The sequence below is a fragment of the Sminthopsis crassicaudata genome, chromosome 3 (assembly GCF_048593235.1).
Source record: "Sminthopsis crassicaudata isolate SCR6 chromosome 3, ASM4859323v1, whole genome shotgun sequence".
Taxonomy (NCBI): domain Eukaryota; kingdom Metazoa; phylum Chordata; class Mammalia; order Dasyuromorphia; family Dasyuridae; genus Sminthopsis; species Sminthopsis crassicaudata.
Genome location: NC_133619.1, coordinates 310,228,284 through 310,514,655, shown reverse-complemented (window position 1 = coordinate 310,514,655; position 286,372 = coordinate 310,228,284). Strand labels below are relative to the sequence as shown.

The following is a 286,372-nucleotide window of genomic DNA, read 5'->3' as shown; positions in this document are numbered from 1 at the left end:
AAATTGGAAGTCTTTTTGGTATCCTTCAAATCCATTAAAAATCATTGTCATTAAAAACTTGTTTTTAATATCACTTTTCTCCTTTTCCTGGTTAGGGAACCATCACTTTTAACAAAAGATTAAAAAAAAAAATAATTCACCAAAACTTAACAATATATCAACAGAAAATAAGTATATATGCAGTGTTCTACTACATAGTCTTCCAACCTGCAAAAATGGAGGAAAGTACATTTTTTTTCCTTTGGAGGAAGATATGGGGATACAAATCTGGTGATTATAATCATACAACATTCAGTTTAATATTTTGTTCTTTCCATTTATATTATTGTAGGCAAAGCATATTATTTTCCTGGTTCTACTTTTACTTTATTCTATATCTGTTTATAACTTTCCATACTTCTCTGAATGCTTTTTAATTGTTTCTTATGATGTTATAATGGTATTCATGGGCCACAGTTTAATCATTTCTGAATGAATGAGCATCTATTTTGTTTCTAGTGTGTTGTTACCTCCCAAAATAAGTCTATGCATATTTTTAAGACTTATAAGATCTTTCTTTTCCTCTTTGGTATCCTACCATAGATGTCCATAGAGATCTATGACTATCAATGGCATTTTGGCGTAGGCCAAAATATACACATATTTAGTCATACTTTTATGATCATTTCAAATTGATTTCTAGAATGCTTATAACAATTCAAAGTTAGCACAGTTAATTGACATTCTTGTCTTTCTACAGCAATTTCAACACTGAGTATTTCAATCTTTTGTGATCTTTACCAATTTGCTGAGTATATGATAAAACAAAAAAAAAGTTATGTTTCTTTTCTTAGAAATGATATGGTCCCATCTTTCAAATATTTGTTAATAGTTAACAAAACTTAACTTTGAGAAGTTTATTATTGGCTAAATACCTGGTATAATGCAGGGAATTAATAGATTTTTGAAATATAAATAGATATATTCATATAGGTACAAACATATACATACCAATGCTTATTTACATATAAACTTACATAGAACATAGAATATATATATGTATATATATCACATATAAAAATGCACATATTTATAGTAAACCACTATAATCCTACTGTAGTCCTTCATTGTTATGGGGAACTAACTCTGGGTTATCAAAAACTTTGACAACTGGGCATAAAAACAAGTACAAAGTTGGATTGTTTATCATCTAAGAACTGCCTAGATTAATTTAATGTACAAATATATATGTCATCATGTGTGTGTATTTTGTATATGTATAAGTGTGTATGTGTGTGTGTGTATCTTTGGTGCACAGTATTTTCTCCAATTGATAATTTCTTCCATATTCCTAAAACACATGGATTTTGTTATTGAAAACATATTAAATTTCATATAATTAAAATTTTTTATTTTATCTTTTGTGATCACTTACTTTCCTTGTTTGGTTAAAGACTCTCTTTCTAGACATAATATTTGAAAGTACCAAGTCTGGTTCATTCTCTCTTATCTCTCTTTCTTTCTTTGTTTCTTTCTCTGTTTCTGTCTCTCTGCCAACAAGTATTATTTTAATTTTTAAAACATTTTTAAAATTTTGCATATCCAATTTTATTTATTAAGTTTATTCCTTCCCTGCCCCAAGATGGTAAGACAATCAGATATATTACACATGTGCAATTGTGTAAAAATTTCTATATGGGTCAGTTTGTATTAAAAGTCATATTGAAAATGAAAGGGAAAAGGAGCATACTTAAGTCTCTATTCAATATATATCAGTTCTTTCTCTAGAGGCAGATAGTATACTTAATCATTAGTCCTTTGGGATTGTCTTGGATCATTGTATTGCTTAGGATAGCTAAGTTGTTCATAGTTCTTCATCAAGTAATATTGCTTTTACTATGTACAATATCTTCCTTGTTCTATTCACTTTACTATTCCTCAATTCATGCAAATCTATCCAGGTTTTTCTAAAATCATCCTTGTTATTTCTTATAACACAGTAATATTCCATTACAATTACACACACACACACACACACACACACACATATATGTATAATGTGATCTTTAATATTTAGACCATAGATCCATTTCAATCTTATTGAGATTTATAGCCTCTCATTCATTAAAAAAAGAAAAAAAGAAAAGAAACAGAAAGAGAAGCACAAAAGGAGGATGTTCTCTGCCCTGAATCACAGAGGAATTAAGGGACTGGTCTGGTGTTTAAATTAAAGTTGTCTAAGTCCAAACCCATACCCTCTTCACTAAAAGTAAATATTTCTTCTGTGTTTCCAGGAATTGTATGGCATGCATGCATGCCTCCTGGTATAGCTTATCACTTTCATAGTTTAGTAGATAATATTTCAACAGTTGTTGAAAAATATCTGTCATCTGTAGTCAATCTAGTGATCAGCTTCTTTGAACTTGGCTAGGCAGGTCTTAGATGATAAACAATACATCTCTGTACCTTGCTCTTCTGCCCTGCTGCCATAGATTTTGATAATCCAGAATCAGTTCCCCACAACAATAAAACATTGGCATAGGTCTTTAGTAGTTTACTATACATAGATACAATAAATAAAGTTGACCTAGTTCTTTTGCATCTAAAATTGCTAAAGTTATTGATCTCTACATTTTTATGTGTTGTACAATACAGAAACCATTGTTGACTATTCTTGAGGTAAACACCCCCTTTTTTAATAGATTGCTTACATTCTCCTTTTCCCTTCCCTCCTTCCTTCCCTCCTTCTCTCCTTCCTTCCTCTCCTCTCCTTCCTTCGTTCCTTCCTTCTTTTTCACTTTCTTCATTTCTTCTTTCCTTTCCTTCCTTTTAATATACTTAAGGCAGAAAGGATCATAGAATGATAACCATCAGAAAGAAAAATATTGGTCATTTGAAATACTTGGAAGAAATAATAAGGAAGCACTTCAAATGATATGTTTTCAATTTAATGAGAAAAGATTGGCTCTTAATGGGCAGAAGAAAGTTTGGGTGTGCAAAGAAGTTTTGCTGATATAGTACAGCTAGTTTAAATTTTATAAAACCATTTCCATTAAAAGTTCTATTTGAGCCCAAATACATAATGTTTGTTTGGAGCTCTCAGACATTTGCAGCTATTTTAAAATCCTTTTATAGTTAGAATTGTTTGATTCAAGAGTGAGCTATCGAGTCAAAGGAGTTAAATCATGAGTCCCATCAGATTATACACTCTATAAGCTTTGAAAAATGCAAATATTCAAGACCCAGCCTAACAAGGTGTGAAATATCCTGTCACATTTCAATAGTAGTAGATCACAGAATTTAAAGGGAACTTAAAACATCATTGTGTGAGATATTTCTAGAAGTAATCTATACCTCTTCAGGGTTGGATGAATGGAATTGTAAGGCTAGTTAATGCTAAAGGTTTCCAGTCTTTTGAATGTTGTCTTTTCCATATCTTACATAGTTGTACCTAATCCACTCCCTTTCCCACAATTTTTAAATATGTTTTCTTATTAAAATTCTTCAATAAAAATATATTCTTTGGGAAACAAGTGCTCGATGATGTGAGTCAACTAACTTTTCAAGTATACCTAAATGGCATTAAGTAGCAGCTGACTAAAGAAATTATTAAGAGACAGTCTAGTGCCTTTGAAACCAATCTGGTTGAAAGATTGATGAGGTCCTAGTCTTTGGAGCTACTGAGGGCATCCTATTGGTGTGGTGCTTAAGAAGCAAATAAAATAGCTAACATTTACTTAATATTTACTATGTACTAGGTACTGTCCTAAACCCTTTAAAATTATTATTTAATTTGATTCTCATACTCCTGCTATTATTATCCCCAGGTTATGAATGAGGAAAGTAAAAAAATGAATAGCTAGGTAGAGAGAATCACCTGACACAATTGGAGAGAGTGTTGAGCCTGGAATCAGAAAGATTCATCTTCCCTTCTTCAAATCTGGCCTTACACACTTGTTAGCTATGGGACCCTGGGCAAGTCAAGTATCTTGGTTTTCCTCAGTTATCTCATCTGTAAAATGAGCTGGAGAAGGAATTAGAAAATCACTCTAGAATCTCTGCCAAGAAAACCCCAAATGAGATCATGAAAAGTCAGAAATGATGAAAAATAACAAATTCAGACAAATCGAGGTTAAATGTCATACCCAGGTCACATAGCTAGCAAGTATGTAAGGCCATATTTGAACTCAGGTCTTCCTGACTCCAGGCCTAGTGTTCTATCTATTGTACCACCTAGCTGCCCATGTGATGCCAAATAAAATATGCCTAGAGGGCAAATCTTTGCCCAGGACATTTATTCATAGGCCAGATAAGTCAATTCCTAGGTTGAGTTAATAGGTAGAGTGCAGTTATCAGGCTCTTTGTGCATAGTTTGCGGGGAGTCCCTTTGGATTTTCAACTTTTCCTTAAAATTGTTCCTTTCTAGAAGGATTACTTCTCAAAAAAACAATAACTAATTTTTAAGAACAGAATGAGGACCACAAATCCTGTGGTAATGGTATCTACATTCCTGACAATTCACTGTCCAATTCCTACTAGCCATTTATGATTTTTAGGGCCATTAGAGAGTATTTTGGGGGGATATCTAGGAAGAAAACATTAGGAAGCAGCCCAATTTCTGCAATATGGCTTCCCCAATATGATTATTAGTATTTTTTAGAAGACTAATGAGAAATGACAATTAATATTTTGTAATTTAGTTGCTTCATTAAAGATTCAATCTAATAGTTGCCATAGTAGTTGTCATAGCAAGCAAGAAGGCATTTCCTCTCAGAAAATAAAGTTAGTCCCAAATCTTGTAACCTTATCCAAAGTGATTGCATTTCAGCAATTACATCAGGCTCCCCTGCAGCAGATTAATTGAATAGCTGGGCACTGTTTTGTTGAGATTTATCCCCTTGTATAAATCTATTTGTGTCAGGCCCATAGCAGTGTTGGAAAAAAAAATAGTCCCTCAAACCCCAAACAAGACTTACTAATTAAATAGAATGGAGAGGATAATTAAGGCAATATACCAGTATGAGAGAGAAAGTGCTGTTCTGTGGTTAGAGGCCTTTTCAGCTTTGTAAGTGAATGGTATTATGAATTTGGGAAAGCTTTTCCCCAATATGCTTTCTCCAATTCATCTAAATATAATCTTAATGATTGAACATTTTGGGAGATACTCAAAATTTATACCAGTTCTGTATTCAGAAGAATATTCATTTATTCATCAGTATCATTCACCAAGCCCAGATAAAATACTACATAATTCTAGGACAAGGAAGGAAGACCAATAGATATAGGGCCCTATCTTCAAGGTTCTTTTAGTCTAAGATATAAAATTTCCCTGGAAATTTGAAAAGAGCCAAGAAATTTAACACATTTAAGGACTCAATTGCTTTCTGGTAAGCATTGCCTTCCCCAGGAGCCTTTTAAAATGCAAATACTACTAGGAAATGCAACACATTAAGGGACTACACCTTAGTAAGAATGTATTTATCCCACACAAAGGATTGTTGTGGGATTCAAATGAGATAATATGTATGAAGACTTCACATATCTGAAAGTCTACATAGATATCAGTTACCAGTACATTTTTATATCACTTTCTTCTTTGATTAGAATTGCTGGCAGAGTTTACAGATTTTGAACACTGGATTATTCACTGAACACCTATTCTTAAAGCAATCTGAGAGAATACAAAAAAAGATAAAAACAGTCCCTGATCCTAAGGACAGACACAAAAAAATATAAAATCACATAAAAAGTTAAATAATGCAAGAGTGGAATGACAATTCAATACAAAAGCACAAGGGTAGTCTCAAAGTAGCAGGTTGATTCTCACATTAGACTAAGATACAAAATGGTACAATTAAAGAGACAAAGAGGCAGTATGGTATAGTGCAGGAATCTAGAAGGGACAAAGACTGGAATCCCAACTCTTACATTGCTTGTATGACCATGGGCAACCTCCTTAGCCTCTCTGAGTTTTCTTTTCTTTTCCTGTAAATTGAGTGGTTTGGGATATATGACCTCAAAGATCTCTTCCAGCTCCAAATTATATGATATATAAGATTTCAGAAGAAAGAGATAACCATATAATCACTTGGTCCCAATGACTTTTAGCCAGGAGTCAAGAAAACTTAAAATATATAGGTAGGTAGATAGATGATAGATAGATAATTACATTCCAATATAGTTGATTTCTTTTGTAATCTTGTCCATTTTATATATTTAAAAACATTATTCTGAGAAGGGATTCATAAACTTTGATAGATTTCTAAAGTCTGTGTCATGGCATACAAAAAGCTTAAAAATTCTCTTCTAGTCCAACCTCCCTAATTTATGGATATGGAAACTGAAGCCAAAGGCTGTAATACAGCCAAGTAGGAGAGTTATGAAGTGACATCAGAACTTTCCATTCCAAACACAGAGTCTTTCTTTTTTTCTTTATTTTTCTCACATATTTCATTTATTGTTAAATCTTTGATTCTTCTTTTCATTCATTTATTTGTTTTTAATACACATTGTTTTCTGAATCATGTTGGAAGAGAAAAATCAGAACAAAAGAGAAAAACTATGGGAGAGTGAAAAAAAAACAGAAAAAAGAAATGAACATAGAATGAGTTGATTTACATTCACTCTCCATAGTTCTTTTTTCTGGATGCAGATAGCATTTTCTATCCAAAGTCTATTGTAATTGCCTCAGATCACTGAACTACTGAGAAGAACCAAGTCTTTGTGAGTTGATCATCACTCATTTTTGCTTTATTTTGTACACTGTATTCCTGGTTCTATTTGTTTCACTCAGCATCAGTTTGTGTGAATCTTTCCAGGCCTTTCTAAAATCAGCTTGTGCATCATTTTTTAAAAGAACAATAATATTCCATTATCTTCATATACTACAATTTGTTCAGCCATTCCCCGATTGATGTGCATCTACCCACTTGCCAGTTCTTTGCTGCCACAAAAAAGAGCTGCTACATTTTTGTATGTGGGTCTTTCCCCCTCTTTTATGATTTTCTTGGAATACAGATACAGTAGTAGCACTGCTGGGTCAAAGGTTATGCATAGTTTGATAGCCCTTTGAGAATAGTTCCATATTGCTCTCCAGAATGGTTGGATCATTTCACAACTCCACCAACAATGAATAAGTGTCCCAGTTTTCTCATATCCCCTTCAACATTTTATTATTTTCTTTTCCCATCTTGTCGACCAATCTGAGTGGTATGAGGCAATACCTCAAAATTGCTTTAATTTGTATTTCTCTAATGAATAGTGACTTAGAGCATTTTTTTTACATAACTATAAATGACTTTAATTTCATCATCTGCAAATTGTTTGTTTATATCTTTTGACCATTTATCAATTGGGAAATGACTGGTATTCTGATAAATTTGAAACAGTTCTTTATTTATTTTAGAAACGAGACCTTTATCAGAAAGACAAGCTGTAAAATATTTTTTGAAGCTTTATACTTGCCTTTTAATCTTGTCTGTATTGGTTTTGTTTGTTCAAAACTTGCTTGCAATATCTTTTCCTTGGTGTGATAGTTCTGAAATTTAGCCAAGATATTCCTTGGGGATTTAATTTTGGGGTCTCTTTCAGTAGGTGATTAGTGAATTTTTTACCTTCTGATTCTAAGATATCAGGGCAGTTTTCCTTTATGATTTCCTTTAAGATAATGTGTAGGTTCTTTTTTTCATCATGGCTTTCAGGAAGTCTAATGATCCTTAGATTGTCTCTCCTAGATCTATTTTCCAGGTCAATTGTTTTTCCTAGGAGGTATTTCATATTTTCTTCTATTTTTTTGTTGTTGTTGTTATTGTTTGACTGATTCTTGAAGTCTTATTGAGTCATTCACTTCCATTTGTTCAGTTCTAATTTTTAGTGTATTATTTTCTTCAGTTAACCTTTTTTAACTCCTTTTGTATTTATTTGGCCAATTAAATTGTTTTGTTCATTGCATTTTTTTTTCCATTTCACAAATTTTGTTTTTCAATGAATTGGTATTTTTCCATACCTATTTTGTAGGATATTATATTCATTTTCCATTCCTGCTTGCAATGATATCATTTCCTTTCCCCATTTTTCTTCTAACTCTTTTAAGATCCTTTATACAATCTTCTAAGAAAGCCTTGTGAAATGGAGACCAGTTCATATCTCTCTTTGAGGTTTCATCTGTAGTTGATTTGCCTTTAGGAACCTCAGGTTTTGAGGTCTGTTCTTCTCTCTCTCCATAAAAGCTATCTATGGCGAGAGTTCTTTTTGGCTTTTTGCTAATTTTTTTTAAAAGCTTGAAGTCTGCTCAATACAAAAGGAATTACAAAAAAGCTGCTTTAGTTTGTCCTGGGGCAATTCTGCTTGACTTCTGGTGCTGGGTATCACAGCTGGTAATCTAGCCTAGGTCCCATATTCTTCTGGAACTCAGTGGTTTATAATTCTCCTTTTGCAGCAAATCTGCCAAACCACCTGCTTGCAACCAGGACAGAGTAGCCTCTTAGGCTCACAGAAGATTCCCAGGCACATGGAAGCTACAACACTCTGACTCTCTGCTCCAGCTCCTTACCCCAGTCTCCCTGTGCTGTGGTCTGGGTTCGGCAGGCTGTCCCCCTGTCCTTTAAAACAGACTTGTTCTGAAGTTCTTCCAAAGTATCCTCTTCTGGAAATGTGCTGTACTACAGGTATTTGTGGGTTCTTTGACTCCAAAACCAGTTTAGAGGCTTAATCTGCTGTTGGTTTGAGAGAACATCAATGGAGGTCACAGAAAGCCATGTCTGCTCTCCACCATTTTGGTTCAGCCCCTGCATATTCTTTTTTTCTTTACAAAGACTTTTCTCAACTCCAGATACTGTGCCATTTCTTCCCATTATAATTCCCTGAGATCCATAGTTGTTAAAATCCCCCCCCTCTAAAATCATCTTGTATTAAGGTGATTTGTGCAAATGTTGTATACAGGTGTGCTGGTAAATGTTTAACAACCAGGTCTTCAGGGAAAAAAAATGTATGAGACCCACTTTTAAATTTATGACTATTTTCTTCATCATGTTTCTAAGACTAGACAGTCAACAGAACCATAAATCAAGGTCTGATTTGTAGCAATTGTCAATTTCCGTGATATACATGCTTATATCATATCTTACAATCCAGTTGGAGTTGCCTCTAGGCCACCTCTGGATGTATCTCTCTAGTAGAACATAAGCCCCTTGAGATCAGGGAAAATTTAATTTAAGCTTTATGTTTATATACCTGACAGTAATTAGCACAGGCCTTTGAATATTATGGGCATTTAGTAAATGTTCGTTTATGTGAGTGGAATTGATCTGGGCTCTCTTCTATAGACTGTAAGTTTCAGAGTGGTGATTCTTGTTTATGCTTCTGCTTTTCCCTAAGTAGACTTTAGCTCTGACTAAATATGCTTACCAGATTATACCCTAGCTCAGTCCAATTTGTTGGTCTTTGGATCATAACACACCCACTTAACCAAGTCCTTGCTCAGGCCTCATTTTGGCTTGACATTTGCCTGCCTGACTCAGCTCAAGTCTACTGCCACTCCTCTTTCCCTGATGCCTGATTCCCTTTATCTTATTTACAAACCAGGCAGGCTTGACACATATAAGGGAGGGTCATAGAAACTATATCAAGTTCTTCAGTAGTCATTGAATTCAACTTTCTCATTTTAGGGATGGGAAAATAGAGGCCTCCAGAGGATGGTCTATAGTCGGGGGGAAAAAATAGTAGGTTCAAATACAATTTTATGACTCCCAGGTCAGAACTCTTCTCATTGCTCTTTGAAGACAGTGACTGATTTCATTTTCATTTTCTAGCACCTAGACTAGTGTCCTATCCATGGGCACTAGATAATTGATTTTTAAAAATTGAATGAAAATGAATGGAATTGAATAGAAACATATGGCCATGGGATTATTTTGAATAAATGCACTGAGATAATGAAGTTACAAAATTTGTTTTTGATGAAAAAAAAACTCTTCCTCTCTCTTTACTTCTTTAAATGCCCATATGATTCTAATAAGGAGATATATATTTTGATGATTTATATGTAGTAGATATGGTAGTGTAGCTGCTGATGCTGGTGGTGGTGTGTATGTGTGTGTTTAATCATTTTGTCTCTTTCTCAGCATTCAAGGTGTTAGATGGAAAAAAAAAATCTTTGAGTGTGGCTATGCAGTACCATGGGGAATTTATGCATCTCTACACTGCATCCAATGCTATCATAAAAAGCAAAGTATTTGCTACTTCATCTCTGCATGCAATCTCACCAATTTCCATTACCAACTTGCTTCCTGAGCTATAAATTGGTCCCATGTATGTCTGGATCACGAACTGCACAAAGTCATTTCAGCCACCTAGTGCCATTGATAAAGTTTTCCCTTGGCTTCAGACACTAACCTCATCTGCTATAGGAGCTCTCAAAGACTGAGCTTTGCTGATAAAAAAAGGCTTGCATTCAGCTTTGAGGAAGTGTCAAGACTATCTGTCTTTGTCTTTGATTACCTGTGTATATATGGTTGGGGAAGAAGTGGAGGGAAGTGGAGAGAGCCAAAAATCTTCTTTTGTAAATATGATTAAATTTACAACTGTCTCATTTTAATGAATCCTCAAGGACTTTTGTCTTTTCTGGAGGGGACAATGGCCTTCCTGGAGGACAGTGCTGTTTCAGTATATTTTAAAGGACAGATTGTCGCTGCCTTGGCAATTGAGGCTATTTGTGAATAATTCAGCTGATCTTTTAGCTTTTTTATGAACCTTTAGAAATTGTTGACTTCTGACTGTGTCAAGGTTAATTTTTTATAACACATCACTATTTAATCAGAGACTAATGAATTTAAAGTGAAAAAATACAGGTTTTACCCCTTGTTAGCTGTTTGACTGGTTAAATGGCTTCCCCTCTCTACCTTAGTTTTCTTTTCTGTAAAACAAGAAACTCTAGTGCCTCTTCTAATTCTAAATCCTATGACCTAACAAGTTGTCCTGAGCTCCAGTACTGTATTTCTAAAAACTACTGAGCAAATAAGTACTTAACAGCTAATGTTAGTGAGTTAGTGAAAAGTGGAGTAAACCTTTGGGTCCATAGAGACATAGGTTACAATGCCTTTCTTTACATTTATTCTTGTGTGACTTAGAGCAAGAAATCAGATTCCTCTTCTTCACAATAGTGACACTGAAGAGGGCGAATGAAGAGCGTGATGCACTCTGGGCAGAGATGGGTCAGTGGTTCCTTTCTCTCTCTCCCTTCCTCTCTCTCTCTCTGTCTCTCTCTCTGTCTCTCTGTCTCTGTCTCTCTCTCTCTCTGTCTCTCTCTCTCTCTCCTACTCCCTCTAAAGTACCAAGGCTGGATTCATAGCGAATGAATTCGCCTACTCAATTGCTGTGTTAAAACAAAATCTTTATTGATTAGAAAAGGAGTAGGCGATAAGATATAAATGGGTCCATGATTTAGGCATAAAGAATGAGATCACAAATAGATTAGAGGAACAGAGGATAGTCTACCTCTCAGACCTGTGGAGGAGGAAGGAATTTATGACCAGAGGAGAACTAGAGATCATTATGGATCACAAAATAGAAGATTTTGATTACATCAAATTAAAAAGCTTTTGCACCAAAAAAAAAAAAAAAAACTAATGCAAACAAGATTAGAAGGGAAGTAACAAATTGGGAAAATATTTTTACAGTTAAAGGTTCTGATAATGGCCTCATTTCCAAAATCTATAGAGAACTGACCCTAATTTATAAGAAATCAAACCATTCTCCAATTGATAAATGGTCAAAGGATATGAACAGACAATTTTCAGATGATGAAATTGAAACTATATCCACTCATATGAAAGAGTGTTCCAAATCTCTACTGATCAGAGAAATGCAAATTAAGACAACTCTGAGATACCACTACACACCTGTCAGATTGGCTAAGATGACAGGAACAAATAATGATGAATGTTTGAGGGGATGTGGGAAAACTGGGACACTAATACATTGCTGGTGGAGTTGTGAAAGAATCCAGCCATTCTGGAGAGCAATTTGGAACTATGCCCCAAAAGTTATCAAACTGTGCATACCCTTTGACTCAGCAGTGCTACTACTGGGCTTATAACCCAAAGAAATACTAAAGATGAGAAAAGGACCAATATGTGCCAAAATGTTTGTGGCAGCTCTTTTCATAGTGGCTAGAAACTGGAAAATGAATGGATGTCCATCAACTAGAGAATGGTTGGGTAAATTATGGTATATGAATGTTATGGAATATTATTGCTCTGTAAGAAATGACCAGCAGGATGAATACAGAGAGGTTTGGAGAGACTTACATAAACTGATGCTGAGTGAAATTAGCAAAACAAGAAGATCACTATACACTTAACAATAATACTGTATGAAGATATATTCTGATGGAAGTGGATATCTTCAACATAAAGAAGATCCAATTCACTTCCAGTTGATCAATGATGGACAGAAACAGCTACACCCAGAGAAGGAACACTGGAAACTGAATGTAAACTATTAGCACTACTGTCTTTCTACCCAGGTTACTTATACCTTCGGAATCCAATTCTCAACATGCAACAAGAAAATTGGATTTACACACATATATTGTCTCTAGATTATACTATAATACATTTAATATGTATAGGATTGCCTGTCATCTAAAGGAGGAAGTAGAGGGAGGGAGGGGAAAATTTGGAATAATGTTATTAAAAAAAATTACTCATGCATATGTACTGCCAAAAAATTTTATAATTATAAAATTAATAAAAGAAAAGAAAAGAAAAGGGGTAGGCAAGCAATTGGCCTCCAGGGAGAAAAGCCAAATTGCCAGGAAAGGGACTCAACAGAGTCAGGGAGCAAAAGGTTTCAAGATAGAAAGCCTATATGCAAAGAATAGGATTTTGGAGCTTCATTTTATACACAAACAGGATCATAAAACAGAGTTTGTATTTGCAAAGGACTTTTCTGCTTTTTTCAGATGTAGAGAAGTTTGTATATCAAAGAAGTTCCTCAAGAGGCTTATAAATACTTTGAAGTTTGTATAAGATAGGAATTTCTCTTGAAGATGTAAGATTTTGTTAATCATTTGTGTTTTGGGCTATCTCCTTTGACCTCTTCAATACTACTTTCTATAACTGCTTCACAAGATTGTTGTGTGAAAAGTATTTCACAAATGTGAAATATATAAATAATATATAATTCACTATATATATATATATTTCACAAATATATATATAATATATATTTCACAAATGTGAAATATATAAATAATAAATATAAGTATTTGTTATTAACATGTGCACATAAGAAGTATGGCAAATCCTACTTTCAAGAAGCCTAAAATTTACTTACACATATGCACAAAAAGAGAAAAATATACAATGCAATATTTTTAATTATAATTACACACACATATACATTTCAATGAGGGCATCTTAAATGGAACCATGGATAGAGCACTGGATCTGGAGTCAGAAACACATGAGTTCAAAATTAGTTTCAAACACTTAACTAGCTGTGTGACCAGGGACAAGTCACTTACCACTGTTTATCTCAGTCTCTTCATCTGTAAAATGAGTTAGAGAAAGAAATAACAAACAGAATGATCCTCCCCAACCATTCTGTGCTGGCTGTATCTGTGGGTGGAGACAGAGAAATGTGATTGAGCTCAGAGGGTGGAGTAGGACAAGCAGGATCATTCTTTGGTGGTGAAGAGAGAGAAAGGAGGTGTGAAGATTCCTATATCTAATCCCAAATGATGGTGACCCCAAAAGACAAAGAATAAAGACTTTTGCTTAGATTGACTCCGGCTGACTCTAAGGTATCCAGGGTACTCATGCAGTCATTACAAACCCTAAATAGACACAAAGGATCAGACATGACTGAAAAGACTGAACACCTACAAATACATGTCAATAATAATAATCATTAAATATATACACACATTTTACATATATATGTGTGTGTGTGTGTGTGTATCTTTTTCAAAGTACTAACACCTCTATATTTCTTTCCTGACCCCTATTCATCTAACTTGTTTTTGTTCCTTCTAAAAATTAATTTTTACAAGTTAACTTATTCTATCTGCTTTTTTTTTTTTTTTTTTTTTTTTTTTTTTTGCATTCTTTGGTAAAATAATCATGCCCACCTTAAAAAATCACAACAAAACAAACCTCTCTTCTTCTGGGGATTTCTTGGGTTATCTTATACTGGGTCTCCTTCCTCTCTGATTAATCCTCTCCAACATCCTCATAGGCTTTACTTCCTCTTACAAAGAGGCAGCATGGAGTGAGTGTAGCTTGTACTTGGTCTTGTAGCCAAAAGGTGGGGCTTCAAATCCCACCTCTGATCTTTAGTGAACCAGGGTAAATCAATTAACCTCTCTAAGGCTCAATTTCTTCATCTGCAAAATAGGACTAATTATACTTGTGATTCCTACTTCACACAGTTGGGAGCTTCCGTAATATATTGCATTTAAAGTGTGTTGCAGAGCAATCGAAACCTGAATGGATGTCCATCAGTTGGAGAATGGCTATATAAGTAATGGTATATGAATAATATGGAATATCATTCTTCTAAAAGATCCTGGAAAAACTTACATGAACTGACAGTGAACAGAGCCGAACCAAAAGAGAATTGTCTCTAGTAACAAGATTATGTGATGATTACTGTGATGGACTCGCTGTTTTTAACAATGAGGTGATCCAAACACTTCCAATGCACTTGTGATAGAATGTGCCATTTGCATTCAAAAAGAGACAATGTTAATCAAAGCATAGTATTTTCCACCTTTGTGTTGTTATTGTTATTTGTTGGCTTGCTTGCTTTATTTTTTTTTCTTATTTTTTCTCCTTTTCATCTGACTTTTCTTATGGAACATGATGTTGAAAAGAATTGGACATGTTTAACTTAAATCATATTACTTGCTTTCTTGGGGAGGAGGAAGGCAGAATGAGAGGGAGAAAAATTTGGAGCACAAAATTTTAGCAAAGGTGAATACTGAAAACTCTCTTTACATGAATTTGTGAAAATAAAATACTATTCAAAAAATGAAAATCCAAAAATTATGAACAAAACATGATCATTGGAGAGATATAAAGCCTCAAGATGGAAAAAAAATAGTGCTTTGCAGAGCTTAAAGTCATATATGAAAGTCAGTTATTTTTATTTTCTACTAAATATAGTCATGTCTCAAATCTAATTTTTTTTCTTTTACAATGTCCTCTTTACTTTTGTAGATTCAACTGTCATGACTAAATGAGTAATCCCCAATTATACATCATTAATCTCTTATGTAAGTTCCAGAACTGCATTTCAAAGTGCCTCTGAATATCTCCACTTGCATGTTCCACTAACATATCCAATGTAATACATTTAACAAAACAAATCAGCATCATTTCTCTTTCAGCAGCTGTCCCTCTAGACCTCTCTATTTCTGCTAATAGTGCCGTCATTCATTGTTTCTGGAATAAAAGCTTGAAATGTTTCTTTTTTTCTCATTTAACTTCCACATTCAATGAGCCACCAATTTTTGAAGATCCCTATTTCCTAACAAAGTTTACACCCATTTCTTCCTTTATTATGACCTTCATCAAAGCTCTCATCATGCCACACTTAAATTATTAGAATAGTCTTTTAACTTTTCTCCTCATGGGCAATCTTACCATTTTCAAATTCATCTTACACATTGCCTCTCTATCAAGCTTTCTAAAATATTGCTTTACCCAGGTTGACCCTCCATTGTTTAGCCAAAGGAAGAATATTTTGGCAACTGTATTAAAGAAATAATGGAGCAAAGAGAAATTAAGAACAGGGGACCAATTAAGAAACTAATGACAATTTTCCACCCAGTTCCCCCCATTATGTTATTTTTTAAACTCTCTCCATCATGAATCTAGGAACCTCATCATTGGGAAGTTATATCATCCTAAAAGATGCTATGAGTGTTGGTACTCCTACCTTATTAGTACAGATAGATAAGGTGAACCTTAAATATGAAAATGATGGCAAGGGTAGATCTGAAAGTGACAACAAGGAGCAATGATCCCGATTACTAGAGTTCCCCAAAGTAAAAGCCTTAGAAAGGTAATGGGTTCTGCTGTATTGTAGGTCTTCAGGTAAAGGTGGTTGAAAATTTCATAGGATTATTTTAAAGAGAATCACAGTTTTGATATGTATTAGACTAATTGACATTGGAAGTCCCTTTTAACTGAAATTCTGTGATTCCAATAGTTTCAGTGAGATAGTGTAATTGAATAAGGACCTGGAAGAATTAATGGGAGTTGTAGAAATAGAGAGGCTAGAGAAAAGCACATTGTAAGCTTGGGTATAAGGATGAATTAGTCAAGGAACCACAAACAAAGTTGCAGAGACATTAAAGTGGAATATTCTGAGGAATGGGAAGAAATTAGTATGACCAGGACTAAATAGACATGGAGGGAGATAAAGAGATATAAGGCTGGAAAGGTAGGTCATGACCATATTTTGTCACACCAGACTCAGGAACTCAAACTTCATCCTTTAGGCAATGGGAGGCCATGGAAGGTTTCTAAGAATCATGTTATCATGTTAGCACTGTAGGAAGATAAGTCTGAAAAATAACCAAATATAGTCAAATTGCCTGTGCTTCTTTGAAACTTGGCATATTGGGAAATATAAAGGGAAAAAACAAACAAAACATTTCTAAGGGTTGATTTAGAATCTCCCTATTCTATTTTACTTATGTTTAATGTTTCAAATTTAATGCAACCAGTTGAAGATTTTAGTAATATTTGATGAATGAAAACTGAAGTCACAGGATCCCACAAATTTAGCACCCTGTTGCAGAAAGCACATCCATATAGCAAAATGCATTTAAAGTGGGTACCATTTCCTTATTTATAGTTCCTTAAAGAATTTCTCTCCTTTTGTAGATGGATTAAGCAGCACAATAGCAATAGTTCTCCTTTTGCTAGCATTTCCCCCACCCCACTCCCATAGATATTAGGTCAATTTAACTTAACAGTAAAGTGAATTCACTGGGATCATTTTTTTTTAATCTAAATGTTCAAGAAAACATGAAAAAAGAAAGCTAGCACAATCATATAGATAGGCTTTCAATTTTATGTTGAAATATAGCCTTTCAACTAAAATTGTTTCCAAAAGTATTCTTTATAATGAATCTTTCTTCCAGTAACTATCATAATCATAACTTCTGAGATGTTCGCTTCAATAATATGTCCTTATATCTAAAGCAGTTTTACTTCTGACCCCCACTTCCCTCAATCTTCCTTCCCTTGTATTAGCCTTCCTATTAACTTTCCCTTACACCCCTACTTCTGCCCTCCCTTCTACTAGCCTTCCCTCTTTTCTTCTCTTTACCATTTCCCCTGTTACTTCCCTGTGGGGCAAGATAAAGTTCTACATGAAACTAGGTATATATGTTCTTCCCTCTTTGAGCCAAATTCAATGATATTAAGGTTCAAACAATTCTCATCTCCCTTTTTTCTTTCCCTCTAGTGTAATAGCTCTTTTGTACCTCTTCATGTAATGTAATTTATTTGATTTTCCTCCTCCCCTTTTCTCTTCTGTGAGTGCAATCCGTTTTGCATCCACTTAATTTCTTTTTTCTATCATCATACACAAGTCAACTTGAAGGGGGAAGGGAACTGTTCACTTTAAGATTATCACTCTGAGATTGTGTCCCTTTTGATCAGGATCTCCCAGGCTCCAAGGAGTGGAGACAGAGCCCAAACCTTTCAGGATAAGAGAATCAAATCTCATAGATATTATAAATTCTCATCTAATTGAGGAATCCTGATCTGAGCTGTCCCAGGCCCTATTAAGATCAGCTGGTCTGATCAGCTCCGGCTGTCCCAGGCCTTATCAAGATACCCAGTATAACAGCTTCCCTCAACTAAGGTCTTTGCAGATAGGCCTAGGTAGCTTGAGATTCTGTCACTCTCAGATGCCAGGATCCTTCTGCCCACTGAGAAAGCATGCTCAGTGCCATAACTCCATTTCCCACTAGAAACTGATTTCTATCCAACAATAAACTTTCATTTTGCAACTAATAATTGGGGAATGAGTGAATTCTTTCACTCCTAAACCTGCAGCTGATTTCAAGGGGATTCTTAACTCCCTTATTGCCACTAACCAGGAATTACAACCACTCAAACCACATCAAACTTATATATTCTCTCTATGTATTCCTTTTAATTGCCTTAATAAAGATATAGTTTTCAAGAGTTACAAATATCATCTTCCCAGGTAGTGGTATAAAGACTTTAACCTTTAAATAACATTTTTTTTGTTTCTAGTTTACCTTTTTATGCTTCTTTTGAGTCTCATATTTGAAGATTAAATTTTCTATTTACTTTTGGTTTTTTTATCAGAAATGATTGAAGGTTTCCTATTTCATTGACTGACTATATTTTCCCCTGAAAGATTATGCTCAATTCTTCTGGGTAGTTGATTCTTGGTTGTAGTCCAAGCTCTTTTGCCTTCCAGAATATTATATTCAAGGCCTTTTGATTCTTTAATGTGGAAGCTGCTAAGTCTTGGATAATCCTGACTATGGCCCTTCAATTTTTGAATTGTTTCTTTCTGGCTGCTTACCGTATTTTCTCCCTAATCTGACAATTCTGGAATTTAGCTACAATATGAACTTTTCCTTTTGAGGTCTTTTCCAAGGGGTAATTGATGAAGTCTTTCAATGACCATTTTATTTTCTATTTCTCAGAGTAGTTTTCCTTGATGATTTTTTGAATGATGTTGTCCAGGCATTTTTTTTTCTTTGATAATGGCTTTTAGGTAGTCCATTGATTCTTAAAATTGTCTCCCGTGGGTCTATTTCCCAGGTTGGTTATTTTCCAATGAGGCATTTTACATTTTCTTTTATTTTTTTCATTTTTTTTTCAATTTTGTTTGATTTTTGATATCACATTAAGTTATTATAGCTTCTACTTGTTCATTTCTAATTTTAATGAATTATTTTCTTCAGTTAGCTTCTTTTCCATTTGGTCAGTTCTACTTTGGAAGGAGTTGATTTCTTAAGTAGATTTTTTTCTCCATTTGGCAAATTTTAATTTTTTTTAAGGATTTGTTTTCATTAGTGTAATTCCCCACACATATACATTTCAAGAAATTTATTTTAAGAAGTTGTTTTCGGGGGGCGGAGCCAAGATGGCGGAGAAGAAACACACGACTCAGTGAACGTCCTCACTCCCTCACAACCAATTAGATAAATTAAGTCTCAAAATTAGCTCAGGACTGATAGATACCACAAGGACTGGAAGCACAACTTACCAGCTGAAGAGAATCTGGAGTTTCAACAGGAAAGGTCAGTTCTCAGGGGAGGAATAAGAAAGACCAGCACAGACGGTGGGGTAGGGGCACACTGCGCCCATTGCGCTGGGAGGGGCTCTGGGATCAGAGAAGCCACTGAGGTAAAGGAATCTGGCACAGGCTGTTAGCTCTTCTCTGCTAATTATTTAGCAGTTCAGAAGAGAAAGCCAAAATATTTTAAAACTCAGATTAGATTCCCCCCCCCCCCACCCTGGGGGTGACTCAGCAGAGAATCGGCACCAAGGGGTGTGGCCTCAGCTCCCTCCTGAGAATAGTTAAGAGACTGACAAGTGGGTGGATACGGCCCAAGGCAACACACACTGCCTAGCTTAGCTGGAGGGAGTGGAACTCAGCTCCAGGAAGTCCCAGAGAAGCGGAACCTTTGAACTAGGGACCGCGGTTTCTGGCAGACACTTCCAGTTTGAGCGCAGGGGCTTCTCACGTCACCTGCTGCAGACATCCACTCCCCACCCGGACACATAGACTGGGCTTCCTGCTGTCTTCACTATTCTACGCCCTCGAAGCACAGTAGTGCTAATCACCTCTGGGGCACTTCCAGGGAGGGGGTGGGGAACTCTCTCCCAGAGCTCTCTCTTAGCGCGGGCGCAGGGGCGGCTGCATCCATCCGGTCTGGGAGGAAGCTGGTAAAGAAGTAAATAATTTCCTACCCCAGGGACAGACCCCAAAACATTTTTTAAGTATGAGCAAAAAAGCTAGAAAAACTATAGATTCCTTCTATACAGAGAAAGAGCGGGTATCCAACCCCGAGGAAGTTAACAGCAAAGATTCAGAAGATAACAACCTAAAGGGGAACGATTCCTGCCCCCCATCACATAACTCTCTCCTAGAAGAAGCTCTTAAAAAATTGAGGGAGATCGAAGAAAAATGGGGAAAGGAAAGAGAAGTTATGATAGAGAATAACAATGTCCTGAAATTGGAGTTGGAAAAAATAAAGAATTCACAGGAGATGCAGGGAAACAAAATTAGTGAATTAGAAAAGGTTAAAAAAACACAGGAAAGTAGGATTTCTGAATTGGAAAAGATAAAAAAGTCTCAAGAAAATAGAATTTCTGAATTGGAAAAAGAAAATAATTCTCAAAAAAAAAAAAATTAGGGAAATGGAAAAAAATTCAATAGAGCAAAATAACTCATTTAAAAACGAAATTGGGCATTTACAAAAAGAACTAAAAACTGTGAAAGAAGAAAATAACTCCTTAAAAGTCAGGATGGAACAAATAGAAATGAATGATTCACAGAGAACCCAAGAATCAGTCAAACAAAACAAAAAAAATGAGAAGCTGGAGAACAACGTCAAATACTTACTGGGAAAATCTATAGACCTGGAAAATAGATCTAGGAGAGATAATCTGCGGATTATTGGACTTCCCGAAAACTATGACCAAAAAAAGAGCCTAGATTCTATTTTACAGGAAATTATCAAAGAGAACTGTCCAGAGATAATAGAAACAGAAGGGAAAGTAGATGTGGAAAGAATTCATCGAACTCCTTCTGAAATAGACCCTAAAAAAAGAACACCACAGAATATTGTGGCTAAGCTGCAGAATTACCACACAAAGGAGAAAATCCTGCAAGCAGCTAGAAAAAAACAATTTAAATACCAAGGTGCCACAATAAGGGTCACCCAAGATCTGGCTGCCTCCACATTAAAAGATAGAAGGGCCTGGAACCTGATATTCCGAAAGGCAAAAGATCAAGGACTGCAACCGAGAATGAACTACCCAGCTAAGTTTAGCATCTTTTTCCATGGAAGAAGATGGTCATTCAATGAAACAGAGGAATTCTATATGTTTCTAAGAAAAAAACCAGACTTAAACAAAAAATTCGATCTACATCCACAAGACTGAAGAGAAACAGAAAAAGGTACACAGAACCCTTGAGAACTGTAACTCTGTTGTGGGTATATAAAAAATACTCAAGGATAATTTGATTTTACTGATATAAAAGAAAAAAAGGGGGGTGTAGTAAAGGGAAGGAGGTCGGTTCAGAAAAAGGGGAAGGAGTGATAAAAAGAGGGAAACTACATCCCAGGAAGAGACATAGAAAATACACCATATCTGAGGGAACTTAGTGAGGGGGAGAATCATTGTGTGAATCTTACTCTCATCAGAAGAGGCTCAAAGAGTAAATAATTAACATATTTGTTTTTCAGAGAATTTTCTCTCACCTCATTAAAAGGGGGGAGAGGAAAAGGGAAAAGGAAAAGGAGAATAAGTGAAGGGACTTGGAGGGAGGGGGGAGGGATCCAAAAAAAAAAGAGGGAGGGTTGTGCGGCACAAGGGGGGTCTGTAAATTAAATATCGGGGAGGGGGATCAGGGGGGTCAAGGGAAAAAAGCATAAGCTGGGGATAATACGATGGCAGGAAATACAGAATTAGTAATTTTAACTGTAAATGTAAATGGGATGAACGATCCCATCAAACGGAGACGGATAGTAGATTGGATCAAAAAGCAGAACCCTACAATATGTTGCCTACAGGAAACACACTTAAAGCAGGGAGATACATACAGAGTAAAGGTAAAAGGTTGGAACAGAGCCTATTATGCTTCAGGTAAAGCCAAAAAAGCAGGGGTAGCTATCCTTATCTCAGATCAAGCAAAAGCAGAAGTAGATCTTGTTAAAAAAGATAAGGAAGGGGACTTCCGGCCAAGATGGCGGCGTGGAGGCAGACAGCTGATTGAGCTCCTCGTTTTCTCTCAGAACTTACTTCATGACAAGCCTCTGACTTAATGCTTGACCCAGAAAGAAATCCACAAATTATCACCAAGAGAAGACATCCTTGAAAGTCGCCAGAAAAGGTCTGTGTTTGTTCGGGGGAGGGTCAATCAGACTGGGCGCAGACTGAGGGCAGACAGCCAGAGCAAGACAGGCAGCTCACACAGCTCAGACCGGAGGGGGAGGGGTGTGATCTCTGTCGTTTTTGTGAAAGGGCTTTTGCCCCAGTGTGGATGCTCCGTCTTGGCAGCAAGCCAGGAGCGGTGGAGAGGGTGTAAACACTGGAGGTGAAGATTAAAACCCCAGAAAGCCAGCGTCTCTCAGAGCCCGGCCACCCCCAACCCCCACCTGGACTGACTCGGTGCGTTCTCGGAGCCTCAGAGCGCAGACTCAGTACAGTCATTGCTGTTCTGTTAGTGGCTCTCTGCTGCCCTACCCCCAGTCTGTAGAGGAAGCCCATTAATACCATCCAGCCCTATCCCCCGCAAAACAGACCAATTGTTTCTCTTGTCAGTTTGTTTTCTTTGATTCCTACTCTGATAAAATGAACAAAAAATTCAAAAGGGCTCTAACCATTGACAGCTTCTGTGTGGAGAGGGAGCAGACTTCAAATGCTGAAGAGACTAGGAACAGAATGTCCCCAGATGTATCCCCTGGGAGGGATATAAGCTGCTCCTCAATACAAAAGAACCTCATAGAGGAAATCAAAAAGGCTCTCACAAGAGAGCTGGAAGAGAAATGGGAAAAGGAAAGGGAAGCTTGGCAAGAGAGCCTGGAGAAGTCATCCCATGCATTCAAAGACAGAATGGATAAAGAAATCAAATCATTGAGAAACAAGATTAGTGAGCTGGAAAAGGTAAACAACTCCAAGGAAAACAGGATTAGAGAGCTGGAAAAAGAAATCAACTCTCTAAAAAATACAATGGAAAAAAATTCCATAGAAGATAAAAACTCAATTGGACAATTACAAAGAGATATAAAAAAAGTGAGTGAAGAAAATACATCATTGAAAATTAGACTGGAACAAGTAGAAATGAATGACTCAAGGAGAAACCAAGAGGGAGTCAAGCAAAACCAGAGAAATGAGACAATTGAAAAGACTGTCAAGTACCTTACCAGAAAGACAACAGACCTGGAAAACAGATCCAGGAGAGACAATTTGAGAATAATCGGACTCCCTGAAAAATGGGAGGAAAAAAAGAGCTTGGACACCATTTTCGAGGAAATTATCAAAGAGAACTGCCCAGACGTTTTGGAAAGAGAGGGTAAAATAGACATTGAGAAAATTCATCGATCACCTACTGAAAGGGACCCTAAAATCAAAACGCCAAGAAATATAGTGGCCAAGTTCAAGAACCATCAGACAAAGGAAAAGATATTGGAAGCTGCTAGAAAAAAACAATTCAGATATGGAGGATCCACAATAAGGATAACACAGGATCTAGCAGCGTCCACATTAAAAGAACGCAGGGCCTGGAACATGATATTCCGAAAGGCTAAGGAACTTGGTATGCAGCCAAGAGTGACTTACCCAGCAAGAATGAGCATCATTTTCCAGGGAAGAAGATAGACATTTAACGAAATAAATGAATTCCATCTATTTTTGATGAAAAAACCAGACCTACATAAAAGGTTTGATCTTCAAATACAGAACTCAAGAGACTTCTAAAAAAGGTAAAAAGAAATCTTGAGAACTATACTTCTGTCAAAAAAATATGTAAAGAACATATGTACAATTTGTCTTAGAAACTAGAGGTGGAAAGGAGATTATATCATAAAAAAGTATAAAGTGGTGGTACTACATCTCATGAAGAGGCAAAGGTAACCTATTATATCTGAGAGAAAGAAAGGAGGGAGATGAACATAGCGTGTATCAATAGACATATTCGATTTATGGTGAAACTTCTTCCACTTCATTGAAAAGTGAAAGGGAAGGAGTAAGCTAAGGGGAAGGGAATACAGTAATTTCGAGGAAAAGGGATAAAATAAGGGGAGGATCTTTAAGGTGGGGGAGGGATCCTAAAAAGGGAGGGCTGTGAAAAGCAAGTGGTGTTTACCAGTTTAATACTGGATAGGAGGGTAAAAGGGAAGGAAAGGGGAAAAGCATAAGCAGGGGTTAATAGGATGGCAAGCAATATAGAATTAGTCCTTCTAACCATAAATGTGAATGGGGCAAACTGCCTCATAAAGAGGAAGCAGTTAGCAGACTGGATTAAAAGTCAGAATCCTACTATATGTTGTTTACAGGAAACACACCTGAAACAGGATGAGACATTCAAACTAAAAGTAAAAGGGTGGAGCAGAATCTATTATGCTTCAGGCAAAACCAAAAAAGCAGGAGTAGCCATCCTCATCTCAGATCAAGCAAAAACAAAAATTGATCTAATTAAAAGAGATAAGGAAGGGCATTATATCCTGCTAAAGGGAAGCATCAATAGTGAAGCCGTATCAATATTAAACATGTATGCACCAAGTGGTGCAGCATCTAAATTCTTAAAAGAGAAATTAAGAGAGCTGCAAGAGGAAATAGATAGCAAAACTATAATAGCGGGAGATCTCAACCTTGCACTATCAGAATTAGATAAATCAAACCACAAAATAAATAAGAAAGAAGTCAAAGAGGTAAATAGAATACTAGAAAAGTTTGATATGATAGATCTTTGGCGAAAGCTAAATGGAGACAGAAAGGAATATACTTTCTTCTCAGCAGTTCATTGAACCTATACAAAAATTGATCATATACTAGGGCATAAAAACCTCAAAATCAAATGCAGTAAGGCAGAAATAGTAAATGCATCCTTTTCAGACCATAATGCAATCAAAATAACATTTAATAAAAAGCCAGGGGAAAATAGACCAAAAAATAATTGGAAACTAAATAATCTTATACTAAAGAATGATTGGGTAAAACAGCAAATCATAGACATAATTAATAACTTCACCCAAGAAAATGACAATAATGAGACATCATACCAAAATGTGTGGGATACAGCCAAAGCAGTAATTAGGGGAAGTTTTATATCTCTACAGGCCTACTTGCATAAAATAGAGAAAGAGAGGGCCAACGAATTGGGTTTACAACTAAAATTGCTAGAAAAGGAACAAATTAAAAACCCCCAGACAAACACAAAACTTGAAATTCAAAAAATAAAAGGTGAGATTAATAAAATTGAAAGTAAAAAAACTATTGAATTAATTAATAAAACTAAGAGTTGGTTTTATGAAAAAACCAACAAAATAGACAAACCCTTAGTAAACCTGATTAAAAAAAGGAAAGAGAAAAAGCAAATTGATAGTCTTGAAAATGAAAAGGGTGAACTCACCACTAATGAAGAGGAAATTAGAACAATAGTTAGGAGCTACTTTGCTCAACTTTATGCCGATAAATTTGATAACTTAAATGAAATGGAAGAATACCTTCAAAAATATAGCTTGCCCAGATTAACAGAGGAAGAAGTAAGTAGTCTAAATAGTCCCATCTCAGAAAAAGAAATAGACCAAGCTATTAACCAACTTCCTAAGAAAAAGTCCCCAGGACCAGATGGATTTACAGGTGAATTCTACCAAACATTTAAAGAACAACTAACTCCAATGCTATGTAAACTATTTGAAAAAATAGGGATTGAAGGAGTCCTACCAAATTCCTTCTATGACACAGACATGGTACTGATACTTAAACCAGGTAGATCGAAAACTGAGAAAGAAAACTATAGACCAATTTCCTTAATGAATATTGATGCTAAAATCTTAAATAAGATATTAGCAAATAGACTTCAGAAAATCATCCCCAGGATAATACACTATGACCAAGTGGGATTTATACCAGGAATGCAGGGCTGGTTTAATATTAGGAAAACTATTAGTATAATTGACCATATTAATAATCAAATTAATAAAAACCATATGATCATCTCAATAGATGCAGAAAAGGCATTTGATAAAATCCAACATCCATTCCTACTAAAAACGCTTGAGAGTATAGGAATAAATGGACTATTCCTTAAAATAATAAGGAGCATATATTTAAAACCTTCAGTAAACATCATATGTAATGGTGATAAACTAGAACCTTTCCCTGTTAGATCAGGAGTGAAACAAGGTTGCCCACTATCACCATTACTATTCAATATAGTACTAGAAACTCTAGCCTTGGCAATAAGAGCCGAGAAAGAGATCCAAGGAATTAGAGTAGGAAATGAAGAAATCAAATTGTCACTTTTCGCAGATGACATGATGGTATACTTAGAGAACCCCAAAGACTCTGCTAAAAAGCTATTAGAAATAATTCAGAATTTTAGCAAAGTCGCAGGATACAAAATAAATCCACATAAATCCTCAGGATTTTTATACATTACCAACACAATCCAACAGCAAGAGATACAAAGAGAAATTCCATTCAAAATAACAGTCGATAGTATCAAATATTTGGGAATATATCTACCAAAGGAGAGTCAGGAATTATATGAGCAAAATTACAAAACACTTGCCACAAAAATAAAGTCAGATTTAAATAATTGGAAAGACATTCAATGTTCTTGGATAGGCCGAGCGAATATAATAAAGATGACAATACTCCCCAAACTAATCTATTTATTTAGTGCTATACCAATCAGACTCCCAAGAAACTATTTTAATGACCTAGAAAAAATAACAACAAAATTCATATGGAAGAATAAAAGGTCGAGAATTGCAAGGGAACTAATGAAAAAAAAGTCAGAGGAAGGTGGTCTAAGTGTACCTGATTTAAAGCTATATTATAAAGCAACAGTCACCAAAACCATTTGGTATTGGCTAAGAAATAGACTAGTTGATCAGTGGCATAGGTTAGGTTCACAGGACAAGATAGTGAATAAAAATAGCAATCTAATCTTTGACAAACCCAAAGATCCCAAATTTTGGGATAAGAATTCATTATTTGACAAAAACTGCTGGGAAAACTGGAAATTAGTATGGCAGAAACTAGGCATGGACCCACATTTAACACCACATACTAAGATTAGATCAAAATGGGTCCAAGATTTAGGCATAAAGAACGAAATCATAAATAAATTGGAGGAACATGGGATGGTTTACCTCTCAGACTTGTGGAGGAGGAAGGAGTTTGTGTCCAAGGGAGAACTAGAGACCATTATTGATCACAAAATAGAACATTTTGATTACACCAAATTAAAAAGTTTCTGCACAAACAAAACTAATGCAAACAAGATTAGAAGGGAAGTAACAAATTGGGAAAAAATTTTTACAGTTAAAGGTTCTGATAAAGGCCTCATCTCCAAAATATACAGAGAATTGACTTTAATCTATAAGAAATCAAGCCATTCTCCAATTGATAAATGGTCAAAGGATATGAACAGACAATTTTCAGATGATGAAATTAAAACTATTTCCACTCATATGAAAGAGTGTTCCAAATCACTATTGATCAGAGAAATGCAAATTAAGACAACTCTGAGGTATCATTACACACCTGTCAGATTGGCTAAGATGACAGGAACAAATAACGATGAATGTTGGAGGGGCTGTGGGAAAACTGGGACACTGATGCATTGTTGGTGGAGTTGTGAAAGAATCCAACCATTCTGGAGAGCAATCTGGAATTATGCCCAAAAAGTTATCAAAATGTGCATACCCTTTGACCCAGCCATACTACTACTGGGCTTATACCCCAAGGAACTACTAGAGAAGGGAAAGGGTCCTGTATGTGCCAAAATGTTTGTGGCAGCCCTTTTCATAGTGGCTAGAAGCTGGAAGATGAATGGATGTCCATCAATTGGAGAATGGTTGGGAAAACTATGGTATATGAATGTTATGGAATATTATTGTTCTATAAGAAATGACCAACAGGAGAAATATAGAGAGGCTTGGAGAGACTTACATCAACTGATGCTGAGTGAAACGAGCAGAACCAGAAGATCATTATACACTTCAACAATGATACTGTACGAGGATGTATGCTGATGGAAGTGGATTTCTTCAACATAGAGAAGAGCTAATCCAATTCCAATTGATTAATGATGGAAAGAACCAGCTACATCCAGAAAAGGAACAATGGGAAATGAATGTAAACTGTTATTTTTACCTTCTGAATCCAATTCTTCCTGTGCAACAAAAAATTCGGTTCTACACACATATATTGTATCTAAATTATACTGTAATATATTTAACATATATAAGACTGCTTGCCATCTGGGGGAGGGGTTTGGGGGAGGAAGGGAAAAAATCTGAATAGAAGTAAGTGCAAGGGATAATGTTGTAAAAAATTACCCATGCATATGTACTGTCAAAAAATGTTATAATTATAAAATAAAATAAAAAAAAAAAAAAAAAAAAAGATAAGGAAGGAAACTATATCCTGCTGAAAGGTAGCATAAATAATGAAGCCATATCAATACTAAACATATATGCACCAAGTGGTATAGCATCTAACTTTCTAAAGGAAAAGTTAGGAGAACTGCAAGAAGAAATAGACAGTAAAACTATAATAGTGGGAGATCTCAACCTTGCACTCTCAGATTTAGACAAATCAAACCACAAAACAAACAAGAAAGAAATTAAAAAAGTAAATAGAACATTAGAAAAACTAGGTATGATAGACCTTTGGAGAAAACTGAATGGCAATAGGAAGGAATATACTTTCTTCTCAGCAGTTCATGGATCCTATACAAAAATTGACCATATACTAGGACATAAAGATCTCAAAATTAAATGTAGGAAGGCAGAAATAATAAATGCCTTCTTCTCAGATCACAATGCAATAAAAGCTACATTCAGTAAAAAGTTAGGGGTAAATAGACCAAAAAGTAATTGGAAACTGAATAATCTCATCTTAAAGAATGACTGGGTGAAAGAGCAAATTATAGAAACAATTAATAATTTCACCCAAGATAATGATAATGATGAGACATCATATCAAAATCTTTGGGATGCAGCTAAAGCAGTAATAAGGGGAAATTTTATATCTTTAGAGGCTTATTTGAAGAAAATTGAGAAAGAGAAGACTAACGAATTGGGCTTACAACTTAAAAGGCTAGAAAAAGACCAAATTGTAAACCCCCAACCAAAAATTAAACTCGAAATACAAAAATTAAAAGGAGAAATCAATAAAATTGAAAGTAAAAAAACTATTGAATTAATAAATAAAACCAAGAGTTGGTTTTATGAAAAAGCCAATAAAATAGATAAACCTTTGGTAAATTTGATCAAAAAAAAGAAAGAGGAAAATCAAATTGATAGTCTTACAAATGAAAAGGGGGATCTTTCCACCAATGAAGAGGAAATTAGAGAAATAATAAGGAGTTACTTTGCCCAACTTTATGCCAATAAATTTGATAACTTAAGTGAAATGGATGACTTCCTCCAAAAATATAGGCTCCCTAGATTAACAGAGGAGGAGATAAATTGCTTAAATAGTCCCATTTCAGAAAAAGAAATAGAACAAGCTATTAATCAACTCCCCAGGAAAAAATCCCCAGGGCCAGATGGATTCACATGTGAATTCTACCAAACATTTAAAGAACAATTAGCCCCAATGTTATATAAATTATTTGAAAAAATAGGGGATGAAGGAGTCCTACCAAATTCCTTTTATGACACAGACATGGTACTGATACCTAAACCTGGTAGATCGAAAACTGAGAAAGAAAATTATAGACCAATCTCCTTAATGAATATTGATGCTAAAATCTTAAATAAGATATTAGCAAAAAGACTTCAGAAAATTATCTCCAAGATAATACACTATGATCAAGTAGGATTTATTCCAGGAATGCAGGGCTGGTTTAATATTAGGAAAACTATTAATATAATTGACCATATTAATAATCAAATTAATAAGAACCATATGATCATCTCAATAGATGCAGAAAAAGCATTTGACAAAATCCAACATCCATTCCTACTAAAAACTCTTGAGAGTATAGGAATAAATGGATTATTCCTTAGAATAATCAGGAGTATATATTTAAGACCGTCAGTAAGCATAATATGCAATAGAAATAAACTGCAACCTTTCCCAGTAAGATCAGGAGTGAAACAAGGTTGCCCACTATCACCATTACTATTCAATATAGTACTAGAAACGCTAGCCTCGGCAATAAGAGCCGAGAAAGAGATTCAAGGAATTAGAGTAGGAAATGAGGAAATTAAACTATCACTTTTTGCAGATGACATGATGGTATACTTAGAGAACCCCAAAGACTCTGCTAAAAAGCTACTAGAAATAATTCAAAATTTCAGCAAAGTGGCAGGATACAAAATAAATCCACATAAATCCTCGGCATTTTTATATATCACTAACAAAATGCAACAGCAAGAGATACAAAGAGAAATTCCATTCCAAACAAATGTTGAGAGTATAAAATATTTGGGAATCCATCTACCAAAGAAAAGTCAGGAATTATATGAGAAAAATTACAAAACACTTGCCACAAAAATAAAATCAGATTTAAATAATTGGAAAGACATTCAGTGCTCTTGGATAGGCCGAGCGAATATAATAAAGATGACAATACTCCCCAAACTAATCTATTTATTTAGTGCTATACCAATCAGACTCCCAAGAAACTATTTTAATGACCTAGAAAAAATAACAACAAAATTCATATGGAAGAATAAAAGGTCAAGAATTGCAAGGGAACTAATGAAAAAAAACTCAGAGGAAGGTGGTCTAAGTGTACCTGATCTAAAGCTATATTATATAGCAGCAGTCACCAAAACCATTTGGTATTGGCTAAGAAATAGACCGGTAGATCAGTGGAACAGATTAGATACAAAGGACAAAAAAGGGTACATCTATAGCAATCTAATCTTTGACAAACCCAAAGATTCCAACATTAGGGATAAAAATTCATTAATCGGAAAAAACTGTTGGGAAAACTGGAAATTAGTATGGCAGAAATTAGATATGGATCCACACTTAACACCATATACCAAGATAAGATCAAAATGGGTCCATGATTTAGGCATAAAGAGGGAGATAATAAATAGATTAGAGGAACAGAGGATAATCTACCTCTCAGACTTGTGGAGGAGGAAGGAATTTATGACCAGAGGAGAACTAGAGATCATTATTGATCACAAAATAGAAGATTTTGATTACATCAAACTAAAAAGTTTCTGTACAAATAATACTAATGCAAACAAGATTAGAAGGGAAGTAACAAATTGGGAAAATATTTTTAAAAACAAAGGTTCTGACAAAGGTCTCATTTCCAAAATATATAGAGAACTGACCCAAATTTATAAGAAACCGAACCATTCTCCAATTGATAAATGGTCAAAGGATATGAACAGACAATTCTCAGAGGAAGAAATTGAAACTATATCCACTCACATGAAAGAGTGTTCCAAATCACTACTGATCAGAGAAATGCAAATTAAGACCACTCTGAGATACCACTACACACCTGTCAGATTGGCTAAGATGACAGGAACAAATAATGACAAATGTTGGAGGGGATGTGGGGAAATTGGGACACTGATACATTGCTGGTGGAGTTGTGAAAGAATCCAGCCATTCTGGAGAGCAATCTGGAATTATGCCCAAAAAGTTATCAAACTGTGCATACCCTTTGACCCAACAGCGCTACTACTGGGATTATATCCCAAAGAAATACTAAAGAGCGGAAAGAGACATATATGTGCCAAAATGTTTGTGGCAGCTCTTTTTGTTGTAGCTAGAAACTGGAAGATGAATGGATGTCCATCAGTTGGAGAATGGTTGGGTAAATTGTGGTATATGAAGGTTATGGAATATTATTGCTCTGTAAGAAATGACCAGCAGGAGGAATACAGAGAGGCCTGGAGAGACTTAGGTCAACTGATGCTGAGTGAAATGAGCAGAACCAGAAGATCACTGTATACTTCAACAACAATACTGTATGAGGATGTATTCTGATGGAAGTGGAAATCTTCAACATAAAGAAGATCCAACTCACTTCCAGTTGATCAATGATGGACAGAAATAACTATACCCAGAGAAGGAACACTGGGAAGCGAATGTAAATTGTTAGCACTAATATCTGTCTGCCCAGGTTGCATGTACCTTCGGATTCTAATGTTTATTGTGCAACAAGAAAATGATATTCACACACATGTATTGTACCTAGACTATATTGTAACACATGTAAAATGTATGGTATTGCCTGTCGTCGGGGGGAGGGAATAGAGGGAGGGGGGGCAATTTGGAAAAATGAATACAAGGGATAATATTATAAAATATATATATATAATAAAAAAAAATTAATAAAAAAAAAAAAAAAAGAAGTTGTTTTCTTCAATCAATTTCTTTGCTTTTTTCTTTTCATAATTCTTCATATTTCTCATTTCTTTTCCTATTTTTTCTCTTACCTTTCTTACTTGATTTTTAGAATCACTTTTATCTCTTTTAAGAGAGAACCTTTTGACCTTGACACCAATTCATATCCCTCTTTGAGGTTTCAAATACAGGAACTGTTGCCATTGTTATCCTCTTTTGGGTTTGTGTTCCAATCTTCCCTGTTGCCATGGTAGCTTCTATGATCAGGGCTTTTTGGGGGGGTTTGCTCATTTTTTAAAAAGTTAATCACTGTTCCTATGGCACAAGGAGCACTGTCCCAAACTTCTTTTGCAGGGGAAGGGAGACCTCTCACTGACTTTCAGTGCTGAGGCCAAAAATGCTGCTTGCTTTCCTCTGCTCTGAGTTCTCTTGAGCTAGTCAACCTTGTAGTGCTGAGGTTTGGGAGCTCATAATTTGCCTTTTGTACTTGAGCTGGAGGCCTAATATTTGGCCTGTTAAACCACTAGCACACTGAACTAGGATGGTGGAGCCTTATCTACTGATATATGCTATGGCTAAGAGTCTCCTGCTATATTACTAGTACCCTGCCTGTGCTGGGCCATAGTCTACTTTTACCTAAGTGAGACAGACCTTTCCTAAAGTCCTGCCAAGTTATTTTAAGTTTAATTCTGTCATTTGAATCTGCCTAGAGGCATGGTTTAATGTTGTTTCTGAGGGAAACTTGGAAGAGCTTAATTTTTTGGATTCTTTCCACCATCTTAATGAACACAGTTTATAGCCCTTTGGACATAATTCCAAATAATTCTGAAGAGAGAATGTTCACATCAGTTTACAACTCTACCAACGATGCATTAGTGTTCAAATTTCCCCACTTCTTCTTCAGTATTTGTTATTTTCCTTTTTTATTAATCAATCTAATATGTGTGAGATTGTTTTAATTTGCATTTTTCTAATGAATAGTGAGTTAGAACATTTTATATGAATATTGATAGCTTTAATTTCCTCATTTGAAAACTGTCAGGCAACTTTATAATACTTAAGTTATAGATACTGTGGAAATCATAATTCTTTGATTATTGACTTATGTTTGTCTATTGTTGTTAAACAAATATTCCAGATTTCTAATTTCTCTCCAAGACATCCTTATAATTTCTGTTCTGTTACTACAAAAAATAAATAAAGTAAAACAACAACAAAAGCAGTAGATTAAAAAATTGCTTATTACATCCAAATCTATTTTCCTCCTTGCTCTTCTGAGAACATGAAAGCAATATAATTTTGTCACAAGTAAAGAGAGGCAGCTTTGTGTAGGAAAGAGAATATTCTGTAGGAAAGAAGCAAGGTATAATCAAAAGGACTCTGGTCTTGAATTTTGGAGAGGTGGACTCACATTCTGAGTTTAATAATAAATGACCATTCATAGTCACTTGCTCTAACACTCAGTTTCCTTATCTGAAAAGCTAAAACACTTTTACTATTTATTTGATAGAGATTTTGTGAGGTTTATTCTTTGTTGTAAACCTTAAAATACTGTATAATTGTGTGATTATTATTGTATTCCCAAAGGCTTTGTCCTGAGCCTTTTGCTCTTCTCTTTCATGCCTTCTCTTTTAATAATCTCATCAATTCTCAAGGGATTAATTATTATTTATATACAAATGGTTAGCAAATCTCTGTAATAAACCCTATTAAGCTATAATTTATTATTGTTTTCTGTTTAATAACTATAATTAGATGTGATGTGAAAATCTGAAACTCTATAACTGCAAAACAAAACTTCTCTCCCTTCCAACCACCCCAAAACAAGAACAAAAAACAATTGAGCACTCTTCCAAACTTCCCCATTAAGGCATCAATTCACACTTATTTTTCTCTAATTCCTCTTAAAACCCATCTCCAATTTTCCTTTCTCATTCATTTCTTAACTTCTAATCTATCTTCTAAGTTCATTACTTAGCTGATATTTCTATTTTCAAAGTTATTAACTATCTTTGAATTGCTAAACACATTACTCCTATCCTGATCTCTTTATAACATTTGGCACTGTTGATAAGCCTTTCCTTCTAGATACTTTTTCTCTGTGGGCATTTGTAATACAGATTTCTCCAACTTCTCTTACTTGGTTGGTTACTGATACTTCCTCAGTATCAGATAGCTAAGCCATCATCCATATCCTTGAGGTATTCTAGAAGACTGTTTGGTGCCCTCTTCTCTATATATACGTGGTGATTTTATTAGGTTCTATGAATTTAGTTAACCTATCTTTTTGCCAGTCTTAGGTCTTTCTGCCAAGCTCCAATCCATCCCTACAAACTGTCTTGAATATCTGATAACTCCCCCTCCAAATATCCAAAACAAAGCTATTTATCTTCTTAAGCCCACATTCTTCTTAATTTTCTTTTTTCTATTAAAAGTACCACCATAATTCCAGTCACTGAGGCTGACAAACTCAAGAGTCACTCTCAACTCCTAGTCTCCCTTGATACTACTCAACCTACGTTGCTAAATCTTGTTGATATTACCTACACAAAATCTCTTGAATCTTTTCTCTTCCTTCAATTCACATGATCACTGTCCTAGGTCCTTATCATATAGTATCTAATCTAGTAACTTTCAAAGTGTAGTCTGAGAATCTCTAGGGGTCCTTGAGATACTTTTGGGGAGTTCATGATGTCAAAACTATTTTCTAATAATTCTAAGGCATTTTTATTTCCATTATGGAAATCAATAGCTATAAGTCAGATAAACAAATATTATTTGGTGTTTTTAATACCATAAAGAGATCCTGACACCAAAAAGTTTGAGAACCATTGCTCTAGACTCTCCCAATTGGTCTCTTCTCAAGTTCTCATAGATCCCTGACCACTTTAATCAATAAGTCTATGTTCTACAATGATTGTAAACTCACTACAAGTGTGGCTATATCACTCCTTTACTCAAGAAACTTTAGCAGCTTCCTATTGCTGTTTGGTATTTAAAGTTCTGTATTAGCTCATTCCAATATATCTTCACAGACTGATTGTATCCTATTCCTCCTTATATGTGTTATAGTACAGACAAACTAGCCTCCTTGTTCTACTCACCACATTCTGTGTTCTCATCAGAATTGCTTCTTAACTCAGGTTGTCTCCTCTGCCTCAACAGTGTGCTCAGTCACCATCTCTGCATTTTAGAATCCCTGGCTTTCTCCTAGATAAATCTCAATTGTCACCTCCTATATGACCTTTCCAGTTGTTGGTGTCTCCTGTACCCTGAAATTATGCTTCACATATCTGTGCAAATGCTTTGTATTTCTTTATCTTTGAAAATTCTTTCACTCTATACAATAAAAGTTTAATGCAGGCAAGAACTATTTTTTTCTTTTTGTAACACTAATGTTCTGCAAAATGATTTGCACACAGTAGTAGTACCTGATAAGTGATTGTTTAGTTGTTGAATAAATGATTGCTTGTTGGTTATATTAATATGTTCCCAGTCACCTATATGATTCTACATCCATAATTTTGGAGGCATTCTCTATGTTTTATTCTCTTGCCCCTAAATCCATTTCTAATCATTTGCCAAGTCATTTGGATTCCATCTTCACATCATTTCTTGCATACATCCTTTCCCATAAATTTATATCATTCCAAGCATGTTTAAATAGTTAATTTAATCTCCTAATTTTGCCTAGGTATTCTGTTTTATTTAATATTTTCACTTCTAATTTATGGTCATTTAAAATTTGATCAAACAAAAGGAACCTGGGCAAGGGATAAGTGAGTAAAGAGCTATAGATTTGGATAAAGGGTTATTCCAATAATATTATGGGTCAACATGTATCTGACAAGGCCATGTTCAGGTGCTCTGGAAATTCAAGTACTGTTCAATCAATTTGTAGGTTAAAAGTCAAGCTTCAGAATCTTGGATATGTGGTCTGATAATGTTAGATGGCAATTCTTTCAGTTTGTCAAAATATAGTTCATATTCAAGTAACTCCTGACCCACTGCAATGGTCTCTAAACTCACTTTTAGATGAATTAAGAATTTATAAAATATAATGTATTCCATTCCTGAACAGCCAAAGTAGACCTCCTTTTTTTCCTACAGCAAATGAAGAAATTCTTTATCCATGATCCAAAATAACACAAAAAGTAATCAATCAAAAGCACAGATGTTTTGTTTTCTAGAAAAAGCTGACCAGATTTGAAATGTAGGCATTCTTATTTTACTACTAAAAATGAAAACTAGAAAGACAAAAAAAAACCATAGCTCTTAATTAAGTCCTACGTGCATTGTAGGGGGAGCCTGACAATGTGAGTTCAAGCTGTGGCTAGTGGGGCATAAAGGAATTGATGGCATATGTATCTTGGAGGAAATTAGAGTCAAGAACAAATAGGGTCAGAATAGAAATTCCCCAAAAGGATTTTAAGAGAGGTCAGAAGGGAGAGTTACTCTTTCATCTAATCAGCCCTGTCCCAGAGAGCAGTCACTAACATGAAGAAAGGCAATCTTCTTAAAAGAGATCAGTTCTTGATCACTGGGCTTTCTTGGAAAATGGAATATTTATCTTCCTCAGAGCCTAACACTGGATGGAGTAAATAGAAATATGGTTCAGGAAAATGTGGTTCAAATATTTGTTTGTGTGATTGGCAGTCACTTTTCAGGGCCCCCTAGACAACCCTTCAAGTCTATAAGTTAAAGAGAAGATATTAGGGAAAGTTTAAACATAGAGGTCTCATCCTAAAATAGCATCAACAGCAGCAGCAGCAACCATAGAACCATGCTAAAAACAATGATCTACTTAAATTATGTCTTTATAAATACTTTATTTATAAATAAACATAAATATAAATCCATGTATGAATCCATGTAGCAAATGTCCTAAAATCACACAAAATTAAAGGTGAGATAATATGATATAGGCTAGAAGAACTTAGGACTTCATAGGAAAGTGATATCAAACAGGCCTCCATTAGATATACAAGGTTTGATGATGGCAGATAAGAATTGAACTAAGTCCTAAAGGATGGACAGGATTTAAATAATCAGATGATAGACCATAACAATACTAAAAAGGAATGAAATATCATGAAGGCAGAATTGAGTTAATGAAAAAAATAGATCACCCTAATTTAAATAAGGTACAAAAGCATTTATATGCATATGAATATATATATATGTATATGGTGGAAATCAGAATTATTCAAGGTTCTGAAATTTAAATAAATTATTTAGACTTTATCCAATAGGTAATAGGAAACCATTGCTGATTTTGATAAGGATGATGCCAGTGCATTAGTTTAGGAAAATAGTGATCTGCAAGCCATATTGAAGAGGAGAAAGTCTGAAATTAAAATGGTACACTGAAAAACAACTGGAGTATTCCAGTCATGAAGTAGTGGTGGCCTAATGGAGTAGTAGATAGGAAAAAATTTAAAGGAAAAGATTGGTAAAACAAGGTGGTTAGATAAGAAAAGGGAAAGAAAAGCAAAGAGACAAAGATAACTGTAAGGTTTCAAGCACATTTGGGAGCCCCAATTAAAAAAATCCCTGGCACTAATCATCCATTTACAAAGTTAGTAGGTAACCTTAAATTGCACTCAATTAAATAGACATTAAGTGAATATGATGTTCTAGGTACTAGGCTAGACAGAAGAGGCAGAATGACATAGTGGTCAGCACTGTAATCTTGGAGTCAGAAATGCCTAAGTTTTAGTTTTGCCTAATATTTATTTATTAACTGTGTGACCTCAGGTAAATTAATTAAACTTTCTGAACCTCGGTTTTCTTATCTCTCAATAGGAATAGTATTATTTGTAGTACTTTCTTCATAGTTATGATGACAACCAAATGAGAAAATGTATGTAAAATGGCTTGCAAATATTAAAGCATTATGTAAAGTATAATAATCATGATAATAGATAATAAATATTAGCTATTGAAGAGCGACATTGTGCTTAAATTTTTACAACTAATGTGATCCTCTCAACTATTCTGGAAGGAAGGTGCTATTATTATCTCCATTCTATAGATGAGAAACTGAGGCTAACAGGTTAAGTGACTTGCCCAGGGTAATACCTCTAGTAAGTGTCTGAAGTCAGATTTGAACTTAGATTTTCCTGACACCAAGCCTAGTACTCTATCCACTGCACTATCTAGCTACCCTATCTGACTGTTGTTATTAAAATAATTTAAAGACTTAAACTAAAGTTAAAGATTAAAAATGACAATTGTTGACCTCAAGAAATTTATCAGGAGTTCTGACATGCACAAATGTGCTATAAGGTAGAGTGTGGAGATATGGAGGAACAGTAGAAAGAGCCCTAGCTCTGTAACCAGAAGAATCAAAAGAGCTGAATTGAAATCCTCCTGGAACATGTTATTTATATGACTTTGAGAAAACCCTTAATATTCCAGGCCTTATATTCTTCATCCATATGATAAGGGTTAAGGGGTCCTACTAGGTAGCCTCAAGCTATTTTCCTATAAACCTATGATCTCTTTCATGATTCTATAATAAAAACAGAAGAGGAATCCAGAATAAATAATCTAAGGTTTCAGCTGGAATGGAGGGCTGTGTGTGTGTGTGTGTGTGTGTGTGTGTGTGTGTGTGTGTGTGTGTGTGTGTAATTCAGAAATTTTTCGTGGAGAAGGTCATAGCAGAGATTGATATGGAAAAGAGAGATTTTGAATAGGCAGTGGTTACAGCAGGCATACCATGGAAGATTTAGGGAGCTATATCTCAAATGGAAACTTAGAGTCTCTCCCATTTGTGGCTGTGGGCAACCTATGCAGACAATGAACTATAGAAATGTCTAATTTAAAAGCAAGTAGACATCATATAAACACATTGTGATGCCAGGATCAACCATTTAACTATTAACAGCTGTAGTCTATTGTTTCAAATATTTATTCTGTACGAAAGAAGATGAAGCCTATACTAGCTGCTAGTATTATGAACCACCCCAAGATGTTGACCTACAGAATGAAAGTAGTGTGCATTTTAAAAGCAGACATTTTCACCCACTTCAATTAAGTTGACCCATGGTCTTGCTATAAAGCATTGATGTCTGTATTATAAAACTGTGATCAGTTACATCATGGTGAATTCTTACTCTCCTCCCAATCGATAGTAGAAAAAGAGGTCAGATTTGGGAAAAAAAAATAAAATTGATTTACACTAAGAACAAAGCCCTTTTTACTTCCTTTCTGCTGCAGTTTCTCTTCTCTCTATCAATAAAGTCTGAGTAAACACTAGGTCTGAGTAAATACTATGTGAGCTAGCCTCCTCCTTATTTATCTGCTTACTGCCCTGCCTGCCCTCTTCCTGCCACACTTTCTGTCACATAAAGGTTTCTGCTTTACTACTTACCTCATATGGGAGCTGATTATTAAACTATTTTGTAAAAGTGATCTATCATGCTGTTTTAGCTGTATCACCTATTTATGATTTTGGTACTCTTTGGGGGGAACCTCTTCTGTCTTGGAACACAGCCATTCAAAGTTGCAGTGTAATCACATCAATTTCAAAGGCCCACAGAAAAGTTAAAAATAATAAATTGACAAATATTTTTTGCCAAAAGACTCGGATAATCAGAGAGGTTGCTAGACATCTTCCCCATTCTACACATGATGGGGGAAAAGACCCAGCTAGATAGTTACTTTCCAGAGTGCTCAAATTGATTAGTGGCACAGTCAAAATATCCAATTATATTATATTAATTGTTATGTCATAATAATAAATAAAAATAACTTGTTTTCAGTAGGTTTTTAATCAATATTCATGTCTCTATATAATTTTAAAGACTGTTAAACTTAAAACAAACAAACAAAAACCACAACTATTGTTTTACCCTTTTTCTCCCTGCTGGTAGAATTACTTCTGGGATTTTATATTCTATTGGAGGAGATAGAAAAGTAGGAAACAACATGAACATCAACATGAGATAATGTAAAATATTTACTAAAAAATACAAAGGAATATTTGGGGAAGTAGTAAGTACTAACTACTATGAAACTCTGATAGAAGTTGGCACTTGAACTGTAGGTCTTCTAACAAACAAAGATGAGGGGGTAGAAAATATTCTAAGAATAGTAGAAAGTCTATGTCAATGTTCAAGGCAAGAGAAAAGAACATATTAGACAGAACAGATATAAGACTGACTACTAAACTGAAGATGTACAGAGCCATTGTGTCCAACTAGCACCATGCCCTACATATATGGAACCATTGATTAGAGTCAATGATGGAATAGTTTCAAATACTGCAGTTAAGTTCATTTACCTTGGTAGTATAATTCTCAGGAATGTATACATTGATAATGAGATCAATGCATGCATTGCAAGAGCTAACTCAGTCTGATTGTATAAACAGCTCTGAAGGAGGGTGTGGGGAAAAAAGAGAATATTGTGTATAGTGAACAATAAGAAGAGCTCTATACACTTTGGAATGCAAAGTTTATAAGAGAAAGTGATGGGAAATCTAACTGGAAAGATGAGGTGAAGTCAAAGTGTAAAGAGCTTTAAGTTTCAAACAGAATTGGTATTTTATGCTAGAGGAAGTCAGAAGCTATTTAAACTTCCCTTGATCATGGCTGACATGGTCAGGTCTTTACTTCTCTAATATTCTGGCTATTCATATGTTTTACTTGTCCTCTTGCTAGACATTGCCTTAAGGCAATGATTAAATCACACCAGAAAGTGTATCCCCTAATATCTATGTGCATGCATACATTTAAAAGACATTTGCACAATTGAACTGACTGAACTATTACATAAAGCTAAATCAAGACCTTAGAACTGTATACTAAGCTCATTTTTCATGGTTAAATGTATCCTTTGAACCTTAAATAATTAAATATTTTAAAAAAAATCCCTTCTTAGGGACAGCTAGATGGTGCAGTATGTAGGACACTGTCCCTGAAGTCAGGAAGGTCTGAGTTCAAATCTAACCTCAGACACTTAACTTTTACTAGCTATGTGTCCTTGATCAAGTCACTTAACCCCCCCCAAAAACAAACAAACAAACAAACAAACAAAAAAAAAACACAGACAAACAGAATCCCTTCTTTGACTTTATGTTTTGGTCATGCCCAGCTCTTCATGATCCCATTTGAGCTTTTCTTGGTAATAATACTGGCAGTGGTTTATCATTTTCTTCTCCACTTTATTTTATAGTTGAAGAAACTGAGGCAAACAAAGTTAAGTGACTTGCTCAAGGTTACATACCTAGTAAATGTCTAAGGCTGGATCATAAGGCATTTTACATTCTTGTTTCAGATCATAGTAGGTCATAGTAGATATTAGAAGAATCTAGAGAAAGATGTCATTGTAGTAGTGATGGGTATGACTATCAGTGGAAGTTTACAGGGGCTTAGGATCTCCTCAAATAATTATTTCTATCCAAATTTCTAGAAACATCTATACCCATATGTAAGTTTGCTGTCCAATTAAGTCTATATAACTGCATGGGTATGTAAAAGGATCCTGACATCATTTCAGGTGTAGACACTTCATTAAAGTGCATTGATTACTTATTGAAATGTTGTTATTTTTCAGTCTGAGTGTTTGTAATTGATTTTAAGTTAATACAATAAAAAATCTAGTGTTTAACCTTGGGAAAATAACTATTCTTAGTTTTCATTTTCTTGCTAAATGTCATTAAGATTAGTGTTATGTTTTTGCTTCTGAGGCAAAACATGAACAGACTTAAGGTAATTAACAGAAATATATATATTTCCCAGTGTCAATTCCACTTTCCTGATGGTTAAGATTTATATTCTAAAAAAGAGCAGACATCTGCATGTTTGGACAGAAATAATGACAATAAATGCAGTTCATTTCTATTAAAAATTAAATTAATATTATTTGGAAGAGACTTGAGTGCCAATTTACATAATTGATTTTTAATTAGGAACCATTTTACACTGACATTTATTTCGGTGGCTAAAGTGTCATAATATTTTTTATTCCCTTACCCATAGTTTCTTTTGGGATATTTTTTGTTTCATTCTCATATGATCATAGTTTAGAATATGCTCTATTCTTCTGGTTGTGTATTATCCTCTTCACATTATTTGATAACAATCTTTTCATATGATTTTGTATTTCTTAGACTTGTCTATCTTAATAGCATTATAATATATCATTATATTAAGGTGACTAAGATTTATTTAACTATTCTCCTACTGGACATTTACATTGATAATAATAATTTCATTGTTTGGAAAGTGTAAAAAAAAAAGACAAAAAAAGAGTTATTGAAATATTTTCATAGCAGAATATAGTTGATTTTCAACAAAGGGTTGTTATCTGTAGGAATTGAGAAGCCCCAGGAAATGAAATATATATTTTTTGCTATAATTTTCCTTAGAATAGGAATGGTCACAAAATATGAGCATGTAATATGATTATAATTTATGTTTAGGATCTGTCTCATTTTTGTGAAAGCCTCAATTTTTCTTCCAAATGTTTTGAGATGATATCAGAAACTCTCTTTTACCTAAGTTTATTCCAAGAAGGAAGTACTTAACTGGCAACAAATTTAAATTTTTTACTTGTATATGAAGATACATACCTTTTGATTTAGTCATATTTGCCATTGCAACATATTATGCCACAGAGAAAAACGTCACCAATTACATATTTACTAAAGGACATGAATGTCGAATGTAGCTATAAAATAGCTTCACTATGAGATGACACTGTCTTGTGAGGTATAAACTATATAGCAGCAAATATAGGAGATTAAGGAAATAATTCCCTGAAAATGTTTAAGTCACTGATTTCATAGGTTGTAGTTACATATTAACAATGATACACACACATACACACACACACATATATATATATTTACATATACATATATTAATTGAGATAAATATTCATAGTAGAATCACTATGTATATCCATACAGCTATATTGTGGATATAAGTTTGAAGTTAAAGAAAAACTGTCACATCATACAGATTAAAAAAAACTAAAACATTCTGGGAATATTTCAAGGAGAGATTAAGGCTTTCAACTTAAACTTGAGGGTGTTTTTTTTTTTTTTGTTTGTTTGTTTTAATATAGATGGAGGTATGATTTAATTATCTTTGTATTTTCAAATGATTTTTGCATGTGAAGAAATCTAAAAATTAGATGAAGGAATTATGGTGGTAAATTAAAGGGAAGATCAATGAAAGCAGAAACAATATAGTAAATGGAGTTTACCACAGTCCATCTAGATAAAAAGAGAAAATTCACAAGACCTTTGGAAAATAGATTACAAGTTTGACATGAAGTTATGATATAATAGTGTTTGGAGGTGACAGTTTTATAGATATATTTCATCTCTGAATGTTTGATAAGGATAATGGGCATAGTCTAACATACAACCTAGGTTTTAGGAGAACATATTTTTAAAAGTTCATAGAATATATATATTTAAGTAGCATGTAATAAGTTAAAACTCATCAAGGAAAATCATCTTTGGAGGAAAAGAAGAAGTCATTTTAAGAGACTACAGTGTACACACAGGGAACATCAACTCACATACATTTTAAAACAATATCTATGGAAGATGGAAGCTAAGGTACATAATGCAAGATAAATACAATAACATGAAATAATCCTGCAAGCATAGCATTAGGCATACTAGAGATGATGGAAAGATTTATGACAAGATATTGGAGTAAAAGTTTCTGAATGAACTCAGCTTTCTCCTCTCACCACCATAAAATGAATTAGAAATGCTTGGAATGGACTAATAAAGCAATAAAAAAAAAGGAGAAAAAAGAAATATTCAGGAAACAACTCTTATAGAAAATTTGAAAGAAAGAATTTTATTAATTGCTTACCATTATTCTACTAACACTCCTACCACTCTACTCACGGACTGTACATGCATAATAGTTGCCTCAGTAGCAATTAAGTCAAAACAAATCTGATACTAATTGTAGATAGAGTGCACAATCACTGAGAATCTTTGCAGCAAACTTGTAGTTAATCATAGCTACTAATTCCCTTTTTTATCCTTGATATTTATACTCTAGTTTCCATATTGTAATGATTATAGTAGCTACTGAAAAAGAAATTTAGGGAAAAATGGTACATGAGGTAGAGAATCACCAAAAGATAAAACAATAAAAAAAAAAGTCATGAAAACCAATTAAATAAGAAAGTGTGGCAATGAAAAACTTAAATAAAGAAGTACCATAAGATGAGAACACTAGATAAAACTGGCAAAGAAGATAACATATGAAAGATGAATGATAGGGTATATAGCAAACAATGAATACAAGGGTATGACATAGTTATGCAACATCTGCATTTCTGTAACATCTAAGTCTAGAAACCTAGGATAGAGAACGAAGTGTCTACAAAGAATCTCATAATGATTGGAAGACACAATGAAAAAAAAAAATAGAAGGAAGAGATTAAGAATAGAATAATTACCTTAGAAGAGAAAATGAGAAACTTTAAAATGAATAAGTTTAGAGGAGTCAAATCAAAAATTGTAATGCAGAACTGAACCAGAGTCCAGTCATTGTGTGCATTCATAAAGTGTTATTGACATAATTCCTCATAAAAATAAGGAGAGCTACGAAGGATGTGTAATGGAAAAACATTTGAGAGCCTCTAGAGTGTGTGCAGATATTCTATAAGTGGATTTTTAAAGTTTTCTAAACACTTGCTGAGTAGTTGTTATCTCATTTTAGTGATTTCCAATTCTCCCTGACCCCATTGGGATTTTCCTGGCAGATACTGAGACGGTTTGTCATTTCCTCCTCCAGGTCATTTTTTAGATAAAGAAACTGAGGCAAAGGTAAGTGACTTGCCTAAGGTCACATTGCTGGTAAGTGTCTAAAGCCAAATTTGAGCTTTAAGAAAGATGAATCCCTGATTTCAGACCTGGAACTCTATAAACTGTACTACCTAGCTGTGTGATGAGTGTATTCTTTTCAATGGTTGAAATTATGTAACTGGAACTGGGGAAACCTTCCAAAGGCTTTAGTTTTGGATTCTTGCCCTTTGGTTGGACAGCTTCTCTTTGACTGAAATCTTCCTTCAAGATGGCATCCAATGAGCAAATACTATAAGGAAATATATCTTGAGCTTTTTCTCCTTCTAAGACTGACATGGGAAGAAGTCCAGACAATCAGAAACACAACCAAGAAAGGAATGAATCATTGTTATCCTGGGCCCATCCCAAAATTGCAGATACCCAGAAGGAACTCACCAGTAAGGGAAGGGAAACAGGATAACAGGGAAATATTTCACTAGGGTTAGGGAAATTACTTGGTGAAAAAGCAGCTGAGTAATGCTGACATAATTTATGTGTTAGAAACATCCATGGGACATTAGAAAAGGACCTAGCATTCAGAGCACCAATATCTATATAAATGCTTACAGACCTAAAAATTATGTGATCCTTAGTGTTCTTTCCCCTTCCCTTTTATGATCATTGTCCCATACCCAAAAAAGGGTGCATTGACGGACAATAATACACACACACACACACACACACACACACACACACACACACACACATTTCAGGAAAGAAAAATAAGAGGCCAAACACTTAGAGACTATTCAGATGCCTCACATTTACTAAATCAAGATTTTTTTTTCTTATATTGGGGAGAAGGGGCAAGAAAGAGTTGATATTCATTCATTGTAGTGGCCAAAGAATTATTCATCATGTAGCCAATATGCTGGCAATAATTCTTTCCTCCATACACAAGCTAGTCTGATCTTTAGAAACCTGTCATAGTCTGTTACCAGGACTGTACTAATGGCCTTTACAGTAACATAGAATGGGCCAGAGCTTTTGTTATGCTGATTTAGCCTTTGAGGACCATGGGACATTTCAACATCAAGATAAAATATTGAAATAAAACTGTAGAATCACAGATTTGGTGAACTAAATGACTTTTTGGGAAGAGATAATTGGGATTAATTGACTTTCCTAGTCAATAGCTAATTATTTGAGGTAGAACCTGAACTCACATTCTCCTGATTCTAGAATTAGTGTTCTAACTAATATGCCACCTGCCCTACAAAATAACTTCTGGAATCATCTCATTTTTTTTTCTTTAATTTCCAATAAAGAGATTTTTTTCCTTCAATAAAAATAAAAATGCAGTATACATTGCCCAAGAACCTCCTTGACTAACTAAAATATCCAGTGTAGCCAATATGTAATTAGACATGAGAGTTGGTATAGTTGTTATATATCCCTTGAACATTGTGCTTCTGTCACTGTCTCTGCTTACTAAATTTACTAGCTCAAGGCACATTTTTATTTATAAAGGATGGGATTATCAGTGGAGAGATTAAATTGTCCTGTACCCTAGGGCACTTGAAATGGGAAGCTTTTTCATGCTTACAGGGTTACATTTTTAAGTCCTTAATTCTTGTGAGATGATGTGTATATTAATGAAGGATTAACTTGATTCTCTGAGGAAATCATTGTATGGACAATACGAAGTAATAAGAAATCTTTCCTTGGAGGAAAGGACTTCGGCAAACGTTATTGTTGGCTACATCTTACCCCCCCTTCTCAACTCAGATTTAGTTTAATAAGCATAGAACTTTATTTTTATAATGCTTACTAAATTATGCATATGTACAAACTATTCCTTTTTCCTGCCTCATTTCTAAGGACCTTTTCTGACTGCTGCATCAGGTTTGAGATGCATTATGTGTGGGTTAACATCCATGCAAAATCATAGCTCAGAATCCCCTATTCATGTCTTTCTTTAGCATTCATTCAGAAGACACATTCTTTCAAAGCAATAGACTTTTAACTGGATAGCATTGTAAGAGAAATGACAAAAAGATTCTCCTCATACACACAGGAATAAACTTTCCTAGGTTATAACATGACTAGTGGGATAAAGCATGCACACAGGGAATATACATGACCAAGAGACCAAAACTTTATCTGATTGCCATGCAAAACAGCTTATATGGCTTGGGGCAAAACCAAAAAATGCAGTTGGGACCAATGGAGCAGATGAAGATTGCACTGATTCCTTTGCTCTTAATTATTTTACATTTCTTCTATAACAAAAGCAGTTGTCTTCCCACATAAAGAATATGGTTTTCTTTTAAAAACTTTGATTTTTTCATGTTATTATTTTTAAAGCACAACTCAAACAGAACAAAACAATATCACATTTGTAAGGGACCTTAAAAGTCCTGTAGTCCAATTTCTTTATTTTATACTTATATACCATCTTCTCCAGGGAGATTTCATTGATCCTTCCAGTTGGTAGTAATTCAAAGATCATTATCCTGAGAGAGGATATAGCTCTTTCTTTTGTAAGTCTATATTGAATTTGGCATTTAATATTGTATGTTACAACTATCTGGAACTGGTTTCCTATCTTACTAAAAGATTCTTCCAATAGGAAGAAATCAGGTTCTTTCTCTTTTTCCCTGACCTTACTCTCCCAGCCTAAGGAATTTGGAGTCAGAGGACCTGTCTTTAAATTCTAACCCTTGCATTACTTATCTGTGTGACTTTGAGAAAGTTATTTAATTTCTCTGGGTCTCAGTTTCTCACTAGTTCTGTGATTCTGGTTGTTCCTGGACCTCAGTTTCCTAAACTAAGTGAGGGGACTAGTCCAGATGGTGTCTTAGTTCCTTTCCATTTTTAGGTCTATAATCCTATAATTGTGGGTACTATAATATAAAGAGATGGAAGTGGATAATCACTCAAGTTTTTTTTTTTTTTTTCCATCTCTAAATTAATGGTTTTACTTCCCACCCCAGCTCCATTCCTCTGTGTCTAGCTCAGTGATCTCATGTTGTAAATAGTTAACAAAAGTTTATTATTTTTAATGTGATACATGGTGCGCTGAAAGGAATGAAAGGAATAGAAATTCTATATTTTATAAATTTAAATTAAATATTCTTATAAAAATTATACATAGTAGTAAAATTACCAGAAGTCTATGCAGAGTTTATTTTACAGTGTAAGCGCATTTTATGACTTACAGAATCTAATTCTGTGATAGGACATACAATAACATAACTTGAAGGAAATTGTTGGAGGAAAGATGAGCTATCTAGAGCTAGTTCAACTAGGAGAGCAATCAATAAGCAATTAGTTTAATACAAATATCAATGACAGTTTATCTAACAGGACTTGAAGCCTCTCTCCCCATGGCTTATCACTAAAGGAAAGACAATGACAAATTGAAGAGGAACTTGAAAAAAACTAAAGCTTTCTTCAAAATAGAAAGTGGAGAAGATGAAATAAGTGAAGGAAAAAGTCATAAAACTACATGAGAGAATGAAATGTGAAGGCAAAAATAAAAATCAAATCCTTTTTTGTTTATTGGAAACATCAACCTAGTCTAGGAAATTAATCTACACATGCAACTTCAATGCAGCTAAGAATCAATAAAGAAGCCACAATGTACCCCTGACAGTCATTGCTTTGAAAATAAAATAAATGGAAACTGTTAGGTGACATTATCATAGAGCAAGAAGTAAATGAGCATTTGTAGACCAAAAATAATCTACCATGAATTATAGAAAATGAAGAGGAAGGCTTTTCTTTGTGACATTCAGCTCTTGGTAATTTATGTTTAATACCGGAATATAATAAACACTTGTAGGTCACTCAACAAACAGTTAAAAGGTAGTTTCCTTAGCCATGACTGGAGAAAGATATTCAACAAAGAGAGGCACTGAGGATACCTTGAATTAATTCAACTGAACAAAGCTGCCTTGCCTGTGTTGTACATTATAGTCCACTAGGCAAACATCACAGCACACCTGGAGCTCCTTGCAAATTTTATTATTCCTAGAACCCAAGAATCTGAAGTCAATTGGCATAATTTTTTAAATTGTTACTGGGCCAATTTAGTCATAACAATGGTCTCTGTATATTTTTAAGGAAATCTAGCCTAATTTGAATAGGGGAAGAGGTGGGTTATTGTTCCTATCACAAAGACTGCCAATCTAATCTATTGGTAGATTGGGGAGTGCTCTAAGTGGAGAATGGAAGCAGTGAGTGATAAAAGAGGCAATCACTGAAACCTGTCTCTGACCTCATTCCTAGGATCATTTTCCAGGTGAAATCTCAAGTGCCTCATTTATTTCCACCTGAACTTCCCCACATCCCTCCTGAAAACTGACAGATTATGAAACTGTAAGTTATGGAATAATTTCTGGTTCTGCTCTTTAATTCTGTAAAATTAAACAAAGCTGGCTTGGTTTAGCACTGGAGAAGCACATTAATGGAGGTAAGGGAGAAAAAGTGAAGAGGAACAATAATGAAAAATTCAAATGTTAGGTAACAGGTTAGTCAAACCATAACACATCTCCAGCTGCTCAGCATCAAGAATAATAGGTCTTTCAGAGGACAGAACTAAATTCAAATCATGAAGTTGCTAGATGACCCTAGGTAAATTGCTACCTCTTCTGCTTCTGTTTTCTCATTTGTAAAGTGGGAATAATAATTATAACTACCTCACAAAGTTGTTGTGAAAATCAAGTGAGAAAATATTTGTAAAGTGTACAGTGTACAGTGCCTTTCACAGAGTAACCACTTGATAAATATTTGTTTTCTTTCCTCTTTCCCTTCCTTCCTCCCTCTTTTACCAGCTCCTTGTTTACTTCTTCCTTACCTTTCTGCCTTCCCTTCCCTTTCTTCCTTTCTATCTTCCTTCCATTCCTCCCTCCTATGGTAGTACATTGGAGATATTGCTTCATTTTGGCTGCCCAGGTCTCAGCTAAAACATTTTCTTCCCAGATACAATTCCTGCTAATATGAATTTACAAAAGAAGCAACCACAGAATCCATTATTGTTTTGGATATTCCAGAATAGTATTGAGCACTTTTTATATTGGAATCAGAGGACTTAGGTTCAAATAAATTTAATTCAACATTTACCAAAGTGCTTACTATGTGCTCAATTTGCATTTAGTTCTGTGGATAGAGTGAGTAAAAAGAAGAGTCTCAGTCCAAAAGGAGATTCCTGGAAAGAAACTAAAAATTGATATAATTGATAAACAGATAAGTAAATATAAGATAATCTGAAGATCAAAAAAAAACATTGTCAACTGAAGATAAAGGAAGATAAAATAGAATTTGGCATATGAATTGGAAATTGAAAAAAATTCTGAGACACAAACTGAAGAGGTAGTATAGCATGTGCAAATACAGAAAGTTGGAATCTGGAGTATGGGCTTTAGGGAAGAACAAGTACTCAGGGGCTCATAGCTACAAAACTAAAAAAAATCTCAGAGACCATTTAGTACAGCCCATTCATTTTACAGAAAAGGAAAATAACACCTATGGAATTTAAGTGACTTGCCAAAATTCACTCTAGTGGTAAAAGGAAGAAATAGTGTTTGTCATCTGGACCATGAGATGTATAGAAAAATAAATATGCATTTATAAATGAATTGTTCTTGTACAATAAGTAATAACACATTCTTTTCAGTATATGTACCTGATGAATTTGAGGTTCAGTACCAAATGATGAGATTGATGTTGAGGCATAAGAACATCAGGCATCTGGTCGTAAATTCTTCCCTCCTCCAAAAATCTGATAAATAAATTATCCCTTGCTTTCCTAATTTGCTTATGGTATTATCCTTTATGCCTAAATAAAGTACTTACTTTGACTTTATTGTGGCATGGTATGTGAGATGTAGGTCTATGGCGAGTTTCTGAAATATCATTTTCCAGTTTTCCCAGCAATTTTTGCCAAACAGTGAGTTCTTATCCAAGAAGCTGGAGTTTGGGGGTTTATCAAATACTAGATTGCTATTGGCTTTGGTTATTGTGTTATATGTATCTAATCTATTCTATTGATCTACCACTCTATTTCTTAGCCAGTACCAAATGGTTTTGATGATTTCAGCTTAATAATATAGTTTTTGGTTTGGTACTGCTATGCAATCATCTTTTGTATCTTTTTCATTCCAGATTAATTTTGTTTTTATTTTTCTATAAATGTTCTATAAATGTTTTGGCAGTTTGGTATGACAGTGAACAAATAAACCAATTTAGGCAGAATTGTCATTTTTATTATATTAGCTCAGCTTAGGCATGTACAATTGATATTTTTCCCGTTGTTTAGATCTGATTTTATTTGTGCAGAAGTGTTTTGTAATTAATTTGTAATGTGTTCCTATAGTTCTTGGTTTAGTTTTGGCAGGTAGACCCCCAGATATTTTATTTTGTCTACATTAATTTTAAATGGATTTTCTCTTTTTATCTCTTGCTGATGGGTTTTGTCAGTAAAATACAGAAATAATAATGATTTGTGTGGGTTTATTTTATACCCTGCAACTTTGCCAAAGCTGTGAACTGTTTCAAATAGGTTTTTGGATGATTTTCTAGGATTCTCCAAGCATATCATCATATCATCTGCAAAGAGTGATAATTTTACTTTTTCATTGCCTATTCTAATTCCTTTAATTTCTTTTTCTTTTTTATTGCTAACACCAACATTTTTAGTACAACATTGAATAATAGTGGTGATAATGGGCATCCATGTTTCATCCCTGATCTTACTGTGAGTGAACCCAGCTTCTCCCCATTACAAAAAAAGCTTGCCATAGATTTTAGATAGATACTGCTTATTATTTTAAGGAAAGCTCCTTATGCACTCTAGGGTTTTTAAGAGGAATGAGTGTTGTATTTTGCCAAAACCTTTTTCTGCACCTATTGAGATTATTATATGATTTATGTTGGTTTTGTTACTGATATGGTCAATTGTGGTAATAGTTTTCCTGATAGTGAACCTGCCCTGCATTCCTGGTATAAATCCCATTAGGTCATAGTGTATTATTTTGCTGAAAAGTTGCTATAATCTCTTTGCTAACATTTTATTTAAATTTTTTGCAACAATATTAGGGACATTGGTCTGTAATTTTTTTTCTCTGTTTTGGCCCTTCCTGGTTTAAGTATCAGTGCCATATTTGTGTCATAGAAGGAATTCAGCAATACTCCTTCTTTACCTATTTTTCCAAATAGTTTATATGGTATTGAAATTAATTGTTTTTTTAAACATTTGGTAGAATTTACTTGTGAATCCATCTGGCCATGGAGAGTTTTTCTTAGGGAATTCATTAATTTTTTGTTCAATTTCTTTGTTCTAAAATGGAACCATTTAAGTATTTTATTTCCTTTTCTGTTAACCTGGGCTATTTATGTTTTTGTAGATATTTATCCATTTCTGTTAGATTGTCAAACTTGCTGCCATATATTTTTTTTGCTTGTTGTACTTTATTAACTTATAATAAACCATATTATTTTATAATATATTGTATTGTATTGCACATTATATTCTGAACAGTGTTGTACATGGAGATATAATATTCTTTAGAGTAAGGCATTCCCTTTCTTTTTTAAAAAAATTAATGTTATAATTATAACCTTTTTTTGACAGTACATATGCATGGGTAAATTTTTACAACATTATCTCTTGCACTTCCTTCTGTTCTGAATTTTCCCCTTTCCCTCCACCCCCTCCCCTAAATGGCAGGCATTCCCATACATGTTAAATATGTTATAGTATATCTTAGATACTATATATGTGTGCAGAACCAATTTTTTTGTTGCACAAGAAGAATTGGACTCAGAAGGTAAAAATAACCTGGGAAGAAAAATAAAAATGCAAACAGTTTACACTTATTTCTCAGTGTTCCTTCTCTGGATGTAGCTGATTCTGTCCATCATTGATCAATTGGAACTGAATTAGATCTTCTCTTTGTTGAAGATATCCACTTCCATCATAATACATCCTCATACAGTATTGCTGTTGAAGTGTATAATGATCTCCTGGTTCTGCTCATTTCACTCAGCATCAGTTCATGTAAGTCTCTCCAAGCCTCTCTGTATTCATCCTGCTGGTCATTTCTTACAGAATAATAATATTCCATAACATTCATATACCATAATTTACCCAAACACTCTCCATTTGATGGGTATCCATTCATTTTCCAGTTTCTAGCTACTACAAAAAGGGCTGCCACAAACATTTTGGCACGTACAGGTCCCTTTCCTTCTTTAGTATTTCTTTGGGATATAATCCCAGTAGTAGCACTGCTGGATCAAACTTACTGCCATACATTGTGCAATATAGCTCCTGATTATTGCTTAAATTTCTTTTTCATTGATAAGTTCACTGTTTTCATTTTTGATACTGACAATTTGGTTGTTTTCTTTCATTTTTTGAACTTTTTCTTGCAGTCTCACAAAATTATTAGCTTCCATTTGTTCTGTTCTACTTTTTAATATGTGATTTTCTTCAGTTATCTTTTGTATCTTTTTTCCATTTGTTTTATTTTATTGTGTAAGGATTAATTTTCTTTAGATATTTTCCCTTCCTTTTCCAAACTGTTGGCTCTCTCATACATAACTCTTACTTCTTTTTGTCATTTTTCCTTCTACCTCTTTTATTTGCCTTTTAAGTTTTTTATGAGCATTTCCAAGAAGCCCCTTTGAGGTTGAGACCAATTTATCTCACTCTTCTGTGGACATTCTATCCTCCTCTGAGTTTGTGTTTTGGTTTGCCCTATCACCATAGTAGCTTTCTTTGGTTAAGAAAGCCTTTCTGCTGTCTTTTCTGCTTCTTGAGTATTATAATATTATCAGTATTTTAGGCTTTCTCTGCCAACCCCACCTAGTGACACAGGACCTCATCCAATAGATTAATCTAATATCATTAGAGCATTAGAATTATTTTCTATTAGTTGTGATAGTAGTATGAAAGATGGTAGTGATTAGTCATCTCCTTTCTTTGGGGACTGCTTGTGAAGAAAAATATCTATAAGTCAATAACATAAGAATGCACTTTTAGACCCTTACTTATATACTTTGCTTCAAAGAAAATATGATAAGTTCTTTGTTATACATTGTGGTTACTGAATAGCATGTTATGATGAATAAAGCTGTCATATATATCATACTTAGATTACTTATTGGCGAGAATAAAAGCACACTTCAGTAAGGCTACATAATTTGAAATTTCATTTCCACAAAGTAATTCATTGGAATAACATTTTCTTTTCTACAATTATTGTAGGCCTAAGGGACATTATCAAATTTCTTTGTTCTTAAGGAATATTTGGCTAATAACCTTACCATACCATCAAGTTATTATCATGTTTCCTTCCTTTGAATGAATGTTTGTAAAAACAAGCAAATAAACAAACATTTATTAAGAACTTATGTGTCAGGTACTGTGATAAATGCTAGAGACACAAATATAAAGATAAAATAATCCCTACTTTAAAGGGTTAGCATTTTAAAAATAAACATTTTTAGACTACATATCTCATGGTATCCAAGAAGGGGTGATTTGCTCTAGGAAGCCAAAGGAATGGTAAATAGAGCCAAAGGGCAAATGATTAACATGTTGTTGTTTTTTTTAATTTTTTTAAAAATTTGTTTATTGTTTTCAGAACAAAAGTGGAAAAGGCTCTGCCAGCTGCACCATGTTACTCAGGATGTCACCATTCACATATGTATATATATATATATATATATATTTATATATATTTTTTACAAATAATTTTTATAAATATAAATTCATTTGCTGGAAATAAAAAAAAATCCTATTCCCTCTTGGTAAGCTCTCCTTTTTCTTTATTATATGTATTCCCCCATTTTGTAAACATATAGTATAGGAACAAGAAAAGACTTTCAAATTATAAATTCCTTTGTGGCATTTCAAATTCCAACATCACAAATGCTAAGTGACTGTCAAGTTTCTTTTATTACAATGGTATTCAGTTGTATAAAATAGTGTTTGAGATAGGCAGGGCTTAGAAATATTACTGTTACATAATTTTCTGTCATATTGGTATCTGTCATAAGAGGATTTGAACCACATTACACAAAAGAATAAATGTGACTAACCTTGTCATTGTTATCTATACTAATGCTAGAGGACATATCAAGAAAAGGCCTGATAGATAGACTCATAGATAACTTTTTAAGTATAGAAGGTCTGTTTCCAAATACCAGAACTAGAAGGAGGATCTACTGTTTTGGTATGAACAAGACAGGGTCTGAAGACAGTTTTCAGAAAGGTGCTTTTTGGTCACAAATAGAGATCTAATTCATTATTTTTTACACTAACAAAGGCTTTTAATTCCCTAAGGAAATGTGCATTTCACTTTCCAAGTGCAATGTTCCAGGCCTAGTTTGCTGAAAATGTAGCTATCATAGCAGAATGAATTGAAGACATCAAGCGAAATTTCCCTAGAATTTATTCTCTTACAAAATAAAATACAACTGGTATTTTACAAAGGTAGCATTCTATTCCAACACAGGGATTTAGATGACCTATTTAAGGTTAGATTACCTAACTATTCTAACTCAACTGTTCCAGAGAAAAACATTGATTAAGAATAGAAAATTAAACTATTGGCCAGAGAAATGCAAATTAAGACAACTCTGAAGTGCCACTACATACCTCTTAGATTGGCTAAAATGACAGGAAAAGATAATGACAAATGTTGCAGGGAGTCTGGGAAAACTGGGACACTAATACATTACTGGTGGAACTGTGAACTGATCTTGCCATTCTGGAGAGCATTATGGGACTATGCCCAAAGGGCTATCAAACTGCAGAGTTTTTTTTTTTTATTATTATTTTTAAAAATTTGTTTGTTTTGATCCAGCAGTGTCTCTACTGGGCCTGTATCCCAAAGAGATTATAAAAAAGGGAAAGGCACCAACATGTGCAAAAATGTTTGTAGCAACTTTTTTTGTAGTGGCCAGGAACTTGAAACTTGAAAGTAATGATGCCCATTAGTTGGGGAATGGCTGAATAAGTTATGGTATATGAATATTATGGAATATTATTGTTCTATAAAATGGTCAGCAGAATGATTTCAGAAAGTCCTGGAGAGACTTACATGAATTAATATGAAGTGAAATGAGTAGAATGAATAGATTATTATACATAGCAATAAGATTATATGATGATCAATTTTGATGGATGTGGATCTTTTCAACGGCAAGATGATTCAGGGCAGTTCCAATGGTCTTGTGACGGAGAGAGCCATCTGACCTCAGAGAGAGGATTGTGGAGACTGAGTATGGATCACAATATAATATTTTCATTTTTGTTGTTTGTTTGCATCTTGTTTTCTTTCTCATTTTTCCTTTTTGAGCTGATTTTTCTTGTGCAACATGATAATTGTTGAAGTATATATTGAAGAATTGCACATGTTTAACATATAATGGATTACTTGTGTAGGGGAGAGTATGGGGGAAGTGGAGGAGAAAAATTGTATCTTGATACACAGATACCAGAAAAAAAGGAATACTCCATGAAGTGGCAGCACTTTATAGACTGGCAGGCTAAATTCTAAATGGAATTTAGCACCTGATAAGAGTTAGTTAACTATAAGAAGGAGAAAGACACCATGAGACATGGTGAAGGTGTGGATGAGAGGAAAGACATCATGAGGAAGAATACTATGGTGGGCTAACTCAAAAGAGATTCAGGAAAGATAGGAGGAGCCATGGCCAGATTTATATGAGAAATTTAACCTTATGGGTTTGGCATTTCATTAAATACAGAAAGATGGGGTTACCCAAGACTTCCACAGGAGATAGACCTGTAAGGTTGAGTTCATGCCCATCAGCATCCTTCTCTTCTTGCCTCAGAGGTATACTCAGCCCTTTATCAGCTCAGTCCCTGGGGAAGAACAGTCATTCCAACAAAGACACCTCAGAATTCAACATACCTGTTGCATAGGTTGCATCCTTATTTCAGAACATGGTACCTCAGTTGTCAAGTGGATTCAGCTATGTATCAAGTAGATCACTACCAGAAAACTATTTGGGCTGTAGTTCCTAAAGCACTGATGGATCTCTCAACCTTTTAAAATTCATCACTTATTTCCTTTTCCAACATTCCTTCATTTATAAGCAACAAAAGGATAGTTGTGACAGAAAAGTTGGGGAAACAAGATTATATAATTGCTATGTGATATAATTAGCCTTGAACTCAGATATCCTGGCTCAAGGGCTCATCTTCTTAACACTTTGCTGATTCTAACATTTATAATTCTATTCTCAGGTTGTACTAGATACTAAAGATCCTGGAGGACTGCCTGCTAACTATTAATCAGATTGTTATCATCAAAAGTTCTTAAAATGGTATATTCACTTATATTCTAGCAATAAAAGACTTTGAAAAGAGACAGATTCAAGAAAAACAATGTCATAGACTGTTTTTCTCCTTAAGAGAATTTGAAGCTCCATTCTTGAAGCACATAGTCAAGAATGTAATCTTTGAGGCTAAAATTAATTAGCATAAGTTGCTCAGACAATCTTCTGAGAGTAGGTAAGAAGCAGAAAAGCCTGCAGGGCTTAGTAATCAAGCATCTTTTAAAAGAGAGCTTTAGTATTAATATTCTTTGCAGAGAAAATTCTTCTGCTATTGTGATTATTAATGGTTGGTTGGGACAGGGAAGGGGCTTAAAGATTCAGGAAGAAGAGAGACTTTAGGGAACTTGGAGGCATGATTAAGGTAAGTGTAAACTGAAGAATTCAGGGAGAGAAATAAGTTTGTGTAAATAACTGTGAAGGGAGAACACTTGTCACTAGTGCTTGGGGTCATGGACGCTGTTTTTCTTTTGAAAATTATAATTGATATTTCATATATTTTAAAAATTATAGCAATGGGATCAGTTAGACTCTGAGAAATAAATACATCTGTCTGTAATGTGACTGGTAGTCTTACTTGTGTTGTGACTGAGCCTATAGGCCATATAGAAAAGATACCCAGGCTATGGAAATTTTATGATAGAGAGCCCATGGGATACATATTTCTGTCTTATGAACTGATCCATTTTCCTGCCTGCATGTGCCTTTTATTTCCTCAGCAGTTCTATGTATTAGAATTCCTAATTTCTTTCAAAAATAACTCAGGAACCTCTAGCTACTAGTCTCCCTGCCCCCAAGCTCATATTTATTTTATCTACATTTTGTAGGAGAGACTGTATGACAGAGTGAGTAGAGAAGTGGCCTCATTCCCAAGAAAGGAGGAACTGTTATGTGTCAAGCACCATGATAAGTGCATTTTTCCCTCCTTCTTCTTGTAAATAGTATCTCATTTAACTCTTACAACATGGCTATGAGGTAGGTACTATTATTATTGAGCTGTATGTGGTTAAGTGCATAGAGTGCCTACCCTAAGGTTTCCTCATTTTAAAAATAAGCTGCTGAAAGAAATGGCAAACCACTCAAGTATCTTTGCCTAGAAAACCCCATGTGGGGTCACACGGATTCAGACATGAGTGAAAAACAGGTATTACTATAATTTTCATTTTACAACTAAGCAAACTCACTGTGTGACCCTGAGCAAGTGCCTTAAGCTCTCTGCCTGAGTTTCCTCACTTGTAAAATATCCTAACTCTATCTATGCCCCCTTAAATCTGGAGTATGTCCTTAAATTCTTGCAGAGTCAGTGATCTTAACTTTAGATATATACATTAAAAATAAATGATAGCTGTCGTTATAATTAGTTTCATTTAGGATCCCAAGTTTTTTAGTTTATGAATTTAAAACATTATTTTTGAAGGATTCTACGTTTCATCAGACTGTCAAAGATACCCATAACATAAAAAAAATTAAGAACCCCTGTTTTAGAATGACTGATTGATTTCCATTGACCTTTTAAATCTTTAATCAATTTAAGTGATAGCATTTAAAAGAATAAGAAAAAGCAAAAAGAGGGAAAAAAGGAAATAGCAAAAGACTAGAAATATGAGGTATAAGACACAAAATAAGGATGAACAGATACATATTGATTTTAGATATCAATCTTTCATTGACACATTTTTCATCCTGAAATTTCTGTTCTCTTTTTCCATCTCTCTCCACAACTCCCCCACTCTAACTACCACTCCTTGTCATTCTTTCTCAGCAAGAGACATAATAACTTGTGTAGTAGAAAGAGCATTGTCCTTGAAATCAATACATTTAGGTTGGAGTCACTGACTGAAAAAGAATTATTAGCTATGTAGTTCTAAGTGAGTCACTTAATCACTCTAAATGTCAGTTTCTTCATCTGCAAAATGGGGATAATGGATCTGGTACTCTATATCTCAGAAGAATCTTGTGAGAAAATCATTTTGCAAACCTTAAATCACTTTGCAATGATTACTTAATATAAAGAATTTGGATGCTCTGCCACTTGGTCCATATATATTTAGTAGTGATACAACTTCATTGTCTAGTGTACATTTTTTGCAAGATATAATCTTGACCATAGACCTAGAAGCCATAGACCACTCAGCTAGACCCATTTAACCAGCAATTAGTGAAGATCTATTTTTCTCAAGGCACTCTCACAAACCAGTCATATGATTCACAGTTCAACCCCTTGGTATAACTTGTCAATATTTCTATCCTTTGAGGTATCTTCCATTACTAGAGTGGTGGTGGTTATTTAAATCTGTCTACACAAAATAGAATGTGAACTGGGCAAAACAGATTCTCAGGAGTCAGGACTCATAAGCAAGGGACCATTGGGCTAGTAAAGGAAGGGGATATTAGACACTAAAACCTTGACCTTTGTTAGAGCCACAACTTGTTCAAAATTAATCCAGTCATGTTACCTATTGTTGATATCCACAATGTTAGTATTATCTGGAGCCAACTCTAATTGGAACGTCTTGAGAATGCTACCATAATGTTGTCTACTCAGCAATATCCTATGTTGCTGCTGGTGTTCACAGAAGGTAAATGCTATATTGATAAGCATAAATAACTTTTTCTGCATGAGGAAATCAAGGAAGGCATAGCTTTTTGTTTATATCACAATTTAGAAAACTTTAGATTATCAACTAAAAAACTGAATACAAACAAAGCAACATTGTATGCAGTAATAACACTATTTCAAAAAAACTTCGAGTGACTAAGTCATTTTCATTATTATAAATGCCCAAATTAACTACAAAGGACATCTGTATCTAGAGAAAGAACTGATAAATAGAAGTATGTATAGAATGATTCTTACATATATTTGTGTGTATCTATTTTTAATCTATGTATGCATATATATATTTCTAGTGGTAGCCATATCTAGGGCTGGAAGGAGAGGAAAAAAGGAAAAAAAATTTACATAACTTTATATTTTAAATCAATATCAAGTTGTATATAGTAGATTTGCTGTTTCATGTGCATTTATTTTTAATTCTACTATATTATAAAAATGATTGTTTTATTCCACAAATTAAAAATCAAACACATTTTTAAAAAGAGTAATAGCACTTTAGTAAAATAGGCTACAAAATAAAAGCCCCCAAACATTAGCTAACAAGGTAAAGAAAATATATCAAAAACTACCATAAAAGGTCGAAAGCTTTTTGACAGAAATTAGGTTTAAACCAAACTTTCGTGTCATATACCAAAATAATCTCCTAATGGATACATGATCCTATTAATATGAAAGTTTGTACTATAAACAAATTGGAAGAAAAGAAAAGACGAATTTCACAACTAAAGTTAAGGAAGGTGATCTTTACCAAATAAGGGACAAAAAGGATAGTAGGAGACAAAATAAAAGTTTGTTGCATAAAACAGAAAAGTTCTACACAAAATTAATGTAGTTAAATTATATAGTTAACTAGAATAAACATTCTCAGAACAGCTTTCTGAAGTAAAATTATATATCTAAGCTATATATTTATATACAAATGTATAAGAACAAGCTCCATACCTCAATAGGTAAAATGGAAATGATATGAACAAAGAGTTCTCAAAAAAAAGTAAAGCTATCAACAACTTAATTATATATATATATATATATATATACACATATATAATATATATATATATATATATACAAAATCATGATTAAGAGAAATACAAATTAAAGGGACTATGGAGGTTTTCCTCTTACCCTTTGCACTTACAAACATTATTTAACTATTAAAAAAAATGACAATTGTTAGAAGGGCTAGTCGATGACAGATATATTCAGGAAGACTAGTACCTCTTGTACTGAATCCTTTTCAGGGCTGCTTTCCACTTTTGTTATCCATTTGATCCACCTAACTCTCACCTGTTGCTCCAAGAAACTGTAGCATGCACAGTGGCTACATCTTGGCAAACCATTTCAGATGAGCTAAATCAATTTAAGGATAACCAAGGAGTCTCAAAGCCTATGGTGAGTTGGGGGATTTCCACCTCAAACATATGAAGACTTCCCCTGATGGAATGGGCAGATGAGAACAATTTATTTCAACCATCATAAAGGCAGATAAAGCAGGTGCTGTGGGGTGCTTAAAGTTTAGTTACACACTGAAGATATCAGAGTCATCCATTGCATCTCAAACCCTCACCAATTGTATTGACTATCCTGCCACTGAACAGTAATGACTCTGGAAGAGTAAAGCCGAGAATTTCATGAAACTCTACCTCACTTAAATCCAATTTATGCATAAACCAAAAATCCTCACCCATATTATCTTACCATTTCTATCTATCTCCAAATCCTGTGGTAGTGGGTGAGTGATGAAACAGTAGAGGAAGATGAATTGGGAGCTGTAGTCACAGCACAGCACACAGGTGGCCATGCCACAGGACCATCTTCTCCCTGGAAGCAGCAGGGAGATTCAGCAGCCCCAGGGTGTCTGAGCAGCCTTTTAAGGATTTTAGTACTCATCTTTGGGTGTGAGGAAGGAAAAAATGCCCTAAAGTTATTTACCCAATCTGGCCTGATTACCATAGTAGGCAAAGATTTCACCCTGCCCTCCCCCCCAAAAAAAAACAAAACAAAAAACAAAACCAGAAGCAGCAGCAGCAAAAACAACAAGAACAAAATGGATGAAACCATCTCAGAATAACTTATTGTTTGTGTAGTCATATCATAACTTCTTTTTTTAGACATTTAGTATGCATTTCTATGTTGCCAACATTATTTTTGCTTCTGATAACTGTCATTGAAATGCACCCTTATAATTCATAGAAATATGAATATATATCTTCAAGGTTTAAGATATGTTTAATGGTAACTAATATGGAATGTAGTCAATCATTTGATTTTTAGGATTTCTGGCAAGATTAGATCTTTTTAAAATATTACTATTTGCAAGTCATTTTCTAGGCTGCAGACCAGGTATAATATTTCTCTCCTCTAGAATGTGCTTCTTGATATATCATACAGTCCCAACTGACACTTTAGGACTCTCAAGGACAATACCTAGAACATCTTCATTGCCTAAGGCTTCAGTGGTAAAATTTCCATCTTGATTGCAAACTAACTTAAGTTAAGAGAAGCAATTGCTAATCTTATGACTGAGTTAAATAGAGGGTTTCTCACACTTGACCTCATACAGCACAGTGCTGAACTCATGACAGGTTTAGGAAGGATTTGGACATATTGGGTAATGGAACGGAAGAGAAAGAATAGAGGACAATGAATTAATTCCTTGAAAGTATAAATGGGAAGAAGTGGGGAGGCTTGACCTACAAAATGGAAAACCTGGAGAATGAGGTTGAAAAAAGGGATTAACTGTCATGTGTAAGAAGGGTCAGGTTTGGGTTTTTGTTTGTTGGTTTGTTTATTTGGTTCCAGAGGTTAAAATCATCAGTAGGTGGATGCCAAAAGAGAAAAATTTATTATTGCTGTCAGAAGAAAATTTTCCACATTTAGACTTGTCAAGTAATGGAACAGGCTACTGAAGAAAGTAAGTGAATTCTTCACTCTTGGACCTCTTCAAGTAGAGATTACATGACTATTTTTTTAGATATTCCTATTCAAATATGAGTTGTGCATTTCCCCCTATTTCTTGATACCAGCTGTCTACAAAGATAAGATTGAAATGGGGTCGTGATTTAGACATAAATAATGATATTATAAACAAATTAGGAGAACATAGGATAATTTATCTCTCAGATCTGTGGAAGAAGAAGGAATTTGTGACCAAAGAAGAACTAGAGATCATTAACAATCACAAAATAGATAATTTTGATTATATTAAGTTAAAAAGTTTTTGTACAAACAAAACTAATGGCGACAAGATTAAAAGAGAAGCAATAAACTGGGAAAACATTTTTACATCCAAAGGATCTGATCAAGGCCTCATTTCTAAAATATATAGAGAACTGACTCAAATTTATAACAGTTCAAGCCATTCTCCAATTGATAAATGGTCAAAGGATATGAACAGACAATTTTCAGATAAAGAAATTGAAACTATTTGTAGCCACATGAAAAGGCACTCCAAATCGCTATTATTCAGAGAAATGCAAATTAAGACAACTCTGAGATACCACTACACACCTCTCAGATAGGCTAAGATGACAGAAAACGATAATGACCAATGTTGGAAGAGATGTGGGAAAACTGGGACACTGATACATTGTTGGTAGAACTGTGAACAGATCCAACAATTCTGGAAAGCAATTTGGTACTATGCCAAAAAGTTATCAAATTGTGCACACCCTTTGATCTAGTAGTGTTTCTACTGGGATTATATTCCAAAGAGAACTTAAAGGAGAGAAAGAGATCTGTATGTGCAAATATGTTTGTGGCAGCCCTCTTTGTAGTGGCAAAAAACTAGAAACTTAGTGGATGCCCTTTAATTGGAGAATGACTGAATAAATTGTGGTATATGAATATTATGGAATATTATTGTTCTGTAAGAAATGACCAGAAGAATTATTTCAGAGAGGTTTGGAGAGACCTACATGAACTGATGTTAATTGAAATGAGCAGAACCAATAGATCATTATACATGATAACAACCAAACTATACAACGATCAATTCTGATGTATGTGGCTCTCTTCAACAATGAGATGATTCAAACCAGTTCCACTTGTTCAGTGATGAAGAGAGACATCTACACCAAGAGAGAGAGAACCATGGGAACAGAGTAGGGACCACAAGATAGCATTCTTACTCTATTGTTATTTGCTTGCATTTTGTTTTCTTTCTCAGTTTTCTTTTTCTTCCTTCTGGATATGATTTTCTTGTGCAGCAAGATAACTGTATAAATGTTTACATATATTGGATTTAACATATATCTTAGCATATTTAACATGTATTGGATTACCTGCCAACTAGGGGAGGAGGTAGGGGGAAGGAGGGGAAAAAGTTGGAATAAAAGGTTTTGCAAGGGTCAAGGTTGAAAAGATTACCTATGCATATGTTGTAAATAAAAAGCTTTAATTAATAATAATAAAAAGAATTGGGCTAACAAATGAAACACCTATTTTTGAATTTGTATGTAATTTCAAGAATAAAATATAAATTAGTTATCTCCTTGACTAACCATATGTTATATCAAACAATACCTGAATAAAAAAGAAAAGAGAATCAAAAGTAGATATTTCAAAGTAGAATCTCCTTGAATTTCCCTCTGAATATAGATATTTTTTTCTTTTCTCCTGTAGCCAGTTTCTTTACAAACTTAAAAAAAATCTCATCTCTTCTTTGCACTAGCAGGAAATTTTCCAGCTGAGCTTTTGAGGTGAACTTACTGTCATATTTCGTCATTCTAATCAACTTCCTCAGGCAGACATTGGGTGGATGATTTAGCTTTCCTATAGATTGTATTTAATTTATGGTCATCTGCTTCTCCTCTATCAAACTGAATGTAGATATTGCATTAGGTACTTCCTAGGTGTTTTTCTTTTGAATCATGTCATCTTTTATAGCCTATTCATTCATCTTCTTTCTTCTTGCTTATGTTCTTGCCATCAATTTTTAATTGTATTTACAAAACGCTTTAGATAGTATATTTCCTCTTATGTTATGGACTTATAATGAGGAAAAGTGTTACCAGGTATACAATTAATGTGCTTTTGGTTCAAACTATAGGTTCTGCTCACTGCATCTCCCTGAGATTATAGACATTTTCATGTAATTATTCATTTTTAACAAGATATAGAATTGTTTGATTCAACACAAATAAAACTAAGGAACTGTGAGTTCTAGATAAGCATAAACAGAAATATGTGTATATTGAAAATGTATAAATAGAGCACAATTAAAAGGAAATAAAATAATGTATATCTTATTCACATTAATAAACAGTTAATCTCAAGACTTCCTCTCTCTTTTCTTCATGGCTTTAAGAAAATAATTTTAACTCTTTCATTCATTCTCTTCAAGGATAAGAATTCCCAAGACTGATTCATAGCTTCTCCATTTTTAGAATCCCTGTAGCTTATTTCACAGTGATGGATATCACTTATATATCAATTTTTCCTTTGCTTGATTCTTGGCGTGGCACTCCAGAGATATTTTTGCTCCAAAATTTACTTCAAAGCTCGATTTTTTTATTTCCAAATATCTCGGCAGAAGTTGTAGAGAAGAGAAGAGTTACAGAAATCCAATGTACTTGATTAGTTCAACAACAACATGAATCCCTTAATATATTTTCTTTAATCAGCAGTAAGTTTTCCATCTCAAAGGAAGATGTTACCCCTTTTTATGTTTATAGCTTTTTGAATTGAAAGGAAGTGCTTATTTTCATATTAAAGAAAAGGCTATTCCTACTCAGATATTTCCCTACATTTTTTTTCATTGAGAAGGGTATAATATTCTTTTTCTTCCTTAAAGAAAAAAAAAAAAAAACTACCTATCTTCTATCATTTGACATTTCTCACAAATTGTGTATAATGTTAAATACAAGTCATAAGATACTGAGCTTTATTAATGTAATATCTGCAACTTTTAAACTCAAGCTGTTTTAGCAGAAAACTTTTTCTTATAATTTAACTTGACCAGAAAACATTTTGAAACACACACACACACACACACACACACACACACACACACACACACACACACTTACTTACACAGACATTATCCATGGTTATATGCTTTTACATATATATATTATCAGTGAATATGGCTTTTAACATAAGTAAGCAATTTTTTTAAAAGTGTGGTTAGCATTGGCTGTTCTTTTTTGAGTACTATATTTTGCTTTTACCATGCATTTTTTCCCCTGGTTGCATATGTTCCTCTTGTGCCTTCTGCCCCTAGATGATACTTTCCTTGAAAAGAGAATCCGTGTTTCTTTTCATACTTATTTCACCAGAATGTAGCAAAGAGGCCCACGAAAAGAATGCCCTCAATAAGCATTGGTTGGGTTGAATTGAATTGGATTCTCTTGATGAGGATTGTTGTCTTAAACTACCCAATTTCCCCTTCATGCACAAAAAGAATAGAAGAGAGAAAATTACTCATAGTTGATACTCATCAATGCCTCTTGATGATGAAAATCAGGTGATAATATTGCTTGGACAGCATGAATCTGGGCAATTGCCATGTTATCTTTGCTTCTCTCCCTGGGGAGCAATGGGAAGAAACTTCAAGTTTATCAGCATCACTTTGACTAAACAAAATTTCAAGGATCCCTGATACAACCATTTAAATTGTAAACAGAAATAGCGTTACATAAAAACACTGATATAAATGAGGTGATCCTTGGTTCTTAAAACTATTTTGCAGGGAGAAAAATAACTACAAATCTCTAAGCACACTTAAAACTATTGTTTTCAGAACACTTAAACATACTTTGAATTTTCAGAGCTATGTGTCAGTGTATAAAGCTATGTGTCTCCCTGACTTTGTCTAATTGCCTTATGTCCTGGCTTTTTGAGAAATCAAGTATGACTTGCTTTACAGAATCGAAATGATGTATTTCAATTAACTTTATGAGTTAGTTTCAGCTACTAACATTTATGTCCCTTTAGGAATTAACATGAAATATTATAAATTTGCATACTATGATAGAAAAAGCAATGAACTAACTAGGTTTCAAATCCCATTTCCGGCATTCCCCCTATGATCTTGGAAAAGTCATTTTACTGCTTATTTCATCATACATAAAATAAAAATTGGATTATATGCCCTCTTGACCATCTCTATCTCTAAATCTATCCTAACACAGTGATTTTGTTTCATTTTTTAAAAAGAATCTGGCATTTGATCAGGACTTAGAAATATCAAGCCATCTTCTATTTTGTAGGCCCGAGTTCTTTTCTAAATTCTGATTCTCTAACTTTTTCTAACCGTGGTAACCAGCTATTTCTAATTATCCTGGCCTCTGTCCCTGTCTACACACTCCTAGACATTATTCACTACTCTTAAAGTAGCCCCATTGGTATAATGACTCTCATATTCTCTCCCCCTTTCCCTCTCCCTCCTCTCTCTCCTCCTTTTCTCTCTCTTTCCCTCACTCCCTCCTCTGTCTCTGTCTTTCACACACACATCCCTCTTTCCTCCCCTCCCCCTCTCTTTTCCTCCCCTTTGCCCCATACTCTGGCCATCATTTTTTCTTATTCCTTGTCCTTTATTCCAAATTTAGTTCCTAAGCTCTTATTATAATTAACTGCTTTTAATTGTAAGATATCAACTGATCATTAAGCTTTGTCTTACTAATATCAGCATGAGTCAATCAACCAACAAGTATTTTTAAAGAGCTTACCATATACCAGACATGGTGCTAGACACTGTGAAAAATAAAATGAATGAAACAGCCCCTTCTTTCAGTTTTTCTAACAAAAAATCAGTCAGCAACCCTTTATTAACTCCCTACTACTATTCTAAGGCACTGTTCTAAATAATGAGGATACAAAAAAAAAATCACTTAAAAGTCCCATCTTCCAAGAATCTCACAGTCTAATAGGAAATGAGGACATATATGAATGTGTGTGTGTGTGTGTGTGTGTGTGTGTGTGTGTGTGTGTGTGTGTACACAATGTGGTTAAATACAAAATAGTTTGAAAGTGAGGGCATTTGTGATTGAAGAGATTGGGAATTTCCCTCATTTAAAAAAAAAAAAAAAAAAAAAAAGCTGATGCTTAAGTTGTGCCTTAAATAAAGGGATTCTATTAGATGATGAAAGGAAGAGGGAAGTAAAAGTCCAAAAGAGAGTTGGGCCAAAGGCAGAGATGGTAGATTGAAGAATATAAAGGACAGTTTGACAGGTTTAGAGTTGGGAAGGGGTGTAATGTACATGAGGCTAGAAAGATTAATTGGATCCAAGTTGAGAAAGGCTTTAAAAAAAAAAGTTTCCCTCTTTTTGAATTCCTAGTGCTTAGCATAGTGCCTGCTATATAACAGGTAAATAATAAATGCTTACTTGATCAATCCTAGATCCTTTTCTTCTAAAGGAGTTTAACATATTCAGGTGTACAGTTGTATAAAGTTACTGACATTAATGTGGAAACTAGCCTGTTAGTAAGAACCTTGAGGAAGGGAGAACAATTAATAGGCAATTACAGTAACCAAAGAGAGAGGTGATTAGGGATGGACCTTAGCTAATAACTGTTTACAGAGAGATAAGCTGTTAAAGGAGTAAGATTTAAATTGGATATAGATTGGATATAGATTAGTAAAAGATTAGATATGGAGGATAAGGGATAATGAAGAATAAAGAAAGGATAGTAACAAAGTTACTAACCCAAAAAACTAGAAGAATGACACTCTATCATACTTCCCAATATTCAAAATATCATCTTATAAAATATTTTCAACATCTTTATCATCTAGCTCAGATTATAGTCACTTTAATCATCTCTATATGATTCTATTTGAATTGCTAAACATCAGTGTACTAATCATATTAACATCCAAATTTAAAGTTATATTAACTTACAAATATTCAAACAATCACAAATATATCACATAAAACTGCCCTGGCTGTTATTTGAAAATATATTTTAAAAATCAAATTTTTTTCTTTTTAAGTACTTATGTCTTTTAGCATCTAATAATTTCCAGATAAAAGAAACTCTTGAGTAGATTTCTACCAATGTGAAAGTCCTTCAAAAAGTCTTGCAGTATAGAATACCCTGCAAATGTAGTGCATGGGGGAGAAGATATATCCTAGAGCATTTACTCCCAAAAATGTAATCACAGTAATAGCTGCCAATGGCAATGAAGCAAATTAAGTCCTGTTATGCAGGACAGGTTGACCACTACTCATTCTCCAGGTTGGCCTACTCATTACATCTGGCTTCTTGTATTAGCAGTCCTAGATTTCCAGAGACAAGTCCCCATTATACATTTGCAAATAATTATTTCTTAATGAAAGAATAGAAATAGTTTTGAAGGGAAATATACTTACCTTTTTCTCCATTCTCATTCTTGAGCCCTCACAGATATGATCTTCATGTTTTCAAAAACTTGCAGTTCTGCACATTGAAATAGTGCATGACTTTAAACATAAACCAATTACTTATAATAATTTAACTTTTAGATCTTAAATATCACCATTTACTTAGCAATAAGGCAAAAGAAATAATACTAACATCATGTTGTTTTTTTCAGTCAAGTCTGACTCTGTGACTCATTTTGAGTCTAAAATACTGGAATGGTTTGCCATTTCCTTCTCTGGTTTATTTTACAGATGAAGAGACTGAGGTAAACAAAGTTGAGTGATTTGCCAAAGGTCACACACCTAGTAAGTGTTTGAAGTCCAATTTGAACTCAGGAAGAGGAATCTTCCTGACTCTAGGTTGGGCACTCAACCAACTGTTCACTCCATTCCACCCAGCTGCTTCCAAATAATATCATAGACCCTCATAAAGTAATTGGATAAATTTCTAAATCTATGTGTGTGTGTATATATATATATATATATATATATAAACACATTCTCTGTATATAAATTTGATTTACAATCTCTTACTGATGCATTCAATCTCTAAAGGGATAGCTATGCATATATTTAAAAGAATCCAGCAAGGAAGTACATAAGGGAATAAAATCCATACATTTAGAGTAAGTCACATGAAGTACTTCAAAATTCTAGACTATATATTTTGATAGTTTGGGTCCACTCAACATATGGAACTATTGCCCTACATACTGCTTATCTGTTGTTCTCACTGTTCTTCCTGGGCAGACCATCTTGTTTTTCAGATATGATGTTGTCAGATTAGAACAGTCTCCATTTCTAGATGCCATGTTGTTTGATAAGAGCAGAGTTCACATCAACAAAAATCAAGTAGACCCTTTAAGCTAATCAAACAAACCCAGATTGTCAGAATGTAAAGCATCTGTCATCGCCTCTGCTTTTTCATTTTAAACCAGAAGTGGCAGAGAAATGCAACAAGTTCATGAAAAATTTCCCCTTTCTCCTCCTCTAGCTGGTGCTGAAGAATAATATGGGTTACTAAATCACTTGGCTAATTAATTTCAACTGCTGCCATAATCACAATTCATAGAGAATCTCAGTTCCCTTTGAACTTTTCACAATACCTCTTTCACAATGGTGGCAAGGAGTTTTATTTTGTTTTTTGAAGGCAATAGGGTTAAGTGACTTTCCCAGGGACACACAGCTAGTGAATCTAAGGTTGGATTTGAACTCAGATCCTCTTGACTCCACGACTAGTGATATTTTTAATAATTCTTTAATAATAATAATAAAGCTGATCTTTTGCAAATGTTAATAGATGTAATATGCCCTCCTGGCAGTTACTATTACCAGTCTGTCCTAGGCCCAACAGAGTACTTTTGACCACTGACCTTTGCAGTATTAACTCTACCCAGCTTGCCTCTTCTTGAGGCCTTCAAAGGTCTCTGGCCATGATTTCTTGAATCTATATTTGAATAACCAGTAGTGCACTCAAGAACAGCCACATGTTATCTTAAAAGCTTTTATTATACCTACTCACATAATGCCCTGACTTGCCCATAACTCCCTAGTGAACAGCTGGTCTGAAGACCCACGTGTTCCCTACCAAACTCCTTACCTCTCTGGGCTATCCATCAGCTTGGCTCAGCTACCCCAGGCTAGGGAGCCAGGTAGTGTGAGAGTGACTGGTTGCCTGCAGTGGGCTTATAAAGGGCCTGTGAGGTCACACACACAGCCAACCAATGAGAGAGCCGTCACCCATTACAAAGCTATTTCAATATGGACAGGATCCCACCCACAGGGCAGTCCTATATCCACAGAGAATACTTCTGGACCACTCAATCTCCTGTTGCACTGTGGCCACCCATTTAAAGGGCTCTTACAATTCCCTTCTCTTGTTTTGCAGGAACCAAATCCTTACAATAGGTAATCTAATTACCTTAAAAGTCTTTAATCTAATTTGTTATATATACAAACACAGTATTGCCATTTTATGGTACCAAAAGGAGTAACTTCTAAGTTCATCAGATAAATTTTGGCAAAATGAAAATCCTTCATTTATATATATTTATAAAACAAACAGAAAATAATTAAGGTATATTTGGTAAATATGTGTTCTTATTATATACCTTTATTGATATTGATAATCTGAAGATCACCGAATAAACTCATTTCTAGGTTCATCTATGAAAGATTTTCATCTTTCTAAGATTCTTTAATTAGCTTAGTGTATGCATTTGAATGAGTTTTTGTAGGAGAATCTTGAGCCCTGAATTTTGTTTGAATAAATCAGATTTCTTTTTGTAATCAACAAACAACAAATATAGTTGCATTTTTGTTTTTTATTATCCCTTTCAGTCAATTTGTGATTGCAAAAATGTGATTTGCTGTAGAGAATTGTATGCAAATGCTTCTGTGCTCATTTCAGATTTTTATTGAGGATAGCCTTGATAAATGCATAGATTCTCCTCATGAAGATTTTAAACATATGAAAAAAATGAACATAATCTCATAACCTTCTTTCTCTTGTGATAAGTATGATCTTTCCCCACTCTTCTAGAATTATCCCATCTTTGAAACATCTGAAAAAAAATTGATCAAAGTGTGCTTTCAGTCTGTGTAAAGTCAAAAGAAAAAGTTTATTAAGCTTTTACTTTGTTCCAGGAACTATACTAAGTGCTGGAAGTACAAAGAAAGAAAATTAAAAAGGCCTTGCTTTCAGGAACTTCACAGCCCAAGGAAGGCAACAACATGTACACAACTGTCACAAACAAGTATATATATATATATATACACAATTAGGTAAACACATATATATGTGTGTGTATGTATATATGTGTGTATGTATATGAAGAGCCAAGTTACAAAAGGCTTTAAATGTCAAAGAGAGGATATTATAATTTGTCCTGGAGATAATAGCAGCCACCTGAGTTTATTTAATGGGGGAAAGTTTTGAGAAGTCAAACTAAGTCATCTTTTGCCTCAATGCTTACTTGGCCTTTAATCACTAAATAGTTGTTACCTTAGACAGAGACCTGGGAAAGACACCATTTTAAAAAAACCAAAGTTTCCATTGCATCTGAGCCATCACCAGTCTTTCTGGCCTATGTCTTGCCCCTAGGTTCAGATAGCTCTAGAGGAGAGAGTGAGCTCTCTGCCCAGTTCTGCTTCACTTTGATCCAATTCACTTGCAAATCAAGACATCCTGACCAATGATGTCATTGGTTTTCTTTGAGAAAGAAGGACAAAAAATCACAATGATAACATTAACAGTTGCTTAATTTAAAGTTGAATGGAGGATGGACTGAAATGGGTAAAGACTTGAGGCATGGTGACAAAGCAGAAAAATGAACTTGGTGTAAAATTATAAGCGTTCAAGGATGAGTTTATAAAGAAAAAAGTAAGATAAATGTGGAAAAGAGAAGTCTCTTTGAGACATGAAGGATACTCACAGTTAATAATCATCATATATCTCTAAGAAAACCTAGAAAGAGCAATTTCTATAAAATCTAAGAAAAAGAGAGTATCAAGGAGATAGTTATTAACTTATGGACCACATACCAACAATCATTCCCTCTCTCCTATGGTAAATCTCAGCTCCATTAACTCCTTTCCATTTTTCTAAAAATTTGCTTATCTGGCTTCATTCGAAATAAAAAGAAAAAAGCTTTTCATTCATGTCTTCTATAACAACAACCAGGCAATGATTCTATCTCTTTTTTATCCATCATTAACAAAATCCCTGAAAAGATGTCTACCCTAATGCTTCCACATACTCACCATCTATGATTTCCAGAACCTCTTTCAATATGGCTGCTACCCACAACTTTACTAAAATTTCTTAAAAATGTACACAAATTATTTAATAATTGTAAAATCTAATTGTAATCTTCAGTCTCAATTCTCCTTAGTCCCTGTCTAGCCTTTGATGTTCTTGTCTTTTGTGGGAAATTATTTTATTCCTTTATTTTATGTCTTTCTAGTATCCAACCTTCTATGTTTTATAAGCCTAACTTTCTATATGAACTTATTGTTCTTTCTCAAATCTCCTCATTCTTCTAATTGTACTAGGCGTTGCATATATTAGCATCAGGACACAAGTATTCACCTCTAGTCTCCAAAGTTCAAAAACTCAGATTTATGCCTAAATTCTTACTTTCTCCCTCACTTTTCTTTTGTAGTTTCTTTCACCAGCTCTGCCTCATAAAGATACTTTTTATTCATCTTCTATTCCCACTACCATAATATCAATCCAGGTTTTACTGCTGACTTATTGTTATGACTTCTTAATGTTGATTGATATTTTAATGTTACCCTGCACTATTCCCATCCTTCAGTCTTTCTACATAATTGCTGCCAGCATGTTACCAGTCAAAACCATGCAGTGGCTCCCTATGGTCACATCAATAAAGCTTAAATCCTTTTGTCTGATATTTGTGGTTCTCTGTAATCTGGTAACATCCCCTATTTGTAGCTTATACTAATATCACTGATATCTAAATATTATAAATTCAAAAAAAAAAAAAACAAACAAACAGCAAAAACAAAATGAAACCACCTATTCAGCCATGATGTTTGTTTCTCTGCCTTTGCTCACATTATTCCTTATGCCTAGGATATTCTTCTTCCCATCCTTTTAAGCCAAATGCTAATGCAAGTTTTTCTCTGATCACCTCTACAACTTGGTGAGTAATGCCCATCCCCTCACACTGCTCCTTCCCTCTCCAATCCTTATGTAATATTTTGTCAACAGCTGTTTTTACTTCATACTTTTGAATTAGTAAGCAATAAAATCCATGAGGACATGAATTTTATCCAAACCCCAATATTACCTTCTACGTTAACATATAGGACTTTTGATTTAGAAGACATTTAAGCATACTTATTGGATTAATTTTTTAACTGAAATTGAAAGAATCTTCAATAAGAGAAGCCAAATTCTTATTATTTTAATGCTGATATATAAAGAGGCATAAGTATTTGAACAAGGCATATCATTTCACTAAGAGACAGCTAGGTAATATTTTTGTACATGAATTCAAGTAGCACTTTAGGAATAGTCCAAGAAAATTTCAAAAAGGCAAATATTGTTTTTTTTTCTCCTTTCACTGAAGAAAATCTGTAATTTTGTACTTTACTTTTCATAAAAAAACTGTTAATACTGTGTGTGTTAATATTTCAAGCATGTGAGGAAAAGTGAGGTACTGGTTTTCTATTTGTAATGAAAGTTGAATATCAAATAAACTTGAGTACAGTCACTTGGGAATACTTAACAACAATAAGGTTATTCAGGGAAATTCCAATACAGTTGTGATGGAGAGAGTGAAAGTCATGAAGACTGAATATGGATCACAGCACAGTATTATCACCTTTTTTGTTTGTTTGTTTGTTTGTTTTTACTTTCTCATTTTTTTCCCTTTTGATCTGATTTTTCTTGTGCAACATGATAAATGTCGAAATATGTTTAGAAGAATTGAACATCCTTAACCTATATTGGATTACTTGCTGTCCAGGGGAGGGGAAAGATGTGGAGGGAAGGGAAAAAAATTGGAATACAAGGTTTTGCAAGGGTGAATATTGAAAACTATCTTTGCACATATTTTGAAAAACAAAAAAACATTATTATTATTATTTTAAAAAGGATAAAGTATGTTTGCCCTGAGGGAGGAATATTCTAAAGGAACAATGGAAGGAGAAAAGAGACAGGCTAGGGGAGACTAAAGATGGACAGTTAGACAATGATAAAATTATTGTAAGAGTAAAAGGGGGTCTGAATTATATTCCTCAGTTATAGTGTGATGCAGAGGTAGTCATTATGATCTGCATGTTTCTACCATTACAAAAAAGGGTTCTGTCCCTTTCCTTTGCTTTGAAGTCTCCTGTGTTTCGGAGTGTGAAAGTAAAATCATTTTTAAAGTTCTTTCCAAACTTGGGTTTCTTTCTTATGCCAAATATAATAGACAAAGCAAAATTAATTTTCTTTAAAATATTTTTTACCTTTTGACAAAAATATTGGAAATCACCAGTTCTATGCCACAAATAATATAAAAATATCAGCAAAATCAAATATGTCTCATATGTATAAATTGAAAATAACTCTATACCCTGTAGACATAAAACCTTTTTGTTCATGTATATGAAAGAAAATGTGTTTTTTCATAACTGACTTTTATTATAATTATAAGAATATATCACAGATTCATAAATTGAAAGTTTTCCAAAGATACTTTTTAATCCTGAGAGACCAAAGGATTATGCCCATTAGTTACAGACTATAGGTTTTTTTGTGTTTGTTTTTATTTTGTTTTGTTTTTACAGTTTTAATTTTTTGTGTCCAAAAAAGAGCTGATGATAAATTTATGAGTCACTATTTCACTTATACTACCATCAGAATAGGATAATAAAAGAGTGGATGGGTAACTGACTCTGGAGTGAGGAGAATGCAAATTTAACATCATCCTTTGACAAATAGGAGTTCTGTGACCTTGAATGAGTCACTTAATTTTCCAGAATTTTAGGTAGATCTCTAAGACTATAAATTGCAAAGAAAATATCAACATTCCCCATTGATAGGGAGCAGATGTTTTTTTCATTCAATGAGTTCTCCATACAAAGAAAATTGCAGGTCCAATGCCTTACACCAGAATAGCATCTATTGAATACTTTAAATAAATAATAATATTTATCATAATCCTTCCTTTACTAAAGCACAATTTATCAAATCCTATCTGAATATTGGTAACAAAAGGGATTTTCTCTCTCTTTCAGTCTTTCTCTTTCTTTCTCTCAATAGCTATAGACTCATGATAGAAACTATCTGTATTTAGACATAGATGAGAGACAGTTAGATAAATAGATCCCATCCTGAATAGACAAAAATTGTTTAAATTCAAAATAATCAGGGGTGTTGCAAGAGAAAAAGTAGAGAAAAAAATAACAGGTTAGCCACATGGTGAGAGAACAATGTATAGCAAGCATATGGAAAGTCATAGTGTCTTACAAGAAGACGCCTGCTAGAGGGAAGCCAGGGGACTCCTTGTGAACTCACAAATCTATGATTTGGAGTGATAAGGTACTTCACAGATCATTGAATTGCCCTTTCATGTTATAAATGAGGAAACAAAGGCAAATGACTTGTCCAGGATCCAAGAGATATTTCTGATTATCTCTTTCAGAAATGTCTATTGCAGAATTTTACCTTTAGTCTTCCAAGACTAATAGCCTGTCTATTCTACAGCATTGCCTTTTATATGAAGACAGAAATAAGACCTTCATAGGTTAAGTAGACATGGATAAGTTTTGATCAGCAATTATATGCCAACAAAATTGAGATTTTTGCAAGCAAGAATAATTATAATCATGTGAAACACCAAAATGAACAAAATAGGAAATAAGAGTTTTTAAGAATTTAACCTCACAAAGGGAAATTAAGTCAAAATAAACAGGAGAGTAGAGCCAGGAAATTTTACAAATGAATTCTATCGAATTCTTAAAAAGCAACATCTTTACAGCATATATTCTGGTGAAATTAAAATGTATCTTTGACCTGAATACAAAAGGTTGCTTCATTAAAAAAAAATTAATAATAAAAGGAAAACAGAGGCAGAGATTCTTTTGCAATAGGGAGAATCATTAACAAAATAATAAAGAAAATTACAAAAGACAGAAGAGACAATTTTGATAATATGAAATGTAAAAGCTTTTGTATGAACAAAATCAATGAAGACAGAAAAAGATGAGTAAATGTTAAGAGTTTACTGCAGAGGAAAAAAAAAACGTTTTTGCATCAGACATTGCAGATAAAAATTTGATATCCAAGAGATATATGGAATTGATGCAAATAAATGATGCGAGGAGTCATTTAAAATTTTATGTCCTTGATAAAATATTCCATCTCTTGCCTCTTTTTCTTTGCATAGACTGTCTTCTCATGCCTGGAATGCTCTGCCTCTTAAAATGCCTAGATCATACATGCCCCATTTCTTGTATCAATTATTTCAAAAGATATTTCTTAAATTTCCCCAAGTCATCAGTGCCATCACTCATCACTATGTATTAATTTTATATGTATTCATTTATGTGTTATATATGTATTATATGTTTACTCGTATATTACTATATATTTTATAATTATTATTAATTTTATAATTAATATGAATGATTTATGTTATATACATATACACATATATATGAGTGTGTATTTTCTTTATCTGTGAACATGTTAAATCTACCCCATAAGAATTTTAAGCTTTATTGATATGAGGTCTGTCAATTGTATTTGTTTTTCCAGTTCTTAGCATGACTCTTGATATAAATGTCTACTATTGGTTGTGTCATTGAAATTTATGAGACCTTAAATTCATTTGAGTATTTTTGTATTTGAATACAAAACATTGACCAGATAATAGAATGCTAAAAAAATTGGAAGGGATCCCAGGGGTTAAACAGTCTAAATCCCCAAATATTTTAAGAACAATAAATTCCAGTGCTATATAAACAATTTGAAAAAAGAATAGGTAAAAGCAGAGTCTTACCAAATTCCCTCCATAATACAAATATAGTTTTGTTATCTAAACCATGAAGAGCAAAAATAGGGAAAGAAAGCTATAGAATAATTTCCTTAATGAATATTAAGATGCAAAAGTTTTAAATAAAATACTAAAATGGAAACAATGACAATATATCATAAAGATCATATAATACAATATAATACAATATACCAGGAATATAGGGCTAATTCAATTTTAGGAAAGCTACAAGCATAACTGATCATATCAATAAATCATCTAATCATATCAATAAATGTGGAAAAAAATTTTGAAAGCATATTATTATTATTAAAACAAAACAAAACAAACAAACAAAAAAACCCCAAAACACTAGAAGTGGCAGCTAGGTGGTATAGTGGATAGAGCACCAGCTCTGAAGTCAAAAGGATCTGAGTTCAAATTTTATCTCAGCCCCACTTAACATTTCCTAGTTATGTGGCCCTGGGCAAGTCACTTAACTCCAATTGCCTCAGCAAAAAACAAAACAAACAAAAAAAAAACAAAAAAAAAAAACAATAACAAACCGCAACAACAAAACCAAAAATCATTAGAGGATGATGGAGAAAAGATAGAATCTCACCTAATTTTTTTTCAAATTTTTCTCCAAATAACTTTAAATTAATACTTCAAACTGAATTCTGGAGCTGCAGAACCCATAAAAGAATAGGAAGAAACAATTTTGAAGCCCAAAATAACTTAAAAGATTAGCAATAAAGTTCAATTGCACCTCACTAAGTGTGAAACACAATCTAGTGCAAACAAGACCCTCTCAAGAAAACAGCAAACCTTGGATGAGACAATTGAATTAGCAGCGGGAACTTCTGGAATAAACCATAGATATTAAGGGAGTCATACAACTGATCAGAAGGATATTGTAGTGATGCCTCTACTGACATTGGATGGCTTTATTGTATTGTTCATCCATAGATTTGGGTCACAGTCCCACGGCAAGGAGGAACATTAGAAGGACAAGGGGAAGGTAGAATGAAGAATGTCGACTCCCATAAAAGAAGTACAGAAGAGCTTTTAAAATGGAGAGAAACTTAAGGGAGTTGGTGAGAGGAAATACTTGAGCCTTACTCTCATCAGAATTGGCTCACAGGAGAAATAACATATACACTCGATGGGGTATAGAAATCTATCTTACCAATTGATGAGCAGGCTGATTTCAGAAAAGACTGGAAAGACTTGAACTGATGCTGAGTGAATTGAACAGCAAAAAAGCATTGTATCAAAAACAACAAAATTGTGTGATGATCAACTGTGATAGGCTTGGCTCTTTTCAATTAGGTGGTGATTCAAAGTAATACACAGTGTATTAATGTCCCATTTTCTCCACATCCCCTTCAACATTCATCATTATTTTTTCCTGTCATCTTCACCAATCTGAGAGCTGTGTAGTAGTACCTCAGAATTGTCTTAATTTGCATTTCTCTGATCTCTGATTTAGAGAATGTTTTCATATGATTAAATTTATTTCTTCATCTGAAAATTGTTCATATCATTTTGCCATTTATCAATTGGAGAATGGCTTGTATTTCTATAAATTTGAGTCAATTCTCTATATTTTAGACATTTTAGATATAAAGCCTTTATCATAAACCTTGGATGTGAAAAAATTTTCCCAGTAAAATAAAATACTATGAAAAAAATCTATTTTACTTTATAGGAAGGAAGAGAAGGTAATAAAAGAAGAAGGGGGCTGATAAAAAAGGAGGATGGGTTGCAAGAGGTGGTAGTCAAAAGCAAAAGACTTCTGAGATTCATCTGGGTGAAAGGAGAGTCAGCATGGCATAAACAGAATAAAAGAGAGGAAAATATTCAGTAATCATAACTGTTAAAATTTCATAATTTCTCTGACAAAACTTCAGTTCTCAAATATTTAAAGAACTGAATTACATTCATCAGAGTACAAGTCATTCTTCAAATGATGAATGATAAAAGAATATGAACAGGCAGTTTTCAGATGATATGATCAAAGCTATTTATGGTCATATGAAAAAATGTTCTAAATCATTATTGATCAGAGAAATGCAAATTGAAATAAATCGGAGGTGTCACTACATACCAATTAGATTTGCTAATAAGACAGAAATGGAAAATTCAAAATATTGAAGAGAAAGCAGGAAGGTTGAGCCAATAATGCTTGGTATGAGTTGTTATGTGATTCAATAACAAATCAATTAGAATTATGGCCAAAGAACCTTAGAAGTACAAACTCTATGATCCAGCAAAAACACTACTTGATCTGTGTCCCAAAGAGATTTTTTAAAAGACAAAGAGATATATGTACACAAATTTTAATAGCAGCTCTTTAAGTAGTGACAAGGGATTGGAAATTGAGGAGATGTTGATCAATTGGGAATGACTAAACAAATTGCAGTATGTGTATGTTTCAGTATATTATTGTGTGCTATAAGAAATGATGAGGAGAATGACTTCAGAAAAATCTTGGAAGGTTTATATGAACTGATGCAAAGTGATGAGTGGAATTAGGAAAACATTGTACATAATAACAATATTGTAATGATGATCAACTTTGAAAGCCTTAGCTACTCTGATTAATAAAATGATCCAAGGCAATTCCAAAGGATTCTGATCAAATGGGTAGTAAGTGGCAAAGTGAATAGAATGCTAGGCCTAAATTCAGAAAGACTCATCTTCCTGAGTTAAAATCTGGGGTTAATCACCTATGTGACCCTGGGCAAGTCAGTTAACCCTGTTTGCCCTAGTTTTCTCATCTGTAAAATGAGCTGGAGAAGGAAATGGCAAAACACTCCCGTGTCTTTGCCAAGAAAAGTCCTAATGAGGTCATAAAGAGTCAAAGACAACTGAAAATGATTGAATAACAATGACATCATAAAAGAAGAACAAATGGATTCTGAGTGCAGACTGAAGCATGTTTTTACCTTTTTGATTTTTCTAATTTGTTACACATTTCTAATATGGAAATATATTTTGTATGACAGCATTCTCAATGAGTGATAGAGAATGTATAGAAGGGAAAGATTTGGAACCCAAATTTTAAAAAGATTGTTAAAAACTTAGTAAACAAGAAAAAAAATGCGATCTTTAAAAAAAGTATGATAGTCAAAACACCTGTATAACATACCCACTTCTGATTTGAACTCAATGTTTGGACTTAGGCAAATCATTATGAATCTTGGCCATTCATAGCCTTTATAATGTTTAAGAGTATATGAATCTAAATGCTTAATCTACAAAGTGAAGGGTTTTCTTCATAATGGCTCATAATTAAACTGCTTAGGTGAAGCTGGTATTTTTTTAAAGAAAGGAATTGTTTTATTTCTCTGATAGCAGGCAAGCAACAAGCATTTGCTAAGCCTTTACTGGGTACATATTTCATATTGCCTACGAACATAATAGTTAGCATTTATATAGTGCTTCAAGGATTGTAATGTCTTTTGCCTGCATCTCTCAGCTGATTTTCATATCACCTTGTCCTAGGTGATATTGTCTATGTATATACAGATTATGTGTGTATGTACACATATACATACATACATACATACATACAATGTGGTCATATTGTAAACATTTGAGAGAGGATTTGATCTCATCTTCTTGAATCTTAATCCAGTACTCTAATACCATTAAGACTTAATTGTACAGTAGTTTAAGTGGGAGTTTTAAAACTGTCCTTCACCCTCATCCCCTATCACAGTTAACTGCTCTTATCTCTTATAACCCTTGGACAAATCTAGTCTTCTCCACCTAAACATGGTAATCTATTTGTCATCTCCCATTGGTACTTTATACTTTTGTACCTCAGAGCTATTGTACACGCCATTCATCTGTCCAGAAGGCCCACCCTGCTCTCTGCAACTAATCACATCCTTGCCATCCTTCTCTGGTGAAGGCTCACCTCCTCTATCAACCAGTTACAGGTTAATGTCTCCAGATTCCAGTTATTCCCAAACATCTTATTTCTTTCTCCTACAGAAAACTTGTACTTTGTACTGCTATAAATGGCTAAGCATGTAGTTCTATAAAAATGAATTCAAAAACTTTTCAGGTCTTTCTTTAAGATCACAGCTGCATGAAAAAGTCCAAGAATATTGTTAAGAAGATAATGGAAGTCATGGATATTTGAATATAGACAATTAATGTCAGGCCTCCTTAGAATTAAGAATTATAATGATCACCTTATTATTTCTCTCCCTTTCCCTTCCCAAAACATGAGAGAATAGAAAAGATATGGAATTGGAAAACATTCAGCAGTTTGTTGCTATTAGGTTGTCAGAAGTAATCAGGGATTCAGCCATGGCATTTAAATTTGTGGGAGACTATGACTTAGGAGAGAAATGTGTAATTGATACTCTTCTTGATATACCAGTAATATATTTGACATTTAGAAGAGGATATCCTGTTCTTATCTCAAACTTGACATTTCAAAATGGAACTCAAAGCCTTTCATCCTAAATCCTGTTCTCAACTTTCTGCTGCTATCAAGAGCATTAAAGTCCTTCCATTTATCCATCTGAGAGTCATCCTCAGATCCTCATTCTTCATTAACCACATATCTAATCAATTGCTAAGTCTTATTTGTTTTATTTCTACCACTACTCTCGCATGTAACGATTTCTTCTTCACTTGCAAGATCACCACCTTAATGAAGATTATACTGTCTCTCAGCCCAACTATTCTAATAGCTTCTTAATTGATCTCCTTGATAAGTCTCTCTTCTTTCCTAAGAATTTCTAAGAATGGTTTATTCTTAGCAGAGTTGTTTAAGTGGTATTCTCCAAGTATAAAATTACTATTCTTCAAATCAGTAAACTCTAATAACTCCTTATTACCTTTAAAATCAAATATAAATTCCTCTCTGTTTGGCATTTGAAGTTAACTAACAATTTACTTTTTCATCCTTATTATATATTACCCTCTTTTGTGCAAACTTTGATCCAACCGAACTAGTTTTCCTGCTATTTCTCATATACAACATTCCATTTCCCATCTCTTTGCCTTTGCATTAGTTACCCTACCTCCCCAATTCCTGAAATGTATTCCATTCTTGCTTTTTCCCCTGAGAATGTTTTCTTCAAAACTGAGTTCAAATGCCACCCTCTGATCATCCCATCCCTGATCTTCCAGATGGCTACCACTTGTTTTTACTTTGAATATTTATACTTTACTATATTGTTTATTCTTTGAATAGATTTTATATATGCTTATATGAGTATATATCCTTGTACCATCACAACACTGCAACCTATGCAAATTTCTTGAGGGAAAGGATTTTTAATTTTGCACAGTACCTAACAAGTAATAGGCAATTTTTCATTTTTTATTGATTGATATACAGTTTCATCAAATGGCTTTTCTTTGAAATAAGTATTTATATCAATGAGAGCTCATATCCTATGTTTTTAATAGATGAGGACCCATTACCATGCCTTTAATGAGAAGTAACTACCTCTGAGAGATCCACCTAAAATTTGGGAAATACCTTGAGGTATTGCATTTCCATTTTTTATATCTTTACATTGTACAAACTAAAACATACATCTAAAGATGAATAAATATCTGAAACTGAGAAGAACAATCAGCAAATCAAATTCTGATTAATACTATTATTCTTAGGGAAAAATATTTTTTGGTTTTAAAATCTATTCTCCTTCCTTGCTTGCTACCTTCTTCCTTTCTTTCTTCCTCCCCTCCCTTCCTAATTTTCTCTATCTACCCTATCTCCCTTCTTTCTTTTTTCTGTCCCTCTTTCTCCTTCTCTCTCTTCTTTCCTTTCTCCTAATAAAAATTTAATCTTCATGCATTTCATTTTGGATATGTCCCTATTCCTCCATTTTAACATCATTTTTTAAAATGCAGAATATGAAGAAGCAGGAAAGACATTTTCCAGGCAGTATATTGAACTTACAGTAGTCTCTCTGATGTCTTCCTGAATTATAAAGGACATTGAAAATTATGCTGCAAGTTGTGAAAGCAAGCTATGCTGCTCCAGCACATTCTCCTGACAATCATCATGTCTCTCAGAGAAGGAGAAATGATGTATAATGATCCGATCACCTCCCTGAATAGGGATGAAATTTTGAGGACCAGCACCGCTGCAGTGAGTGACACCCCACATGACCTTGTTAAGCTCAGCTGCACATCCCATATGTAGAACGACACCTGCAAAGTCTGATAGTCATTGGCTCTCTCCCCAGGAATAAAGCATCTCCAGCATGGTTCCACAGAGCTCACTGGCAGCTGGGGCTATGGATGCCATTACGCAGCTCCCATGCTGGTTGTGTTGATAATAGACAGTTCCCGGGAGGAATAAGGATCTCTACTCTAACTACATTTAAAATTGTTTTAAGACTTTTGGTACATTGCTTATAACTATCAGTGTTTATGCTGATCACTTTTTGGTTGTCAATTTCTCAGTAAAATCAATAAGGTGATCATTATAATTCTTAGTTCTAAGGAAGCCTTACTTATTAATTATCTATATTCAAATACCCAACAACATCTTGGATTTCAGGAATCCTTAGATTAGAGGTAAAAAAACAAACAAACAAACAAACAAACAAAAAACAATCCACTGTATAGATTTGAACTCTTATGATAAAGATAGAGGATTAGTTTAGTATAAAAATAATATCCAAACTCTCAACAACCACTCACATCTACATAGTACTCTAAAATTTTCAAGTATATTACAATAGTCACACAGTAAAAAGTGTGCCAAGAATCAGGCTAAGCACTGAGGACAAAAAGAAAGGCAAAATATTTCCTACTCTTATGTACTTTATATTTTAATTGGGAAGACAACCTCTAAATTACTAGAAATATATAAGATTTATATAGACTAGATTATTGCATCATAGGCAATATTTAAAAGTAGGCTTTCTTGGCTGAAAATATTGGGTGCTATCAACTAAGCTATATTACCTTCTTCAGAAAGCATACATTTCAGAGACAGCCTTATTTCCCAGACAGTGTCTGGAAATATAACTACTGTTTTGAAAATTATATGTGTGTGTGTGTGTGAATGTGTGTGTATGCACACACACACACATTCATACACACACACATATATATTTATTATATATATGGATATACATATATATTTATATATGCACATATACACTTTTTTTCAGAGTAGTTTAATAGTTTTTTAAACTTCACATGACTCTCACTATAATAATTTTAAATAAATGTATGAAAAATAGATCATCCTGTAAGTCAGTAATAACTAGGGATGGCATGATTGTTTAGAAATTATAACATTGTCACAATTGGCAATAAGCATACCAATGATTGACAAAAATCAATTTAACTAGGCATTAGTGAAAAAAAATCTGGGCATTGTACCAAACAGGTAACCAAGGCCAGGAAAACCACTGTTAAATAAGGCTTAGTAAATGAAACCCTAGAATAAACAGGAATTAGAAAGGCTAAGTTTGGGAAAAATAACTAAGAAAAGTTATTGAACAATGAATATCTGGGAATTGACTATATTTTTAAGTGAATAAATTATGCAGGAATAAATAGTTTAATTTAATTTAATAACAATTCATAAAGTATATAAGTATCTAATTTTAAAATGAGTTAGATTATCCTCTTTCCTCTCACAAAAGTTGACGAGAGAAATAAAGTCACTATGGAAAACAATGTAAGTTAGTAGGAAGAGAACTTGTACAAAGAGTCAGGAAAGAACGTGTTTTTAATATTTTTTTTTCCAGTATGGAATAGACTAATAGTTAACAGACATTTATTAGACACCTACTATGTGCCAAACAATCTGCTCAGTGCTAGGGAAACATAAAAAACAAAACCACAAAAGATAGTCCCTGCCCTAAAGGAGCTTACAATCTAACAAGAAAAGATAGAACACAAAACTGCAAGGATGAGTGAACTGGGAAAAGACTGTGATGAAGAGGTATCAAACTTGGAGGAATAATGGAGAAAGCCAAGAAACCCAAAAGGGGTTCAACAGGCAGGGAAGGAATGAGGTGCTATCCCTGTTTATATAGAGAATTTTATACAAACAGAAGGGTAGAGGGTCCTGATAAGAAGGTCCTGAGTCACAAGACAGACAAGAACTTACAAGATCATGAGATTTCTTTATGATGAGTTTATTGAAGACATGTTAGAGAAGGCCAAGAAGTCCAAAATAAGTGTAGCCAGGCAAGAAAGTAGGAGAAAAATCTCTAAATTCTCATTAGTGAAGTGATGAGTCATAACCAGAGGACTGAATATGAAACCCACTTCCTACAGAGAGGGGATGGTCTTAAAATGCAGAAGAAATATGTTTCAAACACAACCATGTATACATTTATTTTACTGAACTCTGAATGTTTATTTTAAAGAATTTATTTTTCAATTGGAGAGTAATGGAGAAGATAGCCAATAACTTTTCATAAATTTGAATGGATTTTAAAAGTACTGCTTATGCTTTAATTTCACCATCTTTAAAACAGGAAAAATATTATCTACAATATATTCTTCTCCGAATTGTGAGGATAAATTGATTAATGTAAAGTTCTCTGTAAGCTTTATAATGATATAAATATCTGATATAGTTACAAGGTATCCAAAAAGTCATAGCATACTTTAAGCATCAGTAGCTTAAATAATATACTTAAAACTTAAAACTACATTAAGATTTTTAGAATATCCTATGTAGAATGCTGAGTTATTTTTCCTATGCCATGATATTTGGGATTTTCCCCATTCTAATCATCACCAAGAAGAATCTAATACTGTGATTGCCTTAACTATATAGCCTCAATTCAACTCCACAAGGATGTAAGAAAAGCAAACAGTGGCATTTTCAAGGTACTTTTCTGGGCATTGGGGAAAAAAAGCAAAAAAAAAAAAAAATTAGTGCATGCCCTTAAGCTTCCCACTGGAATAAGCAAATAAGTGTTGACCCATAGAGTGTTAGACTTTGGAAAGTATTTTAGAGGTCTAACTAGTTTAAATCACTTGTTTCATTGCTAAGGATACTATTGCCCAAAGGGGCTAAGAAACTTGTTTCAAGGTTACACTTGACCTTATAAGTAAGTAAGAAGTCAGGAATTAAACATAGCTCCCTGAAACCAATTCCAGACTTCTTCTATGCTATCCCATATTGCCTCCTATAGATTATGTTCATGAATTAATACATAGTCGCTTCTGACAGTGCAAGGTTCATCTTATCAGCCAGTCACTAAGAATTTATAAGGTTCCAGGCACTGTCCTAACAGCTTTCATCTAAATTTTAAATCATAATTTTTATTTATTTTATACTGGCTAATAAACATAGAGTTAATCCAATCAGATATCATTGCTCTTATACCTTTACCTTTCTTCTGATATACCAAATAATTGTTAGAACTAACTCGTCATGAGTTTAATAAGATCTAGTCTATCCCTTCTCAGAGCATGTAGATTGAAGTCACATTGGGCTCAACCTCAAAATAATAAATCATATCACAATATGGATATAAGTTATCCTTTTCAAATGAAAGATGTGATTTATAATGCCATATTTTGAATGTATGAGCAGGACACCTATAATCAATCATCCAAATAAGGTAGATTATTTAGGAGCTATTTGAAAGCATGCAGACTAAAAGCATTTGGCTATTGTGAAGTTTTGTGTGTATGTGTTTGCAATGACAAAAATACTCATTCCCTATCCTGAGCAGGCAAAGGTTGTTTCTGTACTGCTCCTAGACTTCAAATGTTGATTATTTCCCCTCATAAAATGCTTCAATGCAACATAAGCATACTGAAGAATTCTAAAGAAAGGTTATCACTGATGTTGATGAGAGAAGAAAGAATGTAAGGCTTCCATGTGGTATAGTCTCTTATATACATGATGTTAATATCTAAAACTGCATTTAGAGCCTTTGTGGAGCTGAAACACTTATTACTCCCCTTGATTTGGGCTTCTGGAAAATTCTTTCTGAATCTCAGAGAAGGAATATAAAGGGCATTACCTCTTATTTCTAGTCCTAGAAGTTGACATAATGTCAACTTCAGTTGAGTTAGTACAGTACCCACTAGTCTTCCATGTGTACAAAATAGTGGTACAGTATATAAAATTACTAAAACTATTGTGAGTGTGTTGGGTGCCTCATCCCACTTCTCTTGCATAAAATGCAGCTGCAGTCGAATGAACCATCTGTGATACTCAGTGGGGCAGGGACTAGACCAGTAATAGCATTGTCTGAGTGAGTGGCTGACTGATAAAGCAATATGTTCCATCCTTGCTGTGGCAATAAAAAGCCTGAAATGGTCCGTAAAGCTCAGGAGCTGAGGGAAAAAGATGTGAAAGAGCCTCATGGAGTTGCAGACAGTGAAGGCATCCAAGAGAGGAACAAGGGCTAAATAAGTCAGGGATGGACATATGGTAGGGAGAAATTGTGGAGAGGACGAAAGGTATAAAAATAGTTACCCCACAGTGGGATTCATGAATATTGTAAAACCAAATATAAGCTCTGTTACTGACATGCTCTTATCATATTCTTCATTAAATATTAAGAAGGAAGCCAGGTGGCTGCAGAGTTTATAGAGTGAATAAATTTTGTCTCCTTTCACAATTGCCGAAGTATGTTTCCATTCTATGAAAGAAACAAAGATTTGGTGGCTCAAAAAGATGATATTAGGGTGGGAAGGTGAGCAAGGGTATATACATGAGTGTATGTGTGTGTGTGTGTGTGTGTGTGTGTGTGTGTGTAAAAGAAATCTGTTGAGTAGATATATTCATACTCAGTTGTACTCTATCCTAGCCTATTTCATTCAGTCTCATCCTATACTATCCTATCATATAAACATTTATTAACAATGTTCTCTAGAGAAGATACTCTGCTAGCCTCTATGTTTACTAAGAAAACCACCACCAACAAAACAAAAGTAGCCCAAAAAACTCTTGTTCTCAAGACAATTCTGCAGGCAGGAAACAATATATATAAAAATATTTCTTATTAGTTAGTTCTAGTAAGTTATCTATTTCTGTCTCATACACACACACACACACACACACACACACACACACACACGAATATATTGGTAATACTAACAATTGGGGAATCTGGAAAGATCATTTGTAGAAGGTATCACTTGAATGGAGCCTTGACAGTCTTCTAAAATTAATGTTAATGATTTCTCCTTGAGCATGAGATATCTCCAATTTCCCCTGGTACTTTATAAAAGATTCTGAAGGGACATGGGGAACTTAGAACAATGTTTGATTAATGAAGAGACTATTAAAACTAATAGAAAAAGTCCCAAATTTGTAGACTTGTTTTTACATTTTCTCATTGAAAAGAAGTCTGCATGGAGACTGAATGTGGATCAAAACTTAACAAGTCCACCTTTGTTATTGTTTGCTTGTTTTTTGTGTTTTCTTTTCCTCTTTTCTCCTTTTGATCTGATTTTTCTTGCATAATATGATGAATATGGAAATATGTTTAGAAGAATTACATGTTTGCATTACCCTATATCACATTACTTGCTTCTTAGGGAGGATGAAAGAGGGAAGAGAGGGAGAAAAATTTGGAACATAGGTTTTACAGAGGTGAATGTTGAGAACTATCTTTGCATGTATTTGAAAAAATAAAATAGTCTTTTTAAAAAGAAAACACCATATTGTTACTTGGGCAGAGATTTCAGCAACAAGCCCTCTCTAGACATAGCTTCATAAGTATTGTTCCCTAACAGTTGTGTCCATTAGTACAATGAAAATGTCTTGAGGGCAGGACTTTCTCATCTCTGTATTTTTACTCTTACATCTTAGCACAGTGCCTGGAACATAATAAACATTTAAAAAATTCTCGTTGATAATATCTACACTTTGAGGCTGAGGGAACTAAAGAACTATACCTACACAATACCTGAAGAGATAAAGGGAAGAATCTGCAACAGATGAAGGATAATTCAGAGCAATCAGACAACATATGATGTTTCTCATCTCTTGGCTGCTACATGGATATGTACTCCACATCCCTCTGTGTAATCTAGGGTAACAGAAGGAGAAGCAAAATTTTGAAGAAAATGGTTTGGCAACGATTTAATCATTGAAGTTTCTGCCTTATTTCCAAGAATTTCCTTCCGAGAGATGTAGGCACTCATATGTCTGACACCCTTTATGTGCATATGGGGAAAAAGAGAAGGAAAATATGGTATAGTGAAAATATCACATAATCATTCAATTTAAAGGAATAACTGTCCACTTCTATATACTATGTAATGAATGGTTCTGTACTTTTAAAATAATTATAATTTTTATTATGAACAATAACATTTTCAAAGCATGGAAAGAAATCTTGAGTTTTATGAAAGTTGGCAACATAAGAGGGCTCCTACTTACAAATTATTATCAGGTATATTCAGTCAAGCAGCACTTATTAAGTGCCAACTATGCAGTAGAGACTATGCTGATCAGTACTGTTATAGACAAAAGTAAAACAAGCAAACAAACAAAATAGACCCTGATTTCAAGGAGCTCACAGTGTTTTTTATTTTATATTTAATTAGATTTTATTTTTAGGTCTAAATTCTCATTCTCTGATCTTATTTCCCTTCATTGAAAAATAAAGAAAAACAAAAATCTATTAAAACATTTATAATCAAGCAAACAAATTCCTACACTATCCATGTCCAAAACAAATATACCAATAAAAAACAAATGCATAATCCTTAATCTGTACTTTTAATCCATCATATTTTGTTTGTTTGTTTTACTTTTGTTTACATATGAAGGTAGATTATATGTTTCATCATTAAAATTGGTCATTTATTTCCATTGGTCATTATATTGATCAGATTTGCAAAGTCTTTCCAAGCTGTTTTCCTTTACAGTATTATTCTTTTTCTGCTCATTTCACTTTACAAAAGTTCATAAAAGTCTTCCTGCTTCTCTCTGAAACATTTCCATCATCATATCTTATAGCACAATAATATTTAAAAATCATAACTTGTTTAGGTATTCCCCAGTTGATGGATGTGCTTTCATTCTCCCTTTGTCATCACAACAAGAGCTGCTACAAATACTTTTATACATATGTGTCATTTTCTTCTTTCTTTGATCTCTTTAGTGTAGAGACCTAGTTGCATTATCCTTGGATCAAAAGGTGTAGTAGCTTTTGGATCACAGTTCTATCAACAAGACATTATTGTTCTTATTTTCTCATAGACTACCTAGCATTTATTATTTTATTCTTGTGTCAACTTTGCTCATTATTGCATGTGGGATATAACCTCAAAGTTATTTTAATGAGCATTTCTATAATCAGTAGTTTAGAATTTTTAAAAATTTTGTTACAGAGAATTTTTACATGAATAATGATATCTTAGATTTCTTCTTACAACCATATATGCATTTCTCAAGCATTAACAATAGAGGAATGGATATGCACACAGTCTCATGAGGAAAACATACCTATGTCATTTAGCCAATCTGGCAGGTGTGTAGTGGTATCTCAGAGTTGTCTTAATTTGCATTTCTCTGATCAGTAGTGATTTGGAACACTCTTTCATATGGGTGGATATAATTTCAATTTCACCATCTGAGAATTGTCTGTTCATATCCTTTGACCATTTATCAATTGGAGAATGGTTTGATTTCTTATAAATTAGGGTCAGTTCTCTATATATTTTGGAAATGAGACCTTTATCAGAACCTTTAACTGTAAAAATATTTTCCCAATTTGTTACTTCCCTTCTAATCTTGTTTGCATTAGTATTGTTTGTACAGAAACTTTTTAGTTTGATGTAATCTATTTTGTGATCAATAATGATCTCTAGTTCTCCTCTGGTCATAAATTCCTTCCTCTTCCACAGGTCTGAGAGGTAGACTATTCTCTGTTGCTCTAATCTATTTATGATCTCATTCTTTATGGCTAAATCATGGACCCATTTTGATCTTATCTTGGTATATGGTGTTAAGTGTGGATCCATATCTAATTTCTGCCATACTAATTTCCAGTTTTCCCAACAGTTTTTTCCAAATAATGAATTTGTATCCCTAATGTTGGTATCTTTGGGTTTGTCAAACACTAGATTGCTATAGATGTACCCTTTTTTGTCCTTTGTACCTAATTTGTTCCACTGATCGACTGATCTATTTCTTAGCCAATACCAAATGGTTTTGGTGACTGCTGCTATATAATATAGCTTTAGATAAGGTACACCTAGACCACCTTCATCTGACTTTTTTTTTCATTAGTTCCCTTGAAATTCTTGACCTTTTATTCTTCCATATGAATTTTGTTGTTATTTTTTTTCTAGGTCATTAAAATAGTCCCTTGGGAGTCTGATTGGTATAGCACTAAATAAATAGATTAGTTTGGGGAGTATTGTCATCTTTATTATATTTGCTTGGCCTATCCAAGAGTACTGAATGTCTTTCCAATTATCTAAATCTGACTTTATTTTTGTGGCAAGTGTTTCATAATTTTGCTCATATAATTCCTGACTATTCTTTGGTAGATAGATTCCCAAATATTTTATACTCTCAACATTTGTTTGGAATGGAATTTCTCTTTGTATCTCTTGCTGTTGCATTTTGTTGGTGATATATAAAAATGCTGATTTATTTTGTATCCTGCAACTTTGCTAAAATTCTGAATTATTTCTAATAGCTTTTTAGCAGAGTCTTTGGGGTTCTCTAAGTATACCATCATGCCATCTGCAAAGAGTGATAGTTTGATTTCCTCATTTCCTACTCTTAATTCCTTGAATCTCTTTCTCGGCTCTTATTGCCGAGGCTAGAGTTTCTAGTACTATATTGAATAGTAATGGTGATAGTGGGCAACCTTGTTTCACTCCTGATCTTACTGGGAAAGGTTCCAGTTTAATCTCTATTGCATATTATGCTTACTGACGGTCTTAAATATATGTTCCTGATTATTCTAAGGAATAGTCCATTTATTCCTATACTCTCAAGCATTTTTAGTAGGAATGGATGTTGGATTTTATCAAATGCTTTTTCTGCATCTATTGAGATGATCATATGGTTTTTGTTAATTTGATTATTAATATGGCCAATTATACTAATAGTTTTCCTAATATTAAACCAGCCCTGAATTCCTGGTATGAATCCTACTTGATCATAGTGTATTATCCTGGGGATGATTTTCTGAAGTCTTTTTGCTAATATCTTATTTAAGATTTTAGCATCAATATTCATTAAGGAAATTGGTCTATAGTTTTCTCAGTTTTCGATCTACCTGGTTTAGGTATCAGTACCATGTCTGTGTCATAAAAGGAGTTTGGTAGGACTCCTTCATCCCCTATTTTTTCAAATAGTTTATATAACATTGGGGCTAATTGTTCTTTAAATGTTTGGTAGAATTCACATGTAAATCCATCTGGTCCTGGGGATTTTTTCCTGGGGAGTTGATTAATAGCTTGTCTATTTCTTTTTCTGAAATGGGACTATTTAAGCAATATATCTCCTCCTCTGTTAATTTAGGAAGCCTATATTTTTGGAGGAAGTCATCCATTTCACTTAAGTTATCAAATTTATTGGCATAAAGTTGGGCAAAGTAACTCCTTAGTATTTCTCTAATTTCCTCTTCATTGGTGGAAAGATCCCCCTTTTTATTTGTAAGACTAACAATTTGATTTTCCTCTTTCCTTTTTCTGATCAGATTTACCAACGGTTTACCTATTTTATTGGCTTTTTCATAAAACTAACTCTTGGTTTTATATATTACTTCAATAGTTTGGTTTTTTGTTGTTGTTGTTTTTTTACTTTCAATATTATTGATTTCTTCTTTTAATTTTTGTATTTCAAGTTTGATTTTTGGTTGGGGGTTTTTAATTTGGTCTTTTTCTAGCTTTTTAAGTTGCAGGCCCAATTCATTAATCTTCTCTTTCTCTTTCTCTATTTTGTTCAAATAAGCCTCTAAAGATAAAATTTCCCCTTATTACCGCTTTAGCTGCATCCCATAGATTTTGGTATGATGTCTCATCATTGTCATTATCTTGGGTGAAATTATTAATTGTTTCTTTAATTTGCTGTTTCACCCAGTCATTCTTGAAGATGAGATTATTCAGTTTCCAATTACTTTTTGGTCTATTTACCCCTAACTTCTTACTGAATGTAGCTTTTATTGCATTGTGATCTGAGAAGAAGGCATTTATTATTTCTGCCTTCCTACATTTAATTTTGAGATCTTTATGTCCTAATATATGGTCAATTTTTTTTATAGGATCCATGAACTGCTGAGAAGAAAGTATATTCCTTTCTATTGCCATTCAGTTTTCTCCAAAGGTCTATCATACCTAGTTTTTCTAATGTTCTATTTACTTTTTTAATTTCTTTCTTGTTTGTTTTGTGGTTTGATTTGTCTAAATCTCAGAGTGCAAGGTTGAGATCTCCCACTATTATAGTTTTACTGTCTATTTCTTCTTGCAACTCTCTTAACTTTTCCTTTAGAAAGTTAGATGCTATACCACTTGGTGCATATATGTTTAGTATTGATATGGCTTCATTGTTTATGCTACCTTTTAGCAGGATATAATTTCCTTCCTTATCTCTTTTAATTAGATCAACTTCTGCTTTTGCTTGATCTGAGATAAGGATGGCTACCCCTGCTTTTTTGGCTTTACCGGAAGAATAATAGATTCTGCTCCAACCTTTTACTTTTACTCTGTATGTATCTCCCTGCTGTGAGTGTGCTTCCTATAAACAACATATTGTAGGGTTCTGACTTTTGATCCAGTCTGCTATCTGTGTCCATTTGATGGGAGAGTTCATCCCATTCACATTTACAGTTAAAATTACTAAAATTACTAATTCCTGCCATCATATTATCCCCAGATTATGCTTTTTCCCTTGAGCCCCCTGAACCCCTTCCCCGGATTGCTGTTTTTATGAAAACTTTACTATTATCATTTACTGCTATGTATCATATATCTAATTTATTCCAGTGATCCACCATATTATATCTTACCAATTTAAATACAGTTGGAAATCTTTTACTATTAATTCACCTTCAATTTTAAAATTGATTCACTTACTATTCTTGACCTTTTGTTTTACCAGATGAATTTTTAAAATTATTTTTTCTACATCTATTAAATAATCTTTGGTAGTTTGATTAATATGGCAGTGAATAAGTAAACTACCTTAGGTTGAATTGTTATTTTTATTATATTGATTCAGCCAATCCATAGTTATTTAATATGTCTCCATTTGTTTATATCTGTCTTTATTTGTGTGAAGTGTTCTCTCTCTAGATTTCCCATGGCAGGTAGATTCACAAGTATTTTATATTGTCTGCAATTATTATTTTTCTGACTCTTCCTTTTTTAGCTTTTTATTTTCAAAATATGTGCATAAATAATTTTCAGCATTCATCCTTGCAAATCCTTGTGGTCCAAATTTTTTCTCCTTCACTTCTCCCTTACACCCTCACTTAGACAGCAAGTAATCCAATATATGTTCTACATTTACAATTCTTCTATATATATTTCCACAATTATCATTCTGCTTAAGGAAAATCAGATCAAAAACAGGGAAATAAGAAAAACAAAACAAAACAAAACAAAAGGCAAGCAAACAAAAACAACAACAACAAAAAACAAAAAACAAAAAACTGATGAAACTACTATGTTGTGATCCACATTCAGTCCCCACAATACTCTTTCTGAATGTAGATGGCACTCTCTATCACAAGTCTATTAGAACTGGCCTGAATCACCTCGTTGTTGAATAGGGCCATGTCCATTAGAATTGATCATTATATAATTGTGTTGTTTCTATGTATAATGTTTTCTTGGTTCTACTCACTTCACTTAGCATCAGTTTATATAAATCTCTTCAGGCCTTTCTGAAATAATTTAGGTGATCATTTGTTATAGAACAATAAAATTCCATTACTTTCATATACCATAACTTATTTAGCTTTGCTCCAACTAATGGGCAACTACTCAGTTTCCAGTTCCTTGCCATTACAAAAAGAGCTACTACAAATATTTTTGTACATGTGGGTCTTTTTTCTTTTTTTAAAGAGTCTTTGAGAGACACTGCTGGACCAAAAGATATGCAGTTTGCTAGCCCTTTGGGCATAGATTCATATTGCTCTATAGAATGGTTAAATCACTTCACAACTTCACCAACAATATATTAGTTTCCCAGTTTTCTCACATCCCCTCTAACATTTATCATTTTTTTTCTTTTGTTATCTTGACCAATTTGAGAGGTGTGTATCTCAGAGTTGTCGTAATTTGGATTTCTCTGATCAATTATGATTTAGAATATTTTTTCATGTGACGAGAAATTGTTTTAATTCCTTCATCTGAAAATTGTGTATTCATATCCTTTGACTATTTATTAACTGGAGAATAGTTTGTAATTTTATAAATTTGAGTCAGTTTTCTCCATATTGTAGAAATGAGGTCTTGACTGAAAATAACTTTTCTCATTTTATTGCTTCCCTTCCAAGCTTGTCTGCATTGGTTTTATTGTACAAAAGCTTTTTCAACTTAATATAATTAAAATTATTCTTTTTGCATTTTGTAATGTATTCTACTTCTTCTTTGACCATAAATTTCTTCAACCTTATCTTGTTATAGAAATTAGATGTGGGCCATTTCCCAGTTTCTGATATACTATTTTCTAATTTTCCCAGCAATTTTTGTCAAATATTGAGTTCCAATCCCAGAAACTGGGATCTTTGGGTTTATTAAACAATAGACTACTATAGTCATTGACTATTGTGTCTTATGCACATAACCTATTCCAATAATTGACTACTCTGTTTCTTATCCAGTATCAAATAGTTTTGATGACTGCTGCTTTATGATATAATTTTAGATTCAGACCACCTTCATTTGCTTTTTTTTTTTTTAATTAGTTCCCTTGAGACTCTTGCTTTTTTTTTTCTTCCAGATGAGAAAAAATTATATTTCTTTCTATTTTCATTCAACTTTCTCCATCTTACCTAACTCTTCTAAAATTCTATTTACCTCTTTAACTTCTTTTATATTTATTTTGTGGTTTGATTTATCTAGTTCTGATAGAGAAGGTTGAGATCCTCCACTAGTATAATTTTCCTTCCTATTTCTTCTTGAATCACTCTTAACATCTTCTCTATGAATTTGGATGCTATACCACTTAGCACGTATATGTTTACTATTGATATTACTTTATGATCTATGATGCCATTTAGCAAAATGTAATTTCCTTTCACTTCTCTTTTAATTGAATGTGTTTTTGTTTTTACTTGATCTGACATCAGGATCGCAATCCCTGCTTTTTTTTTTTTTTTTAAACTTCAGCTGAAATAAAATAGATAGTACTCCAGCCTTTTACCTTTACTTTGTATGTGTATCTTGTAAACACATTTCTGGCTTTTAATCCAGTCTTCTACCTGCTTCTGCTTAATAAGAGAGTTCATCCTATTTACACTCACAGTTAAAATTACTAGCTCTGTGTTTCCTGCCATCTTATTTTTCCCAAGTTATACTTTCCTCCTCTCTCTCCTCCCCAGTGTTTTGCTTCTGATCACCACTTTTCTCAACCAGGCCTCCATTTTTATGGTCCCTCACCCCTTTTTTATCCATTTCTCCTTCAAATGAAATTCTCTCTTTTATTAGCTTCCTCTTTTCCTTTCTCCTTTCCCTTTCTGCTTCTCTATAGGGTGAGACATGTTTCTTTATCAAATTAAATATGTCTAGTATTCTCTCTTTGAGCCAAATCCAATGAGATTAAGGCTCACACAATGCTCACCCCATTCCCCTTTAACCCCTCAATTGCAATAGGTCTTTTTTGTCTCTTTTTGTGCTGTAATTAATACTACTTTGCCTGCCCTTTCCTCTTCTTCCAGGACAATCCCTTTTCTACCCCTAGTTTCTTGTATGTATCATCACATTAAAGTCAAATTATACCCACACACTCTAAATATACCCCTAACAAAGCTACAGTTCTCAAGACTTACACATATCATCTTCCCATATAGAGATGTAAACTTTTTAACATCTAATTTTTTCTTTGCTTTTAACCATTTTATGCTTCTTGAGTTTCGTATTTGAAAAGCAATTTTTTTTTTGTTCTGCTCTGGTCTTTTAAATAAAAAATATACTAAAATTTCCTATTTCATTGAATGTTCATTTTTTCTCTGAAAGTAGTGGTTAACTTTGCTGGATAGTTGATTCTTGGCTGCAAACCAACCTCCTTTGCCCTCTAGAATATTACCTTCCATTCCTTTTGATCCTATAAAGCAGACACTGCTAGTTCCTAGATAATCCTTGTTGTGGCTCCTCAAAATTTTAATTTTTTTCTTTCTTTCTGCTTTCAGTATTTTCTCCTTGATCTGATAATTCAGAAATTTAATTATGATATTCCTTGGAGTGTTCATTTTTCAATGACTATTTTGGATTTCAGGGCAGTTTTCCTTCTTTTGATTTCTTTTCTTCCCCCCCCCCCTGAGGCTGGGGTTAAGTGACTTGCCCAGGGTCACACAGCTAGGAAGTTTTAAGTGTCTGAGACCAGATATGAACTCAGGTCCTTCTGAATTCAAGGTTGGTGCTCTATCCACTGTGCCACCTAGCTGCCCCCTTTTGATTTCTTAAAAGAAATCTGGGCTTTTTTTTTTTTCATTATGGTTTATAGGTAATCCAATAATTCTTAGATTGTTTCTATTAGATCTATTTTTTTCACATCAGTTCTTTTTTTTTGGTGAGGTATTTTTCATTCTCTTATTTTTTTCATGTTTTAAGTTTTGTTTGATTCTTGATGTTTCATTGATTCATTCACTATCATTTGTTCAATTCTAATTTTTAGTGAATTCTTTTTTTTTTAGTTAGCTTTCTTTACCTCCTTTTACATTTGACCAATAGAACTTTTGAGTAAGTTGTTTTGTTCATTGGATTTTTTTTTTTCATTTCACTAATTCTATTTTTAGGGAGTTATTCTCTTTTTTCCATTTTGCTAATTCTGTTTTTCAAAAAGTTGTTTTCTTTTTCCATTTTCCCAAATCTATTTTAAAAGAGTTATATTCTATTACTGTTCTATAAGAAATGACCAGCAGGTTGATTTCAGAAAGGCTGGGAGAAACTTACATGAACTGATGTTGAGTGAAATGAGCAAAACCAGGAGATCATTATATACTTCAACAACAACACTATATGATGATCAATTATGATGGACGTGGCCCTCTTCAACAATGAGATGAAACAAATCAGCTCCAATAGAACAGTAATGAATTGAACCATCTACACCCAGGGAAAGAACTCAGAGAAATGAGTGTGAACCACTACATAGAAAATCCCCAATTCTTCTATTTTTGTCTGCCTGCATTTTTTTATTTCCTTCAAAGGTTAATTGTACACTATTGTGTACAATTCATCAGATTCATTTTGTGCAGCAAAATAATTATATCCATATATATATGTATATATATATTATATTTAATATATCCTTTAACATATTTAACATGTATTGGTCTACCTGCCATCTGGTGGAGAGGGTGGGGGGAAAAAGGGGAAAATCTGGAACAAAAGGTTTTGCAACTGTCAATGCTGAAAAATTACTCATGCATATATCTTGTAAATAAAAAGATATAATAAAAAATAAGAGATATTCTTTTTCCATTTTGCCAAATCTATTTTAAGTAGTTTTCTTCAGATAATTTCTGTATTTTCTTTTCTAAATTCCTCTGCAAAGCTCTCATTTCCTTTTCCCATTTTTCTTCTAATCCTCTTTTAATACTCTCTTTGAATTTTTCCTTTTGAGTTGGAGACCACAATAGCTATCTATGGTCAGATCTCTTTTTACTTTTTTGCTCATTTTTAAATGTTGAGGTTTGCTCTTAGGGAAAAGGGTAGATTTCTCCAAGTTTACTCTATAGGTCACAGTGGCCTTATGCTGTCCTGGTGCCAGTGCTGCTGCCTTCCTTCCTGTGCTGAGTGGCTGTGGTCAAATCATTTGTTTTGCTGGGTTCAGGGATTCACTATTTTCCTCTTGTAATTGTGTTGTGGGATGCTAATATATTGTTGGTGGAACTGTGAATGTATCAAGACATTCTGGAGAGAAATTTGGAACTATGCTCAAAAAGTTATCAAACTGTGTATATCCTTTGATCCAACAGTGTTTCTACTGGGCAATCAGTTGGAGAATGGCTGAATAAATTGTGGTATATGAATATTATGGAACAGTATTGTTCTATAAGAAATGATCAGCAGGATGATTTCAGAGAGGCCTGAAGAGACTTACATGAACTGATGCGAAGTGAAATGAGCAGAACCAGGAGATCATTGTACATGCCAACATCAATATTATATTATGATTAATTCTGATGAATGTGACTCTTTCCAACAGTGAGATGATTGATGCCAGTTTCAATGATCTTATGATGAAGAGAGCCATTTACACCTAGAGAGAGGACTTTGGGAACTGAATATAGATCACAACATAACATTCTCACTTTTTAAAAATGTCGTTCACCTGCATTTTGTTTTCTTACTCATTTTCTTTCCTTTTTGATCTGATTTTTCTTGTGCAACAAGAGAATTGTATAACTATGTTTATCCATATTGGATGTAACATATATTTTAACATGTATAACATATATTTGATAGCTCGTCATATAGGAGAAGAGGTGGGGGAAAAGGAGAGTAAAATCTGAAACAGAAGGTCAATATTGAAAAATTATACATATGTATGTTTTGAAAATAAAAAGCTTTTAAAAATGCTGATGATTTATGTGGATTAAGTCTATATCTTGGAAATTTGCTAAAGTTGTTTATTATTTAACTAGTTTTTTTTTTTTGTTGTTGATTCTCTAGGATTATCTGCAAAAATGATAGTTTTTGTTTTCTCATTGCTTATTCTAATTCCTTTGTTTTCTTTTTCTTGTTTTATTGCTATAACTAGCATTTCTAGCACAATATTGAATAGTGATGATAATGGACATTCTTGCTTCATTCCATATCACTGCAAAGGCAAATAAAATAGTTTCTTGAAAGAAAGGGGGAATAAAATTAAGGGAAGGTAAAGGGACAAAAAAGAAAAAAAAAACATTTTACTTGGAGTAAAACAACAATCTTTAATAAGGTTCATATATGTTGGAGCATTTCATCCTTATTCAGAACTACCTTAACTTCTGACTTAAAATCATCAGGTAAAAAAAAATATTCTTTGTAGGGCAGAGACTGTTTTATGATGTTTCTCCCTTGATAGATTACCTACTCTCCAGTACAGCCTCTGATAGAGACAGCAAGGTTACTGGGAGCATATGTGTAAAGGGAACATTCACATTTCCTGAATTCTGCTTAGTTCCTGCTGCTTTGATACATGATTATGCTACACAATGCTAATTAATTCAGTATGAGACTCCATGCCGAGTGGAATATGCAATTTGGGTTATTAGAGTTATCATTATTATATCAAGCTGAACAACATTTTCAGCTTTGTGAACTATAGAGGAAAAGGAACAAGACAAGATTGGATTCAGGCTGGGGGGGGGGGGAAATCATTTTTATAAAGACTAATAAGCCCCTCCTTTTTCTTTCTATGTACAAACTAATCTGTTGGTGGTGAGAAGGAGGAAGGGAAGAAAAACTAATGCATAAAATAATAATCATTGTCTTTGAGAATTCTGTTATATTTCTGGCAAACCATTTTCCTGTTTGATAGAGATAGCTAGATAGTTAGATAGATGATAGATAGATAGAGATATGTAGATATAGATGTGTATATGTGTATAGAAGTATGTATTTTGTATATTACTTCATTCACATTACACTAAATCATTGTCAGGATTAAAATCTCTCATAGGTTCTACCCAATGGAACCTTAGAGTCAGTATCATCTCTCTGACTATCCCTCCCATTTCATTTCCCATTTCCATCCATTTAAAGTCAATACAATCTAAGAGAAGAGTCATTTCGGCATGGTGGATAGAAGACGAACATTAGAATTGTGGAAATCTAGATTTAATTTATGTCTCTGATACATATTAACTTATGATCCTGTGCAAGTTCCTTCAAGTCTCAGTGCTACCTGGCAACTAATCTTTCTCCTTCCTCCACCCACATGCTTTCTCTTTCTTTCTCCCAAAATTTTATTGATGCTTTCTTCTTCCATCACATACTTTAATAGATTACTTTCACTTAGTGAAAGGTCTCATAACAAAGTAAGGCATTTAAACAAAACTAATTTAGTGACCTCATCTGCAAGTGTATGCAGCATATCATATCTGGAATACTCACTAATTCTCTGCTTAAGAAGCAAAATCTACATTTGCCTCCCTCCCATTCCTCTATCCCACTGGAAAAAAGAAAAAAAATGTATAGATAAGCAAAACCAATTTCATTAATGACTATATGTAAAATTCTATAGGTTTTATTCTGTAATCTATATTCATCACTTCTTTGTCAGGAAGAGGATAGACCTTTGGAATCATAGATGATCACTGCATTTCAGCTTACTGCTTTCAAAGTAGTTTGTCTTTAACATATTTCTTTTTATTGTATCAATTATTTTTTTACATAAATTAATTTTTCAAAAAAAGAATTATAAACTCTAAGACTATAATTTATGGATGAATTGCTGTATTACATCTATAGAGGGAGATGTTCTCCATGTAATGTTCTCCCACCTGGTAAAATCAAAGGTCTGAATATTTCTCCTACTGCCCTCAAAAATAAAACAAAACAAGCAAACAAACAAAAACAGCAACAACAAAACACCTTAAAAACGAGTATCATAAAGTATATTACAAAGTTGGAAAATCTTGGACTGTTAACTGAATTATGAGTTTGTTTATTTTTCCCCATGATATTTCACAGTGGTAGAAACTCTTAATGGACAAGTATATAAGATTAACTCTGTGAAAAGTAAAGTGGGGCCCCAGTTTCTCTTGAGCAGTGAATGCCTTGTCCCCATTCATAGCTACTTCAGATTAAATTCAGGCTAAAGAGGGATTGTTATTATTCAAACTTTGTATGCATTCTGGGTAGAACCATAACTAAAATTCTTATTTTAGAACAAATTCAGTTAGATATATTGGGGTTTGTGGTGGTAGAGTGTGAAGATGACACAGGGGACAAAGTACAACAGCACTGTACAGGGTCTGTTGGGAAGGAGGGCAGTGGTTATACTCTCTGACAGAATGAGACAATGGAGGGTCACAAGGCAATGCACAGGATGGTTCTTACTGTGGGCATGAAATATTCTTCTCTGTTGCCTTCAGGTCAAGTTCTGTTGTTTCCAAATTATTTATGAGTCATCTCCTTGATAGTGGGATCAACATCATAGCAAAGTAGAAATGATCTCTTTATTCTTATTTTGATTCTATGGACTGGGATTGATTTGGGTATCTTTACTTTGGGATTTGAAAATAGTTGACATTTATAAAAAGTATGAAGAGGAGGTATAGTTTGGAGGCTATGAAAGCTAGGGCAAACAACCTCTGTCTCTCCTGAATAAGTCACTTAATTCCTCTATGTGGTCTAGAACTGACAACCCTCTAAGTTGCAGAGAATGTACCAATCTATATTGATAGAAGTAATTTCCTCACATGAGCATTCCACATTCCATAAAATCACTGGTCTATCTGATCTCTATTCCTTAATCTACTTCTGTAGAGGATGCACAGTGGACTCTTAAAATGATGAGCTTTAGCATAGATGACCTATTCTACTAAACCTATTAGCTTCACTCCATTTCCTCCCAAGCTTGGGGGCACTATTATTCTGACCACTGGTACAAACCTATTTTGCTACTTCCAAGGAACCTTACTGAAATATAAAGCAATTCTGATTATATGAAAAACTAAGTTGGAATTTTGTGGCAGTGAAATGTGAAACTCTAAGTTTGCTTTATATCTTGAAAGACTAGGAAACAATCATACCTTGCTTTCAAACTCTTTTGTAGAATATTCCACTGAAAGTTGTAAATGTCCTGTGGCCACTGAGTATATTGACAATTATACATGAATGGGCAGGTTTTATTTCATGAGGTCTAACGTGAGTACTGTACTGGATGAAATTATACATCTGAAAATAAATGCAAGAATTAGCAAAGTAGGTCAATAAAGCTTAAGGCCAAATTGTTTTGATGACCTTAAAGGGACTTCAAAATGACTATATTATAGCCAAACCTCATCAAATTGGAAGCCTTTTACTAAACTGCCCAGACAGGGTATATTGAACTGTATATTGATTCTTCCAAAAATTTGTTGACATAAAGCAAATGATTGGTGCCCATTTTAGTTACAAATAAAAGCAGAGGAAATTAATGGGGTGAATAGTGGCAAAGGTAATATTCTATGAAAGCAAATACTCTACCCGAAAAGGGAAATACATCATCTTCCCTTATGCAAGGACTATATTTAAATGTATATATAATAGTTTTAATAACAAAGTTTTATGTGAATAATTTAAGATCTCATAATTTATGTAGCCAATTGTCCTTAGAGTTTGATTTTTAGCAATTAGGTCATAGGGTTGTATTAATAGGGAAAGGGTTTAGTCAGTTCATAGTGAAAGCAAACTGTAGTCAGTGTGCATGAAATGTTTTGTAATGTCCTTTTCTTAAACATGTAATATAATACCTTTTCAAAACTATGCAACTTAAAATAATGCACAAGAACTATCCATGTTGATAAGGACATGAAAACATTTATATAAAACTGAATAATCAAAACCATTAAAAGAGGATTCTATCTTCATTAGTTATGTGATTTTGGCAGTTTCTTTAAAAATAAACTTGTCATCTATCAAGTTGATTCTCCTCATAGTGGTCCAGGAATTTTTGGTGTCTTTGGCACCTTAGAGTACCCTTTGTCCTAGAAGTACTCTCATGCTATAAATAATGTGAAACTCCAACAGTGCTACTCAGAGCAAATGAGGCAAAAGCCAGCAGATGTATGCTGAAATGAACTTCTTATATCCTACATGTTGAAAAGGCATTATGGAATAATGACAAAAATTAATCCGTCAGTTTTATTTCCATTATTTAGTAGAGAATTCATCTCTATTGCAGAGATGTTTAGAAAGTCAGAATATTAGCATTTAAATGATTTACATTAAAGTCTATTGTAGAATATTTGGGACCAAGACTGAATTTTCTTCTAATAGAATTGGGGGGGGGGGAGGATCCTGAGAAGAAATGAATCTTAGACCATATAACTGAAATTTTTGAATCTAGGCTCGATGGGACACACTACTTCTAGCATGCAGGGGGGTCAAATGGGTCATTGAGTCAATGTTGAGAGATGGAACTTAACTTCCAGGAAAATTTATATCTAATTTTAAATCTTTCACAACAACATTAAAAAGAGAAATGAATACAGAAAGGATAGAAAGGGAGTTCAGATAAGAGATAGATTGTTTGTCTTTCTCTTCTTTTTTTCTTTTTATCTATTTCCTTTATCTTCACAGGCTTGGGAGTTATTAACACCTATTTCATTTGTCTTTCTCTGAGTTTAAAATTGAGGTGATAGGATGGAATATTACCTGTGTACTTCTGAACATCTGTGAGTGACATGTGATAGTTGCCAGGGAAACTAGAGTTCAATTTTATAGGCCCTTAAGGTACTTTACATTTGAGAAAGGAAGCTCAGTTGATGTTGAAATAGCCAGATAAAGGTTATGGTGACCCTGTGCAGATGAGAGGAGAAGCCTTTTCAAGTGGAAGGAAGGTTCTTAGATTTTAGAGAAAGCTTTCAAAATAAGAAGTTTGTGTCTTATTTCATTGGCCTTTCTTGAATAGTCTTAAGAGGAAAAACACATCACCACAATTTTGAGCAAATACTGAGATGGGAGAATAAGTCTTGTGTTCTATGAAGCTATATGATAGGGGATATGAAAGTTGAAACAGTGAGAAATAAGCTATTTTCTTTATTTCTGTTTTGTTGATCGCTCATTTAGAGTTAAAGATGAGTAAAATCCAATGATAATTATTGATTTATAGTTTCCTATATATTGACTTGCTTATTCATTAGTCTCTAGAGTTAGTAATTGCCAATAAATCTATTTAATTAATTTAAAAGACTAAAGTATAATAGCAAAGCATTTGGTACATATATTCATGTGTTTCTTTCCACTTCCCTTCGGATTCATACCATTTCCTCTTTGTTACAAATACTTTTTAGCTAGATAACTCTTGACTGAACAGCAAGCCATGTACAGCAATTTCAGAAATTTATCTGAGGCTACATTTTATAATTTCTTTTTTTTTATTCAGTTCATACAAACTAGTAGTAACTGTTTAGGAGTGTGCCTTGGAACTCATCAATTATTATGGTCTTGTGATGTCCTAGTGCCTTTGGGACTTTTGGTTGCAAGATGCCTAGGATTCAGACTAGAAACTAAATATGTTCCAGAACTCATGTCTTCTAAACATCTTTAGTGCTACCCTGGGACCCTATTTCTCCTCAAATGAAGCACCTTAGAATATTTTTCCCTGTCTTCAAAATGATGAGTAAAGCAAAAATCAATAGACTAGAGGAGAAAAAGAGAATAGCTAAAGGGAGATGAAAAGAAAAGGTCAGAGAAATGTAATGAAAAATTAAGTAAAGGAGGCAATAGATTGACATAAAAAATGTGAAGACTTGATAAACTAACAAACTTAGCCTCTACCAATGCAGATCAGCAACACATATACAATTTATATATTTTGAGAGTGGCGTAGAACAGTGGTGACATATTAAAGTAGAAACAGGAGCCACTAAACCATACAAAAGAATCCTGGTAAATATGTTTTGACTTAGAAAACCACACGTTATCATTGTGTTTTATTTTATTTATTTATTTTTTCATTTTATTAAATATTTACCAATTATATTTTAACGTGGTTCCAGTGGTGTCAGGAGTGTTGGGAACTGTACGTGATCTAGGTAAGAAGTTTGACATTTCTGGCCTAAAATATTGAAAGTTTAGATAAGTTATATAGAGTCTCACTTATATCAGATATAGGATCTGAACCCAGGTATTCTTAGCTTCAAATCAGTCTATCTATCCATCATGGGATGATGATTCCTTCTAAAAATATTTAGGAATATAAATAGAAGATAGAGCATATAAAAGTTACTTTTGGTCAGAATGAGTGGCAAAGAGATAAATGAATTTTAGTAGCAATAACAACAAACAGTTGGAGGCAGGAAGGGCAACTCATGGAATTGAAAGAAAAGCAAAAACAAAGAAAAGAAGGAAGAACAATCTCAAAAATGACTGCTTGTGGCCACAGGTTTCTAGTTCCTTCTAAATTGACCCTCTTCTGCCCTAAATAACTTATTGATGTAAAGAAAGGCTGATGGCAGCACATATTTGTGTGTATATTTTGATCTTGTTAACAGTCTTTCTCAACACTCACTTTGTTATGGTCTGGCTTTTGCTTGGAGGAGCCAGGCAGAACAGATAATATTACATTTAATAAAAACATATGAAGACCCAACCCCACAAAAACTCATAACTACAAACAAAAGAAATTAAAAATAGCCCAAGGTAGCATTCCATAATAATCTCCTTAGTATAAACTGTTTGGACAGAAAGGTGGGAATATGTATAGCTCTATTTTTTTCCTTTCCAATATGCTAAGAGAATAGAACATAATTTTAAAGCAACTTCATAAATTCATTTCCCCAGAGCACCGTAATATCAAGAAGTATTGCATATGGGCACCAACTGGTTCCTAAGTTACTAACTCTGGAATGATCAAATGAAGTTAATGACACAGAGTTGGCTAAGTTGAGGCTTTCAGTAGCATATACAAAAAAGCTAGTACAAACACACATGCCCCAAATAGCTATCTTTTAAACAGGCTATCATTTTTCTTTTTAAATAATGAACTCAGACAGATTTCAAAAGCATTCTCTTTGGGAATGAAAAATAGCAAAGGAACATAAAGCAGCTTAGATGTACAGGAATTAGCTTCTAGTCTCTGTATTTGCTTAGCTCTCTACCTTTGGTTTCCTAATTCTTTAAAAGAACAACCTCAGATGAGTCTGAGGCCCATGCCATATAAAAATGACACCCATCTGTCAGCTGTGGACAAGGTTTGTATAAATGTTCTGGCAGTTCTTCCCATTTTCATAAAAATTATGTTTTTCCTCTTCAGCTTTCAATACTGCTGACCATGAGGTGCTGCTGTTGACTTATTTTCATTTTCCTGTGGGAATTTGGGAGAAAGCTTCCAAGCAAATAAAAGAGAGATAAGGAATCCCCTCCTTATCTCCTCCAAGGATGTTATATTTAGGAAAGGTTTCCAGATTTATATCTTTTCTTCTTATTATAAAAATTTTGGATTTGGGGAGGTCGCCTTCCCATGAGATTGCAAGAAGTCTTGTTGGATAATATATTTCTGAATTTCATTAGGGATGCCATGAGCTGCCTCCAAATAAATAAGTATCAGGACCAGGTTGAAAATAACTCTCTTGTAAACACCTTAAAGTGAGTTCCAGATTCTTGGATCTCTACCCAGGTTTTTGAATCTGAATCTATACAACTGGATTCATTAGCAATGATCAATGATTGTGCATGCCAAAGATCATGGTGTGTCATTCCACTTGTCTTACAGGACAGCTTAATTGTATTATAACATAACAGAAGAATGAAACTCATATTGCATTTCAAGTTGTATCTCTTTCTTATGATTAAACAGCAGCTCCAAAACTCAAAGTTTCTTAAAGATGGAATGGTAAGGTTTTGAGAATAAAATCTTGACAATATAAACAAAACAAATTCTAATGGGAAAGGAAAAGGGGAACTGTCCAAAGATACCAGTGTAGATGCTTACAGAATTCATCAACCAATTTAATCTAAATATAGATTATGATCCTTCCACATGATTGTAAAACCTTCATTCAGGACATGATTCTTAAGGATTTCATTATTTATTCATATTCATAGCTTCAGGCCCCCAAATCCATTAAATCCTAATAAAGACAAATGACCCATGAATTCAAAGGGAAATGCATTTACCAAACAGAATATAAGGTAAATTGAAAATAATTGAAAGAGGTAGAAACTAAATTGTCACATAGTTAACTAGCTCTGCCTACAAGGGAGACTTTTGCATTCTCAATGTAGTGGAAGATGACATATACCCTTTGAACTGATAGCAGAGTCAAGAGTGTTATCTGTAAACAGTCCCTAGTAGGCTACTTCCTCTTCATCTTGATGCTATAGATAGTATCAAACTTCAACATTTGACAAAACCTCTAATACTATAATTGTGAAAAGGATGGACATATATGGGGTACATTAGAGGTCTCAAACATGCAGTTTATGACCCTATGTAGACTATGAAACTCCCAAGTGTGAATCAAATTAGATTAAAGTGTATTTGAAAGACATTAATAAAATACAATAAAACATAATTAACATTATATTTTAAAACTAAATCAATTTGCTGCCCACAGAGATCCATATGAATGAGTTTAGTGCCCCCCATTTGTATTTGCATTGTTAGGGTAGAGAAGAGCAATAATATATGGATTTGGAATTTGTTGAATATAAACATTAGTAATTAATAGTTCCATTTCAACTTAGAGTCTTTTTCAGAGTGCTGTAGGGATCTACACTTCTTGTTTTCAGTTTAGCATTTTTTATCAATACATGAATGAAAGCATAAAAAATTAAAGCATAAATATTATAGACGATACTGTTTAGAGGAAGAGCTTGACATATATAGGATCCTACATTATCTTAACATGGAAAGTTTTGCTAATTAATAATTATAACTGGCCTTTATATAACTTTTTAAGGTTTGTATAAGCCTTACTTGATTCTGACAACAACACTATAAATTCTTTTAATATCCCCATTTTTACAAATGAGAAAACTGAGTCTGGAAGAATTGTGTCTTGTCAACATTACATAGCTAATAAGCGTCTGAGGTTGGAATTGAGCTCAGTTTTACATGATTTTAATTTCACATATCCAAGATGATGGAAATTTATTTGGATGGCAATTTATCACCAAAAAATCTGGAGAAGTGGAGTTACCTTCAATCTCAATATCATTCAACAAAAACAAATACAATTTTAGGTGGTTTTTAAATGAAGAGGTAAAAAAGTAGTTAAGTACTTACTATGTGTGAAGCCCTCTACTAAGATCTACTAAGTCCTGAATAAAAAAGTAAGACAGTCCCTGATCATATTTAAGAACTCATATTCAAATAGGGGGGAGAAAATACATATAGGTTAGAGCATAAGATGAGAAGACATGCATCTGTTCTGAAAAATATGCTGAAAGAAACCAGTAGAGGATTTTAAGAGCCAAATAGACACTTGCATTTTATCCTAAAGGCAAGAGAAAGTCACTGGAGCTTCTTGAATAGAGGAATGCATGGTCAGCTTTGTGCTTTAGTAATATTGATAGTTGCATAAAAGCTATTTATGAAAAAGACAAGGCAGGAGAACCAATTTGGAAGCTATTATAATATTCTTAAGGAGGGGTTATGAAGTAATGATCTCTGGCTTGGGAAATCTGAAAAAAAGGGGGAACATTACCCAAAATAAATATGGGGATAATAAGAAAGCACCCAGCTGTCCTTGAATTAGAGGTGGTAGTTCCACTTCACTCAGCTTGTCAAGCCACATATGGAAAATAATATGTAATTCCATACTACATTTTAGAAAAGACATTGATATACTGGAGAGTGTTCAAAGTAGGCTGACAAAGGGAAAAAAAAGAGAGAGAGAGAGAGCATTGACTTACTGTCATATGAGGATTGGTTGAAAGAATTGGGAATGTTTAGCCTGGAGAAGTGAAGACTTATGAAGGAACCAATAGCCCTATTTAAGGAATTGAAAGGCTGTCATTTTTAAGAGCCAGTTCACTTCTGCTGACTGGCTCCTAAAGACAGAGCTAGGAATAATCAGTGGATATTTCAGATTGAAAGATTTTGGGTCTATGAAACAAAATCTTGTTAGCAATTAGAACTACTAGAAAATGTTATGGACTGCTATGAAAAATAATGGGTTCAATTGCTTGCTAGAATTTTTTTTTAAGCAATTGAGATTAAGTGACTTATCCAGGTCATACAGCTAGTATAGTAAATTTGAATTCAGATCCTCTTTCCTCCAGGGTTCATATGCTAGAAATTTCTAAAGCAAAGAATGGATAATTATTTGTTTTAGTCTTGCTCCCTTTATAGTCCTCTCTTTTGCCTAATCTCTGGTTCAGCCAAAAGGGCCTTGTTGATATTCCTCATGCAGAACTTTTCTCACCTTTTCTGTGATTGTTCCCCCATATCTGGAATGTACTCCTTTCTTATTTGTATCCTTTAGAATTCTTACTGTCAAAGCTCAGCATTGAGAATCCATTTTTTATGAGAGGTTTTCTGTCTTATTAATGCCTCCTCCATTAAATTGCATTGTGTTCATTATATTTTTTATATATTTAGACATGTGTGGATTTTTCCCCCCTAAAGAATAAAAGCCTTTTGAGGAAAGAAACTGTTTCACATTTTACTTTGTATCCCAAGCACCTTGAACTGTTCTTGATACATAGTAAGCACTTAATAACTGCTTGTTGGTTTGTTGATTGATGTTGTAGAGAAGATTCTCAAACACAGATGGGAAGTAATGACTTCTGAGTAACCAACTGTGAAAATTGTATGATTATAAAATTTCTGATTATAATTTTAGATTGTGACTATAAGGTATACAACAGTCATAAAGCTCATAAAATAATTTGATTACATAGTCATCTAACTATGAGTGTGCAGAAGGTAAACTTTCCTTGTCTTCTCCTATGGCTAACTCAAAGCTGGATCTAGTTTTAGATTAAATTCTGGTTCTGATGTTTCTGTATACCTGCTCTCCCAAAGATGGATGAACTTAAAGTGATGATTCATGAAAATGAAAGGCAAAGATTTAAATTATTCCCTCTTTCTGTTGTTGCCCTATCCTCTCTGCTCCCATTCCCAAACTCTCATATTTCCCCTCCAAAGGCACCACTGAATCTGACAGGGCTACATAGTCAAGACCTGCCAGTAGCAGAATTTTGGACCTTAACTCTTAAGAGAATGTCTTTTTTAATCTGAGGTACAAATACTGTATCTTCAAGATTCATATTGAGGTGAACATGAATGTTCCAGAGAGTGGTAATTGGAAAATGTGTATTTAAGGGATAATTTGCCTGTTAGATCTTTGGAGAATGAAGAAATTTATGACCAAAGAAGAACTAGACAACATTATGAATGGCAAAATGGCCAACTTTGATCACATTAAATTTAAAAGGGTTTGCATACAAAAAACAAAAAACAAAAAAAAAAAACCCAACAGAAACAAGATCAAAAGGGAAGTACAAAGCTGAGGAAAATCTTTACAGCCAGTATTTCTGATAAAGGTGTCATTTCTAAAATATGTAAAGAATTGTGACAAATTTATAAGACTGCAAGTCACTCCCCCCATTGATAAATGGTCAAAGGGCATGAACAGACAATTTTTAGATGATGAAATTAAAACCATTTATAGTTATATGAAAAAAAATGTTCTAAATCATTATTAATTGGAGAAATGCAAATTAAAGCAAATCTGAGGTACCATCTTACAACTCTCAGATTGTCCAAGATGACAAGAAAAAATAATGGTTAATGGGGGAGTTTATGTGGGAAAACTGGTCACTGGTGGAGTTATGAAATGATCCAACAAAATTGGAGAGAAATCTAGAACTCTGCCCAAAGGATTATAAAACTGTGCATATCCTTTAACCCAGCAGTGTCATTACTGGGACTGTATCCCAAGGAAATTATAAAAGAAGGAAAAAAATCAAAAATGTTTTTAGCAGTTCTTTTTGTGGTAGCAAAGACTTGGAAAAGGAGTGGAAACCCATCAATTGGGGAATGGCTGAATAAGCTGTGATACATGAAAGCAATGGGATATTACTGTTTTATAAAAAATTATGAACAAGCTTATTATAGAAAGGCCTGGAAAGATTTACATGAACTGATGCTTAAGCAGAACTAGGAATACATTGTATATAATAGCAGCAAGAATTATAATGATCATCTGTGAAAAGCTTGGTTCTTCTCAGCAGTTCAGTGATTTGAAGCAATCACAATATATTTTCAACAAAAAATTCCATCTGCATCCAGAAAAAGATCTAAGGAGACTGAATATAAATCAGCACATGCTGTTTACTTCTTTTTTTCTGTTTGGCTTTTTGTTGTTGTTGTTGTTGTTGTTACCTCTCCCATATTTTTTCCCTTTTGCTCTGATTTTTCTCTCCCACTATGATTCATAAAACAATGTGTATTAAAAATAAATTTACCACAATGAAGATTTAAAAAAAAGAAAAATGGGGACTTAAATAATGGCATTATCTTCTAAACCACCACAGAGGTCATCTCTCACATCTTCAGCTCTTTTCTCAGAGATTTCTCTTCAGAGGAGAGAACCATTAGAAGTGCAAAATATTAATAATGGCATCATTATGCCTCCTCCTATTCTTCTGAAACTTCTAACTATGTATTATTGGGTCTTGCTTCTGGAGAGTTTTGACTCATCCATGTCTCATTTGACCAAACATCTATATATTCAGACTAAAGGACTAAACTGATCTTTCCACTATAGTGTTTCTAGGGTAATTCTTCTTCTGATATTTAGGTAATCACACCAAATCATAGTAATATAATAGGATGCCATATTAGACTGAATCATACTTTAATGGAATGATTCCATTAATTTTGTCAGATATTTGTATAAAAGCCTCTAGGCATTTTATAGAGCATTAACATGGTCAAGGAAACTAATGCATTATGATATCTTTAGGCCCAGGAAAGATCTCTACAATTATGGGTAAATACAAAGGGTACTGGAAATTTTGTGATTAGGTACTGAAATGTTCAAAGCTTTTTAGTTACTAATTGGCTTGAAAATTATGGCATATGATTTTCTCGATCAACTCTTTTCATTTGTTTTGGAAAGGTTGCATTGGGTCAAAGTAACTTTTCCTACAGTGATGTTTGAGACAAGGACTTATGATTTTATTGGTATAAGGGACTTCAAGAGGAGGAAAAACCCTCCAGCAGAGCAGGTCAGCACCTTCTCTATAACTTGTAATTTTCAGAAAACTACTTAAAATGATGAGTGGTTTGGTGCCTTGTATGACCCTGAGGTCATACAGCCATGTGTATATGTGTCAACATTTAAAGCTAGAATTTCTTGGCTCTTAGGTTGATTCTATCCACTAAGCCATGCTTCTCTTCCTTGTCCTTTGATTAGTTGGTCAAAATAAGGTAAATAAGAGAAACCATTAATTACTTAATGGGCATTACCTCAGACTAAATGAGCTCTGAGATGCAAAGTTCTGTTTCTCTAAAATATAATCATTCTCTTGGGGACAAATTTCTTGGGGAGCTTCTGGAGACAGCCTTAGTTTTAGTTCAGTTCAATAATCCCAAAATGCAGCCAGGAGTTAAAGTCCTTTACTATCTCTTTTCCAAATCTTCTTCTTCTTCTTCTTCTTCTTCTTCTTCTTCTTCTTCTTCTTCTTCTTCTTCTTCTTCTTCTTCTTCTTCTTCTTCTTCTTCTTCTTCTTCTTCTGCTTCTTCTTCTTCTGCTTCTTCTTCTCTCTTTCTCTCTCTCTCTCTCTCTCTCTCTCTCTCTCTCTCTCTCTCTCTCTCTCTCTCTCTCTCTCGTTCCTGAGAGCTCTTGTCCAAGTGTCTCCAGTGAACACCACAATTTTCAGATGAAGAAATTGAAACCATTTCTAATTATATGAAGATGTGTTCTAAATCATTATTTATCTGAGAAAAGCAAAATAAGACAACCCTGATGCACCATTACACACTTCTCAGATTGGCTAAGATGACAGAAAAAGATAAAGGAATGTTGGAGGGAATGTGGAAGAACTGGGACACTAATATATTATTGTTAGTGGAATGGTGAACAAATCCAGCCATTCCGGAGAACAATTTGGAACTGTGCTCAAAAGATTTTCAAATTGCACATATCCTTTGATGTTAGGATTCTTACAAGGTACTAAGACAGTGGAATTGATAGAGACAAGAAATTATCTAATTTATAATGGTTCAGTATGATTGATCTGATCCTACAAGGAGTTGTTATGGACCAGAACTTGAAAGAAAGTACTGAGTAGAATTGAGACAATATTTAAATCTAGTTTGGCATTGATTTAATCCTACAATAAGTAATGGTTTCCTAGAGATATAATGAATGATGTATACTCAGTGTACAGCATATAAGCAAGAAGCTCTCAGGACACAAGCCCACTCTTAGAGATGGAGATAGATTCATTCCATTTTCCACCTTGCTGGCTGGAGGCTCAAGTGAAGGAGATAAGATTTTGATGAAAAAAATAAAGGATTTGGACTTTAATTCCTGGCTGCATTTGGGGTTATTACTCAGAACTGAAATTAAGGCTGCTCCCAGAAGCCCCTCAAGAAACCTGCTCCCAAAGAAGATTAAATTTTAGAGAAGACCACTACATTTTGGCACCTGAACATAGGACAGGCATAATTCTGATTTCAGTGGAAAAGTCTTTGATCCTGATTTCAGTGGAAAAGTCTCCTTGACCCAGAAATTAGGGTAATTACAACAAGGAAACTTTGTTAAAGGGCTAAAATAGTATTTCAGCTAAAATAGGACAGATGTTTAGAAAACAGGCTTCTTTTCCAGTTCAAGGAAAATGTGTAGAGAACATTGTCAGACTTATGAAAAGCCAAGGTTTGATTATAATTTGGGAGCAGATCACTGAACTTTTAGAAACAGTACACATCTCCTTCGTTCTCTATGGAAAAAGAATTGGATTTAGAGGAGTAGAAATTAGTAGGAGAACAACTATGTCAATTCTACAATGAAAATGGCCCTAACTCAATTTCCAAAGAAACACTTAATACATACAATTTAATACAACTGGCTTTAGGAAATTATATAAGTTACAGAATAAGGAAAAAGAAGAAAGAAGAGGGGGAGGTGCCAAATAAACTAGGTGAAAAGGATGAAGAATGAGATAAGAGTGGAGTTAAGTACAATTCTGAGTGTGGCACTTCACAACAGGAGTATTTCCCATCCCCCTGACCTACTTCCCTCAATTAACCCTTCATGAGTGGAAGAAGAAGGAGGAGGGGAAAGAGCAGTGACACAGTCAGCTTCACCTATGAAGCAGCCTATGACAAGATTAAAAAAAGGCATTGGTTAAGACAAAAAATGAAAGGCAGGATATATCTGATTTAAAAATAAATGCATACCCTGTGATTGAAGACCTTGATTCTTCAGGCCAACAAAATAGAAGATTCACTCCTTTTGATTTGGAAAAAATTAAGGGTTTGAAAAAAGGTTGCACTCTTTATGGGGCTACATCAGCTTATATTAAGATGTTACTAGATAATTTGGCTTATGAAATCTTAACCCCAAGTGATTGGAAATCCATAGCAAGGACATGTTTAGAACATGGACAAAACTTGTTGTAGCTTTCAGAGTATCATGAATTATGTAGGATTCAAACCGGATGCAATAGGCAAACAGGAGTTAATGTACAAATCACTTTTGACCACCTAGCCAGTGAAGGTCACTATGGAGAGAATTCAGAACAGATTAGTTACCCCAATACAGCTTATGAACAGATTGCTACTTCTGCTATAAAAGCTTGGGGTTCCCTCCCAGGAAAAGATGAAGGTAAAGCCTTCACAAAAATAGAGCAAGGTCCCAAAGAACCCTTTGTGGGACTTCTGCAAGCTGTCACAAGAACCATTGGAGAAAATACTGCTACAGAAATAATGACCAGACATCTGGCTAAGGAAAATGCTAATGAAGTTTGCAGAAGAATTATATGGGGGCTACACAAAGATGCTCTTTTAGAGGAGATCATAAGACACTGTGCCACAGTGGGCACAAATGCTTATTATACCCAGATTATGATAAACATGGGAAGACAGGGTCCCTCTTGGCAAAGGACTTCTAGAGAAAATCATTGACATTTTCAGTGTGGAAAGGTTGGACATCTAAGAGTCCAATGTAGATATGAGATAGAGTAAGAAGACAAGGTGAGATAAGACCTAAAACCCTATGTCCAAAATGCCACTGGGCCTCAGAATGTAGATTGACCCAAGGAAATGAGAGGCAGGGCCCAGCTCCAAGATATCATTCAAAATACAGGTGGGGCATAATGGCAGCTGAGTTTACAGCCAGAGAATCTTTATAAAGTCAGGGCTCTGATGTGATCAGTCAGCCAAAAAGCAGTCAGGTGGCAGAAAGGGATTACATGATCAATCAGCAGAAAAGCAATCAGATAGCAGAAAGGGATTACAATTGCGGAGAATACAGGCTTTTTTAACCCAACAGAAGGGCAGTGTCCAGTATGAGCAGCTCCAATGTGATTGCCAGATGATGAGGAGAGATTAGAAAGTGGTAAATGGAAGGGACTAGATAGGTTAATTGCCTGGGAGAGAGGGTTTGCTTGTCTTTCTACAGACGGAGAAGGAATCAGATGGGTGCCAATGAGCCATATTCACCTTGTCCATCAGAGAGACAGAAAAAGAGAAAAAATCTGGAAACAAAGGAGAAGACCTAAGAACAAAATCTGCAGGAATCATTGGATTCCCTAACACAAGATGACACTGTTGCAGGACTTGAAAACCAGCAGGAATCATTGGATTCCTTGAGATGAAAAATTGTTGATGAGACTATTGCAGGACTTTAAAACTTGCAGGAATTATTGGATTCCTGGCACATGAACTAATGGACAATAGATTGGTTTTGGACTTTTTTTAGGACTTACTGACATGTATAATTCCTCATGTTAATTCATGTTATTTGTTACATCACTACTAGTCTGTAATTTATGTAATTATGTAATTTATGTAATTATGTGTAATACCTCCCATATTTATGGATTTATGTGTACTTGTTTTAAGAGTGAGCCCCTTCAGTAACCCGCTAATCTGATTTCCCATTTTCTTTGGTGTTTTCATCTCCCTTCCTGAGATGTCAGAGAGGGCGTGATCACCTCTCTTTATGGTGTTTTCACTCCTTTTTTGATCAGTCAGAGAAGGCGTGATCATCTTTTTTTCTTTTTTTTTTTATTTTTTATTTATTTTTATTTTTTTTGAGGCTCTCACCTCCTTGAGAAGTCAGAGAAGTCATGACCACCTATGTTCAAAATCAAAAAAAAAGGGGGAAATGTTAGGATTCTTACAAAGTACTAAGACAGTGGAATTGATAGACAGTATCTAATTTAGCATGGTTCAGTATGATTGATCTGATCCTACAAGGAGATGTTATGGGCCAGAACTTGAAACAAGGTACTGAATGGAATTGAGGAGACAATAGTTAAATCTAGTTTAGCATTGATTTAAATCCTATAACAAATAATGGTTTCCTAGAGATATAATGATTGATATATACTCAGTATACAGCATATAAGCAAGAAGCTCTCAGGGCCAGACACACAAGCCCACTCTCAGAGGTGGAGACAAATTCATTCCATTTTTCATCTTTGTGCTGGCTGGAGGCTCAAGTGAAGGAGATAAGATTTTGCTGAAAACAATAAAGGATTTGGACTTTAATTCCTGGCTGCATTCAGGATGATTACACTGAACTGAAACTAAGGCTGCCTCCAGAAGCCCCGCAAGAAACCTGCTCACAGAAAGATTACATTTTAGAGAAGAATATTACACTTTGATCCATCTGTGTTTCTATATCCCAAAGAGACTTTAAAAGAGGGGAAGGGACCACATGTACAAAAATGTTTTTGGCAGCCCTTTTTGTAGTAGCAAGAAACTGGAAATTGAATGGGTGCCCATCAGTTGGAGAATGGCTGAATAAGTTATGTCATATGGATGTTATAGAATATTATTGTTCTGAAAGAAATGATCAAGAGGATGATTTTAGAGAGGCCTGGAGAGACTTATATGAACTGATGCTAAGTGAAATGAGCAGAATCAGGAGATCATTGTTCATGGCAACAGCAAGATTATACTATGATCAATTCTGATAGACATGGCTCTCCTCAACAGTGAAATGATTCAAACCAGTTCCAATGATCTTGTGATGAAGAGCACCATATACATCCAGAGAGAGGACTGTGAAAACTGAGTGTGGTTCACAACATAGCATTTTCATTCTTTTTGTTGTTTGCTTGTGTTTCATTTTCTTTCTCATTTTTCCCCAGTTTTATTTGATTTTATTTTTTTGCACAGCAAGATAATTGTATAAATATGTATTCACATATTGGATTTAGCATATTAAAAAATTATCATACTTAGTTTATAAAGTCCTCTACAGGCTGGCCTCAAGCTATCTTCCCAGACTCATTGGATATTACTTCCCCTCCTACATTCTATGATACATCAAACTATCTTTCTCTCTGTACCTCATGTATGACAATTTCCTTCCTCAGTGCCTTTGCATTAGCTATTCTTCATACCAGGAATGCATTCCCTTCTCTCTGCTAACCCTAAAAATTCCCTTATTGCTTCAGAATATATCTTCACCTATGTGAAGTCCTTCCTCATTTGTTCTAATTGCTAACTGTTCTAACTTTCACAAACCCACCTTTTGTGTCTTTTGTATGTATTATTTCCTTTATATTGATCCTCTGTATGTTTATATATGTATTTATTATCTTTCCCATTAAAATATAAGCTTCTTGTGAGTAAAAAAAAAAAGATATAGCCTTCCTGATGTCATTGATACTTTTCAAAAACAAAAGATAAACAACAAATTAAGGGATCTAGCTACTTGCTGAAGTAGGAAGATTTCCTTTTTGATAGGATGTGTAATTTGAAAAGTACACCCTCATTTGTTTAGTCTTAACAATTCAATTATATTTTAAAAGATTTGTTTACTATAATGGGAGTGGGCAGGATATTGTAATAGATGATGGGAACATGAAGATTGAAAATACCATGATCTTTGCCCTCAATGAAAAAATGTGATAAACCCTAAAGGAATCTAAGCCCATTTGAGGAGGCAGAGATTTCCCTTTATGAAAGACATTGAGAAATTAGAAAGTGTCCAAATAAGGGTAATCAGGATGGTGAAAGATTTTGAACTTATGACTCATGAGACTTAGTTCAAGGATCTGGAAAATTTTACCTTGAAAACAAGACTTAAGCAGGGACAGGGAAAGAGAAGCTATCTGTCTTAGAGCAATTGAAGATCTTTCTTACAGTAAACTGACCTAAAAATATCAGGCAAATATTTCAGAATGACTGACTTTATACTTAAGTTAAGAAAAAAAAATCCTAATAATTAGAACAAATTAAAAAAAAAAAGGGGGGGGAGAGATATTCTCACAGAGAATAGTTTGCCTCTCTCCCCCTTACTAAAAGTCTTCAAGCAAATTTTTTGGTGAATAAAGAAAAGGAATATCTGAATAAAGTTTGGGTTGAACTAAATAACCTGAGTTTGATTTCAAAGCTTCTTGTCAATTACACTTGAGCAAAGTTAGGAGACTGTGACTCTATCATCTCTAGAACTAGAAATACTTATTGACTGACTTACTAGAATCCCTACTTTTCTTCAAGTGCCACCTTCTATGTGAATCCTTTCTTGAACCTTCTAGCTGTTAGTATCTTCCTTCACAAATAATTGTGTGTGTGTGTGTGTGTGTGTGTGTGTGTATGTTGCAGAGGATAGTGTGAGAAATAACTCTATTGGACTTGAGAGGGGTGACAGTGAAAGTCTTTAATTACTCAACTTCAGAGGTGGGTATCCCTATAGAATAGGAATGCTTGGAATCAATAATTGTCCTTTTTTATTGCCAAAACTCAAGTCCCTCTCTTTATGCCTTATTGACTGAGTACCAGAGGTCACAATCTAATTGTGCATAATTCCTATATATGAGTGTGAATCTCCATCTCAATTACCCCATTATTCCTCTCTTGGCATTCACCTTATTTGGACAGTTCAGTCTTTCTCTGATTCACCTAGGCTGGTTACTATCCTATCTGAAGAGTCTAATCCTCCAATGTCTCCTTCTCTGATCACATCATTACATCTGCCCTACTCCCTCTTGTGTAAGTGGTTCTTCACCTCTAATTGCATTTTGGGACAATGTTTTTTATTCTAATTCTCCACTCTGTTACATTCTCCATTTATTATTATTTTTTTTATTTCCTTGGTTTTGTTCTAGGTTCCTAGTCTCCTTTCTTAGGTTTTAATTTTTTTTGTTTTTCTTACTTCTTTCTTATTTTTTCAATATTTCTCTAATTCAACTTTTATAACTATGCAAACCATTTCTCACAATAGAATGATGGACCTGGAGTAAGGAAGACTAATCTCGAGTTCAAATTTGGCAAGTCACTTAGGTCTTTTTGCCTCAGTTTCTTTATCTGTAAAATTACTTGGACAAATAAATGGCAAACCACTTTTCTTTGTCAGGAAAATTCCAAATGGTATCATGAAGAGACACCCATAATGCATTGGCATCCTTGGTCACATTAAACCTCTATAAAACATTTGTGTATGTGCATGGGTATGTATGTATATATATATATATATATATATATACATATATATATATATATATATATATGTTTCTGAATATGCATGCATATATATGTATTTTATAAACATATATAAATGTGTATATAAATGTGTGTATGTAATTGTTTGCTGTTCCCTTTATTCTGTTTTATGAAAGGTGGGGAATATGCAAATTCATTAAAAAGAAATTGACCACTAATTTTCATGACAAGACTGAGTAGCCTGACAGCTCCTACTCCTGTCTCCAGAGATTGTAAGCTCCTTGAGATAAGGAGCTATTTCACTTTTATCTTTGTCTACCTACTGCCTAAAGCAATGCCTGATACATCCTACTTAGCAAATGAATATTGATTGATTGAATGGGTGAAGTTGAGGAGAATGTGTTCTAGGGATGATAATTGGAAAAGAGATCGAGTTATTGTGTCTACTATGTGTCAGGCATTGGGCCATTGTCTCATTTGATTCTCACAACAACCCTGTAATGTGTGTGCTACTATTAATTATTATTAATCTGCTATTATTAAACCTAAGTATAGGTAACTGGGGTGGATGGAGTTTTAGTGACTTGTTCATCTACTAAGTGCTTGAGACCAGATTTGAATTCAAGTTTTCATAAATCCATACTCAACATATCCATTGTACCACCTGAAAGAGATCTAGACTTACTCCTTCAAATATAAAGATTTATGGAGAAACTCTGATTAGTTATTGTCACACTGGTAGTTAAATGGCAAAGATAAAATTTGAACCTAAGTCCCCTGTATGCCAATTTGTTATTACCTGTAACCATATTTACATTGACTCTTAACAGGCACAAGATGCCCTTGGGGAACAGTAAATTGTCTAATCTAGCTTAAATATAGAGTGAATAAAAGGGAGTAGTATGAAATAAGGCTACAAATGATGTATGAAAGATATTGGCCTTTTGTATAATCATAACTTGCCATTGTAGCCATTTTTCTATCTGCCTATATAAATGAATTAAGATTCTCCTTGCAGTATGTTGATGAAAGTATATCTGCCCCTCCACTTTTCTCTTAAGGTAATGCATATCACTCAAAAACTGTCTTGTATATTCTAATTGAAAAGCCCTGAAGAAATTGTTTCACGCAATTATGAAGTGCATTAAAGAAGTTGCTTTAAATTAATTATCTCTTTCTCTGTGAGAGAAGGCAGCAATTCTGTGCCCTTTATTTTATCCTACACCCTCAGAAGAGAATGATCTTTGCTCTGGACAGTTTCAGAAGTCCTGATTGAGACATTCAACTGTGGTTCAGAAAACCTGACTTGCCCAAAGTGTACTAAGAGATTAAGAATATTAGAGGAAGTAAGTAATGAAACAATGATCATAGATGGGGAAAGGAAGAGGGAATGTGGCTCTATGCCAGACTCTTTACTTTTCCTGGAATCACTTCAGGACCTGGGGAAATCCTTCTATGATTATTGTTCTTCTATTTATCTCTCTTCCCATCTTGGTAGCAAACTGTCACTAGTAGTACACTCTAGTCAGTAGTCTCAAGAACAACAACAAAAAAGTGCTTTGCTGTAAACATGAGGATTTATTTGCCTGTGTATCAAGTGAGTCTGAACCAAGGAGGGACTGCAGGTCTTTGTCCTAGGGCAGGAAATTGAAATTCTTGTAACTTTCAAAGGAAAGGGGCAGAGATAGAGCCTACTGAGATTAATTTGTGTTTAGGGAAAGTCTGTTAACAGGATAGTGTAGTAGGATGGGGCAGTTGAGGTATGATCACAATGTAGTGCCACTTCAAAGTCTGTTTTCCCAATTCCCATCTTGTACCTCGGACCCAGATAGGTTGTGGTTACTACTTCCTCAGGGTTTTAAGATCAATATTAAAAACTAGGGTTTCAATTACTGTTACTCATGAGCTTCCACTGATATAGTTCACATTAACAATTTGACAGCCAGATAATCAGTTGACCTTTATAAAAGGAATATAGTAAGAATTTTTGTACAAAAGACTCCCTTGCCTCCCCACCCTCAAAAAATTTCCCCTATACAAAATAATATGCTTGGGGAGTATAGGCTCAAACTTAAAACAGTTAACAAGGTAGGGACATGATTATATGTGTGTATGGGACTTCATATGTATTTTTACATATATATGTGTGCATATACATACATATATCTACATTGTTTATCTATATACACATGTTAAAAATAATACTCTTGACACTGAAAAATCAGATATCAAGGAAAATTTTGTTTTGTTTTTTACTGAGGCAATTGAGATTAAGTGACTTGCCCAGAGTCACATAGCTAAGAAGTGTTAAGTGTCTGAGGCCAGATTTGAACTCAGGTACTCCTGACTTCAGGGTTGGTGCTCTATCCACTGTGATACCTAGCTGCGCTCTCAAGGAAAATTTATTAAAGAAGAATTTTAAGAAATTGCCTTAATGTTTCTGGCCAGAAGCGGGGTCCCACTCCTCTTCATTCTTGCTAGTGTGGTGCAGCTCCTCTCTTCAGAAAATGGACTGGTCCATTTTATCTGAGTAACAGTCTTTCTACATGTCCACTACATGTTTCCCCTTAATACATATATAAAATACTCCTCCCTTCATCATACATTTCATGTTAAAAAATGGCATAAAAAACTCCTCCTCTGGGGTGTGTGTTTAATATTCAATTAGCCTATTAAGCAATAGTGATTTGGTTAAGTCAGGTCACTGATCCCAACTAGTTTGGGCTGGATGGGCTATTATCTTAAGTGTGTGGTTTTCTCAAAACCACAAGAATCTTTCTGATTGGTTGAATCCACCTGTGCCTTCCTAACCCCCCCCCCATTTCTTGTTTACTCAAGGCTTCTATTGATTACCTAATTGTTGTTCTTCCTTAACCTCTAACATTCTGAAAACCTTTTGGTGAGTGGTACCCATTATCCCACACTACCTCAAAGCTTATAACATTGTGGAAACCTAAATTTTCAATATTTTTCACAATTTTACCATTTTCTTTTAAATAAGGATTTGTTTTCTACATCTTTTCTGTTGCTCCTTCTTCAAGCCTTTTATCATCTATAATTTAATCTTCCTCAAAAGTAACCATTCTAATTTAACATTTCTCTTTAAAACTAAAAACTTGTAACCTGGAAGAAATAAGACTAACAAAGGAATACAACAAACTTGGCACAAACAAGAAAATAAAACAATAATATATTCCACAATCCTTAATTATATACATGGTTCTGAGTAGACCCACAGCTTGAACCCACCATTCCTTTTTTTCCTGTCCTTTGGGGTGATGGAGACAAGGGATGGAGATCTCGGTCTTCCACAGGAATCATGACTACTTCAATCTGGAAAAGAGTGTATAGTTGAGTCATCTTAAAGGGTAAACCTTTAAGGACTTTATTTCATACAGATTTACGTGTCTATCAACAGATAAAAGGACTAGGCCAAATATTCATTTGCCTACTTATTTAGGATATAATGACCATATTTTTCAGATTGAAAACTGCAAGATCTTACATACTTATGTTCTACTCATGATTTCTATTCATCACTTACTCTGATTAAAGAAGTTTGACATAAGAGGAAAAAGCTGAGACATAATTAATAATCAAAAATTAGTCCTTCAGGCCTCAGTCTGAGAGCACACGCATGATAGGATAAAGCATCCTTAGCTCTGTTTTATAGTTGACAACCAATTATGTAGTAACAATACCACCTTATCTCCATTCAAGAATAATCAGGTGGGTTTTTATTGAAAGGAACTCCCCTGGGAAACTGAGTCAGAAGAATCCCACCTAAGCAGAGGCCAAGCTTGTCTTTCCAACTTTTGCCCAGATGTTAACCTCCAGTTGTAACAGTTCAAGATCACATTACTCTGAGTAGACAGTGGCACATTTCTCTCATATGGTGGATTCTGAATTCAAAACTCTAAACAAGCTATAGTCCCAAGAGATTTTATCTCAAATAGCAAATCTCATCAATCAACACTTCAGGTGAATTTAGTTCTCAAGAATCACATATCCCAAATAAGTTTTGAATATAATTTTATATTACAGTAAGAGTAATATTTAATAACAGTAAGAAATTCATCCTAGAAAGCTCTTATGTCAAAAGAGCTATCTGTTTTAAATTTCCATCCTTAGTTTTGTCTGTAGAGGGTTTCCTATAGTAATTACCCCCACCTTGTTTGGTTTCCTCCACTTCCTCTGATTTTCCTAGTTCAGAAAAAGGTCCCTTACCTTTGGTGTAATGAGTCCAACCTTGTTCAGCAGTTCTTACATCAGTCTCAGTGGTTAACAGAATCTGGAATCTGGAAGAAACCTTTCTCCTTTCCAAGATTTTATCAGTACATAGTCACCTGGTTTGAATGGATGCACAGTGAATTCAAGAGACAGTCTGAACAAAGGGTCCTTTCAATGGAAGGTCTGAAAGACAAATAGATACTGCCAGTTTATAGTCTCTTAGAAACTTATCCTTTGTCTGAAGAGATGGGACCTCTCCTTCCCCATCCATAAGGCTTTCTAAACAACATTTCAAAGGGTTATAATCCAATATCCTGCCTAGAGGCCATTCTGACTCTGAGAAGTGCTAGTAGCAAATATCTCATCCAAGGTAACCTTGTTTCAATGCCTAGCTTAATGATCTGTTGTTTCAAAGTTTGATTCATTCCCTCTACTCTTCCTGAAGAAGGTAGACGCCAAGGGTATGGAATTCCCACTTAATTCCTAAACACATCATGAATTCTGTAATACCCTAGCAGTAAAATGGTTCCATGGTCTGAGTTAATCCTTTCCACTAACCTAAAACTGAGGAATGATCTGTTCAAGGAGGACTTTGCTGACCCCAGCTGCCTTGGCTGAGCTTACAATACAGGCTTCCACTCATCAGTTAAGTAATCTACAATTACCAGTAAATAGTGGCATTTTAGAGAAATCCACCTGAATTCTTTGGAAAGGTGAGATTTTTCTTCCCCCACTTCATTTGTTTCCTCATGACTTTTTTGTTAACCTTCTGGCATATCACACATCTTTCTGTGGTTTGTTTTGCCACTGTATAAATACCAATACACCCTGTTTAAGAATCACATCACCACAGTGCCTGGGTTTCCCAATGACTCCCCCTATGGAGCATTCCCATCAGTTGTCTCATTATCCCTTTGCTTAACATTTTGAGAGTGATGAAGTTAGTGGCAGTCAGAGTTGTTAAAATTCCCTTATGGTAAGTGCACAGGTTCTTCATGAAAGAATTCATGAACCCGAATTATTAATTGGCAAAAATAAAAGTTTATTTTTGTATAGGAAACCAGTTCTGCTAAGAGACTGACTTCTATAATGGCAAAGTCCTATTAGGGAAATGAAAGTTGACACTTAGAGGAGAATACCTTCTTAGTGGGCAGGGTCCTAAAAGCAGAACAAGCTGCTTTGGACTTTCGGCAAAGACGGAGTTCAGAAATTGCCCTTTAAAAGGAGTCTTGAGGTTCAGGTTTCAGGTTGAAAAGGAAGCCAAAGTTTCTAGGCCTAGATGCTTATCAGTACCTGACCCAGATCTCCAACTGGAATTAACAACACTTCAAAGGGGTACTTTTTGACCAAAATTTCATTGAATCAATGGGTCTGGCATTTCTGAAAGATAACTTATCTAGGGGGAGACTCCAAAAGGGATCACATATCAAAAGGGAACAGTTTCAGAGTAATAATCTTAAAAGGAAAATAATTTCAGTAAAGGGAACAATTTCTCTTCCTCTTCAGGAGTACTCATCATCTTTTCTCATCTTTAGTAGCCTCTGATTTAGACAACTCTGTTTCTCTTTGATTGAAGAGGAGGATCATGTTAGGATGATCTGTTTGAGGTTTTAAGAATAACATGGGTGACTTTTGAAGTGTCCCACCACTATTTTCTAACACTTGTTTGATTAGTTCACCATGAGCCAAATCCTTTCTCTTACTATTTACAAAGCCTCATTCCTCCCAAAAATCTTCCAAAAGTGTGGACTGCCCCATAGGCATATTTGGAATCTGTATATATAGTTCCTTTTTCCCCATATAGTTTCTTAAAGGCATTTTTGTAAGCCACAAGCTCTGGCTCTCAGAAGGCTTCCAGTCACGTCTCAAATATCCAGATCTTTTTCCTTTATAATTCAACTAACTGAGACAAACACATAAGACAAAACACAGGTACACACACACACACACACACACACACACACACACACACACACACAAACTGTTTTTCAATTATTTTTCCTTCTGATTAGCACAAAGTTGTCTCTTCCTTTTCCCTACTCCTGGGAGAGCATTCCCAATACCTTTCCAGGGATTCCTCCCTTTTCTCTAGGCCTGAATCTTTTCTTTCCATCTACAAATCCAGCAAGTTTTGGTGCAGCCGAAAGCTACCCATTCAAGATTTACATGTAGATTTCTGCTAGATGGTTTCTGCAAGGCTGGCACAGCCCAAAGCTGCCCACTTCAGCCTTCCACTAGAAAGAAATATCCCCCAACCAACAAAGGGTGTTTCTTAACCTTTGTTCGATATATTTACTTGCATGATCTGCTGGCTGGCTCCCCCATCTTTAAACTTCTTCAGACTACCTCAAAGCTAGTGGTTTGAAGTCTCAAGTTCAAAGAGAACAGGGTTCAACCTCCAGGACCATTGAAATAAATGGGAGTGTCCTTCCTAAGTGGTCTTACCCTACTCTGACCAGTTCTGCAAGTCAAGCCCCATGTTGGGTGCCAAAATTGTTAAAAAGTAACACTCGACACTGAAAATCAGATATCGAGGAAAATTTATTAAAAAAGATTCTTAAGGAATCACCTTAACATTTCTGTCCAGAAGTGGGCCCCACTCTTCTTTGGGAAGAGGGAGCACTAAGTACAGAAATGGGGGAACCTTTATACTTGCTCATGTGACTCAGCTCTTCCCTTAAGGGATTGGTCCATTTTATCTGGGTTACAATCTTTCTGACATGTCCATTACATGTTTCCCCTTAATATGTATAAAATACACCCCTCCTTTCATCATACTTCCCATGTTCAAAAATGGTATAAAACTCCTCCTCTGGGGTGTGTTGTTTAATATTCAATTAGCCTATTAAACAAGCTAGTGATTTGGTCAAGTCAAGTCATTGACCCCAACTAGTTTGGGCTGGATGGACTATTATCTTAAGTTGTGGTTTTCTCTAAACCACAAGAGTCTTTCTGATTGGCTGAAACCAGCTGTGCCTCCTTTGCCCCCCAATTTCTTGTTTGCTCAAGGCTTCTAGTGATCACTTAATTGTTCTTCTTTAACCTCTCACATTCTGAAAACCTCTTGGTTAGTGGTACCCATTATCCCACAAAGCTTATATACACTATGGAAACCCAATTTTTCAGCATTTTTCATACATACATACATGTCAGAAAGAGAACTGGCAAAGTAGTATTTTATAGCTATGGTTACTGAAAATTCTTTTTCTTTCTTTTCAGAATTCTTATGAAGTTCCCTTTAGATGTAATGTTCTGTTAGGTCCAAAAAGTTGGTGTTTCTGTTGAGATCATAGCTGATACTTCTCTCTGATGTGAAGGTTGTATCTGGTTGAAAATCTTAACATCCTTTGGTGACTGACTACCTTTCCACGTCTATATGAAGACATCTGTCTGTCTTCATAATTACCATTCTCCTCCATGCACAAGTTGTACTTCTGCACGTCTCAAACTCACCAGATCACCTGGGTACTCCCTTCTCAGATTACTGTACCCATTCACTCAAGATCAGGAAAGAATAGATTCAAAACCAATAATCAACAACAACAACAAATAAATCTCCAAAACCAAAAGTACCATGTGTGCATGGAAATATGACAAAAGACTGGGGATACAAGGTGTCAGTTCTAAGACATTTAAAAATGTAACATTTCAAAAAGTGAGACAACTAAGATGTTTCTTCTTTTCTTAGGAAACTATGTTTTGTTGCTCATTCATTTTCTGTCATTTCTGATTCTTTGTGACCTCATTTAAGATTTTTTTTTGTTTGTTTGTTTGTTTGTTTGTCAGAGATTCTAAAGTGTTGTGCCACTTCCTTCTCCAGTTTATTTTGCAAATGATAAAACTGAGGCAATGTAGGATTAAATGACTTGTCCTGAGTTATACAATTAGTAAGTGTCTGAGGTTGCCATTTGAACTCAGGTTCTCCTGACATCAAGACCAGTGTTCTATCTCTGCATCACCTAGTTATATAACCATCTCTTTCATCCAAATAAGATCTCTTTCTGCCCTGGCTACTAGATGTTATCTCAACTGGTCTTGGGTTTTTTTTTTTTGTTTTGTTTTGTTTTTGTTTTTTTATTACATGGTCATGGTCACTGAGAAGCAATGGATGGGAAAAAAAAGTAAAACTCTTTCTTCCCTGAAAATATAACAATCTTCCTAGCAGCTGAAAAGGAATAAGAGGCTCCTTTCCTGATTGTCATGACACTAGTATGTCTTGGGTCCCCATGTGTGGTTTGACCTTATCTAAGACAGTGAAATTTCAAGAACTTATTAGAAAGTTCACTGGACAAGTCAAGAGACCTGAGTTATAGTCTTGCCTATTACTAATTATGTGCCTCTGTTTTACCTCTGTTTCTTTTTTCCACCAATAAGAAGGTGGAAGACAGTGGTAGCAAAGATCTATAGCATTTAGGACTGATTTAACATAACTTAGTTGATCTTCATTTTAGTTGATCTTTCATTTTCCTGGTCTCATGGCCTCTACAAAGATGGATCTCTTACCTTACTAAGAAAGCAAGTTATTTGATGGGAAAACCCTCTTCTTCTATTCCCTTAATAACAAAACTCTTTAATATCATCACCTGCTCTCTCCATTCTCCTGTCACTGACAAAGAGTTGGTCTTTCTCTTTGCCAACCCCATTATGAATATTCCAGGGCTTCCCTTCAGGTTTTCTTCTGTGGATTGTATCTACAGTCAAATCATCCCAACTATGTCTAAAATCTTCAGCCTCTCACTATCTACAGACTTCTTTTCTATTTCCTTCAACCACACCTAAGTCTTCAAAAACTTTTCTAGATCCTGCAAGAAGAAGCAGGTGGTCCAGTGAATATAACATTGGACCTAGAGTCAGGAGGACCTGAGTTCAGATCCAGCTTCAAACACTTATTAGCTGTGCTACCCTAAGTGAGTCACTTAACACTGTTTGCCTCACTTTCCTCATCTGTCAAATGAGCTGGAGAAGGAAATGACAAAGCACCTCAGTGTCTTTGGAAGCCAACTCTAAACAGGACCATGGAGAGTCAGACATGACTAAAATGACTGAATAACAAGGAGATATTGTCACACTTGTTCAAATTTTTGTTCTGTATCCCTCTTCCCTGTCTTAAACACAGTCCTTGGGAAGATTGGTTATCCCTGCCTATTCTTCCTGCCTTTTTATTTAATCCTTTATAATCTAGCTTCAGAATTTATCATTCAATTGAAACTGCTTTCTCTAAAGTTACCAGAGATCTATTAATTGCCAAATCTGATGGTCTTTTATCAATTTTTTCCTCCTTCATTTTTCTATGGCATTTGATACTATTGCATAATATTGCATACCTCATACTGTCTTCTCTCTGGATTTTCTTCTTACTTGTCCAATCTCTTTTTCTTAGTCTATTCATCATCCATATAATGCTTCCTAGTTTTCTTTCCTAGATACTCTTCTCATCTCACTCTATAATCTTTCACATGATATTTTTCATGAAGTCATGTCCTTACCAGAGTCCTAAATAACCAATTGCCCACTGAACAATTAAAACTGGCTTTCCCAGAGTCATCTCAAACTCAATATCTAAAACAGAACTCATTATCTTTCTCTCAAACCCTCCTTTCTTCTAGATTTTACCATTTCTGTCAAAGACATCACTAATTTTCTAATTTCTAGGTTCATAACCTTGTCATTCATAACTTTTGACTGCTCACCCTTCCTCATTTATACATTTAATCAGTCACCAAATACTGCTGTTTCTACCTTTTCAACATCTTGGCCATTTGGTCTCATCTCTCTTTTCACATAGCTACCACTTTACTTCTAGTCTTTTATTCTCATCTAAAGAAAAACAGCCTCCTGACTGGTTACTTATAACTTCAGTTTAAATTACATTCAGCTACCAAAGTAATTTTCCTTAAATGCATATCTGACCATGCGACTCTCCTCAATCAAATCTAGTAGCTTCTTTTTGCTTTCAGGATAAAATAAAAAAAAATCTTCTGTTTGCCTTTTAAAGCTCTAAACACCTTGGCTTCTTCCTATCTTTCCAACATTATTTGTCATTACTTTCTCCCTCTTGCACTTGTTTCCAGCAAAATTGACCTTCACACATAATGTTCCAATTTCCTCTTCCATATTTTTTTACTAGATATGTCCCCTTCCCATCCCTGGAATAGATTCTCTCCTCACTGCTAGTCTTGAAAACTTGCTTCTCGAGAATTATTTTCAACATGAAAACTTTTCTTACCCCTCAAGGACTACTGCCCTGTAGCCCAAAGTACCTTGTATTGAACTACTTTACATTTTATTTATATTTATTCACTTTATATTTATGCTGAATATAATTATATATGTAATCATTGTCTCCTCAATTGGAATATAAATCATCTGTAAGAGATTGTTTCATTCTTTGTACTTGTATGCTCAGAACTAAGCAAATGTCCTGGTGCATAATATACATATAATAAATGTTTGTTAATGTATTGAGATCTTTGCCACCAAAATTGTTGTTCTGCCTTCTCCCGCATTATATATTCTCCCATGAAGTTATGTCCTTGGAAGCCACACAAAGGTTCTTTTCCTGCTTTTTGCCACAGGCTTTATTCTAGTCCCAGCCCCAGACATAACAATTCTTAACTATGACTCTGAGAATTCAGATCAAGTAACCTTGTAGAGTAGACACTGAAACAACTCTGTACAATTAGGGAGACATGTTGCATAGAGGCAGTTTTATTCTAGATATTTTCATTGAGTTAACCAACCTAGCTCCAGGCTATTTCTGGTCTAGATCTTTGACTCCCACACAGAGATCTACCTTTTGCTTTCCAGTTACCTAACATTCTTATCCCACTTTTCTCTATACCCCTCTGTCTAGAATAGGAAAAAAGTAAGTCTATTCTCACCCTTCAGTCCCAGTACCCAACATAGAATGAATTTCAGCCCTGATCTGATTCCTGCCCTCACTTTCAGGGGTTTATTTGTCTATTCAGTTTAGTTAAAATTTCTGTCTCCAAACAATCTGGAACTATGCCCAAAAAGTTATCAAACTGTGCGTACCCTTTGATCCAGCAGTGCTACTACTGGGCTTATATCCCAAAGAAATACTAAAGAGGGAAAAGGGACCTGTGTGTGCCAAAATGTTTGTAGCAGCTCTTTTCATAGTGGCTAGAAACTGGAAGATGAATGGATGTCCATCAATTGGAGAATGGTTGGGTAAATTGTGGTATATGAAGGCTATGGAATATTATTGCTCTGTAAGAAATGACCAGCAGGATGAATTCAGAAAGGCTTGGAGAGATTTGCATGAACTGATGCTGAGTGAAATAAGCAGAACCAGAGGATCGCTATACACTTCAACAACAATACTGTATGCAGATGTATTCTGATGGAAGTGGATATCTTCAACATAAAAAAGATACAACTCACTTCCAGCTGATCAATAATGGACAGAAACAACTACACCCAGAGAAGGAACACTGGGAATTGAATGTAAAATATTAGCACTACTGTCTATCTACCCAGGTTACTTATACCTTCGGAATCCAATACTTAATGTGCAACAAAAAAATTGGATTTACACACATATATTATAATCTAGGTTATACTGTAACACATGTAAAATGTATGAGATTGCCTGTCATCTAGGGGAGGGAGTAGAGGAAGGGAGGGGAAAATCTGGAAAAATAAATACAAGGGATAATGTTATAAAAAAAATTACTCATGCTTATATACTCTCAAAAAATGTATAATTATAAAATTAATTTTAAAAATTGTCTCCATTAGGAAGCTTAGGAAGCACATTTGTTCTATCATTAAAACTAAGATAGCCTGAAGAACCAGGGACTTTTCTTGCTTACCAATTACCATAGAAACATAGAATATTAGAGTTGGATAAGATTTTAAAGGTAATCTTACATAAGCACCCTTCATTTTACAAATGAGAAAAATGATCTCCAAAGAGATTGAGATCTGAAGTTACAAAGGTAATTCTTCCATAGGACTCCTGACTTCCAATATACTCTTCTTTGTACTATGTTCAGCTCCATCCCCTCTAACACTTTTCTCTAGTTATTGACACAATAATTTAAAATCAATCAATCAAAATGAGAAGGTCTTAAATAATGGTAGTGTTTAGAAGAGAGAAACTGAAGAATTCATAAAAATTAATCCCTGAGGCAAGTAGGGAGAAAGCACTGATAGAGATCTCTGAGGAAGTCATCCAGTCAGAAATTCAAGTTTTGTCAAACCCCTAAGAACTACCCTATGTAGGGGTCTTGGACAACCTTGCCATGCCCTGTCAGAAATCCCAGTCATGTCTCTTAGGATAAATTGTCCCCATAAAATCTACTTATGACCATGGCTTCTCTATTGCCCTCCTTTGGGTCATAGCCACTGGCACTGCCTTATGGTGTCTTTCTTCTTACCCCTCCTCCACGGCCTGTGTTATCTCCCCAACTCCATTATGCTTCTCAACCCCATTTCTTCTCCTTATAGATAACTCTTTTAGGTCCTAAGTTCCTTTCAGGATTTAGCCTGTTAGCTAAGGACATGCCCTAAACCTTAGAGGGTTATCCTTTTCTATTGGGTAATTGTGCATTCCACCAAGGAACTTGTCTTATATATGTTCTCCCACTCTATTTCATATTTATCCTTCCTGGTATCTATTATATCTGTTCATTTTGTCTGTAACTTCTTCACTAAATAAATCTACCTTTTGCCAAACAGAATGGCTGTTATGAATTCTTCACATGACTGAAAGCCAACTTTTGGTGTCTACTGTTATCTTGTCTCTACAAGATCATCAAATAAACACTTATGAAGTACTTAATAATAGCCAGGGACTATTCTTAGATGCAAAATTAAGTAAAATGATCACTATACACAAGAAGCTTATATTTCAAGAGGAAAATCAAGGAGATAAATAAATTGATATGTAGAGAAATAGAGAGGTATAAATTAAATATAAATCTATAGATATAGACATATGTCCTTACCGATATATTATAGAATAAATATCAATAAGAACATGGAATAGATAACTTTTAAGACAGTTTGAGAGGAGAAACTATAGTGAAGGGGATTGAGACAGAGTTTTGGACAAAGTAGTTTTGTTTTTCTAATGCTTATTGGATAACAAAAAGGTAATGGAAAATAGGAACTATGTCTTCTTTATTTTGACATCCCTACAGCATGTGAGTGCCTTACACACAGTAGGTACTTAGTGTTTATTAGTGGGAGAAAAAAACCACAACAACACAGAGATCATAGCCAGATAATTATCAAATATAGGCCCAAACAATGGGAACAATTTGTATTAAAGAAGAATAACTCTGTTAATTCCGCCAGAGGAACAAAGTGGTTGAAGAAAGAAGAGATAATTAGATTTAAATAAATAAAGATAATTAGATTTAAATAAATAAAGACTTAATGATAATTGGATTTCTGATTGAAGCCAGCTCACTGATTATACCTAAGGATAACTTCTGTTTGCATTAAGACTTGACAGGAATCTGCTGATTGCAAAGAGCTATAAATATGGATTGTAAATAAAGCCTCTACCAAGTCCCCAGAGATCTCAACAGGTAAGAATAACAGGGAGTTTGCTTTAAGAGTCAGTCACTTAGAGAAACTAATTGAAACAAGAGTGTACTAAGGATAATACAACAATGGAGTGCAAAGGGCATCTTAACAGTGCAGGATAAAGAATATAGAAGTTTGTGTTTCTACTAGTGCTAATAACAGTTAAACATGCATAATTTGGTTAGTATTATTGCTAGAAGAGATTAGAGGAGAGGAGAAAAGTCACACTTATACTAAAAATGTCAGGAAAAATAAATGCAGTGTTTTTTTCCAAGAGTTGAAAGAATGTTCATAGAAAAAACCCAGAGAAATAAGCACAGTTTAAAAAAGAAGAAAGAGCATCCTAAGCAATTCAGGAGACTGGAGAATTTTTGAAAACAGTGACACATTAAAAAGGCAAGACTGCTTGATCAAATTGTGCTATGAAATAAGGAAGAATCTCTTCATCTAAAGTAGGGAAGCTGGACTTTCTACGAATTTGGTCCAAGTAATAAGAATGACCACTTACAGGTACAACAAGAAGAGAGGTTGTTCGACAACACTAAGAGGAAGAAGAGATGAATAGCAGTGCTAAATGAGACTCCTTGTTGAATGGTACTATTTATCAGTCTGACAAATAATAGAGAGAGGGCTGCTATCTTCCTAAGGCATAAATCTGAAACATGACAGTGAACCAGTAGGGACTCGTCAAACTTGACAACCACTATCCACTCCCATGTGGGTACAAGAAACTAGAAAGCTTTGTGAGGGATTATATAATTTGGGAGAAGACTTCAGGGATAACAGTGATATTCCCATCACGGCTGTAGATTGAAGGCATTTCCAATAAGAGGTAGATTTGCAAAGAGAACAAATAGCTAAGAAGATGTTGTCTGGAAGACAAGATTAGGATTCCTAGACCAAAGTTAAAATGTAAGAATGATGGGTTATTTGACAAGTGTACCTAATGAGAGCTGATAAAATATATATTTGCCTGGAGTCTTGTGAATATGATCAAGAAAGTTTTTTACAGAAAAAGTTAGACACAAGGCATAAACTGCCCATGTGTAACTGCCAAATTAGATACCATAGGGACTGGTAGGTACAGAAAAGGAAGAAAAGTATCTGTAGAAATGAATAATAATTCACAGGAGACAGTATCCAAAAAAGAGAACCATCATATAATCTATGCTTCAGCTGTCTAGATACTAAAGTACAAAAAATATTGGCAGTAAGACACGGAACTAGGTATGCTAATTGAAAAAGACAAATCTGACCTCATAGGCATCACTAAGACTTGGAATTATTGGAATAATGAGTGTAATATGACTATAAAATTATATGTCTCATTTAAAAGGAAAAAAAGAGATAAATAGAGTGGTGAAATAGCAGGATTTTTTGTCACTTTTTTATTTAGACTTTTTATTTTAAAAACACAGATAATTGTCAAAGCATAGATAATTTTTTTTATTTTCAAAACATAGATAATTGTCAACATTCACCCTTGAAAAATCTTGTGTTCCACATGTTTTTCTCCCTCTCTTCCCCCTACTCTTCCCCTAGATGGCAAGCAATCCAATATATGTCAAACATATACAATTCTTCTATACATATTTCCACAATTATCATGCTGCACAAAAAGAAAATCAGATCAAAAAGGGAAAAAATGAGAAAGAAAACAAAATTCAAGCAAACAACAACAAAAAAGTGAAAATACTATGTGATGATCCACACTCAGTCTCCACAGGCCTTCTCTCTGGCTATAGATGGCTCCTTTTATCCCAAGACCATTGGGACTGACCTGAATTATCTCACTTTTGGAAAGAGCCATGTCCTTTAGAAATGATTATCACATAATCTTGTTGCTGTGCACAATATTCTCCTGGTTCTACTTACTTGAATTGAAGGAATGGCTCCACCCCCAGAAGTCAAATCTTAAATTCCTTCAATCTTTTTTTTTTTTTTGAACATTTTTTAATTAATTTTTATACTTATAACATTTTCTTTGACAGTACATATGTATAGGTAGGTTTTTTTTGTTTGTTTGTTTTTACACCATTATCCCTTGTACTCCCTTCTGTTCCAAGTTTTTCCCCTCCTTCCCTCCACCCCCTCCCCTAGATGGCAGGCATTCCCATACATATTAAATATCTTATAGTATATCTTAGGTACAATATATATGCGCAGAACCGAATTTTGTTGTTGTTGTTGCAAAGGAAGGATTGTATTTGCAAGATAAAAATAATCTGGGATGAGAAACAAAACATAACAAAACAAACAAACAAACAAAAAAAACAATGCTCTCAGTTTACACTCATTTCCCAGTGTCCCTTTTCTGGGTGTAGCTGATTCTGTCCATCATTGGTCAATTGGAATTGGATTAGCTCTTCTCTATGTTGAAGATATCCACTTCCATCAGAATACATCCTCATACAGTATCATTGTTGAAGTGTATAATGATCCCGTAGTTCTACTCGTTTCACTCAGTATCAGTTGATATAAGTCTCTCCAAACCTCTCTGTATTCCTCCAGTTGGTCATTTCTTACTTAACAATAATATTCCATAACATTCATATACCATAATTTACCCAACCATTCTCCAATTGATGGGCATCCATTAATTTTCCAGTTTCTAGCCACTATAAAAAGGGCTGCCACAAACATTTTGGCACATACAGATCCCTTTCCCTTCTTTAGTATTTCCTTGGGGTATAATCCCAGTAGTAGCACTGCTGGATCAAAGGATTATTGAGCATAATTTCAGATTGCTCTCCAGAATGGTTGGATTCTTTCACAACTCCACCAACAATGCATCAGTGTCCCAGTTTTCCCACAGCCCCTCCAACATTCATCATTATTTGTTCCTGTCATCTTAGCCAATCTGACAGGTGTGTAGTGGTATCTCAGAGTTGTCTTAATTTGCATTTCTCTGATAAGTAGTGATTTGGAACACTCTTTCATATGAGTGGAAATAGTTTTAATTTCATCATCTGAAAATTGTCTGTGCATATCCTTTGACCATTTATCAATTGGAGAATGGCTTGATTTCTTATAAATTAAAGTCAATTCTCTGTATATTTTGGAGATGAGGCCTTTATCAGAACCTTTAACTGTAAAAATGTTTTCCCAATTTGTTACTTCCCTTCTAATCTTGTTTGCATTAGTTTTGTTTGTGCAGAAACTTTTTAATTTGGCATAATCAAATTTTCTATTTTGTGATCAATAATGGTCTCTAGTTCTCCCTTGGACACAAACTCCTTCCTCCTCCACAAGTCCGAGAGGTAAACCATCCCATGTTCCTCCAATTTATTTATGATTTCGTTCTTTATGCCTAAATTTTGGACCTAGTTTGATCTTATCTTAGTATGTGGTGTTAAATGTGGGTTCATGCCTAGTTTCTGCCATACTAATTTCCAGTTTTCCCAGCAGTTTTTGTCAAATAATGAATTCTTATCCCAAGATTTGGGATCTTTGGGTTTATCAAACACTAGATTGTTATTTTTATTCACTATCTTGCCCTGTGAACCTAATCTATGCCACTGATCAACTAGTCTATTTCTTAGCCAATACCAAATGGTTTTGGTGACTGTTGCTTTATAATACAGTTCTAGATCAGGTACAGCTAGACCACCTTCATTTAATTTTTTTTTTTCATTACTTCTCTTGAAATTCTCGACCTTTTGTTCTTCCATATGAATTCTGTTGTTATTTTTTCTAGGTCATTAAATAGTTTCTTGGGAGTCTGATTGGTATAACACTAAATAAATAGATTAGTTTAGGGAGTATTGTCATCTTAATTATATTCGCTCGGCCTATCCAAGAGCACTGAATGCCTTTCCAATTATTTAAATCTGACTTTATTTTTGTGGCAAGTGTTTTGTAATTTTGCTCATATAATTCCTGACTCTCCTTTGGTAGATATATTCCCAAATATTTTATACTACCGTTATTTTGAATGGAATTTCTCTTTGTATCTCTTGCTGTTGGATTGTGTTGGTAATGTATAAAAATGCTGAGGATTTATGTGGATTTCTTTTGTATCCTGCAACTTTGCTAAAACTCTGAATTATTTCTAATAGCTTTTTAGCAGAGTCTTCGGGGTTCTCTAAGTATACCATCATGTCATCTGCAAAGAGTGATAATTTGATTTCCTCTTTTCCTACTCTAATTCCTTAAATCTCTTTCTTGGCTCTTATTGCCGAGGCTAGAGTTTCTAGAACTATATTGAATAGTAATGGTGTTAGTTGGCAACCTTGTTTCACTCCTGATCTTACAGGGAAAGGTTCTACTTTATCGCCATTACATATGATGTTTACTGAAGGTTTTAAATATATGCTCGTTATTATTTTAAGGAATAGTCCATTTATTCCTATACTCTCAAGCGTTTTTAATAGGAATGGATGTTGGATTTTATCAAATTTTTTCTGCATCTATTGAGGTGATCATATGGTTTTTATTAATTTGATTATTAATATGGTCAATTATACTAATAGTTTTCCTAATATTAAACCAGCCCTGCATTCCTGATATAAATCCCACTTGGTCATAGTGTATTATTTATCGTGGGGATGATTTTCTGAAGCCTTTTTGCTAATATCTTATTTAAGATTTTAGCATTCCTTAATGTTCATTAAGGAAATTGGTCTATAGTTTTCTTTCTCAGTTTTCGATCTACCTGGTTTAGGCATCAGTACCATGTCTGTGTCATAAAAGGAATTTGGTAGGACTCCTTCAATCCCTATTTTTTCAAATAGTTTATATAGCATTGGAGTTAGTTGTTCTTTAAATGTTTGGTAGAATTCACATGTAAATCCATCTGGTCCTGGGGATTTTTTCTTAGGAAGTTCGTTAATAGCTTGTTCTATTTCTTTTTTCTGAGATGGGACTATTTAGGCTACTTACTTCTTACTCTGTTAATCTGGGCAAGCTATATTTTTGAACGTATTCTTCCATTTCATTTAAGTTATTGAATTTATCGGCATAAAATTGAGCAAAGTATTGTTCTAATTTCCTCTTCATTAGTGGTGAGTTCTCCATTTTCATTTACAAGAACAACAATTTGCTTTTTCTCTTTCCTTTTTTAAATCAGGTTTACTAAGGGTTTGTCTATTTTGTTGGTTTTTTCATAGAACCAACTCTTAGTTTTATTAATTAATTCAATAGGTTTTTTACTTTCAATTTTATTAATCGTACCTTTTATTTTTTGAATTTCAAGTTTTGTGTTTGTCTGGGGGTTTTTAATTTGTTCCTTTTCTAGTAAGTTTAGTAGTAAGCCCAATTCGTTGGCCCTCTCTTTCTCTATTTTATACAAGTAAGCCTGTAGAGATATAAAACTTCCCCTTATTACTGCTTTGGCTGTATCCCACACATTTTGGTATGATGTCTCATTATTGTCATTTTCTTGGATGAAGTTATTAATTATGTCTATGATTTGCTGTTTTACCCAATCATTCTTTTTTTTTTTTTTTTTTTTCCCTGAGGCTGGGGTTAAGTGACTTGCCCAGGGTCACACAGCTAGGAAGTGTTAAGTATCTGAGACCAGATTTGAACTCAGGTCCTCCTGAATTCAAGGCTGGTTCTCTATCCACTGCACCACCTAGCTGCCCCCCAATCATTCTTTAGTATAAGATTATTTAGTTTCCAATTATTTTTTCTTCTATTTTCCCCTGGCTTTTTGTTAAATGTAATTTTGATTGCATTGTGGTCTGAAAAGGATGCATTTACTATTTCTGCCTTACTGCATTTGATTTTGAGGTTTTTATGCCCTAGTATATGATCAATTTTTGTATAGGTTCCATGGACTGCTGAGAAGAAAGAATACTCCTTTCTGTCGCATTTAGCTTTCGCCAAAGATCTATCATATCAAACTTTTCTAGTATTCTATTTACCTCTTTGACTTCTTTCTTATTTATTTTGTGGTTTGATTTATCTAATTCTGAGAGTGCAAGATTGAGATCTCCCACTATTATAGTTTTGCTGTCTATTTCTTCTTGAAGCTCTCTTAATTTCTCTTTTAAGAATTTAGATGCTGCACCACTTGGTGCATATATGTTTAATATTGATACTGCTTCATTATTGATGCTACCCTTTGGCAGGATATAATGCCCTTCCTTATCTCTTTTAATTAGATCAATTTTTGTTTTTGCTTGATCTGAGATGAGGATGGCTACCCCTGCTTTTTTTGGCTTCGCCTGAAGCATAGTAGATTTTGCTCCACCCTTTTACTTTTAGTTTGAATGTATCACCCTGTTTCAGGTGTGTTTCCCGTAAACAACATACAGTAGGATTCTGACTTTTAATCCAGTCTAACTGCTTCCTCTTTATGGGGGAGTTTACGCCATTCACATTTATGGTTAGAATGACTAATTCTATATTGCTTGCCATCCTATTAACCCCTGCTTATGCTTTTCCCCTTTCATTCCCTCTTACCCCCCTACCCAGTATTAAACTTGTGAACACCACTTGCTTTTCACAGCCCTCCCTTTTTAGTATCCCTCCCCCACCTTAAAGTTCCTCCCCTTAATTTACCCCTTTTCCTCACAATTTCTGTATTCCCTTCCCCTTAGATTACTCATTCCCTCTCACTTTTCAATGAAGTGGAAGAAGTTTCACCATAAATCGAATATGTCTATTGATACACACTAAGTACATCTCCCTCCTTTCTTTCTCTCAGATATAAGAGGTTACCTTTGCCTCTTTATGCAATGTAGTACCACCACTTTACATTTTTTTATGATATAATTTCCTTTCCACCTCTAGTTTCTAGGACAAATTATACATATGTTCTTTACATATTTTTATGGCAGAAGTATAGTTCTCAAGATTTCTTTTTACCTTTTTAGAAATCTCTTGAGTTCTGTATTTGAAGATCAAACCTTTTATGTAGGTCTGGTTTTTTCATCAAGAATAGATGGAATTCATTTATTTCGTTAAATGTCCATCTTCTTCCCTGGAAAACGATGCTCATTTTTGCTGGGTAAGTTATTCTTGGCTGCATACCAAGTTCCTTAGCCTTTTGGGAATATCATGTTCCAGGCCCTTCGTTCTTTTAATGTGGATGCTGCTAGATCCTGGGTTATCCTTATTGTGGATCCTCCATATCTGAATTGCTTTTTTCTAGCAGCTTCCAATATCTTTTCCTTTGTCTGATGGTTCTTGAACTTGGCCACTATATTTCTTGGCGTTTTGGTTTTAGGGTCCCTTTCAGTAGGTGATCGGTGAATTTTTTCAATGTCTATTTTACCCTTTGTTTCCAAAACATCTGGGCAGTTCTCTTTGATAATTTCCTTGAAAATAGTATCCAAGCTCTTTTTTTCCTCACATTTTTCAGGGAGTCTGATTATTCTCAAATTGTCTCTCCTGGATCTGTTTTCCAGGTCTGTTGTCTTTCTAATAAGGAACTTGAAATTCTTTTCAATTGTTTCATTTCTCTGGTTTTGCTTGACTACCTCTTGGTTTCTCCTTGAGTCATTCATTTCTACTTGTTCGAGTCTAATTTTCAATGATGTATTTTCTTCACTCACTTTTTTTATATCTTTTTGTAATTGTCCAATTGTGTTTTTATCTTCTATGGAATTTTTTTTTCCATTTTATCCATTTTATTTTTTAGAGAGCTGATTTCTTTATCCAGCTCACTAATCCTGTTTTCCTAAAATTGTTTACCTTTTCCAGCTCACCAATCCTGTTTTCCTTGGAGTTGTTTGCCTTTTCTAATTCACTAATTTTGTTTCTCAATGATTTGATCTCTTTATCCACTCTAGATGACTTCTCCAGGCTCTCTTTCTAAGCTTCCCTTTCCTTTTCCCATTTCTCCTCTAGCTCTCTTGTGAGAGCCCTTTTGATTTCCTCCATGAGGTTCTTTTGCATTGAGGAGCAGAACATATCCCCCTTAGGGGATTCCTCTGGGAACAGTCTGCTTTTAGTCTCCTCAGTATTTGAAGTCTGCTTTCTCTCCATATAGAAGCTGTCAATGGTTAGAGCCCTTTTCTGGTGAATTTCAAGGATGTCTTCTCTTGGTGATTATTTGTGGGTTTCTTTTCTGGTCAAGCATTAACTCTGAGGCTTGTCATGAAGTAAGTTCTGAGAGAAAACGCGGAGCTCGAGCAGCTGTCTGCCTCTATGCCACCATCTTGGCCAGAAGTCAGAATTCCTTCAATCTTGAATTGAATTCGCATGGACAGCTTAACTAATAAGAGGTCATTATATATTTCCTCTACTTGAAGAATTAGTATTATAGTATTAAAATGCTACTAAAACCATTTTTTTTTTCAATTGGAAGAATTCAAGGGATTAGGATTAGACTATAATATTTATAGTCTGCCTTGGTTGGACCAAATCTATATTATTTCATTGAGCTTTATGTTGCCACTGTTTAGGAAAGGGATTGTTCAGCTGAAAAAGATTTATGGAAATGGAACTAAGGTAAGGAAGGATTTCAAATTCATGATATTAAAGAATTGATTGAAGGAATTTAAGATTTAACTTCTGGGAGTGGAGCCAAGATAGTGGAGTAAAGCCAGGAAGCTGCTTCAGCTGTCCCAGTTTCCCCCCAAAACCACATGGAACCTTTGTCTCTGAACAGGGTCTGCAGAATTAAATTCTCTCCAGCTCAAGATACACTGAAAAAATTTCAAGAAAGGTCAGTCTCACTGGGGTGAAAAGGGTGTTCAGCCCCGCTCCGATAGACTATAGAAAGTGGATGAGAGGGTTTTATTCACTGTAAATCAGCAACCAAGACCTTCAGTTCTAGCTCAATGAAGGGGCAAATTAGAAGGGCTACTTCTAGTCCCAGCTCAAGGACAAAATCTGGGAAACCAGGCTGTTTCCTGAACAGAGCAGGCTACAAACACAAGTAGTACCTTTGTGCTCAAAGCCAAGGCTCAGAGCTGCATAGGAAGCTTGGGACAGTGCCACCTTTACCCCAAGAGCAGAATTCAACTACAAAAGTAAAAAAAGAGGAAATATCAAAAGAAAAGGAAAGAAAATGAGCAAGAAGGAGAATAGAACCTTGACTATGGCAACCAGTAAGATCAAAACCCAAACTCAAATGAGGATAGAATGTCCACAGAAGAAATCTCAAAAAATGATATGAATTGATCTCAATCCCAAAGAAGATTCTTGAAAGTGTTCATAATGGCTTTAAAAGGCAAATAAGAGAGGTTGAAGAAAAATGAGAAAGGAAATTAGAGGTATGCATGACAGTGCCAATAACTTGGAAAAGGAAGAAGAAATTTATCTGAAGAAAACAATTCCTTAATATGTAGACTTAAAATGGAAAAAAGATACAAAAGCTCATTGAAGAAAATCACACATTAACAGCTAGAACAAGACAAATGAAAACTAATGACTCTGTGAGATAGCAAGAACCAGTCAAATAAACTTTAAGTTTAGAATGAAAAAAAGGAAAGAAAATGTGAAATATTCTTTGGAAAAGTAGCAGATCTAGAAAATAGATCCAGAAGAGACAACTTAAAAATTATTGCCCTATCTGAAGTCCAAAAAAGAATCTGAAGGGAATTCTTAAAGAAATCATTAAAGAAAAGTGCCCCAATATTCTAGAAACAGAGAGGGAAATACTCACTGGAAGAATCCATTTTTATTGAAAAAACAAAAACTAACCACAAAATAAAAAAACTAGGGATGTTAATAGAATCCTAGAAAACCTAAATATGATAGACTTCTGGAGAAAATTGAATACGAACAGAAAGGAATACCCTTTTTCTCTGCAGTACATCATAGGTAAACAAAAATTGACAATCAAATGCAGAAAGGGAGAAATAATAAATGCTTCCTTTTCAGATCACAATGCAATAAAAAGTAAATTCAGTAAAGGACCCAGGGAAAGAAAGACTAAAAATCATTTGAAAATTAAATAATCTAATACTAAAAAATGAGGGGGTCAAACAACAAATCACAGAAACAATTCATAATTTCATCTAAAAGAATGACAGTAAGACAACATATCAAAACCTATGGAATGCAGTCAAAGCAGTTCTTGGGGAAATTTTATATCTCTAAATAGCTATATGTAAAAAAATTGAGAAAAAAGAGAAGAATGAAAGGGGCATGCAACTCTAAAAGCTAGAAAAAAGAATACATTAAAAATCCCCATTAAATACCAATTTAGAAATTCTGAAACTCAAAGGAGAGATTAATTAAATAGAAACTAAGAAAACTATTGAACTAATAAACAAAACTAAGAGTTGAAAAAACTAACTAAATAGGTAAACCTTTGGTTAATTTGATCAGAAAAAAAAAAAGAAAAAAAAAACTTAAATCACTAGCATCACAAATAAAAAGGGTGAACTTATCATCAATGAAAAAGAAATTAAAGTATAATTAGGAGCTATTTTGCCTAACTTTATGGCAGCAAGTCTGCCAATCTAACTGAAATGGATGAATATTTACATACATACATATATATATATATATAAAAAAATATATATATATATATATTTACCAGGTTAACAGAAGAGGAAATAAATTAATCAAACAGTCTCATTTTAGAAAAAGAAATTGAACACACCATTTATTGACTCCCTAAAAAAAAAAAATCCAGGGCCACATGGATTCATAAGTGAATTCTACCAAACATTTAAAGAGCAATTAAATCTAATGCTATACAAACTATTTGTAAAAATAAGAAGGAGCCCTGCCAAAGTCCTTTATGGCACAGATGTGGCACTAATACATAAACCTGGAAGACTCAAAACAAAGAAAGGAAATTACAGACCCTAATAAATATTGATGCAAATTTTTAAAATAAAATGTTAGTAAAGAGATTATAGCAACTTATCAGTAGGATAATATACTATGACCAAGTAGGATTTATACCAGGAATGCAGGGCAGGATCAGTATCAGGAAACTATGACCATAATAGACTATATCAATTAAAAAAAAAAAAAACCCAACAGAAATCATATGATAATCTCAATAGATGTAAAAAAACAAACAAACAAACAAACAACTTTTGACAAAATACTTATTTCTATTTAAAACCTTAGAGAACATAGGGATAAAGGGAGCTTTTATTAAAATAATAGATAATATCTATCTAAAACCTAGAAGCAAGCATTATTTGTAATGGAGAGAATCTGGACATATTCTCAGTAAGATCAGGGGTGAAATAAGAATGCCTATTGTCACCACTTTTATTCAGTATTATACTAGAAATTCTGACTTTAGCAATAAGAAAAGAAAAAGAAATTAAAAGAATTAGAACAGTGAGGAAATAAAACTATCTCTCTTTACAGATGATATTATGATATCCTCAGAGAATTCTAGAAAATCATTCAATAAACATATTGGAAATGATTCACAGTTTTAGCAAAATTGCAGGATTTAAAATAAACCCACACAAATCTTCAGCATTTCTATATACTTTTGACAAAGCCCAGCAGCAAGAGATAGAAAAAGAAATCCCATTTAAAATTACTGTAGATAAAATAAAATACTTGGGGATCTACCTGCCAAGACAAACCCAAGATTTATATGAGTATAATTAAAAAATTCTTCTCACACAAATATAGTCAAATCTAAACAATTGGGAAATATAAATTGCTCATGGATAGGCTAAGCTAATATAATAAAAATGACAATTCTGCCAAAATTGGTATACTTATTCAGTGCCATACCAATCTAACTACCAAAAATATTATTTTATAGAACTAGAAAAAAATAATAACAAAATTCATCTGGAAGACCAAATGGTCAAGAATATCAAGAGGATTAGTGGAGGAAAAAATACAAAGGATGGCAGCTTAGCATTACCAAACCTAAAACTATATTATAAATAGCAGTCATCAAAACCATATGGCACTGGCTAGGAAACAGAGTGATAGTATATAAAACTGAGGCAAACAAGATTAGAAGGGAACAATAAACTGGGAAAACATTTTTACATCCAAAAGATCTGATAAAGGCCTCATTTCTAAAATATGTAGAGAGAATTGACTCAAATTTATAATAGTTCAAGTATTATGTAGTATTATAGTATAATATAGTTTAAGTATTATAGTATGATAGTTCAAGCCATTCTCCAATTGATAAATGATCAAAGATATGAACAGATAATTTTCAGATAAAGAAACTGAAACTATTTGTAGCCACCTGAAAAGGTATTCCAAATCACTATTGCTCAGAGAAATGCAAATTAACACAACTATGAGATATTACTACACACTTCTCAGATTGGCTAAGATAACAGGAAAAGATAAAGATGAATGTTGGAAGGGATGTGGGAAAACTGTGACACTGATACATTTATGGTGGAATTGTGAATACATCCAGCCATTCTGGAGAGCAATTTAAATATATGCTCAAAAAATTATCAAACTGTCCATACCCTTTGACCCAGCAGTGCTACTACTGGGCTTATATCCCAAAGACATCCTAAAGGAGGGAAAAGGGACCCATATGTGCAAAAATGTTTGTGGCAGTCATTTTTGTACTAGCAAGAAACTGGAGACTGAGTGGATGCCCATCAATTGGAGAATGGCTGAATAAATTGTAGTATATGAATATTATGGAATATTATTGTTCTGTAAGAAACAACCAGAAAGATGATTTCAAAGAGTCTTGGCTAGGGACCTGTATGAACTGATGCTAAGTGAAATGAGCAGAACCAGGAAATCATTATACATGGCAACAACAAGACTATAGAACAATTGATTCTGATGGATATGGCTCTCTTCAACAATGACATAATTCAAACCAGTTCCACTTGTGCAGTGATGAAGAGAGCCATCTACACCCAAAGAGAAAGCCATGGGAACAGAGTGTGAAACATAAAATAGTGTTCTCACTCACTCTGTTGTTATTTGCTTGCATTGTGTTTTCTTTCTCAGTTTTTCTTTTCCTTCCTTCTTGATCTGATTTTTCTTGTGAAACAAGATAATTGTATAAATATGTACACATATATTGAATTTAACATGTATTTCAACATAAAAAGGTATATTGTATATTATTAACATTTTCTCTATCACTCTCTTAAATATAAATAAAACAATAAATCAAGCCTAAAAAAAAAAAATAGAATGGTAGATCAGTGGAATAGATTAGATACACAGGACACAATAATCAAGGCCTATAGCAATTTAGTATTTGAAAAAAAACCCAAACCAACTTCTGGAATAAAAGCTCACTATTTGTCAAAAATTGCTGGGTAAACTGAAAATAATGTCAGAAACTCAGCATAGATTTACATCTCACACCTCATACCAAAACAAGGTCAAAATGGGTACTTGATCTGGGCATAAAGGATGATACCATAAACAGATAAGGAGAACAAGGGATAATTTACCTATCAGATCTTTGGAGAAGGGATTAATTTGTGACCAAAGAACTAGAGAACATTATGAAAGGCAAAATGGAGAAATTTGATTACATTAAATTAAAAAGGTTTTGCCCAAACAAAACCAAGGGAAACAAGCTTAAAAGGGAAGTACAAAGCTGGGGGGAAATCTTTAGGATAAGTGTGTCTGATAAATGTCCCTTTTTAAGAAAAAAAAAAAAAACTTTTAGATGATCTCTGCTCCTAGGACAAAGGGAACACTGTCCCAAACTGTCCTTGGCTTTGACCACAGGAGCCCCTTTTGTTTGCAGTGGGTGGCTTGGTTGCTCTTTTTAGAAAAAGCCTAATTTCCCAGAATTTGCCTTCTGAGCTGGGACTAGAAACTACCCCCCAGATTTGCTTCTCTATTGAGCCAAGAATAAGGGTCTTAGTTGCTGATTAGCTATGATTAAGACCCTCTCACTGGCTTTTCCTAGAATATGCCTGAGCTGGTTTAAATGCCCTTTTCATCCCAGTGAGACTGATCTTTCTTGAGGTTTTTTCAATCCATCTTGTGCTGGAGAAAAGTTTCATTCCATCATACTCTGTTCAAAGGCTTGTTTTCATGTAGTTTTTGAAAAAAACTGGGAGAGCTTGAGCAGGTTCCTGGCTTTACTCTGCCATCTTTGTTCCAACCCAAGAAACCCAAAGGTCTCATTTCTAAAACATTAATAACTGTGTCAAATTTATAAGAATTCATTTATAAATTTATAAGTCATTCCCCAATTGACAAATGGTCAAAGCATATGAACAGACAATTTTCAGATGATGAAATTAAAGCTATTTATAAGTATGTGGAAAAATGCTCTAAATCACTATTGATTAGAGAAATGCAAATTAAAACAACTCTGAGGTACCACTTCACACCTCTCAATTTGGCTAAGATGACAAGGAAAGAAGATTTTAAATGTTGGAGGGAGTGTGGGAAAACTGAGACAGTAATGCATTGTTGATGGAGTTGTAAAATGAATAGATGACCATAAACTGGGGAATGGCTGAATAACTTGTGGTATATGAAGATAATGGAATATTATTGTTTTATAAAAATGATGAACAAGCTGATTTTAGAAAGGCCTGGAAAGAATTACACAAACTGATGATAAGTGAAACAAGCAGAACCAGAAATACAGTATACAAAATAACAGCAAGAATGTGTGATGATCAACTTCTCAGTGGTTCAGTGATCTGAAGCAATTGCAATAGACTTTGGACAGAAAATGCTATCTGCATCCAGAAAAAAAAGAATGAAACGGAATGTAAATCAGAACATGCTATATTCACTTCCTTTTTTTGTTTGTTTGTTTGTTTGTTTATATCTTCCATGGTTTTCCATAAAGAAATGTGTTTGTAAAATAAACAAATTTCTTAGAGAAAAAATAAAAAAGAATGATAAAATTTTTGTTTGCATGTAATTGAGAAAATAATATTTAAATTAATTTAAAAAAATGAAAAAGCAATTTAAGATTTACTAAAAGAAATAGAAAGCAGAAGATTTAATGGGGACAAAAGAATAACATCTGGGTTGAAGTATTTGAGGAACTCTTGGAAGAAAGAATAAAGTAGTTCTCCAAAAAGTAGTAAAGTTGGACATGCATTTATTAAGCACTGACAATATTCCAGATATGTTGTCAAGCACTTCAAATACCCCCAAGAAGTGTCTCTGTTCATATGACTCTCTCCAGGCCTTTCTGAAATCATCCTGTTGATTGTTTCTTTCTTCCTCTCCTCCTTCCCTCCCTCCCTCCCTCCTTTCTTCCTTCCTTCCTTTCTTTTATCCTTTCATTTATCCTTTCTTTCTTTCTTTTTCTCCTTGTCTTTCTCTTTCCCTCTTTCTTTCCCTCTTTCTTTCCCTCTTTCTTCCTTCCTTCCTTTCTTCCTTCCTTCCTTCCTTCCTTCCTTCCTTCCTTCCTTCCTTCCTTCCTTCCTTCCTTCCTTCCTTCCTTCCTTCCTTCCTTCCTTCCTTCCTTCCTTCCTTCCTTCCTTCCTTCCTTTCTTTCTTTCTTTCTTTCTTTCTTTCTTTCTTTCTTTCTTTCTTTCTTTCTTTCTTTCTTTCTTTCTTTCTTTCTTTCTTTCTTTCTTTCTTTCTTTCTTTCTTTCTTTCTTTCTTTCTTTCTCTGAAAAGCAGCCTGTGTCCTTAAGAATCTTATAATCTGATGGGCAAAATAACATGCAAGCTACTGTGAACACTATAGCATGCAACTTGTAAAGATATAGGCAGGAAGAAATTTTGGATTTCATCTTGTGTTAACATGAAGAAGGAATGGAAAAGACTTCTTGCAACAAGATTGTATTTTAGTTGAGATTTGAAAGAAACCAAGAAAGCCAGGAGCCATTAGTGAGCATAGAGAAAATTCCAGACATGAGTGTCATATGTGAAGGACAACAGCAAGGCTGGAGTCATTGCTTGCAAAGTACATGGAGGAAAAAGTAAATGTAAGAAACCTGAAAACATAGGAGAGGTTTTGTTATAAAAGATTTTAAAACCCAAAGAGAGGGCTTTATATTAGATCCTGGAGGCAATAGGGAGTCACGGTTGTTTAATGGATAGCAGAATGACAACATGATATCTGTGCTTTATAAAGATTACTTTGATTGGTATAGCAGAGTAACAGGTAGAAGATGCAATGAGAGCAAAAAGAGGATTAAAATAAACAAAAAGTTCCCAGTAATAAGGATTGTCCAAACACATAATGAACTGCCTTTATAAGGTCATAAATTCCTCCTTATTTAAACCCTTTAAGCAAAAATTGAATAACTATATTGAGGAGATAGTTGTTCATTTATGATTTGAACTAGTTCTAATAGAACATTCAAATTCTAAGATTCTTTAGTTCTAGTTCCTCAAATGTCACTCATTGAATTTTAGGACAGCATTATAGTTAGAAAGTTTTTCTCTCATAGTAAAATTTCTATTTTCAACTTTTATCCATGGCTACTAAAATTTCTCTGAATAAATAAGAATGAATGTGTTTTTTCCCCCACAAGACAATTTTTAAGTTCCTGAAGACAGTTTTCATTTTCCTTTACTTCAGTCTTCTCTTTTCCAGTTGAAAACATCTAGTTCTTTCAAAAGACCTTTCTCTGGCTTCATTTCATGTCCCTAACATCTCATTCAATTTACTCTAGATGTATTCCAGCTTATCAACACCTTTCCTAAACTAAACATAAAACTCCAGCTGTGATCTAAGACATAATATAACAAGATTGGCCCTTCTATTATTCTAGAAATTATTCTATTGTTGTAGCTCAATGTTTCATTTACATTTTTGGCTTCCATGTCACACTGTTCATTTATTAAGCAGTAACCAATAAAATAAACCATCAGTTTCACACCCCAATTTGTCACAGTTAGCCTTGAATAGAACCTGCATAACTATATCATGAACTTTAATCATAATAGTTATAATAATTTTCATAAATCTTTTTTTCTCAAAGTGCTCACATTTTAATGTAGTCCAATTCATTTTTACAAAGGCAGATTTTTATTCATTTTACTATTGGGGGTAAAAATCACAATAGAAAGGGATCAATTCATTTTTTGTCATTGTACCATTTTATATTCAGTTAACATTTTTATGCAATTGATTCCAGAAAGAAGATATTAAAATGAGTTTTTGTATAATATTGAATTAAATGACTTTCCCAAACTTATAAAACTAACCAGTCAATGGTATTTTGGTCACCGAGTCAAGATTCATCAAAAAAAAAAAAAAAATTGGTAGATGATTAGATAGGAAAGATAGTTTGGTATGGTGGATTGAGTATCAGGCTTGAAGTCAAGATGATCTAGGTAGATATCATGTTTCTGACTTAAACTAGTTGTATAACTATGGAAGAATTAATTAACCTCTCAATGCTCAAGGTACATTTTTAAAGCTATTTGTTATAGATGAGTTACTGCATCATTGAAGGGAATTTCCATGCTGGGGAGTTTTCAATCTAGTGAAATTTGAGAGCCAGAGCCAAAAAGGTGAGATGAGCAAATATTTAATTTAACATTAAGGTAATCAAGAAGTAACTAAAAATTGAATATATTACCAATAGATAAAGGAATGATACAGGCAAATCACTTAATTTCAGGTTAAAAATCCTAATTACTGGGAACTTTTTGTTTATTTTTTTTAAGCTATAAAATGAAAAAGTTAAACTCAACATTCTCTACAATTCTTTCTTGTTATGTTCTTACTAAGTGCTAATGAAATAATGAGATATTAGGTTCTTACTAAGTGCTAAGTTGGTACTTAACAATTCTCTATTTCCGGCCTTTAAGGGGAGTTTTACCCCTTTGAACTTCTGGGGAGGAGCTTAATATGTAAAAGGAGCAAGTTCATTGGTAGAAGTAATTTTCCCACAAGCCCTTGCATTATCCCACGCCCATTCTCTGGGAGGATAAAAGAGCGAGGCACTCTGGAGGAGGAGGAGTCTACTCTGGTTCAGAGTTGGGGCGGCACTCTACAGGAAGAAGAGTCTGGCCGGGAAATTGAGTTGAGACAGCAGATCTCCTCCCAGAGAGCGATGGGCAGTTTCTAGAGACAAAAGAACATTACACTTTCTATTTTTAAAAATCAATGGATTTATGAATCAATGAATAAATAGATATATAGATTTAATTCAGGTATAAATTTTGAAGAACTGCATACTTTAATGTTGGGCTCCTACATATATCAGGGAAAATAGAATGAACATTTTTTTTTTTTTAATTTTATTGGGAGCCAGTAAGTTAAGCACAAAAGTGAAGGATGAAGGAAGAAGTTCGTATGGGGTTGTGTGGGAGTGGCTATTGTGGAGAAGGGGAGGGAGAAAATAATGTTTCTTCATTATCTCTATTCATAATCCCTATTTACAATAATAATAATTCATAATCATCTTTATATTATAATAATCCATAATACATCTTTCATATTTATGTGTAATGTGGTTTCCCCAAATATAGAGGTATCCTGTGGGATTTGCAGGGCAGCTTCCATATTTCAAAGGAAAACCTCCATTACATATATAACATTTCCTCATTTAGTAAGCACTCTCACTTACCCAATTCATTTAGTTCTTAGAACTTCCCTGTGAGGTAGGTAGGGATAACATTATTATTGCCATCCCCATTTTATAATAGGAAAAGAAAAACCTAATTCAGCAGGACCCTAAAATATCTGTACAAGGTCACATGCCTAATAAGTAGTAGAATGGGACTAGAATCTAGGTGTTCTATCTTCATGACTTTTTGAAAGGTTTTCTTGGCAAAAATACTGGAGTGGCTTGCCATTTACTTCTCTAGCTCATTTTATAATTGAGTGACTGAGGCAAACAGGTTAAGCGATTAGCCCAGGTCACACAGCTAGGAAGTGGCTGAAGCCAGATTCAAGCACAAAAAGATGATTATTTATGATTGTAGGCCTGGCACTCTATCCACCTAGTCCATTGTTTCTAGCATATTGCAATGCCTCTCTCTAGTCATGAAATTTGACAGAAATATTTGGCATATTCATTAGAATACTTACAATCTTTTAACTTAGAAAGCTGTTTAAATACTTGGCAAGTATGGTTTTGTTAATAAAGGCTATTCTTCTAAATCAGACACTCTTGAGGGATGTCACTTTAAATCTATCAAGGTTCTTAATTTAAAACTTTCCATGATATTGGTTGAGCTGTATTTCAATAAATTACAACTCAATTTGATATTTAAGTTAAAGGGGGGGACATGACTCTGTCACTTTGGTAAAAAATTAAACTGGCCTGTAACTTTATTATATATCACCCAAGTTGTTTATGGACCTTAGGACAGTGCTGAACATACCCAGTCGTTCTGTAAATAATATATGAAAGGAATAATAGTCTTTTTTTTTTCAAAGATCTATTAGCAGATAGGGAAAAATACCCAAAGATTCCCTAACAACCCTTTCTCTGGAAACCCTTGTTAATTTTCAGGTTCAACCTGAGGTGTTTTGGATTATCAATTATGTAAATAAAATGTCCCTGCCTTGTCTCTTGTCAGACAGATCACATGAACCTTGCAAGTAGAAAAAATCATTAAGGGATGGTTGTAGAAATGTGTGGAAGTGGCAGTGGGAAGCAAGAAACACTCCAATTCCGCTTAGCTCAATGAGCAAGGTAAAAAATCGTCTCCAGAGAAGATGTGGTTAATGCTTTCAGGAAAAAAAAACAGGTTTTGCTTAAATCAAGAAAAGATCCTTCTTTCTCTTTTCTTGGATAACAACTTTGAGCAAGAGATTGTTGACATAGGTATCACCCTCAACTCTTCACTCTCTCAATATCCAATCAGTTGTTTAAGTCTTATTGATTCCATTTCGATAATATTTCTTATAAATATTTCCTTTCTCCCTCTGACACCATCACTAGTCTTGTACATCCTCTTATTATCTCATGGCTGGACTATTGCAATGTCTGCTGTTTGATCTCCTTGAAATTTTCTTTATATAACTTATTTGTGCATGGTTGTTTGTACATTATATCCTCCATTATTCAGGGAACTTCATCAGAGTAAGGACTTCCAGGGCTTAGCATTTAGCAGACTCCTAATATTTGCTATTTGACTTAAAAATAAAGTAAATATTTCATAGGACACAATAGAATGGTTCAAGTGATGGGTGATCATTATGGGAGTAAAACTAGGTGATAAAAATAAGGTTGAGGAAAAGATAGTTTTGTCATGATGCTTGAGTTTGAATAAATGGGACTAGATCTTCTACATATTATTTTATAATCTGGAGTAGTAGAGAAAGAACTGTCCCTGAAAAGAAGAGAACTTGAGGTTTGAATTCTGCCTCAACCGCTTCTTAATGGTGCAACTATGAGAACATAATTTAAACTCTGAGTCTCAATGTGTTAATCTCTAAAAAGGGGGATGATAGTGCTTCCTTCACAGGGCTTTCATAAAGATCAAATGATACTCTGAAAAAATACATAAAGGACATATATTATTATTATTAGGGCATATAGTAGATAGTAATTGGGTTCCATGCTTGTTTCTCTCCACAGAATAAGAAGATATGGGTCCAAGTCCAGCCTTTGTCATGTGTATACTGAATGACCCTGAGAAAGTCAGTTAACTTCAGTTCTCTTAAGATTCTAACTTTCAGAGAAGATGCTGATTTAAGTCAAAAGAAGGAATTTTCTCATCTAAGAATTTCCCATGTCTATGCAATCATAGCTTTGATCCCTATTTCTCCAAAGAGCAATTATTTAACTTAAAGAGTTAATTTGCCTTCTATCTTGAAATATCAAATCAAATGTCAAATGTCAATAGGCATAGTATTTCATTTCATTAAAAAGATCAACATCATCACTGAACTTTTTCCTCCATTTTTCTAACCTTACTTGCATTGTTTTGGCAATGGATGATATAGTCTAGTAGTAAGGGGTACATCTTTATAATGGGGGCTTCTTAAGGACAGGAATTGTTTTTAATCTTGGGATATATTCTTATTGACTGACACTGAAAATGGCTTGGGCTATAATATGCCTTTTGTCACTGACAATCTTCATGGTTTTGGACACATCATTTAAAATAGATTTTAAAAATTAGAGCAACAATAAGGAGTTACTTTGCCCAACTTTATGCCAATAAATTTGATAAACTAAGTGAAACGGATGACTACTTCCAAAAATATAGGCTTCCCAGATTAATAGAGGAAGTAAATTACTTAAATAGTCCCATATCAGAAAAAGAAATAGAACAAGCTATTAATCAACTCCCCAAGAAAAAATCCCCAGGACCAGATGAATTTACATGTGAATTCTACCAAACATTTAAAGAACAATTAGCCCCAATGTTATATAAACTATTTGAAAAAATAGGGATTGAAGGAGTCCTACCAAATTCCTTTTATGACACAGACATGGCACTAATACCTAAACCAGGTAGGTTGAAAACTGAAAAAGACCAATTTCCTTAATGAATATTGATGCTAAAATCTTAAATAAGATATTAGCAAAAAGACTATAGAAATCATCCCCAGGATAATACACCATGATCAAGTAGGATTTATACCAGGAATGCAGGGCTGGTTTAATATTAGGAAAACTATTAGTATAATTGACCATATTAATAATCAAATTAACAAAAAACATATGATCATCTCAATAGATGCAGAAAAAGCATTGACAAAATCCAACATCCATTCCTACTAAAAACACTTGAGAGTATAGGAATAAATGGACTATTCCTTAAAATAGTCAGGAGCATATATTTAAAACCATCAGTAAGCATCATATGTAATGGGGTTAAACTGGAACCTTTCCCAGTAAGATCAGGAGTGAAACAAGGTTGCCAACTGACACCATTACTATTCAATATTGTATTAGAAATGCTAGCCTTGGCAATAAGAGTAGAGAAAGAGATTAAAGGAATTAGAGTAAGTAATGAGAAAACCAAACTATCACTCTTTGCAGATGATATGATGGTATATTTAGAGAACCCCAGGGATTCTAATAAAAAGTTATTAGAAATAATTCACAAATTTAGCAAAGTTGCTGGATATAAAATAAATCCAATAAATCCTCAGTATTTTTATACATCACCAACTAAATCCAACAGCAAGAGATACAAAGAGAAATTCCATTCAGAACAACTGTTGAGAGCATAAAATATTTGGGAATCCATCTACCAAAGAAAAGTCAGGAATTATATGAGCAAAATTACAAAACACTTGCTACAAAAATAAAGTCAGATTTAAATAATTGGAAAGGCATTCAGTGCTCTTGGATAGGCCGAGGGAATATAATAAAGATGACAATACTCCCTAAACTAATCTATTTATTTAATGCTATACCAATCAGACTCCCAAGAAAATATTTTAATGACCTAGAAAAAAATAACCACAAAATTCATATGGAAGAACAAAAGGTCGAGAATTTCAAGGGAATTAATGAAAAAAAAAATCAAATGAAGGTGGCCTAGCTGTACCTGATCTAAAGCCATATTATAAAGTAGCAGTCACTAAAACCATTTGGTATTGGCTAAGAAATAGACTAGTTGATCAGTGGAACAGGTTAGGTTCACAGGACAAAATAGTGTATAACTATAGTGTTTGATAAACCCAAAGATACCAACTTTTGGGATAAGAATTCATTATTTGACAAAAACTGTTGGGAAAACTGGAAATTAGTATGGCAGAAATTAGATATGGACCCACATTTAACACCATATACCAAGATAAGATCAAAATGGGTCCATGATTTAGGCATAAAGAATGAGATCATAAATAGATTAGAGGAATATAGGATAGTTTACCTCTCAGACTTGTGGCAGAGGAAGGAATTTATGACCAGAGGAGAATTAGAGATCATTATTGATCACAAAATAGAAGATTTTGATTACATCAAATTAAAAAGCTTTTGTACAAACAAAACTAATGCAAACAAGATTAGAAGGGAAGTAACAAATTGGGAAATATTTTTACAGTTAAAGGTTCTGATTAAGGCCTCATTTCCCAAAATATATAGAGAACTGACTCTAATTTATAAGAAATCAAGCCATTCGCTAATTGATAAATGGTCAAAGGATATGAACAGACAATTTTCAGATAATGAAATTGAAACTATTTCCACTCATATGAAAGAGTGTTCCAAATCACTATCGATCAAAGAAATGCAAATTAAGACAACTCTGAGATACTACTACATACCTGTCAGATTGGTTAAGATGATAAATAAAAAATAATGATGAATGTTGGAGGGGCTGTGGGAAAACTGGGACACTAATATATTGTTGGTGGAGTTATGAAAGAATCCAACCATTCTGGCAAGCAATCTGGAACTATGCCCAAAAAGTTATGAAAAAAGCAAACAGATTATGAGGTTGAAATAAAATTGGGAATTGGCACCACAGATTATCAAATCACTGAGCGATTGTGTATATATGAATAAAGGTAATCTTGATATAGCTAACCATGTAGCAAAGTGATAGGTGTTGTGAATTATCCTTTCAGGTAAAATTATTTCTTTTTTAAAGAAACAAACAAATAATCCTCTAGTCTAGTGTTAGCAATAATAGAATAATGAATAGAAATTTCCAATAATAGAAATGTGAAAGGTTTGTTTTCATGGTAAGGATTATTTTTTTTTTAATTTGCTGAGGCAATTGGGGTTAAGTGACTTGCCTAAGATCACACAGCTAGGAAGTGTTAAGTGTCTGAGACCAGATTTGAACTCAAGTCCTCCTGACTTCAGGGCTAGTGCTCTATCTACTGAGTCGCCTAGCTGCCCCATACTTATTTCTTAAAATTAAATTTTAGCCAGAAAAAAATGTATTTTAGTTCTAATGAGAAAAATAACAAAAGAGCCAGGCAAATAAGGTAAAGTTTAGCCCCATTTTGGCCCCTGTAACTCCTCCCAATTTATCCATCTTAGATCTGGCTAGTGAAAGAGTTGATCCTGCTTTGGCTTCTTGGCAAAGCAGCCATCTGACCAATTGCACCTGCTTCCTATAGTTCTACAGCTCCCATGAGCACTATGTTAGTTTAAATTAGGTGGGAGCTAATGGGATATGAATTACACGTGGGATGGCAATGTCTGTTTGGGGGGCTAAGGAAAGCCAATCAGCCAACCAGGCACAGATCAGCCCTGCCAAGCAATAAGGAAATTCTGGCAGGACAAGGTTAAGCACCAAATAGTAGCAAAGATGATGAATGTACTGGAGCAAAAGAAGCAGACAAGTTTATGGGTCTGGAAAAAACCTCCATCTGCCTTTTCAAGTGGTTCCAGCTTCTCATTCATATTAAAGATAATTTTGAACTGTGCTCCAGCAGCATTGCTAAAACAAATTGCTTCAGGGAGCAGGCATCCATTCTGCTAACCTCTGCTTGATGACTTACACTGCATAATGAGTGGTTTGTTACCATCAGAAGAGCAGAATTCGGGCTTCACAAGGAGAGGGGGAAAAGAAATGAGTTTGGGAGTGAAAAACTTCCAAAACCATTTGTGTCTACTTCCCACTGCCTCAATCTCACTCAGAGCTTTGAATAACCACGGCTGGCATAATCTCAATCCAATTATCCTTTGCTTTTCTTTATCACTTTTGCTCATATTCTAGACAGGTAATCCTTTAGATTTGACTCTGTGAATAACTACAGTCCCACCAAAACACGTTTCTTTTAGCTCTGAGGTCATGTCGGTGACATCATGGCAATTTTGGTTGTGCCACTGAAATATTTGACCTTTTCTACAGTAGTATGGGGGAAGATGTGCGAGTCTGTATTTATTTTGATTTAAACCTGTGATTCCACTGGTATAGGGAACTCCTGAAATGAGCCTTTGTACACTTATTTTCAATCACAAACTTGTCTCAAACATATACATATGCATACATATTTATAAGTAGATGGAGAATATGTATCTTTTGATAAATTTCCACAAAGAGTCAGAACAAATGATATGTGTATAGTTCTTTACTTTTTATAAAGACTTTGTACATTTATTATAAGATAGAATGTATCTTGGAAAGAGAACTAGTTTGGCATTCTGGAAGACCTGGGCTGAAATTACATTTCAGACTCTTAGTAGCTGTGTGATTTTGTTGCTGATATTACTTACCTCAAAACTTAGTTGCTGTGATCATCAAATGAAGAAATGCATGCAAAATACCTTTCAAATCTTCCAAGGGCATCTACATGTAATCTGAATTCTTATTTGACCCTAACATTATATGATATAACTTGTATAATTATTTCTTACATAATTTTATTTATTTTTTTCATAAATTGTGATTTGACAATCCTAGATTTCCTTCTCTCATCTTTCCTGCTTCTGCTCCAGAGAACTACCTCTTATAACAAATGATTTTTAAAAGAAAAAAAAATAAGAGAAATAAGAGAACAAAATATTTGCATAATAGATTAATATTTTAAAAAATCTTTCATAATATGAAATGCTCCAAACCTGTGGACCCTCTTCTACTTCTGGAAAGGAATGGGAAGAGGCATCTTTTGGAATCTCTTCTTTGGAGACAGGCTTGATTTTTATATTTTGTATAATTTTTAAAAGTTTACCATGCTGTGATCATTGAGAATGTTGATTTCTTAGTTCTACTTATTCTATTTGCATTACTTCACGTAAGTCTTCCATTTCTTCTCTGCATTCTTCATGTTCATTATATCTTACAGTGCAGAAATATTCCTTTATATTTTTGTCCCATAGTCCCATAGTCATTTTCCCAGTTGAAAGGCATTTACTTTGGTTCCTTGTTCTTTGCTATCACACACACATCCCAGAATGTAATCATTGTTAGATAAAGTTTGCATATGAGAAAAATCGTACTCAAAGAGACTATGATTTAGATTTAAAGAATTTTAAATTTAGAAGGACTTCAGAAGTCATTTAATACAACTTCATCACTTTTCAGAAAAGGAAACTGAAACCTAGAGAGGGTAAGTGATTAAACTTAATCTTTGTTTGCCTTAACACACTAGAGAACTTTACATGGATAGTTAAATAACAGAGTTAAGATTTAAACCTAGGTTTTCTAATTCTAAAGCAAGTGATCTTTTAATTGTATTACACTATACTTGCCTAGTTGCCCAAATGGAAATTTCAGTCCCACAATGTCAATGTATGCAAGTGCTTATAACTGAATAAGTTATTGAAAGCTGCCACCTGTGCCTCTCAGAGTGATGTCTGAAAATTATTATTAATAAAAATGCCACTGAGACAGGGATGGATGAACCTTAAAAATAAGCTGAGGATGGTTCATTATTGACAACTTTAATATCTCATATTATTTGACACCGACTGATTCTGCTATCTGTTTGTCAAGGAAGCACATAAAAATCCAGAAAATCTTTAAACAGATGTTAAGAGGAGGATGTCAGACTTGACCAATACTCAGAATTTTCCTAATTTTCAAGGGATAAAAAATTTTATCCTAAAACATTTATTCATTAAATAATTTATACATTTGGGTATTGATCAAAATTGAATCTACTAGAACATGAACAATGCTTTGAAGTTAGTAAAGGAAAAAAATGTCTTTAAAAAATAAATACCTAGCATTGAGGTGGGATGTTGATGATTCTATGTGTCCATCTTTACATCACTTTATGGCACTTCCCATCCTAAAAACTATTTGTCTGTCATCATTATTTATTATAAAGCACAGTCAGGGAAACCAACTAAGAAGCACATAATAGTTTTCTCGACATGATTTTAAAATATATAGAATTTTATGCTCTGAATTGCTACATTTTGTCCATTGAAGATGGTGGGGAGGGAGAATAGAGACTGGTAATAGAAATGAGAACCACTAACAATTTTTTTTCTATCTTCATGTATCTTATATTCAGAAATCACTTTTTCTCTCTTCATTTCTAAATTCTTGGAAATTCTTTGTATATATACATTCAGTTGAACATAAATACCTATCTTACCTTTCAAGAAAGTAGGAAATGGGGTAAGAGAAGGAGGGGTCCTGATAGAAAGTAAGGTAGATTGGGGAGGGGGTAGTTAGAAGCAAGACATTTTTTGAGGAGGGAGAAAGTGATATGAGAAAGAGATTAGAATAAATGGGATGGAAAAAAGGATAGAGAGGAATATAATTAGCAATTATAACTGTGAAAAAATTGAAGCAAATTTCTTTAATACAGGCCACATTTCTCAGAGAATTGAGTCAAATTTAGAAAAATAAGAGAAGATATCTAAATGATAAGTAATAAAAATATATGAACAGGCATTTTTTTCAGATGAGGAAATCAAAGTATATTTAGCTATATGAAAAAATGCTCTAAATTACTATTTATTAGAGAAATGCAAATTAAAACAATTATGAGGTACTACTTCACATCTATTAAATAGGACAGAAAAGGAAAAATGTTGGAGGGAATGTGTGAGCATTGAGACATTAATACACTGATGTGGGAATTGAACTGATTCAACCATTCTGGAAAGCAATTTGGACCTATGCTGAAAGGGATATAAAACCACGCATAACCTTTGATCCAGTAATTCCACTATTAGGTCTGCATCCCCAAAGAGATAAAAAGGGAAAAGACATACCTGGACCAAAAAAAAAGTTTATAGCAGAGCTTTTCTGGTGACAAAGAATTGGATATTGAGATGTCCATCAATTGAGGAATGGACTTAACATGAATTCATGTAAAGTGAAATGAATAGAACTCACACATTGCACACAATAACAACAATATTGTAAGATGTTCAATTGTGAATGATTTAGCTATTCTCAGCAATATAATAATCTAAGGCAACTCTGAAGGTCTTACCATGAAAATTCTATCCACCTCCAAAGAGAGAACTGATGAAACTGAATATAGATTTAGTCATATTTTTTTTTCTTTCTTGATTTGGAAATTTACTTTGCATGATGGAACACATATAATCTGTATCAAATTGCTTGACTTCTCAATGGGGATAGAGTGAAGAGAGAGGGAAATATTTTGGAACCCCAATTTTAAAAATATATGCTAAATTGTTTTACATATAATTGGGGGGAAATAAAATGCTAAATATAGTTTTTAAAATTATTTATACAGAGAAATTGCCTTCCCCTCCCTTCCTCCCTTCCTCCCTTTCCTTCCTTCCTTTTCTTCCTTTTTTCTTCTTTCTTCTTTCTTTCTTTTTCTTCTCCTCCTCCCTCTGAACCTTCCACTCCTCTTTCCTTCCTCCCCTTCTTCTCCCATCCCTTCCCGTCCCTCCCTTCCTTCCTTCCTTCCTCCCTTCCTTCCCTTCCTCCCTCCCTCCCTTCCTCCCCTCCGTCCAACTCCTCCGCTCACATCCCTCCCTTGCCTTCATCTCCCATCCTTCTCTTCTCCTTCCTTCACTTCCTTCCTGTCCTTCCTTCCCTCCCTTCCTTCCTGCCGTCCTTCCTTCCCTTCCCTCCTCCCTCCATTCCGCTCCTTCCTTCATCCTCCCTTCCTTCATCCTCCCGTCCTTCCTTCCTTCTCTGTCCTTCCTCACCTCCTCCTCCCAAGTCCTCCCTCCCATCCCTACCAAACCAATCCCATCTTCCCTTCCTTCCTTCCTTCCTTCCTTCCTTCCTTCCTTCATTCCTTCCTCATTCCTCTTCCTTCCTCCCTTCCTTCCTTCCTTCCTCTCCCTCCCTCCTCATCCCTACCCTTCCCTATTTCCTTCCTCCTTCACTTCCTACCTTCCTTCCTACCTTCCTTCCATTCCTTCCTTCCTTCCTTCCATCTTCCTCCTCCTCCAATCCTTTCTCCCTCCCTCCCTCCCTCCCTCCTTCTTCCTCTTCCTCCTTCCCTTCCTTCCTTCCTTCCTTCCTTCCTCCTTCCTTCCTTCCTTCCTGCCTTCCTTCACTCCTCCCTCCCCCAATCATCCCTCCCTCACCTCCCTCCCACAACCTCCCTCCCTTCCCTTCCTTCCTTCCTTCCTTCCTTCCTTCTTCTTCCTCCTTCCTTCCTTCCTTCCTTCCTTCCTTCCTTCCTCCTTCCTTCCTCCTTCCCTTCCTTCCTTCCTCCTTCCTTCCTTCCTTCCTTCTCCTCCTTCCATCTCCTTCCTTCTTTCTTTCCTTCCTTCCTTCCTTCTTCTCCCTTCTCTGAAAAAGCAAAGTGAATCACAAATAGAGCATTGTCTGACCTCAGAAGATCTACCATCAAATCTGATGCTTATTAACTATTGACTTTGGCAAGTCACGTAATCCATTAGAGAATAAGGACAAACCACTCAGGTAAATTTGTCAAAGAAACCTTATAATAGCACTTCGTATGCTATAGTCTACAAAGTCACAAAGAATTTGATATACTACAACACCACCACCATCCCTGCTATAGAACTGCCCAGCACACAATGAAGAACAGAGTCACACATTGATTGCTTTCGTTTTACTGTGACTGTCACCATCCTTTTTTGGATTATAGATGCTTAATAAAGTCTTTTATCATATATTTATATCATCATTGGTAGGTATTTGTGACCTACTTCTTTATCCACTGTTCTCTATTATCCTTTTGGTTACTTAATAAAAAATGATTCTTTTGTTATAATAGTGTCTTATAATCTTAGAAAAACATTGGAAAGGGTAGTCAGATCTTACCAAAAGCATAGTGAAAAAAAATTGTACTGGAAGAAATCATAGATCATCATGAGAAGATTATTGATAAGGAGAGAGAAGAACTGAGAGAGAAGGAGGGAGTGAAAGAAAGAGGATAGAGGGACAGAAAGAGAAAGGGGAGATAGACCAAGACCTTTGCAATCTTCTGGGATCATTGAAAGTGCTGCATAATTTACCAAATGCAAATTAGTTTGGGCTCTCACACAATTACACCTTATGCATTTCTAAGTGGATCATTTTCCATCTGCAGCATTTGTTCAAAGTATGTTCATAAGCATGTATATTGTAATTAATGGACTAACTTCATGGGATTGTGATGCCATTGAGCTATGTGTCACAGTCTGAAAATACATGGATTTCCTTCACTTTTACACTGAAGTGAAAAAATCAGCTTGGAGTATCTTTTAGAGTTCTTCTTAGGTTTTTTCTCTACTAACAGATGTTAGTGTATTTGCAGCAATTATCTTCATGTTGGTCTATTTCCTTATGCTCATCAGGAATACTGTGAAATAAGATAATCAATTGACTTATGAGTTATTGTTCGTTTTACCTCTGAAGAGTCAATAAAATATAATTTCCATATTTGCTTCTCTTAGAAGAATCCCTGAGTTTACCATGCCCTTACATTTTCTGATTTCATTTATAGTAAGAATGTGAGTGACATTACTACAGTAGATGCCCTACAGATACCAATAGATAAACAAATGTTTTTTAGATAGTTAATGAATACTGTGATTCTTGGCCACATTCTTGTCTCTTTTTATTCCTCACCATCATTTTGAAAGTAGATAGCAGTTCACAAAGAGGGGAGAGCAATTTTGTATTTTTTTGTTTATTTCCTGAGTTGCTCTCGCCAAAAAAAAAAGAATAAACTAGGCTAAATGCCCAGAGAAACAAGTGAAGTCAAAATGAGCTGGCAAGATGCCCAAAAGTCCATCAAAAATAACTGAAAAGAGAAGCTAAAAAAGCCAATGATTTTTACCTAATCTTCACTGGACATTAGTGTATTCAGAACACTCAGCATGTGTGATGTCTTATACAATAGATTGTACCTGAATAGAAAACTCATTCTGAATCCTGGAAAAAACAGAGATTTTAGCAAGTCTAGGGAATATGGTAGTAGCTTAAGGTGGTACCAAGTCTCCTATCCCATCCACATGACTTTTCTCTTGTCCTTAGATAATATAATTAGTATCTCTGCACTTCAATTTCTTATTTATTCAATTTGGATCTCTATATTATCTCAAGTAAATTTTATGGGCATTAGTGAGATTACACATAAATATATATGTTATATATATATATATATATATATATATATATATATATGTGTGTGTGTGTATGTGTGTGTGTGTGTGTGTGTGTGTGTGTATGATTTATTTAAAACCCTTAAAATAAAGGGATTGATTCTTTAGTATCTGTCTTCATACTATGTCATAGAGTGGAAAAAATTTGAAGAAAAAGAACCTGAGTTCAAATTCCACCTCTGTAAGGCAGTTATAAGTTGACTCATCTTGAGGCATCATTAATTGCTACCATTTCACCTGACACTGCCATTCAGTAGTTGTTACAACAGAGGCGGTTTCAAAATCCAAGCACTCTCTGAAGAGATGCTGTGAGAATGATTATGCATTGTGGGGTTGCTAGACACATCTGCAACCATATTAACATTTCCCAATCCCCTGAACCTCTGGGGACATTTTCTACAATGAAACCCCCAACCCTTTTCCCAGGCTAGGTCCTTTTTTAATACAGCCAATTGCCTAGTAAATAAATAAAAACTCTCATTGTTTAGAAAACAGTGCTTGTCATGAAGCCTGTATTTGTCAAGCCTTCCCTATGGAGGCTCACATTGATCAGGCCATGTCAGGTTGCATTACTCAATCTCATTAAGACTGCCTCACAGACAGGACCACCACATTTTGGCTGGAATAGCTTCATGGGAGAGGTCACCCTGTATGAGAAATGCCTTATTGAGAGCAGTGGAGAAGGCAATAGTAGCTTAATGAAGGCATGCATCACAGCGTAATTAACTGCTGCACTATCCCCATTGCTATTTCCCTCAGCAGTTTCATCGATTTGTCACCTATGAGGGTCTCTGCTAACCTCTATTTAACTAAAAACTGGTATTAGGAAATGCTATTAAAGTAAAATGGAAGAGGCCAGGAGAGAGAGGAAATTTCAAAAGCTGCTTTAATGAAAACATCTTCTATTCTCTTTACTTAAATGTGACCCAACCCTTGATCTTGCTGTTAGCTTAAGGTAGATCTGACTGGAGTAAAGGAAACATGCTCCAGAGAACAGATAGCATTGTTAGAAAAAAAGCAGAGATTGCCAAGAAACCCCATTTAGCACCAATTGTGAATATTTATTTGAATTGTGGCAAATGCTGTTAGGAGCATATCAAAATGCAGTCGGTTTAAGCTTCTTGTCACATCAAATACCCTATCCATTGAAAGGGAGTGGAGTATCATTCTGGTCATGACATAGAATTGCAATTTGTAATTCACCCTTGGAATTTAAGTGAAGAGAAGTGAAAACCAGAATTGGTGACAAATATTTTCTTTAAAAAACCCTTTCCTACACCTTCCTTCTATATGCTTTGTTTGACAGGTTACTTGTTAGAAAGTTAAATTAAGTCATTTAACTTCTTATAAATTCCTGTTCATGTGTGCAATTAATTTTTGAGAAAAATTAAGAGCTCAGAACCATGTTCAATGCTGTTTTATTGAGTCATATATTATTTAATTAATTTAAAAGGTATTTATTATTTACCATGTTGACTTTGATACAAAAATGAATGGTAGTATGGTGCAATGGAAATATTTGGTACTCTTGGAGGCAGAAGACCTTCATTGAAGCTCTACTCTTTAATAGCTGTATTTTAGGCTTCTCTGTCCTAAGACAGGCTTGTCTGAGACAATAGAAAAAGATGAAAGCTTTGTCAAATAAGAACATAGCAATTTTCCTATGACAAAGAGCCATCAACATACAAACTCGTCTAGATCCTTTGTACATATGTGTGTGTATCTTCTTCATCCTTCTCCTTTCCTGTATATCCATGTATACATATCAATATAGCATATAACTTGGAAATACATATATGCAGAAATAGAGAAAGACAGAGGGAGGGAAAGGGAAAGAAAGAGGGGGGAAGTGAGGGAGAGGGAAAGGGAGGGAGAGGAACAAAGAGGGAGAGGGGGAGGGAGAGGGAGAGGAAGAGAAAAAAGAGATCCTTAGGTGACTCAATGGATGGATAGCACAGGAGCCTTGAATCACAAAAATCGGAGTTCAAATCTGACCTCAAATATGTACTGTTTTTGTGACCCTGGGCTTATCACTTAATCTCTTTTCACTTTAGTCCAATGGAGAAGGAAACAACAAGTCACTCCATTATTTCTGCCAAGAAAATACCATGGACAGGATTGGCATGCTAGGGTCCACAGAGCCACAAAGAATCAAACACAACTGAACAACAAATAAAGAGTGACAGTTGCTAATTCATGCCAAGATTTTGGTCAGGCATTTGTTTCTCTTGCATATCACTTCTCTAGTTTCATGTCTTACAACCTTTTCTTTTTAATTATATTGCTTTACTAATTATTATAAACACAGCTTCCAATAAAGTAAGTTTTCAGAAATGGCAGAGTAAAGTGGTTGTTGAGAGTTTGTAAAGTAAACTCCTTTTTGGAAGGAATACATTAGAAACCTACTTAAAAGCATTTTAAAAAGATATAACCCATAAAGAGCAGAGTTGAAAAATAACAGTACTGGCAATCAAGAAACTAAGGTTCCATGCTTTACTCTGTGTTACCACTCTGATCTTGGATAATTGATTGATCATCAATAGTCTTCCTTTTCTAAAAATTGTGAAGTACAAGGTAGTTCCCTGGAGTCCTCGGGGTCAGCCAGTCAGGACAAATTAAAGTCCTTGGTATTTAGGGGGAGAAGTGAAGGAGGCAGAAAAACTACTATGAGGCTCCCCACCAACTTCTCTCCTCCTCCTCCAGTGGCCAAGTGACTCCCAGCTTCTGCAGCTCCCCACTCCAATCCTTGCCTCTGATTATCTTAACACCAAACATTTAGCAAGCACCAACAGTGAAAAAAGCCATTTATCCAAACATATGCTAATAGAGTCATTGTCTCACATCAAATAGGTAATTAGCCTTAAGTGCTCTGTTGTCTGATTCTAGTGTGCCTTTTCAGAGTTTCAGCCCTTTTCAAAAAATGAGATCAGATAAATTATAACTAGGCCTCTTTTATCTCCTTTAGATGTTTATTATAACTTAGGGTCCAGAGATGGTCCAAGACTCTGGATTCTCACACACAGATTCTGATCTGGAAGACCTGCCTTGTGGTAGGCATTTATCTCTTTGGTTCAATTCATTCATAAATTGTACTCCAGAAAAATCTCTAAATATGCTCATATTATAGCTCATGGCTTCCCTGTATTGATAATAGGGTTGCCATTCCTGCACAGACACTCAGTGTATACTGGTATATAAGATAGCTTTTATAAAATAACCAAAAAAAGTCAAAAGAGATGAAGAACTCATTCAAACCCCTGAATAGATAACAAAAACATAAAAAGTACTTGAATATTCAATCTGATTCAAAACAAAAAGGAAACATGCTTTTGGGAGCTATGGACGGAGAAATCCTTCTCAATCATACCTCCACTGAGGAATTCTTGTCAATAAATAACAGGAATTAGTGGTAAAATCTTGGTGACCTCATTCCCCTATGATAAAAGCTTTTATATTCAGACCTCAAATTTACTGAAAGCAATCTGTTTCCTTTGTAAAGCATACTATTAAAGAAAATCTTCCTCCCTCCCTCTTTTTTTTTTTTCTGTCTCTCTCCCTCCCTCTCTTTCCCTCTCTCTCCCTTTCTATCAGAACACTGCCTAAATACTAGGGGAATGCTTGATGTTGAAAAATCTTAAACTTGTGGCCACCAAAAAGTTAGGTTTCAAGGCTGGCAAAGTCTCCTCTAAGGATCTCTCTTGTCAGGACACTCAGAAACATTTATCTATCTCTGTTGTGTATTTCTTCTTCTTTTATATAATATCTTTTTATTTTCAAAATATATGCAAAGATAGTTTTCAACATTAGGCTTGCAAAACCTTGTGTTTCAATTTTTTTTTCCATCTCTTTATCCATTCCCTCCCCTAAAAAGCAAATAATACATACAATATATGTTAAATATGTGCAATTCTTCTATACATATGTGCACAATTATCATGCTGCACAAGAAAGATCAGGTCAAAAAGAAAAAAGGGAGAAAGAAAACAAAATGACAACAAAATAAGTGAAAATACTATGTTATGATCCACACTCAGTTCCCAGAGTCCTCTCTGGGTGTAGATGGTTCTTTACCACAAGACTATTGGAACTCGTCTGAATCATCTCATTGTTGAAAAGAGCCACATCCATCAGAATTGATCATTGTACAATCTTGCTGGTGCTGTGAACAATGTTCTCTTGGTTCTACTCATTTCATTCAGCATTAAGTAAGTCTCTCCAGGCCTTTCTGAAATCACTCTGCTGATCATTTCTTACAGAACAATAATATTCCACAACATTCATAAACATAACTTATTCAGCCATTTTCCAACTGATGGGCAACCACTCAGATTCCAGTTCCTAATTTCTACAAAGAGGGCTGCCACAAACATTTTTGAACATGTGGGTCTCTTTCCTTCCTTTAAGATCTCTTCGGGATATAAGTCCAGAAGAAACACTACTGGGTCAAAGGGCATGCCCAGTTTGATAGTCCTTTGGGCATAGTTTCATATTGCTCTCCAGAATGGTTGGATCATTTCCCGACTCCACCAACAATGTATTAGTTTCCCAGTTTTCTCCAACATTTATCATTATCATTTGCTGTGATCTTAGCCAATCTGAGAGGTGTGAAGTGTTGCCTCAGAGTTGTCTTAATTTAAATTTAGAGTATCTTTTCCTATGACTAGAAACAATTTTAATTTCTTCATCTGACAATTAATTGTTCAGATCATTTGATTATTTATCAGTTGGAGAATGGCTTGTATTCTTAGAAATTTGAATCAATCCTCTATAATATTTTAGAAACAAGGACTTTATCAGGATCCTTGGATATAAAATTGCTTTCCCTAGTTTTCTGCTTCTCTTCTAATCTTGACTGCATTGGTTTTGTTTGCACAAAACCTTTTTAATTTAATATAATCAAATTTATCCATTTTGTATTTCATAATGTATTCTAGTTCTTCTTTGGCTACAAATTCTTTCCTTCTCCATAAATCTGAAAGGTAGATTATCCTTTGTTCTCCCAATCTGCTTATAACATCATCCTTTATGTCTAAATCATAAATCTCTTTTTACCTTATCTTGGATTAAGCTGTTAGGTGTTGGTCAATACCTAGTTTCTGCCATACTATTTCCCAATTTTCCCAGCAATTTTTGTCAAATAGTGAGTTAGTATCCCAGAAGCTAGGGTCTTCAAGTTTGTCAAACATTAGATTATATTAATTATTGATTTTGTTTCTTATGAACCTAACCTATCCTACTGATCAACTACTCTCATTTTTTAGCCAGTACCAAATGGTTTTGATGACCACTGCTTTATGATATAGTTTTAGGTTTGGTACAAGTAGGCCCCCTTCATTTGCATTTTTCATTGATTTTCTTGAAATTCTTGATCTTTTGTTTTTCCAGATGAACTTTGTTATTACTTTATGTAGCTTTGTAAAATAATTTCTTCTGCCTTGCACTTCTAAAGGAACTATATCAATGTCCCAGTTTCTGTCTTATCATGGGCATAAGAAGTTAATTCTCAGGATTTTTTGTCTCCAACCTGTGTTATGAAAAAGAAAAAGAAAAGCAAAAGGCAGAGTAGAATTTGAGAACCATGAATTACTTTCATAGGCCACTTGAGGAAGCATGTGTAGTTATCCATGTGCTTCTTCTATGTTACCCCTAAGTTTCTCTGGGGATGGGAAAAGAAGAGAGAAATCTTTTGCCTTCTCTCCACATGCAACACTTAGAATAAGGTGCAAAAGGGAAAAAGCATGATATCAACAAATTGATTTGTAGAATTCACCATATTGATCAGGGGATCCAAGATCAATTACTTCATTACATCACTTTTATCTGCAATCCCTTTCTCCTTTTTATTTCACTTAGAACATACCAAAGTAAGAGAAATGTCATATCAGAGTACTACAAGTGAGTTTTAAAGGAATAATTACAAGATTTCTAAAGAGGAAAATTGTCATGCATTTGATTTTGTTCGAAAATGTAATTACAACTGAATCTGGTATTCTATTAAAAATTCTTTTTAAACTAAATTTGTTTGACTCCCACTATCATACTCAAAAAAAATGTTCAACTGAATTATCATCAAAAAGCATTTATTAAGCACCTAATTGCATGCAGGACTTGGATGCTCTCCTTATCCTCTAGACATGAGTAATTTAATCCCTTCATTTGAATTCATCTTAGGACTTGTCAGAACAACCTGTTAAAAATATCTATCTTCTACTCATTGAAATTCTTACTAAAATGGGAGACCTGAAAGCAATTAATGATCTCTATTTATAAAGAGGGGGGGAAAAGTCCTGCTTTTAAACTTTGTATGTAAATTATAGTAATTGATTTCCAAGTTCTCTCCATAAGTAGTCATAAGAGATACATACATTCAAACACCCCTCTCACATGTACATCTACAAATATAGTACGTATAAATGCAGATATATGCACATGTATCAGTGCACATTCTATAGGTGTATATATAAATGTGTATACTATGAAAAATATATGTACAAATGTAGCAGACTGATACAAGAATCTTTTCTATCTTCTTTTTCTTTTTCATTTTTAATCCCCATATCTTTGTAGAAAGGGTGTCAAAAGAGACAGAAAGAACTAATGGTGTAGACTGTAATAGGCATGGTACCAATAGAAAAACAAAATTAACTATTTAGAATGATATGATGATATTAAGGGAAATGAAAGAGAACACTGAACAAGGAGCATTGCTCATCAGAGAAGGAAGAAAGGAGATGGGAGTATAAAAATTTATAAAGAAAGGTGAAAGAATTTCCATGTGATATCATTGGGTTGGGAATGAGGAGAACTCATAAAGGGTATTACTAAAGTGCAGCAGGATGATGGGGACATCATATGGCAGCTGGGGAAACAGAAAATGCTAACAAACAGAGCAAGCAGCCAACAGATTAAGATTCAAAATCCATATCTGCCATGGGACCAGTGATTGGGATCACAGATCACAATATACTGAAGCTATAGGTTCTTTCCCTACTCTTCCCTTAAAGGAAAATGGAAAAGTCTAAGTAATAAAACTCATTTGGATTTGATGGTGCATTATTAATTCCTAATGTTTCTAAATATATATTTTACCAAAGAGATTATGAAATTTATTTTTCCTATTTTACTATGGAGAATAATGAAGTAGCAATAGTAATGCCCCCAAAAAGATGAGAATTGAAATATTTTTAAATGCACAGAAGAAAATAGGAGTTCAGAACAAGCACAATTGAGTTTTGAGAGTAATGTTTGAATGAATAATAAACTATAGAAAAAAAGCAATCAGGGTGAAATAGAACTACACTGTTTCGTAGGTAGTATTATTTTTGTGTTCTGTTGTGTGTATATATATATATATATATATATATATATATATATATATATGTATATATATATTTGTTTTTATGTTCAGAATAAGAAATTAATTCATTTTCAAAAAAAGTATGTAAATTATAAATAAATATCATATATTCCACACCTTCAGTTGTTTTCAGAAATGAAATCTAATTTTCTTGAGGCAAGTTAAAATGAGACAAATTATGATCATTTTTTTCCAGTGAGAGAGTATACATGGCTGGGGACATGAGCTAAAGTTTATTGAAAATTATCTAGATAAAATCTAGTTTAAGTTATAAGAATAAAGGGTTTGGGTATTTCACTCTATATTCATATTATTTACCCACAATTTATATATACAGACACATGTGTCCTCCCTGTGTAAGAGGATACACAGTTGTACATCTCTACACAGAGACAGCCATAGATGTTTATAGAGACTGCAATATAAGGGAATGTAGATAGAGAGAAAAGACAAATAAGAAATAAGTTATATGTTTTGGTGGATGACAGAAAGAATACATAAGTAGAGATAAATAGCTCACCATCAGGCTATTACAACAGTACAAGTCTAAAATGAGTTCTCCACCTGCTCTTTCTTGGTTTTCATCCTGTTCAACTAACTACTTTTAGTTACCTTTGCTGTCACAATCAATAACATAAGTTTTCTCCTAAGTTCTGTCCTGGTCTTCTCTTGTTAATTCTTTTAACTTTAACTTTTAACTTTGATGTTATCAATATATATAGTTTAATCATCATCTCTTCACAAATAACTCCTATATCTCTTTTCTTTCCAACCCAAATCTTTTCACTGAATTCTATCCCAATTATATTGCATTATCCTCTGTGTTTCTCATACTTGTTTCCTTTAACTATATTCCAGTCCAAATAAGCTGATTGATCATCTATTCTAAAGCCAACTCTCCTTTTTTCCATTTCTGTTGAAGGGACCCTCATCTTCCAAATCACCCAATTTTGTAAACCTCAAGTTATCTTGAACAGATTCCCTGGCCAAATCCTGTATTCTGCTCTCTATTTACTTTCTATTTCTTACATGACCACAAAAACTCTCATCATCTCTCAGCAAGAGCATAAGAATAGCTTCCTAATTAGTCTCCTTACCTCTTGAATCTCCTTCAATTAATTCTTAGCACACTTGCCAAAATAATCTTCCTAAAACCCAAGTTTGATGTTGCCATTGCCCTGATTAAAATTTTTCTGGGGCTGCATATTACTTCTGCAATAAAATCCAAAATCTTTGCAATGATCTGCCTCTAACCTGCCTTCTTTCTAATTGATATTATATCACATTACTTCCTTTACATTATCCACACTTTCAGTCAAACTATATTGATTGTACCTGAACCAGACATTTTATATTTACTTGACCAAGGTGCTTAAGCTTTCTAGGTCTCAGTTTCTTCAGCTGTAAAATAAGGAGTGTTGGCCTTCAAAGTCATTTCCATTTCTATCTCTTTATCTTACGGCCCTGCCTCTTTGCAGGAATAGTACACTAATGTCTTTTAATCTCTATTCCTTCTCTACTCCAAAAGATGACAGTAGAAATGTCTTCCTCCCTTTTAGGAGGTTTGTTTTCTTCCTTCTCAAAATATCATAGAACCTCTTTTATCCTCTCCCTCTCCCTTTCCCTCTCCCTCTCCCTCTCCCTCTCCCTCTCCCTCTCCCTCTCTCTCTTTCTCTCTCCTCTCCCTGTAATTGTATCTTTCATACAAAATGTAATTTTTTTGAGGTCAAGGATTGTTTTATTTTTGCTTTTGTACCCTCAGTATTTAGGAAAGTGTCCTGCACATCATAGAGCCTTAATAAGAAAATTGTTGAATTTTGTTGAAATGTATTCTCATGTTTTCTAATAAAATATTCATTTCTCCTTATGTTTGGCCTTTTTTAATTCAAAAGGCACTTGAACATTTTGATGAGCATAGCATTTTTCACAGCAAAGATGTTTTTCATGTCTTTAAATTAACATAAACATAATTGATTATCATGAAGGAACATTATAAGGTAAAAGATAAAAAAAAAAAAAAAAAACCAAAACTGTAAGGACTTTTCTGTGATATTCCAGAAATTATAAAGCATACATTCTCCTGTCAGAAAGTTGATATTTTGTTTTTTTTTTCAATAGCATTCTGATTAGAACCCACAGAAAACAGAAATTATCATCTGAAATTATGAAAAAAGGAAGGAAATTCTTGAACCAATTAATTTGTATATGTGGGCATGCATACATATCCATATATACATAATTTATTATTTTCTAAAAGGAGGTTCCCATTTGCTGCTTAATCACAGTGCTCATTTTTGTGATATAGCTCTTAAAATATTTTACAGTGATTTACTTTCCTTTATAAGTCTATCTAGTGATTTTTATATTCCACTGGAGTTTCCCTTTAAGCATTTGAAGAATAAATAAGGAACTATGGTGGGTGGATGTGAATTGAGAAACTGAATGTTCATAAAACAAGCCTTAAAACCACAAATAACTGAACATTTCCTAATTTGACTCAATAAGATTTTTTTAATACTAGAATTGAAATTTGAAGTTATTATTTTCCTGTTCTTTGCTGTTTTTAATTAAAGTTAACCTGTAACAGCCTGCAATTTAGGGAAATTAGTTATTATAAAAAGCAAGATTATTTACCACATGTGTGTTCTCTAGATTCCAGATTTTCAGTAGTTAGCACATCCATAGATCATACTGATATAGGTCTCAGAAAATAACTAACTAGAACTGATATTAGCAAAACACTAGCCCTGTATTATTTCAAAAAACTGTCCATGAATAAAATGCTATAGTAAAATCTTCTCATTCCCTATGGTCAGGAAATATATAGAAATAGTAGAAATAGATCAGTCATTTGCTTTTACAATTGACTTATTTAAAAAAGAAATTATATTCTAAGTCAAAGATCATTTGTAATCTTTATCAATGAATGGAGTTCTCACATGCAGAGTTAATTGGGAAAAAAATGTAACAGATCCTTCACATACTTATCTTATTTTGCTCTAGCAAACAAGAAAGATGTTGCTATTATAAGATAAAAGGAATAGCATAAGGAGAAAGGGAATATCAGTATTATTTCTAAAGGTAATAAGAAGACTGCTTTTTTTGACTTGAGTGGAGAGTTCAAGGAGAGGGGAAGGGAGAATTATTTCAGATAAATTTGGATGAGGAGGGGAAAACTAATGGAGAGACTAAAATGCTAGGGTAGATAAAGAGGTCATATTTGAACTTGAAAGGAAAGAAGTCATTATAATAGGAAAGAAATATGATAATGAAAATTACGTTGGCTTAATTAAACTAACAGTGATAAGATTGGAGGGAGGAAAGGCCAATTAGGCTGAAAGATCAAATAAGGAAAGCATAAAAAAATCTAGATTAAAATAAGAGACATACATCAGATGGATAGAGTAAATGAAAAATTGCTAAGATTTCAATAAAAACTTTCAATAAGTTGAAAGAGTTAAATTATGATAGTGCTACTTGAAGAAATGAAGGATTTTTCAAGAGAAGTTGGTTTGGTTTGGTTTGGAGGCAAATAAAACAATGACTGATTCTCTCTCTCCCTCCCTCCCTTCCTCCCTCCCTCTCTCCCTCTCTCTCTCTCTCCCTCCCTCCTCTCCCCCCCTCTACACCTCTCTCTCTCTCTCTCTCTCTCTCTCTCTCTCTCTCTCTCTCTCTCTCTCTCTCTCTCTCTCTCTCTTGTGTGCATAATTTACATTGTCAGGAAGACATTCAAATGACCTTAAGAATAGTTGGAAATTGGGGCAATTAGATGGTGCAATGGATGGAACACTGGCCCAGCAGTCAGGAGGACCTGAATTCAAATGTGACTTCAGACACTTAACACTAACTGTGTGACCCTAGGCAAGTCACTTAACACCAACTGCCTCAAGAAAAAAATAGTTGGAAATGTATGAAGACACATCAAGTGAGAGTTCTGAGATAGAAACATAGTTCTTGGTGCCAGTGTAGAGACAATTGAGCCTGACAAAGAAATTAGTATAATAGGAAAGAATAGAAGCAGAACACTGGACCTCTAGGGAAATTCTCAAACATGAAGTAGGATGAGAATAGAGACAGAAAAACATGTAGTAGGAAATAGGAATTAAAAGTGAATCAATAGAAAGTAATACTTTTCTTTTTAAGTCCGATCGTAGAGTAGATAAGCATAAATGGATGGGAGAGAAAGAAAATGATGGATACTCTATCTTCATTCTTTTGTGGGATTTTAATATCATGGTCAATACTTAGGTGCAGGCGAGTGGAGCACAGTGTGTGCTCCTTTTTTCCCTGTTTCTCACCTCTGACCATTGTTTTGTTTTAAAGATGAAAATTGATCAAAATAAGCATCAGAAAGCAGCCAGAGAGGGCAAATGAGATTATCAATGATTACCCAAGAGGAACATAGTGTGCTAGAATGTGGGATGAGCCTCGAACTCTGCTGATTGCTTTGCTTAGTTGGTGGTGAGCAGGTTAATTGACTGCTGTTAGAGAAAAGGGCTATACTTAGTCAATAAACCTTTATTTATTTATTTATTTTTACATTTTATTTTTAAAATTAATTTTATAATTATAATTTTTGTTGACAGTCCATATGCATGGGTAATTTTTACAACATTATCTCTTGCACTCACTTCTATTCCAAATTTTCCCCTCCTTCCCTCCACTCCCTCCCCTAAATGGCAGGCAGTTCCATATATGTTAAATATGTTATAATATATCTTAGATACAATATATGTGTGCATAAAAGAATTTCTTGTTGCACCGAAAGATTTGGATTCAGAAGGCAAAAATAACCTGGGAAGAAAAACAAAAATGCAAACAATTTACACTCATTTCCCAGTGTTCCTTTTCTGGATGTAGCTGATTCTGTCCATCATTGATCAATTGGAACTAAATTAGATCTTCTCTTTGTTGAAGATATCCACTTCCATCAGAATACATCCTCATATAGTATTGTTGTTGAAGTGTATAATGATCTCCTAGTTCTGCCCATTTCACTCAGCATCAGTTGATGTAAGTCTCTCCAAGCCTCTCTGTATTCATCCTGCTGGTAATTTCTTACAGAACGATAATATTCCATAACATTGATATACCATAATTTACCCAACCATTGTCGAATTGATGGGCACCTATTCATTTTCCATTTTCTAGCCACTACAAAAAAGAGCTGCCACAAACATTTTGGCACATACAGGTCCCTTTCCCTTCTTTAGTATTTCCTTGGGATATAAGCCCAGTAGTAGCAATGCTGGATCAAAGGATATGCAATATTTGATAACTTTTTGGGCATAATTCCAGATTGCTCTCCAGAATGGTAGGATTCTTTTGCAACTCCACCAATAATGCACCAGTTTTCCCACATCTCCTCCAACACTCATTATTATTTTTTCCTGTCATCTTAGCCAATCTGACAGGTGTGTAGTGGTATCTCAGAGTTGTCTTAATTTGATTTCTCTGATCAATTAGTGATTTAGAACACTCTTTCATATGAGTGGAAATAATTTCAATTTCATCATCTGAAAATTGTTCATATCCTTTGACCATTTATCAATTGGAGAATGGCTTGATTTCTTAGAAATTAGAGTCAGTTCTCTATATATTTTGGAAATGAGGCCTTTATCAGAACCTTTAACTATAAAAATATTTTCCCAATTTGTTACTTCCCTTCTAATCTTGTTTGCATTAGTTTTGTTTGTACAAAAGCTTTTTAATTTGATATAACCAAAATTTTCTATTTTGTGATCAATAATGGTCTCTAGTTTTCCTTTGGTCACAAATTCCTTCATCCTCCACAAATCTGAGAGGTAAACTATTCTGTGTTCCTCTAATTTATTTATGATCTGTTCTTTATGCCTAGATCATGGACCCATTTTGATCTTATCTTGGTATGTGGTATTAAGTGTGGGTCCATGCCTCGTTTTTGCCATACTAATTTCCAGTTTCCCCAGCAGTTTTTGTCAAATAATGAATTCCTATCCCAAAAGTTGGGATCGTTGGGTTTGTCAAACACTAGATTTCTATAGTTGTTCACTACTTTGTCCTGTGAACCTAACCTATTCCACTGATCAACTAGTCTATTTCTTAGCCAATACCAAATGGTTTTGGTGACTGCTGCTTTATAATATAGTTTTAGATCAGTTACAGCTATAAACCTTTTATTTATTAAGTACTTAGTATATGATAGGCAAGCAGGTTAAGCATTGGAGGTATAATGGAGAAGAAACAGAAAAGGATAGTCTGGTGAGAAGTGAAGACATGACTAGCTAGGATGCCTTTCAGTTCTTGGAAAAGCCTGCTAGTCAAAAAGAAGAGACCCAGGGACAAAAGGTATATTCAGGGCATGAATTCAAGTGCTAGAGTGATTTACCAGGACAAAGAGATATTAAAATTCCTTGTCTCTCTTTATGGTGCTTGTCTCTCTCTAATGATTCCTGCCTTTAGAGAGCAACACAGCATCTTTGAAGCACCTGCATACCTATCTCTGAACAGCTATTTCCTTGGAATATAGAAACACAAAAAGCCAGCTGCTGCTGCTGTAGCATTCCTTACCAGATGAAACATAGGAAGGTGACTGACTGGTCAAGTCACTGGGACAACCTCACAGTGGAGAAGAGAAGAGGACATAAAGCAGAGTAAAATCCTCACAAAGAAAAAAATTTATTCACAGTTCACAGTACTCTTGCTCAAATTCTACTCCCCTGGCAGTCAGTTGTTGTTTGGTCTTTGTTCTCCAAGAGGACCCATGACATCAGCCAAGACTGCTGCTTGACTTGCACATGAATTGGATCAAAGTGGGGCAGAGCTGTGCAAAGTCATCAGCTGCACATCCTTCTGCAGAATCATTGAAGTCCAGTGGAAAGACAAAGGTCAAGATGATTGAATATGGCCCAAGATGCAGTAGGTGGCCCTTCAAATTAAGGTATTTCCCAGGTTTTAATTTGTCTAAGACCACCTCCATTCAATGACTAAGGAATGAGTAAGAATTAAGACAAAAGATAGCTCAATTATTGTCACAATTTGCATGGAGCAGATGATTCATACATCAAAGATGATACCATTGTACTGCACATAATAACATGGCATGCTAACCTACTGAAACTACATTTTTCTTTCTTTTTTATAATAGCTTTGTATTTTTCAAAATATATTCAAAGATAGTTTTCACCATTTCTCCCTTGAAAAATCCTGTGTTCCAATTTTTTCTGCCTCTTTTTTCCTCTCCTCCCTTCCCTAGACTGTAACTAATCTGATATATGTTTAACATGTGCAACTCTTCTAAACACATTTCCATAATCTTCATGCTGTACAAGAAAAATCAGATCAAAAGGGGGAAAATTCGAGAAAAAAACAAGCAAGCAAACAACAACAAAAAAGGTGAAAATACTATGTTGTGATTCACATTCAGTTCTCATAGCCCTCTCACTGGAAGCAGATGGCTCTGTCCATCACCAGTCTATTGGAATTGCCCTGAATCAAATCATTGATAAAAAAAGAGCCACATCCAGCAAAATTGACTTTTACATAATCTGTTGTTTCTCTGTTTAATGTTCTCTACTTCTTCTTTGGACATAAATTCCTTTCTTCTTCACAGACTTGAGAAGTAACTATCCCTTATTCTCCTAATTTGCTTATAGTATTACCCTTCATGTCTAAATCATGAACTCATTTCAATCTTATCTTGGTATAGACTGTCAGCTCCATTCTTTGAACCCTGGAAAGAGCAAAACCTCAATAATTTCAAGGGAATTGATGAAAAATGCAAACGAAAGGGGCAGTAACCCTGGAATCAGGAGGACCCGAGTTCAAATGTGATCTCAGAATTTAACACTTCCTAGCTATGTAACCCTGGGCAAATCACTTAACCCAAATTGCCTCAGGAAAAAAAAATGAAAATGAAGATAACCCAGCTATAGCAGACTTTTTTTTTTTTTTTCCCTGAGGCTGGGGTTGAGTGACTTGCCCAGGGTCACACAGCTAGGAAGTGTTAAGTGTCTGAGATCAGATTTGAACTTGGGTTCTCCTGAATTCAAGGCTGGTGCTCTATCCACTGCGTCACCTAACTGCCCCTATAGCAGACTTAAAATTATAATTTATTAAATTATATTTTATATATAATATATTCATATATAAATTATAATTTAAAGCAGCAGTCATCAAAACTATCTGAGATTGACTAAGAAATGATGAATAAGAAATATCAGTGAAATAAGTTAGGTTCATAAGCCACAATACACAATGACTAGTAATTTCATGTTTGATAAACCCAAAGACTTTAGCTTCTAGAATAAGAACTCACTATTTTACAAAAATTGCTGAGGGAATTGGAAACTAAGCATTGACCAATACTAAACATCCTATACCAGGAAAAGGTCAAAATGGGTTCGTGATTTAGACCTAAATAGTGACATTATAAGCAAATTAGGAGTATAAGGAATATAGCTTGACTCTCAGATTTGTGGAAAAGGAAGGAATTTATGACCAAAAACACTAGAGAACATTATGAAGTGCAGAGTGGATAATTTTGAGTATATAAAAATTAAAAAATTTTTGTACCAACAAATCCAATGTAGCCAAGATTAGGAGAGAAGTGGAAAAGTTTTTACATCTAAGGTTTCTAATAAATGCCTCATTTCTAAAATATATAGAGAATTGACTCACATTTATAAGAATACAAGCCATTTCCCAATTGATAATTGGGGAAAGGATATGAACAAATTTCAAATGAAGAAATTAAGATCATTTCTAATTATATGACAAAAATGTTCTAAGTCATTATTGATGAGAGAGACAAATTAAGACAATTCTGAGGCATCAATTCATATCTCTCAAATTGACCAAGATGACAAGAAAACTTAATGATAAATATTGAAGTGGATGTGGGAAAATTGGGACACTAATACATTGTTGATGGAGTTGTGAACTTATTCAACTATGCTAGAGAACAATTTGGAGCTATATTCAAAAGGCTATAAAATTGTGCATCCTTTTTAATCCAGCAGTGTCTTTATTGAGTTTATAGCCAAAAGAGCTCATGAAAAAGTGAAAACAAATCAGGTGCAAAAATGTTTTTAGCAGCCCTTCTTGTAGTGTCAAGGAACTGGAAACTGATTTGATGCCCATCAATTGAGAAATGGCTGAATAAATTATGGTATATGAATGTAATGGAAAATTACTGTTTTGTAGGAAATGTTGAGCTGGCTGATTTTGGAAAAGCCCGGAAAGACATGAACTGATATAAAGTGAGGTGAATATGTACACAGGAACAAGAAGGTAATGTGAGGAACCACTCTGATGGGCTTGGTTCTTTTCAGCAATGAGGCGTTTCAAGAATATTCCAATAGACTTGTGATGGAAAGAGCCATCTACATCCAAAGAGAGTACCACGGAGACTGAATGTGGATCACAATATAGTATTTTCACCTTTTTGTAGTTTCCTTGGCTTTTTTTTTTCATTTTTTCCCATTTGATCTGATTTTTCTTGTGCAATGTGATAAATGTGGAAATATGTTTAGAAGAACAGCACATACTACTGGGCTTATATCCCAAAGAAATACTAAAGAGCGGAAAGAGACATATATGTGCCAAAATGTTTGTGGCAGCTCTTTTTGTTGTAGCTAGAAACTGGAAGATGAATGGATGTCCATCAGTTGGAGAATGGTTGGGTAAATTGTGGTATATGAAGGTTATGGAATATTATTGCTCTGTAAGAAATGACCAGCAGGAGGAATACAGAGAGGCTTGGAGAGACTTACATGAACTGTTGCTGAGTGAAATGAGCAGAACCAGAAGATCACTGTACACTTCAACAACAATGCTGTATGAGGATGTATTCTGATGGAAGGGGAAATCTTCAACATAAAGAAGAGCCAACTCACTTCCATTTGATCAATGATGGACAGAGGTAGCTACACCCAGAGAAGAAACACTGGGAAATGAATGTAAATTGTTAGCACTACTGTCTATCTACCCAGGTTACATGTACCTTCGGAATCTAATGCTTATTGTACAACAAGAAAATGGTATTTACACACATGTATTGTATCTAGGTTATATTGTAACACAAGTAAAATGTATGGGATAGCCTGTCATCGGGGGGAGGGAGTAGAGGGAGGGGAGGGATAATTTGGAAAAAGGAATACAAGGGATAATATTATAAAAAAATATATAATAAAAAATTAAAAAAAAAAGAACAGCACATGTTTAACTTATATTGGATTACTTGCTGTCTAAGGGAAGAAGGGGTAGAAGAAGGGAAAAAATTTGGAACACAAGGTTTTTCACAGGTGAATGTTGAAAACTATCTTTGCATGTATTTTGAAAAAATAAAAAGCTATTATTATTTTTAAAATAATCTCCATGGGACAGGAGCCAAGTTGTATTTATGTATACTTTCCCCTAAGAATAGCACAGTACACAGAAGGTGCTTCACAAACATTTGTTGAACCTACTTTCCTGTCTTCCTTCATTGAAGAGATGAGGAGATACAGATATAAAAAACTGTATTTCCTGTCAGATGGATTGTTATCATCATCATAACTGCCATCATCTTCTTCTTCCTTCTTCCTCCTCCTCCTCCTCCTTTCACCTCCTCCTCTTTTTCTTCCTCCCACCTCCTCCCACCTCCTCCCTCCTCCTCCCTCCTCCCACCTCCTCCCTTCTCCTCCCTCCTCCCACCTCCTCCTGCCTTCTCCCTCCTCCCTCCTCCTCCTTCTCCTCCTCCTCCTCCCTCCTCCCTCCTCCTCCTCCTCCTCCTCCCTCCTCCTCCCTCCTCCTCCCTTCTCCCTCCTCCTCTCTCCTCTCTCCTCCTCCTCTTCCTTCTCCTCTCTCCTCCTCCTCCTCCCTCCTCCTCCCTCCTCCTCCTCCTCCTCTTCCTTCTCCTCTCTCCTCCTCCTCCTCTCTCCTCCTCCTCCTCCCTCCTCCTCCTCCTCCCTCCTCCTCCTCTCTCCTCCTCCTCCTCTCTCCTCCTCCTCCTCCTCCTCTCTCCTCTCTCCTCCTCCTCTTCCTCCTCCTCTCTACTCCCTCCTCCTCTTCCTCCTCCTCTCTCCTCCTCTTCCTCCTCCTCTCTCCTCCTCTTCCTCCTCCTCTCTCCTCCTCCCTCCTCCTCTTTCTCCTCCTCCTTCCTCCCTCCTCCTCCCTCCTCCTCCTCCTCCCTCCTCCTCCCTCCTCCTCCTCTTCCTCCTCCTCTCTCCTCCTTCCTCCTCCTCTCTCCTCCTCCTCTTCCTCCTCCTCTCTCCTCCTCTTCCTCCTCCTCTCTCCTCCTTCCTCCTCCTCTCTCCTCCCTCCTCCTCTTCCTCCTCCTCTTCCTCCTCCTCTCTCCTCCCTCCTCCTCTTTCTCCTCCTCCTTCCTCCCTCCTCCCCTCCTCCTCTTCCTCCTCCTCTTCCTCCTCCTCTCTCCTCCCTCCTCCTCTTTCTCCTCCTCCTTCCTCCCTCCTCCTCCCTCCTCCTCCCTCCTCCTCCTCCCTCCTCCTCCCTCCTCCTCCTCCTCCTTCTCCTCCTCCTCTTCCTCCTCCTCCTCCTCCTCCTCCTCCTCCTCCTCCTCCTCCTCCTCCTCCTCCTCCTCCTCCTCCTCCTCCTCCTCCTCCTCCTCCTCTTCTCTTCTTCTTCTTCTTCTTCTTCTTCTTCTTCTTCTTCTTCTTCTTCTTCTTCTTCCTTCTTCTTTTTCTTCTTTTCCTTCTTCTTTCTCCTTCTTAAATTTTTATAATATCTTGCTTGGGACTAGATCTTCACATCACTTTTCAGCTATTTCTAAAACATTCTGATTATATTCCAGTCATCCTTTTTATTTTCCAAACTCAACACTGCCCCACCAGTTTGGACTTGGGCTGGGATCCTGTGTTCTGTCCATTGTGCACATTGTGGCTTCTTGGAGTCATAGGTGAGAGTTTGGTGGCAGTTGAGCACCAAATGTGGACAGCAGCCCTGAAAAAAGGGCTTATCAGCCCTCACACCAGAAGTAATGAGCACCTTATATCTCCATGCACATAGTGGGAGCTCAGCAAATTGTATTTAGCTGAATTTTTGTTCCAGTAAATTATAATTGACCTGAGAGTAAAGTAATGACAACAACTTAATTAGGAGGAGAGTCATGTGTGGTAAGAAGACAGCCACTTATTCAAGACCATAAAGCATAGGGAGCCTTTATTTAGTGATGATACCAAAGATTAGAATATATATGTCACATCAACTGGGTTTTGAATCTAGAGGAATTTTTAGTCTAGCTGAATTCCCTGAAATGCAAAAAGGTTTCACAGAGAATTTATTGATGGAGTTGATTATTTTTCTAATGTATTGGGAAGAAATCCTTAGAAGTAGGATCTCACTAAGTCTTTGGTAAATTGCCGTAAGCCAATTTCACCCTAAGCCTTCTCCCATCCCCACTATGCCTTGATTTATTTTCCTTTATATTATTTTTTAAAAACAGCTTCTATTTTAGATTCAGATAAGTTTAGCTGTCCTGATATTAATTCTTGAACTAACCCTTCTTCCTCTCTTTGTTGAATATTTCATGTTTTATTCATGTATTGAATTAGCCAAACAGAGCTGGTGCTTACATTTAAGTTACACAAGGCAAACAAGTATCTATTCCTAATTCATCTATTTCAGTGTGGAAATGGTGGTAACACATATCAGCCTCCTATACTCTTTGATCTTTCAGGTTATGCAGTCATTAATTAATAGCAAATATCTGGTTCTATTAGATATTAGAGCATTTCTTTCTTTTCATTACTAGAAGATAAGTAATTATAGAATGTCATGTCAGTACAGCATACCTGATGAACTTTTAATTACCCAAACTAGGACTCTTACTACATTATTCTCTTCATGCTATTTTAATTTGCTGAAACTCACTTTTAAAAACTAGCTCTGCGCTACAAAGCTGAGAGGTAATAACTGAGAGTATGGAGTGTGATTTGATGTTTAAGCATGTGTGTATATTCAAGCCATTTAAAATCGACTATTCTTAATATGAATGGGCACAAAATATGCTAGTGAACAAAAGGCATGTGAATGTATAAAATTCAGTTAGCTTGTGAAGTCTCTGGATGTACACAAACTTACTGAAAAACAACAGACAAACTTTGGTATTTCAAGACGAAAAATTATATTCTCTCTAATAAATAAAACTCCAATAGGATACTACTAAAAATAGCCAGGTTCTCCATTTAAATTTTCTTGGACTAATCATGAATCTGTTGTCAGGCTGAGACCTCATAAGAGCTACTATTTATCATTTCAGCTTTTGGCTTCTAGCCCTGGAAGTAGCTGTTAAAATGATGCCCAGATTCTACCAGGAAGGATTTCTTGGCTCTGGAGATGCTGGCATTCAACTACACCCTTCCTAACCCCATTCCTTTAATCTTCATTCTCTGTATCACTCTTCTTGCCTGTTCATTTTACTCTGTTACCTTGTTTTGAAGGTTATGACTTGACTCTCAGACATATTTAGTAATATGCCACTGTGGTGGTTATAGAGTGGAATTGAACATTGTTCTTTATTATTCCATCATCAAAATGAAAAAATCTAATAATTCTAAACAAATGTTTTCTGATGAACCAAAATAAAATTCTAATTTCTTAATTTTTGTTGCAATTGAGTTGTTTTCAGTCACAACTTTTCATGACTCCATTTGGGGTTTTCCTGGCAAAGATCCAACAGTGATTTACCATTTCTTGTTCCAGATCATTTTATAAATGAGCAAGTCGAGACAAATAGGATTTAGTCACTTGCCCAGGGTCACATAGCTAGGAAGTATGTGAGACTAGAATTGAATTCAGATCCTTCTGACTTTAGGCCCAGAATTTTATCTACTATACCATCTAGCAGGTCCATTTATTATCTACTTCTGTTTTCTTAAGTTCAAATGAAAGACTTATCAACACGGAGATAATAAAAATACAGTATTTTTTTTCTGCAACCAACAAAGAGTAGTCAATAACTAAAATGGCCGGTGGAAGAGATTGTATTTAAAGTTGCAAAATCCCACTTGGCCTCTAATAGAGTATATTTAAAATGTATAATTCATTGCTCTTGCACATACATTAGTTGATCTTTATGATACTTCTGAAAAGTAGATACTGGTTTAGCATGATTGTGCAGATGAGGAAATAGAAGTTCAAATAGGTTATGTGTTCACAAAATTGGCTGAGTCTGAAATAGGATTAAGATCTTTAGATTTCTAGTCATTTCTTTTAGTTCTCATCATGTCAAATTTCTTTTTTTCTTCTTTTTTAAAAATTAATTTTATAATTATAACATTTTTGACAGTACATATGCATAGGTAATTTTTTTTTTTTACAATATTATCCCTTGTACTCCCTTCTGTTCTGAATTTTTCCCCTCTTTCCCTCCAACTCCTCCCCTAGATGGCAGGCATTCCCATACATATTAAATATCTTATAGTATATCCTAGGTACAATATATATGTGCAGAACCGAATTTTGTTGTTGTTGTTGTTGCAAAGGAAGAATTGTATTCAGAAGGTAAAAATAATCTGGGAAGAAAAACAAAAAAAAAAAAATGCTCACAGTTTACATTCATTTCCCAGTGTTCCTTTTCTGGTTGTAGCTGATTCTGTTCATCATTGATCAATTGGAATTGGATTAGCTCTTCTCTATGTTGAAGATATCCACTTCCATCAGAATATATCCTCATACAGTATCATTGTTGAAGTGTATAATGATCTCCTAGTTCTGCTCGTTTCACTCAGCATCAGTTGATGTAAGTCTCTCCAAGGCTCTCTGTATTCATCCTATTGGTCATTTCTAACAGAACAATAAGATTCCATAACATTCATATACCATAATTTACCCAACCATTCTCCAGTTGATGGACATCCATTCATTTTCCAGTCAAATTTCCATGATGTCAAATTTTAATACAATCTGATTCAATCAATCTTCACTTACCTAAACAAGATTATTCACTTCTGTTAAACTATTAAAATTATTGGATATAGCTGGGTGATACAGTGAATACAACACCAACTCTAGAGTCAGGAGGACCTGAGTTCAAATTTGGCCTCAGAGTTATTAGCTGTGTGATTCTGGCCAAGTCACTTCACCATAAATTCCTCAAACCCAATCCTCAAAACACACACACGCACACATACACACACACACACACACACACACACATAATTGTTCTGCCTTTATAGCATATTTTATACCTCTTATCAGTGTAGATTTGGACTATCCTGCAAAGATAGCCCCTTATGGAAACAAAGGAAACAGATTGCTCAGTTTAGAAGGGTGTTTTTTGTTTTGTTTTGTGTTTTTTAATATGGAGTCACAGAACTCTACATGAAGGAGATTCCTAGTCATACTTCTTTTCCCCTAATTACAATACCTAATGAATTTTTAAAATACTCTGTAGACAACCAATTTGAATTTTTATAGACACCAATTTTAAGGGGTCTATTCAAAGTTATGATAGATTTCCAAATCCCCAGTTCCTCTTCATTTTTTTAGACTTCATTATGATAACAAGTTTTTGTTTGATCTTGTTTGGTTTTCTTTTTGTCAGATGATTAAGTCATTCCAATTCCAGGAAGGTAGAACCTTAAATTCATGGCTGTATCTCAATCAGTGAATTTTGATTTTAGATAGACCTGAAACTTGCATGGACTATTCCAGGCTTTGCCCCCGGCTTATCACATTCTTGTTCTAAGAATTCATTCTCACTGAAGTTGACTTCCCTACTATGCTACTTTGCCCAGAGACCCATGCCATCTGTACAGTACAGTATAGAATCAGGGTTTGACTCTATGCAGCTGCCCTTCCCCCTTTCAATAAACATTTTTGAAGGTAGGAACTCTGTCTTTATACTTTTCCCTTGGTCTTATGAGCACAGAATAAGCTTTTAATATTAGGTTGTGGGCAATTTTTAAAAAATTGGCTTTTTCTGTCAAACAAATAATCCCTTCTTCCACCTTCATCCAATGTCCCCTATTATCAATAAGGAGGTCTCCAAATCAGAGTTAATCAATTAATTCAATAAGCATTAATTTAATGCCTAATACATGCCATATCTTGTTGCTAAGTGCTGGGGATATGAAGAAATATGAAAGCAATCTAATGAGGATTAGAGACAGTAGACAAATAACTATATGTATACAGGGTGAGAGTATAGAGTGTCCAAGAAGGACTAACACTCCATATATTCTTTCTTTATGCAAGCACTTATTTATTAGCATCTATCAAAACAAAGGCAAAAACTGAACAAACTAGGTTCAGATATGAAATTTTGTGACAGGTTTTTTTCAACTATTTAGAATAGGCATTAGAGTCAAACCATCAAGGCTTTGAGAGGCTTATTCAGAAAAATCATTTGTTGCAAACTTTTTCCATAAAAGAGTGTGTGTGTGGTGGGGGAATGAAGATAGTGTCTTACTTGGCAGCCTTAGCAGAATAAGACAGAAGGATATAAACTAAAACACTTATCTCAATAAGAGAGTCTAGTAACCAAATTTAAAAAAAATGACATAGGATTTCCCTTCGAGAAACAGAAGAGGCAAAGTTTATCTCTTAGAACAAAAGCAGATTCAGGTCAAAACCATAGCATTCTTCACCAGCTGTATCTTACAGATAAATACAGAGGGTTTCTCCTGGCAACAAATTTACTCTAGGTTCTCAACTATTTTCTGTATGTGCTGTTTCCTGATGATAATGCTGTTTTCATTGTTTGCTATTTAATATTAATTAGTTTTAGATTTCAGAATTATCCACAATATACTTTGGAGTCCAGTAAATAACATTAGTATCTTCTTACAGCATGAACCCCTCTTGCAATTTAGCCTTTATTATGAAAACATTGGGAACTAGAGGCAAAACAGATTTAGCTAAGTGATTCCTTCCTCCTTAAGGAAGTTTACCTTAAGCTGTTTTGAAGAAGAAATTTTTCAAGAATTTTTTCATTTCCCTTCAATGTACTCAGAAATCAAATTCTAAAATCCAAGGGTCTAAGCATTCTTAACTCTGAGTGTGTATCTTTACCACGTGATGAACCTCTTTGACAATCTGCTAAAAATCAATGGATATCTTCTTGGAAGAGTATTTTTCAATAATTGAAGAAAACATCAAGTTCCATTTAGATGTTAGTAAAAATATAGATGTATTTTTTCCTCATCCAAGCTTATAGATCATCTGAAGTTTATCTGTAGGACTAAGAACTCCTGATCTATTCTAATAAAGACATCTTTAGTTCATAGTCTCATATAGGAGAAAAAACAAAGCAATATAAAATAAATATCTGAAAGATTTCTGGGTGGTGATGCAGTAGGACCAAGATGGTAGAGTAAAGGCAGGAACTTGACCAACCTCTCCCCCAAACTGCTCCAAATTCTTTTAAATAATGACTAAACAAATTTTAGGGCACCAGAGCACCCAAAAAAGATGCAATACAGCATTTTTCCAGCCAAAGGCAACTTAGAAGCTCAGGAGAAAAGGTCTGTTATAGTCCCAGTACAGGGTGCGCCAACCCTAGCCCCAGCCCAGACCCTTCTGGACCCCTCAATTCAAGGCTACCAGAGAGGTCAGGGAAGGTCAGTGGAGAGAATCTGTGAGGTGGGAGTCTGGGGTGCAGTCCCTGAGTAGCCTACATCAGTGAACTTTGTCCCAGTCAGCATACTCAGTCTTACAGCTTAAGTGGGGCGGAGATACACCTGACAGCTCCAGGGCAGAAAAGAATGTGGTCAGATTCCTAGAAAGATTTCTGAAATCAGCTGCACAAAACCCCTGAAGCTTAGGACAGTGCACCCTCCATCCTGGAAACAGAGCTCTACTTTAACAAAGAGTTTAAACCTGAGTAATAAGCTAGGAAAATGAGCAGAAAACAAAAAAAGATATTTTTGATTATTGAAAGTTATTTTTTAATTAATTTTATAATTATACATTTTGACATTATATATGCATGAGTAATTTTTTATAACATTATCCCTTGTATTTGTTTTTCCAGATTTTCCCCTCCCTCCTTCTACTCCCTCCCCTAGATGACAGGCAATCCCATACATTTTACATGTGTTACAGTATAACCTAGATACAATATATGTGTGTAAATCCAATTTTCTTGTTGCACCTTAAGTATTGGATTCCGAAGGTATAAGTAACCTGGGTAGATAGACAGTAGTGCTAACAATTTACATTCACTTCCCAGTGTTCCTTCTCTGGGTGTAGTTATTTCTGTCCATCATTGATCAACTGGAAGTGAGTTGGAACTTCTTTATGTTGAAGATATCCACTTCCATCAGAATACATCTTCATACAGCTTTAAAGTGTACAGCGATCTTTTGGTTCTGTTCATTTCACTCAGCATCAGTTGATGTAAGTCTCTCCAAACCTTTCTGAATTCATCCTGCTGGTCATTTCTTACAGAGCAATAATATTCCATAACCTTCATATACCATAATTTACCCAACCATTCTCCAATTGATGGGCATCCATTCAACTTCCAGTTTCTAGCCACTACAAAAAGAGCTGCCACAAACATTTTGGCACATACAGGTCCCTTTCCCTTCTTTAGTATTTCTTTGGGATATAAGCCCAATAGCAGCACTGCTGGATCAAAGGGTATGCACAGTTTGATAACTTGTTGGGCATAGTTCCAGATTGCTCTCCAGTATGGCTGGATTCTTTCACAGCTCCACCAACAATGTATCAGTGTCCCAGTTTTCCCACATCCCCTCCAACATTCATCATTATTTGTTCCTGTCATCTTAGCCAATCTGACAGGTGTGATTATTGAAAGTTATTATGGTAATAAGGAGAATCAAAATACACACTCAGAAAATGATAACAAAGTCATGCTCCTACACCCAAAGCCTCCGAGAAAAATAAGAATTGGGTTCAGGCCATGGAAGAGCCCAAAAAGGGACCTTGAAAATCAAGTAAGAGAGGTAGATAGAGGAAAAATGAAGGAAAGAATTGAGAGTGGTGCAAAAGAAATACAAAAAAGCTGAGGAAAAAAAATGTCTTAAAAAAAATCGTCCAGTTGGGAAAGAAGATACAAAAGCTCACTAAGGAAAATAATTCCTTAAAAAATAGAAATGAGTAAATGGAAGCTCATGACTTTATGAGAAACCAAGATAAAATAAAGCAAAACCAAAAAAATGAAAAATTAGAAAAAATATGAAATATCTTATTGGCAAAACAACCAACCTGGAAAATAGAATCCAGGAGAGATAATTTTTTTAAAATTGGTCAATAAAAGTCATGATTAAAAAAAAGAGCCTGAACATCATCTTTCAAGAAATTATCAAGGAAATATATATGTGTGTGTATATATATATGAATGTATATGTATATATTATATATATGTAAAGAGAGTATGTGTATATATATGAAGAGAGAAAGAGAGAAAGTGAGAGAGATCTTTTCCTAGAGATCCTCTGCTGTGCATCATTAATTTACACACACACACACACACACACACACACACACACACACAGCCATTCTTTGCTCTTATTCAGGTTGTTTAGTTGTGTCTATCTGTACAAGATCACATTTGGAATTTTTTGGTAAAGCTACTAAAGAAGTTTGCCATTTACTTCTCCAACTCATTTTACAGATGAGGAAACAGGGAAATCAGGGTTAAATTATTTGCCTGGGGTCACATAGCTAGTAAGTGTCTGAGGCTAGATGTGAACTCAGAAGATGGGTCTTTCCTGACTCCAGACCCACTACTCTATCCACTGTGTCACCTAGCTGCCCCCCCCAAAAAAAATTCTTAATCATAAGCTTATTGGGAGGAGGTTCTCTATTATGTTTTAACTTTGTGTTTTCCTGAGTGCTTAGAATCTAGTACACAGGTGACTCAAGTCTAGTACATTTGCCAACTCAAATCAGTTGTATAAGTTTCATAATTGTCACCCTCAGTTTTAAGTATCTATCCTGAGTCCACCTTAGGAAAGGGAGCTGGCTGCTGGCATGCTTTTTTAGGTCCACAATATTTGCTATTAATGAAATGCTGACCCAGACTTTTTCTCAGCACTTTATGAAGGAGTTTCTGAATTGATCTCTACTAAAGAGCTTTCTAATAACTATTCTCCTCTTTTATGATGTCAGTTGTAAAACAGTCCTCATAGTTATGTGGGTTTAATTTTCAAAGTGAAATCAAAAGAGATATTGCCTCTTTGAGAACTGTTGCACAAGAGACCAGCTTTTCTGTGCTTCTCTAATAAATTAGGGTGACAACTTGAATGATCAAAATTTCATTCAGATGAAAGATTAGGTAGGTAGTGCTCATTAAGAGATGTTCCTTTGATCAGTGCGGTTGTTCATGCATATAGGTGTGTCTTCCTCTATAAGCTAAATGTGTTTATCAAAAAGTTATGTATAAATTAAAATTTTGCAAAGCAGAGGATTTTTACATATATTAGAAGAGAAGACTATTTAAAGAAATTGTACTCAATCTTTTTGTAAGGGTTTTTAATGCATTAGGCTTTTAAAATTTTCACTTACTGAATTTTCCTAAGGGCAAAACAACATGCAGAATCTCTGTAATGGTGAATTACATCTATAAACCTGACTTTTGCCTCTTAGATGTCAAAATGCTTGTGCTTCAAATATCTTATGTTCTCATCTTTGGGGATATTCTCTCCATAGGTGCCAATCACAGCTCATCTATGTCTCTTCAATCCTGGATAATACTTGTTTTGGTAAATTTCTTAAAGAGGATTCAGTCAATGCCCTGAAGACCACCTGGTAGTTCTTTTGTTATTTTATGGATACTTCTGACCATTCATTATTCTTCATTCTAACTAAATGACCCTTGCATCTTTTTTCCAGTCAATCAAGTCAATGATGTTGTCATTCACTCCACTTTTTATGTACAATTCATTTTTTATCTTCATTCTACTTAGACACCCAGTAATCTTTCTGAGTTGCCTGCAATTTCATTACTTTGATGATTGTACTTCCTATGGTTCATAGTGATATAGAATTATCAAAAGAATATCACCTTTAATAATATAAACATTTGAAGCAGTGAATAGCTTGGAATCTTTGAATGTTCTGAAGTATTTCCCAAGCTTTCTTCAGTCCAGTTTCTTTCTTCCATTCAGGTCTAAATATAGTTCATTGTACATGTGCTATACTCATCTAAAATACATGTATTGGTAGACTAAATCAAATGTTGATGAACTGTAGCCTGGACAATATTGTATTCTTCACCCATTTTATTTTCTTCTTACCCTAATGTTTAAAACCAATAATAATTAGGGTTGATTTTATATAATACCTTAAAGTTAACAATGTATACACACACACACACACACACACACACACACACACACACACACACACACACATATATATATATATATATATATATACAGAGAGAGTTTATGTAGTTGTATGTATGTATGTGTTTATATATATATGTGTGTGTGTGTGTGTAAATGTATACATATATACACATATATAGTGTGTGTGTATATGTATATGGAGATATTGTGACTTGTCCAGAGTTGTCTCAGGACAGGATTTGTAATAAGATCTTTCCTAGGGACCCATATGTGCAAAAATGTTTGTGGCAGCCCTTTTTGTAGTGGCAAGAACTGAAAACTGAGTGGATGCCCATCATTTGGAGAATGGTTGAATAAATTACAGTATATGAATGTTATGGCATATTATTGTTCTGTAAGAAATGAGTGGCAGGAGGATTTCAGAGAGGTCTGGAGAGACTTACAAGAACTGAAGCTGAGTGAAATGAGGAGAGCCAGGAGATCAATGTACACAGCAACAACAAGACTACATGAAGATCAATTCTGATGGACATGGCTCTCTTCAAGAATAAGATGATTCAAACTGATTCCAATTGTTCACTGACGAAGAAAGCCATCTATACCCAGAGATATAAACATGGGAACAGTGTGAGGACCACAACATGGCATTCTCATTCTTTCTGTTGTTGTTTGCTTGCATTTTGCTTTCTTTCAGTTTTTTTTTTTCCATCTTGATCTGATTTTTCTTGAGCAGCAAGATAACTGTATAAATATGTATACATATAATGGATTTAAAATATATTTTAACATATTGAACTTGTATTAGACTACCTGCTATCTAGGGGAGGAGATGGAGAAGAAGGGAAAATTTGGAACAGAAGGTTTTGCAAGGGTCAATGTTGAAAAATTACCCATGCATATGTTTTATAAATAAAAAGATTTAATAAAAAAAAAAGGTCTTTCCTGTTTCCAACTAACAGTATGAATCAACTACACTTGTGGCATCCTATGCCAATCTCACTTGCTTTAATTTTTTTAATTTAATAGCTAGCAATAAAAATATTCTTTTAAGATGTAATTTTAACAAAATATTATCTAAAAATGTTTCCGTTCAACTCAATGGAATTTTCAAACATTTACCACATGTCTATTATGTACCTCTACTAGGCATTGAGAAAACAAAAAACAAAGCATAACAAGAAGGTTGTATTCTATTGATACAGAACATGTAGACAAGAAAGTCTAATATAAAGTAGAGAGTGACAGGGAGTCTCAAAAGACTCTCAGAATATTTGAACTTGTCCCACAAGTTCTCTAAATTTGAACGCCCTTTCCATTGCACTATGTTTCTACTTATCAATGACTGTGTCACAGATTTTTGTGGTGAATTATATTTTCTTATGTCTGGTTTACTCATCAATACTTGTAAATGGAAGCATGAAGATATGAAATTATAGCTTTTTTTGCTAGAAAATCACTCACCAGCCCTCAATAATCCCTGAGAATTTTTGAAGAAATAAGTAGCCAGCTGCCTTCTGTGAACTCCACCTAACAGTAAGAGTCATCCTTGCGAAAGTAGTTACAAAGATTGCTTCCATAATATAAAGTAGTAGTGAATCTAATGGGGGGAATTTTATACTTTCTGCATACCCTTCTGCTCTCTTTATTTTCTATGTATTTTTTAAAATTTCTATTATAATTATTTGGAGGTTATCATAATGTATATTTTTATATATTGCCATCATTATGTCTTCTTCATCCTGCATCACTTTGTATTTGTTATTTTTTTTTAGTTATATGAGATTCTTTTGAGTGATTTTGGGTGTCCTTGAAAAGATCATGTAAAGTTATAGTCAGAATATTGTTATCTACAAACAGGAGTAGCATAGAATATTTTCATCAACAGGGAATCCCTCTTCTGTTTAGAATTTGCATAAGACTACCAACATGGTGCTGGCAAAGACTTTTGGTGAACATATGTCTCCCTGTTTGATGTCTTACATAATGCTGATACTCAGTAGATCATGTAATAAAGTTACTTCTGTGGTTGTGTCTGCCATCAAAACTTGTATGATTCTTAAAATATACAAGCAAGATGCATGGAAGTCTCCCTATTTAGGGAATTTTCTAGGACCTGAATTTTGCTTAACAATTTTTGGAGAATGGTAATCAAGAAAAAGACAAACAATGGAACCTTAATGTATTTTTTTCATTGATAATTAAAGTGTATGGCTATGAAGATATGATTTAGAAGATCTAAAAAAACTCCCTTTTCTCTTTTAATATTTTCATAAATATGTTTTCTATGTGTCTACTTGGCATAAGTTAAATTTGTTTACAGCTTACATTAATCCATTTCTCCTTTTCTTTGATTAGTTATATGATATCTGGGAATAGATTTTTGGGTTTCTAGATTATGGCCAAGACAGGAGGAGAAATAATGAAAGACTCAGACAGAAAAGTTAGCCTTCAAAAAGAGGAAGAAACATTCTTCAGCTTACAACACAGAAAAGTAACAAGGACTAGATAAGAGTGTTCAGAAATTTTGAGGTGATGAAGATGGAAGTTGAAGAACATTATGTTGGATGAATTAGATTTTTTTTACAGTAAAGTAGGCGACAAAATCATTTACTGAGAATAAGATGGCCAGAACAGTGCAGAGATCTAGTGAAAAATGGAAATAATTTAAACAGTATGAATTTATAGCTCAATTCATGAACCGTTTTTTTTTCTTTTTTTTTCATTGATTAAATTCACTGAACTCAAAACAGAAAAATGCAATAAAGTGCAGCACTCAGACTATTTCTTTTGATGTTGATCCACAACAACCAGAATATTGCACTAGATTTGAGAAACTTGGTAAAACAGAATCTATTCAAAACTATAACTTAAAACCCACTACCAAATTACTAAACAAACTAAAATGGATACATTTGTTCAAATCAAAAGAGATTTGATGAACAAAAATACCATATTAAACTGAGGGGGAAAATCTATCAGATACATGCTACTCCTACTTGCTATTATTCCACCCATCAGAGAGGATAAACACAAGAAAAAAACAAACAAACCAACAAACAAAAAAACATTCGAACAGTGAAATCATATGCAATGAATATTCCTGCCCAGTGTACATGCATGAAAGAACACATAAAGTGTTCATATTTATGGCCAGGAAAACTCATACTTGAAATCCTGCAGAAAAACTGATGTTCTAAACAAAGGCAACATACTGTTCTCTACTGTGTGTCATGAATTTCTTCTGCGTGGCATGTCTCTCTGGTGATACTGAAGTGATTGAGCTTCTCTCTTTCACTGATATTCAATAGGTTGATGACCTCATTGATTGGAGTATTTTTCTCAATAACAAAAATCATCACTTATCCATGTCTCATCAGCCTGTGTCACTCTCATTCTTGCCTTCTCGTAAATTTTCTTCAGGTGTCTACCCACCATGCTAGTAGGTTCCCTCACATCGTCTTCATGTTTCAAAGTTGCTGACAGAGCATATAGATTATCTATTATCTATTCCTTATTTTTATCACATGATCAACTTATTTTCTTTTTCTATCACAACTTTCCAATTAACATCTGCTACACTGCTTCTCCTTTGCTAATTCATTGTTTGTCATACCCATCATGAATCTCTCTATTGTTCTTTAAGTGATTCTCAATTTTTATTTCTTCAGAATCTCTAATATCTTTTTGAGTCATAGTCATGTAACAGCACCTAAGGTATACTGGCATAAAAAAGTAATATAAGATTATAAGTTAGGGTTATTAGAAGAACTCTCCATTTTCTCAAAGCTAATCCAACCATTTGAGTTAATGAGTTTGGCTTAACTATCTACCCAGGAAAAACTAAATGGATGAAGAATGATTTTTGTTCAAGACATCTGGATCTATGAAACACATATATTAGATCTTGGTCAGAGAGTAAAAATGGATCTACATTTTTAAGGCAGAAGATATTGAGCTGATTTATCTTTTGGAAGGGAGATGTTATGAAAAAGTATTTAACAAATTTCCCCTCCCTTAGAAGAATTTCAAAGACATCAAGGAAGTTATTTAGGTGGTTTTTTTTTTTTTTAGTTTGACAAGTTCAGAAATGTTTTCTGATAAGTGTAAGCAAAGAGCTTTTAATTTTCTTATCAGGACTACTTCAATACATCAGCCTTGTTTTGTCAATATGGATAATTCCTCTGAGCCTTGAAAAAATACAAATCCAGACTTGTATATCTCCACAGAGACAATCAGCAAATCACCTTTTGACAGTCTCCACAAAGGTAAACATTGCTGCTTTCTGAGTATACTGCAATTCCCCACTCCCACCCCCTGAAACTATAGGCATCTTCAGTGAGAATGTCAGAGAAAGAAAAGTACAATTTCCAATTAAAAGGATCAAGTAAAATTCCTGTAACGTGGCTTCTGTTTTGTTATGCTCCCTGTACATAAAAGATTTGTGAATAAAAGAGGGTAAATCTGAAACCTCTTCTCAATTTGTAAGCAATATCAGTATTCTTACTGAAGACTGTTACACAGCAAGGGAGGTTACAATTGATAGAAAGTCAGAAGTAAGTTCTATGATTCTAGTTTCTCTTATTATCTGTATAGTACAGACTTTTTTAGGGAGATTGGGCTAATCATTTCTTTTCTCTGTTTTTTAATTCCCTTTCTACTTTTTTTCAAGCCTGCTACATCTTTATTAGCCTGGGATGGAACTCCAAAGGTTGGATCGTATTCTCTTTTAATATTTAATATGAATAAATGCATCTATTATATTTTTATAATTTATTATTATTGTTTGCTATATTATATGTAACTATTAACTATTTATTATGAGTAAATGTATCAGATTTTCTTTTTGTCATCCAGTCCTCCACTGAGGACTTCTGGCATGGCAGACAATTTCACTAGCTATAGGTAATAACTCAGTCTGTGGTTGACATTCTGTCTGTGAGCTCTCCCTCATTGAAAATCCAATGCACTTGAATCTAATGGGGAGCAGAGTTTGAGTTATGTGCAAAAGGTTCAAGTTAAAACTTGTTATCCTAAAAATACTCATGTCCCAAAAGCAAAAGAAAGATCCAAATAGTTGATAAACATGTAAAAATTCCACAGTGAAAGACAGACCTTTTCGAAGGTGCATTTGAGCCTTGAAAATGGACAGAATGTTTTGAGAGGCAGTAAGTAACTTAGGGACTTGAGAACAAAGAGCCAGAATTGTCTGTGTGGTGGAATTAGTCCTGGATATCTACTCTTTTGCAATTAAAGACTGCATTCTCTCTGTGTACAGTGGTGACCACTGACCAGAAGTAAACCTACTTGTTTCACTATAATAATTGATCCATATTTGGTCAGGTACTGGCCACTGAAGCTTATTATTCAATTTCTAACAAGCTTTTTTCAGAGTCAGTGACTCAGAACACTGCCCGTCCTTTCCACCACTGGATTTTTGTTTTCTGTCGGCACTCAACCAACACTTGGTAGAATGGATAGATGGAAAGGATAAATGTTTTGGATAGAGGATAACTGTCCTAAATTTCTACATTATGTTGGCATACAATATGAGCCAACATGTGCATAATGCTCTCAGGTTTGCAAGGCTTTGAGCAAACCTTTTTCTCATTTTACTCTTATAACAATTTTGTGAGGCAGATCAGTAAGTCAGTCACTCAACAAGCATTTATTAAATGCTTACTATGTTCTATGGACTATGGATATAATACAAGCAGAAAGAGTGAGTCTCTGATTTCAAGGAACTTAGATTTCAAGAATTCATCAATAGAAAAAAAGGCCCTGTCTGTTTTGATCTAGAACCTAGAAGACGTGAGTTCTACCTCAAATACTATCCGTATGACTAAGTCGCATTTTGTGGCTCATTTTCCCCATCTATAAAATGGGAAGTTTGGAATTGATCCTTTTTAAGATCCCTTCCAGTTCAAAATCTAGGATCCTATGCAAGTGGGGCTCAGAGCCATTAAATAAAAGTCTCAGCATCAGGTAGCACCTAAGTATTGGAGGAAGAACTTGAACTCTGATCTTCTTGACTGCAATTCATAATAACACTGAGCCACCTCTCTAAATGGAAGCCTAGCATATAAGATTCCACACACCTGCTTGTCTCTTGAGTCAGTGCTTATAATGTGGCAATTGACTTGGCTGGTGCCCCAGATTCCACAGCAATTAGAAGGTTTTCACAAAGACCCAGATAAAGCAAGAATGTGGAAAGCAATAGATCTTTACTATATGTATTCCATTTCTAAAACAGAGCTTAGATAGACATATCACCCAGGACAGGATTATAAAAGAAAATAGGGATTTAACATAAAGGATGCAACCATGTTAGTCACGAGAAAGGTAGTCACTGGGATCTCAGGGGTGTTGGATTTTAAGTTACAGCAAGAGAAACAATAAGGATCCCTTATGAGGTCACTAGAAAGGTTGCATTAGACATACTCAGGTATTTAAATTCTACCTCTTTGTTCTCATTGATTTGTAAGTTGCCTGAATTCTTCTTTTCTTCTTTTTTTTTTTAACCAAAAAAGAACAGTTCACTAATCAACAACATTTTTAAAAGAATTTGAGGCCCAAAGCCTATTTCTATACCATTCCCTTACCCTTCTAACCATCCTCTTTCCTCCTTCATCTATACTTTCCTTGTTTCCAGTCAATCAAAGCTAATTTAGGGATCTTTGACAGTTCAAAGATTAAGATAACAGTGGTGGTAGGAGTGATCATGATGGTAGTGGGGTGGAGGGGAAGAGAAGAACAAGAAGAAAGAAGAAAGAAAAAGGAGGAGAAGAAGGAGGAGGAGGAGGAAGAGGAGGAGAAGAAGGAGGAGGAAGAGGAGAAGGAAGAGAAGGAGGAGGAAGAGGAGGAGGAAGAGGAGAAGAGGAGAAGGAAGAGAAGGAGGAGGAGGAGGAGAAGGAAGAGGAGAAGGAGAAGAAGAAGAAGAGGAAGAGGAAGAGGAAGAAGAAGAAGAAGAAGAAGAAGAAGAAGAAGAAGAAGAAGAAGAAGAAGAAGAAGAAGAAGAAGAAGAAGAAGAAGAAGAAAAAGAAGAAGAAGAAGAAGAAGAAGAAGAAGAAGAAGAAGAAGAAAAAGAAGAAGAAGAAGAAGAAGAAGAAGAAGAAGAAGAAGAAGAAGAAGAAGAAGAAGAAGAAGAAGAAGAAGAAGAAGAAGAAGAAGAAGAAGAAGAAGACGACGACAGGAGGAAGAAGATGAGTAAACGGAGAAGAAAAGAAAGGAAAGGAAAAGAAGGAATGATAATTATAATAATAAAATAATTTATATAACACCCTAAGGTTTCCAAAGCATTTTGCATCTATTCTCTCTCTTGGTCCTCACAACAATCCTATCAAATAGATACTATTACATCCCATCATATAAATGATGAAACCACTTTAGAAAGATGTTAAATAATTTGTTCCAGACTAAATAAGAATTTAAACTTAAATTTTAACTTTAATTCTAATCCTCTATCCATTTTTCAATCTAGCTGTCTCTAGTAGTTAAATGAGAGTCAACAACTATGTGTTTTTATAATATGATGATCACCAGACCTTAAACCTACCTTCTAAAATTCTCCAGAATTTATCATCTACAGTATTTCTATGCACTAAGAATTACTGGTACTAGCATATGACATAATATAACTTTGGACCCATGCACTTTCGTAGCTTCCCATCCTCTTGCCTCTTAGGATATTTTAGCGCTATATCATCTTTATAACTCAGCTTCTTTATTATGGATTATGTCTCCCAAATAGAATACACATTCCTTAAGAGAAGAATGTTGTCTTTCTTTTTTGACCACAGCACTTATCCTGGTGATTTTTATACCAATAAATAATCTTTTCATGTATTGATTTATATGTCATAACTGAAAAAATTAAGCCAGGTTTAAGGGGATTCTGTAAAACCCAATACTTATTTCTAACTTTAGAAGCAGGAAGCCATTTTTCACAGTTAATACATATTGTTGATTCATTAATTATAAATGCACTTGGCTTAAATGCTCTTGAAGAAAACTAGTGAGAACAAGGAAAGTTATATAGTCTCTATAGATTATAGACATATATTAGAGAACATCAGCAAAGTTATCTAAAAAATAATACAAACACCTTGTTCTAACAAATGTGTTGAAGATATAAAATGTGCGATAGAGAAAGCTAGGCGCCATTTAATGTTCCCTGAAAAGAATTTCTGCATTTTAACCTCTCCAATAACAATATTGATTAATTAAATATTATGTACAATGCTGCTAGGTTCTGGTAATATAAAAACTCACATTATCTTTCTCATCATTTTTCTAATACATGAAATTTTAAGAGCTCAAATTCATTCATCAATTGAAATACATAATAACATTAATAACTAATACCTATATATAGTTCCTAAAAGTTTAAATTTATAATCTCATTTGATTTGATGATCACAACTCTGTGAGATAGGTGTTATTATTATTCCCATTTTATAATTGGGAAAACTGAGCCATAGAGAGTTTGTAAGTTGCCCAGAGACAACAACTAGTACCTGAAGAAAGAACAAATCTTCCTAACTCTGAGTCCTGCAGTCTATCCACTAACTAATGCATACTACATAATCCATAATGTATAATTCATACATACATCTATGTATATATATGCGATATACACATTTGAATATATAATTATATATAACTCATTTTATAACTATAAATTTGTTTAAATATACAGAAATAATTCTCAATAGTCAGTTGAATTTGGCCATCACCATAATTTGCCCACCTCAGAGCCAGAGTAATGGATTTGGAATCAAAAGAACCAGGATTTAGAATTTTCCTCTCATTCATACTAATTTTATAGCTTCTAGACCATCCACTTATACTCTCTGACCCTCAGTTTCCTCATATGTAAAATGCAGGTAATTAGAACTAGAGTATAGACTTTTCCAGGTTGTTGTGGGGCTCAGATATAATAATCTAGGTAAAGCACTTTGCAGATCTCAAAGTCAGATCAATGAATATCAAGGATTACTGGTATCAGTTGAGGGAACTGAAACTTAGGGAGTTTAGGTGATTTGCTCAATGTCCCCTTCCTACTATGAATCTAAATCCTTTAACTCCAAATCAAATGCCATTACCAGGTGTTTTGCTCCCTTAACTTAAGTTCTGGATACAAGCTGTCTAAGAAAAAGAGAAAATATGCTTCCCTTCCTTCTTTGAAAAGGTGAAGGACTCTGGCTATCGAACAATGCAGCCTAAGAGCAGTACAGTGGAAAAAAACATTGACTCTAGAGTTGGAAAACTTGGTTTCATATCCTACCTTTGATATTTGCTACCTGTGTGGTCTTGGGAAAGTAAATTCTCTGAGATTTATTTTTTCTTCTGTAAAACAAGGAAGGGTTAGAGTGGATGGCACCTGAAATCCTTTCCAGCTCGAAGTAAATGGTTCTGTGACTATCAAAATCTGGTGATGTATTTGAATGAACTGCTTTCTACACTCTCCTCTCTTTTAATTCTTTAATTATTTTTCATAATTCCTGTTTTTTGTTTATTATTTGCTATTCTTTTTAAAAATAAAGTATGGCTTAAAGATGATATAAAATTAAAGATATCAATACTTTTATTGTCTGGCTTCTTACAAAATTCAAATATGCCAAAAAAGATGACATCCTTTAAGAAGGCATAGCTTATTTATACTTGAAGGTAGTGACACATTTCAGAACCTTTCTGCAGGATGGGTTTTGTCTGGAGAGTTTGATGACATATTTATGTACAGGAAGAAAGATCTTTACAGAGGGATCAGATGCTACCAACTTAGAATCATAGAATCTTTGATCAGAAAGGAATCATTTTGGACATTGGGAATTTGATTTAGAGGATGCTGTTATAGGATAATTGTACCTCTAACTACTTTTTACAGAGCTTTTCTTTTCTCATCATTCATTTACTCAATAAACATCTAAATGTCAATCACGTACATTTTTAGGCTATTACAAAGAATCCATGCTGCCTGTGTCTACTATGTATGTTCACCTGGGTTTTATAAAAATAGCTTACAAGGAGGCATAAATAAATACCTCAGAATTGACTATTCCTCTCAAAGAGAGACTGATTTTTGCCATGAGTGGAGCAGAAGTGACCATCAGATTCGAATTATAACTATCTGCTCTTCTAAATATCACTGATTTTAGGTTTTAAAGTTTCTAGCTTGCCTGCTTACTAGTCCTTAAAGCTCTGAGATTTACATTATCTCTTAGCTTGACTCACTACCAAATGCTTATTGTGCAAAAGACTATCACAAACAGTAAATACTTAGTTCAATCCATTTACCAAAGCAGATTAAAAAAAAAAAAAACTTCCCCAAATTAGAAAAGTTCTATGTATTAAAGCATCCAAGAAAATACATGCATGATTAGCCCCAGAAAAACATCTGTTAATTATCTATAAACCCCAACCAGCTTAACCTGGGGCCATCCTCCAAGACATGTTTGTCCTTCCCTGTCTTTGTGCTATTGGTGGCTGGGTTTTATTTCCTCCAAGGGAACAATATACCTGTTGGTCCTGATCTTTTAGTCAAAATTACAAGAGACAAATGAGTCCTTCACTGTCAGAGAGGTATGTGATTAGCATACCTGAATGCCAACCTATTTTTTCTAGTATAAGCAATTACTTCCCCCCATTCCAGTGTATCAATAACAATGATCTCTCCTCTTCTCATTGTGATTGCTGACCTTACTATGGCCAGAGTGACCTGTTTTGTGCATCACTGTTAATAAACTGCTTATGCTTAGAAAATACATGAGTGAATGGGGTCTTCATATGAAAGCAAGATGACATCTCAGCTCAACAAAGCAAGAATCCATCCCCCATAGGGAAATTCCCCAACTTTCTAGAGAGACAACCTAGAAATAATGGACACTTTGAGGTGCAGGCTTTTCCTATCTATCTGCTATTTCCAAAATCTGTCTTTCTCCTTATGTTTGGAGTCAATCTCTAAGAGAATCTAAAGCCACAACTATCTTTTCTCAAAGCAGGCATAGAGTCTCTAAACTCTCACACCAATTCTACCCTCATTTAAGCAGATTCACATCAGAAGTTTTCCCACCAATTTGGAATCACATTTCAAAGCAGAACACAGCTGCTTTTCCCCAACTCAACTTGTGTGGTAGTTGAATTACAATATCTTATCATGATTAACTCCAGATCAACTAAAATGGTTAAAATGACATTTATTCTCCCCCAGTTTTTTAAATAAAAATGCTTCAAAATACTTTACAGAGTATATATGTAAAACTTTTTTTCCTGCTTGATACCTCCTACCATGAGCTTACTGGTAACATTTATAATTGAGACTCTCTGAAGATCTGGTAAAAGCATTTGGAGAGATAAAAACCAAATTTAATTGAAATTTGTTTCCTAAAAATAAATATAATATCTGTTTAACTTGTGATATTATGTTACATGGTATTTGTACTATTTGATTCTGAGAATAATTATGATTTATATTTTTAAATGAAGATTTTTGATTGACTATAGCTATGACATATAGTGGTATTTTTAAAACATATGAGAATGGACAGACTTATTCTATGCTGCTTCAAAGAAATCAAGGAGAGCCAATAACAGAAGTGAAGGTTCATACATTAAGATAACTTTATAATGCTTAGATTGTCCAACAAAAGAAATAGATTACAGGGTGGTATAATACGAAGATACTGAATTTCTAGTCAGATTTGAACCCAGAATTTGGGATCTAATCTCAGATCTACTACTTATTCTATCTATATGTTTTTGGACAAGTCATTTAATCTTTCTTAGCCTTGGTTTCCTTATCTATTAAATGAGATGACTCGGCTATTTGGCTTCTTTTTAAAATTTATTTTATTTTTAATTCATGGAATAAACAAGCATTTCCATAACTTATCATAATAAAAAAGGTGATTTCACATAAAATTGTAAATACATCACATGTAACTTGCTGTTCTCTTCAAATAAACAATAAAATTAGAGTTTAATTTTTTCCTTCTTTCAATGTCCTACCAGATCTAAATGAATGACTTTTTTTCAATTAAAAATATACTTGTCACTAAAAACTTTAAAATAGAGTCTGGAAAAGCATCTATGATAGGTATAATGGAAGGGTTTCCTGAATTGGACGAGATTTTGAAGGAGAAATATAATAGGTCTGTTCCAATTTCAATTTTGTGGTTCTACAATTATGTCAGTCCCCCAACTTGAACTCATATATTCCAATTCCAGTGGGTTGAAGCCAATCTCCCTATGCTGTTTATTCTTACAGCATTTAGTCGTACTTGAATTAGGGCTCACAATTCTGGGGTTTGTGGTTAAAGTTGAATGTTTCTATCTCTTGACCACATTTCCAAATATAGCTGATTTATCAGCTCTCATCAACAGTACTTGATCTTCCAAAAAAGGAAAAATCCATGTTTCCTTCATGCTCAGCAGTTAAAAGACTGGGAACTGGTCCCTCAGGGAGGCCTTAAAGCAAATTATTATTCAGTTCAGTCACTACTGCCATATTTTATTTCTCCTCCTATTCTGGCCAGGGAATAAACTGATGACAACTTGAGCAAGTACTTTAAATCACATTTTACTGAAGGGAGTCCAACATTATTCTGGTGAATGGTTGGCCATCTGCTGGTAAGAGTACCTTAAAGTTCATTCTTTATGGTAGGTACTCCTGCTCTACTCTCTCCAGTTACTCCTCTTATTTTGGGAACTTTATCTTAGGGTTGAATTGCCCTAGCTGTGAGTGATTGAAAGTTCATCTCAATTCATTATATATAGCCAACCTTAGACCATGCTTCATATTACAATTGGCCATCCACTATCATACATTGGCAGATCCAAATTATGAATATTGCTATCAGATCTGTAATTCTGTGAGTCTAAGCCCCTTCCCTTCCTTTTATCTTCCTTTCACTCCTGCAATGGGAATAACAAGCAAAGCCACATTATTATCACTTTTGGAAAGGGGATGACAATATACTGTCTTATGGTTCCATTCTTTTTTCTTCTGTATATACCAAAATTCCCTTTCCTGATCACCATTCTTCAAACTGTATGTGAGTGTATTCTTATAGGAATATAAACTTTTTGAGGGTAGAGACCGCCTCACTTCTGTAATTGTAGCATCTAGCATAGGTCCTGGCCCATAATTGGTAGCTAAGAAATGCTTGTTAATTGGTTGGTCCTTAGATCTCATGACATGACTTCAGAAGAGCCAAGAAAACACCCTCACTCCAAAAATTCCTCTCTCACTTAGCTTGCTACTGCCTGAAATTCTACAATTCCAAGTTTTCTCCTTTGGCTTAAGAATTTATTTGGTGATTCAAGCTAGTTCCAATGGTCTTGTGTTTGACAGAGCCATCTGCACACAGAGAGAGGATTGTGAAGACTGAATAAGGATTACAACACAGTATTTTCACCTTTTTGTTGTTTGCTTGCATTTTGTTTTCTTTCTCATTTTTCCTTTTTTTTCTGAGGCAAGTGGGATTAAGTGACTTGCCCAGGCTCACAAGCTAGGAAGTGTTAAGTGTCTGAGACCATATTATTTTTTTTTCTTTTTGATCTGGTTTTTCTTGTGATGCAAGATATTTGTGGAAATCCGTATAGAAGAACTGCACATGTTTAACATTGAATTACTTGACTTCTAGGGAGGAGGTGGGGTGAAGAGAGGAAAAAATTTAGAAAACATTTTGTAAGGGTGAATGTTGAAAATTATCCATATATATATTTTTTTTTTGAAAGAAAAAAGCTTTAATTTAAAAAAAAGAATTTATTTATTTGGGCATGATCATGGAAGCTGAGGTTTCTGTCAATCTGCTAGGGATCTATGAACTTCATGATACTGATCAGGTGTCTAGACTAAATCTAGCATCAATATGATGAAACCATAGGAGTGGGATAGAGGTTGGGATGGGTCCTTGCTTGCATTAAAGGAACAAATCAACCCAGTTCAGAAATAGAGCAAGTCAAAACTTCTAGGGGATAAGTAGTGGGAGCTGGCAGTGAATTGTTTCTGCAGGTTCACTGAGTGACATAAGAAAACCCAATCTTAAATTTAAAAAATATTTTTTGTCTGTAAAAATGTAAATACTCCTAGAATAAGTAGCATATTTGTGCCTTAATGTGAACAATTGGATCACATTCTTTTCTGAGAATAAGAATTTTTTTTAGGGAGAGAGACAATGAAGGTGAAAAACATCTTTATTTCCCCTAAGGGGGACAAAGAAAAGACTGATGACAAAATTATTGCCTTTATAGAGCCAGCCTTGCATGGGACAGACTCCTGTAATGACCTTGAGCTATTCATTTAGCAATTTCCTGTCTCAGATAATATTCTAAAGAACACCAAGATATTCTTGCCACAGAGTATGGAATAGACAATAACATGTAAAGATACTGTCCCTGTCCCAGACCCTTTAAACTTTTGGCTAGCTTTAGCTACTTATAAAAATATCAGGAATTCAGTTATACAGGAAGCAGATATGATGACCTTAATTTCCTTCCAACTAGTCTCCTATTTGACTCTGCTTTCTCCACTATTCATTTACTAGAGAGAATAGAAATTTCTAGAGTTAAAACTCCCCAGAATTAAATATTAGGCAATTAATTGGTGAAGCTAATTAATATAATTGATAAGAGTACCAAGCCTAGGGTCAGGAAGATGTGTCTTCCTGAGTTGAAATCTGCCTTCAGAAATTTATTAGCTGTGTGATCCTGAAATCACTTAACCTTGTTTGCTCAGTTTCCTCATCTGTTAAATGATTTGGAAAAGAAAATGGCTCCAGTGTCTTCATCAAGAAAATCCCTAATGGGGTCACAAAGAGTTGGATACAACTAAAAAATGACTTAACAACAACAACAATAAAGGGAAAATTAATGTCTAATTGGAGAGTGATCTTCAGATATGGAAATTAAGGATATATACTCACCAGCAGTTAGGATGATGTGACTTGGAACCACCAGTCTCTTTGACAGAAATTCTAGTCCCTCATTAGGAAAATAAATCTGGAGTAGAATTTGCTCTTGGTTTTTAAAAGTTTGGTCCTACAACTTGGAATTTCCTGTTTGGGAAAATGGCAGATCTCAGTAGCTGAAACTTTTGAGTAAACATGATAAAAGGATTTTTCTGTACTATAAGGATAATCCTGCCTTTTCTAAGAGAGGTAGAAAAAGCTTACATAATATATATGCTATGAAAGCATTAAAGTGCTTATCCTTCATTGAAGAAAAAGTAATCAAATGTTTCAGCCAAAGCAAAAGCTGAAACAATGGGAGCAAAGATGGGAGTAAAGATGGGAGCAGCATATTGAAACCCTAGGAAAAAACATATAAAACCTTCCTAGAGTATTGCTGGAAGTATGAACAACTCTTCCAAATGTGTGTCTGTTCATATGCATTGCCTGTTTTTCCATTTTTCTTTACATATTCTCTATTTTTTGGTGAAAGAATATGTCCCATATTTATGAATGATTCGTTTTATTGTTCCTTCCTTTCTATGTTGCTGAATTCCTCTTCTAGAAGGTTTACTAGAACCATAAAATTTTCTAAAATAATTGGAATGAAAATAAGGGGAGGAGTGTTAGGAATATGAGGTTATATGAGAAAGTCAAACAAGCATCATGGATATATATCAGAATTATTTGTTATTAATCAGTCAAAAAGTATTCATTATGCATCTAGTGTGACAGACACTGTACTTAACAATAAAGTTGCAAATTAAAATAAGAATTGAAATTATACCTGTACTTAAGGAAAGGACATAAACCTTTTGTAAGCACCTATAATGTGCCAGGTATTGTGCTAAATATATTAAAAAATATTATCTCATTTGATCCTCACAACAGCTCTGCCTGCAAGGCAGGGACTATTGTAATTCCTATTTTAAAATTGTGGAAATTGAGGCAGACAAAGGTAAAATGACTTACCTAGAGTCACATAGCTCATAAATGTCTGACACTAAATTTGAATTCAGCTCTCCATGAAGCCAGGCCCAGAATTATACTGACTTTACCAGCTACCTGCCTTCAAGGAGTTCACATTCTATATTTTCTCTACATGTATTCAAATGACTAAACACAAGATAGCAAAAAAAAAATTTTTTTAAAGGTATGGGGGATTTAGCAGGTGAAATCAGAAAAGGCCCCTGTGAAAGATAACATTAGCTAAGCTTTAATCTAGTCTATGGACATATGGACACTTAGGGCAAATAGATGGTACAGTTGGATAGATTGCTGGCCCTGCAGTCAGGATGACTTACCTTCCCGAGTTCAAATCCAGCCTCAAACATTTCTTAGCTGTGTGATCCTGACCAAGTCACTGTTTGCCTCAGTTCCCTCATTGAGCTGGATCAGAAAATGGCAAATTACTCCAGGAATTTTGCCAAACAAACAAATAAAGCAAATGAATCACAAAGAATTGGACATGATTAAAAAATGAATAAAGAACAACAAATGGTTATGTGTGAAGAGGAAAGACATTTCAAACATGGAGTATATCCTATAAAATAGTATGGAGATGATAGAAAAAATATTGTATAAGTCAAAGTAATGAGATCATGTTGGTTTACAGAAGTAATATAAAATGTTTAGAAAGGAAAACCAAGTTAATTTGTGAAGGACTTTAAATGTTAAATGGAGGAATTTGTTTACAATTTAAGGATTAGTTCTCCTAATGAAGCACCATCTCATCTTACCCAAGATCGTAAATCTCCTTTGGTGAATTAGTCTTTAATCCCAAGTGGGCAGAATCAAAATTCAGCAGTGTGTTGCCAGAAGAGATGGCTTTGTATTTGATACAGAAGACAATGAGAATTAGAATGTAATTACTTTTCTTCATCATAGAATCAGTATTCATCAGTTTTAAGGTATGAGACAGGAAGACACTCCCCACTAAGGTATCCCAAAGGGGGCTTGTCACTTCTGGCACTATTGTGGAAATCTGTTAACTATGTATATGGAATTAGCTAAAATTAGCATCCATCAGATCTATTTTTCAGATAGACATATTTGGCAGGCTCCACTGTATAATCCAGATGCATTACCCCAACAACCCTTACTCCCCCTTCAACCCCCAACCAAAATATCTCTAACATTTATGCTTTCAACACTGTCAGCACACTTTGCTCTAAGAGATTAGAGGTTGACTACAAATAATTTCCAATGAATAACTCTAATTAGTGGCTAAAGTTGGCATATTTCCTGCTATCTGAAATTAGATCACAGAGTTAGGTGGAGATGAAAAAAGCCCTGTTAACTCTCTAGCTTTTCCATTCCTATTTGCTGGGGGAAATTACTGTTTTGAACTTTATCTGTGACTATCAGAAGAAGTTTAGAGTCAGCAGTAATAACAAGATATGTGACAGACTTGACTGCCACATCACCTCGACCGTAGCCCTGAATCTGTTCAAAAGGAAATGCTACATAGTGTGTTAGATTGGCTTACATTTAAAAAAAAAAACATCCAGAGAGCCATTTTATTTATGTTTATTTTTGTTTTTAACTGTTTCACTGGAATTTCTTTTTTACATTGATATTATTTCTCAATGGCCCTTCCCTTCACATGCACTTATGAGTGGGACAGAAAGAAAGAGAGAGATAGACAGAAGCAGAGACACACAGAGAGAAACAGAGAAGAGACACAGACACACAGACACACACACACACACACACACACACACACAAAGAGAGACAGACAGAGAAACAGAGAGAAAGAAAGAGACAGAGACAAAGAGAAAGAGACAGACACACAGAAACAGAGACAGAGAGACATAGAGAGAGAAACAGAGAGAAGAGAGAGACACACAGAGAAACAGAGAGACAGTGACAGAGAGACAAAGTCAGAGATAGAGACAAAGACAGAGAAAGAGAAGAGAGAGACAGAGAGACAGAGACAGAGGAGAGAGAGATAGAGAGAGACACACACACAGAAACAGAGAGACAAAGAAACACAGAAACAAATACAGAGAGAGGAGAGAGAGACAGAGATAAGAGAAAGAGATACAGAGACAGAGACAAAGACAGAGAGAGAAGAGAGAGACAGAGAGAGACAGAGACAAAGACAAAGAGACAGATAGAGACACACACAGAAAGAGACAAAGAGACACAGAAACAAATACAGAGAGAGGAGAGAGAGACAGAGAGACAGAGATGAGAGAGACAGAGACAGAGACAGAAAGAGATACAGAGACAGAGACAGACAGACACACACACAGAGGGTCTACTAAGCATTCATATGGGTGAGTCATTGTACTGAGTGGTGGGATTACAAAAACAAGCAAGGAAGACAGATCTTGATCTTAAGAAATTTACATTCTTATGGAGCAAGAAAACACATGACAAGGAATTAGAAAGTGAGTGAGGATACCCACATGGATATGATGTTTTGATGTCAGACAAGTGCACAGAGACCTGGTTTGGGACAAGATAAGGTAGAGCCCCAGGGGGGCAGAACCCAAGGTTCCAGTGAAAGGGACCTGACAGTGATGGTCAGAGTGCAGTAAGATTATGTGAGAAGTCTAGCAAAGAACAAATCAAAGTCTTTTCCTTCAGTCCCAGTGGGATCCCTTTTCATGAAGGCTTATTACTCATAAAGGTGGATTGTGTCTGCATTGTGTAAGTAACATGTACTCAGTTATTTTGTAAGGGTGTAAGAATCATCACTTACTTATATCTCATCCAATTTAAGAAGCACAGAGAAACACCTCAGGCAATGACTTCTCAGGACTGTTTGGGTGGTTAGATGTCTAATCTTGAATTACAAACCACTACCTAAAGGAGGGGCATTTTTTGTTTAGAGTGATGTCTTCTTGTCACTGGGGCCTCAGCCAGTCTGTGCGGTTGCTACAAACTTGACAGATATCTGGTAGAGCCAAAACCTTTCTGGAGCAAAAATGATCTTGAAGTTTTATCCATGGCAATAGAACTGTGGAAAATCTGAGAACATGAAGATCTATTTGCCCTGGAGACCTAGTGACAAGTTTTGAAATCCAAGCATATAGATTTCCTTTGAATAACATGGTAGCTTATAACTAACTGGTTAGAAATGTAAATTAAATTATAAAGGATACATTAGTTACTAATAATGAAAAGTTAAATATTGTATTGTCAAATGTACTTTCCAAAATCTAAAAATAGCTTTTGCTCCCTTCACCTTTCTCCATTCATTCAAATGCCTATAGCAGTAGGCATTTCCAGGGGGCACAGCCAAAATGTGGGAATGTCAAAATCTTGATTTCAAGGACTAAAGCTAACTTAATTTAAAAACACAGTTCTCTGTATAGTCATAGAATCCTGTGGGGGTTTTTAAACATATGAAATATGAAATACTTGCTTGTAAAAATAGAAGTATTTGCAATTTAATTTTGCTTCCTAAAGATTGCTTTATAGGAAAGAAATTCATATAGGGAATTTCATCTCCTATTCATAGGTGACAGGGAAATAATCCTTAATCACAAAGACCTGAATAAAAATGATTATAATATGTGTATCAATGTGTGTGTATAATTTTCTCTAAGTTTTTGCAGCTTATTCTTTTATTATTTCATTTTTCTTTTTGTTTGGAAACATACATCTAAGTCAAGATGGTGACAAGAATTTCCTGATATGCGGTCACTGTTCTTCAGTAATTTCAATTGTGTCTCACCTGTGGGGATCCCATTTGGGCAAAACAGTAAAGGGGTTTGCCATTTCCTTCTTCAGTTAATTTTACAGATGAGAAAACTGAGCAAACAGGATTAATTTACTTGCCCAAGTTCACACCACAAATAAGTATCTGAGGTCAGATTTGAATTCAGAAATATTAGTCTTTCTGACTTTAGGCCCCATGCTCTCTACCTGTTATGGCACCGTCTAGCTGCTCCTCAACACTTATTTACACATAAGGCACTTAATATTTGTTTTATAAAAGTAGAAACTGACACATACTTCAACATCTGCCTTTAATACATTTGTAATTTCTTTACTTTGAATACTTACTTTAGTGATGAATATTACAGCACATCTATGTCTAATAATTCTACTCTAATCCTGTCTAAATTTTTTTGGTGGGGAAACGGGTGGACATCCTGTGATTTTACTGTTACAGGGAACTCTTTTGATATTAAATATCTTTTACCACTGAAAATCAGCAATTATTCTACAGAATGGAGAAACTAAGGGACTTGCCCAGTGACACAAAACCACAGCCAGGAATGGGACTGGAACTCAGGGCTTCCTGACTTCAAAGCCCACCCTCTGGCCACACATCCTCCAGAAAAAAATTCCACTGAAAATCTATAAACAAGGTACCTTCTTATATTTCTCTTGACTTTGACTTTGTGCAGATGCCCATGGAGCACATGTATTACCTATAGCAATTATCTTTCACTTTCACTATATAACTGACATTTTTTTTCCCTAGGTGTACTTGCTTCTGTTGACATTCTTCAAGCTGTTTCTTCTGATCGATGTTTGTAATGCAGTGTATTCCCATCATGAATCTTTGTACTTTCCTTTGGTTGATCTTCAACTTCAACTCTTTCCTAGACTATGGTATTCTAGTACTTCCTGACACAGCATCACAGGAAGAATATTAGAATCAAAGGAGAGCAAAGAAGTAACTCTTTAACCAGTTCCCCAGTTTGCCAGTTTCTCAATTAATCAATGAACTTTTTCCCCCTTAAGTAGCTTTTATCTATCAGAAATTACAAAGGATTCTGGGGGTATAGAAACAAAAATAGAGCAATTCCTACTCCCTAGAAGCTTCCATTTAAGTTTTCAAATAACCATTTCTTCCCTAACTGCTCAGTAATTCAGTAGGATGGGGGATATTCATTCTCTTTTGTGTCTGTTTTCAGAATAATATAGCTAGACTTAAAGGTGGCATTATCAAAAAATGATGTCAATTTATTTGCAGGCACTGGCACATGTTGAAACATGAACCCAAATGCCAAGGGGTTAGGTAGTATGAATCTTTGTGCTTGCTTTCAGGGTTTAAGCTGGAATTTTTGGAGAAGTTTCTACTTGTCAATGTTTTCAAGAGCATGTCTCTCAATTTCACTAAGTTGAAAATAAAACTATGTAAGAGATATATAGGAAAGGCTTTGCAATAGATGATCTAAGAGCTTTAAAAAATGTTAACAATTTGTGTCAATATTAGACTAAAATATAAGACATTTATTAGTCCTAATAGTAATAGCTAGCATTATTTAGCACATTAGGTTTACAAAATATTTTACATTTGTTGTCACATTTGATTCTTATAACACATTCTGAGGTAGGTACAATTATTAACCCCATTCTACAAATGAGAAAACAGGCTGTGATATGTTCAGAATGATTTTACTCAGAATGATAATGTCTGAAGTAGAATTTGAACCAGGTCTTCCAGTGTCATCTAATTGCTTCCAACATCCTAAGACTCAACTCATCATCACACCCCTTTCACAGACCCACTTTTCTTGCTGGCTCCCATAGGATAAAATATCAGAAAGTTCTCTTTCATGTCCATTTGTCCTGATGATCAGATTATCCTTTAGGAGTAGTTAATAAACACCCCCTCAGTACACAAATTGGAGTCTAAAACTAACAGATGCTAAGTTCTGTTTCTGAATGAAATCCACCAAAACAAGTTCAAATACCTCAGGTTAGTGATATTCACTCTAGTTCAGGCTTGTTTGTTTTGTAAGAACAGATGTATTAGAGAAAAAGCAAACTCACAAAGGGAATAAGACTTCAGCTTTGACCCATTTTTGGAAGGGAAATCTGCTGACCAGCTGGGTTAGGGCTGTGTCCCCATATTCTACAACAAGATGTCCACAATGACACTGGCCAGAACCTCAGCCCATCTGGGCAAAATGTCCAAATGTTTAAATTATTCTAGCCATTATTCAGTTTATAGAGAGCTGACTTTAGTACTGAAAAAAAGAGTCTAGGATTTGCCCCTGAGGTCAGTTCCTGGCTTTGACACTTATTACCTATGTGATTTAATAAAATCACTTAACCTTTTTTGGATTAAGTTTCCTTATCTGTAAAAGGAAGGAATCAGACTAGATGATGGTCTATGAGGTGCCTTTCAAGTCTGGATCTTTGATCTTACTCATCTTCTCAGTTTGATTAAAACCTGCTAATGCTCCTTGGGGAGCAATTAGATAGTACTCTATCTACTATCAGAAAAGCCTGAGTTCAAATCTGACCCTAGACATTAGCTGTATGATCCTGGGCAGGTCTCTTAACCCTAATTGCCTCAGTTTTCTCATCTGTAAAATGAGCTGGAGAAGGAAGTGGCAAACTGCAGCAGTATCTTTGCTAAGAAAATCCCAAGTGAATCTGAAAATGACTGAACAACAATAACAAAAATGCACCCTAGTTTCAAAGCTAGGAGTCAGAATATTTTCACCAAAAAAGGACAGCCTTTGAGCAAAGGATAATCTGATTATTGGGACAAATAGACATGAAAGAGAACTTTCTGACATTCTCTCCAGTAGGAGCCAGAAAGAAAAGTGGGTCTGTGAAAAAGGTATGATGATGAGATGAGCCTTAAGTGAGAGGGGTGACATAGGGACATTTGTGCCTCAGAGACAGTGATTGTTGTAGGGATGGGGGTAACCACAGGGAGACTACATCCTGGGGAAGAAGCACACTCTCTCCTTTTCCATGTTGCCACTATGGGAAAATCTAATAGTGAAGTCTTTAGTCAGGTTTTGCTGCAAAGGAATGAATTCTAAGAAATAACCACATAAACGAAAATTTCTATGAAGGCCTTATTTTTTTTAAACAGTCCCTAAATTCAATCGTTTTGTTTTGTTTTGTTTTACTTCTATGTTTGGCTTTGGACTAACCAGGAAATTCTTGATAATATGAAAAGTGAGCTGACCATTTTTCTGCTTGTTAACAGGCTCATGTTGTACCAGCCCCTCTAACTATTGACGTGGTTATGGAAAGATACATAAAACAAAACACAAATTCTATATGCTATAGGGCCACTTAAAAAGTGGTATTTGCCTTAACAAATGTGTTCTCCATTTAAACCCATCTATGTGGGTGTTTTTTTTTTCTTCTTTGCAATTTTAAACCTTCCTATTTTTCTATGGGGGTGGATTGAGGAGAAAAAAAGAAAAGAACAAACAGATGCCCTTTGCAAACAGTGCATGGAAAGATGCTAATTGTGTGGCTTTGGGAAGAGGTTTCCCATAAGACCACTGAATGTTACATTTACCAATCTTCCCTTGATAAAAATAGAGAAAAGAGTTTATTTTTGTATATGTATGTATATGTAGAGATATAGATCAATACATCCAGATATGGAAATTTTTCTAGATTATAGATATTTTTATATTTAGAGATCTTTTTTATATTTAGATCTATATTTATCTCTCTATGCACACACATACATGTATCCATGTATGCACAATCTGAACTTAAGCATTTTAGTCCCTGAGGCTTGTTTGGGTCGGTCCTCCCTCACATGACAAGTTCAAAAGATAAAAAGAAAAAAAAAAATAAAGATAGAGGGTGGCTTATGACTCAGAGGCTTATTTCCCAGTAGGGGACATAGTACCTGTACTGTGGGGGGACAGGGTACTTGTTCAAATCTAAGCTCAGATACTCACTAGCTGTGTGACCCCAACAAAATCTGTTTGTCTCATTTTTCAACTATAGCACATACCCCCCAGTTTTTTTGGGAGGATCAAATGGGATAACATATAATGGGCTTTTCAAGTCTTAAAGTACTATTTGAATGTTAGCCATTATGACTATTTTTGTATTGTTTTAGCAACATTGTAACAAGGGCCATTTCCCGACTTTGACATTTACAGATCTTTTCATGGTTTCTTGAAACTCCATTTGGACATTGTTTGGACCATAATTCACTCTTCCCTGAAGCTACTGCACAGAGACCTCTTTGTTTTGTGCTGACACAACATCTCTGTTCATCATAAAATACTGAATTAAAAAAGCCAATAATTATTGATCTCTCAGAATGAGTAATTTATATTAATTCTGAAAAGATCAAAGAAGGGGTGCTCAACTAGGTTTGGAGAAGCTGCCAGGAGTTCTTTGTTGAACTAACAAAACTCAGGGTTAAGAGTTTACAAGTTCACCAGTTCTCTTAGAAATGACAGAAACATCCTCTTGTTGTGACTTTGTGCTGCCATTGAAGGAATGCAGATTTCTGGATGCTCACTTGGCTGCCTCCTGCTCTCTTCATCCATTTCCCAAGTTGCCCCCACTGTTTTAAGGTGGCAGATGTTTCCATTAGGTACTCACAGGAGCAAGAGCAGAATGCTGTCTAGCTCATTGTAAACGTTCTCATTAGAATTCAACTCAGCAATAGGGCTGCAAATAAATGGGCAGAGTGAATTTCATATTATACTTTTTTTTCTTTCTCTTGAGACCTGATTCTTCCTTAGAGGTTACAAAAGCATGAAAACATCTGTCCCTTTTTCCCATATTCCATGAAACCTGGTTCAGCCCATTTTCTTTCAAAACTCCATATTGATGATGACCAAATTTATCCGTCCTTCCAAAAAAAATGGGAAGGGACAGGGTAAGAGATCTTATAGGATTTGTTGAGAAAAGGAAGAACAGTGGATTTCTTTCAAATTTCTTTTCTAAAATAAAGGCAAAGTCTCTATAAATGCTGTATCTAATTGTGGTTCAGACATGAAACTGTTTTCTGAATCCCTCTCCAACAGAACGAATTTAAAATTTTATAAATCTAATTGCTTTTTGCCATTCCAACCAAGAATTCATCAGAACACTACTGGGTGCCAGGCGCTGTGCCAGGAAATAAGATTACAAAGAAAAAAAAAAAAAACATACATCCGTTCCTGTCCTCAGAGAGCTTTCATTTTACTGAAGAGAAACTTGTATGCAGATAAGAAAATAATGTCTGTTATTTAGATTTCATTTTTAAGGTTTTTGAAGCACTTACCTAGATGAACAGATTTAAAACAAAATAAGGAGAGAGTCTTTGAGGTCGTCCAATGATAAGATCATAAGCTTATAGATCTGCATTTGTACCTTTGAGGTTACCTAGTCCAACCCTTTCATTAGGCATAAAAGATTAAATGATATATACCCAAGATCATATAGAAAGTAAGTAGCAGAACTGAGATTTGAGGCTAAGCCTTGAAATTCCAGATCCAACACTCTTTCTAGAACACTATACTTATTTTCATTTTAGTGTAACAATACAAAATCTATACAAATTAAATACTAAATAATTTGGGAGAATATAAACATCAATAAGTTGGTGGATAGGAAACAGCTTTGTTTTATGTAAGCATCAAACCTTAAAGGGAGGTCCAAAGGGCATTCCAAGAGGCAAAAATGAGGAGAGAAAACATTCCAGAATGGGAGACAAACCATATAAAATCATGAAAGACAGAAATATATGTGGAATAGCTGTAGGCCATTTCTGCTGGAAGATAAACTACATGAGATGGATCAAGCCTTCTGGCAATAATTTGTGAAACTTGGTCTGATATAATGTTCACATTTTACCACCATAAGTAATTAAAATAAGGGAAAGCTCAATGGCACATAGATAAATTCTAGGCTGAGTCAAGAAGAATCATCTTCCATCAAATCTAGCCTCAGATATTTACTCACTGTGTGGCCCTGGGCAAGTCACTTGATTCTGTTTGTCTCAGTTTGGTCATCTGGAAAGCTAAGTGGAAATCATATTAATAAGGTCCTTAAATGATGAAAGAGGAGTTTGTAGTTTATCCTGGGGTCAGTCTAGAGCCAATGTAGTTTACCAGGAGAAGAGTGTGGTTAGAACTGTGCTTTATATTAATATAACAAATGTATGCAGGATACATTTGAAAAGGAGAGGTTTGAGAAAGAGAAGAATATGAATTATGAGGCTATAGTCTAGGTAAGAAGTGATGAGATCACCATATCCAGGGAGAAGAAGGGAAGAATGTAAAATTAATAATATATAATATAACCACATTGTCTATTAACTGTAAAACTCTTCTTTTTCTTCCTTTAAAAAATCTTTAAGTTATTATGCTAATTTGAAAGGAGATACAGATCAGTCTGCCTTTGGCAAATAAAATGAAACAGAAGAAATACATATATTGGGAATAGGAGGAACAATTTGGTTTGAAAAGTTACAGAAATTGGAGTAAACCAGGAGAAAGTGTAAGACATACTCTTTCCTGAAATAATGGCAATATTGATTTTACTATGGTTCCATAAGTGGAAAAGGGGGCGAAAAATGGTGAGACAGTTGATAAGAAATTAGTCAGAGAACAAGGAGTAAAATGAAGCAAAGAAGGGATCCACCTGAAAAACACACACACAAACAAACAAAAACAAGCCAGAAGACACATTCACTTATCAGGGCAGGAGGATCCTAGGATGGAAGCACCAGGACAGAAGTTTTAAGGTAGCAAAGGAATGATCATTGCAAGGAGGCTGACTAAAAGAGGGCCAGAGAGTAGGGAGAAAGTATAGATTTAAAGTCAAGTTAGCAAGCATGTCCCAGACACTGTACAATACTCTGATAATACAAAAAAAGATAGTCCCTTCCCTCAAACAGCCTACATTCTAAAGGGATTGGAAGAGTATACACACACACACACACACACACACACACACACACACACACACACACACACACACACACTATTTAAAGCTAGAAGAGACCTCAGAATTCATCTAGTCCAGTCATCATAAACTATGACCTGTTCTTTTTTTTGTATACTATTAGCACTAAACTTGCTTTTTACATTTCTAAATAGTTTTATTTTATTTAACAATGGAAAAACTAAATTTAGCTCTCAGGAATACAAATAATGCAGGGGTTAAATAGTTCTGACCCTCTGGCTATAGTTTGTAGATCCTGATATAGTATAATCCTTTCCTGATATAAGTAAGTAAATTAAGAGGCAGCTAAATGGCAAGTCAGTGTATAGAGTATTAGGCCTGAAGTCAAGAAGGCTCATCTTCCTGAGTTCAAATCCAGCCTCAGATACTTACTAAATCTGGGAAAATCACTTAATTCCATTTGCCTCAGTTTCTTCATCTGTAAAATGAGCTAGAGAAGGAAATGACAAACAACTCTAGTATTCTTGCCAAGTAAACTCCAAATGGAATCATGAAATTAATATGATTAAAAAAACAAATGAAGGACAACAAAAGAAAATTAAGATGGATGCAACTTGACCAGGGCCACATGGCTAAAGTCTTGGGATTTGAATTCCTATCTCCTTTCTCCTCTTGTGGGAGGTGTAGAAAAGATGTCTTGTTAGATATTATCACGTGCTCACATAGCCTTTGCTTAAAAATTGCTTGTGATTATGGAACTCAAAGGATCATTGTTCTTAGATTAAATACATGTAATCCTTTTAAACATAAAATTTCACTTTGTGTAAGAAAAAATTCAGACCAAAAAGGGTAAAAAAACACAAGAAAGAAAAAAGCATATAAAGAAATAAAAAAGGTGAAAATACTATACTTTGATCCATAAATCATTTCCATAGTTCTCTCTGGATGCAGATGTCATTTTCTTTCTCAAGTCTATTGGAATTGTCTTGGATCACCATATTGATGAGAGAAGCCAAGTCTATCAAAGTTGATCATCACATAATCTTGTTGTAACTGTGTTATCTTGGGTCTGCTCACTTCACTAAGCATCAGTTCATGTAAATATTTTCAGGTTTTTCTGAAATTAGTCTGTTTTTTATAGAGCAATAATATTTCATTCCATTCATATACCATAACTTATTTAGTCATTCATCAGTTGATGGGAATCCACTCAGTTTTCAGTTCATTGTGATTACAAAAAGATCTATTACAAACATTTAGGCACATGTGCGTCCTTTTCCCTCTTTTGTAATCAATTTGAGATAGTAGAGACACTGCTGGATCAAAGGGTATATATAGTTTTATAGCCTTTTGGACATAGTACCAAATTGTTCTCCAGAACGATTGGATCAAATGATCCACAGTACATCAACAAAGCATCAGTGTCCCAGTTTTCTCACATCCCCTCCAATGTTTTTCATTTCTTTTCTTTTTCTTTATCAATCTGATAGGTGTGAGATAGTTCATCAGAGTTGTCTTGATTTGCATTTCTCTAAGTACTGATTTAGAGCATTTTTTCATCTATACATGGCTTTAATTTCTTCTGAAATTGTCTGTTCATATCCTTTGACCACTTACCAATTGGGGAATGACTTGAATAGTTGCAAATTTGAATCAGTTCTCTATATATTTTAAAAGTGAGGTCTTTATCAGAATTGACTATAAAAATTATTTCCCAGCTTTCTGCTTTCCTTTTAATCTTGGCTGCATTGGTTTTGTTTGTGCAAAACCTTTTTAATTTAATGTAATCAAAATTTTCCAAATTGTATTTCATAATATTCTCTGTTATTTGGCTATAAATTCCTCCCTTTTCTAGGGATCTGACAGGTAGACTACTAAAATTCAAAGTTTAAAAAAATGTTAAAAAGTTTTACATTTGACTGGGAAAAATAAAATATTAAATTAAAAAAATACAAATACAATTGCAAAAAAAATTGATAGTGATTCCAACAGTTCACTCAATTGGTGAAAAATTAAAAGTTTTCAGTAGTCTTACTTCTCTGATTTTTTGCAGCTATTGTTCAGAGTTCTGCTCCCTGAAGGACAGTCAGAGTAAGACATCTCTATAGCATATGACAAGAACTTTGAATATCTAAAAATAGCTATTGCAATTAAAATCAGAGTATTTGAACTACAAGAGTTCTGAGAGTCTCTTCTTGTTTAAAGTTTGTCATCTCTCCCTATTCCCTGGCACCTTTCCTTTGACCGATCCTTCATTAATAATAATAATAATAATAAAACTTTTTAAAAATTGCCTTGATGTATATTGTCATCCTTGTCATCCTTCCATCACCAATCTCCAGGATATTAATAACTTGATAAGCTAAATGGCAGAATGAATAGAGAACTGTGCCTGGCAGCAGGAAAACCTACATTCAAATCTAGTCTAAGATATAAGTTTCATTAAGGGGAGGTCAATTAATCTCTCTTTGCCTCAGTTTCCTCAGCTATAAAATGAAGAGAATTATAATACCTACTTCCCAGAGTTGTTGTGAGAATGATATAATATTTATAAAGCACTAGGTACATAGTGGGTACTATGTAAATATTATTATTATTACTGTATCATCATCAACAACTGTTGCAAAATTTTTTCTTGTAAAATTGATTTTTCTTCTTCCCAAATCATAATTTCTGGCTAATAGGCAAAGATTTTATACATATAGCATGTTTAGAACAGTTACTTATACTCTCAATGCTCTAGGCAATTCTCTAAATTGCAAAATACATGCATCATTGGAAGGACTTTCTTCATTTTTTATCAAAGAAATCACAAGTCCATTTCCTAGACTTATTACTATGCATATAGTCTGGTTAAGCTCTTTTTATGACAGTCTTCTGCAATTATGCTGAATCATAAAATCATCCTTTATGGATAGATTACTCATGAATATGATGTTTGAATGACTTATCTGGAGAGATTCAGATTTAGGCTCAACATAAGACAAAACTTGCTAACAATTAGAGCTATACCAAATGGAATTAACAGTCTAGAGCAACATTTGGTTCCCTCTCATTAGAGATTTTAAGCAAAGTAAATGTCCACTTGTTGGAATATTTTTTCCTGTTTAGATAAAAATTCTATTAGATGATTGGATCCTACGCATTTTTAATATTATAGACCTGTGGGCAGTCTGGCTAAAACTTATGTGCCCATTCTCAAAATAATATTTTAAATGCATAAAATAAAATACAGAGTATTACATAGCAAGCCAATTATGTAGAAATACAGCCATCAAAATATTTCTGGTCCAAGTTCATTGCCCCCATGAAACCTAGACTTTTGGAGGAATCCATGGATTCCAGATTAAGAGCTTCTGAATGGATGGTCTTTGAGGTCCCTTTTGCTGTTCTAATTGTGTAAGTTTCCTGCTTACTAATAAAGCAGTGCCAAGAATGATTTTCTGACATGATCTTGAATGCTTAAAATTCCCATTGAAAATACAGGAGGATTCATAGATATTTGATAATTGATCCTCTGAATAGCATAGAATTGTGAATGACAAAGGTCAAATGATGTTTCCAAATTTGTTCCTAGTCTTTGTTATAGTGAATTTTACAACTTATATCTTCTCAAGGGGACCTTTCTATGTGAGGAATCTTTATTCCTTATCTTGAAATCTGCTAGCAGAGTCCATTACCCTTTGCAACCTGAGCAGGCCCTGATATGTCTGAGTTGATCTGCAGATTTCATGAAACATAATTCCTGTGTCTGATAATTCGATTCATAAAAACTACCTGCCCTTATATTTGGGGAAGTGTTTCTATTAAGAACTGTTCTTTTCATTTCTGTGATACTCAGTGATGCAAGACCACTAACTAGAGAAGTGCCTATCTTGGGCCATTATAAATGTCAGTTGTAGTCAGAGGATCATAGATTTATGAGTTGGAAGGAACTTAAAGGCCTTCTGGTCCAACCCTTTCATTTAACTGGTGAAGAAACCAAAGCCTAGGGAGATTAAATGACTTATTTAAGGTTACAGTTGTAATAAGTGACACAGTTCTCTGAAACTGAACCCTAGTTCAAATCTAGCTGCATACATTTATTGATTGTATGATATAGGCCAGGTTATTTTATCTCTGTCTGCCTCAGTTTCTTCAGCTGTAAAGATAATAATAGCACTTCCTTTAAGGAATGTTGTGAAAATCAACTGAGGTAGTATTTGCAAAGTACTTAGCATGGTTTCTGGCACAGAACAGGTTCTTAATAAATACTTATTATCTCCCCTATTGCTATGCCACTGTTAGAATGGGCAAGAGATGAGCAGATAGATCTTCAGGGGGAAAAAAATCTTATGATGCTGTAAATCTATTTTGAGCACAACTCACTCAAAATTCATTGCACAAACCTAAAAGGAATGAAATTTTTGACTCCACATATTCTAACTTTAAAAAAAATCAATTAATTCAAAAAGAATAAAACACATATTATACCACAGCACCTTCATTTCAGCCTCTTTTCCATATGTGCCTATGCTCTAGATTCTTCATCATATACACTGAAAGGATCTTTTTATTGGATAGAATCTGCTAAATAGAATTTGCTAGAGTGTGCAACAACTGTAGCACAACACAGACACTAATATAAGAACAACTAATATATAATCTTTTAAAGATGTTTTATTTTTCCTAGTTACATGTAAATCATTTTTACATTTATTATTAAAACTTTGAATCCCAGACTCTTTCCCTTCCTCTGTCCATACTCCCCTAATTTAAAAAGCATATGTGAAGTTATGCAAACCATTTCTATAAAAGTCAGATTGCAAAAAAAAACCCAAAAAACATAAATCCCCCCCAAAAAAATCATCAGGAAAAAAAAAACAAACTTCAATCTATTTTCAAAAGCAATTAGTTCTTTCCCTGGGTATGGATAGGACTTTTCATCATAAGTCCTTCAGAGTAGTCTTGATTCATTGTATTATCGAGAAAGCTAAAGTCTAAATATCTTATCTTTAAGTTTGCTTTGCATATGGAAATTGGTGTCTCTGAAATAAAACATATTGATGGTACTATTGCTTTTTGAACAAAACTTGTATTTCCCAGATCCCTAGAAGAGGTTAAGGTTCAATTTGTGCCTGTAGAACAGAGTTTTACTATAAATAATGATGATTTTTCTAGATAGTGACCAAATTCAAGAATCTGTTCTTATTAGAAATATACTCTAACCAGTGGAACTGACAGCACAGAAAGTCCTTAAAATTTTCTTTCTAATGTAATACCTCAGAGAGCAAGTTTTGCAACTGATTAAATCATGCAGCACCAAGCACATTAGGTGTGGTTGTTTTTTTTGTTGTTGTTGTTTTTTTGTTTTGTTTTGTTTTTTTTTCCCACAAGAGATACTTGTTTATGATTCTGATTTAGCTAAATATCATGCCTTCCTGTTATCCCTAGATACATAAATATAGTAACCTTTCAAAAATAAAAGGATGATGTATAATAGATGTCTGTGGTAAAGATCTAAGAGCAAAGTTTATTTTCAAAAACACTTGTTCATCATCCCTTAGGAGATGCCATATTCCAGTACAGTTTTCCCTTTTTTCAAACAAAATTTTCATTCAGTGAATTTTTCTTGCTGCTATTTTTGGACTCTAAAATAGGAGTGCCTTGCAAAAATAAACAAAAATATAAAAACAAAAAAAATCTGTAATAAATATCCCAAACAGCAAGGACCATAAATTTATCTCCTTGTGAGCAGACACTTTTAAAAAGGACAATTCAAAGTACAACATGAGCTGTTCATTAAATAAAAACAACCTAATGGGATAAAGAGCATGGGATATTAGAAACATATGAGGAGTGGTTGACATAAACCTTGAACAGCTAATCAGAGCCTGAGGGATTAGTAGAGATATTTCTCTGGGGAGCATCTGTCTTGAAACTACATGGAGACTTCTAATTCCATTGCAGGACTAGAATCTGAGTCAAAAAGAAATTGAAGGACTTAGTTGAGGAGTCCAGAGCCTGGCTTCAAATATAAGAAATAATAAAATTATATTGAGAATCCATCAGTCACCAAATTTTCAATAAATACCTACTATGTTCTGGGTGCTATCTTAGACAACAAGAATACAAATACACTCCCTACTCTTACAGAGCTAAATTTTTACTAAAAATTATAAAGCATTAAAGGAGGATCTGGGTTCAAATGTAACCTCTGGTATTTATAAGTCTGGGCAAATAATTGATCCTCTATGCACCTCAGTTTCTTTATTTCTAAGATTAAGAGTTTAGACTAGATGGTCTCCAAGATTTCTTAGAGGTACATTGATCTGTGATGTAACTACTATATCTCTAAAAGTGTACATTATAGACATTTGGGGTATATTTTCCATTTCCCCCCAAACAGTACAAAGTACTGAAGAAATGGAGAGTATAACTTATAACTGAGGGAAGAAAAAAATGTAATAAAGGAAGCACTATTTGAATTGACCATTGGAGGAATCTAGATCAACAATGAGAAAGGAGGAAGAAGAGCATTCCTATTTGGAGGATATCCTGCACAGTAGCATATAGGAAGAACAAGGTCAATATTTCTGGACCACGAGCAGATGAAAGAAAATAATGTATGAGTCACCCATATATGACACAATTGAAAGGGAAAATGCAATTATTTAGGAACCCAAGGAGGGATAGTATTACATGGATACATAGAAAAAATAATCAACTTCAAATAATATCATGTTCTTCTAGAAAAAATACATGTATAGTATAAAATTTTGTAATTTTTATTTCCTTTGTGACCTTGAATATCACCAACATTTCAGTTCTTCTCTTCTTCAAGTATAATGGGCACTTTATATGTTGACTTTCTCGCTACTTCATACAAGTGATTCTTACCAATGTATCAAACACTTTACAGTTCCTGCTAGCATTGAGTTTTATATAACCAACATTTCTCTCTTGTCATCTACATTATTGAGTTATAAAATCCTGAATGAGGTTTAATGGAGGAAAGTAAGATGATAATAGGTCCCTAAGAATTATAGGTTTGTCAAGATGAGCATCCAACCGTCCAAGACAGAAAGTGATTTTTCTTTTTCAATGCTTCAAAGGTTAGGGACCTCAACAACCTTGAGCTAGTGCTAAGTCAATTTAAAGGATATATTTCAGATGGCAATAGTTTATTTTTATGTAACCCTTTAGGATTACTATATATTTTCTCATATGTGATCTCATACCGTGCCTAATGCATGGTAAGCATTTAATAAAAGCTTATTGGCTTACTGAATTGATTTCTACAATACTGCTATTAGCTAATAGTGCAAGAATCTTTATCTGGATTTTACACATAAAGAAATTAAAGCTCAGGGAAGTTACTTGACTTCCTGCAGTTGGCCTGAGTTATTGGCAGAACCAGGACTGGAACGCAATTCCAAGTTCTACATTCCGTGATGCTTTTCCTGGGGTAATGAGCCCTGAAAGATAAACTTTCATTTTATCTTTCCCATTTAAGGTGACCATGTCACTTCTAGGATAGTTCCAAAAGAAACCATCTTCTGCACACTTTAAGCCAACCTTTCCCCTCCCTTGCTTTTCTAACATAGCTCCCAAATATTGATAGAGATGGAGACACAGAGAGATGATATAGATGTAGATCTATTTATCTATCTCTATGATCTATCTCTATTGATCTCTACCTATCCATATTGTCTTTTTTTCATTTAAAAATAAGCTACTTGAGGGCAGTCCTTGCTTTGTAATATTTGTATCTGCAGTGTTTAGCTCTGTGCCTGGCACATAATAAGAATTTAACAAATGCTTTCTCATTCATTTTATTCATTGTCTTCCAACTTTCATTCATTAATCCTCCTCTAGCTAAAATCTATGAACTGTCTGCCTATAATTTCTCAATAATCTTTACTTGTTCATTGCCCTTCTCTTTATGGAAGAGAGTTCCCCTCAGCTCTGTTTTAATTCCCTTTCTCTATTAAGGCCATACTTTTCCCCTTAGTGATCTCATTCACACTCTTTTATCACTTCAACTCTGGTGATTCCTAAATCTATATACTCACTTCAAACTTTCTCCCTTGAGATCCAGTCTTGACTCTTGGTACATCTCCACCTTTTTGTACTTCGAGCACCTCAAATTCAATATATCCAAAATTAAACTCATCACTTTTCCTTCTCTATTTGCCCTTTCTACCAACCTCTCTTTCTTTTGATGGTATCAGCAATCTAGACTGTTAACTAGATTCAAAATTCTTTGACTGTTATCTTTTACTGTTCCCTTTTCCTTCCCTATTCAATCATTTGGTAAGTTCTATCAATTGTCCCTCCATAATATCTCTTGCATGTTCCCTTTTTTTTTCTCTACTCACTGCCTAGTTCAGGCCCTTGCTCCCTTTCATCTAAAATAGCCTTCTAAAATAGTTTCTCAGAAAAATCCCAAGTAATCTTTCTGAGATACAGGTCTCAGCATGTCACACATGGATCAAAAACCATTTCTGACTTGCTATCTAAGAAAAAAATATAAACTTCTAATTTCATGCTCTCCGCAATCTCATTCTAACCTGCTCACATAGCCTCCTTTCACTGTTCTCCCCCACACACTCTATGGTCTAGTCAAATTGTACCAGTAGTTATTCTTTAATTCAGTCCTACTTTTTCTACCTATTTGAACAGCCCACGTCTTTTGCACAGTTCTTTTCTTTTGCCTGATGAAATCTTTTCCTTCACTCAAGGACCAGGTCAGGTATCATATCTTATCTCCTATATTTTGGAAGGGACCTTTTTCCTGGATTGCCTCAAATACTTTGTGTATATCTTTTCTTTCTCCTCATCACATTTTCCCTATACCATACTATGTATATACATGGATTATATTATAAATTCCTAGTGAGCAGGAACTATCTATTATTTTCACTTTTTTATTTATAAGACCCCAGGATAGTACCTTGAAAGTATTTTTAAATTGAGTTAAATTAAATTGCAATTGATTTGTTCAATAGATGGTGGAAAGTTATTGGAAATTCTTACAATGATCTGTAGAAGAAGATTTAAATCTGACAACAGAATACAGGCTGGATGGGAAGAGAAAGGGAATGTCATGGGCCAATTTTAGTAACTTGGTCATGAGGTCAGTAAGAGTCTGAAATGATGTGGTAGTTGTATAATAGAGAGGAAGAATGGATTCTAGAAACAAATTAATAGTGAATGAAACTAAAAAAGTTTGAGTGAGAGGAAATATATATAGAAAGAGAAAATCTTTGGTAGGTCCAGTAACATTAGGTATGGAATGACCACTTATCTTTTTAAATACTATTTTTATACTTCCCATTTATCTGATGGTCAGATTTGATGAGAACTTTTTTGCTTTCTTAAACATGCAGAAGTCAGAAACTAGAAGTAAGTGAAAAATCTAGAGACTTTCTAGAGATAGGGAAAATGCTAATGAAAAAGCCATATTATGAAATGTTGGTGATATTCAAGGTCACAAAGGAAATAAAAATTACAAAAATTTATACTATACATGTATTTTTTCTAGAAGAACATGATATTGTTTGAAGTTGATTATTTTTTCTATATATCCATGTAATACTATCCCTCCTTGGGATGCCTACTGACTTAGTTTTATATGCTAATAATAAGTTTACTTATATAAAGACTTTAATTATCCAATTTTCCCATTAACCCATTTTTATCTTCCAAGTTTTTCTATATTAGAAAAAGCAGCACTAAAGAAGGTCTATTGATAACTATGAAAAATATAGCTAAAAAGCAAAGAGCAGTGACAAAAGCAAAGCTATATGCAGTTATGTGATACAGTGGATAGAGTGTTCGACTAGGGAGTCAGAAAGGTCAGAGTTCAAATCTAATCTCAGAAGCATACCACTTATATGAGACTAGGCAAACCATTTAAATTTTGCCTATCTCAATTTTTTATCAGTAAAATAGGGGAAATATTCACATCTACCAGGATTGTTATGAGGGCAGAATGAAATAATATGTGTAAAGTACTTTGCAAACCTAAAAATGTTATATAATGACAATTATTATCATGTAACATTCTAAAGTCATTCAATGTTGGAGTAGGGGTGTAAAATTTTTCAACCTCAATAGGCCTCAAGACCATCATTATATAAAAATTAAATGAGACCCTATTTTATTAAGAAAATATTAATCTACTCTATGTGCTAAGGCAGAGAAATTTTAAAAATAATTTTGGAAAGATTTCCATTAAAATGGTTTTAAAAGCAACATTTACTAACCAACAATTTTTCTTTTACCATTCATAAAGAAAAACATAAAATGGTACTTTAATTAGTTGGGTAAATTAATTAGCTCTCTAATGAGAGCTTTTCAAGAAGATACCTAGGAAACAAAAAGGAATAAAGATAGCCTAAAGATCCTAAAATATTACACCAAGGGATCTTGAAAAATAATTTTATCTAAGGAATAACTGAAGAGACGATATATACAGAGTTTCCTTCTAATACACATTCACATGATAATTGGCAAAAAAGGACTTATCAGCCCTTGGCTTTCAGTACTTACAATGTAGTACCATACAATGAAGAATAATAACCAAACATATATGAGAACCTACTGTGTTGCAGAACTCCATATTGGGCTTTAAGATGAAAACAAAGTCTTGATAAGATCAGATCCCTGCCTTCAGGGAGTGTGTAATTTAGTACTAGTATCAGAGACTACAAAAATAACTAGACAACTAAATATTACCTAAGAGCTCTAAGCAGTTAGATTTTAAAAATTGCATGAGTTATTGCTTAGTGGCTATAACAGTTCTTATTGCTTTCTTTTTACTCCATTTATAGAAAGATAATATAATGCTTATTACCAATAGGCTTGACAGAGTGCTTTGAAAATCTTTGACAAAAAGAGCTATGTTTAGACTGAGTGCTATCTATATTAAAGGGCTTAATATAAATATTTTCAGAAGTCTTAGCTCTGCAGGTGTATTTGTTTTGAGTCTGCCTCACACATTTCACTTTGTACTGTGCAATATTCAGCCTTTGCTTTATTCTAGTCATGAATGAAACATGAAAGCATTTCATGAGGAAGTTAACAAACAAGAGAGCAAATAAAATATGACTGACAAGTCCTCAATTTACAAATATAATTGAATAAAGGATCTTATTAATATAAAAAACCTGGGGAATCAATTATATTTGATCTAAAGCTTCCTCATTAGAAAACGCTGTTGTACCTAAATTATATTTTATAAAGGAACAGGGAGAGTTACATGATGATCAGAATAAGTAGAACCTAGAGAAAAAAACATATGAATATTAGACATGAAAAAATAGAGGCTTCATGTTTTATACTAGTGTATCTACTTAAAATAAGATTCTCTTTTGCATTTTTAGAAAACATTTAATAGCAACAGTATACTTATTTTTCTAAGGAGGATAAAAAAAATCAGAGTATCTGAGACTCTTTGAGATACATGCAAAGGAAGATATAAGATATAGAGATATATAGATATATAGATATATAAAGTCTTCCTTGGGTTGAGCTCCCAGGCAATATTCTCATTCCCCATGTCCAAGTCAGCACTGAGACAATTTTTAATACTTTTAAAAAGGGTGAAAGTTACAAACAAAAATAATAGTACTACCAAAAGATGATAGTAAAGATTCTTACAAGTCAAGATCAAAAGGTAACCAATAAAAAGTTACTACTTCTAAGCAAAAATTACAGGCTGAAAAAAAACAAGAAAAAACGATTTTCCCATACTTAAATGCTATTTTAAAAATTGCTTTGATTTGATGATTCCCATATGGTCAACAAATGATCCAATGAAATTGACTTAAATGATTATATCTCTCCCTGGCATAAGAGGAAGAAAGAGAAAGAGAGACAAACATGTTGGGTCCTCCTCAGTCACTCAAAAAGCACAGAACTTTAACATGTGGCTAGCCAACTAGAATCAGTTACAGAATGTCTACACATGTTCCACAGCTACAAAAACTTCCTTTATACATTATCATGACCTTCTGAAAAGCAGATTTTCTTAGCTTTTCCACGTGAGGAATTGCCACAATTAAGCAAGCTAATAGGGTCTACCCATGTTCCAGAGCTCAATTATACTAAAACAATCAATGTTATTTGTGATCAATAAATTAGGCAAACAAAAAGTATTATAAAATTCCTCCTATGTGTATCTATAGCAGTTAAATGATTCAGTGTATAGAGTGCTGGGCCTAAAGTAAGAAAAATTCATTTTCTTGAAGGAAAATCTGGTCTCAGATACTTCCTCTATTCATGACTCTAAACAAATTACTTAACTCTATTTGCCTCAATTTTACCAGCTGTAAAATGAGCTAGAGAAGGAAATGGCAAGCTACTCCATTATCTCTGCCAAGAAAACCCAAATAGGATTAGGAAGAATCAGACATTACTGACAAAAGACTGAACAAAATACATAAAGACAAAAATGAAATCTTTCATCAGTGGAAGTAATGTGTGTATGTTGATAAAAATACATAAAAGTACCTTTACATTTGTATGTATGCATATAGATATGTATGTGCATATGTATTCATTTATATACACATATATCTATATCTATATAAGCACAATTACCTAGTAGTTATTTGATCTATATCTATATAGAAATCTATCTGCTGGATCATTGCCAGTGATCTTGACTGGCCTTGCCAAATCTTGATGATTCTGGAGAACTGAGTGAAGTGAATGACTGGACAGTTCTGCATCATTATAGTTCGATTCACTCACAAATAATATCACAGATAATCTTCAAGAATAAAGGACAAGCAGCAGCAACAAAAAAGCAAGATATCCATCTATATAGAAGTTATAAACCAACTAAATACAAAGTAATTCTGAGAGGAAAGAGAATAAAAGTTAGAAAATAGAGATAAATTAGATTAAGTTTCATCTAGGTGATAATTGACCTGAAATTTGAAGAAATAAAATTATTTTAAGAGTAAACAGAGAGTGCATTCCAGTCATGGGTAGACAATCATTACAGTGATACAAAGGCAGAAGACAGAGCCTCATGTGTTGAGCAATAGCTACAAGGCCAACATGACTGAATTGTCTATTGCAGGAAGAGGAGTGATATATAGAAAATAAGCCTGGATAAGTAGTTTGGGACCAGATTGTGAAGGCCTTTAAATGACAAACAAAAGAGTTTATATTTGAAATACAGGAAAAGAGTATTCAGTGGAGTTTTTTTTTTTCAGATAGAATAGTGACATAGTCAAATATTCACTTTAAAAAAGGTTCTTTGGTAGCTATGTGAAGTGTTAATGGGAGTGGAAAAAGACAGGAATAAAAAAGATTAATCAGATGTCTATTGTCATAGTTCAGATGAGAAGTAATAAAGGTCAGAAGTAAAATGTTATCTATAAGAGTAGGGAAACAATGTGGAGATGGGAATAACTCATTTATGAAAGCAACTATTCCATACTTTAGCTTTCCTCCTTAACCTTCTTACTGTACTTTAACTTTTTACCCTTTCAGCTCAGAAGTTTGCTTCATACTTTATTTAAATAAAAAATACAGCCAAGATGTCAGAGAGTAGACAGACTTTGTCAGAGCTCTTCCTGGCTTCCCTCAGATTTATACTACATTAAGCCTCCGAATAGGTTTTGAAGGTACAGAATCCACAAATATTTGGATTGTAAATAATAAAAATCAAGCAGAAGATATTTTGGAAGAATATCTGTTTTTTAGTATCTTGATCGGGCAGAAGGGAACGTGGCCCAGTGTGGGCAGTGCAGAGAGCCAATGCTAACAGGGCTCTACATGCCAGGGAAATCTAGGGGAAGGCTAGTGGCTACTCTGTCCAGGTTTGAAGCCAGAGGACCGGGAGACTAGTGTGAGACCTCCAACACAACTACAGAAGGCAAATAGTGAGTCCCTGAACCCCAAAATAATAGGTGGGACCTGGCCATGCCCACCCAACACAGGAAGGAAGCCGGCAGCACTAGTCCCAGGGCAAAATGAAACTACTTTCATTGTAGAGGAAGCTAGGAACAATCTCCCCTTTGCCCTAAGAGCAGACCTCAAACTTTTAAAATGAGCAAAAAAGCAAAGAGTTTTGACCATAGATAGCTTTTATGGAGATAGGAAATTACAGGTCTCAAACTTTGAGAACATGAATCAGATGAAGCCTCAAAGGATGTTATGAGTTTATTTCCATCTCAAAACATTTGCATAGAAGAATTCAAAAAGGATCTTAAAAGAGAGATAGAAGAAAATGGGGAAAGGAAATGAGAAATTTGCAAAAGATTTTGGAAAAGGAAACACAAATTATCAGAAGAAAACTCCTTAAAAATAGATTTGGCAAAATGGAAAAGGAATGCAACTATTGAAAAACAGAATTGATGAAGTGGAAAAAAGAAATCTAATGAACAAAACAACTCATTTAAAAATTCAATTGGCCAAATACAAAAAGAGATTAAAAAGCAAACTGAAGAAAAGAATTCACTAAACATTACAACTGAAAAAATGGGACTTCCAGCCAAGATGGTGGCGTGGAGGCAGACAGCTGCTTGAGCTCTGTGTTTTCTCTCAGGACTTAATTCATGACAAGCCTCAGAGTTAATGCTTGACTGGAAAAGAAACCCACAAATAATCACCAACAGACGACATCCTTGAAATTGGCCAGAAAAGGTCTGTGCTTGCTCAGGGGAGGGGAAGAACAGACTGGGCGCAGATTGAGGGCAGGCAGCCAGAGTGAGACAGGCAGCTCACACAGCTCAGACCAGAGGGGGAGGGCTATGATCTCTGCCATTTCTGCAAAACAACCTTTATTCCAGTGTGGATATTCCTTCTTGGCAGCAAGCCAGGAGCAGCAGAGAAGGTGTAAACACCAGAAGTAAAGAATAAAATCCAGGGAAAACTAGCGTCTCTCCAGACCTGGCCACCCCCACCCCCATCCGGAATGACTCAGTGCATTCTTAGAGCCTCAGAGTACAGACACAGCACAGCCATCACTGTCCTGTTAGTACCTTGCTGCTATCTCCTACAGTGTGTAGAGGAAGCTTGGCAACACCATCCAGCCCCATCCTCCCCCAGAAACAGACCAATTGTTTCTCTTGTCAATTTGTTTTCTTTGATTCCCGCTCTGACAAAATGAACAAAAAATGTAAAAGGGCTCTAACCATTGACAGCTTCTATATGGAGAGAGAGCAGACTTCAAACCCTGAGGAGACTAAAAGCAGATTGTCTCCAGAGGAATCCCCTAAGGGGGATATGATCTGCTCCTCAATACACAAAACTCTCATAGAGGAAATCAAAAAGGCTCTCACAAGAGAGCTAGAAGAGAAATGGGAAAAGGAAAGGGAATCTTGGCAAGAGAGTCTGGAGAAGTCATTCCACGCATTTAAAGACAGAGTGGATAATGAAATCAAATCATTGAGAAATAAAATTAGTGAGCTGGAAAAAAGAAAACAGCTCTCTAAAAAATAAAATGGATGAAATGGAAAAAAATTCCATAGAATTAAAAAACTCACTTAAAAACTCAATTGGACAATTACAAAAAGATATAAAAAAGTGAGCAAAGAAAATGCATCATTGAAAATTAGACTCGAACAAGTAGAAATGAATAACTCAAGGAGAAACCAAGAAGTAGTCAAGCAAAAACCAGAAAAATGAAACAATTGAAAAGAATGTCAAGTACCTTATTGGGAAGACAACAGACCTGGAAAACAGATCCAGGAGAGACAATTTGAGGATAAACAGATTCCCTGAAAAATGCAAGGAAAAAAAAGAGCCTGGACACTATTTTCCAGGAAATTATCAAAGAGAACTACCCAGACATTTTAGAAACAGAGGGTAAAATAAACATTGAAAAAATTCATTGATCACCTACTGAAAGGGACCCTAAAATCAAAATGCCAAGAAATATAGTGGCTAAGTTCAAAAATCATCAGACAAAAGAAAAAATATTGGAAGCTGCTAGAAAAAAATCAATTCAGACATGGAGGACCCACAATAAGGATAACCCAGGATCTAACAGCATCCACATTAAAAAAATGAAGGTCCTGGAACATGATATTCTGAAAGGCTAAGGAACTTGTTATGCAGCCAAGAATAACTTACCCCACAAAAATGAGCATCCTTTTCCAGGGAAGAAGATGGACATTTAATGAAATAAATGAATTCCATCTATTCTTGATGAAAAAACCAGACTTACACAAAATGTTTGATCTTCAAATACAGAACTCAAGAGATTTCTAAAAAGGTAAAAAGAAATCTTGAGAACTATATTTCTGCCATAAAGATATGTAAAGAACACATGTATAATTTGTCCTAGAAACCAGAGGTGTAAAGGAAATTATATCATAAAAAAGGGTAAAGTGGTGGTACTACATCTCATGAAGAGGCAAAGATAACCTATTATATCTGAGAGAAAGAAAGGAGGGAGATGAACATAGTGTATATCAATTGACATATTTGATTTATGGTGAAACTTCTTCTACTTCATTGAAAAGTGGGTGGGAAGGAATAAGCTAAAGGGAAGGGAAAACAGAAATTGTGAGGAAAAGGGGTAAAATAAGGGGAAGAACTTTAAGGTGGGGGAGGGATACTAAAAAGGGAGGGCTGTGAAAAGCAAGTGGTGCTCACAAGTTTAATACTGGGTAGGGGGGTAAGAGGGAAGGAAAGGAGAAAAGCATAAGCAGGGGTTAACAGGATGGCAAGCAATATATAATTAGTCATTCTAACCATAAATGTGAATGGGGTAAAAAAGCCAGAATCCTACTATATGTTGTTTACAGGAAACACACCTGAAACAGGGTGATACATTCAGAATAAAAGTAAAAGAGTAGAGCAGAATCTACTATGCTTCAGGTGAAGCCAAATAAGCAGGGGTAGCCATCCTCATCTCAGATCAAGCAAAAACAAAAATTGATCTAATTAAAAGAGATAAGGAAGGGCATTGTATCTTGCTAAAGGGTAGCATAGATAATGAAGCAGTATCAATATTAAACATATATGCACCAAGTGGTGCAGCATCTAAATTCTTAAAAGAGAAATTAAGAGAGCTGCAAGAAGAAATAGACAGCAAAACTATAACAGTGGGAGATCTCAACCTTGCACTCTCAGAATTAGATAAATCAAACCACAAAATAAATAAAAAAGAAGTCAAAGAGGTAAATAGAATACTAGAAAAGTTTGATATGATCGATCTTTGGCGAAAGCTAAATGGAGACAGAAAGGAGTACACTTTCTTCTCAGCAGTTCATGGAACCTATACAAAAAATTGATCATATACTAGGACATAAAAACTTCAAAATCAAATGCAGTAAGGCAGAAATATTAAATTCATCCTTTTCAGACTACAATGCAATTAAAATTACATTTAATAAAAAGCCAGGGGAAAATAGACCAAAAAATAATTGGAAACTAAATAATCTCATACTAAAGAATGATTGGGTGACTTCACCCAAGAAAATTACAATAATGAGACATCATACCAAAATTTATGGGCTGCAAACAAAACAATTCTTAGAGAAAAATTTATATCCCTAGACTCTTACTTGCATAAAATAGAGAAAGAGTAGATTAATGAATAGGCAATGCAATTTAAAAAGATAAGTTTTAAAACCCTAATTAAATACCAAATTTTAAAATTTTAAAATAAAAGGGGAGATTAATAAAATTGAAATTAATAAAATTATTAAGGTAATAAAACTAAAAGTGGTTTTATGAAAAAAAATAGAAAAGCCTTCAGTTAATTTAATTAGAAAAAGGAAAGAAGAAATTCTAATTGCTAGTAACCTAAATGCAAAGGGTAATCTTTTTACCAATGAAGAGGAAATTACAGCAATAATTAGGAGCTATTTTATCCAACTGTATGCTAGCAAATCTGATAATCTAAGTGAAATGGATGAATATTTATAAAAATATAGATTACCCAGATTAGTAGAGGAAGAAATAAATTATTTAGATAGTCCCATTTTAGAAAAAGGAATCAAACAAGTTATTTAATCAGTTCCCTAAGAAAAAATTCTCCAGGGCCAGATGGATTTAGAAGTGAATTATACCAAAAATATAAAGAACAATTAATTTAATACTTTGCAAACTATTTGGAAAAATAAAGAAAGGAGTCCTACCAAATTCCTTTTATGACACAGATGTAGTGCTGATATCTAACCTAAATAGGGTCAAAACAAAGAAAGAAAATTATAAACCAATTTCTTTAATAAACATCGATGCAAAACTCTTAAATAAAATATTAGCAAAGGGATTACATCAAGTTATCACCAGGACAAAAGACTATGACCAAGTATAACTTATACCAGGAGTTGGTTCAATATTAGAAAAAACATCAGCATAATTGACTATATCAATAATCAAATTAAGAGAAAACATATGATTATTTCAATAAATGTAGAAAAAGCATTGGACAAAATCCAACACCTATTCCTATTAAAAACATTAGAGAGCATAAGAATAAACAGTTTTCCTTAAAATGATCAGTAGTATCTATCTAAAACCATCAGTAACCTCATATGAAATGGGGATAAACTGGAATCATTCCCAATAAAATCACGGTTAAAATAAAGTTGCCCACTATCACTATCACAATTATTCAATATTGTATTGTAACTTTTAGCTTTAGTAATAATAGAAAAAAATAAAGGGATTAGAATAGGTAAGGAGAAAAAAAATATCACTCTTTGGAGATGATACGATGGTACACTTAGAGAAACTACTAGAAAATATTAACAACTTCGGTAAAGTTACAGGACACAAAAAATAAATCCATATTAATCATCATTTCTATGTTACCAATAAAGTCTAGCAGGAAGAGATACAAAGAGATATCCCATTTAAAATAACTATAGGTAATCTAAAATTTTGTGGCATCTATCTACCAAGGCAAAGTCAGGAACTATATAAACACAATTACAAACTACTTTTCACACAAATAAAGTCAGATCTAATCAACTAGAAGTATATCAAGTGTTCATGGATAGGGAGAGCTAATATTTTTTTAAATGACAATTCTACCTAAATTAATCTATTTATTAAGTGCCATACCTATCAAACTGCCAAGAAATCGCTTTACAAAGCTAGAAAAAATACTAACAAAGTTCATCTGGAAGAACAAAAAGTCAAGAATTTCAAGGGAATTAATGAAAAAAAGTGCAAATGAATGTGGCTGAGCAAAGAACTGGAACCTGAATCCATCAGTTGGGGCATGGATGAATAAGTTATGGTATATGCATGTTTTGAAATATTATTTTTCTACAAGAAGCTATCAGCAGATGATTTCAGAAAAGCCTAGAGAAACTTACATGAGCTGATGGTAAGTGAAGTAAGAAGAACCAAGAGATCATTGTACACAACAATAATGAAATTATGCAATTCTGAAGGACATGGGTCTTTTTAACACTGAGGGGATTCAAGCCAATTCCAATAAAGTTGTGATGGAGAGAGTCATTTGCATCCAGAAAGAGGACTGCTGAGATTGAATATGGATCACAACATAGTATTTTCACTTTTTTGTTGTTTGCTTGCTTTTTGTTTTCTTTATCATTTTCTTTCCTTTTTGATCTGATTTTTCTTGTGATAAATGTTAAAACATATATAGAAGAATTGCACATATTTAACATATGTTGGATTACTTGTTGTCTAAGGGAGGGGTTATCTAAGGAAGGAGAAAAAAATGGAACACAAGATTTTGCAAGAAGAAACTGGAAAAAATGGAATTTATAACAAGCTTCCCTTTCTCCTTTGTTCTTCCCCTCACAACCCTTTATTTATAAATCTCTAATGAAGAGATGATTCTTCTCTTCATCAGCCCAAGGTTTATATGTATATACTTGACCCACTTCTATCTTATCCAGAAGAGTATTTCTTTTTTTCTACCCCCCCATCTTTATTTTCTCCCTCTAATGCCTCATCCCCTGAAACCTGTACATATGCTCAGGTCTCCTTATTAATTCCTTTCTCCTTTACTAGCTCTTGTCTTATAACTTTCCTCCCATTCTCAAATTCCTTGAGAAATTCATGTGCATGAAACATATCTGGCTTCTCCTTCTCAACTTTGCTGAATTATCAACCTTATCATGCTCAAGAGCTACAGGTAAACTCCAGGAAGCTGTTTTGGTACTTTTTCTCTCTCTTTTCTTTATTCTCTTACTTGGCTACCTCATGGATTTAATGTTTCAATGGATTCAATGATTCCTCCAATCAGATGGCTTGCATATTATTATATCTAGCCCTCATATCTTTTCAGGATTCAGTACCATATCATAAACTACCCATTAGACATTTTGCCTTAGATTTCCTTTAGGCATCTCTAATTCAACATGCCTCAAAATGAACTCTTTTTCCCAAATCCACCCCTCTCCCCAAACTCCTAGTTCTTCCTAAGGTTTACTACCATCCTTCCAATCACTCTAATTCCCAATATTTTTGCAACCTTCAAATCTTTACTTTATCTCACATATCAAATCAGTTGCTACTCTTTTCAGTTCTTTATCCATTTATTGCTACCCTTTCTTTCTTTTCATTTAAATAACTATCACCCCAGTTCTAGTTCTTAAAGCTTTTCACATGTTCTATTGCAAAACCCTCTTCACTGGTTTTCTTGCTTTACATATCTCACCATTCCAATGCATCCTTCATATAGTTGCCAAAGTGATTTTCCTAAAGCAGAGATCTGATCATCCCCTATTCAGTAAACTCCAGAAGCCCTTTCTTATTTCTAGAATTAAATATAAATTCATTTCTTTATAATTTAAATCTATTTGCAACCCAATCCCTACCAACAGTACAGAATTAGTCTTGTTCTGCAGGTTCTAAGTTTGAGGTGTTTACAGGGATTTGTTTTGAGATATCTAAAAGTTAATTGGTAATGTATAGCTGTACCTCAGTAGAGACATTAGGCTGATTATATAGATTTAAGATTGAAAACATGAGATAGTCATTACTTAGAGATGATAATAAAAGAACCCTGAGGAGCTATTGAAGTCATAATATGAAAGAGTATAAAGCAAATTCAAATCCTGGGACGTAGAATAAGACATACACTCATAGTTATGATCATGATCATCATGAATGATGAGTCAGCAAAGAAAAGTGAAAGTAGTCAGATGAACAAGAAAAACAAGAGAACAGTGTCATAAAAACTCATAGAAAAGAGAGAAGTCAGGAAGAGTGGGGTAGTCAATGGTGGCAAATGCTTCAAGGAAGTCAAAGATCATGAGAACTAAAAAAAGCCATCACATTTGTGAAAAGAAAAATTCCCTTCCCTTTCCCCAACCCTCCCCAAATGAATCTCCAGGGTCATGATTTAAAATAAATATAGAAGTAGAAATTACTTTGGAGATTAACAGTTCTGACTCCTTCACTCTACATGTAATGAAACTGAGACATAGAAATATTCAGTGACTTGGACAGTAAGAAGCAGATCTATTATAAAAATTTAAATATAATGACCTAAAAGCAAGCATTTATTTTATTTTTCCAAACTCATATAAAGACCTTAGAGACCAGATGAGGAAAAGGTGGTGGAGAACAAGAGCTGGCCCCAAAGTTCCCTATGTCTGACCCTTTTTTCTTCTTTGGGGCTTGCATTTGAACAAACTGACTATGATTTGGTGTTAAAGGGTAGGAAAGTGCAGGAGTAGATTAGATTGTGACTAAGGTCCTACAATGATCCAATACTCTGACTTCTGTAAAAATTTCAAAATAAAAAGAACATGGTCACTAGGGACCAAGGTAACTATGATTCAAATCTCAGCTATGCCATGTACTACCTGTGTGACCTCAAGCAAGTCACTTACCATTTTCCAGGTCTCACTTTCTGTCACAAAATGAGGAGTTTGAACTCATTGAACCCTAAGGCTTTTTCTAGTTCCCAGTCTTATTTTCATGCATGGTGAATTAAATCCTCCCTGCTGCACTTAAATGACAGATGCTCAATTGGGACATCGGTTGACACCCTTGATAACAATACTGGAACCAAACAGCAAATGCATAACAAATATCCACAAACTTTGTGTTGGTTTTAATTGTGATGACCAAACTGAATCTTGAAGAATCAAAAAAAGTACCTCTCTCCTTTCCTTAGTGAGGTAGCAGCCTGCAGATGTGGAACATCAAAAATGCTGTAAAAATATATTTTTTTTGCTTAGCTGATTGTTGTTGTTTAGTGGTGGTGGTGATGGTGGTGCTATGAGAGAAGGCCTGTTGTAGTGGGAGTGGAAGCAATGAAGTACAATCAGAAATGCCTCAGATATAAAAATGTGCATAAATATCATTAATTTTTTGTTTTCATTTTCCTCATTGCATATACATAAAAATAATATTGCATGCCATATACCTCCCCAAAATCACTTCCCCCTCCCCATTATAAATATAAATTCTATAGTTTGCTTTCAGGCAACCACTTCATGAAGATTCTTGGAGAGACTCCTAGCCTTACTCTTACCCCCACTCTTATTACACAATCAAGAGTCCATAAACATCTGCCCTCAGAAAAATGCTCTTAAAAGTTCCCTCCCAAACACACATGCTGATGAAAACTAAACCAAAGGGGAAGGGTTGGCAGAGGATATCACATTTCTTTTTGACTTCCAGCCTAATGGGCAGGGTTTCTCTCAATGTTGTTTTTTTGACTGATTCTCCCCCTTTAAAAAATTCAAAATAATGGAACTTATCAAGAAGATTTGGCAAAGTTCTTTGAAGTCGTTTGATGAAAAAGAGCTTGGTCTGTACAGAGTATCATCACTCCAATGTGTTTAAGAGATTAATCCAAATATATTCAGAGATTCTGGTTTTGAAAATACATTTATCAAAACATCCTATAATCCCAGCAGCTCCCAACTTGCTCTCTGAACAATCCAGGCCCAGATGAAGCATAGTACATAAAGCTAGGGTTCACAGCCTGGGAGGAATTTATTCTTTCTGACAGTAAGCTATGAAGAGAGTAGGAAGATAGGAGGAGGAGAGGATGAAGGAGAAGAGAAATTGGAGCTGACTAGCAGAAGTCATTATTTGCTTTTGAATATAAAATGTGAAGCTTAGCAGTAAAAGTAAAATTTAGGTACTAAAAAATTAATTTACATCTTGATATAAGTGTATAGACTTTGGGAAAGTATTTGAATTGATCTTTTTTTTGAAAATTCACTATTTATGAAACATGTAATTGTTTATTGAGCCTACTATGTACCCAATGCCTATAGAGTGCTATAGAAAATTGAATAAAAACAGCTAGCATTTATACTTTAAGTTTTGTAAAAAAAAAAAAAAAAAAAACAAAAAACTTTTCAAATATTATATGACTTTATCTTCACAACAACATTGGGAGATATATGCTATCATTGTTACCATTTCATAAATGAAGACACTTTTTAGTTTGAAACAACATCTGAAAGAAGGTAGGAAGAGACAAAAGAAGGAAAAAAAGTTAGGAAGGAAGGAAGGAAGGAAGGAAGGAAGGAAGGAAGGAAGGAAGGAAGGAAGGAAGGAAGGAAGGAAGGAAGGAAGGAAGGAAAGATGAGAGGAGGTGAGGGAAAAAAAAGGAAAGAATTTAAGCTTCTTTTTCTTGATGTTCATAATGAAATATTTAATCATATTTTTTTAGATTACTTTCCCAGGAACAAACTTCAAGTTCACTGGCTTTCATCTAGCACACTATCCTCATATTTTGTAAGACTGAAAAAACACTTTTCCCCTTTTCCTCCCATTCTCTGGTACTTATGCTATTCTTGATAATCTTTTGAAGCTTCCTGATTGTGGCTGGGCTGTCACATCTATCAATGTTTTCTGTACCCTGAATTCACTTAAATTCTTCAAAGGCAAATAGGTATTCTCTTATTATATAATTATTTACCTTAGGTTTAACTTCCTATTAGCCTTTTATGATCTATATTTTCTAGTACAAAGATTCTCTGTACCAGAGAAAAGAAGGAAAATACCAGTTGTGTAATTTTGCTTTCTCTCCATCAATATTACCATCATTATATTTACCTAAACCATACATTTTGTGCTTTCTTTGATCTTCTTCTACAATATAGCTTTATAGAAAGAGAAAGAAAAGCAAAAGAAAAAAATCTCTTTTTCTTGTCTTTACTGTTTTGCTCAAGCCTTGGTTCACTCTGAGATCAAATGTCCCTGGCATTATTCTTTCAGAATTGTGTCATGTTTTGGTTTTAATCCTTAATTCAAGGATGATGATCAATTGGAGGATAATCCCTTCTGCCCTTGCCTCCATTTTTTATATATCTTTTGTAAAAATGGAATTAGTTGATGAATTGCCTGTTCACCCACATCACTTTCTCTAAATAGCTCTATTTTTATAAAAGGACTGTTTAGAACAGTTTGTCATGAATTAATCCAACCACTTGAAAAACAATCTGGAATTGTGCCCAAAAGTTTATAAAGCTGTACATAACCTTTAATCCAGCAATACTACTAAGTCCGTATTCCAAAGAGATCAAACACAAAGGAAAAGGACCCATATGTAGGAAAATATTTGTATCTTTTTTTGTGGTATCCTCATGTACCTCAAAAAGAATTTGAAATCAAGGGAATGTTCATCAATTAAGAAATGACTAAATAAGTTATGGCATATGATTGTGATGGAGTATTATGGTTAAGTGGGAAATAATGAAAGGAGTAGTTTCAGGGAAAAAAATAAAACAACATGGCAAGACCTATATAAATTATGCAAATTGATGTGAGAATCATTGTATATAGTAACAGCAATTATGTAATGATAATTAACTGTGAAAGACTTGACTACTAGAATCAATACAATGATCCAAGACAATTTCAAAGTATTCATGATGGGAAAATGCTATTCACCTCCAAAGAGAGAACTTACGAACTCTGAGTACAAATTAAACTATAATATTCTCAATTTTTGCTTTTTTGTAGTATCACTAACATGGAGATATATTTTGCATGTCATATATATATATATATATAATTGATATATTCTTCCCTTCTCAGTGAGTGAGGGAGAGGCTATAAGGAGAAAGAAAGTCTGGAACTCAAAATTTAAAAAGAAAAGGTGTTTAAAATTAACAAACATGAAAATTTTTAAAACAAGTTAGTCATTTTTCCAGAATTTCATTCTTGAATACTTCCCATCCTTTTCTGGTCTGACTGACTTTAGAAATTTTGAAGCCATGTTATCCTGTCTTACCTTTATCTGAGATCTTAGAAAGCTGAGTTTTCTAAACCTCACATGTATGTCAGATATTGTCCAACTTTTCTTTCCTCTATTACAAATTTTAAGTCTGGGTGATCATTTTATCCTAATAAATTACTATCAAATGTATTTCAGCTCTTTTTTTCCCATCATGTCCAGAATAATAGAATAATTTTTTCCCTTATCACTTCATGATTTGAAGAATAAAGTGATCTTTGACAAGACAAAACGTTATTAGCTACTTTGCTTTTGGCAGAAAACTCTATTCAATGTCGATTAAGAATAATAGAAAGCTTGGCAAAGCTAAGTCCTAAGACAGTATCTCTAAATGAAAATTGCCATCCCACATCACTCCTCTCCCCCAACAAGACCCAAAGACTTTCACAACCAAAACTCTAGCACTTCACCCATCCAAATCAAAAAGGTCAAGCTATATACATTCCATAAAGGAACTGGGATCTGATCATGCCCTTTTACTCTAATTTTTCATTTATTGCTTCTATTATCCTTCTCTGTGTTTCATTTTAGTCTTTGGGCCTTCCCTTTTGAAAGTTAAACATGATATAATATGACCTATTTCCATAAACACTATTGACTTATCTAATTCTCTGTAAAAACCTCATGGTACCTGAAGAAACTTGGAGAATTAACTACAACACTATAAACTCTTTGAAAGCAAAATTACTCTATTGTATTGTTTCATTTTTCTATTCTAGAGCTTTATTTTAAAAGGACAAAAATAAATGGCTAAATAAGAAGTTGAAATCCAAGATAAATAATGAGATACAAGATCACCTAACAGCTTTTGATCAACTCAGTAATGTATACTTTGTATATATACACAGTAAAAACTGTTGAATGAGTAAATTCTCATTAGAGATAGTTGACACCTTAGTAGGAATTAATTCATCAGAGCTTCCCAACCACAATAACTACCTGAGAATAGGATACTGAAGAAAGGAGACAATGAATCATTGATTTCTGAGAATAAAAAAAGAAATAAGTAATACTGGTAGGAGAAGTAAAAGGCTACCAAAGACCTATTTCACAATGTTGTGGTGAATCATTCATAGGTAGGGAAACCTTTAGTAAGAGCATAGAGCTAAGTCATAAGTCAACATAAAATTAAAAAATAAAAATTCAGATTCCTCTGTCTAGTATGTAATGCCCTTCGCAATTTGGCTCCACATTATCTTTCCAGGATGATTTTTCATTCTTCCCACTTATGAACTCTATATTCTTGTCAACCTGGCCCACTTGCTATGCTCCAAAATATGATCTTCAATCTTCCAGCTCCATGCATTTGCTTAGACTGTCTTCCATATGTGAAATACATTCACTTTTCACTTCTGCCTATTAAAATCTCTAATATCCTTTAAGATTCAACTTAATACTACCTGGTACATGAGGCCTTTTCTGCTTCTCCTGATACTAGTTCCTTCACATGCTCCTAAGGATGTAGTATAAGTGTTTAAAAAGAACTTTCTGGAAAAATAATGCATACATTATACACTTTAAATTTTAATCTGCATTATTAATATTTTCCATCATATCTTAAATCTAGACAACCTATAAAACAATAAATCAAGCCCTGTAACATTTACTGATTTCTGAATTGTAAATTCTTTGAAAATCTAACAGTCATGAGATAGTTGAAGATGCTATCAACAGATTCCTGAATATACCCTAAATTAATTTGTATTTACTTTTTAAATTTGTTCTGTCAATTTTAACTGTCTCCATACATTCCTTTCCACTCTCTACACCAGACGATATAAGTTTCTCTAGGACAAGACCATTTTGAATATGTATTTGTATATCCAGTTGTAGTTGGCACATAATAAGCACTTTATGTTATTAAATTAATTAAATAACAAAAGATCATCACTAAGGTTATAAACCTCTTTGGCAATCTGGCAAAGCCTATGGAACCCTTTTCAAATTAATTTTTAATTAATTATTTTAAAGTAAATTTATAAGATAAAATATATAAGATTATAAAGAAAATCAATTATATCAAACTACAATTATTAGAATACTTTTTAAAATACAAGTTCACAAATTGCAGGCTCACAATTCCTGGTTGGTTTCACAAATTACAGTGTCCTTAGAGAGAGCAGCTTGTGAATACTGTCAATATTGTCATCTGGATTTAGGTTAAGTCAAGTAGACATTGTATGACTTGTAAACAGCATTGCCTTAGCAGATCCATAAAATATAAGCTCCCTCTGAACAATCAATATTTTTTCTCCATTAACACCTTAGTGTTTCTGACTTTTAAAATCTAATTTTCCTGGAAGCTTCATCTACTTTATCTCTCCTGCACACTCTTGCAAGAGAATCATTTTTTAAATAAAAGAGCCATTATTCTAATTCTTCTCCCAAGAGTTATCATTGGCTCCCTATCACCTATTGTATTGTTGAAGATTCTTTCACTTAAATATATTCTTTAACATGGACTTGCTCTTTCTAACCATCACTCTCCACTCCACCCAATCTTTGTCTTGTTTCTCACAAACACTGTGTACTTGATTCCTTCTTGTCATTAATTCTCTTCTTTCTACAACCTAGAGTGCTCTTTTACCTCTTTCCACAATCCACAGTCAAACCATTCCTCAAGTCATAGAATTCAGCTCCTCTCTTCCATTAAGCTTCTCTGGTAATTTGACATTTCCTGATTCTTTCTCTAATTCCTTTTATAGTTGTCTCTGCCATATAACTTGATTTTTACTTAACTTATGCCTGACTCTTCAGGACCCTATTTGAGGTTTTCTTGGCAAATAAACTGGAGTGCTTTCATTTTCCAGCTCATTTTATTGATAAGGAAACCGAGGCAAACAGGGTTAAGTGACTTACCCAGGGACACACACCAGTAAGTGTCTGAGGCTGTATTTGAACTCATGACTTCCTGACTAAACACCTTTTATTTTATTTTTATTTTTATTTTATTTTATAATTATAACTTTTTTTTGACAGTACATATGCATGGGTAATTTTTTACAACATTATCCCTTGCACTTACTTCTATTCAGATTTTTTCCCTTCCTCCCCCAACCCTCTCCCCCAGATGGCGGGCAGTCTTATACATATTAAATATATTACAGTATATTATAGATACAATATATGTGTGTAGAACCGAATTTCTTGTTGCACAGGAAGAATTGGAGTCAGAAGGTAAAAATAACAGTTTACATTCATTTCCCAGTGTTCCTTTTCTGGATGTAGCTGATTCTGTCCATCATTAATCAATTGGAATTGGATTAGATCTTCTCTATGTTGAAGATATCCACTTCCATCAGCATACATCCTCATACAGTATCATTGTTGAAGTGTATAATGATCTTCTGGTTCTGCTCGTTTCACTTAGCATCAGTTGATGTAAGTCTCTCCAAGCCTCTCTGTATTTCTCCTGTTGGTCATTTCTTACAGAACAATAATATTCCATAACATTCATATACCATAATTTACCCAACCATTCTCCAATTGATGAACATCCATTCATCTTCCAGCTTCTAGCCACTATGAAAAGGGCTGCCACAAACATTTTGGCACATACAGGTGCCTTTCCCTTCTTTAGTATTTTCTTGGGATATAAGCCCAGTAGTAGTATGGCTGGGTCAAAGGGTATGCACATTTTGATAACTTTTGGGGCATAATTCCAGATTGCTCTCCCGAATGGTTGGATTCTTTCACAACTCCACCAACAATGCATCAGTGTCCCAGTTTTCCCACAGCCCCTCCAACATTCATCGTTATTTGTTCCTGTCATCTTAGCCAATCTGACAGGTGTGTAATGATATCTCAGAGTTGTCTTAATTTGCATTTCTCTGATCAATAGTGATTTGGAACACTCTTTCATATGAGCGGAAATAGTTTTAATTTCATCATCTGAAAATTGTCTGTTCATATCCTTTGACCATTTATCAATTGGAGAATGGCTTGATTTCTTATAAATTAAAGTCAATTCTCTGTATATTTTGGAGATGAGGCCTTTATCAGAACCTTTAACTGTAAAAATATTTTCCCAATTTGTTACTTCCCTTCTAATCTTGTTTGCATTAGTTTTGTTTGTGCAGAAACTTTTTAATTTGGTGTAATCAAAATTTTCTATTTTGTGATCAATAATGGTCTCTAGTTCTCCCTTGGACACAAACTCTTTCCTCCTTCACAAGTCTGAGAGGTAAACCATCCCATGTTCCTCCAATTTATTTATGATTTCGTTCTTTATGCCTAAATCTTGGACCCATTTTGATCTAATCTTAGTATGTGGTGTTAAATGTGGGTCCATGCCTAGTTTCTGCCATACTAATTTCCAGTTTTCCCAGCAGTTTTTGTCAAATAATGAATTCTTATCCCAAAATTTGGGATCTTTGGGTTTGTCAAACACTAGATTGCTATTTTTATTCACTATCTTGCTCTGTGAACCTAACATATGCCACTGATCAACTAGTCTATTTCTTAGCCAATAGCAAACGGTTTTGGTGACTGTTGCTTTATAATATAGTTCTAGATCAGGTACAGCTAGACCACCTTCACTTAATTTTTTTTTCATTACTTCCCTTGAAATTCTCGACCTTTTGTTGTTCCATATGAATTCTGTTGTTATTTTTTCTAGGTTATTTAAATAGTTTCTTGGAAGTCTGATTGGTATAGCACTAAATAAATAGATTAGCTTAGGGAGTATTGTCATCTTAATTATATTCGCTCGGCCTATCCAAGAGCACTGAATGTCTTTCCAATTATTTAAATCTGACTTTATTTTTGTGGCAAGTGTTTTGTAATTTTGCTCATATAATTCCTGACTCTCCTTTGGTAGATATATTCCCAAATATTTTATACTATCGACCCTTATTTTGAATGGAATTTCTCTTTGTATCTCTTGCTGTTGGATTGTGTTGGTAATATATAAAAATGCTGAGGATCTGACTAAACACCTTACTATAATTGAATGCCTTTTGGCTAAGGACCAGACTAGATAATTTCCAAAAAAAAAAAACTAATGGCCAGGCTTATGTCAGTGTGAGGACTTTTTTTTTAACCATAACAATTCTTAAAAGCTGGGTACCAAGTCATAGGACTTTTGTTGAAGAGAATACCCCAACTGATGAAATAATACATTCATATATAAAATTATATAACCTCTGGATATAAATTCTCATTTGCTTAAAATAGATTAATGTCTAGGGTTTTTTCCCCAAATAGATTTCCCCAAATAGTTCACAGAATTTGAAATGAGTTTGAATCCCTACTCAGATGCTAGCTTTATGATCCTGTGCAAATTCACTTAAACTTGAGTTTCCTCATCTGTAAAATAGGAATAATGATAGTACCTACTTCACAGTGTATTATGATGTTCAAATAAGTAAAAAATAATAATTATAATAATTTCTTTGAAGATAAGAACTCTTCTAGATACTTATTTTATTTTCCTCCAACTAACCAAGCATAGTGTGAAGCAAGCTGATTGGGAATGAATGGTCACACCAGAATGTGTATACATTTATCTGACCTTTAGCTACCACACCAATCTATAGAGATTCTTTACTTCATAATGAAAATTTCTTTGTGAGAATCTCAATCAAGATGTTTTATTGTTTCTCTACTTTAGTCTACTGTCAACAGGGCAAGTCTAATGGGAAGTGTTTAATCATCACATTTTTCTAGATATCAATCAGAAGTAGACATATTTTGGGAATCTGGAACATGTAGTAAGTTGCCCCAATTAAAAGTTAGAGGTAGAAATTCTAATTCTGACTTAGTCATTAATTTCTGCCCCAGGTGAATCGTGTAGCCTATTTCATCTTCCTGTAAATTGTTACCCTGTTCTTCATTCCTAGGAAGAATCTATGACATAGATTTTATTTCTCTCTTTCTCCCCTTTCCTCTCTTTTTCTGAAGAGTCATTACTTTCCTTCAACTTTATAAAGATATGTAAAATAAATGATATGTAAAAGGGAACAGAGATTTTCTCCAAGTAATTCTCCTAGGCTTCAGTAGTGCACAGGTGCTATGAGCTGTCACATAATCTCTCCTGACCCATACAATGGCATCCCTCCTCATCTCTCTGTCCATAGTGCCTAATCCATAAAAAAATGCTTAATAAAAATATCTAATAACTTTTGTGCTGTAAGAATTTTGTTGTTGTTGTCTGTTCTTTAAGCTTGAAGAAGATCATGACATCAGAGAGGTGATGCTGTGACTTCCCAGTGAATTGAATTTAAATGAGGGAGAAGTATAAGAAATGATTAACAGATTTCTTTCAGAAAAATTTGGAAAAATTTAGCTGAACTGATGCAAAGTGAAATGAGCAGAGCCAAGACAAAATTGTCCACATTATTGGTAACATTGTCAAATGATTAAAGGTGAATGATTTAGCTATTCTCAGCAATACAAAAATCTCAGATAATTCCAAAGGACTCATGATGAAAGTGTGTAGATGTAAGCATTTAACTTCATTTTTTTTCCGTGTTTTTTTTTACTTATTTTCTTATACAAGATGACTAATATGGAAATGTGTTTTATATGACTCCATATGTATAATCTATTACAGATTGTTTGATATCTTTGTAGTGGGGAATGGGAGGAAGCAAGTGAGAGAATTTGGAAGTCAAAAAAATCTTTACGTGAAATTTGGGGAAATAAAATATTAAGAAAAATAAAAGAAGTAATTAATGAATTGAATTGAAGTAGTCTCCTAGTTCCCTTATTGCCCAGAAGGTGAAGTACGGTGAATTAGCATGGTTCACATAAAGTCTTCTTTATCCTCCATGTGTTTATGTGTCCACAGAATTGTGTCTCAGCTGCAAGACTTCTTCAAAGGTCAAAAAACCCAGATGCCTGGAGAAATCTGAGCAATGTTTCCACTAGTAGCTTTATTCCACAAATGTACATGGGAACACTGGAAGAGAGGTTATTCTTCCTTCCTTGGTTTCTTCTTCCTTCCTTCCTTTCTTTCTCCTTCCCTCCAGCTTTCAATTCTTTTTCTTTCTTTCTCTTTCTTTCTTTCTTTCTTTCTTTCTTTCTTTCTTTCTTTCTTTCTTTCTTTCTTTCTTTCTTTCTTTCTTTCTTTCTTTCTTTCTTTCTTTCTTTCTTTCTTTCTTTATTTCTTTCTTTCTTTTCTTTCTTTCTTTCTTTCTTTCTTTCTTTCTTTCTTTCTTTCTTTTTTCATTCCTTTCTTAACTTCTGTGAATTTTAAAACTTAAAATTGTTTTGAAATGGAATAATTCTGCTCCTTGTAAGATCAGTAATGCAAAGGATAAAAAAAACACAAAAATTCCATTTGCCCTTGAAAACTAGAAAGTGAAATGTGAGTATTTGAGATTCAGCACATACCTACTTTATGCTGGCACACAGCTGTCATCAGTTTTGGGGTTGGGGAAAAAGGAGCTAAAATTATCATCATAACCTTGAATTATCATTTCTTGTGTTATAGGTAGCTTCTCTGTCTACAAGAATAGAGAACCCCTATGACTCTTATGCTACCAGAATTCTTTCAATTATGGAGATTTAGGAAAGTGTATTTCAAGTTTCCTCTAAGGAAAAGGCTAACATTCTCCTTTCTGAAATGATGTTCATGGATTCAATGCAATTTAATAACCCATAAGTGCTAAATATTCAAATTTGTGTAAATTGTAGGTTATATGGTCAAAGAAAATTTAGATATCCTTGACTTGCTTTTAGAGTTTATTATCATACCCCCACATTGGAGATTTTTTTTTCCTGTATCAGGCCTTTGTTTTTCACTTATCTGTCCTTCCTGACTATTTTCATAAATAATAAATGATCAGTTCCCTTTTCCCATGCCTCCACATGTGCTTTTGACCCCCTAATGATTCTATCTCCCCCACAGTTACATACTTTTCCCTCCCTCAAGATGTTTTGTAACTTCTGTCACATTATGGGACAAATAGTGATGGAATATGTGATTTCATGTATATGAGGAACTCAATGGATGAAGAAACTCCCACCACAATGAAAGCCATTACCTTTTTCAGAAATATATTCTCAGAGGGACACTGAGAAGTTAAATTATTTGCCAAAGTCACACAATCAGTAACTCAGAAGTGGAACTGGGGTTCAGTCCATATTGCCTTTGAGACTGAACCTTTACTGACTATACTATAAGCTTCTTGATGATAATCAGCAAACCAGAAAAAAATTATAATATTTCCCTTATGGTGGCTTCTATTGCATTCTTTCTCCTGATTGAAAACCTATATCAGTAGGACTATCTTTCATCCAGCTGGTGCCTGATTAATAGGTATTCATTTTAATTCTTCAGGGAAATGTATTTCCCAATGAAGCAGAAGGAAAATGAGTATCCTCCACCATGCTCTCTTGAGCTAGTGTCAATAAGGTAAGCTGTCCAAATGCTCAGTAGCAGCTGCACTAGCAGAACTCCCTCCCATTTTGCTGAGCTGTCTTTTGACTTTAAGGACCCTGCTGGGCTGATGAACATGAAGTCAGTAATAAGAACTGTAGCCTTTAACTTCTTTTGTGATTTTTTTTTCTTTTTCATCTTTTTTAGAAAACATTATATTATTCAAGAGTTTTATTCTCAGTGACTTGGCTTTGGGTTCAGGAGAACCATGGCTCTGACACAACAAAGAGAAAGAAAAATGTACAGAAAAAGAGAAAAGGGCATGAAAATTGCAATTACATGGGTGTGCTAGCAACTGGTTACCTTCAAAATTGCAATATCTACCTAGATAGTGCAGGTGATGGCTATAATCTATGAGTCCTCTTCATTTTATTTATTTATTTATTTGAGTAAGCAGAAGTTCATCTGAAGAGGTCAACCATTAAGAAAAGTAGTAATATTTAAGAAAAGAATAGCTATAATTTAAAAGGTTCTCAAATATAAAATAGATATAGAGCCACCTTTTCACATTACATCAAGTGAAGGATAAGGATATGTATCTGGCCCAGGGCCTCAAACTCAAAAGGCTTTTCAAACTCAGTAGATAAAACTCTATTGTCATTCAACATTCTCATTTAAGTTTAATATCAATTGGGACATTTCTCAAACTAGATTTGAATTGATAATGATAGAATTTCTTTGGAGGGGTGGAAGATTGTGGGTAGAGAATAAATATGATTGATGTATTATTTGGTTTTGATGATTTGTTGATTTTCTTTCTCACTCATTTATTTTTGTATAAGAGATGGTTCACTGGATGGTAGAAGAAAGAAGGAATGTTTGGAAATTAAAAAGTTGTAAAGTATATAATATAATTTTTAAGAGAAAAATTATTACATTTCAAGAGAAGGTTCATTTTAGATTAAAATATTGAAATTATTGTGTGGTAAAAATAAAAGGAAACAATAAAATGGGTGAAGATAACTAGTTCATTTGCACAGATAAAAGCTAGAAAAGCATGAGTTAAATTATAAAATCAAATTATAGCCCAATATTGGATGCACTGTTTTGTTTTAATTTCTTCATTTTATATGAAATATGTATGTACTGTATTTTTATATAAAAGAGAAACAGACAAAGAAACCCAGAGAGAGAGAGAGAGAGAGAGAGACATTCACAGAAACACAGAGTGACAGAGAAAAAGACAAAGACACAGAGACCAGGTTTATATAACATGTCCATCCAATTGCATGTCATAATTTGAAAACAGGCATTCTTTATCCATTTGCATTAATGGTTGCATTAAACTCTGGAACACTGTAGGTCCTCTGGGAGAGATAAATAACCACTTACAAGTTTGACTTTACTGTGCACAATATGCTGAAATTATTTACTCTTCTAGCTGCCTTTAAAGAATTTTGAGCATGATTCATTGGATCATCATTGCAAACTCTTTAAAAGTTCATGAACCACTAAATGGGAACCAATGTTATAAGATATGGGTTCTCATTTTATTGAAAAATATATCTGCCAGTGGAATGCAGAAACTACAACTATAATGTGAGTAACTAGGTTATACAATGGATAGAGAGCTGAGGTGGAGTCAAGAAGATTCATTTTCCTGAATTCAAATCTGACTTCAGAATCTAACCAGCCATGTAACACTGGGCAAATCATTTAACTATATTTTCCTTAGTTTTCTCACCTGTAAAATAAGCTAGAGAAGGAAATGACATACCACTTTAGTATCTTTGTCATGAAAATCTAAAATGGAGTCATGGAGAATCAGACACAGATTAAACAACTGAATATACTAGTCCTTGGAAGTCAATGTGATTATTTTTTTTCCATATAGATATGCAACTTGATCATCTTTACTCAGTGGCTGACAAACAGTCATATACTTAATGTCATCCTTCAACAGAATATATGTGATGGCCTAGACCTTCCATAGTTGTTCCTTACATTGATGCAAGACCTAGGGCAGCTTAAGTAACTTGAAAGGGAAGCCAGGATGAATTAGGAGAATATTCATATCTTTTTTTGACTAAACTCTGTCACAAACTTCCATAGACTATGGCAATGTGGTACTGTCTTTTCAAATATAATTCAGTAGAATGTCTTGCATTTACACATCTCCCTGGGGATTCTGTTCTCAAAGTCTTCAAAAATATTTTAGCTCAATTCAATGGTTATGGTTCAATTTGTGTTCATTCTTTCTAAGATTTTGCAATGTTTTAATTCTTTCATCTTTGTAGCACATGAACCATTGCACCTAAATTGTGTCAGGAAATTGATGGATAAAGTTATATATCCTCTTAATGAATCTTTTTCAGTTTATATAATTTTCCAGTAATAGTTAAAAGATCCTCAATATTTTAAGTAATTTTCCCTCCTAATCCATCTAATTTATTTGTTCCTGTTTCATTTTATTTTGGAAATGTAGAAGAAGAAGGAACAAGACAGGATGTTTAAAATGATTAGCCTAGATTATGTTTGAATATTTTCTTATTTTGATTTTGTATTACAAAGTGTACCTCCCTGACAGATTCTTGTATTATTTATCATTTATTTTAGATAACAGATGTTTCTTGACTAAGGTGTTTGTATTGTGTCAGTTTCCCATGGGATGTATTTAAATGCTGGATGCAAATGAGATTTTCTGCCTTATTATTTTTTTCTCATGGGCAATGATCTTATATCTGGCTTGTATTTCAGGGTAATCATATTTAATTTATGCTTGAATTCTATTAAAATTGTTAAATTTGATGTTCAATCAAGAATGTTACCAAGGATACAAGGGGGTAGAGAGAAAGAGATAGCATAGAGAAAGACATACAATGTTAGTCTTGGCATTAGGAAGACCTGGGTTTAGATGGAATCTAAGATATTTATTTGTTGTAAGACACAAGCAAGTCATCTAATTTTCTTGGACTTAATTCAGTTCCTCAAATGTCAAGTGAAGGGACTGGACTAGGAGGCCTGCAAGAGTACTTTTAGTTCTAAATCCATGAGTTCATAAATATACAGTGTTTGTCCACACAATTTATTTTGCATTTAACAAAACCAAATTCTCCTATTAGGAAGATAGGTGCTGCCATAGATAAATTGATGGACTTGGACTCAGGAAGTCCTTAGATCAATCCCTGCCACAGGCACTTATTAGTTCTATGATCCTGGGTTAATCACTTAAATTTTCTCCACCTCAGTTTTCTCATCTTTATTTTTTTTATTATTTTTTATAATTATAACTTTTTTTTGACACTACATATGCATAGGTAATTTTTTTTTACAACATTATCCCTTGTACTCCCTTATGTTCCAAATTTTTCCCCTCCTTCCCTCTACCCCCTCCCCTAGATGGCAGGCATTCCCATACATATTAAATATCTTACAGTATATCCTAGGTACAATATATATATATGCAGAACTGAATTTTGTTGTTGTTGTTGTTGTTGCAAAGGAAGAATTGTATTCGGAAGGTAAAAATAATCTGGGAAGAAAAACAAAAAAAAATGCTCACAGTTTACACTCATTTCCCAGTGTTCCTTTTCTGGATGTAACTGATTCTGTCCATCATTGATCAATTGGAATTGGATTAGCTCTTCTCTATGTTGAAGATATCCACTTCCATCAGAATACATCCTCATACAGTATCATTGTTGAAGTGTATAATAATCTCCTAGTTCTGCTCGTTTCACTCAGCATCAGTTGATGTAAGTCTCTCCAAGCCTCTCTGTATTCATCCTATTGGTCATTTCTTACAGAACAATAAGATTCCATAACATTCATATACCATAATTTACCCAACCATTCTCCAATTGATGGACATCCATTCATTTTCCAGTTTGTAGCCACTACAAAAAGGGCTGCCACAAACATTTTGGCACAAACAGGTCCCTTTCCTTTCTTTAGTATTTCCTTGGGAGTTTCCTCATCTTTAAATGAAAATAATAGTAGCACCTAGGACACAGAATTGTTGCAGAAACTGATGAATTAATTTGTTAAGTGTGCCTTGTGAATCTTAAAGCACTACTTAAAAATGTTATTATTAATTGCTATAATTTTTTTCTAGAGACCACTAAATAATGCACGCAAAACAAGGAACTATATTAATGAGTACAAGAATGTATGGGTTTGTAGGAGGAAAAGAGGAAGAGAGAGACAGAGACAGAGAGAGAGACAGAGACAGAGAGAGAGAGACAGAGACAGAGACAGAGAGAGACACAGACAGAGATAGAGAGAGATAAAGACAGAGAGAAAGAGACAGAAGCAGACAGAGAGAGATACAGAGACACAGAGACAGCAACAGAGAAAGACAGAAACAGAAACAGACACAGAAAGACATAGAGAAATAAAGACCCAGATAGAGATAAAGAGCAATTCCAATGAGCAATATGCCCTATCTCATTTGAATCTCACAATGGCCCTATGAGTTAAATACTCCACTCATTTGTTATCTGCCTTTTACAAATAATAAAACTAAGGTTACTTGTGGGAGACAATAAGCACTTGAGACGGAATCCACATTCAAGTCTTCCTGATTTCATTCAGGTCCATCACTCGATCCACCATACCATATTCTTTCTCAATCCTAAATATATTAATTATCACCATTTAACAGATAAAGGGATTAAAGTTCACTGAAATTAAATGTATTTCCCGAATTACACTAGGAAACTTTCTATTAGAATTCCAGTTTTGGTCTCTGTTCTAAATTCATTTCTTCTGTACCACACTGCCTCTCAATTATTTCCCTATATGCTTATACAGATAGGTTGGGGACTTTGGTGGATAGATGAAAGAAGGCTCTTATCGCAATCCAATTCAATTTATTTAACTTCAACAAACATGTATGAAGCACCTACTATTATTTCTCACTTCTCTCAGTTTTAGATGTTCAACCTGGGCCTGTTTATAATATAGAAACTAATTTTAAAAGATATAATGCTATGTTGACAGGCCACACATGATAAACTTCATTTATAAATAGGTGTGAGGAAGGTGAGGGAGAAGAAAAAGCAGGCCTAATCTTTGTCTCAAGAATGTGCAATAAGATAGATAAAACAGCAGCTCTTTTATCTTGACCCTGTGTGTATGAATTTCCCCCCATAACTAATACAAACAAACGCTACTAACCCAAGGGCATTTGTGAAGAATGTTTATGATTGTGAATATTATTTAATTTCATTTTTCAAAAATAACAATAGTTGGCTCCAGTCTTGGCAGTTATGAGTTATCCTTAGGCATAAAGTAAAATTCAGTATTTTATGGCTTTTTCTCCCAGACATGTCTGCTTCCTTTATATATAATTTTATCAGAAAATATTTTTGATGGATGATCAACTTTATTTTTAAAACTTAAGTATTGTTCTTACAAAGTGCTAAAGAAAACTTTTAAAGCCATTTTTTTTATTTAAAAAGGCTTTTGCATTACTGCTTTGTACATAGTTGTCATTATTTAAAAAGTACCTGTGCATCTAATGAATGTCACTAGTCTTTACCCTTCTTTTTGTTGGAACCAGATTTAACACTACATTTGTTGGTGGCTCTCCACATATAGTGCTTCTGTATTGTTCCTGCCTTTGACTGTTTAATAACTCCCCTCTATATTTTATTTGTGGCCTTCCTAAAAACAGTTTATTGCTTTAATAGCTATGACACAGAAATATAACAAAAAAGAAAATAATAAAAATAAATACTTAGCACAAAAGTAGCTCATATCCACAGAATTCAAACCACTTAAGAAATTTTTCTTTTGTCATTTATAAAATAAGGCTGAGTATTAAATGTGCACTTTTTCCCATTGCTCTAATAAGGGCTTGATGAGGTCATGCTTACACTTTCTGAAGGGTCATACAGCAGATATAAGCCTATCCAATTATTAATAACATTTCCCATGAGGTCCCAGGTCTCAATAGGACTCCGCTGCAGAAGGGTTAAGACTTCACATTAGGTTGACAAGCTGCAACAGTAGCACAGGGCATATAATCATGGCTAAAAGATGTGGAAAGGAAGAAATAGCTGTCACAGCACACTTCAGGGATGACAACAGGTCCTAGTCTGATGGTGCTGAAAAGACACAGACACGAGTAGGCTTCCAGTTGAGCTATGAAGGGGATGTGAACTAACAAAGCTGGAAAAACCACCAGAATCATCCATATGAAGTGCCATATGAAGGTTCTAGAAAAATATATCCAGGAATAAAGAGCCAAGAGCTAGGAGAAGTTCAGTAATTGAGAGCAGGTGGGAGCAGAAATCATCTAGATTTAAGTCTATTAAGTATGCAGCCTGAATTCAAGCACTAAAGGGAACCTGAAGCTAAAGGGATTTTTCCATTTTCCATACTTACTAATTGGGAGACCAAAGGGGAGACAGTTCTTTTGTGAACTCTGGTAGGGAAGAGTACAGTGGAAGGGCATTCGATTCAGGAATAATGTTTCTGTAATCCTGTTTCTTCTGAATTGTGTCTAAAACCTTGATTAGCTTTCTGAGATATATAATTTAGAGGATCCCAAGCTACAGAAGTATTTACTAATGCCCATTCCTCAAAAGACTACCCTTCTTCTTCTCTTCCTTTACATAAGAAAGAAGCTTCTTTTGGACTCCCAACTATCACCTGAATAAAGCAAGGGAAAATCTCTTTGGCATCCATTCCAGACCATGGCTCAAAACTCCCTACCACTCACCCATGAATCGAAGCAAAGCAAAACAAATTTAATAAATAAAGAAAAATCTCTCCCACCCTATAAAAATTTTGGCTTTGTTATATCATGTATGACTTCATGGACCATATTATCCATGGGATCATTTTAGCAAAAATACTGCATTCCCTTCTCCATTGGATTAAGTGACTTGCTCAGAGTCACATAGATAGTAAGTGTCTGAAACCAGATTTGAACCAGATTTGAACTCAGGTCTTCTTGACTTCAGGCCCAATGCTCTATCCACTGAGCCATCTGCCCATCCCACAGACAGACTTACATTATCTTGCAGCAATTTTTGAGACATGGACCACATGTAGAAAATGTGCAGATAGGTGCCATGAAGAAAACCCATAAATAGAAAATACATATAACTTCAACAAGGTACATAGTGAGAGCAACTAATGCTCATTGGGCTGTATCATCCCTGAAGTCCCTATATTTGTCTGATGCTAACAGCTCCCTCAACAGAACTGCCATGATATTATCTGTGTTATTAACAGCTAAGTGATACAATCTGGTTGTGGGTGACTTTGCTTTTATAAGCTACTAGCTTCCTTCGATGATCTATTCTCTGTCATTCTCTGAATTATTTTATACTTCAGGCTTAGACTTTAAGCTTAATAGATAGTATTCAAATAGTCATTGTAAATGTTGAGACCATTCACTAAACTTTTAGCTTAATCCTCAAATAGACATTGTGGATATTATCTACAAAATGCAGTATATAATACCTCCATACCTATCCATCCAGTGTGACATTTGTCTTGGTCTGGCCATACATTTGTCAGAGTACACCCAAGTTTCTGGGAAATATATGCTTTCTTTGAACACCATAAGAATACCATAAGGATACATGGACTATTCAAAGAATATCCATTGTACTCAATATGACTGGTTAATTTTTCTATTCATACATTTCTTTGATGATACTCTTTCATCATTCCCTACTAATTATGTGCCATAGTATGTTCACAGCCACCATAAGCCTCTCCATGGTTATTTGAGTAATTTTCAACTTAAAAATCTTTGGATACTGTAGTCCCATATTCCTACCACAATATTAGATGGATATTAGTATTAAAAAGGATGTATCTTTATTTCAAGTAGAAGCTTGAGGTGATTCAAAGAACATGACAATTTAAAAATAACAATTCCTCCCATTCTCCTTTCATTCTGGATCCAATTCATTGGCTATTTGTAAAATCTGTCCAAAATATAAATACTATTTGACAAGTTCTATGGGTTGTGCAGCCAACACAAGATTAACATAGGACTAAATTGAACTATTTAAAGTGATTAAGGATTTCACATACAGTGTTCACATACAATATGTCATCAGCATATTATCTTTAAATATTAGCATCTAAAGGAACTCATCATCTATAAAGAATTCTCCCTTTACTTAAACTCAATCTGCTATGACAGTGTCAAACATTTTTGTTGACTATAAGCCTATGCTTTATGCCCTGGCTGATATTAGAGTTCACTGACCAAGTTTTCTCTCTTGTTATATCTTTTGAGCAATCTTGTATATTTCTGATATCTACACCTTTCTAGAGAAGGACATTTAAGTTGGTATTTTGCTATACTGAATCAAAAATTTTATAACAAATAAATAATACAGTGGGATTTCATATAATTTATATCTTCAATCAACTGTATGTTAGTAAAGTTGAGACCTATTGAAGAATATAGTTTCTTTCTAATGTTTTCATAAAGAAACATTAGATTTGTGAGCAAATTATTCTCATTAAATAATTTTGTTTCTTTGAGTTAAAAAAAAAAGGCTCAAGATTTTGAGCTAGGTAATAGATATTCCTCAGTAGTATGCCAGGCACACAGTTGTTGCATTTTAAATGATTGTTTCCTCCTTGATTCCTTCTACAATGAATTTTTATACAAGAAAATCATTATGAGATTTCCAATAAGCACATTCAAACGTGGTTAAGTAGGATTGGCTATTTTTGTCCAGCTTTCCTTCCAGTAGCAAAATCACTACTTCCTTTCCATATCTATTGTTTTATGTTTCCCTATTTTATTTTGTTTTTCTTTAGATGTGCTTTTACTGATGTAGGAAACTCCCTCTCTAAGGGGAAATTCACAAATATTTGGCAGCATTTAGTCTTAGGAGTTTTCCTGGGCCAGTAAGAGGGAAGTATCTTTTCTGGGTCAAACAGCCAGATTGAATTATAAATTCTACATAAAACAAGAGCCTCACAGTTTGTTACCTCTTCTTTCTCTTTGTCTTGGTTAACTGGCTTAATCCCAATTTAATATTTTATTTTCAAATGTAAATTCTTAGTTCATTTTTTAAAAATTTTGTCAAATAGTTTTAATCTGGTTCTGGCCACTACAAGGTGTTACAAACAAGTAAGATACCCCACCTAATCACAAATAAAAGATGAGACCGAGCCTTCAATACTTTATCTAAAATCAAGTAGAATTGTTTACCTAATCACAAATTCACAATCCAGAAACTGAGACTGGAAATTTGAGTAAACAGAAGAAAATGCTAAACACAATAAAGATATATTATGGATTAAGAGAATGCTAAGAGGAAATCCAGAAGAAGAAAGTAAATCCAGAACAAATCCAAACAGATTCTTTTAATAACAAAATTTACTTGATAGCAAGAATTAAAAGAGTACCTATATTAAAAACAAAACAAAACAAGACAAAATATGTAAAAAAGAAACATTTAAATTAAATGATGGTTATGAAGAAAAGAATGGTATGAAAAATCCATACATTAGGACAGAAAGCTCAAATCCTTATTAAAGAAAATGATTCTCTGAAAATTTGAATTGACCAGACATATATGTTCCACAAAACAAGAAATACTAAATTGAAAACATCATATTTAAGAGGAAGAAAATATAATGCAGATGTACAAAGATGTATGAAGATAATAATGAAAACATATTAAAAATTGTATAAAGTATATACTCCAAAAATAACTCTCCTGGAAAATGGGTCAAGGAGAGAAGATTAGATTACTTAAAAGTCAATTATTAAAAAACAAAACAAACTAACTAACTAACTAAAAAGAAAAAACACGAGTTGTTATATTTCAAGAAATAGTAAGAGAAAAGCACTCAGACCTTTTGGAATGAGAGAGTCTATTGTAAAAATAGACACTACCTTTTGTCCCCTGAAAACAATCACATTCCAAGGACTGTCAAAGCCAAAACACAACTTCCAGGACAAAGAGAAATACTGTAAATTCACAGGTTTTTAAAAGGAAGTTAAAAAAATCTAAAAGATAAATACATTTGAGAAATTGGAAGGGATTGTATAATGATAGAGTGCTTATATTCAAAATAATGAGAGAACACATTCAGAACATCATTTTTTCCAAAGATATAGAGGGAGTTAAAACAGAACCTGTGGTGGGGTTCCCTTCTGCCTTGATCATATAAGAAAGGAAAAAAGAGGAAGATATAGGAAATGTACTAGAGAAAAGAGGAAAGAGAAGTGAGAGAACGTACTAATCCACATATTGATGAAAAATGTGCATACACACAGGAAGGGAATGGGAGGGAGTGGATATGTACCACATAAATATCACTCTCAACTGAATCAGTCATAAGTTTGAACACACACAGATGCCCCAAAATAACCACAAAACAGTACATAAATAAATTAAACTCAAGAGGATTCATATAGGGAGAATTTGGAGAATTTAAGACATACTGTAAGTTGTTGTGGGGGGAATTAATGATATTTGAGACAAACTCCAGTGCTGGAGAGTCAATTGTGAAAAAGACAAGGGGAAGGAAGGAAAAATCTGTTCAATTATCATTTATGTTAAACAAATTCCCCTTTTATTACCTTTTTTTTTTTAACAGAATAGATTAGAAAACAAAATCCAATATGCTTATAAGAAATACTCTTGAAACATAAATATTCATAAAGAGTTAAAAGGAGGTGTCAAAGGAAAATCAAATATCCTCAAATGAACGCAAAAATCCAGAGTAGCAATCATGACCTTGGATAAGATGATAGTCAAAATAGACATAAATAAAGGATAAGTTGGATAAATAAGAAACTACATTAAATTTAAAGACACCCTCAGTAATCATTGTCGATACTTAACATATACTTAGAAAACTATATAGCATATAAGCATTTAAAACTTGTCCTATTTTAGGAAGAAATAATAAAACTACAGTAGTAAAACTAAGACATATGCAAACATACATATGTGTATATACTGCTTACAAAGAGAAAAAACATAAACAAGAAGTTTATGACTAGACAAACCTAGACAAATCTAACAAAAAGATAAACTAGAAATTAAGAATGCAAATAGAATGATTTTAATAAAGCTTTTTATTTTCAAAACATGCATGGATAATTTGACAACATTGACCTTTGTATAGCCTTATGTTTCAGATTTTCTCCTCCTTCCCCCCACCCCCTCCCCTAGATGGAAAGCAATTCAATATATGTTAAACATGTTAAAATATATTAAATCCAATATGTATAAACATATTTATACAATTCTCTTGCTGCACAAGAGAAATCAGAAAAGATTTTCTTTTAAAAAAAGAAAGTTAATTAGTAGGAAAACAAAAGGAAAGCAAACAACAACAAAAAGAGTGAGAATATAATGTTGAAATCCACACACAGTTCCCACAGACCTCTCTTTGGGTGTAGATGGCTCTCTTCATCACAAGATCTTTGGAACTGGTATCAATCATCTCATTGTTGGAGTCATATTCATCAGAACTGATTGTTGTATAGGATAGTATACCTCTCAGACCTGTGGAAGAGGAAGGAATTTATGACCAAAGAAGAACTAGAGATCATTATTGATCATAAAAGAGAAAAATTTGATTATATCAAATTGAAAAGGTTTTGTACAAACAAAATTAATGCAGACAATATTAGAAGGGGAGCAATAAACTGGGAAAACATTTTTACAGTCAAATGTTCTGATAAAGGCCTCATTTCCAAAATATATAGAGAATTGACTCTATAAGAAATCAAGCCATTCTCTAATTGACAAGGATATGAACAGACAATTCTCAGATGAAGAAATTGAAACTATTTCTAGCCATATGAAAAGATGCTCCAAGTCATTATTAATCAAAGAAATACAAATTAAAACAACTCTGAGATACCATAACATACCTGTCAGATTGGCTAGAATGACAGAGAAAGATAATGTGGAATGTTGGAGGGGATGTGGCAAAACTGGAACACTGATACATTATTGGTGGAATTGTGAATACATCCAGTCATTCTGGAGAACGATTTGGAATTATGCTCAAAAAGTTATCAACCTGTGCGTACCCTTTGATCCAGCAGTGTTACTACTTGGCTTATATCCCAAAGAGATTATAAATAAGGGAAAAGGATCTGTATGTACAAGAATGTTTCTGGCAGCCCTCTTTGTAATGGCCAGAAACTGGAAACTGAGTGCATGCCCATCAGTTGGAGATTGGCTGATAAATTGTGGTATATGAATATTATGGAATATTATTGTTCTGTAAGAAATGACTAGCAGGATGATTTCATAAAGGCCTGGAGTGATTTATATGAACTGATGTTGAGTGAAATGAGCAGGACCAGGAGATCATTATATACTTCAACAACAATACTATATGATGATCAATTCTGATGGACAAGGCTCTCTCCAACAATGAGATGAACCAAATCAGTTCCAACAGAGCAGAATGAATTGAACCATCTACAGCCAGTGAAAGAACTCTGAGAGATGACTATGAACCACTACATAGAATTCCCAATTCTTCTATTTTTGTCCACCTGCATTTTGGATTTCCTTCACAGGCTAATTGTACACTATTTCACAGTCTGATTCCTTTTGTACAGCAAAATAACTGTTTGGACATGTATACATAGGTTGTATTTAACATATATGTGTGTGTGTGCATTAATATGTATTGGTCAATCTTCCATCTGGGGGAGGGGGTGGAGGGAAGGAAGGGAAAAATTGGAACAAAAGGTTTTGCAGCTGTCAATGATGAAAAATTACGCATGCATATATCTTGTAAATAAAAAGCTATAATAAAAAAATTTAAAAATTAAAAAATAAAGAGGGAAAAAATAAAGTTCCTCACAATATGAGAAAAAAAAAGAATTGATTGTTGTAAAATATTGATGTTGGTCATGTACAATGATCGCCTGATTCTGCTCATTTCACTTAGCATTAGATCATGTAAGTCTCTTCAAGCTTCTCTAAAATCATCCTCCTGATCATTTCTTATAGAACAATAATATTCCATAGCATTCATATACCATAACTTATTCAGCCATTCTCCAACTGATGGGCATCTACTCAGTTTTCATTTTCTTGCCACTACAAAGAGGGGCTGCCACAAACATTTTTGCACATAGGTCTCTTTCCCTTCTTTAATATCTCTTTGGGATAGAAGCCCAGTAGTAGCCCTGCTGGATCAAAGAGTATGCACAGTTTGATAAATTTTTGAACATGCTTCCAAATTGCTCTCCAGAATGGTTGGATCAGTTCACAACTCCACCAACAATGTATTTTCCCCATACCCTCTAACATTAGCTCTTGTCTTTTCCCATCATCTTAGCCAATCTGAGAGATGTGTAGTGGTATCTCAGAGTTGTCTTAATTTGTATTTCTCTGATAGAATATTTTTTTTAAGTTTATACATCATATATCTCTGATACTTAGTAAATGATAATTGGAACAGAAAGGAGTATACATACTTTTCAATTGTGACTAGAACTATTACAAAATTAAACTATGTATTATTAGAGTATAAAAATCTTACATATAAAATTGGAAATTTCAAGCATATTGTTTGCTGAGCATCAAACAATAAAATTATTTTAATAAAGATTTTTGTAGAATCACAATTAACTAGAGACTGAATAGCTTAATCCTAAAGAATTGCTGAATGAAAAAAAACAAATCAGAGAAATAATAAATAATTTCCCTAAAGGAAATGAAAACAATGAGACAAAATATTGCAATTTTTGAAATACAAATAAAGTAGTTCTTAAATGAAAAATTTAATCTCTAAATACTTTTATCAGTAAAAGAAAGAATAGAACCATTCAATGGATATGTAACTTTAAAAGGTAGGAAAAAGCTATTGTTTAGCTAATATGACACTTTTTAAACAGAAAGAATTTTTTTCAGCATCAAAATAGAAAAAGAATTCCCCCTTAAAGATGACATAATGCAAACCTTCAAAAACCTTTTTTCCCAATTATAGGCCAAGGAAAATAAAAGTTAGATAAAATGGAAGAATATTTGCAAAAATATAAAATACCAAGTTCAATAGATAAGAAAGAGAGAAGTTTGTCCATTATAGTTTAAGGAAATAATTAACTCCCAAATTGAGGGTGATAGTAAAAAGAGCTAGAGGAATAAATTAGTTTATAATTGAATTTTATCAGACATTCAAAAAACAATTAATTCTAGTAATGCACAAACTATTTTTCCAAAATGTAAACTGAAGGGATCTCACCAAATCCTTATATAATACCTTCAAAATCTGGCCTTTTCCTATTTTCCAGTCAAATGATATATTTGTAAAAATAATTAGCATTGTGCTTGGCACGTAGTAGGCTCCATATAAATGCTTATTCTCTTCTCCATCACTCCCTTTTCTATCTTTCCTATACTTTACTTCCCCTCATCTATTCTATCATCCAGTGAAAAACCTTCTTAATAATCTTTCCACAAGACACTCCATCTCCTGATACATTTTCACTGACTGTACTTCACCTAGAATTCTTTTCTTACTCACTTTTGACTCCTGGTTTCCTTGCCTTCCTTCAAAATTTTCCTAAATCTCACCTGTGAGAAGCTGTTTTTATTTCTTAATATTAATGCTTTCTCTCTGTACTATGGACCAATACTAAATATAAAGGGATAGTTAGTGAATGATTTTTTGTTCACAATTGATTGTGTAGTCAATATAATCCCTGAAGCTGAGATAACTCCTGAAACAGGGTTGATTCTCTGCTGCTTGTGCTAGTTTTGGCCTAAAAAGGAACACCAATAGTCAGCACTATAACATTCATTAATGGAACCATCTCCATAGCAAGTAGAGAAATTGGCAATTCTGTGGATAAGTTCATTGTTTTTAGCAGTATACTTTCCAAGATTGTTTACATAGATGCTGAGATTGATACACTAATTGTCAGAGCTATCTCAGTGTCTGTGAGGTTCCAAAGGAAAGAAGAAAGGAAAGAGAAGAGGTATTAGAAAAGCTATTGTGCTGACTTCATTGTTATAAGTTTGTGAGACCTGGACAGGGTACCACCCCCATGTCAGGAAACTGAATAGCTTTGATTTGAATTGTCTTAGGAAGATTCTGAAGTTAATCTAGTAGAATAAGATAAGGTCCTTTCTAGAACTTTTTGTTAAACATAGTAAAGTAAATATTCTTGTATTATCTTATTGTAAAGATAGCTCTATGATGGTAGAATGACTTTTAAAGTTAAGATCAATTGAGAAAAACTTACTCATGTCTCTATTTCTTAATTGTTTTACTCTGACAAATCCCATATACTACATGTAAAGATTCTTAGTATTAAGGATGAAATTACAAGTTCATCAATTAATTTTCTCTTGAAACATATGACCCTGTCTTCCAGAGAACTTATTTGGGAGGTAAGTGATCACTTGCTCTTTTTATTTTTCTTCTGCTCTCTCATTTTTAATTCAGAATGAAGTCTTTCTAACCTAGTATTAGATAAAAGGAAGTCTTTTCTTATTTTGTATATAACTCTCACATTTTATTTTTACTCTAAGAGGCTAGCTAGATTTTTTTTGACATCCTGACCAGAGAGTATTCCAATATAAAGTGTTATGAATTAAAATAGTATCAAATACCCTTTCCATGTTACCCTTTTATTACTTCTGATGGATACCTCAAGTCTGTGATCTGCCAGATATGCTTAGGGGGAACCCTCACAGTGAATCTATTACATATTTTCACTCACTTAGCTTTGTTGTACATAAAAAGTGAATTAGGATCCTGGTAGGGAAAGAGTAATTCAAAATTCCAGCCTTTTTGAAGTAAATGATACTGGTATATAACTTATCCCTGCATTTTGGGAGCCTGAGGCTGGATTTGCATTCAGGAGTTCTGCAGAGGCATAAGCCAGTTGCATACATTAACTCTGGTACTAATATTGTAACCCCCAGGAATAAGGTACCACCAGACTGCCCAAAAAGGATGAATCCAGTTAAAAAATAAACAGGTAATGGATGAAAGATAGTACATTAGAGGCTATAACCCAGCTGAATGTCCTCAATATTTCCTTTAAATAACTTTAAAATTATGCTTGAAATAAAATTTTGGAATAATAGAGCCAGTAAAGGTGCAAGGTGAGATATTTTTGTGACTTACGACAACTTAGGAGATCCACAGAAGTCTGTGATATTAAAATGGAAGTCTGTGAGAGCACGTAGATATGTAGAGATAGCAACATCAACTATAGCAGTAATGACAGTAGCTTCTGAAGCTCTCAACCCAGAGATAGTAAAGAATTCAGACAATGGGTCAGAAAGAGATTAAAGGGATCCTATGCTGGCACTAACTAGAAACTCTATTGCTCATATTCAGTTCTGAGATGCATTTCTAAGATAAGGAGAATCAATTATGAGCAGTCATAAGGGAAGAGGGCCCTTGTTACAGTTTTAGAGCCAACAGAAGTACTGATGTTTTATCTGGATAAAGACTAGAGATGAGATGCTAAAAACAGTGACCACACCTCTTTCTAGATTACATTACCTTAGAAGCACCAAAAATCCTTGTAAATTCCCACAACTAGCTCTGAAAACAGCAGCAAAAAAGCCTAAAGCTTCAGTGAATACCCAAGTAAATAGAGTACAACTTTTTGAAAGTCAAGAAATAGGATGAAAAAAATGAACAAACAATAAAAACCATAAAAAGCTATTATAATACAGGGAAGACCAAAATAGAAACTCAGCAAAAGAGAATGAAGCAAAACAGCTAAAAAGATTCAAAGAAAAATGCTAATTGGATATAAATCCAATAAGAATTTCTGAAAGAGTTAAAGAAAAAAGATAAGAGGGGAAAAGAAATAATAGGGAAAATAAATGACAGTGATGTAAGAAAATTATGAAATTATAACAAATAGCTTGGTAAAAGAGACACAAATGAATATTGAAAAAAAGACCTTGAAATAAATTTAATTTAATGATCAAAAAAATCACTGAAAAGAAGAACTTTTTAAAAAGCAGAATTGATCAAATGGAAAGGGGCACAAAAATTCACCAAAGAAAATAGTTCTTTAAAAATTAGAATTAGGCAAATAGAAGCCAATAACTCCATGTTACATCAAGAGAAAATAAAACAAAGAAAAAATAAAATAAATATGAAATAACTCATTATAAAAACAAGTGACCAAGAAAATAGATTGAAGAAAAATATTTAATAATTATTGGACTATCATAAAAGAAAATTGACCTAATATCTTAAATCTGGAAGGTAAAATAAAACTGGAAAAAATCCAATTATCATCTCCTAAAAGAGAGAACAAAGTAAAATTATCCAAATTCCAGAAACCCCAGATCAAGGAGAAATAATTTCAATCAAAAAGAAACAATTCAAATGTGATAGAACCATATTCAGGATCACAAAAGATTTAACCATTTTCATGTAAAAGGAATAAAAGAATATGCTATTTTGGAAAATTTGGCATTCAAATACAGGACTCAGAAGAAGTATAAAACAGTTCAAAGAAATGATGAAAGAAAATCATAAGAGACTCAATAAAGTTAAAGTTTTTAAAAGGAATTCACCTAGACTGAAAGCATGAGAATGCGTTGATTATTTGGAATGATCTCAAAATAAATGAAAGGGTAAGAAATAGAAATGCCCTGGAAGAAGGGGAGAGGAAGACGTAGGATGTGGAAATTTTTTTTCACATAAAAAAGTGTACAAAGAAGGGGAAATGAGAAAGATAGAGGGAAATCTTTGAATTTCATTTGTTATCAGAATTTTTTCAAAGGATAAATTGCATTAATATGTGTGTATAAACACACATACACACACACACACACACACACACACACACACACACACACACACATATATATGTACCCAGATTTTATAGAATCCATATTACCAAATAAGGAAATAGAAAGGACAGGAGATAAGAAAAAGTTATGGGGATGAAGTGATAAAAGGGAAGGAGGATTAAGGGAGGCAGCAGTTAAAAGCAAACTAGACTTTTGAGGAGAGACAGGAAAAAATAGAGAAGAACTAAAAGAATGAAATAGGATGAAGGGAAATATATAGCAATCATGTCAGCTCTTTTTATGGTGGAAAATTATTGGAAATTAAGAGGATGGTCATCAGTTGAGAAATGGTTGAATAAATTGTGGCATATGATTGTGACAGTGGGAAATGATTGAGAATTGTATTTTTCAGAAAAAAACATGCCAAAAGCTATGACTAATATGAAGTGAAATAAGAATTGGGTGATCACCATACATAGTAATTTCAAAGATGTAATGATGATCAACTGTGAAAGACTTAACTATTCTATTCAATTCAATGATCAAAGATAATTTCAAAGGATTCAAGTTGAAAAATGGTGTCAACGTCCAGAGAGAGAATTGATATATTCTGAGTGCAATTGAAATACAATTTTCTTACTCAACTTCTTATGAGGGGGAAGAGAGATTAGGGAATATGGATAATATGCAAATATGTTTTGCATGATTTAAAATGTGTAATTTGCTGCCATGTTGCTTGCCTTCTTGGTGGTGGGAGAGAATTGTCAGGGAGGAAAAGAATTTGGAATTCAAAATTTAAAAAGAAAATAATGTTTAAAATAAGTATTTTTTAAAAACTTATACAATAGTAAACTGACAATAAAAGGAAAATGTACTTCTGGGCATAACACTCTGAGTTCAAAGATATGTTAAAGATGAACTATGCTTATTGAAAGCTCATGTTGTGACAATAAATGGATTGATAAATGGGGGGGGATGATTACTAACTGAAAAATGTTGTACTAGAATTTAGTAGTGAATAGTAGACTTGAAGAACTGTTGTCTTTTGACTTTTGATGAGAATATTTTCCACCCAATTTGATTGTTTTTGTTATTTCTGTAGAAAATCCCCACATCCCATGATGAAGTCATTCATTCCATTCCTATAATCCTTAGGAATTTAAATTCTTCAGAATTACTGTAGGGTTACCAAATGGACAAATTGAACCATGCATAAAGAAATTACAGGCAATCCTCATTTTAGAAACAAGTAGCATTTTGAAAGTCAGATTGTGTAACTCAAATCTTTTATGATGAAAATGAGGTTTTAAATGAAGGTTAAGTTCTGGATATAGCCTACAAAAGCCCATACAATTCAATTAGGCATTTATTAAAGATCTACCATGTGTTAGCATTGTGCCAGTTGCTAATAAAGGTACAAAATCAATATAAGATAAAGCCCTTATTTTGCTTGTAGTATAAACAGTATATAATATTGCTTATAGTATAAGTGATGACATACAAAAATTATGTCAATGCAACATAAAATCATAAATTAGGTAGAGAGCTTAGAAGCCAAATCCAACTCTTTAATATTATATAAAGAGAAGTTAAATGACCTGCAACATAGTTACACCAAAAGTGTTAAAGGGAGAATTTGAACCAGATCCTCTGAGTTCCAGGTTTGATTCAATATCTATCTTCTATGCCATGCTTCTTTTCAATATGCTGAATAAATACATTAAATATTGTGTAAATACAATGTTAGGTGAGAACCAAAGGTGAAAATATTATTAATACCTAGATATAATTGCTAGAGAATGATGATATTTTATTTTATATTTGTTGAATATGACACTGTTGGATCTCATCAGAAATTTAAAAATTCAGGTTTGTGCCTCAAGGATGAAGTCATAGCAAGAGAAAGAGAATTGAGAATAATTTGCTTAATGGTGATAGTTAAAATTGTGAAAGTAAATAGAAGTATTAGACTACATGTCTATGTATATATGTTTGTGTGTGTGTGTGTATGTATGTATGTAGGTATAAGGAAAGGAAAGGAGAGGGGAGAAAGGGGAAGAAAGAATGAGAAAGATGAAAAGGGAAGAATGAAGGGAGGGAAGTAAGGATTTATATAGCTCCAACTATGTGCCAAGCATTGAGCTAAACACTACAAATATTATCTTATTTGGTCCTCACAACAAACTCTGCAGGGTAGGTGCTATCATATCCCAAGGTGCAGAGATTATATGACTTGCCTAAGGCCACATAACTGACAAGTGTCTGAGGACAATTTGAATTCAGATAATCCTGAGTCCTGGTCCATTTTCTATCTATTGTACCAACAGCTACTTCTCAGATAACAGGAGCAAGTCTCTAGGAATTCAGGAATCTGAGAATTTGTGGGATCAGAGAACAAGCTGGGTTTTTCAGCAAGCCTTGTATCAATATCACAAGGAGTGATTTCCAGGATTCATCCCAGTAGTAAGTGAGGCAGATAACAATATCATCTGATAACAATGTCACATTTGAATATGAAATTGGATAGCAAGGACAATGTAGAAATGATGCTGAGTGAGCCCAGAGTTCAGAGTGGTATTACTATTTATCCAATTTACCAAGTTTGAAATCTTGATATTATCTTTGACTTCACAAACTCTTTCATTTCTCATATCTCATATCCAACAAGTTACTAGTTCTGTCCCTTTATTTCTACTGCTCTTTCCTTAGTTTCAAGCCTCTAGGTATGCTTGAAGCAGAGAGTCACACACAGAGTTAAAATAAGGGACTGGAGAAGAATCCATTATGCTTCAGCTGAAGTAAAAAAGATAATGGTAGCAATCACAGCAAAACAAAGCAAAAAAAAAAAAAAATTCTCCCTAATCAAAAGAAATAAGCAAGAAAACTACATCTTGATAAAAAGAAATCCTAGACAATGAAATCATATTGACACTAAACATATATTTACAAAATGACGTAGTATACAAATTCTTAAAGGAAAACTTAAATGAATACAAGAGCAATAGACAATAAAACTATACAAATGGAGGATCTTAGCTTTCCCCTCTTGGAGCTAAATAAATCTGGCCATAAATAAATAAGAAATAAGTCAGGGACAGAAATAGAATCTTATAAAATTTAGAAATGATAGAACTCTACAGAAAATTAAATGAGAATAGAAAGAAATATACATTTTTTCATCTATACATGCCATTTTACAAAAATTGATCATGCATCAGAGCACAAAAACCTCACAAGCAAATTCAGAAATGCAGAAATATTAAATACAACCTTTCAAACAATTAAATTACATTTAATAAAACTGATATAGAAGCATAGATTAAAAGAACCTCAATCATACAATCCTAAATAATGAGAGGCTCAAATAACAAATCATAGAAACAATAATTTCATTCAAAAGAATAACAACAATGAGACAACTTCCAAAATGTGTGAGATACAATGACTTATTTAAAGGAAAATTTATCTCTCTAAATGTATATATCCATAAAAGAAAGAAAAATAGATCAATTGAATTGATCATTCAACTAAAAAAATTAGAAAAACTCATTAAAATCCCTAAGTAAATATCAAAATGGAAATCCTAGACATCAAAGGAGAGATCGAATAATATGTAAAGTAAAAAAAAAATCATTGAAATAAAACTAAAAACTGGTTCTATGAAACAAAGCAACAATAAAATGAACAAACTATTATTTAATTTGATTTGAAAATGAGTAAAATAAAACAAGTTACTAGTATCAAAATGAAGATGAAATTAAAGTTATTTTGCCTAATATAATTCCAATTAAACTAACAATCTAAATGAAATGAAATGGAAGACAATTTATAAAAATGTAAGCTGTTCAGATTAATAGAAGAGGAAACAGAGTACTTAAATAACACTTCAAAAAAGAAACTGAACAATCCATCAATGAGCTCTCTTTGAAAAAAATCTCCAAGACCAGATTGATTGACATGTGAATTCAACCAAATATTTAAAGACCAATTAATCCCAATACTATAAAAATATTAGAAAAAAATAGCCAAATAAGGAGTTCTGCCAAATCCCTTTTGTGACACAAATAAGATTTTTGATCCCTGAATCAAGGAGGGGAAAAAACAAAGAAAGAAAACTATAGAACAATTTCCTTCATCACAATGCAAAAATATTAAATAAAATCCTAGCAAGGATTTTGTATCAGTATCACAAATATTATATACTATGTTTTGTGGGATTTATATCAGGAATGTAAAAATGATTTATAATTAGGAAAATTGTCAGAATAATTGACATCAGTATCAATAATAATAACAAATAGGAAATTAGAGAAATAATGAGTTACTTTGCCCAACTTTATGCCAATAAATTTGATAACTTAAGTGAAATGGATGACTTCCTCCAAAAATACAGGCTTCCTAGATTAACAGAGGAGGAAATAAATTGCTTAAATAGTCCCATTTCAGAAAAAGAAATAGAACAAGCTATTAATCAACTCCCCAGGAAAAAATCCCCTGGACCAGATGGATTCACATGTGAATTCTACCAAACATTTAAAGAACAATTAGCCCCAATACTATATAAACTATTTGAAAAAATAGGGAATGAAGGAGTCCTACCAAACTCCTTTTATGACACAGACATGGTACTGATACCTAAACCAGGTCGATTGAAAACTGAGAAAGAAAATTATAGACCAATTTCCTTAATGAATATTGATGCTAATATCTTAAATAAGATATTAGCAAAAAGACTTCAGAAAATCATCCCCAGGATAATACACTATGATCAAGTAGGATTCATACCAGGAATGCAGGGCTGGTTTAATATTAGGAAAACTATTAGTATAATTGACCATATTAATAATCAAATTAATAAAAACCATATGATCATCTCAATAGATGCAGAAAAAGCATTTGACAAAATCCAACATCCATTCCTACTAAAAACTCTTGAGAGTATAGGAATAAATGGATTATTCCTTAGAATAATCAGGAGCATATATTTAAGACCTTCAGTAAGCATAATATACAATAGAAATAAACTGCAACCTTTCCCAGTAAGATCAGGAGTGAAACAAGGTTGCCCACTATCACCATTACTATTCAATATAGTACTAGAAACGCTAGCCTTGGCAATAAGAGCCGATAAAGAGATTCAAGGAATTAGAGTAGGAAATGAGGAAATCAAACTATCACTCTTTGCAGATGGCATGATGGTATACTTAGAGAACCCCAAAGACTCTGCTAAAAAGCTATTAGAAATAATTCAGAATTTTAGCAAAGTGGCAGGATACAAAATAAATCCACATAAATCCTCAGCATTCTTATATATCACCAACAAAATGCAACAGCAAGAGATACAAAGAGAAATTCCATTCCAAACAAATGTTGAGAGTATAAAGTATTTGGGAATCCATCTACCAAAGAATAGTCAGGAATTATATGAGAAAAATTACAAAACACTTGCCACAAAAATAAAGTCAGATTTAAATAATTGGAAAGACATTCAGTGTTCTTGGATAGGCCGAGTGAATATAATAAAGATGACAATACTCCCCAAACTAATCTATTTATTTAGTGCTATGCCAATCAGACTCCCAAGAAACTATTTTAATGACCTAGAAAAAATAACAACAAAATTCATATGGAAGAATAAAAGGTAGAGAATTGCAAGGGAACTAATGAAAAAAATGTCAGAGGAAGGTGGTCTAAGTGTACCTGATCTAAAGCTATATTATATAGCAGCAGTCACCAAAATCATTTGGTACTGGCTAAGAAATAGAACGGTAGATCAGTGGAACAGATTAGATACAAAGGACAAAAAAGGGTACATCTATAGCAATCTAATCTTTGACAAACCCAAAGATACCAACATTAGGGACAAAAATTCATTATTCGGAAGAAACTGTTGGGAAAACTGGAAATTAGTATGGCAGAAATTAGATATGGACCCACACTTAACACCATATACCAAGATAAGATCAAAATGGGTCCATGATTTAGGCATAAAGAATGAGATCATAAATAGATTAGAGGAACAGAGAATAGTCTACCTCTCAGATCTGTGGAGGAGGAAGGAATTTATGACCAGAGGAGAATTAGAGATCATTATTGATCACAAAATAGAAGAGTTTGATTACATCAAACTAAAAAGTTTCTGTACAAACAATACTAATGCAAACAAGATTAGAAGGGAAGTAACAAATTGGGAAAATATTTTTAAAAGTAAAGGTTCTGACAAAGGTCTCATTTCCAAAATATATAGAGAACTGACCCTGATTTATAGGAAACCAAATCATTCTCCAATTGATAAATGGTCAAGGGATATGAACAGACAATTCTCAGATGATGAAATTGAACTATTTCCACTCATATGAAAAAGTGTTCCAAATCACTACTGATCAGAGAAATGCAAATTAAGACAACTCTGAGATACCACTACCCACCTGTCAGATTGGCTAAAATGACAGGAACAAATAATGATGAATGTTGGAGGGGATGTGGGAAAACTGGGACACTAATACATTGTTGGTGGAGCTGTGAAAGAATCCAGCCATTCTGGAGAGCAATCTGGAACTATGCCCAAAAAGTTGTCAAACTGTGCCTTCCCTTTGACCCAGCATTGCTGTTATTGGGATTATATCCCAAAGAAATACTAAAGAGTGGAAAGGGACCTGTATGTGCCAAAATGTTTGTGGCAGCTCTTTTTGTTGTAGCTAGAAACTAGAAGTTGAATGGATGTCCATCAATTAGAGAATTGTGGTATATGAAGGTTATGGAATATTATTGCTCTGTAAGAAGTGACCAGCAGGAGAAATACAGAGAGGCTTGGAGAGACTTACATCAACTGTTGCTGAGTGAAATGAGCAGAACCAGAAGATCACTATACACTTCAACAACAATACTGTATGAGGATGTATTCTGATGGAAGTGGAAATCTTCAACATAAAGAAGATCCAACTCACTTCCAGTTGATCAATGATGGACAGAAATAACTATACCCAGAGAAGGAACATTGGGAAGCGAATGTAAATTGTTAGCACTACTGTCTATCTACCCAGGTTACTTATACCTTCGGAAGCTAATAATGAATGTGCAACAAGAAAAAGGTATTTACACACATATATTGTATCTAGGTTATATTGTAACACATGTAAAATGTATGGGATTACCTGCCATTGGGGGGAGGGAGTGGAGGGAGGGAGGGAATAATTTGGAAAAATGAATAAAAAAAAAATAAAAATAAAAAAAAAAAAGCTATAATAAAAAATAAAAAAATAATAATAACAAATATTATATGCTCATGTCAATAAATGCAGAAAAAGTCTTTGACAAAATAGAACACTAATTCTTGTTAAAAACAAAACAAAACACTAGAAAACAAGAATTAATGGAGACTCTCTTTTAAAAATGTTTTTAAAGTATTTTATTTTTTCCAATTATATGTTAAGAAAAACTTTAGCATTCATTTTTACAAAACTCCAAGTTCCAATTTTTTTTCACTCACCTTCCCTCTTTCTAAAATGATAAGCAATTTGACATATATTATATACATATAACCATGTAAAATATATTTCCACAGTTGTAAAAGAAGAAAAAGACACACAGGGAAAAATATACAATAAAATAAAGTGAAATAGTATTCTTTGATCTGCATTCATATCCCATCAGTTCTTTCTCTAGATGTGGATAGCATTTTCTATCATGGAAATCATAATTGTCTAGGATCATTGTATTTTTGAGAAGAACTAAATCACATATTTGATTATCACACAATGTTGATGTTATGTGTATCATATTCTCATTGTTCTGCTTATTTCACTTTACATGAGTTCATACAAATTTTTCCAGGATTTTTTTTAAATCCACTTGTTCATCATTTCTTATTATACAATAAAAATTTATTATTTTCATCTGCCACAGATTATTCAACCATTATCAAACTGATATACGTCCCTTCAATTTCCAGTTATTCGCTACCACAGAAAGAACTGCTATAAATATCTTTGCACATGTAAGTCCTCTTTCCTTTTTTGTGATTTCTTTAGGATGCAGCCCTAGGTGGTATTGCTGGATTAAAGGTTATGCACAGTTTGGTTGCCTTTTGGACATAATTAGTGGAAACCTTCTTAAAATGATAAGTGGAATCTATTTAAAACTAGGAAGAAGCATTATCTACAACAGGGATAAACTTGAATCTTTTCCAATATGATCAGAGATGAAGAAGCAATTATCCATTATTATCATTATAATTCATTTTTGTACCAGAAATGCTGACTATAGCAATAAAATAAGAAAAAAATATGAAGATATTGGAATAGGAAATGAGGAAATAAAACTATCACTATTTGCAGATGATGATGTACTTAGAGAACCCTAGAGAATCAAGTGAAATCTAGTTGAAAGAATTAATAATTTCATCAAAATTTCAGATATGAGATGACTCCACATAAACCATTAGCATTTTTACATAATACTAATAAAACCCAACAGGAAGAAGTAGAAAGAAAAATTCCATTTAATATAATTGCAGACAATATAAAATATTTGGGAATCTATTTTCCAAGACAAACCCAAGTATTATATGATCAATTTTAAAAACACTAAATGTTTTGTTATTGTCATAAGTAACTCATTGCTAGTTGTTCTCTATAATATAAATATAGATGTCAGAGATAAAGAAAGGCAGAATGGGGTGTGTGTATACATACATATATGTATGTACAGTATAAGTAAATATACAAACACATTGTGTATGTACAAACATTCATGCTATCCTCCTGATAGAATACACATAGAATACAAACTTCTTTGAGGGCAGGGATTCTCTCTCTCTCTCTCTCTCTCTCTCTCTCTCTCTCTCTCTCTCTCTCTCTCTCTCTCTCTCTCTCTCTCTTTAAATCTCAAGTATCTGGAACTTAGTGGATTATTCATATAGTCAACAAGCATTTATCAAATGCCTAGTAATGTGTACTAATTGCTGTGAATACAAAAGGAAACAAAAGATGGTCCTTCTCTCACAGAGCTTACAATTTAATGAAAGACCCAACAAGCATAGATAGACATACATACATACATAGACATACATAAAAGTAAATAATCAGCAGAGGGAAGAGAAGCTGAATGGAGATGCTGGGCCTGAAATCAGAAAGACTTTAAATTCAAATTGGGATTCAGAGATTCACTAGCTGTGTGAACCTGTACAAGTCACTTAACCCTGTTTACCTCAGTTTCCTCATCTTTAAAATGAGCTGGACAGAGAAATGGAAAACTTCTCCAGTATCTCTGCCAAGAAAACCCCAAAAGGGATCACAAAGAGATGGACAGGACTGAAAATGACAAAACCAAAACAACATAGGGATGGCACCAGAATTAAGAGGGGGTGGGAAGAGCTTCCTGGAGATGCTTAGTATTGACTTGATAATTAATTGATAAAAATTATTCAAAATGTTAGACTTCATGGATATGTACTCCTAGTGTCATTCATTTTTTTTCATATGAAGAGTAATACATTAATATATTATGAGATAGTTTTGTAGGCTTTTGATAGCAATGAAACGATTTAGTTTTTTTGGACAATTTTTTAGGAGATATGATGTTCATCCAGGAAAATCATCAATCCTTATCAGTATGGCCTTAAATGAAATAGCACATGATCCTTTTGCAAAGTGAATGAATAAAGAAATGAAAGACTGTTCTTGCCTGTGCTGATTTCAAAAGAAAGGTAAAACTTTGATTAAATCTCTTATCTAGGATGTGGTTACTAATATAAATAAGGGAACTTGAGCAACAGGCAAAAGTTAAGGTAAAGCAAACCTGTATTTATTGAGGACTAACTTATATGGAAGATGGGCTTCCTGCCCATCTGATGAGGAGAGCAACTAGCAAAGCTGCCCTGGACTTGCTTAAGAGGGTCACAGTGAGTTCAGGTATTCAAGGAAGTAAAAATCCAAACTGTGTGCTCATAGCAGCCTAGTTATAGTGTTGCTTTTCATGGGAGATCTTGGCTTACAGCTGCTGATAAGAGAAACTTTATTTTAAGAGGATTAAGCCCTGGATTGTTTATCCCTGATGATTGCCAGGATAGCCAAGAATCTATCCAGAAGGCTGGTGAGATGAGATGGTGGGATAAAAAGAACTGGCAGCCTGCTTGGTGACCTTGGAGAGATGCTATCACAGAATCAATGCAAGGAAGATAAAATAAAGTTCAAAAAAATTGCGAACTCTCAATTTAAAAGCACTCAGTGTGGTTCTGGTTTCTAATAAACATGCTATCCATTTATAGATCAGCTACAGCTACAGGGAAACAACCTGGGAGTCATTTTCCTTGCAATCCAAAGATGCTGTACAGACTACTTTAGACAGTAGGTAAATGAAAACTTCTGTATCCTCAGGAAAACACAGAGAGATTTGATTCAAGAGTTGACTTTTGAGTCTTCTTGATTCTCTCTCCAATTAGTCAGTGAATTGGTTAATTGCAGGCATTTATTAAGCACTAACTGTGTACCAGAAACTATGCTAAATGCTGACAATATAAAGAAAGGCAAAAAGTCACTGATGCTGAGCAGATCATATTCTAATGGGGGAGATGGCACTAAAACAACTATGGACATACAAGCTATATACAGTGTAAAAGGGAGGTAATCTCAACGGGAAAGGGGGCCGAGGACACCAGAGAAGGTCTTTTGCAGATGACAGGATCTTGAAGGATCTTGAAGTCTTAAGCTGATTCTTTAAGAAAAGCAGAGAAGCCAGAAGAAAGAACAGCATCTTTCCCTTTCCTTTTACTTACAGTTTCCATGTGAATTCTGTCTCTTATCACCCTTGCCTTAAACCTATAAAAGGGGAAAAAAAACAACTTTAATTAAGCAATTACAATGTGCCAGCATGGCAAAATGCTATACAAATATTATCTCTTTTGACACTCAAAATCCTAGTAGGCAGTGTTATTACTATCTATCACTATTTTATTGTTGAGGAAACTGAGACAAAGGGAGTTTAAAATGACTTTGGTAGTAAATATCAGATGCTGTATTTGAACTTGTTTCTGCTTGACTTCAAGCCCATTGTTCTATCACTAAACCACTTAACTGCATAAAACAGCCTTCTTATCAGTCTCTCTGTTTCTAGATTCTCCCCATTCCAATCCATTCTGTGGGTAATTGCCTTTTTTTTTTTTCCCTGAGGCAATTGGGGTTAACTGATTTGCTCTGGGTCACACAGCTAGGAAGTATTAAGTGTCTGAGATCACATTTGAACTCAGGTCCTCCTGACTTCAGGACTGGTGCTCTATCCACTGCGCCACCTAGCTGCACCAGATAATTGTCAAAATAATTTTCCACAAGCATAGTTTTAACCAGTTACTATCCTATTTAGAAAATGTCAGTAATCTCTTGCTACCTTAGTATAAAATGTATATTCTTCAGCGTGGCATTTGAGGCTCTCCACTAACTGCCTTAAATCTACATATTCTATTTTATCTGACATTACTATTCATCATATACTCTTTATTCCAGCCCACCTGAAATACTATTGCTCTCCTCATTTAAATTCCATAACACATCTTATACATTTGCACGAACTGTCTCCCAAGTCTGCAAGATATTTCCTTTTTATTCCTCACCCTTATTATCTTTATTCTCCTTAAAAGTTCAGTTTCAGTGTTTTCCCTACTCATTTAGTTGTCTATGCTCTCTTCCTCTTCAAATTACTTAGTGGATTGTCTTCTCTCCACTACTGTCCAGCAGAACTTAAAATCCTTGAAGGCAGAAACTATTTTGTTTTATGCATTATATACTCAGCAGAGTGCCTTGAAAGTCTTAAGTACTTAATAAATATTCATTGAATTGAATTAAAAAGGGTTGGAAATAAGAATGTCCACTTCTGACATGCTAAGGGATGAAATTAAGTTTCTAGGCACTCCACAGTTGCACAGATGCTGCCTTTTGGTTCAAGTTAATCTTCTCCTCCAAACAGCACAAATTTATAGAGTTGGGAGCTGCCACATAGATCATTCAATTCAGTATATCATTTTAAAGATGAAGAAACTACAGTTAATAGCAACTTGGCTAAGGTAATTAATATCAGAAGCTGGAGTAGAACCCAGATCTTCTTCATGTTTGGTTAAACATGTTCTGCCTGATGCTTCAAAGAACCTTACTTAAATAAACAAACAAATAAATGAATAAGTAAATAAACAAATGCATGAATAAATGAATCAATCAATCAATCAATGAGCAATTAAGGTGACAAAGGGAAATAGTACCTAGGTGAGAAAGCAAATTTTCAAATGGGGCACTATTTGTTTATTTGCACTTAAGGGGGCAAAAGGCTGCATGAAATTATTCATGTTTATTTCTCTCTTTTTTTTGGTATAAATGAATGGGAGTGGCTTAGTGGATAGAGCTCCAGCACTGGAATTAAGAAGACCTGAGTTCAAATTTATCCTGAGACACTAGCTAAATAACCTTAAGCAAATTATTTAACTGTCATTTGCCTCAGTTTCATCATGTTCATCTCCAATAAGTTGGAGAAGGAAATGGCAAATCATTCTAGTATCTTTGCCAAGAAAACCTTAAAGGGGTCCCAAAGAGTAAGATATGACTAAAAACTGCATGATGATAGAAGCCTGGCAATAGACACAGTAAAAACTCAGTTTTTGTTGCCTTTGACAATGTTAATCTCTCCCTTTATCGCCAGAGGAGCATAAGTTTTTGGAGAAAAGCACCCTAGCACCTATGAGGAACTCTTGCTGTGGAGTCATGAATGGCATATTCCCAGCTTTGTTCTTTTCTTTCTAAGATGAGGTCTAGAAGTAAGTAGGGCTTCTGAGAGATCTCAGTTCAGTTCTAGGCAATAGCTAATAGTTTCTTAATGCAAAACTAGGAATTTTAGGTTCTGACACAAATAGGTACGGGAGCAGAGGAACATCAATAAATGTCTGAGGTGATAAACAGTTATACTGTTCAAAACTCAGATGTGGTCAAGCTTTAGACCTCTGCTTACACATGGACAACTTTAAATATAGGGGCTCTACATTCAAAGACTGGAAAATCCAGTAGAATGGACTGAGTTGATACAAAATAAAATCTCATTGAAAGAGGTTAAAATGTTATAGTTATTTGAGGACATTATCCTAATAGACATTTAAGTAACAGATATAAAATCTACTTTAATTCCTGCCACTAGATCTGACAATACATATATAAATAAGCCTAAGTTGATCATAAACTTAACTGGTTAGTTGTCCAGACTTTTCTACAATAGTTAATAACTTAGTGTTCAGAATCATCACATATAAAGAGAGATAGACTTGGCCCAAATACCTACAGGGCAATTTATGTGATGGATGTGGCATCAAAACCTTGTAAGAGCCCCTTGGGATGGCTGATTGATTGGGAAGAGCGAGATAACCTAATGAGCAAAGCAGCCAAGGAGAGATCGCCTACTGGGCAAGCTGCTTTAGGGTCATTTATTCTCTTTCCAGGAAGGTTTTTACTTTCTGTAGCTGTCAGACATATTTAAAAAAGACTCCCAATAACAATCCTCATGAAAAAAGAGAGCTCTGACTCAGACCATGACAAGGCTCTGTACTTTTCCCTTAAGGCTTTTGAAGTTCCTGGCTAATTCTCTTATCTTTAAAATGTGGGATTAGTCTGGATCAAGACTTGAGAGAGACTGAGACAGAAAGACCAACAGAAACAGACAGAGACACACACACACACATACAAATAGAGATAGAGGGAGAGAGATGGGAAGAGAAAGAGAGCGACAAAGAGAGAGAGACACAGAGAGGGACAGAGAAAGAGAAAGAAGAAAGGAGGGAGAGAGGAAGGGAGGTAAGAAGAAAGGAAGAGAGAGGGAGAAAAAGAGAAAAGAAATAGAGAGGGAGAAAGAAAAAGGAAAGAGAAGGAGGAAGGGAGCGAGGGAGAAAGGGAGGGAGGGAAAAGGAGAGAGAGAGGGAGAGAGGAAAAAAGGAAAAAAGAAAGGGAGAGGGAGAGAGAAAGAGAGAAACTATATTTTAGTATTTTTGATTTCCTTTATTATCCTATTATTTCCTTTGTTATACATTTAAAAACAGTATTTTGAGAAGAGGTCTATAGGTTTCCACAGACTACAAAAGGGATCCATGACTCAAAAAACAAAACAAAACAAAAAAACAAGTAAGACTCTCTGAACCACATGACAATAGTTGATGCCTTCCTTTCTGCTCTGAAGCCTCTGTAATTGTTTACTTATCACTCATCAACTAAAGAAAAATATAACTGTAGAGATAGGAAAGCAATGTTTATAGTTACAAATAATTAAAAAAAACCCACTATTTTAGATTTAATAGTGAATGCAGGAAAATAGGA

General features: G+C 34.2%; 1 long non-coding RNA gene across 2 annotated transcripts; it reads right to left on the bottom strand.

Annotated features, from left to right (window-relative positions):
- Positions 1–69,356: 69,356 nt before the first annotated feature.
- LOC141559526 (uncharacterized) lies at positions 69,357–209,272 on the bottom strand. 2 transcript variants are annotated; one of them, XR_012487460.1, is made up of 4 exons: positions 209,213–209,272; positions 125,488–125,673; positions 124,510–124,593; positions 69,357–69,418 (listed from the first exon to the last, which is right to left on the bottom strand). It is a non-coding gene; the product is annotated as an uncharacterized LOC141559526 (long non-coding RNA). The 2 variants fall into 2 exon arrangements; XR_012487459.1 differs by lacking the exon at positions 69,357–69,418 and having other exon boundaries at positions 123,553–124,593.
- Between the last annotated feature and the right edge of the window lie 77,100 nt (positions 209,273–286,372).